This window comes from Budorcas taxicolor, chromosome 2 (assembly GCF_023091745.1).
Source record: "Budorcas taxicolor isolate Tak-1 chromosome 2, Takin1.1, whole genome shotgun sequence".
Classification (NCBI taxonomy): domain Eukaryota; kingdom Metazoa; phylum Chordata; class Mammalia; order Artiodactyla; family Bovidae; genus Budorcas; species Budorcas taxicolor.
Window position 1 is genome coordinate 40,903,176 of NC_068911.1, and position 205,322 is coordinate 41,108,497.

Sequence of the window (205,322 nt, forward strand, 5' to 3'; positions counted from 1 at the left end):
GGACATTGGCCAAGAGCGGAGTCCCCGGGGGCTCCTGGGGAAGGGTCCTGGGGCAGGGGCTTGCAGCCTATCGAGGACAGGAAATTGCCCAGAGGCCCAGCCTCTGGGTTCAGAAGAGGAACTGGAGCAGCTGGTGTGAAAGCGCCAGCAGCGCTGGGGCCAAGCCTCTCTTCCCCTCCCAGCCTGGACTTCTGGGCCCCGGGCCAGGCCCCCAAGGGTGGCAGCAGGAGGGGGCTGAGGAGCGGGAACCAGCAGGTCTTGGGAGGGAACCACCACGGAAGAGGGGGCAGCGGGGGCGCGTGTCCGGCCACCTTGGCTGCCTTCCCTCAGGACGGGAGGGCTGCTGGTGGTCCACCAGCCCCGGGAGGAACAGGAGGAGGGGCACGTGCATGTGCGTGGGCAGAGAGGTCTTCCGTGGTGGTGGTTATATATGCACACTGAGAGGCATGTGGTTTGGAAAAGACACTGGTGATGGTGACTTTCATAACTTCCAGGTAGGAGTCTCATTTTGATGAGCATGACTATTTCTAACACTGAGTTTTACACGTGACAGAGATCCTTGCCATTCTTTTATTTTTTGGCCATGACACACAGCACATGGGATCCTAGCTCCCCAACCAGGGATTGAACCTGCGTCCACTGCATCGGAAGGGTGGAGTCTTAACCACCGGGCCACCAGGGAAATCCCAGGATCCTTTCGATTCTTGTCCGAGAAGTTTGGGCCACGATTCCTGATGGGCATTCCTTATGTTTAGAGAGCACATCCACATGCCAGGAGCCATGAACAAGACCTGTCAGGGGAAGCCTCGGCTGGCACCACCCAGGGCTGCAGAGTATTTTCCTCAGCTGTGGAGAAACTTCTCCTTGTCCATCACAGTCACATCCAGCACCTCCTTCAGGAACTCCCAACCCTCTGAAATGTTCTCCTATCAAATACTTCACAGTGATGGTGATCACTGATCATTTGTTCTCGTTAACTTTATTTAGGACTCAAAACTAACACTGACCAAACATATCACTGAATCACTTGTTTTTACTTTTTCCAAAGTTAGATTTTTGCTTCACTGCCACATTCAATTACCACACATATTTTCACAAGGTCCTGGGAATTTTTTATTACATTCATTGAAATGCTCCAGATCGTCAGTCCAGTAATCCATTTTTCAGCCAACAATCATGCTCCATGACAACAGGGTCAAATTATTCACACAACTCTTTCTTCTTTTCCCTCTTTAGCTTGCAAACTTCTGACAAGACGTGTCCTTTGCCAGTCAAGGTGCAGCAGGGTGAAACACAACAGGGGAGGGCTGTGTGTCTGTGTGAAGATAGAAACAGAGATGGGGACAGCACGGCCTCGTCCCTGGACGAGATCGGGCCACAGGCTCCCGACCAGGGCTGTGTCTCATGGGGAGCCTGACGGAACGGCCAGTCTTGCGCTTCAGTGATCCAAGGTGGCAGCTTTTGTTAGCTGGTGTGTCCCTTGTCACCGTGTGTGCTGACTCTGCTTCCTCGGCCCTGAGCATGGTGTGGACGAATTCCCCGTGGTAGGGTGAAACGAGTGGTCTGCACACGTGCGAGGCATTTCAGCGCCAGTCACCAGCCACGTGACCTGACATGGATATAATGAAGAACATAAACTCCTTCTCCACAACAGGTCATTTTAAAAAATGCACATGCTTTCCTTTTTGCCGAACTTGACGACGTCGGGTGAGGCACTTCACGGTGTGCCCGGCACTCCTGCCTGACCCGGTGACTTCTCTGTGCAAAGAGGACATGGGGAGGATGGTTGAGATGCACCAGACGGCCTCATTATGGCAATGTGTTTCTAAGATCAGTGTTAGGCGAATGTGATGACATTCAGAATTTAATTAAAATGTGGGAAAATAAAGTTGTAAAGATTAGATCTGTTCCTGCAACAAAAATCACTACAGAAAAACAGGGAACCTGAATACAGACTGCAGTTTAAGTTTCTAGTGAGTACTAATGTTCATTTCTTGGGTTTCATAAATGAGCTGGGAATGGGTGGGGGGGGTGGGGGTGGGAGCTCTATACCCTCCATGAAACAGGTCCTAAGTCTAAAATTATCTCAAAATAAAGCGACAAAAACTGAATCTCCTAAATATTAAGGTATGTAAGGAGATTATTATAAGGGCTCTGTGGCTTCAGGAAATTGATAAATTTGAAGACCTTGTGAAACCTTCAGAATCTTCTAAAACAAGTTGCCCTGAGAAACTAAAAAAAAAAAGAATGTATGAAATTAGGAAAAATTGAATACTTATTTTAATTCAATAATTAAAATGGAAAAACTCATAAAATACAATGGACTTACTCTTGTAATATAAACTGTTTTAGGAAAACTGATTTTCTGAAGCCTTAAATGCATACAGTCTACTTTGATAATGAACTGCTTCAAACTATGTTCAATTTTTTTCTTAAAATACATTTTCAAATGTTTCTAGAAAAACAAATGTAATTCACTGTACTATTCCATAAACATTTGGCTAATTTTTAACAGAAAACGCTAATAATCAGGAAGAAATAACAGAGAATGTCACAAAATAAATTTTACTCTATTTGGGAAGACCGAATATCAGATAACAAGGACAGTAATCAGAATAAAAAAACTGAAGATAATAATCACACATACCTTTTAGTTTAGCAGAAAAGTTAGGGAGAAGATAGGAAAAGCAAAGAAAGCGAGTACCGTGCATGCACACAGAGACCTCACGGCACAGAAATGGTGACTCATCAGCTGCCACTGCCGAGCTGGGTGGAGGGGGGCCCTGGGGCAGTCTCAGAGAATCATGTGGAATTACTCAGCAGGAAAAGGACTCCACAACTCAGGAGGTTCACGGAGGGGCATGAAAGGGTGCTCAGGTGTGCCTTCAGCTGCTTCTGAAAGGCTGTGCTATGAAAAGGCCTTTGATGTTCCGTGACCAGACTGACAAGCAGGAGGCGAGCTGGGGCGGGGCAGGGCACCCAGGGTGGGGTGGGGCACCCGGGGAGGTCCCTCTGGTTTAAGAAACCAGATTCGGATCCCTGCAGTTCACACAGCTGTTTAATGAACACTGAAGCACAGGTGAGGGCTGAGGGGGCTCGAGGAGGGGCAGCGAGGGCTGCGGTGTCCGGGGAGGAAGCTGACTCCCCTGAGCACCTCTCCCCTCTGCAGGCCTCTCAGCAGCCCTGCGGGACGGCAGCGCAGGGTAAACGGCCCCATTTTACAGTTGGGGAAACTGAGTTCCAGGCAGGTTCACCGGCCTGCCCAAAGCCACACAGGGTTCCTGGTGTGTCCTTCTGTATTGCTGTGGCCAGGCTCGGCAGAGATCTGAGGAGGTGGGCAGGGAGGATGCACGCCCAGCAAGATGAGCATGGGGGTGGGGGTGCATGGGGCACCGAGGGGGCAGGATCCCTGGCCCCAGCCCTGGAGTGTCCACATCTCTCCTCCCTCTGGGTGGCTGGGCCCTCAGGACCAGCTGAGGAAGTCACGGGTAGAGGGCCACCCTGCAGGCCCAGGAGGCACTGTGAGACGGACGCACAGACAGTGCGTCAGGAAGGTCCATGTGGCAGGAGCTGGGAGGGCGGGTGGCACCAGGTGAGGGGAGGCACGATAAGACAGAGCGTGTGAGGGGTCGGTTGGGACCCCAGACCAGGTCACTGCCGTCAAGTGGGGCCATGGCAGGGAGCTTGGAGAGCTGGAGAAGAGAAGGCTGCAGATGGCTCCGTGGGTCCAGGGTTCTCCAGGCAGGGCCCAGAAATACTGCTGGCTGGTGTGGGGTCTGTCCCAGAGGGCCCTTCCAGGCGTAACTCTACCCTGAGGCCCAGCAGAGGCTTCAGGCTCTGCAGAAACACAAGGACACGCACCTGGGGAGGGGCCCAGAGCCCTGCATGCGGCTTGTCCTCCCTGGTCTCACCAGCAGTTCCAGTCCAAGGGGGGACCAGGGGAGGGAGGAACTGAGTCAGAAGCTCCAGGCAGACACTCCCGCCAGGAACAGTCCACAGGGCACTTGCCCTCTCCGGGGACCCAGAGCCCCGGGCCCCGCCCATCGCAGGCCAGCAGGAGCTGCAGGGCCTCCTTGGGAGATGCCCAGAGGCACCAGCAGGGGGAGCCACGTGCCCACACTTGGGCAGGCTCCTTGGCCCCAGCACCCTCTCACCCTGGGGGACTGAGGCTCAGGGGCCAAGACCCCAGCCTCCCGCACGGGATGCCTGCCTAGAGGCCGGCCAGGACCTGAGTCCAGGACGAAGGGGTAGCAAGTACGGCAGGTCCGGGAGGGCCAGCTGCAGCTGTGGCACCACTGCCTAGACCAGTTCTGTGCCCAGCTGCACCCTGACGGTGCCCACATATGTGGGGGTCTTCACTCACCACCACCTCCGTAAGGAGGGGCCCAGCTACCACCACCCCCTGCCACTGGCAGCGGCAGCTCGGTCACTGTTGACTCACGCCCGTCACTGGATGTCAGGGTCCTGGAAGCCCCAGGCCTCCACAGCGGCAATAAGGAAGTTCTCAGAGCAGAGGGGCTGGTTGTTGAAAGTGTCGCAGTGGCCTGTGCGGCCCCTGTTCAGGTCCCCGTCAATGTACAGTGCCGGGCCGCCCCCTCCACCTGCGGGACACTCGGTCAGTGGCTGCCCTCTGTCGAGCGCTGCCCCGGGGGACCCTCCTCCTGCTCCCAAGCCTCTCCCTTTGGACCAGGCGAGTCTTGGGCTGGCCTTGTCCAGCCCTGCCAGAGGCCTCTGTAAAGCCACGGGGCTGCTCTCTACTCCAACCTGTCCCCCATCCCCAGCACACAGCCGCAGGTCCCCACGCTCCCCACATGCCTGCTCCACCCCCCACGATCTGCTGCTTTCTTCCTGCCACTGTGGGAGCTCTGTCTGTCCTTCAGGTGAGGCACCTACCACCTGGGTCAGCCAGGACTGGCCCGGGGCTTCGGCACCGATGACCCTGTACCCTCCTCCCAGCTAAGTGACCGCGGACAGGCAGGAGCTGGTGCTCACCTATGATGAGGCAGTCGCTGCCCCCTGCCATGAACAGGGACTCCGTCTTGGAGGGCAGGTTGAAGTGCCGAGTAGCCAGGAACGGCGAGAGACGGTCAGCAGGCTCAGAGGACACAGAGTGGCTGGGGGAGGGTGGAACGGTGGCGGACTCCAGGGACGCGGGCTTGGTCAGCTCTGGGTGTTTGATGACCACCCACTCGTAGCGCTGGACCTCGGGCTGCAGCTGAGGACACAGGCCGGTGTGAGGACTTGACTCACGGCACCCGCTCTCCCCCAGGGCTCGTCATCCGTGCCCAGTGCAAGGACCGAGCCAGGGGCAGGAGTTGGCGCACACCGTGCCACAGAGGGCTGCCTGCTCTCGGAGCTCGCCTCTAAGGGTCACACCCAGCAGGTGACGGAAGGTGTGTCTGGAAGTAAGCAGGGTCACGTGAGGGGGTGACCTCCCGCAGGGGGCCCACTCACCCTAAACACGAAGCACTCTCCGGTCCCGAAGAATCCCAGCTTGCCCCCAAACTTGTTTCTCTCACTCCAGTCTGTTGACAGGTAGGCGCCACACACCTGGGGAGGAAGGCCCAGGGGGAGGCTGCACCTGGCGTGCCCACGGGAGCCCCCCAGCGCTCAGGGCAGCTGAGAGCTGAGGCTCAGCCACAGCCCCACACCTTGACCACCGGAGGGCCAGGGCTGAATGGGGCACGGGAAGGTCAGAGTGTGTTGGGGGCGCCTGGCAGGGCTCAGGTATGGAGGCTGCCTTGCCCGCTGTTGGCTCCTGGGATATTTCCATTTCCCACCTGGGCGCAGAAGCCTGGAGACAAGCCCGTGTCCACACTCCGACTATGGGCATCAGCCCCGGGAGGCCCCTCAGATGGAAGCTTCCAGGAGGCACCTGCTCAAGAAACACTTCCCAGGCCTCCTATCAGCCAGCAAAGTGCTTTATTTCACCATTAGAGTCACCCCTCCGAGTGGTGACGGAGGTGTCTGACACTCGGGCCACCTGCTGTCACAGACTCCCAGGCTCCTCCCGGGAGCTGGACGCAGGGTCTGAGGCTGAGGAGACAGTCCTGCAGGTGCAGCTGGGCGTCTGGGAGCCACCACAGCACGCAGACGCGCCAGGACGGAGGCGCTCACTTTTCTAGACACCCTTAGTATGTTCCAGACGACAGCCACTGCAGAGAACAAGGCTCTGAGAGCTACCTGCCGGGGCGGAGGAGGGGGAGGCACCGGCAGACTGCTGCAGGAGGGCGTGGGGCCTTGCTCACCTGGCATTTCTGCAAAGCTCCTCTAGACTGCCGGGCCAGTCAGGCTGGGGGTCTGGACCCCCGGGGAAACAGGGAGGCCCTGGGAACTTGGGGGGTCATGTGAGGAGGCTAGATTTACCTCTCTGTAGAGGGCAAGCCCTGCTCTGTACCCCTAAGCCCAGGAAACCTGGGTGGGGGCTATGAGGGAACACCCACCCTCCCCAAAGGCCAGGAGCCAGGGTCCCCCTGTCTGGTCCTTACCTCCTTCTGCGTAGTCTTGATCAGCAGGACAGTGGGCTCTCGTCCTTCGCACTGGAAGTAGAACCTGGGGGCAGAGAATCCCCTTGCCAGTCTGACAGCAGTGCCCGCCTCTGCCCCCCTCCCTGGCTGCCTCCCTCAAGCCGCTGCTGACCCTGGCTGCCCAGGGCGGACGGACCTGACACCTGCCCGTCCTCCTCTCCCAGGAACCAGGCACACGGCTTAGATGGCAACACCTAGGCTTGGGCGCTTCTGCCAACAGGGAGCCCCAGCCAGGAGGCCGCAGGCCAAGCGGTCAGAGCCCTGGACATTCTGCCCTGATATGCCCGGAGGAGAAGCAGCAGGGCAGACGGCCCCTAGCACATAGCCACGCGCCAAGTGCTTTGGGGAAGCCAGAACCAGAGGAACAGGTCTGTGCTCCGGGAAAGCTCAGAGCGTTCTCGGGCACTGGCAGCACCAGGGAGCCAGGAGGAGGCCTGAGGCCACTGCTGTGCCAGCGCAAGTGTCCAGGGTTTGTCTAGCGTCCCTCTGTGGGCCTCCCACACCACAGAGGGGTTGCTAGCTATGCCAGAATGTGCAGGTGGTGCTCTACGGTGCCCGTCATATGGGCTGGGCCCCTCTGTCTGCATTGCCCTTGACCCAAGGCAGAGCGCAGGTCAGAAGCCACCTGAGGCTCTCAGGGCTGCACCTGGCAGAGCACCCCAGAGAGACGGGGTGCCTCGGGGGAAGCCTGCCAGAATCCCCTGGACACTGGCCAGGGCCCAGCATAGCCCACAGGGCCAAGACGGACCTGGTATGGACTGGTGACACGGGGGCGGAAGAGCAGTCCCCAAGGCCGGCCGCCTCGAGCCGTCCTGATGTTCTGTAAGCTTGGGGCGGGGAGTCTGCTCCTGACCGCCACGCCTGAGTGAGGCCGTGGAGCCCTGCGTGTGCCACAGAGGCTCTAACCCTGACTCCTGCAGCAGGGGTGGCCCTGGAGTGAGCGATGCTCAGAAAAGGAGCTCCCAAGTCTAGGCCCCAGGAAGAGGCAGGGCCTTGCCCAGGTGCCCGCGTCCGCAGGCCTGGGTCCAGCCCGACCGGGACCTTCAGGATGTGAGGGCAGGATGAGGAGCTGGGTAACCCCCATGCCGCCTGCTCCGCCTGGCCCTTGGAGTCCAGACCTCGGCAGCTCGAGGGGGCGGGCCCAGGCCCTCCTCCAGGGCGCTACCTGGCCAGGCTGTACCCATGCTGTAGCGAGGAGAAGAGCAGCAGGGGCTGGCAGAGGGCGAACCGCTCGGGGACCCACGACCAGATGTCTCTCATCTCCTTCACACCGACGATCTCTGAGTGGAAGCTGTCCGCATGAACGGCCAGGTGCACGAACTGCCTGCGGGAGCGGGCAGAGGTCAGAGCAGAGCTGCAGCCCCAGCCCCGGCCATGCACCCCGACCCCTCCTGGGAGGGGAGAGCCTCTCGTGGGAGCTCAGCCTGGAGGGAGCTTCTTACCTGTGGAGCCAGGTCAGAGCCTGGTCCTAGGGGCCCTCAGGAGGGCACGGGGTAGAGCAGCCCTGTAGTCCTGCTCCCACCCCGCTACTGAGGGGAGAGCGCCCAGCCCGGGGGCGGGAACGGAAGCCCCCTTTCTCTAAGAAACGGGGACAGAGAGAGTCAGCTCTGGCAAGACAATGCTTCCAGGCCAGCCAAGCACCGACAGCAGACAGACAGACAGACAGGCCTGAACATCAGCCAGGCTCTGGGGCAGCACTGCTGAAGCCAGCCCTGAGAGCCAGAGCAAGCAGCCGGGCCGGAAGACAGAGAGAAGCCAGGTGTGGAGACACGGTTTCCAGACCTACCTTTTAGAAAGTGAAACACTGAGAAACAGGAGGAAGCAACGGACACGGAGAAGAGGCAGAAAAATAAAACAGACAAGGAGAGGTTAGTGGCAAGTACTAACACCCAGGACACGCCTGCCTTTGGCCCACAAGAAAGGTTTCCACACCTACAGCCGGGGCACAGCAGCGGCCACTGACGTCTCAGGACACACGGGCCCTCCCCAGGCTGGCTCCCCAGGTGGCTGTGCTCGGGACAGGGGCCCACCAGCACGGGAGCCCAGAGCTGAGGGGCAGGCAGCAAGGGTGGCTCCAGAGTGACCCAGCGAGGCCAGCCTGGCTCCCTCCTGGGCCCACGGGCACCACTGTCAGCTCCAGCCTCCGTCTTGGCCACAGGCCCTGCACCCACAGCTGCCCTGGCCACCTGCAGCTGTGCCAGGCAGGCCCTGTCTCCTGGCCACTGGTTTTCTGTATGCGCACGGACGAGCTCAGGCCCCAAGCCCCCAGGGTGCTTCCTCACAGGCCCCACCCCATGTGGGCCCCAGAGGTGGCCCCAGTGGCCTGCCTACCTCTTCTGCTTGACGGTGATGCCCTTCTGCTTCAGAGCTTTTTCGTTGGCCATTTGCAGGAGCTGAATCTCCTTCCGAGAGAAGAGGCGGATGGCAAACGCCTTCTCCAGCAGTTTCTCAGGAGATACAGTCTTGGCGATGTCCCTGACGAAGGCACGTATGTCCTGCTTCACGTTGTCCGACTCGAGCGGCTGCCCCGCCCTCACTTTGTGGAAGAACTTGAGGATGGCCAGTGCCACGCGGTACAGCACCTTGTAACCCTCCACCAGGAAGACGTCAAAGACACGGGCGAAGTAGCTGAGGGGCAGCTCCCCGAAGAGCCAGCGCTGCCAGTCCGCGTACACCTGCAGGATGTCCTCCGACACGGCCACCATTAGCTTGTGGGCTGCCTGGCAGTACTTGTTCACCAGGTCCCCAAACGTCATGCAGGAGGACTCGAAGGCCAGGAAGCTCTGGTCTACCAGCTTCCTGCTGGGGTCGTTGCAGGCCAGGATGCGGCAGGCCTTCTCGAAACACTCGGCCTCATCGGCGCTGTAGTGCAACAGCAGGGCCACGACGGCAGGCAGCGCGGGGCAGAAGGACACGTCGGGGAACTGGTTGCTGATGCACAGCAGGATCTTGCGCACAGCACCCTCGCCCTTTGAGTTCAGGCAGTAGCTCGGCACCTGTGTGTTGTCCACAAACTCGGGCAGGGGCAGGCTGGTGCTACTGTGCTTGCCCACGATCTTGCCGACGATGTCTCTGTACACGCTGGCATCGGGGGTGACCGTGCGGCAGGGGATGTCCCGGATCAGACGCTGGTACACCTGCCCCCGCAGGGCGTAGCTGCGGGCCCAGTAGCCCTGGCGTGCCAGCTGCTTCAGCTCCTGCAGCTCCGTGCAGCTCAGCTCTTTGGGGCCCAGGTCTGGGATGGCTGAGTCCATCTTGTCTCTGTCCACAAAGCAGTTGTAGGCTGGGGGGTGCATCGTGCAGGGAACGCCCGGGGTCGGGGGGCAGGAGGGGTCAAAGGGCAGCTACATCCACCGGCACCCTCTCCGAGGCTTCTTGGCTAACCTGTCTGCCATCCCATGCCCTACAGGATTAAAAACCATGCATAATAATGCACGTGGCATGAAGGTTTACATTTTAAAAAAGACTCTGTTTTAATCTTTCTACAAAGTTATCAGTAGGGCTTCCCTTTAGGATAAGTGGATATTCTTGAGAATTCACTATGAATTCTGGAGCATAACTTCTTTTCACAGGGCTTCTGCAGGTACTGGGAAAGGTCACACAGGCTCTGGGTCATGAGAAAAGGCTTTGAGAGGCTGACTCAGCTGTAAACACTTCTTTGCTCAGGGGTGGTGGCCTGCCTGGCCCTCACTCTTCCCTTTGCAGCCTGGGGGCCTCTGAAAGGAGCCGCTGGTCTGGAAGACCCCGGGAGGTCACCAGACGCTGCGTTCCAGCTCGCACAGGCTCACAGCCTCTGCCCGGCCGTGTGTCATGAGTAGGACACACACCTACTCTGCCCCACGGTCGCTGGCCTGGAACCTGGATACCGGCTCTTAACTTTCTAAAAATAGCAGCTAAGCTGCAGGCAGGCATTCCACAGAAGAGTCACTGGTGAGAAGAAGACATCAGGGTGGAGAAATAAATGGAAAGTGTCACAGCTTCAGAATCAGAAATTTCTGGAACCAAATGAGCCGGAGGTATTAGGGGATTAGGTACCGTCTTTCCATTATGGGTGGGCTTCCCTGGTGGCTCAGAAGTTAAAGCATCTGCCTGTAATGCGGGAGACCTGGGTTCGATCCCTGGGTCGGGAAGATCCCCTGGAGAAGGAAATGGCAACCCACTCCAGTGTTCTTGCCTGGAGAATCCCATGGACAGAGGAGCCTGGTGAGCTACAGACCATGGGGTTGCAAAGAGTCGGACGCGACTGAGCAACTTAGCTTTCTCCACTATGGGCATCTATTGAGATTCCTGTAGACATTTTTTTTTTAAATGGGTAACAGGTGCTATTTGAAACTCCAGCTGCATGGGGACAGTGAGATGGAAGTCTACCGCTGTTTTTGCCAGAGGCAACTGTCCTCAGCACAGAAGTACTAACCGCGCACCTCAGACTAACCTTTCTGCCTGTGATAGTGCACTGTCTGGAGATCTCACAAAGGTTTGTTTGCCTCAGTGATCTTCGGTAAATGATCAGAGCATTCCTGTTTTGCTTGCATCAAGAACATTTATCTGAAAACAGAAAAAGCAAGCAACACTTTAAAAATACTGAGTGGAAAGAACTGTAAGGTAAAATCTACGTGTCTTGAGAAAGGATCTTAACATGGTGGTTTTTAAAAAAATTTTTTATTGAAGGATAATTGCTTTACAGAATTTTGTTGTTTTTTAATTGTTAAAATATACACGACAAATATTACCATTTTAACCGTTTGTGAATGTACAGTTCAGTGGCATTAAGAACATTCACAAGGCTGCACCACCATCAGCATCATCTCTGAACTTTTTCATCTTCCCAAATGGAAACTCTGCACCCATTAAACACCAACTCCCAATTCCCAGCCTCCAGCCCCTGGGAACCACCACTCTGCTTTCTATGAACTCGAGCACTCTAGGCACCTAGTATTAGTGGAATCACACAATGCCTGTCCTTCAGTGCCTAGGTTGTTTCACTGGTCATAAGGTCCTCAAGGTTCGTCAGTGCTGACAGCATGGCTGAGAATGCGAAAGTGAGTGTGTGAGTCGCTCAGGCGTGCCCAGCTCTGCAACCCCGTGGACTATAGCCCATGGAGCTCTCCAGGCCAGAACATTGGAGTGGGTAGCCTTTCCCTTCTCCAGGGGATCTTCCTAACCCAGGGATCGAACCCAGGTCTCCCATGTTCCACGTGGATTCTTTACCAACTGGGCCACAAGAGAAGCCCAAAAATACTGGAGTGGGTAGCCTATCCTTCTCTAGCGGATCTTCCCAACCCAGCAATCAAGCTGGGGTCTCCTGCATTGCAGGCAGATTCTGTACCAACTGAGCTATCAGGGAAGCCCATGTATGAGACATATTTTACAACTTAAGACTATTATTTAGAGCAGTTTTAGGTCCACAGCAAAATTGAGAGGATAGTACAGAGGCGTCACATGCTCTCTGTTCACGCAGGCACAGCCTCAACGTTATCAACCTTCCCCACAGATGAGACATTTGCTACAACTGATGAGCTTAAACTGACACATCACCGAATCTATGAATTAGTGAGGATTCCTTCTTGGTGTCATACATTCTATGAGTTTGGACACATGTAAAATGACATGTAACCTTATTACAGTATCATAAAAAGCCCCATCTGTTCATCTCTGCCCCCTGTAACATCAGAACTTCATTCCTCCTTATGGCTGATAATACCCCACTGTATGCACAAAACACGCTTTGTCTATCTGTCGATGGACATCTGGGTTGTTCCTACCTTTCGGCTGTTGGGAGTAATGCTGCTGTGAACACAGCTGAGTGTCTGTCCAAGTCCCTGGATGTATGTCTTTACAGGGACTTTCCCACAGAAATGAGGTTTTGTTGACAACATCCATTTACCCCATCCTGTTGGAAGAGCCTTGCCTGCAACGAGACCAGGGCCGCCAATGCTGGGTATTTCTTCCCCAGAAAAGAACTCCAAATGGCAGCTGGCCTGTCTGCTCTATCCTGGGAAGGACAGCAGTTAGGGGCCCCCGTTTCCCCAGGCTGCAAATTACCTATAGAGTCTCATCCTTCACTATAGGCTCTGAGCACACTAACCGCTGGAGGGACCCCAGGCCTATCCTGTTTTCTTGAATAGAACCTGCTCCTTGTCAGGGCAATAAACATGTTTATAAACAGAACAAGAGCTGGGCAGGACAGTGCCAAATCTCACTCAGCTGGCCTAAGATTCAGGTTGAATATTAAACTGGAAACTCCAAAATCGGTTTTTATACCTTGCAAGTTCCTTCAGAAAGGACCTTCAGGGAGAAGCAGACCAACGTTTTGTGTTTTGTTTCCTTGTTGTTTTTGGCTGTGCCGCAAGGCCTGCTGGATCTTAGTTCCCTACCAGGGAACAAACCGACGCCCCCTGCAGTGGAAGCACCTGAGCACTAACCACTAGACCACCAGAAAGCCCCCCCGAGTTTTATTTGTTGCAATAAGTGGCCGGGGGACTCCAAGGCAAAGACAGGGGCAGAAGAGCCCAGAGGAACTCTCTGGATCCCTGCAGGCCTCCTCCCACCCAAAAGCATGTGGTATTTCTGGAGAAGTGCAAACAAAGTTGTGCTGACCTCCTGAGGGTTCAGTGAAGCCAGGACCCAGGGCAGCTTTTTATCTGGTTTGGTTTTTACATTAATGCATAATCAAAAAAACATCAACTAACACAAACTCACAGAGTACAAACACACACTCCTGCTTAAGCTACCCCTCAGCCCCACTGCCTCTCCTCCCTAAGGCCACCACCCTCACATGAGTTCATGAAGCTGCTTGTTCACAGCACACACTGGCTGCAGGGAGGGGGAGCAGCCAGGAAACAGACATGGTCACCAGGCGGGACCCTCACCTGGGCCGAGGCTGCGGCCTCCCCAGCTGTCCCTCCTGCGACTTTGGCCACACCGCCCACACCATCCACGCCGCCTGCCCCGCAAGAGACGCAGGCCTCACCTGCTCTCGCAGCGCCCAGCACCCAACAGAGGGGCCCGGCCCAGGAAGGCAGCCGTGCTCCCACCCTCGCCTGGCGGGCGGGCGGGCGTAGAGAAGGCTGGCAGGAGCTCCAGCAGGGAGCGAGCCAGTCTGGAGCTGCTGGGCCGGGCTTGAGTCTGCCCTGCCGCTGGCTGGGCTGGCCTCAGGAAAGCCGCACCTCCTCCCTGAACGCAGGTCTCTCTAAAACGGAGCCCACGAACACAAGCCCGGCTTGGGCCCTAAGCCCCACACAGCGCCTGTGGGTCGAGTTCGCCTGGCGCGCTGGCCGGGCGTGGGGACAGGTACAGCCCACTCTCTCCCTCTAGCCCTGCGGCAGCCTGGGGCAAGTGGCCACTCTTCCTGGCCAGCAGGGGCCCTGGAAAACCTTTCCCTTGGCCTCAAGAAGGTGAGGGAGGGAACGAATTCTAATCACAAACTGCACTCGCCCTGGGGCCACCCCACCCCCAGTCTCAAGTTCACTGCAGAGGGGCGGGGCAGGCCACTCGTGGTGCCTGTCCATCAGCCCGCAGGCAGGGCCGCCCGGGCTGCGGCTCCCCTCCCGGCCTTGGACCACAGGAAGGAAATTTCTACCCTGAGTTTGAGCCTAATCTGCTATTCTGGGCAAACAGGAAAAATTTCACTCCACTTCCTGTTGGACTCACGAGAACAGCTGACAGTGGTCCTTTCAGACAGTGGCGATGCCACACAGTGCGTTCAGAGTGGTGGCCGCTTTAGGGGGAGTCATCAGGGAGTCTCCCCCATCGGAGCAGAAGTGCTGAGACAGAAGCTGACAGAGGCGCTGAGGAAAGGCCGCTCCTGAAGAGAAGAGCGAGGGCCCCGAGGCGGAAGGGACCAGGGTGCTGGAGGAGGGGAGGGCGTCTGGTAGGCTGGGCCCAGCGAGACACTGGGGTGGGGGTGCGGAGGAGTCCCAGTTACCTGAGTGTGGGGGGGCGGAGGGGGAGGACAGGGAAGGGACATGCCCCAGCAGCCAGACTAACAGCTGACCTGCCGTGGGGATGAGCTGAGCCTGCTCCCTGAAAGCACTCTCCCGCCTGGCAGCGCTCCCCGCTCCCCGGCCCCGGCTCAGGGGCTCTGGGGAGGGGGGGTCAAGGAGGGCCAGTGTGGCGCATCCACAGAGGCTGCAGCCAGGACTCCCCCAGGGCCTGGGGAGGTGCCTGCTCTCTTTGGGATGGTCCCTCTGAATGGCCCTGCCCGGCACCTCTCCCCACTGCTGTGGCCGTTTCCCTACCTGGAAGCCCCTCCAGTCACTGTCATGCCTTCCCTCACGAATAGAATCCAGGCTTCCTAATGGAAAGCAAGTCTGTCTTAAAAAGGAAAAAATAAAGCATTCGGTGGGACTCAGTGACCTCTGCTCAGGCGGTCAGGTCTCCCTCTGCAGCGCTCAGCTGGCGACCCCATGGGCTCTGGGCCAGGCAGCTTTCCTGAGGACGGGGTTCCGGGGACCACGCTCCAGCCAGGAGCAGCCACGGGAGCCTGGCTATGCCCTCCCTGGGGAGCCCCCGCTCCCCGAGTGTGCCCACAGGAGGAGGGAGGCGGCAGTGGGTAGAAGGCACCCCGGGCCCCCTGTGCCAGTGCCGCCCTCCTGGCAGACCCCAGACCGGGAGTGGAGCAGCGGGGGAAAGCGGTCACGGGACGAAGGACAGAGACGCACAGGACCCCCTCCCGCCCCCTTCAAGGGCTGCTGGACACAGACTCCACAGTGGGCAATGTAACCTTATCCCTGTCTCCTTCAACCCACGGCAGGTAACTTCGCAGTGAGGAAACAGATGCAGAGAGGACTCTGGGGGCCCTGCACAGGCAGAGCCCAGCCAGCAAGCACACAGCGTGCTCCAGGCACCCCCGTCCCTACTCAGGAGCGCAGCTCACCCAGGGGCAGCCCCAGTGCCCCTGTCCTCAGGCCTGGCTCCACACGCCACGCGGCTCCAGCCATGGTCGGATGAGTCATGAGACATGAGAAGTGGGGAATGTGATTCTCCCCAACAACTGGATTTGAAAAACAAAAAACTTGCTTTCAAGTGACAAACAGACCCCTATTTTAAGTCTGGGGAGATTCGAAACCACCGAACCACACTGGGCGCTCTGCCCCCTTGTAAACTGCCGCTCCAGGAGCGCCCAGCACCCCTTCCGACCCCTTGACTCATACTTTTATTCGTTTTACAAACTTCCCTGTAGCTGCCTGTTCTGGGCAGGGCCCCGGGGACACAGCATAAGAGACAGCTCTCCAGGAGACCGGTAGTCACAGTGCCCGCAGTGAGACGAGAGGCCAGCAGGGCGCTGACCACCCAGCAGGGCACGGACTCCACGTGCGTGCCAGAGGGATAAGGACCCCAGGGTGTGTGACAACGGGGACGGGGACAAATGCAAACGGGGGAGCTCCTGGGAGGTGGGGCAGGAGCTGTCATCCCCACACAAGGGAGCAGAGAGCCAAGGCAGAAGGTGACACATCAGATCAGCATTGCAGAGAAAACCCTGGTGGCCGAGGAAAGCGGGCAGAGTCCAGAAGCAGAGGCAGGACGAGCGGGGGTAGATTCCCCCAGACACGCTGACCTGGGGTGGGGGACAAAGGCCCCAGCAGGGAACAGAGAATGCTAGCCCAGGGCTGCGGCTCGGGTGGGGCGGAGGAGGTGCTCCCTGGGGGGGCTGTGAAGGGCTCAGGCTGGAGAACAAGCTGGGCTGCTGTGCTGAGGCCCTGCCCAGACACCCAGCCGTCAGCCCTCACCCCCACACTGGCCCCTGGACTCCTCTGTCACCCCATGGGCTTTGCACATGGCCCCTCCACATACCCAGAGCCCACCGAGGAGCCGACTGCGGCCCAGCTGGCAGGAGACAGCCCTGCGCAGAGGGAGCGGGGCTCAGACGCCGCTGGGTCCCGCTGACGCCTGCCCAGCCTGCCCGCCCAGGCCCAGCGCCCATCCTTGCAGCAGGAACAGCTCAGGTCTGAGATCCCAGGGCTCAGCCTGGCCGGGCCTTAGTCACTGCGCCACAGGACAGCCCACAGCGAGGCTGTCTCAGTTGTTCCCTCCTCGCGGGACATTCCCCGCCTGTTTCCTGGGAGTGCAGTCAGGAAACAGAGAAGGAAGAGGAAGGAGGCTGGGTCCAGCCCTGCAGACTGCAGGCCAAGGACGGGGTGGCAGACGGGGAGGCAGGCAGGGAGTCCCGCGCGACCAAGAGAGCGGCACCTCTCGGGCAGCATCCCCAGCGAGGGCGGGCGGGGCGGCGGGTCCCTGACACCTGGTGGCCCTACTCCAGCCCTTAGGGCGTGTGGGGCGTGGGTGAGAAAGACACAGGACCCATCACTGCCTGAAAAGAAGATACGCAGGGGGCCCGGCAGGAATGTGGCGGCAGGACAGGGAAGGGCAGATGACCTCCGCTGGGGGTCGGGCGTGCGGCTCTGCTCTCAGGGTGCTTGGGTAGAGGGGCATGGCAGGGGGCACGGCCCAGGGCATCTGGACCGGTGAGCAGGGAAGAGTGGGAGGCGCTCTGAGGCAGAGAAGCGGGGGACAGTGGGGGCATTATCCCGGGGTCCTCCACTAGGACCCCGGGGTGGTGAGGGCGGCCTGGGTGCGGCAGGTCTGGAGCAGGATGCGGGCCAAGTCTGTCCAAGCCTGGCCTCCTCACGGCAGGCCCAGTGTACCCAGCCACCCACGGCAGACACCAGGGAAACACTCAAGCCCACTCCCGAGCGTCTGCTGGAGGCCTCGGCAACACAGCCTCAGGACTGTCAGGGCCGCGGTGGGAGGGCAGTCCCCTCCCGGCCCAAGGCCTCAACAGTCAGATGGTCCCCCACCCGGCGGCTGATGGGGAATGACGGGGCCGCCGACCCTGCAGCCCGACATGCAGCATTCGCCTCCCTCGCTGCCCTGTTTTTACCACCCTCACCCCCAGCTCCAGCTCTTCTTGCTCTGGAGCCTGTTTGTGGCAAACAGCCTCCTGCCCCACCCTCTGCCTGAATGCACCCTTCCTCCAGGCCAGAGAGCAGGGGCCCTGCCCCCCTCTCTCCAGGGTCTCCCCACCCACCACCCACTTCATTCCGGTTCCTGGCCCCCTTCTCTCAGCTGCCTCACTACAGGCCACCAAAGGTCAAGCAAGCTGGCCTGGCTCAAAGCTCCCCAACTTCAGCTGCTCTCTTTCTGAGCTGGCCCACGCTCTGTCTGTGGAGTATGTTTCTCTCTAAATAAACCCAGTTCTTGTCTCTCATTGAATTCTTTCTGCAATAAGACATCAAGAACCTGAGCTTCAGTAAGTCCTAAGACCAGGTGTGTGATCTCAAGCGTCATGATGGGACAGTGATAAGGTAAGAAAACGTTGAGAGTTAGGTCTTGGTCCGAGACAGGCTAGTGGGATGCCCGAGCCAGGCGTACCAGGGAGGACGCTCCAGCGATGTCTGCCCGCTTCTGTCAGGCCTGTCAACCCCAAATGCTTTGGGGCTCTGATCAGGAACCTCGCTCTGGACCAGAAGGGCAGCAGCTGTCAGCCTGGTCTGCTGTAGGAAGGTGGCGTGGAATGGCTATGCTCAGGCGCGTCCGACAGCAGGGCCAGGACAGGCCTGTCGAGGCAGGATTTGATCCTCCAGACTCTGTTCCTTGACTCTGACATTTGTCTCCTATGTTCTATGTTCACTCCTGTTTCATATCTTGTTTCTCTTAACCCCAGAAGACCTGTGTGACTGCCAAGACAGACTTCTTATTGACAAGTCCTGACCCTTTACTTTCAACTGAGCAGCTCCTGCTCATTGTCAGCGCCGCTGGGGACTTCTGTGCCGTCCCTTTGCAATGACTCTCCAGGCGCTGGTGCCTGGCTGGAAGACGGCTTTGGGAGGGGTAGCATCTAAGGTCTAAGTGCAAATCTTGATCAGACTGAGCAGCTAGACACATCACCTCGGGCTTGGGTCTAGAAAGGGTCGGGTTGCGTTAATCTGGCTAATATCCCTCTGGGCCATATACTCCAGGGTTGGGAGAGATTCAGACAACAGGAATTTTAAAAAGTACCCTATATTCAAATTTTCATGACTCCGTATCTAGGCAGTGGAACCCAAAAGGAATTTAAGGCATGTCTAGCTCGGAGGGATGACTCTAGAAAAAACACAGAGGACATTTTACTGACTCCCACGATGGGACCATGCAGTGCACCGAGCGGGGTACGAGGCCATCTCTGAGGCAAACCTACAACGGAATTACCTTGTGAATGCTACTGACAGAGACAAACGGCCATGTGACTGACCGCAGCATATCAGGCACGCTAAAGAACACGCCCACAGGCACTGAGATTTCCAAGGGTGACCCAAAGGCCAAAACGTGGGTGCTGGCCCAACTCCTGGAGATTCCCCACCCTTTCCCCAAATTGCTAAAAGAATCCTCCCACTCATTAGCCTATGAAATTACCCAGTCCATAAAAGCTAACCAAACCATATTCCGAGGCCCCTCTTACCTTCTGAGACAGCCCACACTCTGTGATGAGTGTTTTTCTCCAAATAAATCCACTTCTTACCTGTCACTGTCTCTCACTGAATTCTTTATGTGCTGCTGCTGCTGCTAAGTCGCTTCAGTTGTGTCCAACTCTGTGAGACCCCATAGATGGAAGCCCACCAGGCTCCCCTGTCCCTGGGATTCTCCAGGCAAGAACACTGGAGTGGGTTGCCATTTCCTTCTCCAATGCATGAAAGTGGAAAATGAAAGTGAAGTGGCTCAGTCGTGTCCGACTCTTTGCGACCCCATGGACTGCAGCCCACCAGGCTCCTCCGCCCATGGAATTTTCCAGGCAAGAGTACTGGAGTGGGCTGCCATTGCCTTCTCTATGTGATGAGACACCAAATGAGCTTCACTAAGCTCTGAAACCAGGTGTGTGATCTCGGCTGGAAAACCGTCGATTTTGACTGGGTTCCAGTCCCAATAAGTGGATTCAAGTCCCAATCTGAGTTACATAATTTCAGTTGGAAGAAACTTAGAGTAAAATCTGTTGATTATAAAAATGTTAAAAAAAACTTCAACAGGGACAGGATGAAAAGCCTGCGGTCTTCCAAGGGAGACTAGTGGAGGCTTTCAGGAAACACTCCTCCCTGGAGGGACAAGCCCTTTTGACTAAGCACTTCATAGCCCAGTCTGCCCTAGACATCAGTCACAAAATTCAGAAAGCATCTGCTGGTCATCAGCCTCCAATGAATGATTTGTTTCAATTGGCTTACTCAGTTTTCAATACCAGGAAGTTATCTGCAAAGGCTGAACACACCAGAGAAATAAGCAAAAGGCCCAAATGATGGTACCGATTTTGTCCACTCAGAGACTACCAAAGGTGAAACGGTTTTTCTGGTGGGCCACTAGGCCCAGGGGCACCCAGACAAGACCAGGGTCCCCTTTGTAGACAAAAGGGGCACTAAGGGAGGACTGCAATTTATGTGTCCTTTGCAAAGAGCCAGGGCATTGGAAGAAGGAATACCCCAGATGCCAGAGAATGACGTGGGCCTCCTGGCCATTGATGGTTTTACAGTCAGAAGACTGAAGGAGAGGACCTTCCTGGTGGTCCAGTGGCTAAAACTCCATCTCCCAATGCAGGGGCCCTGAGTTTGATCCCTGGTCAGGGAACTAGGTTCCACACACCACAGCTGAGAGTTCTTACAGTTTCATCAAGGTGGTTCACAGAAAGGCTATGGAAGCAGTTATAACAATTTCACATCAAGACGATGGCTATGTGAGCATTCCAGTCCACACTGACTTAAAACAAGGAGCTGTCCTGCCCCTGAGGCCCCAAGATCAGGCATCCACAGATTTTTACACCTTCAAAGGCAGAGTCGATGCCTCTGATCAACCCTGAAGCAGTTACACAAGGCAGATCATTGCCCTTCTGTTTCTTGTGAGAATATGGGAGTAAAATCTCTAAGAGGGTAGAGAGACAGGAGGGAAGGGGGCAGGGCACAACCTCAAACCCCCACACCAACACTCCTCCTCTCACCAGCCCATGGAAGTACCCACCCCTCTGAAAACCCACAGCCCATATCCCGGTGCTGTTCTCGCCTTCTGAGTTGGCCCACACGGTCTGTGGAGTGTTTCTCTCTAAATAAACCCACCTCTTACCTATTAAAAAAAAAAAAAAATTCCCAGCTTTAGAAGCCTTTACATCTCTGGTGCTTCGTCTACAGCCTTGCCGGCCCCAGGGGCTCTTCATTCTGGGCACACACCACAAACACCCTGACTGCCTCGGAGCGCGTTGCTTCCCCACTCCCACTTGTCACAAGTCCATCTGCCCTCCCCACGAGCCCTTTGGGGTTTACTCCCTTGTCTGCTCGGCCTGACCCGACCCTCCGAACCTCCGCCCCACCACTGACGGGCTCCTGTCTCAGCCATTTGGCAGAATTCCCATGAGAAGCCAGCCTGACGGCACGCTTCTCTACACCCACACACCAACCACAGAGGCAAAGTCACACCACCCCACTCGAGATCCCAGGAGCCGCCTGGGGGCCCTCCACTTGCCTCGAGGCATCTCTCCTAGCCCCACAACAGCTGACAGCTTCACACCTCCCATTCTCCTCGAGAACTGGGTGTCAGGCCAGAGCACCTGCTCCTGTCTGACCCTGGCCCTTGATCTGCAACCCCCACCCTTGGTTCTGGATCTCAACTCTTAGGACTCCGACTCTCCTGCATCTCTAATGCTCCCTCTCTGGTTAGCCAGGCCCTCAACCCCAACCACAGCATCCGAGACTCCCCTTGAGCTAAGCCTGTCCTCTTTCTTTTCTCCCCAGTCAAGCCCTCAAAGCCTTTACTGCCTGGCCGCCCGACCTCACAGACACCTCTGAGCTCTTATCTCTCTGACGCACACAGCTGACCCCACTGCGCTCAGCTCTCCTCCCCCCAGGCCTCCTGAAACGCCTCCCTCTCATCCGTCTCCTCCTCTCTCTGGTGGCCACTGCTCCTGTCCCTCAAATGTTCTTTTTGCAGAAGTCCATCCTCTTCCCAGCTTCCCTGAGGGCCAGTGGTAAAGAATCCACTTGCAATGCAGGAGACTCAGGTTTGATCCCTGGGTCAGGAAGACCGCCTCGAGGACGAAATGGCAACCCACTCCAGTCTTCTTGCCTGGAAAACCCCATGGACAGAGGAGCCTGGTGACCTACAGTCCCTGGGGTCGCAAAGAGTCAGACATGACTGAGCAGGCACACCCATCCTCTTCTGAGCCTAGATTTCTCAGGTCCCATACCTCCAAGTGTTTTGCTGAAACCTCCTAGCCTTCACACACTCCCCGTAAAAGGCAGCTAGCTCTGACTCCCAAACAGCTCTGGCCTGCTCTCCCCTTGAAACCCTCTCCCGTCCACTGGCCCTACCTGCCCTCCAATGGTGGCTTCAGGAGTCTTGACAACAGGAAGGGGGAAAGGTGGGACACGCTGGTTCTTCCTTCTCTCAGGCGATTCTGCTTCAAATGCTCCCTCCTTCACCGGCCCTTCCAGACTCCTGACCCTGCAGGCAGGGCTGACCTCCCCACCTCCTTCTCCGAACCTGTTTGAACTTGGCACGCCTTTGATGACCTGCTTATGAGTGCAGCTCTTCTACCCTACTGCGACTTGGAGCCAGGCGTCTCACATCACACACTCGGTGCACCCGAGGAGGAGGAAACAGAGAAGGAAACAGATGGAGACTCAGGAAAATCCCAGACCACTTGGGCCCGAGAAAGAAATTTAACTCTAAACCACAGGGGCCATTCAGCAATTTGTCCATTCTAGGTATGTGTGCTTCCCAGCAGGCATCCTCATGTGATGAGACGGCAGGCTGGGTTCTGCCTCAGCCCTGAAGCAGCACAGGGCATTTTTCAAATACTAGTGGCAACTGGCATTCCACAGTGCCAGTTACGGGGAAACCGATAGGGGGCCCTTGGCTGATGGCACACAATGGATGGCACGTGCCAGGCATAAAGGGGTGTAACCATTGAGGAGGTATTAGTCACAGCACTGCAGGCCAGCTGGCTGGCCCATCTGCTAGTACTGGTCGCAAGTTCAAATGCAGGTCTTAGCGGTGGCACCTGAGCCTATGGATGGGACCTGAGCGGGGTAAAGTCCTAACGGTATTAGCCACTCAAAAAGGTTCCCTGCAGGGAATTCCCTAGAGATCCACTGATTGAGACTTGGTGCTTTCACTGGCCTGACCCAGGTGTGATCCCTCGTTGAGGAACTAATTTCCTTCAAGCAAGCCGCTGGTTTGGTCTACCCACAGAAGGAGGCTGGGATTGCAATGGGGCTCCGCTAATTCTCTTTATCTTCTAAGTTTAAAAGGTCCTCCCAGCAGTAGGTCTGGGAAAACACCCCCCAAGGGCAAAGGAGAAATCAACTACCTGCACAGAATGAGAAGCAGGAGGAGGAAGCCCAGCTGTCAGAAGCTAGAATCCTGACTGGTCTGAATTCCAAGCAAGGTGCCGGTGACAGGCGTGCCTCCGAAGGCTGGGCACACAGCAGGCTCTCGGCAAGTATCTTCAGGTGTGACTGCAGAGTGGGCTGGGAGGGAATCTTGCAGGCTGAATCATTTCAACAGGCATTCGAGACGCTTTCTGAATGCCACTGTGCTGAGTGCTGGAACAGGAGGATGCAAGGCCACCCCATCGCTCAGCGAGCTTCAGGATGCGGGGACATGGTGTACTGACCCTACCAACTCAGGTGCGGATGCTGTGAGGGAGAAGCACAGGGTATCTGGGCCCCCAGCCCATGAGGAAAGAGGGGCCTGGAAGCCTTGCCCCGCCAGCACCTGCCTGGCCTAGATCCTGAAGGCTGAGGCAGCCTACACCCAGGAAGCAGCAGAAACAGCCCTGGAGAGCACAGCTGCTTGGGGCCAGTGAGTGTCATTCATGGCTCATATTCAAAGACACTTCAACGGTCCAGCTTCATTGGCTCCAAGAAGCCACAGGGCCTGGGTTCACCAGGCTACTGAGAAAGGAGTGAGCGCCTGTGTGCTGGGAGGTGGGGGAGGAGATGACCCAGGGAGGCAGGGAAAGAAAGCAGAGGCAGGCAGAGTGAACACACACCTATGGCTCCCTCTAAGGCCCACAAGTTTAGGAAGACAGGAAGGCGGGAAGCATGCCCGCCAAGAAAGGAATTACAGAGGGTAATCAGGGAATGTGGACAAGTGGATTCAAGGGAAGACTGAAGGGACAGAAGCCAGGAGAGCTCTTGGTGGGACTCAGGTAACCGAGCTTCATTTAGAATGCTATGGCAAGAGGGCTTTTATTGGTAACAGAATCACCCATCAGCAAACAATTGGTATCCAATTAAAATTGTGTAACAATTAGGTGGACACACAGTTTTAGGTTATGTGAAACAGGCCAAGCCATGTGTAGTGGCTTCTCAATGGCCTGTAAGAGGAGAGCGCAGCCTGGGCGAGCTGGAGCAAGAAAGCATGACTGCTCACACGTGACCCCTGCCAGCAGCTCCGTGGGCAATATCCAGGGGAGATGGCTAAGGTCTAAGAGCCAGGCAGGGGACCGGGACTGCATAGGACAGAAGGAGAGCTTGTCTCCTGTGCCCCTCTGTGAGCAGGCTCCGTAAGAGGCGAAGGTCACTGCTAACAGCACTCGTCGAGAGACCAGACAGCCTTGTGGGGCCCTGTGCCTCCTGTAGGCAAAGAGGAACTCCTTGTGCAACGCCAGCCTTTCCTTATCCTCTCCTGGCGGCCCCTTGGCGTGGGGACAAGCCTGGGAGGAAGCACTACACACTTGGCCTCTGTATCCTCAACAGTCCTTCCAAAGTCCCGTCGACTCTAACGCTGAGGCACTACAGAGAAACGGGTCCTGGGAGGACAGCGAGAGGACCCACAGAGTTCTTGGATCTCTCTCTGGATCTGAGACGGTCTCTTTCCAGAGATCTAGTGGTGAGAACTCGCTGAGAGGACCAACCCTCAGGCTGGAGGAGAATGAGGGCCTTTGAAATGAATGACAATCCGGAATTTTCTCAAAACGCAAACACACACATTTGACAGGAAGGGCCTGGGAATCAATTATGTGATTTTGCACCTTTGGTATCTTACATTTTGCTGTTTAACCAACAACCTGAGGCTCTGTGACAGATATCAGAAGCCCACCATCCTGCCCCCATCCCCTCAAAAGGCAGGAGGTAATCAATCAGACTTTTGCTACCTTATCGACTCTGTCCTATGGATGTGAAGCATCAGGCCTCTCCAGGGTCAGTCTTCTCTCTCTCACTCCACACACACTCCTGGGAAGGCACACCCTGGCTTCAGTGCCCACACAGGAAGGAGCTCTCACGGCTCCAGAGCAGTCTCTATCGAGAGGCTGTTAAGGACTCTCAGCTCAGCCTCTCCACAGCACCCGTCGCCACCCACTCCAGGCCTGTCCCTTCCAGCACACAGTGCAGCCCGGCCCTGCCAAGTCACCCAGCCTCGGAGTGTTCCCGAAGTCCTCCTCCATCCCTGGCCCTTCCCGTCCCCACAGCCACCTGTCTTGTGGTCTTGTTCTTTTGTTCCCACCGCCCTTCCTCGGTGCTGGGCCTTCTGGTGTCTGTTAACCATCCCGACCCAACCCAAGTCACCCATGAGGACACAATCTGAGCAGTCACTCACAAACCCAAGATCCCTGAGTGGCTCCCCACCGCTTTCAGGGCAAAATGGAAACTGGGGACTGGTATTCACGGCTCTCCTGACAGCCACCAGCCTAGCTCCCTAACTCCCTCTCCTCACCCCAAACACCAGTGCTACCCAGTGCCCTTCTTCCAACAGCTGGGAGACTGCCCTGGTACTTCACACACTGTCCCTCAGCCAAGAAGTCTCTCCCTCACGTGGCTGTTCTTCAAAAAAAAAAGTTGTATTTTTTTGGACACACTACGGGACTTGTGGGCTCTTAGTTCCCTAACCAGGGACTGAACCTGTCCCCTTGGCAGTGAGAGCACAGAGTTCTAACCACTGGACAGCCAGGAAATTCCCTGATGTTCAAAATTTAAGTGCTTCTCAGGAGCCACCACCAAAGGCCAGCAGGACTGCACCCTCTGTGCCCACAGAAAGCCCAGCCCATCCGGCGGGGGTGCACAGCTGGACTGCACCCTCTGTGCCCACAGCAAGCTCAGCCCACCCAGCGGGGGTGCTGCCCGCTGTGCCGCAGCTCGCTGGCCTGCCTCCTCACTGCACCCGCACCTCCTCCAGGGCACAGGCTCACTCAGCTCTGTAGCTGCAGAGCACAGGGCACATATTTCCTCACGTGAAGTATGACTTGGGTAAATTTGTGTTTAAAGAACAACGAAAATCATCAAATAATGAATTTAAGTTGATCTTTAGTGAAAAGCCCAAGGTACTGCTTCTTTGATATTATCTCCATTTGGAAAGTGACACTTAAAACAGCCACTGAAACTGCTGCTTCGAGGTGAAAAGGCTCTCTTTCTTCCCTATACAGAGTTGTCATAACAGAGAAGGTATGCTCAAACAGGTAAAACATTGAACAGGGTCAATGTTAAGTGCTTTTTTTATAACCTGCTTATTGTCCTTATATACTTCAAACCAGAAACCATCTAAAAGCAAACACTTAATTATGTCTTCTGAGATCGGCACAGACTGCAATGAGACTTGGGAGCAACATGGTGTGCCCAAGGTCACCTGGCTGGCTGGACAGTCCTGGCAGGTGTGGTCAGTGACAGCTAGCACAGCTCACCTGCAGGTGAACTTGCAAATCCAGGAGGTGAATCCTGTTGTCATTAAGAAAAGTCTGCCTAGATAACTAGATTACTTCCACGTGCCCTGAAGGTCACCGTTCACCAGAGGAAAACTACTGCACTCGTTTTAGCACCTAGTTCATTTCAGCATTCTCTGTGAGGCAATGGGGGTGCAGAGACGATTGTGACTCGGTCCAGCTCTGCTCACAGGGAGAGACTGGTCGCTAAACAAAGCGCTGGCTCCTGAATAAGCCCTGCTCCTACAGGCTTTACCTAAGGGCTGAGAAGATTAAATGATGAACAACCTTCAGGACAGAGAAAGCACATGTTGGGGGTTATAGCACTGTTTAGACATGGTAACTGTCATACCTTTGCAACAGTTCTTGATCTTACCTTGGTTGGTTTCTCCCAGCCTGGATCCCTTAAAAAGAAAAGCACCAGCACACCTGTCTTCAAGACAATTAAGTAAATATTTAGAGGTGGCTGCTATGTGCTGCGGCAAGAAGATGGAGGGGAGCCCCCACGTTTAAGCAGGGTAAACCAGTATTCCTGCCAATAATGGAATTTTTTTTCCCCCTCCTGTAATTGTCTACACGTTCCTGCTGACGTCAGAGCAAACATACAAAGAAATAAGAAAAATCACTTGCAAGTGCTTCTACTGGCCCTGGAAAGGCAGACAGACTCCTCACTAGGAATAAGCACCTGGCCAAAGATCTCAAGATCAGCATCACAGCAACAGCCACGTGAGGTGGGGACTGTGCCTCCCAAGCACACCGCTATCCTAACAGTCAACCCAGCCTCCACCTAGCCCAGTGGGTGCTCACACTGCCTCTGGCCTTTAGTGTCAGCCCAGCAGGCGGTGATCCAGGAGGCCCAGTGCTTCCTACCGAGTAAGTGTCCCCTACCGAGTAAGGCCATCAGGGCACCAACCCCCTTCCTAGGAGAGGACCTTGACCTGCCCAGGCTCATCCCCGACCTCCAGCTGTGCTTTCTCAAGGCTGAGGAGTACAGTGCTCAGGGGCCCTGTGGAAACGCTTCTGTCCCCGGCACAGCCCAGCGGCCACCCGAGGGTACAAGTCACCCCAGACCCACCGAGCAGGGCTCAGAGACTGCGTAGATACCTAGGCGGCAGGCGGGCGGGGTGCCAACCTGGACCAAGCGGAGGGTCGGGACGGGAGCAGTTTGCAGGTCTTCCAAGACAGAGCGTTATCACAGAATCTGTTGCAGTTTCGAATCCAGAAGAGGACTTCCCACGCCGCAGAGCCCGAAAGCGCCAGAGGAAGGAGTACCCCAGAGCCAGCTCATTCCCACCGCCGCCTTGCCGGAGCCGCCAGCCGGACCGACAGCGCCTGGCGAGGGTCGCCCGCGCGACCCGCGGGACAGGGGCCCAGGCCCGCTCCGGCCCCACGTCGCGCCCCTCCGGGCGCTCGGGCCGCGGCGCAGCGCTGGCAGTGGGCAGCGCCGGCCGCGGGCCCCGGACCCCCGACCCGCGCCGCGGCCGGCCCCCGCGTTCCTCGGTCAGCACGCCCGCGCCGCGGTGACAGCCGGACCCCGCCCCCACGGCCCCCGCGCCCGCCGGCCCCGCCGCGTACCTACCTACCCTCCTGCGGCGCCGGCCGCGAGCCCACCTCCGCCCGCCGCCGCTTTCTCCTCAGCGCGCCGCGCGCCCCGGCGCCGGCGCGTCTGCGCACGCGCGCACGCGGCCCCGCCCCCGCCGAGCCTCGGCGCCGGCTGCCCACCCGCGGCGCCCGCGGGGCTCGGAGGACTCGGCTCCGGGCATGCGCGCTGACGCCCTGCGGCCGGGCGGCAGGAGCATGCGCCGGCTCCGCGCCCGGCCCGGCACGAGGCAAGGGGGCGCGCGCCCGGCGGTGGGTGTCCGCCGTGCCCAGGCGCCGGAGGCAGGGGGCATCGGGAGTCCAGGGCGGCGGTGATGCCCGCCGGGGTAGCGGTCGCGCCGGGCCGGCCTGGGAACGCGCGCCCGTTTGTGGGCACGACGTCCGGGCTGCCGGGGTGGGGGGAGCGTCCGTGCGAGCCCTGAGGGGAGGAGCCCGGAGACCCGGGTCGAGAGAGACAGCCTGACGGAGACAAGAGACACGGACACAACGGGCCAGACAAGAGGCCGAACACAGTCACCGCGGACAGGGATGCGGACGCCCCGCCGGCAGGCGTGACGGGAGCCCGAGGCCGCCGCCGCCGCCGCCGCCGGGGGAGGAGACATGGCGCCCCCCGCCGGTCCTGACGAGGACAGGCAGCCCGCGTCGCCCAGCGCGTCTCTGGCGGCCGCACCGCCTCTCGGGGCGTCCGGGCGCTCTCCCGGAAATCAAAGTCCGAGGAGGTGGCGTCTCGGCGGTCCTTGGGGTGCTCTCAGAGCTCTATGGGTCCTGGCATCAGAAGGGGGTTCATAACTTTGGGGGGCGGTGTCAGTGCCTCAGGAACGCAGGAACGCTGAGGGACCACGACACGCGGGGCTCGGGGTGCGTGTCACCGAGGCCCCTGAGGTGTTCGCAGGGGTTCACAGCCCTCTGGGGGCATCGTGGTGCCCCCCCCTGGAGGAGGTAGATAGATAGCTCGAAGGTGGGAGGGGGGCATGGGCTCCTTTGGATGACAACTGCCCAAAGGGGCTCGAAACCTCTCTTTGGGGCTACCACATCCCTCCGTGTTGGGGCGGGGGTGTCGCTGCATCTCTCACCCTTCCTGGGCGGGCGCTCGCGGCACCGGGGGAGGAAAGGGGCGGGGGCCCAGAGGGGCGGCGCGCGCGACGCGATCAAAGACTTCTCGTCAGGCAGATGCACTGGACGAAGGTGAGCCTTGATGACTGCGCCCCGCCCGGCCCCCGCCCGGCCCCAGCCCAGCCCGCAGGCTCAGGCAGCCCCACAGCGCCCCCGCCGCTCGCGCCGCTGCAGCCTCCGAAGGCGTCTCGTCCACGCATCCCGCCAGGGCAACACGAGGCTCCCGCGGGCGGCGCTGAGCCCCGGCCCCCGGCCCCCGGGGCCCCCGACCGCGGCCCCCGGCCCGCCCCCCAGCAGCAGGTAGCGGCGGCCCGGCAGTAGGCGGGGGCAGCCGCAGGCGGCGTCCCGCGCCGGCACCCACAACGCGCTGCTCCCGCGCCGGGCGCGCTCCTCGCCGCTCCGGAACACCGCGAGCACGGCCACCGGGAAGCGCGTCCAGGAGCCACGCGCCTCGCCGCGCGCGCCCACCGCCACCTGCACCGCTGCGGGGGAGGCGAGAGGGGCGGGGTCAGGCGGGGCGGGGCCCCGATGGGGCGAGAGCCGAGGCGCACAGAGTGCCAGCCGGGGTGCGGGTGCGCGTGCGGGTTGGGGGCACGGAGGAAGAACACAAAGAGGACACGCCACAGCGGGAGCACCGAGAGGCCCCGGGGGCTGGCAGGATGGGGCCAGCGAGCGCGGAGGAGCTGAGGGACTGGTGGAATGGCCTTAGGGGCCAGCGAGGGTCAGGACCTCCAGAGGGAGAGTAGGGAGGGCAAGGTGAGGAGGGACGGGGGTCGGGCAGGAAGGCTGAGGGTGGGAGGCCAGGACGCGACCTACCGTAGTCCTTCCTGCAGAACTTCTTCAGGCTGATGCGGTAGCTGCCACGGGCAGGTTTGCAGTGCAAGTCGCAGTCTGGGAGGAGGGCGCAAGAGGAGGTTGGCACAGATCCGAATCTCCTTCCCCCCTTTTCCCACCCTCTTCTCCGGCCCTCTGGGAATTCACCGCCCCTCCCCCCAAGGACATGCCCCTCTGGGACCTCTGCTCACCCTGGGGCTCCACAGGACTGCTCTCCTCAGTGGGTCCAGGGACAGGGGTCTCTGTGGGGAGGATAGGATAATGGGCTGCATTTGAAGGGGGGTCAGGGGCATCTGCAGGGCTCAAGAGACAATTGAGGGGAGCTAGGGATCTGCGGGGCCCAGGTAGGCAACAGCTCAGAGCTGGGGTGACCTCTGCCAAAGTAGTCCAAGCAGAGCACCGTCACTCACTAACACAGGGTGCCACCGGAGAGCGGCTCTGCTGGAAGCCAGGGGCACAGCGGTTGCAGGTGAGGCCAGTGACGCCATCCTTGCAGGGACACTGGCCGGTGGTCTGGTTGCAGGTTTTGCCAGCAGCACCAACAGGGTGACAGTCACAGGCTGAGGACAGAAGTGGGACAGTCAGAAGCCCATCTGGGGTTGGGGAAACCCGGGAGGGTGAGGCGTGCAGGTGGCTGGCTGAAGGCTCACCCCTACAGGCGCGGCGGTCACTCAGGGCACGGCCGGGGTCTCGGTAGAAGCCCTCCCGGCAGTAGTGACAATGCCGGCCAGCGGTATTGTGCCGGCAGTTGAGGCAGACACCGCCGCTGCGGCGGCCAGACAGTCGGTACAGCTCCATGTTGAAGCGGCAGCGGCGGGCATGGCCATTGCAGGAGCAAGCTGCGAGGAAGGGTGGGTCAGGGACAGGCCGGCCGGGTCTCAGATCCCCAGGCCACCCTCCAAGGCCTCACCAAGGCAGGCGTGGGCTTCTCGGGCAGTGGCCCGCTGCCACGGCCTGTCGCAGTAGAAGGGCTTGCAGCGGCTGCAGTCCGGGCCCTCAGTGCCGTGCCGGCAGTCGCAGGTCAGGTGGCCTTGGGGGTCCAGCAGGCACCTGGACGCATGCCCATTGCACTTGCAGCGCCCGCCCACCTGGAGCTCAGTGGCTGAGTAAGAGTAAGGGGCTGTGGCCGTGGCGCCCCTGGTGTCTCCCAGCACGGCAGGCCTTGTGAGCACTACTTGAATGTCCGTGGCGGTCACCCAGTCTTGAAGCACCGGGCTGCTGTCCAGATCCAGGCCTGGCGGGCTGCCGTCCTGCACACTGAAGGCCAGCAGGCCACCACCGTCAGGCTGGGCCTGGGGCTCGGGGAAGCATAGGGCTTCGGGCCCCGGGCCAGCTGGGCCATCAGCAGGCGCAGGCAGGCGGCCGTAGTCCAGGCCACAGTGGGAGGAGAAGAAGCCGAGTGGGGTCCAGCTGCGGCCGTGGTCCTGCGACTTGAGCAGAGCCAGGGAAGTGGGGGGCGCCGAGCAGAAGCGCAGGCTCACGAACATCAGCTCAAAAGCCTTGCCCAGGGGCACTGTGAGGGTCACGTTGTGGGGCACCTGAGTCAGGGAGTCCGAGCGCCAGCACACCGGGTTGGCGGTGCCGCCTGTGGAGGTCAGGAGGGCGGCGGGGTGCGCCCGCCGCGGGTCCGAAGCGTCGCAGGCCCGCGTAGCCGGCCGCCCGCACGTGCTGGAGGCCAGCACCTCGCGGCCCAAGGCCGCGTTCACCAGGCCCGGCACGCAGCCGCGGGGCGCGCCCCCGTCGTCGTGGCAGGGGTCGGCGGGCGCCGGCGGCCCCGGGCTCAGCGCGGCCGAGAGCGTGCCCGCGGTCAGCAGCAGCCCCCAGGGCCAGCCGGGCATGGCCGGAGCCGCCGGGGCTCAGCCGGCCGGCCGGGGCCCCACGCCGCTGCCCTCGGGAGAGAGAGAGCCCGGTCCGAGGCTCTGCCCGCTGGCCTGGGGTGCCGAGCCACCAGAGCCCCCGGGCGGCCCCAACCGGGGCCCAGAGGTGGGCGCTGCCGCGGGCACGCTCCGGGCCGAGCGGAGCAGCGGGCACGCCCGCGCCTCCTCCCGCGGGGCCTGGAGCGTTGACAGGCGTCGCCCCCGCCCTCGGCGCCTCCGCCCGCAGAGGTACCACCCGCCGCCCTCCGCTCGTACTCACCCACCGAGGGCCGGGTCGAGCAGGTCTCCCGGCCTCCCGGGACGGGCCGAGGGCGGGCGGGGCCTGGGGCGCCCCAGCCGCCGCCTCCTCCCGGCTGCAGCGAGGGCGGGCGAGCTGTGCCAGGAGGGGGTGGGGGGCGCAGCGGGCTCCAGCCTGGGCTCAGCCGGGGGCGGGGCTGCTCGGCCGGGAAGGAGGGAGGGGAGAGGAGGGGGCCGCGTCGGCAGAGCCGGAATCAGAAGCAGATTCAGACGCCGGCCGGGCCAGCGGGGGAGGGGGCTGGGAGGCCCTGGAGCCGGGGGAGGGGCCGCGGAGCCAGGAATGTGCTGGCGGGAGGGGGCTGGAGCGGGTGGCCCCGCCATGCAGCCCGTGGGGGACCACCCAGCCGGCCCCCGGCCCGCAGCCAGGCCCTGACTGCTCCTGGGGTTGTGCCACGTGCTGGGCGGGGGTCTGGCTGCCTCCTCCCTCAGGCCCCTGAGGCACGCCGGGCCCTGGAGCTGAAGACTGGGTCCCGGATGCTCTCCTGGGTCCCTACAGGGCACACTCGGGGCAAAGGGAACCAGGCTGGGCTGGTGGTTGTGGGGGTGTCCCTGAGGCAGCAGTCTGCTCCAGCAGAAAGAATTCAGGATTGGGGCCAGGTCTGATTTCGAATCCATGCTGCTCTAGTTTCTAGTTGTGTGGTTTCGAGTCCTCAACCTGCCCAAGCCTCAATTTCCTCATCAGCCAAGATGCCTATTATTCCCCCTTTGCTGTTGGCATTTCCTGAGCCGCATAGGAGCTCAACAGACCTGAGTTGCGGCAAAGCGTCCCAGGAAGGGGCAGCCCCACGCGGTCGGGGCAGGAACACCAGAATACATCCACCGGGGAGCATCTCTGAGGCCTGAAGTTCCACATGGGAGGCTGACCCCAGGGCAGACCAGCTGTCAGTGGAGACACCATGGGGGTGTGTCTCTGAGGTGGGGCTGCCACCCTCAGCTGGGCCAGAGACACTGCAAGGACAGAAGAGGATGGAGAGAAGCAGAATCCTGTGTACAGAGGCGGATACTGAAGGACACACCTTGGAGGAGCAGCAGGAAGACAGGGGGCTGGGCCACCTGCAGTGACTGACACTCTCTGGTGGGGCCCTTTACCAGGCCTGAGCAGCTCAAATGCAGGGGTGGGGAGCGATGGGACTGGTACTGGGGTCTGTCCCTCAACTTCCCAATAAAGAGAATATGCCCCTTAAAACAAACAACCAGGCACAAATGAGAGAGCTGGCAGGGCGCACGGTTCTGCTCTAGGATGGGTCGGTGCAGAAGGAGCGCCTTCCCACCCATTCTCTTCAAGATTCTTCAATCATCACCCCAAACCCATCTGGGATGGGGGGCCCTGGTGGGAGTTGGGGTTGGGGATAGATCCTACTGGGACTGTTACAAGCCCGGAGCTGGCCATGGTGGGGAGAAAGGCCTAGGCCCGGGACAGTGGTTCCACGGGCCTGAGACAAGCCTCCAGGGACAGCCTGGCTGTCTGAACTTCAGGACTCCTGCCTGGAAGGAGGAAAGTGGGGAGCAGCTCCCCTTGCCCAGCCCTGCAGGCTTTGTGTGCCGCACAGCCTCCTGATGAGGTGGGGGAGGGTGGGCAGAACAGCTGGTGGCCTCTGTTGTGGCTGGAGGCCCCCAGGGCTCGACCGGAGGAGTGTTCATGGGGTCAGCAGGAAGGGCCTCCACCCAGAGGGTCACTGCACCATTAGCCCCCCAGGGAGGAGGCTGCGGGCAGCCCAGGCTCTTCCCAGGAGGTATTCATTCTCTTCTGGCCCTGGGGCGCCCTGGCAGATGGCATGAGGAGAGCTAGGGAGGGCCTTTCCAACAGCCCCCTAGCCAGCATCAGTGCTCCTTGTGGACTCAGCCATCTGTCCCAGCCCTGGACTGGGGCCTCTCACGCTTTGCACCTCTCTGCTGGGCCCTGCCCCCACCTGCAGCCCCAAAGCCTGCTGCAGCCCTCCCACCCCTGCCCTCACCCAGAGGGACAGCCGCTAGCTGTGGGCTTTGGGTACCCATCTAGGGGTCCCAGCAGGCCTCAGGGGGCTGGGGTTTTTCCTTAAAAGGCCAGCTGAGCAAATATTCCCGGCTTAGCTCACTACCTACTCTCCCGCCAGACGCTTGCAAGCCACCACTTGTTCATTTATAGCGCAAACATTTATTGAGCGCCTATTTTGCCCCGAGGGGGTTCCACACCAGCGGGGAAGAAAGATAGCTAGGGGAGGGGGACACAGCACACTGTGCCTCGCCCGGAGGTGGGTAGCCACGCCGAATCCCCGGCCTGCCGCCCCCTTGCGCCTCGCGGGCCGCGCCGACCGCCGCCAGCCCTGCGCTCAGCCAGGCCCGCTCTGCGCGCCAAGCGAGACGCTGAAAAGCAGCGCTGGGCGGAGGCGGGTGCGAGAGGGGCAGAGCCGAGTCGGGGGAGGGGAGGGAAGTGGCTCGAAGCCCCCAGAGTTCGGGCCTCCTGAGCGGTCCCAACGGAACGCTTTGGGGAGGCGTCTTGCGAGGAGGCTTCCGCGACGCGCGCGGCACTGCGGCAGCCGGGCCCAGGCGAGGTCGGCAGGGAGGAGGCGCCGGCTGGCCGTGACCTCGCAGCAGAGGGGGCTTGGCGCGCGGGCTCAGGGCGCCCCCGGCTCCCGCCGCCCCCCGCGCCCGGCCCTCTGCCGCCGCCGCCGCGCGCGCCAGCACAGGAAGGCTGCGGCCAGGAGCCCGAGGCCCGAGCCGAGCGCCGCCAGCGCCGAGCCTTGGGCCAGGTCCAGGCGGGGTCCGCGCAGCGAGAAGGTGATGGCCGTGGCGGCGGCGCCGGCTAGCAGAGCCACGGCTCCGAACGGCAGGACGCAGCGCGGCCAGGAGCCTCCCGCGCCGCCGGTGGCCAAGAGCAGCGCGCGGAGAGCCCGGGGGGGCTCGAGGGCCTCGGCCGCGGGCGGGGGCTCGGCCGCGCTCATGCCTGCGACGCGGGGGCTGCGCTCGGGGTGGGTGTGGGTGCTCCCTGCAGCCCCACGCGCCCCGCCACCTCGGAGCGGATTGGCCGGCGAGGCGGTGACGCCAGCAGGGCCGCCGGGGCCAGGAGGTCTTCGCTGCCGCCTCCAGGCGGGGTGTGGAATGGGGCGGGCGGCCGCTGACCCGGAGCGGGTCTGCCTTTCTGGCTCTGGGGGGCCTTGTGTTGGGACCCACCCAGACCGCTCCTCTTGTTATCTGCTGGAACCGCCCTGCGCGTGAAGGCTCAGGTGCCCACACCGGCCCGCAGAGCTGGCCCTGGAGAGGTGGGTCACTGAGTCAATAATCATCTGAGCTCCAATAGAGACGGAGGGGTAGTGCCCTCCTGCCAATAGGTAAGGTGCACAGTAAACAAGTGAAGCAGTAGATGAAATAACTGCGGTGGAGACCAGCTGCTATGGAAACGATTCTCGAGCAGCCCGGAACGGGTGGTAGTGGAGCTCGCCCTGGAGACAGGATTCCTCCAGATCCCAGCACCTGGGAGTAAGCTCTGGGGGCAGGTGTGCCCCACGCCCCTCTCTCTCTCGCTCCTTCTCCTCGAGCTTCACTCCCCGGAGGCCCCTCAGAGCAGTGATTTTTCTCTTCCTACTTTGGTCTGTCACCTGGTCCCCAGTAGCCCCAAAGGCCTGGGACTCCACGTCCAAGGTTTCTGGCCTGTTGAACTGTGGGGCCCTTTACAAATAGTCTCCTGCAGGGTGGGGCCACCCCAAGGCTGCTTCAGCATCACCCAGTTCACCCCCAACACCTGCAGTGCTTCAGCAGGCTCGCAGGAGACCTGGCCTTCTCCAGGAGTTGCTGGCCTCCTGAGGCAGAAGCGGTGTTACTATTGTTGCCCATCACTGTCCACATAGGGGGCCACTGCCCAGCAGAGGCTCGTGCTTGGTTCACAGAGGTGTTCACTAAAGACTCACAACAGGGACACCACCGCCTGGCAGCCCTCTTCAGGCCCCAGGGCTGTGAAGCCTGTAACACCATCCTACTCATCTTCACCCCAGCGGTGATAATCACCACCCAGAAAGGCGCTGGGGACGACACACAGTCTTCAAGGATCATGCTGGAAGGCCCACAACGGCAAACAAGTCCCGACGGAAACCCAGAGGCGGTGACCTGGCCCTCTATACTTTCCTGCCTTCCAGAAAAGTGGAAGGCAGGAAAGTGGAAGTGGAAGGAACGGTGGTTCCTTCAGCAGAGGAGGGTGACAGGCCTGTTCCCTGAAGGGGACTCAGTCTGGGGGCCCACAGCAGCCAGAGCGACAGCACAGGGGCTGGGGGTGGAACATAAGTGCCAGGAAGAGAAGGCTGTCGGCAGGCAGTGGCCGCCACGCAGACACTGGCTCTCTCCTCTTTGAGTGAGCCCAGGACTCATCCAAGCACTTGTGGGGAGAGGTTTCATGTGTGCAAGGGCTAGAGCAAGCGGTGAGGCCCCGGGGCAGCCCACCTCGAGAGGCCCGGCCCCCTCCCTTCAGTACAAAATGGGTATGCCCGTTCTTGGTAAATATACTTGATTATGTGCTTGGTAAGTAAAAAACACAAAGACAAAAACAAACATGCACCAAGTCCCACCTTTGTATAATTTAAAAATACATTCTTATTAAAGCAGTTTTAATGTCACACAAGTGGCTTATAAGTGTACAGCAAGAGGAAACAGGTAGCTAAGCAAAGTCCCCACAGCCTCTGTTCTCCCAAGCCTGTGGAAGGCCAAGCAAAGCCAAACCCTGACCAGCAGGTTCAGCAAATGTGAGGAAGGCCCTAAGTTCCCCAGAAAGAGCCGGGGGCAGTCCCTGCCAGGTGGAAACCTGGCTTCCCAAGGGGGCACAGGACCCTCTGAGTCCCCCGCTCATCGCACCAGTGAAAATGCCCTTGATGCCAATTTAATTACTAGGAAGGTGGGGGGTCTCACCAACAGTTGGGCTGGGGGCAGAGCCAGCCTGCCTTGTTGTGGGCTCGGGGGCTGGGGTGGGCCTGGCCTCAGGGAGGGCTCAGTCAGTCAGCAGGCTCATCTTGCAGGACGGTGAGGAAGTGCTGGCCCCCCTCGCAGAGCAGGCAGTGCGCAGCCCGGCACAGCGCCAGCCAGGGGCGCCCCAGGGGCTCCTGCTCTCTCAGCAGGGGGAGCAGTTCAGCCATCAGGACCTGGGGGTTGGTGAGGGCCAAGGGCTCAGCGGGGCCTGGCGCACTTGGGGGGACCCAATCTAGGGCAGGAGTCGAGGCGCCACACTCCAGTCCCCACTCCACCTCCCAAAGTTCCAGCACGCTCACACGGGCCCTTCCCCCGCTCTTTCCCTGGTAGATCTTGGGGGCTGAACCAAGAGGATCAGCCTGGAGTCCTCCCCATGGCCCACGGCTCCTGCACACACAGTGACCCACGCCCCCAAGTCTGGAAGTACCTTTTCCAGATGGACCTGCTGGTCCAGCATGGCCACCCGCAGCCTGAGGGCTGCCAGGGTCTGCAGCTCCTGGGTGCTGGAGTAGAGAAGCAGCTGGGGGCTCCACACTGGGTCTGCGCCTCCTCCACAGGGCAAGGCGGCCCTGGGGGGGCCCTCAGGCCACAGCCCTTGCGGCTGTTCCACCACCGCTGCAAGGACAGGGGACACCACCCAGGGCTGTTTTTCCCAGGCTCCCGCTAGGGGTGTAAAGTACCCCCTTGCCTCCTGGGTGAACCCCTGCTGTCCACGAACAAGTCTCTCTTGCAACAACTAAGAGTGTGCCAGGATCTCTGATTCTCACAAGAAACTTTCCCATTAAGTGGATAAATGCGCAAGCTACTTAGACTGGTGGGGTCTGTGTGTGGGCAGGGGGGCTGGAGCGGGGGTGCTGCACTGGCCAGCCCCACAGCTTAACTACTGAACACGCAGGATCCCGAAGTGGACATGGGAAGGGCCTGCATGCCTGCCTGCCTCCACTCCCCTGGGGGTGCTGTTCAAGTCCCCACAGTCCTCCCTGTCACTAGAGGACTTTGACACTGACCAGGTTTTCCCGGTAGTTCAGAGGTAAAGAATTTTCCTGCAATGTAGGAGACACCGGAGACTTTGTTGAGATCTCTGGGTTTGAAAGATCCCTGGAGAAGGAAATGCCAACCCACTCCAGTATTCCTGCCTGGAGAATCCCATGGACAGAGGAGCCTGGCTGGCTAGCCCATAAGGTCCCAACTTAGCAGGCTCACACGCACACAGTATGGCTGGGGTGGGGGTTCAGGGGCGGGCCTCACCCGAGCGCAGCTCCTGCAGCCTGTGCAGACACTGCCCTGCCAGGGCCTGCAGCCCCTCCAGGGTGAGCAGGCTGCGGTACTCCTGCATCCAGTCCTTGGGGTCTACACGAGAGCCGGGGGGTCACAGGCCAGGTCCATGAGGGTCCTGAAGCCCTCCCCGTCCCGCCGAAGACCCGACTCGGGACCACTAACCTGCTGTGAGCTCCTCCCTCATTCGAAGCCTCAGCATCGAGCAGGCCTTCTGTAGGCGCCCCACCTCTGCCGTGCTGAGCATGGAGCCGGGCAGGCCTGCCTGCATGTGGGTCAGGGAAACTCCCCCATGGCCAGGCCCCTTCGCTCTCCCCCAGGGCTGGGTCCCAGCCTGGCTCTGGCCCTTCCTGGAGTAGCTCCTCCTCACACTCTAAACCAGGTTCAGAGCCAGAATCTCTGCAATGATCCCACCCTGGCAAGGATACGGCTGTCTGCATTTTCTGGAGGAACTGGGTTTTGGCGGTGGCGGCAGCAGCAGCAGCATCCGCAGAATCCCCGGTCTGCATCGAGCTGAGCTGGGCCCACAGGCTGGACGCACACATGGGCAGCCCGCAAACCAGAGAGAAAAGTGTAATGATGACAGCTGGCGGGCTGGGGCCCTGGGAAGTAGGCGAGGCCAAGGGGAGGGGCCCAGAGAACTGAGGGGACACTGCCCATGGAAAGGGGACAGAGCTGACCCACTCCGGGAAATACCAGGAGAGAATTCCAAGGAAAAGGGGAGAGAAGCCAGCACTGATGGAACCAGAGCTCTGGGCGCTGGCTCCATACCTGGCACAGCGGGTACACCTGAAAGCACCACCTGGATTAACCCCTATGACACTTCCACAACCTGGGACCTGGGGACACCTGGCGCCCTGCTCAAGGTCTCACAGTGGAGAGGTTGAGCTGGATCCGCGAGAGCAGTCCTAGGGCAGCGGACTCTCCTGATGTGAGAGTGTCACCACCCAGGAAAGGAAGCAAAAGGGCCTGCAGGCCAAGTCTCTGCCTCCCTGCTCTCCCACCCCACGCCCCCACCCCCCCACCCCCACTCCCCTGGCTCCCCCTCCCCTCCCGGGGTCCCGCACCCCCACCATGCCCCCACCAGCCTCACCGAGCATTCCGGGAAGCCGCCTTCCTGAAGGCCTCTGGCAGCCGCAGTAGGGCCCTGTTGGGAAGCTGGCGCTCAGGGCAGCTCTGTCCCACTCTGGGGGCTGCAGGCCCCACTCCCCACTCAGAGCCCAATGAGGGGTGAGGCTCTCCCAGCCCTCAGACAGGGCTTCCAGAGTGACCACGGGAGCCAGCCCAGCTGGGGTCCGCCTGGGAGAGAGGAGAGCAGAGCCCAGGCCATCTCCAGTGCATCTGGAGCCCCCATACGGGGCACAGGAACAGCCAGGGAGGAGAGAGGGACAGGCCCCAGCACATCAAACATGGCACCATCACTGCTAACAGTTCCACCTACCAACTTCTGGGCTGGGGACTCACGGGGTGACATCCCAGGGCTCCCCAGGCCCACACCCACTCAGTGCTGGGCCCTCCCTATCATCCCAAATCTAGCCTCCTACAGCTGCCCAGGATCTGAACAGGCAGACAGTAGCTCCTCTAGGGAATGTCTGCTGGGGAACTCACCCCTTATCCTTGAGCGTAAAAGCTTCTGGAACATGAGAAGCAGCCTGGGGGACAATCTGCTGGTCCCTGAGGCCTGCTTCAGTCTTGTTGGCTCTGGCCCCCTGCCCCATATGGGTGCCATTTCCCACCAACAGAAGCCTGCGCCCAGGGAGGTCCTTTGCGGGCACCCAGGGGTGGTGGACACCCCTGGGGGGTTTTGTCTCAGGTGCACGGCTGCCAGTGCAGCATGAGGTGCTGGGTGGGGCAGAAGCTTTGGTTGCAGTGGAAGCGGACCCAGACTTCAGGCTGGGGACCTTGACTCCTTCTCCAGCCTTAGAGAGGCCTTTTCGCACTCGTACTGCCTTCTCCAGTGCCTGGGTCAGAAGCTCCAGCTCCTTGAGGTCCTGGGGGCTGGGTGGGCATGCTGTGAAAGCCGAGAGTCAGGTAGAGGCCCCTGATCACTGCCAGCCAGAAGACAGGCAGGGGATGGCACCTGCAGAAGGTGGGGGGGCTGAGGTTTACCTGAAGATGGGGCCTCTTCATTAATTTCTGGCCCTGGGGTTGGCTCCGGAGCCGGAGTCTCGGCTGGTTCCCTGCAAGGACACAGGGCAGCCATGGCAAGGCCAGAGCCCAACAGATCCCCATAATAGTCTGGCCTAGGAGTGGGAGCCCCGTTCTCAGGGCCTCAGGAAAAGCGGGGGGCACTGGTAGCCCGCAACTCAGAAGTGAGCGCTGAGCCCAGCCTCCCGGCCCGGGGCTCCAAGCAGGGTTCTGACGGCCCGAGGGCTGCCTAGCCGGGTGGTCCCGGGGTCGCGTACCAGACCCGCAGCAGCCGCCGGGAGACTCGCAGGCTCTGCTCCAGCTGCCGTTGTCGCTCGGCGCAGGAGTCCAGGGCGTCCCGCAGCTCGGCCACCAGCCTGGGAGGGAAGCACCGGAGGTTCAGCGCCCGGCCGTCCTCGGGCCCCGCCGGCCCCCGCCCCCGCCCCTCCAGCAGCGCGGGACCCACCGGCGCGAGCACTCCGCAGGCAGCATACAAGCGGTCTAAGTCTTCACGATCTGCCGCCGCCGGGAGACCACGCCCCTTCCGGGCTAGAAGACCGCCCATTCCGGCCGGGCTGCCCAATCCCGGGCCCAGAGTCAGGGCCCGCCTTCCCCGCTGACAACCCCGCCTCTAGCCCCGCCCCTTGGCCGGAGGTCCGAGCAGTGACCGGCTCCGATCCCCGCCCGGGGGCAGCGGAGCGAGCTGGGGGACTTCGGAGGACGCGCAGTTCTGGTTTGGATAACGGGGTAGATGGAGGCTCCTGTGGTCCCTTAACGGTCGGCTTCGTCTTTGCATCGAAGGCGCTCTAAAGCAGGGCCCTGGGACCTTGCTGACCCCGGGGCACCTAGCACAGGGCCGGGCACGCGGAGGGACTCATAGGTATTTACTGCTGTGGCTGGAGATGAGGATGACGTGTGTCGGGAGCAGGGACAAGGCAGGAGGGAGTGTGCACTTGTGGACACGCTGACGAGGTGATGACATCCAGGAGTGGGCACCTCGGCAGAGGGGGAGGAGGCCCAGGAGCCAGAGATGGGCACAAGGACCAGTGGGGCTGAGCAGGCTGGTCCCCGGCGGGGCAGGTGTGCCCAGATGGGACCAGCTGAGGGGGAGCCGGAGCCCAGATCAGTGAGGGACAGCAGAGCCTGGTGTCACAGGAGCCTGTCCCAGGAGGAAGTGTCCTCGGGAGACACGTGGGGGTGGGTACAAATGCTGGCTGAGAGGAGTGATGCTGGCAGCAGGGTCCATTGTAATTTCATTTAACAAGAAAAAAGGATGAGTGCCAACCCCACAGGGGCCAAGAAATCTCAGGAGAGAGCAGGATGGAGGACACACCTGGGAGGGGGCTTGTTTAAAGATAGAGGGGTGTCCATTTCACTGTTGCTAATAGGAAGGTGCTACAGTAGAGAACAGACGCAAAGGAGGGGAGCTGAGGGTGCTGGGACAAAAGGGAGAAGGGTTGAGCGGGACCCAGGCATCCCTGGGACTGCTGTTAGGGTGGGACCATCCATCAGCAGCAGCCTGTTTTCTTGCCCAGTATGGGGAGCCTGAAATGAGATTGTCAGTGAGAAAGGAGGGGAGTGGAGCAAGTCAGGCAGTATTAGCTCCCCACCAGAGCGCTCTCCTGTGTATGCAGGCCGGCCGGGAGAAAGCAGAGAACTTTTGGGTTTTGATAAGGGGCCAAGGGGACAAGGCAGTTCAGACATGCACACCACTCAGCTATTATTATCCTCATCACATTTAATCCTCACAACACCCCTGTGAGGTAGGTACTGTCACCCCATCGTACAGATGAGGAAACTGAGGCTCACACATGCCTAGGGGCACACAGTCGACAGGGAGGTATGCAGTCCCAATGCTGGGATTCCCTTACTCAACCACTGCCTACCCAGGGTGGTCAGAATTCGCCTACAGCAGCAAAAAAGATAGTTCCCACAGGGAGTCAAGAGCCCAGAAAAGCCTCTCCGGGCCAGCGTCTCCTGGTCCCTGTAGTTTTGGTTCAAGAGCATTTGGGGGGACACTCCTGGCTAAGTGGTTCTTTCTGGCGTTTCAAGAGGAAACAAAAGCGACGGCAGTTGAGTGTTGGGCTCAGCCCAGCGGGGAGCGCAGCCAAGGTCATGATTCACAGGGACTCACAGGTTCACCCTCACCCAGCAAGCCAGGCCTCTGGTTCATGTTGTTCCGTGTCTTGGTCACCTCAGATGTTACAAATGACATTTAATTTTTTCCTGGCTAACCTCTCTGGGAAAACTGGTTTTGCATACAGTGTCACGAGAGCACCTAGGAGTTTGAATCAAATTGTCATTTTTCAGTTGAGCCTAAATAATGTTGAGAATTTTTAAAAATGTAATACCTTCTATTTTTAATTTTTCTTTTGTTTTTATCCTAGAGGGATGAAGGATGGAAATAAAGACAGGGAAAGAAATGGCCCAGAAATTCAGTGCAGTGAGAGGGTCATGCAGATACCATCTAGTGGGGACACAGATGGACCACTGCAGGAGAAGGGACAGATTTTTAAAAGGAGCTGAGAATATGGGAGGGAGCGAGCCTGTGACCGAGAATCAAGGCCCTCGAGCCCAGTGTTCAGGCGCAGTCCACCACGGTGCTCGGGGCAGAGCTCCCCCATTGCAGGAGGCACCAGCCCGTGAGGAAAGGAACGCATGCCCAAGGCAGGGCAGTGTGGGCGCAGGGGTGGCGACGTGCTCAGGGCTGTCAGCTCTCCCGGGACCCCAGACCAAACAGACGGGGGGACGGGGAGCTGTGTCTGGACACTCGGGCCACACGTGTTCTCAGCTGTGAAAGCTCAGTTCCTGGGGTGCTGGCAGCGGAGGGGATGTTTGCCCAGGACGTGGGCTGTTTCCCAGAGGAAGCAAGACAAGACACGGGAGGGGACAGAGACACAGGACTGACATGGCATGGCGTGACTGCTTTGAGGCTAAACCTCCCTAAGAGGAGGAGCTGAGTTTTCGTTGTGCTTTAGATTCTGACGGCTCGTGATAGGCTCCCCAGGAGAAAGAGTCCCTGCCCCCGGATCTTCTCTAGGGTCCCCGTGCGAGGCCAGCGGGGATCCGCAGGGATTCGTCTCGTCCCCCGCCCCGCACTAGCACAGCAGCAGCTCCCCCCCAGCAGACGTCCACTGCGGCATACACTCCGACACACTCACAGCTTCAAGAAGCCCAAGTTCATGTCTTCTTCCTCCTCCTCCTCACTGTGGGCTGACAGGTTCTTCCTCTTCACCTGCTGTTGGGGAGCACAGCTCTCCGGAGGGCTGGGGGGGCGACACTGTAAACACGACTTCCGGGCATGGTGGTGGCAGGGCTGTGTGTTCAAGCTGCTGCCCGCAGGCAGCTCTGAGGTAGACCGGGGGGGCCCCCCCAAGGCGTGCCCGGAGTCTGTGGGACTGCTGACGGAGGAGTACCCCGATGTCGTGATGTCCTTGCCCAGCTCCCACCTGCTGCACGGGGGGGGCTCCGGCCCTGGGGTCCGCAGCGCCTGGTGGCCCAGCGCCAGCGCCTGTGTGTCCTGGGGGCCCCATGCCTCCTCCGGGCAGGCTTCCTCGTCACTGGACTCCTGGCAGCAGTGCTCCTCCGGACTCAGGTAGACCACGGTGACGTCGAGGACGCCGCTGGGAGCTGTCACTGTGGGAGACGGGGAGACATCGGGGTGAGCCTCGGCCCAGCCAGGACCCAAGGCAGCCTGGAGTCCCGTCTCAGCCACAGCTCCTCAACCTCGCTGGTCAGTCCCCTTCCCTTTGCTTAAGAAGTCGAGGGCAAGGTGTGTCTTCCAAGCTTGAGGTGACACCCGTGTGACATGGGGAACAGGAAAAGGACAACAAATCGTAGCCATCTAATACTTAATCCTGAGTGGACGCAGAAACACGCAACTAGAAAATCCATAGACATGGCCTTGAACTGGGCCCTCCAGTTCCCTGCCCTCTGCCTGCAGATGGCTGACCAAACATAGGGATGGAGCCTTGTGCGGCCTGTCCTGGAGGGATGCCCGAGGGACAGAACCCAGCAGGGGAGCAAGGGGCATATGGCACAGGATGTTCTAGAAAGATCTTGTCGTGAACGCAGGTGGGTCTGTTCTGTTCCTGCCCCGTGCGGTCCTCCTGGCAGCACAGGTCCGGCTGGGCCACAGCCTGTCCTCCCTGTGGGCTGCAGTGCCGGGTGCTCTGCTCTCCAGGGCTCCTTGGACACAAGCCCCCGCAACCCCAGCCAGCCCCGCCCGCCGCGGCCCGGCACTCACCGTCGCCCTCCTTCTCGCCCTCACTCTCCTGGTCGCCCTCGTAGCCTGAGCAGTAGTCCAGGCTCCAGTCCAGAAAGCTGCCCAGCAGCGTCTCCTCCTGGCTGGACAGCTCGGCGGTGGGTGTGGTGACGAAGCTGCCCCTGTCCTCCTGGAGGCTGTTCTCCCGCTTCCTGCGGTGGGGGCAGGTGGGAATGCAGTCACAGGCTGCAGTGTCAGGGGGCCCAGCCTGGTCCCTGGCATGTCCCACCCGCTCCGTGTGCTGTGAGCACCCAGGAAGTGCCCTCGGAGGCGCACAGCTGATTCGCAGAGGTCGGGCCAGCAGCACAGTGAGGTCCCTGCTCATCTGGACTTTGTAGGATGAATAGGAGTTGTTTGCGGGGGCGGCGGGGGGGGAGCTTATTCCAGGCACCACAGCCAGGACACTGAGATGGAAGAGACGGGGTGAAGGGGACACGTAGGGGGTAACGGGGACCGAGTGCCCCAGCCTCTCATCAGGGTACAGCTGGAGTGCTGGAGCGACATGTGGAGGGCCAGTGTGGCCCCGGGGGGCTCCGCCTGTGCTCGGGACCACCAAGCCCACAGGGAGCTGGGCTGGAGCCATGCAGGGGAGGAGGCAGGGCTGCAGACCGCCGGCCCAGCTTCCGTTTCTGGGGGATCCCCGAGGGCTGCAGGGGTCACACGGGAACCCAGCTGGGCCCGCGGGCTCACTCACCGCTTGGTCCTCCTCCCAGAGGGTGAGCTGAGGAAGGCGTGAATATCGCCCGCACTGAGGAAGGGCGCAGGTTCCAGGCTCTCCTGTTTCACGCCCAGGGCAGCACACAGCTGGCCGTAGCTCAGCACCTGCAGGGCAGCCAGGGTCAGAGGGCGGGCGAGGCCCCAGGCGGGTGGGCCCGCCACCGGCACCCCTCAGTACCTCTTCCAGGCTGATCTCCTCGTAGCGCTTGTCCTCGAATCGCTGCTTGACGGCAGTGAGAGACACCTGCCTGTAGTCCTTGGGGGCGTCATCATGGAAGCTACCGACAGAGGGACGCGTGAGGGACCTCGAGGGGCGGGGAGTGCTGGCACCGCCCCCAGGAGGCTCCACCTGCAGCCCCCGCTCAGATGGGAGACGTCCTCGGAGCAGGCCCAGCACCGCCGTGCAAACTCCCGGCAGTCCCTTGGTTAACCCGAGAGGCACCTATGACCCAGCGCCAACTCCCAGGTGTGTCCCCAAGAGAAAGGTGGGCAGAGATCCCCACGGAGACCTGGACACAGTCGTCCACAGCAGTGGGGAGACAGAAAACCCCCAAATGTACATCAGTGCACAGATGGAGAAATAAGACGGGATCTCTACACCCAGGGGCTACCTGCACAGTGGAGACACCGTGTAGGTGTGAGCAGCCTCCCACCTACAGGCCTCACAGCGTGTGAGCCCGTGATGAAGCATGCAGAACAGGAAGGAGAGGAGTGTTGCGCGGTGGGGGTAGTGGAGAGGGGACACCTGGAGGTATTAGGGAGGCAGGGCAGGTTTCTTTTGAGGGAGATGTTCTCTGATTGATGGTGGTGATGCCTGCACAACTCTATACCAAAAGCCTGTTGAATTGCACACTTAAAAAAAAGTCTCATTTGTAAATAAATATTTCCAGTTTATCTGGATTGAAAAAACAAAAAAACCAGGGGAAGGTAGCAGGGAGGCAGAATCATCCAGCCCCTTGGGTGGGGGAAGGGGACGCTGAGGCAGCATGGCCTGAGAAAGGAGGGGGCCCTGGGGGCTTCAGCGCACACAGTGTGGGTGGAGCGAGGCTGCCAGCCGGGGTGAGAGGAGAGGCGAAGGGCTGGGGGCCTGAGGCAGGCGCGGCCGGCCTGTGCCCTGGGCTGCAGTCTGCCAATGCCAGCCTCCTGCAGTGAGTTACCGCCGTTGTGGAGAGGCCGTTTTTTCTTAGGCTCTACTGTCTGTGAGTTAGGTTTGGGTGGGGAGGAGCTGCTGCCCACACAGCAAATGTTAAAAACGTGTGTGCTAAGTAACAGCCCTGGGATTTCTAAATGCCAACCCTGAGACCCGCAGCTCACGGCCCAACAGCCCTCCTGTGACGTGAACCCCCTCTGGACCCATGGTGTGGAGGATGTACCCTGTGTGTGGGGCTTGCTTCCTTACACACTTACCACTTCTGATGAAGACTTAAGACACAGGGGATGAGGTCTTCACAGGAAAAGCCGGTAAGGTCCCACAACTGGGTGGTCCAGGGCTGCGCTGGTGAGGGAAGTGGGGGCTGTGGGGCTGCCTTGACCCCCACAGCCCCGGTGGTTCTGGGATGGAGCTTCCTAGGGCTCAGCACTGAAAAGGCCCTGTGCCCAGGGCACGCATGCCCACTGCACCCCGTGGGGTAATACCAAGCCACCCCCAGACAGAGGCTCTTAGTCCATCCTGTTGCCTCCTCCTCAGGGGAGAGGAGCACGCCGCTTTGTCTTCCTCCCTCCCTTAGACCTGAGCACCAGCTCCTGACTCCCGGAGACCCCTGCCCACCGGCTCAGCCCGGCTCTGAGAGGCAGGTGAGAAGGACCGGCCGCTTACTCTGCCCGTGTGTCAGCCTCGCCAGCAGCAGGGCGGCCGCAGCGAGGTGGGCCGGGGCGTAGGCGGCCAGGCTGGTGTGCAGCAGGGAGAGCTCACAGAGGAAGCCGCACAGGTGCTGGGTTCTTGGTGCCATGGGGACCAGTGTCAGCAGGACATCCTTGTAATCGACCACGGTGGGGACCTGGGGGGACGGGGCGGTGGACGTAGGGTTGCAGCATGCAGAGGACCCTCTGCCCGCTCAGGGGGAGGCTAGAACGCAGACACGCTGCCAGGGCTTCCCTGAGCAGAGAAGCCAGACCCACACACATGCCCTCTGCTCCCCACACCCCCTGGAGCAACTCGGCTTTGATTCAGGAGGGAAAGGCGAGCGGCCGCTTACCCGGATCTTCCCGTCCAGGGCCGAGATGATCTCGCCCATCATCCTCACCAGGTCCTCGTACTTGTACGTGTTGTCTGTGAGCCACACAGCCTCCCGGATTGTCAGGATCTCTTTGCTGATGAACCTGGAGTGTCAACAAGGGATCTGAGCTCGCGCCCCTCAGTGGGCTTTAGGCTTCAGTGATGGGGTGGGGAGTCCAGCAAGTTGACCTGGCTGCCCCCGGCGGGTGAGATTAACTGGAAAGGTCACAGCCTGTCAGAGAGGCTGAGGGGCAGGGGTATGAGCGCCACAGGCCTGCGGCAGGAGAGTGGCTAGGCTGCTAGGCATGCAGGTGTTTCTACAAAATCCAGCCACGAAGGGTGTAAGCGGCCAATTCTCTTAACCTCCCGACGCATGAGGGTTTGCCCTGCCCTGTGCCAGCCGCTCTGGAGTGAGCATGAACAGCTTTAACCCAGCAGGCAGGCGAGCCAGTAGAACCAGAGCCAGAGGCTGTCTGGAGGTCTGGACCTGGCCCAGGGTCGGGCCGAGGGACTCGGGCAGTCCCTAGGCAGGTGGTCACCCTGTTCTCTCCCCTCTCCCAGTGCCAGCTAGCAGGGGACACGCTGGTCCAGCGGCCTGTGAGGGCTCCTCCCTGCGCCAGGGTCACTCTGTAGCTCCCGCGGTAGCTTGGCTGAGAGAGGGCAGGGCAGTGGGTACCGTAGGCACGGGGGGGCGGTGTGTGACGTCAAGGGGGGGGACGCGAGCCTGTGCTTGGGCAGCGGCAGGTGCCGCTTTCAGAGTGGATGGAGGGGTGTCTCAGCCTCTAAAAATCTTTTAAAGCGATTATCTCACGGCTGGTCTCCCAGTCTCTGATGGCAAGGACGTAACCATGCCGTTTAGACCTGGGGAAGCTGGGAACCCGTCATGTGTCAGCCCTCTCTGGTGACAAGACCCAGAGCTCCGGGTTCTGAGGCACATGTGAGAGGTGCCAGACCGCGTGTGGCCTGTGCTCACCGGGCCTGAGCCCCACTCCCTCCGCCTGTGGACACCCTGCTTCCCTGGCCACCAGGAAAGCATAGCGCCCAGTTCCCATCAGGGCCACAGGACAGAGCTCGCTGCAGGCGTGGACCTGCTGGCCTCAGGGGCCATGGTAAGTGGCAGAGAGCAAGTCAGTGCCTCAGGCGCCTGCATGAGCTCATGAAGCAGATACACTACACCCCAGTGACACACGCTTCTGGATCACTGTGCCAAAGATTGACCAGTCCTCCGTAGTTGATGCCACTGTGTGCAGCGAGCCTGCCCCTCACCCCCTAAGCCTTACAAACACTGCCCGGGCGATGGCACACCATGTGGGAGAAAGCTGGTTTAAAACACAAAAAAATGCAACATGTATGGTGGGACGTGCCACCCACGCCGTGTCCACAGGCAAAACTGGGCGGAGAGGTGCTGGTTTTAGGAAGGTGGACTTCCGTGAAACTTAAGACAGCCTACGGGAAGAGCCAGAACCGCCACCTCTGAGGAGCACGCATCCTGTCCACAGGTAGGAGGGGGTGTGAACCTGGCTGGACGTGGGTCTCTGGACACAGAGCTGACAGCCTGACTCAGAAGGGCAGCCGACTGTGGCCTCCCTCATCTCCGTGTTGCCCTCGGGCCAGGGAAACAGGGTTCCCGCCCAAGCGAGGGCGCCACATGGGATGAGCAGCAGCTGCCCGCGCATGGAGGGTCAGCCCTGTCGTCCCTGTGTGGGGAGGACCACCCGCTCTGGGCACCCCTGAAATTAGAACCCCGTTATTGTGAGGTGGGGCGCTGAGGGCCTGTCCGTCCCACTGGGAAGCCTGCCTGTGACCTGGGCAGGGCCGGCTGGGGGTTTCTCACCGGGTGCAGATGACCATGCAGGCGATGCCCAGCAGCTGCAGCCGGTACCGGGGCACCAGCCGCCTCTGCAGGTACCGGTCCACGCACTCCACGGTCAGGTGGAGACACAGGCTCGAGAAGTCCTTCATGGTCGCGACCTCCACCAGCCAGTCGATGAGGATGTACCTGTAGGAAGAGCGCTGCGCCTGAACACCAGGCAGAGCCTCTGCGGGGCCCCGGGCCTCCACGGTGTCCCGTCTCCCGCCCCCCGAGCCTCACGGGGTCCCGTCTCCCACCCCCCGAGCCTCACGGGCCCTGTCTCCCACCCCCCGAGCCTCACGGGGTCCCGTCTCCCACCCCCCGAGCCTCACGGGGTCCCGTCTCCCGCCCCCCCGAACCTCCACGGGGTCCCGTCTCCCGCCCCCCCAAACCTCCACGGGGTCCCGTCTCCCGCCCCCCTGAGCCTCACGGGGTCCCGTCTCCCGCCCCCCGAGCCTCACGGGGTCCCGTCTCCCGCTCCCCGAGCCTCCACGGGGTCCCGTCTCCCGCTCCCCGAACCTCCACGGGGTCCCGTCTCCTGCTCCCTGAACCTCCATGGGTCCCGTCTCCCAGTCCCGCCCAGCCATCCATCCCGAGGGTGAGCGGTCACTTCAGGTGTCATGGGCTTATGCCAGCAGCCGTCCGAGGGGCTGGGGGCCCCAGCGCTCCTGACCTGGTTCCTGGGAGGCATGTGGGCACACACATGTGGACCCTGCCCACCCCTACCCTGGGGCCCCCTGGCATTGGATGAGCCTGGACCATCACTTATAAGTGGGCAGAGTGGGTCTGCTCTGGAGACTGGGGACTGGTCACAGGTCAAAGGTTACTATCCTGGAAACCTGTCTCCTCCCTGAAGAACTCTCACTGTGGGGGTCATTTGTCACAACCCCCTGCGGTTGAGCAAAGAGCCAGGGATGCAGCCCAAGCAGGAGGCACTGAGCCCGGGCGCTCGAGCTCTCGGCCACCACGACAGAGGGCTCGGGCTGCAGAACTAGCAGACACAGGGCCCCTCCTCCTCGATGGCGCCAAGGCCAAGCCGGGACACTGACGTCACGGGGGACACTGCACGCAGCGCAAGGATGCCCAGACGGGGTGGACAAAGGAGAGGAGACAGGAGAAAGGAAGCCAGAGAGATGGGCCATGATGGTGAGGGGCTCTGTGCAGCCAGACAGGAGCGTGTTTCTCAGGCAGAGGGAAGGCGCAGGGGGGTGAGGGCAGAGTGAGTGCGGGAGTGGAGGGGGTGGCCGGGAGGAGCGCCCAGGGGTATGAGGGTCACACCAGCCACGACTGGGAGCAGAGGACGATGCTCCCTGCACGGACACCCTAGATAAACGCAATGATCGGACAAAAACTGACCAACCGAACCATACACTTTAAAGTGGTTAAACCCGAAACTAATGTTGGAAATCAATTATAACTTGACTAGAGAAAAGGAAGAAGTCAGCTGTTGTCTGACATGGAGGAAAACAGACAGATGCTCAACTTGGGGCTGAAATAATATTATGTTATTATTTCAGTAAAACTACTTTAGCTCTTGAAAAGCAGAAAAGGTTAAGTTTATGTTAACCCTCACTCCCAACACACAAAAGGAATAGCAAAAGTGTCCCCCTACCCCCACCCGCCAAAAAAAGGGCAGACTGGGAGGGCACAAGGCGGGAGGGGCACCAGCAGCACAGGTCCAGGACTCAGGAGCACAGCAGCTTGGGACTCGCCTCTTGGTCCGTTGGCTGAGACTCCGAGCTTCCAACCTCCCAGTGCAGGGGGCCTGGGTTCGATCCCTGGTCAGGGAACTATATCCCACATGCTGCAACTAAGAGATCCTGTGTGCTGCAACTAAGACCTGGTGCAGCCAGATAAATTAATTAATTAAAAAGAAAAAAAGGCACAGCAGCTTGGTGACACTGAATGTGGGAGCAGGGGACACTGCGGCCCTGCTGTGAGCGGAGACCCGGCCGCACAGCCAGGGCCTGCCCGTCATACATCTAAAACGCACTTGAAATCCCCAGCACGAGCTTAGAAAATTATTCACATTTTCCACTTTGCTTTCTAACATGTTCTGTGATTGTAACAGTGTGTCATCTTCAAACTTCAGAGGAGAATGGACTTGTGGGAAGAGGCAGGTCACGGGGTTCTGAGGCTGCAGGCCCCCCACTTCCCCTGCTGACGCTGATGCGCGTGAGGATGGGTTGGAAAGAAAAGGTAGTTTTTCTGGCATCATTTTAGAAAGATGTTTAAAGTGGTTTAACACTTTCTGAGGCCTAAAAAGGGAAACTGGAGAAAACAGACTCATATGGGAATTTTTTTTTCCCCAAAGCCCTAGGTAACTCGGGCATTACTGGTTTTAGAAAACACACACACACACACGTGCACGCATGTACACACACACACACACAGGGGGATCCCGGTGGGGCTGACAACACAGTGGGCCTGTCACAGGACCTCGTCACCGTGGGCAGTTTGGGCCCCTTACCTCATCGTGTCATTGAGCCCTTTCTGGACAGAGAAGACCCTCTGCTTATTGACAGCGTGGGAGGCCTGGAACAACTGGCAGACTATCTCGCTGGAGGCTTTTGCTTCCAATCCGAGCTGGTGTCTATGTGCACAGGCTTTGGCTAGAGACAGCTGTGGGCGGAAGAGTCGTGGGGTGAGCAGGGGCCAGGGCCTTCCTGTCTGTCAACACCCTGGCCCACTTACACCCTCTAAGCCTGCCGGAACAGGAGGGCCAAGATTTTACTTATGCTTTTGGAAGTAACTAGTAAGTCACGGTAGAATGTTTAAAACGGACAAGAGGTAGAGAACGGGAGGTCAGCCCCTTCTTGCCCTGTCCTTCCTGAGGGGGTTTCTGTTGGCTTTGTCGCCTGGGGGGCCACCGCTGTGCAGGCTTCTTGCCCTGTCCTTCCTCTGAGGGGGTTTCCTGTAAGCTTTGTCGCCTGGGGGGCCGCCGCTGTGCAGGCTTGCGCACCTTCTGCTCGTGCGGCCGACCCCCAGGCGCTGCCTGTGCCCTGACGCTTTCTGGAAGACCTGCTCGGGCTGCCACCCCACTCACAGAACACCGAGGACTACCTTATCACATCTTGGCCGGCACAAACTGCTCTCCTTGAGAATGTTTGTTTTCAGAAGTTACTAGCTAGCCACTCAGAAGCAAAGAATACGTGTGTGTGTGATCTGCTTGTGGGATTGGCCATGACTTCTCTAAACAGGTGCCTTTCCGATGAGCAGTGAGGTCAAACCTGCCCCATATTTTAACGGCTTGTATTTACTCCCTTGTTTCTGCGCATACTGAGGCCCCGGGTACTTCTATGGGGCTTTACTGTTCTTATTGATTAGTCTGACCTTGTCTTAGAAACACACTGTTGATTGTTACATTTCTTGTAAACGTGCTGCGTGCCTTTCTGGACACAAACGTTATAGTGGCCTGTGATGTGTCAGGTGGGCATCCCTGCTGGGGACTTGGTCCCGAGTTTTTAAGGGCCATTGACTGAAGCCCCAACTTGGTGGGGTCACAGGCACCAGCTTGGCCAAGGGGGACTTCCTCTGATTTGTCTGGAAATAGTGACTTCCTTACAGCTGCACAGGGATAGTGTCTGGTGAACGCCAACTACAACCCTCCAACGTCCAGGTCCAATGCTGGACAACCTGGTGAGGGGTCAGATACTGGAAAGAGGATAGCGTGCCTCACGCCAATCTGCTCTAAGACGCCTCAGGTCCTGCTGCCAAGATGCTGTCCCCGCAGGCCAGCTTTAGGGAGCTGTCCACACTCTGACAGCAGCTGTGGTTAGTCCACAGCATGTAGGAATGATGAGGCTGGCTGTCTTTGGTGCCATGGGCAAAGCGTTCCCAGGCTGCCCTCCCTGCACACCTCAGAGCTGACCGCCCTCAGAGTTGCCCCACGGTGACCCCCCCAACCCCGCCCTCTGCAGGAGCCTGGCAGCCCCGCCCTGGGATCTGAGAGAGGAGGCATTGAGACCAAGCTGGCTCCCAGCTCACCTGCGCTTCCCAGCAGCCTTTGGCAGCAAAGTCCCTGAGCTTCCGGAAGCTGTGGAGGCACCGTCCGGGGTCCAGCATCTGTCAATGTGAGATGCCCTTACATGGGCGTGTCTCTGGAGGAACGCAGAACCAACCCCTGGGGTTCTTCAGTGTTCCCCCAAGATCCCCAGAGGGGCCCCAGCTGGGCCTTTCTTCTGGCCCTTCTTCCCCTGAGTGGTGGTGGTCGTTCCCAGGGTAGAGCTGAGAGCAGCCCCAGGGGGCCCAGGAGGACCCCCTGTGCTGGCGGACCCTTGACCAGGGCTGCTCTGAGACCGCGCATCTGGCCAGCGTCACCCACGCTCTCCCAGACCTGGGCCCACTCACGTCCATCCGCCTGTCACTCTCCCAGAGGAGGTATGAGCTGGTCAGACACCCCTGGTTAGCGGACTCTTCAAACAGGTTCCGGGCCTGCTTCTGTTTCTCTTCATCCTAGAGTAAGAAACCACACACGCAGCGCTCAACTTAAATAAAATCAGTTAACTAAATTAGTGGAGAAACAACTTCCCTGAAGATACGCGATGTGAGAATCACGTGGCCTGAGCCCACGAGCTCTGCCCTCCCGCCCTGCCTCCTCCTGCCAGGGCCCGCATGGTGATGGAGGTGGGGGGTGGTGGAGACCCCCAAGGCCCTCCGGCTCCTCGCTCACACCCCAGGTCCCTCCCTGCTGCGGTCAGAACACCTGTCGCCAGAGGCCACCACCCTCCCTGAATTGCTGCAGGGGGGCCTTTCACGCTCGTGCGGTGGAGGGAGCCGCCCAAGTGGGCCGGGAAGCACACAGGCCCATCCTGCCCATCAGACGCTCTGGCTCCACCGGCTGCACAGACAGGGCCCTAGTCTGGGAGACCTCGGGGCCTCCTCCCACGGCCCCTCGTGAGCGTCCCAGACCTTGGTGCTGGTAGCTGCCGGAGAGGTGAGAAGCACAGAGCCGCAGACCTGCTGTGCCCGGTGCCCACCCGGGCTATGACGCCGAGCAGCACAGGGGGCGGGCGAGGGGACTCACCTCGAAGAGACTCAGCACCCTCCCCAGGCAGTGAAGTATGGACGCCCTGTGGGTCTAGAGAAGGAAGGGTGACTGTCAATGGGGAACTTCCTGGGGCCCCCCTCGATCCCTGCCACACCCCCTGTGCAGGTCCTCTTGCTCCCCAGCCGGCCTCGACTCCAGGCCTCCCCCAACCTCGTCTCGGAGCCTCTGGCCGTCCTTCTCCGTGGGCACCCCATCTGCAGCCCTGCCCTGCCCCCAGGCCCCCAACCCGGGCTCTGCCGGCTCCCCGCCTGCTGGTTGTTTGCAAGCGCTCCTGTATTTGTACTGTTTTCGGAGCCTCCGCTTCCCTCAAGTCCCTGACTTCACACGGTGCACAGCATCTCCCCTCAGGGCTGTCTCATCTCCTGGGACCCCATGGGGGTGCCCCACCTGCACCCCGGGCTGGGACTCACTTTCTGTAGCTGGCACTCCGCCCTGAGGCTCTCGTGAACCACAGCCTTGCAGCAGCTCCCGGACACCGACCAAGGCGGGCGGATGAAGAGCCAGATGAAGGGCGCGGCGCCCACGTTCAGCCGCTCAGCCAGGCTGAAGTAGCGAGAGGCCCTCAGGCCGTTCACTTCCGCCCGGGCCTCGTCAGACACCGACACTGCAGAGATGGACAGAGCGAGCCGAGATGTCTCTGGGGGCAGGCACAGCAGTCCCTCCAGTCCTTACGGAAAGTCTAGGGCCTTATGCCACTGCCACGCGAGGCTGCTGGTGTTTTAGGGCAGAAGAGTCGGGACGGGGGCTCCATGCTTTTCTTCCTGTGTCCCGTGAACCAAGTGCCCTGTGGCTCCTCCCACAGCCTGAAGTCTGAACATCCAGGAAGGTGCTCCCACCCCCGACCCCATGGAGGCATCACAGGCCCACCCTCCTGTGGGCAATTGCTGCCCAGCCCCCGGTTAACGGGGGTTTCTTTCCGGGGTGACAAGAACATTTCAAAATGAGTGGTGTTGGTTGCACAGCTCTGTGAAGACACCGACTGGGCTGTACACCTGGATGGGTGAGCTGAATGGTGGGAATTCTCTGTGCAATGCCGGATGATGGGATGATCAGATGACGGGAGGGTGGACGGCTCATCGTCTCCACGTCAACAGTCCAGTCAACCAACTATGACTGGGGCGACCTCTCAGCAAGATGCCGGGTCTTTTAGAAGCAGATAAATGGCGGACGTACTCAAGACTTTATGCGTTTGGGGAGCTGGGACAGGACCAGGTGCAGGCTCCTTCCTTAGTGAGCCCAGCATACCAGCAGGAGTGGGAAGAGAGGGTCATATCAGGCTCTTCTGAGGAGCACCTGCCCCTGGGGGTGAAGGAGTCCAGGTACCAGGCTGGCTTTGGCCTGCTTCAACTTGCCTCCCGCCAAGGGCCTTGGCTCCCTCCCTGTGTTACTGACACCAGGCATCAGGCACACTGTGACCGCCACCCCAAGTCCCTCAGATGAGCTGTGGCCAAGGAGTGGAGCTGGGGTCTACTCGTGGGCTACGGCGTTCACTAGGGAGCCAGGAGGGCTGGCTCACCTGAGAAGTTCCCATTCCGAGTTTCTGCTCAGAGCCACTTGTTGTCAATCAAAATTAAAGGCTCATTAAGAAAGAGGTGACCCCCCGACCTACAGAATCAAAGCTCATCAATGGATCCCTGAGCAGGACACCTCTCTGACACAGCTCCCAAGATACAATGGTACACAGCCAGACACGGCGAGAGCAGTGACTAAACTATGAACACGGGCAAGGGCTTATGTGAGTTTTAGTTTTCTTTTTTTTTCTGACTGCAGTGTATGGCATGTGGGATCTTAGTTCCTCAACCAGGGATTGAACCTATGCCCACTATAGTGGAAGCTCGGAGTCTTAACCCTGGACCACCAGGGAAGTCCCTAGCGCTTGTTCTAAAGTGTCAACACCAAGCGGGGCGAGGCCAGCCCCAGACCCAGCAGCACTTACAGCCTTCGTTGTAGAGGTAGGCAATGCCCAGCTTCACGGCAGCTTCAAAGTTCCCTTTCTCAGCAGCCCTGGAACAACAGGAACATGAAATACTGCATGATTTTATTCTACTAAGGTTATGTTCTACCACAGCACCTGAAACTACAGTACTTACTTTCTGAACAGAAACTTTTTTCTGGTAATGCGACTAAATATCTATTATTCATGACACGCTACAACATGGATGAGCCTTAAAACATGCTTAAGCAAAAGAGTCACAACAGGCCACACGGTGTATGACCCCACTCGTATGAGATGCCCGGGGCAGGCAAATACATGGAGACAGACAGTAGATGCGAGGTTGTCTAGGGTCTGGATTACTATTGGGAAGATACAGACAGACTGCGAATGGTTATGCAGCTCCAGCCAGGGGTCATGAGAAGGTCAAGTCAGACAGTGTGGATGATTGCACAATGCTGTGAATATATTAAAAACCACTTGATCAGTACACTCTAAGTGGGTGGGCTGTATGGTTCGTGGACTATGTCTCAGGCAGCCTGCCTATGACCACGGGCACACTGTGTGGCTCCTGGCCCCTCTGGCTCTTCCTCCAGGTCTGTCGGAGGGGGTGGGATCAGCCAGGGAATGTAACGCACTAGGATTCAAACCACATGGTCCTGACCAAAGTAAGAGAAATAAGAAGTTTCCACGTCCAGGTGACCTGCATCTGAGCCACGTGGGATGGGTCACAGCCGAAGCGGACCTTCCGGAAGCACCACTGTGACTAATGAGTGGCAGGTCTGAGCTGGGGGTGCGGATGACCCATGACCGTGCTGGAAGTCATGTGACTTGAGGGGTGAGGTCTACACGCTCAGTCACTCCCTGGGGGATATGGTGTTGGCAGAGGGCTACAAGCAGAAGGAAAACCATGGCCAGGTCCAGCCCTGAGACAGACTGGCACGGCAGGGAAGGCCAGGAGTGAGAGGAAGCCCGGCTGCTCTTGGGTGCAGATACCTTTCAAAGAGCTTCAGGTTCCCCGGAGAAGGCCACAGCTCCTGGAAGCTGGCGCATGCCCACACGCTGGCATGGTTGTCCACCAGGTACTTCAGGTGGGAATGTACCTGAGGAACAACGGGAGTGGGGTGGGGGGTTATCAAGGGATTACAGGGAAGGCCCACTTCTGGAGCTGTTGAAGACAGGGTTAGACAGACGTAGGATCTCCTGTCTCCCTGTGACCCTACCAGTAAGGCCTCCTGGGCTCTGTGTATCAAACTAACTAGCAGTTGCTTTGAACAGAGAAAAGAAATCAGACACAACTTTCTCTGTGGTTCTAAAGGTGGGGACAGGTCCTGGAAGTGGGGGTAAGCACCAGGCTGAGAAACAGGATATAATGCTATATACTTGCAACGACCAGGGAAACCGACTCTAAGGCTAACGGGTAGGTCAGAAATCTGTTTTGCTAGTGGGAGCACAGCTGGAATCTGGGCGGTCAACGGGGGCACTAGCAAGCATTTTAAGTGCAAAAGCTCCCACTGCCATTGGAAATGGCACCTGCAGATGTTATGAACACAATGGAGGCAGGTTTGGGAGTCAGACAAATGGGTTCTTGTGGGTGTTCCCCCACTAATTTGCTGGATGCCCTTGGTTAAGTGGCTCAGGGTGAGGCTGCAGTTCTGATGTCTGCACAGTAAGGCCCAGAGTCCCTTTCAGCACTGGATATTATATGAGATTTGTCCTCATAAGGCTTCCCTGGTGACTCAGATGGTAAAGAATCTGCCTGCAATACAGGAGGCCAAGGTTCAATCCCTGGGTCAGGATGATCCCCTGGAGAAGGAAATGGCAGCCCACTCCAGGACTCTTGCCTGGAGAATCCCATGGACAGAGGAGCCTGGTGGGCCACAGTCCATGGGGTCACAGAGTTGAACACAACTGAACAACTAACACTTCTACTTCACACCATCCTCAAGAATATACTCTTTTTCTTCTTAACACTGTCCCGTATCTTGAGGGATTCAAATTTCACTGCCAGGAAAAGGTACTTTCTCTGTTAAAATACACACTGCAAAGAGCGGACTCAAACCTTGCTGTCCTATGTTTTTGCTTTCCTGTCGTCAGAACAACCTCAAATGTCTACTACCAACATCACCGTTGGGGATCATCTACCCTCATCGGTAGCCAGAGTTTTTGTTCTGACATTTGAGACACGAAGCCTTCGTGGTAAAATCAACAATGCCAGGGTTGACACTGTGTTCATCTGACAACTTACAGCTCGGACAGCGAGGATATCTCCAACAGAAAGCCATTTCAGGATATGAAAGAGCGCATCTTCAGGGAGATTCAAGATTGTGAGGTTTCGAGGTCTCCTTCTTATTCTCCGCTTTGAAGGATAACAGAAACACTTGGCACACCTACAGTGGATCACTTAAGAAAACAAATCAGAATGGTTTAAGTGATGTGTTGGAAATGAACTGTGATATGAAAAGTTACATCTGAACATGTTTTAACAGTTACTGGTCCTCTGCCCCAGCCATAGTTACAGTCCCAAAGATTAAATAAAGAAGCAGTAGTGGTGTAAGAGACATCTTCATTCATTCAAATTATTCAATAAATGTTTACAGTGAGTAGTAATCATGTAAGCTGGCCATTGGGAAACCGTCTGACCCAGAGCCCAGATAACAACGAGGAAGAAAGGAAGAGCAGACAGTGTTGATGATGATTAGCCAGGGAGACGCCTGGACTCTAGCTGATTTCTTTGCTTCTATTTGCACACATGACTAAAACATGAAATGTTAATAAGGATTTGAACAATCAGGTTTTCGAGTTCAAATTCAGAGGGTCCACCCTGCAAAGAAGCCAAGGGTGGACTTGGAGGGCAGGCCAGTCCCAGCTCTGTGGATGTCAGAGCTGTCCCGCCGGTCTCAGGGTCCTCTGAGACCCTGACAGGGGGTCCTTCCAACTTAAACTCCAGCAACTCTTTCCTCCCTCCGAGCAGAGGAGCTTTTGGCAGAAGGAGCCATCCCTGACGCTTCACCCGGTTCTTCATCCGCTCCTTCCTCCAGTCCCCACGGGAGGTGGCTGCTCCACCACCGGCAAGCTCCCTGCTCAGGGCGTCTTCCTGCCCTCTCCCCTCGTTCCTCACCCGGGCTTCCCATCAGTAATTAACCTAATGCGAAAGCCGAGCGCATACGCAGCTCGACCAATCCTCGCCTTTTGCCCCATTATCCTCACTCCCTTGCCCTAGGACAGCCACGGTATAACCACGGAAATTCCTCGGCGGCGCTCACGGCCCTGCACAGGTGGCGGTCCCCTCGCGCCGCTTTCTCGCGGAGTCGGGCGCCGCTGGGTATTTAAACCGCGCGCCGGGTAGGCGCCGTCGGGACGATCCGAACCCCGGGCTGAAAGGCTCAAGCTGGCCCCACTCAGTCTGGAGGCCACTCCACCGCGCCCCGCGCCCCGCGCTCACCGCCTCCGCTCCCCATAGCCGTCGTCGCTGCCGTGGCCGCCGCCGCCGCTGTAGCCGCCAGACCCGCCCACGGGCCCAGAGCGCGCCTCCCCACGCAGGCGCAGACCCGCCTGCCTCCCGCCTGAGTTTTCAAACGCGCCGGGCGTTCCCATTGGCCCACCACGGGGGGCGAGCGCCACTACCCCACCGGGCTCCGCCCCGAGCCACGCCCCCTCGGCATCGGGCGCCCGCGACTGGCTGCTCCAGGATGCGAATTCGAACGCCGGCTGTTGATTGGTGGAGCCTGCGCGGCCGCCCCGCCTCCCAAGCACGGGCTGGGGTCTGAAGGAGCGCGGCTCCGGGGCAGTCCGCAGTGGAATTCCTGGTTTCGCTCCGACCCGCGTTGACCTGCCCTATTCTGGGATTCGGCCTTGCCGCTGAGTCGGCGGCAGAGATCCCGGCGACCAGAGCCCATGGCGCACAGTGGGTTGTCAGTGAAGGTCTGAGCGGACCGGCAGCGCCTCCGAGCCCGGGGTCTCTGAGCGCGGACCCCGACGCGGTCTTCGACCTGCGTGGACGCAGGCCAGCGGGCGCCCGCGGGAGGCACCTCACCAAGGCTGCCCCCTGACCTTAGTGGCCTGCACCCTGAGGCCGAAGGCCCTGCCTCCCGTCCTTGCTTCAGGCGAGGAGACCCTTGGTTCTGTGCCGCGCCGCTGTTGGTATAGATCGCAGGGCAGAAACAGGCCTGGGTGATTCATTCAGCGCGTCTGACTCCTTCCCTTGAAACGCGGCTCACCCTGGACCCCTCCATCCCTCCCAGGGCAAGCCCTCAGCGTGTCACCTGGGCCTTGTCAGTCTTCACCCATCTCCTCGCGGTCAATTGGGAGCCCACTAAAACAGAAGAGCACGTCTGCTTGCTTTAGTGGCTGCAACACTCCGTTCACCCAGGTATTAGGCAGTGCCCACCCGGCCTTGTCTTTCAGGAACCAGCTCACACCCCACCTCCTCCGTGAGACATTCTGACAAGGAAAGAAATGCAACTTCTGGGAGAAGTGCTTGATGGCCAAGGACATAGTGGTTTTTCCCAGAGAAGCCAGGGAATCTGGGTCAAGGCTCTCTTCTTACACTCTTCCCAAGGCCTCAAACTGCTCTGTGCCCACACCCCTCGCTCACGCTGCTCTCTGAACTCCATCAGGGTACTGGTTCTGTGCTCAGCAGCTGAACACACACAGGACCCAAGGTGCCAAGCCTCCAAGCCAGTCTGGAGTAGGAGACAAGTGAACAGATGATCACAGCGTGGCTATGAGGTTCCAGGGGTGAGGAGGTGGGGGTGGTGTGTGCAGAAGAGGAGTGGGTAGAGGAGAGCAAGCCTGGGGCCTGCTCCACCCGGAGGGGCGGGTCCTCCAGGCCTGCAGGCTTTCAGCCTTTCTCACACACCTGTGTTCCCATTGGCTACAGCTTCCTGTTTGGTACTTTTTGTCCCCACCCCTGCACTGTTAACTTTGTTGCTAGACTCCTCCAGGCAGAGGCCCTGGCTCTGAGCAGTCACAGGAAGTCACAGGAAAGAGGGGTGGGTGTGCAGCCAGACAGGGGGGTGGGAAGTAGGGCCAGGAACAGCAGACACCACACTCCTTCCTGGAGCTTGGCTTAGAAGGGAGGGAGAGGGCTACCTGCAAAGGAGCCCAGCGGGGCTTGTGAGAGGGGCTAGCGAGACCACGCTGGACAGAGAAGCTGTGTGCCCGGGCCCTTCTTGGAGGAGGGCCCCCTTGATAAAGGTACAGGGCCACACCCATGCACACTCAGGCTTGATGGTCCCAGCTCACTGCTGCTCATGCCTGAGCTGCATCATAACACAGATTGCTGGACCTCACCTCCCAAACTTCTGATTCAACGGTGCTGGGGTGGGGCGCAAGAACCCACATTTCTAACAAGTTTCTGAAGGGGTGGATGCTTCCAGCCAGGAACCCCACTTGAGAACTTCTGCCTAAGGTGAATCCTGGCTCTGCCATCAGCTGACCATGGAAAGTTGCTGGATGTCTCTATGTCTCAGCTTACTCTTCCAGGCAATGGGGATAGTTATGACTACATCACAGGTTGATGGAAGGCCACACACAGGTTAGGGTTAGTGTTACGGCCAGGGCAAAGAACAGATGGAGCCACCCAAATCGAAATATTGAAATATTGGAAAATGGTGACTTAGGTTTGCAAACTTGTCCTACCTTCAGAACCATGGCCCTGTTACACCGTGGTCAGGGGCACGGCCCTGTTACACTGTAGTCAGAAGCAGGGCCCTGTTACACCATGGTCAGGAGCACAGCCCTGTTACACTGTAGTCAGAAGCAGGGCCCTGTTACACCATGGTCAGGAGCACGGCCCTCTTACACTCTGCTCAGAAGCACGGCCCTGTTACAGCCATGGTCACCCCCAGGCCTTCATGCTCCTGATGGGATATGACAGGTGTCCCTCTGATCCCGCGGCCAGGTCTCAGTGAGCCTGTAGGCCACTTACGTGTGATCCAAGGGGATCCCTTCCCACAGAAATGGACCTGGATTCTCCACCAGGCCTCTAAGGCTGGTGCCCTCCATCTGGCAGAGAGCTAGCCCACTCCTCCACCCCCAAGCTGAGCTTACTGGGTCTTCAGGTTGCCTCTGTACGCGCCTTGCAGCCCATGGCAGGCTGTGTGCACCCGGGCTAGCCTGGCACAGGAAACTCTTTATTCCAGCAAGGCAGTTTTTGAGGGATGTGGTGAGGGAGGCTGGGAGGCAGGTGGAGAGCGAGGCAGAGAGGGTGGCTGAGATGAAGACCAGGAGGAAGGCCTGAAGGGAATTGGAGTGGGAGACCAGGAGAAAGGCTGGGAGGAAGATGGAGTGGGGGGTGGAGTGGGAGGTGGAGAGGGTCGCTGGGAGGAAGAGGGAGAGAGAGGTGGACACGGAAACGTGGGGTCTGCGGGCTTGGCCCTCTCTTGTCTGTTACTCCCTCGGGCAGGGGGCACAGGGCAGCTGAAGCTCAGGAAGATGTCCTCCAGGGAGACCTGGTTGACTGAGTAGTCCTCCAACATGTACGTCGCCTTGGCTTGCTCCATAATGCCAAACACCTGCGGGAAGGGAGGGGGCCACTGTGGACGGCAGGCACAGGGGAGCGGGGGCGGATGCAGCAAGGGGTGGGAAGACGTAGGGTCTCAGATTGTTACAGAGCCCCCAGAGGCCCATTCCTCTCTCAACTGCTCCCAGACCACCTCTCAGGCAGGCAGTCCTGCGGAATTCAGCTATCTGTGATCTGAAGGAAAGGGACCTGGCTGGGAGTGGTGCCAGAGGCAGAGGTCCTGCTGGGTCCTGGCTTGCTGTGTACCTTGGGCATGTGGCGTGCCCTCTTTGAGCCAGCTCCCCTCTCTGTGAGATGAGGGGGCAGAAGGAGCTGATCTCTGAGGTCCCTTCCAGTTCAAATATTCTTATCAAAATTTTCTATGAAATTCACATGAATGTTGCAGCAGGACTGAATTGGACTTCCACTGGAAGCAGAACTCTGAAAGTGCACGACATCAGAGGTGTGCTCCCTGATGTCCAGGTATGTGCTCACCTTCGCCCAGCTGAGGTCATCGCCGGGCAGGTGGTAATGGACCATCCCTTGGTGCTCATCCTTCAGGACGCTGCCTGCACAAAGCAGAGACCATGTCCCCCTGAGGGCCAGGCTGGATGGCCAGGGGAGGGTGGCGTTGGCCCTGGAATTGTGACTCCCAGCCCAGTGCTCAGGGATGCACAGACGCATGGCGCCCTCTGCGGCACATACCTGGGAAGGTCAGGCCCACGAACGCCTTGAACTCCTCCAGGGCCTCCTGCTGCCCGTCACTCTGGATCTTGGCCCGCAGGGAGTAGCCACTGCCAAACTTGCTCTTGAGGTGCTGTGGGCTGCCCAGGCACTTGAACTGACCCTGCACCATGATGGCCAGCCGGGTGCACAGGGCTTCACACTCCTCCATGCTGGGAAGACGGGGCGGAGCCCGATATAGCAGCGGGGAATGCTGATGCCCGCCCTCCAGGCCAAAACCGTGCACCTGGGAAAGTGCTGACGCCCAGATCAAGCTGTTCCTGATTCCCATGCTCAGGGTGTGGCCCACTCGCCTCACAGACTCTTCACCAGAGGCTAACAGGTTTTCTGTCCACCCAGCCCCTCCTGGCCCACCTGGCCCACAGCCCCCGTCCTGGCTGAACCTGTGGGAGGTGATGACGATGGCCTTGCCGGACTTTCGGGCCCGTGCCACAGTGCCCCAGAGCAGACGCCGGGCCACAGGGTCCATGCCAGTGGATGGCTCATCCAGGAAAATGACCACAGGCTCTCCCAGCAGGGCAATGCCGGCACTCAGCTTCCGCCTGTTGCCGCCACTGCGGCCGAGGGGGAAAAATTGGGTGACTGGCAACCCTAAGTTTCCAGAAGTGCAATCTTCCCTGCTTTTTCCTTTGTTAAGAAAGTGCTCATGCACCCTGGTGGGGTGTTCAGTAACATGACCCACCACCCTCCCCCAGGGGTACACTGTGACTCAGCTGTCCACTCAGCATCTAAACCATTCTCCTGGGCATAGGGATTGGTCCAAGCTGAGCACACTGTCCGTGGATTTCCTCTGAGGGCCTCTATGGGTGTCACAGGGTAAGGGCATAGAACCGTTTTAACTAACTTCTTTTAATGAACACATAGCATTTATGATGGAAAGGTACTTCCCAAATGTTAATTCATTTAATCATCAAAAGATGCAGGGAAACATGAAAACATGATTAAAACAGAAGTTAACGGAAGAAAGAGGGCACCATCCTCTAACTCCTGGGCTCCCTGACCCAGTTCTGCTAACAGTCTGCAGGGGCTCTGTGCACAGCTCAAGGGGCGGCTTGGGACTTGGGACCGAGTAGCCTTGCTTTGTTTAAGCTAACTGGAACTGGGTTAGGATCACTGGTGACAAAGACTCAGGAAGACCCCACACTCTTCAGCTGAACATCAGCTACTCAGATGGCTCACACAGAGCAGGGTGCGGGAGTGTGGGTGTGCAGTGCAAATCTGCCGCAGGTCAGAAGCCCTTGTGAAGCGGCAGGAAGAGTAACAGCTGTGGTGCGTCAGCCCATCCTCAGCCAAGTAACCAGAGGAAGCAGGGCCATGGGACAGCCAAGGCCGTTGACCCATTCTCACAGAGGAGGAAGGCCACCTCCCTGGAAACCTGAGCAGTGGTGAGGACCACACAGCTCCCCCAGGCACAGAGCCAGCAGGCCTTGCCCTACCCCCCAGCACTGAACAGAACCAGAGCACATCTTATTTTGGGACAGGGAGGGCTGAGGGGACCCAGAGTCTCACCTGTAGGTCTTCACCAATTTGTCGGCATACGTGTACATGAGCAAGTCATCAAGAATTTGGTCCACACAGGAGCTGATGTGACGCTCAGGGATGCCCCGGAGCCGGGAGAACATGACCAGCGTCTCCCTGCCCGTCATGTGGTCCAGCAGGGCATCGACCTGGGGACAGTAGCCAATCCACTGTCGCACCTGGAGTTGGAGCACAGCCCAGGGGGAAGGCGGGTCAGAAGGAAAGCTGCCCACTGGGCAGGTGCCTGGCCTCTGCCTCATGCACACCCACAAGTGCCAGGTGAACAGACGTGTGCCAGGGGCCACCAGTGATATTTGGGAGCCTGGATGCAGCACTGGCTGCTGGCGTGAACCCCAACCCCAGAGGGCGCACATGGGTCTGGAGCACTTACAATCCTGCCTGCCCAGCAGGAAACCTCAGTGTCCAGAGTTGCCCTATCTCTTGCCACTTACCAAGTGTATGGTCAGCAGAAGACACTTTATTTTTTTCCCATTTATGCATATTTTCTATTAGACAAGTAACCCACAAATACATTTTCTTTGTGAGGGTGCTGGAGTCTCTTGTCCAGGGCCTGCCCCAGGTGGTGCAGTCACATCTAGGTACACTTCCAGACTTCTGCACAGCTGCGTAAAACACAACTGGATCACCTTTATTTACCATTCTGCACTTACCATTTTACCATTCTATCATTTTAATTCAATATTAGGTGTTAAAGATCTGCCTTGGTCAGTAAATATTAATACAAACCTACTTTAACTTGGGCTTCCCAGGTAGCGCAATGGTAGAGAATCTGTCTGCCAAAGGAGGAGGCACAAGAGACACAGCTTCAGTCCCTGAGTTGGGAAGATCCCCTGGAGAAGGAAATGGCAAGCCACTCCAATATTCTTGCCTGGGAAATCCTATTGACAGAGGAGCCTGATCATGGGGTCGCAGAGAGTTGGGCACTACTAAGCAACTGAGCACACAAGCCTATTCCAACTCAGTTTGATTGCAACTTAATCATTCAGATTTGGGTTCAGTTCAGTTCAGTTGCTCAGCCATGGCCAGGCCCACATGCCAGGCCTCCCTGTCCATCACCAACTCCAGGGGTTTATGCAAACTCATGTCCATCGAGTCAGTGATGCCATCCAGCCATCTCATCCTCTGTCGTCCCCTTCTCCTCCTGCCCTCAATCTTTCCCAGCATCAGGATCTTTTCTAATGAGTCAGCTCTTTGCATCAGGTGGCCAAAGTATTGGAGTTTCAGCTTCAACATCAGTCCTTTCAATGAACACTCAGGACTGATCTCCTTTAGAATAGACTGGTTGGATCTCCTTGCTGTCCAAGGGACTCTCAAGAGTCTTCTCCAACACCACAGTTCAAAAGCATCAATTCTTTGGCACTCAGCTTTCTTTATAGTCCAACTCTCTAGTCCATACATGACCACTGGAAAAACCACAGCCTTGACTAGACGGACCTTTGTTGGCAAAGTAATGTCTCCGCTTTTTAATATGCTATCTAGGTTGGTCATAACTTTCCTTCCAAGGAGTAAGCGTCTTTTAATTTCATTGCTGCAATCGCCATCTGCAGTGACTTTGGAGCCCAGAAAAATAAAGTCAGCCACTGTTTCCACTGTTTCCCCATCTATCTGCCATGAAGATTTGGGTTGGCTGTTTATAAAAGATTCAGGCATGTGTGTGATATTTCTGAGTTTTTGCTGTTATGAACTTGCAGCAAACCAAGCTCCTCAGTCCACGGGATTCTCTAGGCAAGAATACTGGAGTGGGTGGCATGCCCTCTTCCAGGGGAGTTAACCATAAATGCATGGGTTTATTTCTGAGCTCTCTATTCTGTTCCATTGATCTATGTGTCTGTTTTTATGCCAGTACCATATAGTTTTGCTTACTGGACCTTTGTAGTATAGTCTGAAGTCAGGGAGCATGATACCTCTAGCTTTTTATCTCAAGACAGTTTGTTAACATATTTTTAAAAACCATGAGTGGGTACTGAATTTTCATCCAATGCTTTTACCGCTTCTATTGATAAATATTTTCCTCCTTTCATCTATGAAGGTAGTGCTTTATACTGGTAGATTTCCTACTGTTAAATCTTACTTACGTTTCTGGAATAAGCCTGACAATTGTCATTTTTATTCTTTCAATATCCTGCTGAATTTCTATTGTCAATACCTTCAGTTTAGTTCTGTTCAGTGGCTCAGTTGTGTCCGACTCTGTGACACCATGGACTGCAGCACACCATGCTTCCCTGTCCATCACCAACTCCCAGAGCGTGGTCAAACTCATGTCCATCGAGTTGGTGATGCCATCCAACCATCTCATCCTCTGTTCCCCTCTTCTCCTCCTGCCTTCAATCTTTCCCAGCATCAGGGTCTTTTCCACTAGGTCAGTTCTTCACATTGGTTGGCCAAAGTATCAGAGGTTCAGCTTCAGCATCAGTCCTTCCAATGAATATTCAGAACTGATTTCCTTTAGGATGGACTAGTTGGATCTCCTTGCAGTCCAGGGGACTCTCAAGAGTCTTCTCCAACACCACAGTTCAAAAGTGCTCAGCTTTCTTTATAGTCCAGCTCTCACATCCATACATGACTATTGGAAAACCAATAGCCTTGATTAGATGGACCTTTGTCAGCAAAGTAATGTCTCTGCTTTTTAATACACTGTCTAGGTTGGTCATAACTTTCCTTCCAAGGAGTAAGTGTCTTTTAATTTCATGGCTGCAGTCACCATCTGCAGTGATTTTGCAGCCCCCCAAAATAAAGTCAGCCACTGTTTCCAATGTTTCCCCATCTATTTGCCATGAAGTGATGGAACCAGATGCCATGATCTTAGTTTTCTGAATGTTGAGTTTTAAGCCAGCTTTTTCACTCTCCTCTTTCACTTTCATCAAGAGGCTCTTTAGGTCCTCTTCACTTTCTGCCATTAGGGTGGTGTCATCTGCATATCTGAGGTTATTGATATTTCTCCCAGCAATCTTGATTCCAGCTTGTGCTTCATCCAGCCTGGCATTTCACATGATGTACTCTGCATGTAAGTTAAATAAACAGGGTGAGAATATACAGCTTTGACATACTCCTTTACCAATTTGGAACCAGTCTGCTGTTCCATGTCCGGTTCTACCTGTTGCTTCTTGATCTGCATACAGATTTCTCAGGGGGCAGGTCAGGTGGTCTGGTATTCCCATCTCTTTCAGAATTTTCCACAGTTTATTGTGATCCACACAGTCAAAGGCTTTGGCGTAGTCAATAAAGAAGAAGTAGATGTTTTTCTGGAACTCTCTTGCTTTTTCAATGATCCAGCGGATGTTGGAAATTTGATCTCTGGTTCCTCTGCCTTTTCTAAATCCAGCTTGAACATCTGGAAGTTCACGGTTCATGTACTGTTAAAGCCTCACTTGGATAAATTTGAGCGTTACTTTGCTAGCGTGTGAGATGAATGCGATTGTGGGGTAGTCTGAACATTCTTTGGCATTGCCTTTCTTTGGGATTAGAATGAAAACTGACCTTTTCCAGTCCTGTGGCCACTACTGAGTTTCCTAAATTTGCTGGCATGTTGAGTGCAGCACTTTCACAGCACCATCTTTTAGGACTTGAAATAGCTCAGCTGGAATTCCATCATCTCCGCTAGCTTTGTTCATAGTAATTCTTCCTAAGGCCCACTTGACTTCAGACTCCAGGATGTCTGGCTCTAGGTGATTGATCACTGTGGTTATCAAGGGTCATCAAGATCTTTTTTGTATAGTTTTTCCGTGTATTCTTGCAACCTTTTCTTAATATCTTCTGCTTCTGTTAGGTCCATATAGTTTCTATCCTTTATTGTGCCCATCTTTGGATGAAATATTCTGTTGATATCTCTAATTTTCTTGAAGAGATCTCTAGTCTTTCCCATTCTATTGTTTCCCTCTATTTCTTTGCTTTGCTCACTGAGGAAGGCTTTCTTCTCTCTCCTTGCATTTGGAACTCTGCATTCAAATGGGTGTATCTTTCCTTTTCTCCTTTGCCTTTCTCTTATTTCCTGAGCTATCTAGATATTTTACTTAAGGCTTTATGTTCCTATATGAAGTTGGCCTATAGCTCATGTTGGACACTGTCTTTGTTTGATTTTCACTTCAGATTGGGTAGCACCCCATCTTCTCTCCTCTGATTCAGAAGAGGTATACAAGAAGGAAATAACTGCTTGTTGGTGGCTGGTAGACTTGTCCGTCAATCCCTTTTAGCCTGGACTCTTTTAAGAAAGGGTAGATCTTCAATTATTATTTCAACTTTACCTCCAGCATTGGTCTATATAGGCTTTCAGCTTTGTGAACAAATTTTTGGATAGAAGGCTTGAAAATGTTATAATTTGATGCAAAGAAAATGAAGGAATGTGCTCTTTCTTACACACCTGAGTCTGGAGTAAGCCTACTGCCATAGGATGGCCACGGAGCCCTGCTCAGAGCACGGAGGCCCCATGGACCAGGGAAAGTCCCACAGTGGAGCTGAACGATTCTGAGACAGTGAATGATTTTGACAGAAATGCATGTGGACATTCAAAAGTCACTGCTGACTTTCAGCATACTAGCAGATTCAGAAAAGAACTGCTGTTGCTGTTCAGTTGCTAAATCATGTCCGACTGTTTGTGACTCCATGGGCTGCAGCACGCCAGGCTTCCCTGTCCTTCACTATCTCCCAGAGTTTGCTCAAACTCATGTCCACTGAGTCTGTGATGCCATCCAACCACCTCATCTTCTGTTGCCCCCTTCTCCTGCTCTCAATCTTTCCCAGCATCAGGATCTTTTCCAATGAGTCAGCTCTTCACATGAGATAAGAATATATTTTAGGAAATGTGAAAGAATGTTTAAAAATATTTGCACATGTAAAGGGTGCTAAGCAGAAAGCTCACAAAAGAAGAGAGCAAGGATGTAGATTTGAGTTTGCTAATGAGATTAATCCATGTGGGACTTCTAGGAGAAAGTGAAGAGGAGCATGTTGAACTGTATTTCCTACCATGAATTTTCACAAATTTCCAGGAGGTGATGTGCAGACAGATTCCAGGAAGACTGAAATCCAATTTCTTGCCAGTCAGACAGGAGGAGGGTCTTGTAGGCAGATGCCGCTTGATTTTAAATAATACAAAGAAATGTAACGTTCCTTTTCATCTGAGTTTACAGAGCAGGTTTGCACTTGCCTCTCAGTGAGCTTCAATAAATTGGATGGATGACTGGTGATGAGAAGGCTAGTGGGTGGGTCTGTCATGACCACCTGGCCTCACCCTGTCTTGTCGTGTCTTTTATTCCTTTGCTTGTTCATTCCTTCTTACTTTTTTCAGTAACAGCTTATTGAGATATAATTCACATATCATACAATTCACCCATCAAATGTGTTCAATTCAGTGGCTTTTAGTATATTCACACTGGTGGTCCATGATCACAGTCAATTTTATAACATGGCATCGCTCCTCCCCAGAGAAACCTCAAATCCATGAAAAGTTACTACCCATTTTCCCCAGAACGCCCAAGCCCTGGCAACCATCAATTTGCCTGTCACCATGGATTTGCCTGTCCTGGATGTTTCATATAAACAGAATCGCACAGTCTGTGCCCTTCTGTGATCTGCTTCTTTCACTCTGCATCCCGCATTTAAGGTCCATGCGTGGTGTAGCGTAGGTCAGTGCTTCACTCCTTCTTTATGGTTGAATGATACCCTTGCGCATGGATAGATCACATTTTGTTTATCCATTCATCTGTTTGTTGGTGGACATTAGGGTTGATTCTACTTTTTGGCTACTGTGAAAAATGCTGCTATGAACATTCATGTACAAATTTTTGTGTGAATGTGTTAACAGTTTTTTAGTTCTCTTGGATATACATACCTACGAGTGAAACTGCTGGGTCATATGGTGCCTCTGTTCTAACCTTTGAGTATCTTCTCTAATAATCTCAATCTTCCAATTGAAGTCTTTCATCCATTTGTATGTAATGTAATTACTAATGTAATTGGATTTGAATCTACCATCTTGTTAGGGCTATCTACTTGTCCCATGCGTTCTATATTCCTTTTTCTCTCTCACTTTGTCTTCTATTACATTGATTATTTTTTATGATCCACAGGGCTGCCTAAGAGTCTTCATGACATGGTCGTTAGTCTTCCCCAGAGTGAGTGGTGTGAAGGGGAGTATACCCCAAAGAGAAGCTACAGTGTCCCTCATGACCCAGTCTCAAAAGTGACATACCACTTCTTCCACAGTATTCTGTCAGTCACACAGACCAACCCTGGTACAATCTGGGGTAATCTTCTTAAGGGTGTAAATCTCAGGGTTACTAGGGGCTGTCTTGAAGGTATACCACAATGTCTCTTACCTTCTTCTGAATATTTGTTTTCTACACTTTGATTCTCCATGCTTCATTCTAAATTATTCTTTTTGTGGGCAGGAGTTGTTGTTTAGGTACATGTGCGTGATTATTATTATTTTTTTAATGTGCACCAAACACTGCATTTCAAGTTGTTTGCCGAAATCATTTGAGGCCTAGGATGTGAGCCTCTTCTGCCAGCTTCTCCTGACATTTGCTCCTGCCAGGCACCTGGGAGCACTGGTGGTTTAGAGTCACATCAATTCCATTTCAGGGACTGATAAGAGTCCAGGCGTTCTGCAGTTCTTGCATGAACTTGTCTGAGTACAGTTCATCCCTACACCTGGGATGCAGCCCTCCAGGGTCCTGACTCAAGGAAAGGATGCTTGCATCAGGCCTCCCTATGCCCCAGAAAGCTCATCCTGAACTCCAGTGCAGGCCAGTTCAAAACTAAGGGCAAAAAATATTCACATCTCAGCAACTCAGACTGGAATGGGCCACCTCCTTGGGTCCCTGTCCTCCCCTACCTCTTGGCTCATTAGTCTTCACTATCTTTTTAGTTCTTTGAATCCTTCAAAGACATGTTTCCAAAATTTGGTCCTATTTTTCTAGTTATTAATGACCACCAGGAAAGGGATTAGAGTTACCTGATTTGCCATTACCAAAAGGCTTGTCCATAATTTCTAAAATAATAAAAATTAAAATTAATAGTAAATGGATCCTAGCCATGAGATGCTTATACTGGTTATGGTTGTTCGGTCAAGCAGTGTATGCTAAAAGGTGACAGAGAGTAATAATTACGAGCACGGATTCTGGAACTAGCCCATGTTGATTCTTCCGCCTTCTCTCTAAACTTTATGTCGGTCATGGGCAGTAAAGCTAGTACAGTGCACGCTGTGAATGGCACAGCTTCAGATAGGCCCCTGTAGTTCGGTCTCCTTGTATGCCTGTCATTGAATCCACTGTATACTGACCCCACTCCCCCACCATCATTACACTTAAGTCACTGCATGGCAACGGCTGGTTCTCATGATCATAAGCTCCTTGCAAGTGACAGTCACGGGGCTTACACAACTGTTGGCATACACTAGGCATTCAAAAATTGTTTCACTGAATTGGTGCCAAGTAGACTCCAAGAAGAGGGTCAGGTGTGAGGGATATATACTAAATTTGACTCTGTCTGAGTCAAGCTGTTTAGAAGGGATGTATATGCAGGTCTGAAACACAGGACTGGGATTGGGCTGAGGGTGTGGCTACTTGGGAGCCATCAGCAAACAGAAGATAATGGGAGTCAGTGTAAGGAATGAGACTGGGGGGGTGGGGACAGTGTGTGTGGAAGGACGAAGACGGTGGGCTGATGCTATGGCCCTGGGGAGCAGCGCAGTCTAATGGGCTAGAGGAAGAAGATCCACCACAGGAGTCTAAGGAAGAAGTGTCAGTGAGAGAAGAGCCAGAAGAAAGGGGAAGCTATAGGAGCAAACAAAGGAAAGCTAGAGCGTGAAGGAGAGAAAGGCCTGCATTAAGAAATGCTTCAAAGGCAAGGAAACTGAGGCTGAAAGTTAGGAGTGGCCTTGGCTTGGGAAGTGCAGTGGGCACAGAGTCAGGGAGGACAGATTCCAGGGCTCATTGGGAGGAAGACTCCATGGACCGTGGCTGCCGGCTGGGTGTCCTGAGTGGTGCCTGGGACAGCGATAGATGGTGCCACTCACTCCTCCAGGGAGCACAGAGGGAGGTGGGGGGAAGAGACAGGGGTTTGTGGGGACAGCTGATGGCTTTGTGGGTCCACTGGGCTTGAGATGCCTTGGGTTTCAGGGACATTTTCAAGGCAATGTTGATTAAGCAGCTTGACATAAAATCTGGAGCTCAGAGAAGAGGTCTAGGAAGGAGCTATGGATTTGGGAGTCAGAGATAAACCCGACACCTGGAATTTTCAAAGATGGGTTTCATTCCAGTTCCCTGTCCCCAACCCTCTGTAACACCCACAGGTGTATTTCAGGGGACCCTCTTCCCGATATACCCACACCACCCCTAGGTTCATGCCCCCTTGTCCCAGGTCACCGCCTACCTTCCTCAAGTCAAAGCTGACGCTGATGCTGTTGACAAAGGCGTCCCCTGAGGTGATAGACTCTTCCCCAGTCAATATCTTGAAAATGGTAGTTTTCCCAGCTCCATTGAAGCCAAGAAGACCAAAGCACTCCTCTGCTCGAACAGCGAAGGAAACCTTGTTCACAGCCAATGGAGGCACCTTCCTGGAATAGACCTGAGATAGCCAAGACAGAAGACAAGACACCCAGTGAGGAGGCCTGGAGCCAGAAGCCTGGAGTTGTCAGCTGCACTCCAGTTCTGCCCCCAGGGCTCCAGGACTCCGAGGTATCCAGGCTGGGATCTGCCTTCTCATCCCAGCTGCTGCTCCCAGTGGGCTCAGGAGGTTTTCTCTCTTCCTGCCCCTGCACACTGAGAACATAGTTCTCTAAGATAAGCCTCTTTCCTGCTTTCCTCGAAGCAAAGAAAACCACTTTGATGTTGCCTGAGCTGGTTTCTGAGGGCTTTTTTAAAAAAATATAAATCTATTTATTTTATGGAGGCTAATTACTTTTCAATATTGTATTGGTTTTGCCATACATTGACATGAATCTACCACGGGTGTACACGTGTTCCCCATCCTGAACCACCCCCTCACCTCCCTCCCCATCCCATCCCTCTGGGTCATCCCAGTGCACCAGCCCCGAGCATCCTGTATCCTGCATCGAACCTGGACTGGCGATTCGTTTCACATATGATATTATACATGTTTCAATGCCATTCTCCCAAACCATCCCACCCTCGCCCTCTCCACGGAATCCAAAAGATTGTTCTATGCATCTGTGTCTCTTTTGCTGTCTCGCATACAGGGTTATTGTTACCATCTTTCTAAATTCCAAATATATGTGTTGTTATACTGTATTGGTGTTTTTCTTTCTGGCTTACTTCACTTTGTATAAGAGGCTCCAGTTTCATCCACCTCATTACAACTGATTCAAATGTATTCTTTTTAATGGCTGAGTAATACTCCATTGTGTATATGTACCACAGCTTTCTTATTTGCTGATGGACATCTAGGTTGCTTCCATGTCCTGGCTATTGTAAACAGTGCTGAGATGAACATTGGGGTACATGTGTCTCTTTCAGTTCTGGTTTCCTCGGTGTGTGTGCCCAGCAGTGGGATTGCTGGGTCATATGGCAGTTCTATTTCCAGTTTTTTAAGGAATCTCCACACTGTTCTCCATAGTGGCTGTACTAGTTTGCATTCCCACCAACAGTGTGAGAGGGTTCCCTTTTCTCCACACCCTCTCCAGCATTTATTGCTTGTAGACTTTTGGATTGCAGCCATTCTGACTGGTGTGAGATGGTACTCATTGTGATTTTGATTTGCATTTCTCTGATAATGAGTGATGATAAGCATCTTTTCATGTGTTTGTTAGCCATCTGTATGTCTTCTTTGGAGAAATGTCTGTTTAGTTCTTTGGCCCATTTTTTGATTGGGTCGTTTATTTTTCTGGAATTGAGCTGCAGGAGTTGCTTGTATATTTTTTAGATTAATTCTTTGTCAGTTGCTTCATTTGCTATTATTTTCTCCCATTCTGAAGGCTGTCTTTTCACCTCGCTTATAGTTTCCTTTGTTGTGTGGAAACTTTTAATTTTAATTAGGTCCCATTTGTTTATTTTTGCTTTTATTTCCAATATTCTGGGAGGTGGGTCATAGAGGATCCTGCTGTGATTTATGTTGGAGAGTGTTTTGCCTATGTTCTCCTCTAGGAGTTTTATAGTTTCTGATCTTATGTTTAGATCTTTAATCCATTTTGGGTTTATTTTTGTGTATGGTGTTAGAAAGTGTTCTAGTTTCTTTCTTTTACAAGTGGTTAACCAGTTTTCCCAGCACCACTTGTTAAAGAGATTGTCTTTTCTCCATTGTATATTCTTGCCTCCTTTGTCAAAGATAAGCTGTCCATAGGTGTGTGGATTCATCTCTGGGCTTTCTATTTTGTTCCATTGAGCTATATTTCTGTCTTTGTGCCAGTACCATACTGTCTTGATGACTGTGGCTTTGTAGTAGAGCCTGAAGTCAGGCAGGTTGATTCTGGGGGCTTTTTAACCACTACTAACTATAGGAAAACAACTCTCTCTGTCTCCCTCCCTCTCTCTCCACGTGCATGTGTGTGTGCATGTGCGTGAGTGTGTTGGCTGTCTGAAGAATCTCTCAGCACAGTCCCCATGGGCTCTCAGGGAGATTAGCAGGCTTGCTGTGGGCTTTCAGAGCCCACATCCCCTCCTTGGCTCCTCCACAGACTGCTTTCTAGATCCAGGAGAGACTCAACCATGTCTACCCTTCAGGGCTTCTGGGGATCCATGGCTCCGGCGCCCCTCCCATCCCAGGCCTCCTTGTCCTCAGGGGCCCCCAGAAGACAATGGGGGGCTGAGGCCCTACCTGCTGTCTCTGGGTGCACAAATGAGCTCAGATGCCATCTGTTCAGAGGAAACCTCTCTCTGAGTCTTTCCCATCAAAACTCATCTGAATCCTCTGCCAGTGCAGTAGTCCCCTTATCCCCGGGGATATGGTTCAAGAACCCCAGTGGGGGCATGAAACCATGGATACCATAGGACTCTCTACTTACTATGTTTCTCCTATACTACATTCCTCTGCTAAATTAGGCACAGTAAGGGAATATCCAAATTGCCAACATCAGTACCCTTGGGCTTTGGGGTAAGTAAAATGAGAAGACCTTGAGCGCAAGCACTTGATACTGTGATACTGGATTGGATAACTGAGCCAGCAACTAAGCGATGCTACAGCGGAGAAGCTGGACAAACGGGTGGAGTGGGACGGCTTGGGTTAACCACGCTACCCAGAATGGCACACAACTTAAAACTTATGAATTGATATTTCTGGAATTTTCCATTTAATATTTTTGGACCATGGTTGACCGCAGGTAGCTGAAACCTCAGAAAGCAAAGCTGCTGATAAATGGGCGCTACACTGTACTCCAAGTCAGTGGGCAGGGTCCTGGAGCCATGATGGCTGCTTCCCTACACAAGGATCCCCAAGAGTAATGGGGATGAAAAGTAAAGTAATGCTTTTCAAGCTACATCGGACTTTACCTTAGATAGTTCTTTAAGGACCAGTGGGTTTTTCTTACACAGATCTTCCCAAGAGTTCTTGATTATTTTTGCTTCCTCTTCCACATCTTGGTCTCCAGGCACAGACTCTGCATTCTGCAAAACAACCTGTTTTTCCCGAGATAAGGATGGCAGGTGTAAGTGCTTTTGCAAGGATAGGAGGAAGATATCAAGGTCCTTCCCCGTAACGTTGTGAAGGTGCCCTGGCCATGCCAGTTCCCATTTGCACACCACCACCCATTCTCAGGGAAAGTCGCAGGCAGGACTGAGTGCATGTTGACACGACCGTGATATGCTAGACAGGAAAGCATTGGTTTTTAAAGAAAAAAAAAAGACTTGAAGCCCAGAGGTGTCAAGATATAACAAATCCCATTTTGTACAGGATTTCCATGATCATGGGGCTGGGGGAGGTGCTTTGCCACTGGAAGATATTCAGGTCAAGAAATGACACAACAGACCTTTCTCCTATCTGGGTCCTGAATGACTGAGGGGAGAGGTGTTACAAGCTGACTAGTTTTAGGGAATCCACGGCTGGCCAGGATCACAGGGCCCAGGCCAATGCCCTTCCCCCTTCTCCCATCAGGGCCCGGGGTCCTGGGGACCTCAGTAACCCCTCTGCCCTGAGGGAGGTTTACACCATCTCCAGGCCCTCTGGCTCTGAGAATCAAGGTCACTGCAGACTGCAGGAATTAAGCCGTGAAGCCAGCCTCTTACCTGTCCTTACAGACTTACACTTGGACCCACTCACCATTTTTTGCTTCCAGGAGAGGCCAGAAAACCTGGATTTCAGTTCCCATAAGACATTGGTTTCAGTGAGGAAAAGCAGGATGAGGTACACGAGCCCCAAGATGGCGAGGACTGTCAGGTACTTCCCTGTCCCAAGAGACTCCCAGGCATAGATGTCCTCCTGGACCACATAGCCCTCCGCTACAATGGGACAAATGGACACGATCAGATTACACAGAGCAGCTAGATTCCTACGATAACAAATGTCATTTAAAAGGAGCATTATTGTTATCACTGTAGTCACTTCACCCCAGCAGATGGGAAACATATACAGTATTCTGCTTTTCTTGCTGGAACCAATGTTTAGCAGAAATTATGCAGTAAAAGTAAAAGACTTCTCCCTGTCCATATGACAGTCACTTGAAACGCAAGCTATTTACATGTTTGATTCTGTTATCAATCACCCTGTAACGTCAATTGACCACTCATGCAGAAACACTCTGCAGCCTCAAGTCTATTTTAATTTGATTTGCCTTCAAATTTTCTTTTAAATACATGTATTTTTAAATTATACAATACACACTCATTGGAAAAAAGAGACACGTCTGAGGTAGAGTCAAGGTATTTCTCCTCTCCCTACAGCTGTTTTATGTATATATATATATATATAAAATATAATACTTCCATACTCTCTGGATATAGTCTTTTAAAATATAAGTAGACTGATACTATGCATTATCTTCTCCAATTCATTTGTTTTGTTTCAGTTCAGTTCAGTTTGGTTCAGTCGTTCAGTCGTGTCTGACTCTTTGCGACCCCATGGACTGCTGCATACCAGGCTTCCCTGTCCATCACCAACTCCTGGAGCTTACTCAGACTCACGTTCAGTGAGTCAGTGATGCCATCCAACCATCTCATTGTCTGTCATCCCCCTCTCCTCCTGCCTTCAATCTTTCCCAGCATCAGGGTCTTTTCCAATGAATCAGTTCTTTGCATCACAGGTGGCCAAGTATTGGAGTTTCAGCTTCAGCATCAATCCTTCCAAGGAATATTCAGAACTGATTTCCTTTAAGATGGACTGGTTGGATCTCCTTGAAGTCCAAGGGACTCTCAAGAGTCTTCTCCAACATCATAGTTCAAAAGCGTCAAATTTTTGGCGCTCAGCTTTCTTTATAGTTCAACACTCACATCCATACATGACTATTGGAAAAACCATAGCTTTGATTAAATGGTCCTTTGTCAGCAAAGTAATGTCTCTGCTTTTTAATATGCTGTCCAGGTTGGTCATGGCTTTTCTTCCAAGGAGCAAGCGTCTTTTAATTTCATGGCTGCAGTCACCATCTGCAGTGATTTTGCAGCCCCCCAAAATAAAGTCTCACTGTATCCATTGCTTCCACACCTCTCTGCCATGAAGTGATGGGACCAGATGCCATGATCTTAGTTTTTTGAATGTTGAGTTTTAAGCCAGCTTTTTCACTCTCCTCTTTCACTTTCATCAAGAGGCTCTTTAGGTCCTCTTCACTTTCTGCCATAAGGGTGGTGTCATCTGCATATCTGAGGTTATTGATATTTCTCCCAGCAATCTTGATTCCAGCTTGTGCTTCATCCAGCCTGGCATTTCACATGATGTACTCTGCATATAAGTTAAATAAACAGGGTGAGAATATACAGCTTTGACATACTCCTTTACCAATTTGGAACCAGTCTGCTGTTCCATGTCCGGTTCTACCTGTTGCTTCTTGACCTGCATACAGATTTCTCAGGGGGCAGGTCAGGTGGTCTGGTATTCCCATCTCTTTCAGAATTTTCCACAGTTTATTGTGATCCACACAGTCAAAGGCTTTGGCGTAATCAATAAAGAAGAAGTAGATGTTTTTCTGGAACTCTCTTGCTTTTCCAATGATCCAGCAGATGTTGGAAATTTGATCTCTGGTTCCTCTGCCTTTTCTAAATCCAGCTTGAACATCTGAAAGTTCACGGTTCATGCACTGTTGAAGCCTCACTTGGATAAATTTGAGCGTTACTTTGCTAGCGTGTGAGATGAATGCGATTGTGGGGTAGTCTGAACATTCTTTGGTGTTGCCTTTCTTTGGGATTAGAATGAAAACTGACCTTTTCCAGTCCTGTGGCCACTACTGAGTTTTCCAAATTTGCTGGCATGTTGACTGCAGCACTTTCACAGCACCATCTTTTAGGACTTGAAATAGCTCAGCTGGAATTCCATCACCTCCACTAGCTTTGTTCGTAGTGATGCTTCCTGAGGCCCACTTGACTTCAGACTCCAGGATGTCTGGCTCTGGGTGAGTGATCACACTGTCATGGTTATCTGGGTCATGAAGATCTTTTTTGCATAGTTCTTCTGTGTATTCTTGCCACCTCTTCTTAATATCTTCTGCTTCTGTTAGGTCCATATGGTTTCTGTCCTTTATTGTGCCCATCTTTGGATGAAATATTCTGTTGATATCTCTTATTTTCTTGAAGAGATCTCTAGTATTTCCCATCCTATTGTTTTATTCTATTTCTCTGCATTGTTCACTGAGGAAAGCTTTCTTATCTCTCCTTGCTATTCTTTGGAACTCTGCATTCAAATGGGTATATCTTTCCTTTTCTCCTTTGCCTCATTGGCATGAACTCCTTATTGCCAAACTCAGACTTAAACTGAAGAAAGTAGGGTCCTAAATCAAATTCCTTACAGTTTTGTTTAGATCATTCAGGTAAGACCTAAATCAAATCCCTTACGATTATACAGTGTAAGTGACCAATAAATTCAAGGGATTAGATCTGATAGAGTGCCTGAAGAACCATGGAAGGAGGTTGTTTTGTTTACGCATATACAACAGACATCGGCCATATCAGGACATACAGATCAAACTAATACAGATCTCTTGCAAAAGTAGATACATGGACGTTATAATGGCTAGTATTGCAGTAACTGTGGTTTATAACTCCACTTTTTGTTTTCTGTGTAACTTAAGAAACTGATGCATAAAAAAACAACGAATCTATGGTTCTACGTACACAGTGGATAAAGAGGTCTTGTGACATCAATAATTAAAAGGGACTGGGGACAGGGCTGCATAAGAGCAGTTTTTCTATACTGTTGAAGTTAAGCTAATACAAATTCAAATTAGAATGTTAACTTAAGGATGTTAAAATGCAATTTCCATGGTAACCACAAAGAAAATAGCTATTGAATATACCCAAGAGGAAATGAGAAACGAATTAAATGTTTCATATGAGGCAACTAGAGTAGCCCAACTCAGAGAGTGGAATGCTAGTCGCTAGAGGCTGGGGTGGGGCCGTTAGTGTTTCGTGGGTTCAGAATTTCAGTTCTGCAAGTTGAAGAAAGTTCTGGAGAGGATGGTGGTGATGGTACAACAATGTGAATGTATTTAATGCCACAGAACTGCACACTTAAACATGGTTAAAATGGTAAACTTCACGTTTTTCCACATTTAAAGAAAATAACTAATTTTAAAAGGTGTTGGAAAGGATGTGGACAAATTGGAACCCTCATATGTTGCTGGTGAAATGTAAAATAGTGCAGCCACTGTGGAAAATAGTTTGGTGCTTCCTGAAAAAGCTAAACATAGAGTCAAAAGCAAACCCACTCCTAAGTATATACTCAAAAGAACTGAAAACTGGTTCACACAAAAATTTGTATGTGAATGTCCACGGCAGCATTATTCATAATAGCCAAAACATAGAAACAATCCAAATGTCCATCAGCTGATGAACGGATAAACTACTGAGTCCATCCATACAATGGACTATTATTCAGCCATAACAAGGAACAAAGCAGAGATGCATGACACAACCTGGATGAACCTTACAAATACTGTTGTAAGTGAAAGAAGCCAGATACAAAAGGTCACACAGTCATTCCATTTACAAGAAATGCCCAGAACAGGCCAATCCATAGAGACAGAAAGTAGATTATTGGTTGTCAAATGCTTGGGGGAAAAGGGAATGGGAAGTGACTGTTAATGGATGGAACATTTCTTTATTCCCAGTGATAAGAATGTTCTGGAATTAGATGGTGGTGATGGTTGCACAACCTTGTGAATATCCCAGAAACCAATGAATTGTATACTTTATAAAAGGGTGAATTTTATATGAATTATATCTTAATAAAAATGTAATTAACACAGAAACAAACACAACATTGTAAAACTTAAAAATTAAAAAACAATGTAAATAACAAAAGTCTGTTTGTCATACTCACAAACTTTACTGCACTCAATCTGGTCCAAGCTCTTGACCTTGCAAAACTTCTGCAGTTCAAAGTTGTAGTACAGGTTGGATAAAGCCATCCCTAGGCAATGGCCTGGAAGCGGTAGGAACATGTTATCCAGGGACTCTGAGATCGCTGTGTAGCCAAGTTCTGTGAGGGGAACAGAAAATATTAACCCTTCTTTCAGGAAGAAGCGGATACATCCCCCAGAGACTCTCTAGGCCCCATGGGCCTCTTCTCCTCTATAAAGGGTTTGTTCTTTTTACCTGTGGCTGTATCTGTCTCTGCTCATCACACTCCTGGGCCCAAGACCAGAAATCAGGTTCTCCCTGACTCCTAGTGTTCCCTCTTCTGAGGCAGTCACCCAGCCTCTAAGCTGTAACTATTTTTCTTTTGCAGCACTTCCTGAAGTCATTTTACTTCTATTCCAACTGTTTATGAAGGCAAGTCAGAAAGAGCTTGCTGTGTTTGAGAAAACCAGCACGGCATGGCTGCAGTAGGGGATGCACTTCTGGAAGTCCTGGCTTTGAAGGCTGGAGGCTTACAAATGAGTTAGTGCCAAACAGGAAAGCCTGGGGCATCAGCTTTGGATTTATTAGAGTGTCATCTTACAAGTAGATAAGGAGAACACAGTTGCTGTGTGGACAGTTTGCGGAGACAAAACCACCATTATTTGCAGATGCTGTACATTATCACATACCTAGAACAGCCACAAGAATCAACCAAAGTGGTCCTGTGGTTAGAACTCTTTGCTTCCAATGCAAGGGGCATGGGTTCCATCCCTGGTCAGGGAACTAAGATCCCACAAGCTTTTTGGCAAAAAGAAAGAAGAAAAGAAAACAGACTCAAGGACCTGGAGAATATGCTCGCGGCCGCCAAAGGGCAGGGGGCGGGGCGGGGCAGCAAGCCGGGCATGGTGGACGCATGTTACGCACAGGACGCATGAGCACCAAGCCCTGCTGCACACAACAGGGCCCTGCTGCACACAACAGGGCCCTGCAGCCGATATCCCATGAGAAACCATGATGGCAAAGAATGCATAGATGTGTAAATCACTAAGTTACTTTGCTGTACAGCAAAAATTAACACATTGTAAAACTGGAATTCCAGTTGAGCCATTTCAAATCCTGAAAGATGATGCTGTGAAAGTGCTACACTCAATATGCCAGCAAATTTGGAAAACTCAGCAGTGGCCACAGGACTGGAAAAGGTCAGTTTTCATTCCAATCCCAAAGAAAGGCAATGCCAAAGAATGCTCAAACTAGTGCACAATTGCACTCATCTCACATGCTAGTAAAGTAATGCTCAAAATTCTCCAAGCCAGGCTTCAGCAATACGTGAACCATGAACTTCCAGATGTTCAAGCTGGTTTTAGAAAAGGCAGAGGAATCAGAGATCAAATTTCCAACATCTGCTGGATCATTGAAAAAGCAAGAGAGTTCCAGAAAAACATCTATTTCTGCTTTATTGACTATGCCAAAACCTTTGACTGTGTGGATCACAATAAACTGTGGAAAATTCTGAGAGATGGGAATATCAGACCACCTGACCTGCCCCCTGAGAAATCTATATGCAGGTCAGGAAGCAACAGTTAGAACTGGACATGGAACAACAGACTGGTTCCAAATTGGTAAAGGAGTATGTCAAGGCTGTATATTGTCACCCTGTTTATTTAACTTATATGCAGAGTACATCATGAGAAACGCTGGACTGGAAGAAACACATGCTGGAGTCAAGACTGCCGGGAGAAATAGCAATAACCTCAGATATGCAGATGACAGCACCCGTATGGCAGAAAGTGAAGAGGACCTAAAAAGCCTCTTGATGAAAGTGAAAGAGGAGAGTGAAAAAGTTGGCTTAAAGCTCAACATTCAGAAAACGAAGATCATGGCATCTGGTCCCATCACTTCATGGGAAATAGATGGGGAAACAGTGGAAACAGTGTCAGACTTTATTTTTGGGGGGCTGCAAAATCACTGCAGATGGTGACTGCAGCCATGAAATTAAAAGACGCTTACTCCTTGGAAGAAAAGTTATGACCAACCTAGATAGTATATTCAAAAGCAGAGACATTACTTTGCCAACTAAGGTCTGTCTAGTCAAGGCTATGGTTTTTCCAGTAGTCATGTGTGGATGTGAGAGTTGGACTGTGAGGAAGGCTGAGCGCCGAAGAATTGATACTTTTGAACTGTGGTGTTGGAGAAGACTCTTGAGAGTCCCTTGGACTGCAAGGAGATCCAGCCAGTCCATTGTGAAGGAGATCAACCCTGGGATTTCTTTGGAAGGAATGATGCTGAAGCTGAAGTTCCAGTACTTTGGCACAGTACTTTGGCCACCTCATGTGAAGAGTTGACTCATTGGAAAAGACTCTGATGCTGGGAGGGATTAGGGGCAGGAGGAGAAGGGGACAACAGAGGATGAGATGGCTGGATGGCATCACGGACTCGATGGACGTGAGTCTGAGTGAACTCCGGGAGTTGGTGATGGACAGGGAGGCCTGGCATGCTGCAATTTATGGGGTCGCAAAGAGTCGGACATGACTGAGCCACTGAACTGAACTGAACTGAAAACAAGTATACTTCAATTAGAAAAAAGAAATAAAGGAGCGGTCAGTAAGTTGTCTGGTCCTAAAACAAATACAGAAACTGGGGCCTCTTAGAGATTAGAGAAGCCAATTTTTTATCTTATATTGAAAAGTGAAGAAATAACAAACAAGGTTATAAATAACCTTTGGTATATTTAAAATATTTTAAATATTTACAACAAATAAACACAACTGCTCTGCGAAATAACCATGCTACTCATAAGCAAATTAATCTGTAAGAGGGTGAACTTGGTGTGCTGCATGGGAACGGACCTGCATTGGGGCTGTGCTTACAGCCCTCTCCCACCCCGCAGGCTGCCTGGTGCTAAACCCAGGCCACTCCACGTGCCACCAGCTGCCACCCCTGCACAAACCACAGCACATCTCCACCAACAAGGAGGTGGGATTAGAGCTCTCATTTCAGGCTTCATGACTGGCTACACCACCTGCTCCAAATCAGGGGGGTCTGCAAGGAAGACAGCCCGGGGACACGTGACTTTCTTCAGACTCCCTGAAGAGAGGCTGAACAGACTCTTCATCTGAAAACAGGCTCTACTCTCAGGGCTTGGATTTAGAGTAGTACAGCTTTGGGGGATCAATTTATGAAATTCCTGTCAGCGGATGCTACTGCGATGTACAGGGAGTTGAACTTGGATGTGAGGTCTCCAGACCAACATTTCCTGGACCAGGACCCAGTAACTGAGCAGCAGAGCCATGGGGTCCACCTGTGGGGATGGAAGCACCATTTGGGGGCATAGCTCGAAAGTCGTGGCTCCACATTGTGGCTGAGGCATCAGGGTCATGGCTCTGGTGATCAGACAGTTGCACCTGCGGATACTAGGCCCCAGTGGGTAGTTGCAGAGGGGAAGAGGCACAGTGGCTCGTGTCCTCTTCTCATATAGAAGTCTAAATGTGGAAATCTACCCTGGAGACTGAAGTAGAGGGGAGCGGGGAAACTGCCCCAACTCAGCTCTGTGGCTCCTGGGTGGGACAGAGACGGACTTAACCACAAGGCAGTCTTGAGAGCTCTGCCTGGAGTGAACAGTCAGCCACAGTGGCTCCCAGACCTTCCCGGGTCACTGACCATCTTCCGATGCCCAGGAGAGGAGTGCTCGACAATCCCACATGTGGTCACAGGGACAGGTATTCACAGCTCCTGCTTATTCACCTGCCTGCCTTCCTTCCTTCTCTGCTGGTCCTGCTTGAGCACTGGCTGAGGACGGAGGAGAGGCCACGAACCACCCTACCTAGTCGTCCGACTGAGGAATCTCCTCTGCCGCACTCCACGGTGGGATGCATCCTCTGCTGGCTCTTGTGCTTTCCTCCTCCTTCACTTTACTCCTGCACTTTGTTGGCCGAGATCCTTGACTAACTTTCCAAGAAAGTGGGGTATGGGTTCAATTGCTGTTGCCCAGCTGAAGTAGTCTTTGCTCTGTCCCCCCATCTGCCTGACGACAGAACTCAGTGCAGAAACCCCTGTCTTTCAGGAAGTGTTTGGGTCTCTCTTCATTCAGTGTTGGACATTTGATAAATCCTTTCAGTCTTGAAGTCTGCTTTTTTCAACTCTGGGAAACTTTGTTTCTTGGGCAGTTTCCTCAACCTGATTTCCTGTTTTCTCTTTCTGGAAGGCTTAGTGATTGAATACAAAGAGCATCTCCCGCATTTACTTTCACCTTACCTGCCTTTTCTCTCAACTTCTCTATTTCTCTTAACTTTTGGTTCTGCTTTCTGGAAAATTCATTGTCTTTATTTTCCAACCCCTCTGCTAAATTCTTATTTTGGCAATCAGATCTTTCTTGTTTCCAAAGTTTTTCTTCTTCATGGAATTCTACAGAAGTCTCTTATTACCTTCTCTCAAACTGAGGAGTAGTCTGTTTCAGTGAAGTGCGTGATCACCAGTGGATAGTTTGATGATTCTGACAAGTATTTTTGCCCATGTAATCAACATCTCAGTCAGAATACAGCTGTCCCCATCGCTCCAGGTCCCCTCTGGTCTCTGTGCAGTGGACCCCCAGCCCCGAGCTCAGGGCTGCGTCGTCCAGGCAGCACCCAGTGTGCCGTCTGTCCGCACTGCGGCCTGTGCTGAGTGTCTGTCCCCTGGGGGGTGCATGTCTGCAACACTGACGGTTTGGGGCTCTTCCAGTGACCACTGCTGAGAAGAGCCTCATGCAGGCCCCTACAGACCCATGCTCTCACAGGCACGACTTGTGTGGCTGCCAGAGGGAGGGTTAAAGCTGTGTGATGTGTAGACCTGATGGGCCTCACCTTTTTCACTTGTGACCGAGACAAGAACAAAGGGGCCAATGCTCAGAAAGGTCAGCATGATGATGAGTTTGACACAGGCATTCCCCGCATTGTCAAAGCAGAAGCTGGTCAGGTAGATGAAGGGGATGATGGCCCAGGCATAGAGCATCAGCATCAAGAAGACAGCTGGGACATTCTCCTCGTGTGTAAAAGCCTCCTCATCATAGTATAGAAACACCACCTGGGGAAAGTGAGGCAGAATTTGGAAAAGTCACTAAGACTCAGGCCTAAGCATGAGAGAAAGGATACGATAATCTCAACTTATTCTTCTAAGGTAAAAAAGGTGTTGGCAGGACTCCAGTAGCACCGCCCCTCCCTCACTCCTCTGGCCGTGCAGGGGACACCAGTGCAGTGAGAGGAGGAGCACAGAGGCAGAACCAGGGAGGACGTGCTCCAGGCTGCACCCCTCAGGGCCCTGGTGGGCTACTTCTGGAATGTAAACACCTGTCCCCAGGGCACTGTCTTACCAGCCTGAGGCAGCAGCTCTGGGGAAGTCACCACCTAGAGGCCCCAGAGCAGGGCCCCTGCTCCTAACGACACTGGGACGGGAACCACCTTTCACTGAGGGTCAGCGAGGAAGCTGCATTCACAGCCATGCAGCCCATCAGGGGCGGAGCTGCCAGCCTAGACTTCTGGCTGGGTCCCGGTTCTTTGCAGGGGCCCCAAGGCCAGTCCCCTGGACACACAGGGTTGGGGGGAGGGGCCCCTCACAATGCAGCTCACCAGCAGCAGCAGGCTGGGGACAAGGAAGGACAGGAGGTCCCATAGCAGAGACGAGAGCCAGAACGTAGCCACGTGGACGCCGCTGATGAACTGGACCTGCTTGGCCTTGAGGCCTCTCTCTTTGACTGTCAAGATGGAAAAGGAACTCGAAAGGAAAGCCATTCCAAAAAGCAAGTTGATGACAAGATAATGTCCTTTAGGGCCCCTGTCAAAGGCAGGATATAAAGAGAGAGGCAGTCATTTAAGTAGAACCGGTCAAAGCAACCATATTCCAAAATAACAATCTGTAATTAAAACAAAGAGACAAAAAGGGAGAAAGCTGGTGGTAAACGGAGAAGCTTAGCGAGGAGGAAGGAAAGCTGTACATACTCATACAAGATGTCCTCCGCGGTCTCCACGCTCGACTGAGGCTGAGGGTGGTTCAGTACCGTTATGGATGCCCTGGGCCCAGACAGCAACTTGAACAGGATGTTATCCACCAGCGCCAGCACCTGGGCCGTGGAATGGTACGCCTGGTTATTGAACAGTGCTGTCACGATGGTGTGGTTCCCCACGTCGTCAAAAGAAATGGCTACCAGGTAGTTCTGGTCAAAGGCCTCGGGCTCCTCCTCCAACTTTTTCAGGAGGAATGGTTCCACTGGGCCTGGAAGAAAACAGAGCGGGTCGCACCAGGCCTCGAGAGGCAGGGAGGACAGCGGCTCCTCCTGAACGTCTCTCTCCTCACCAAGCCTCACACATATCCCCAGTGGGGTCCTCCTGTTGTGGCGGTGCCCTGACTTCCAGTCATCCACTTGGCCTGCAGGGCTGCCTCCTGCCTGAGCCCCTCAGGCCTGGGGCCTCAAGAAAGTTTTCCTTTCCTTGACTGGAGCAGCAGTGAAGTCTTGTCCAGGCATCTTTCAGGCTTCCCTGCTGTGCAGCCCCCATTCACACCACAGGCTTTGAACTCAGGTGTGCCCTCTGACCCTCTGAGGCTGAGCTATGTCTATGTGACCATCACGGACTGTTCCTCTGTATTTACTGCTTATCCACAAGACCTCTGGGCTAGGAGCTCTCTGAGAACTGTTCATCACCATACTTCTAGCATACAGGCTGATTGACCAAGAACCCTGGAATTTTTAAGCTGGAGTGATCACTGTACTGGTGGCTGAGGGTTACTGAGTGCCAGTGTTGCAGTGTGAAGCACCTTTGATGGGCACTCCCCTGGACCCTCCGGTGACAGTGTGAGGAAACCAAGGTTGGGAGAGGCAAGGCACTACAATCCCAACCATTTCTGCAGCTGATCTCTTGTACTTTACTAAAAATGAATCCTTAAAATTTTCATTTTAAATTAAAATAACACATTAATATAATTTTAAAAATCAAATAATTATACAAAACTTACAATGAGAGATGACAGTGCCATGGCCTTCCACAGCACTATCCCTGGCCCCTGCTCACCAGGGCAACCATGTTGAAGTCTTTCAGTCTGGGTCTCTCAGGATCAATAAATAGTCCATTTCTCCACTGACAGCCTATCTCGGAAGCAAGGACTTGGCTCTCTTAGAGGACTATCCCCACCTTCTACGGCCTTCCCTAGAAGGGCCTTCTAGCCACACACTCTGACTTCAGAGAGCATCACGTAGCCTAGAAGCACATGGCTTCACTGCAGGGAGCAATGGGCCTGCTTCCTGCCCCGTTTTCCTGGGCCTGGTACTTACTTTGCAGCTCCAGAGGATTCTGGTCCTCAGCCATAAGCACATCTGTCAGATGGTCTAGAAGCTGTGGACCCAGCCTGGAGTTCGGAGAAATGTAGAATGGAACAATAGTTTGACCATATGATTTTAGGGTCAGCTCCAATGGGCTATTGTCCATGCTTATATCGAAGTTGAGGAATGAGAGGCTGATGCTAAGAATAACCAGAGGCACCAGGATCTGTATTGACAGCATCATGATCCAGTTGCGCCAAGAATAGGTAGCCCTTTTCAAGAACATGGCATAGAACTGTTGGCAGAGAAGGCTGAACTACAATTTAAAAAAAGGACATACCATTACCATGGTCACAGGTAGGAGCTGGCAGGCAGTGAAGTGGCTCGTGTTCAACTGTATTCTCTCATATTATGTCTAACATTTTGATTGCGTCAAAAATTGCTTCAAATTAAAATTCTTTGACTCAATTATTAGATTAACAGTTAATGGCAGAAAAAGAAGGCACAGATTGGAAAGAGTTTGAAAGAGAAGTCTAAACAGACACCAAATGTAAACAGGATACATTGTTTTTACCTGTCAGATTGGCAAAAATTTTATGTTGATGAGGATATAGGGGGAGGGAAATGCCATTGCTTGCTGGCATTTTAATTTGATATTACTTTTTTAGAAAACAAATGAGCTGAATGCATAAATTTAATTCGACATCCACACAGTCAAAGAGAAGAGACTGCACTTCTAGTAATGCACCCACAGATGCACCCGTGGAGGGATGCAGGCCATGCACAGAGAGGTCCCTGGGCTTCGACAGTGAATATCAAAGCGTGCAGGCATGTGCACTGGGATCCCAAGATTCAGCCTTGGGCCCAGAGGTGGCGGCTGTGGAGGTCGGCGCCACAGGCTCCCATCAGCTTCTCTTTCACTGGCGCTGCGCTAGCTGGGTGGGCTGGGGCCATCAAGCCTCAGGTTTCCCAAATACCAAATACCAAAACACCCCAGAAAGCCTCTCCCAAGCACCCACCATGTCTCCCACATTTGGATTTGAAGCTCCTTCCTCTCAAGCATTCACCAAAAGGCATTGCTATCACCCTGCCGGAGGTGGTGCTCTGAGAAATACTTCCTGGGAAGGTTCTGGAGTTGTTTCCAAAAGCAAAGCTTGGCCAAGTAGAGGCTGAGTAGATCCTTCCTGGGGTTGGAGAAGAGCCTTCTGTGTAGGACAGGCACTGGTCTAGATAACCCCCAAGACCCTTTCCAACTAGGGGCTCCATGGATGGCAGCTTCCCCTTGAACAGGTGATGTAAGACTATGAAACAGTGAGTCCTCTTCACTAACCCATGAAAAGGCTCCCTGGTGGCTCAGTGGAAAGGAACCTGTCTGCTAATGCAGGAGACGCAGGAGACACAGGTTTGATTTCTGGGTCAGGAAGATCCCCTGGAGGAGGAAATGGCAACCCACTTCGGTATTCTTGTCTGGGAAATTCCATGGACAGAGAAGCCTGGTGGGCTCCAGTCCATGAGGTCGCAAAAGAGTCAGACACGACTAAGTGATTGAGCATGCATGCATGCAATCCAAAAAAACCAATCTCATTATTTTGTAATATATCTCATAGATAGCTAAATCAAGACGACTAAGTAAAATGTATATCAACATTCTTTTTTAAGCATTAAAACCTGTATGAAATACAGGTTGTCCATGTATTTCATAAGAATTTTTTTTTTTAATTAAGGATTTCCCTGGTGGTTCAGTGATTAAAACTTCACCTTCCAATGCAAGGAGTGCAGGTTCAAATCCTGGTGAGGGAGCTAAGATCCCACATGCCTCGTGTCCAAAAAACCAAAATAGAAAACAGAGCAAATTCAGTAAAGAATTTAAAAAATGGTCCACATCAAAAAAAATCTTAAAAATTTTTAATTTCAGGTGGTACCATGCATGATCTGTTTCATAGTGAAAGACTAATAAGAAAGGTTAAATATGCTTTTTGGACAGCAGACTTAATGCTTTTTTTTTAAAAGCTAAGTCTCTTGATTTCTTTTTTTTTTTTTTAATGCTTATCTATTTGTTTTTGGCTGTGCTGGGTCTTTGCTGCTGTGTGGGCCTTTCTCCAGCTGAGGACAGCTGGGGCCCTTCTCCAGCTGTGGCACACGGGGTTCCCACTGCAGTGGCCTCTCTTGTTGCCAAGCATGGGCTCTAGGGCACTGGAGCTTCAGTAGTTGCGGCCTCCAAGCTCTAGAGTGCAGGCTCAGTGGTTGCAGTGCTCAGACTTAGTCTCTCCACAGCACGTGGGGATCTCCCCGCGTCAGGGATGGAACCTGTTCTCCCATGCTGGCAGACGGGCTCTCCACCACGGAGCCACCAGGGAAGCTCGATCTAGTGCTTTTACTCTTCCTTTTTTCTGGTGAAAGAAATGGCCACTCCCTTTCTATGAGCTTTTTGATACTTCCTTTCATTGGGTTGATCCTGGTCAGAAAAAACACCAGCATTCTGATTTTCAACTGGAGCAAAGAGCACGGTATTCCTGAAATCCAGCAGAGCCAATCTTTTATGTCTAAAATCTGCAAAGTTTTTCTTAAGCCCCTATTAAAGGTTGACATTCATGTCTTGACAGAATAATATCATGATTCCAGGAATGAAACAGAAACCTGCTTCCTGCATTTGATGTATCTGCTCACCCCAGTGTTAGGATGGATGGGTAGGCCGGATGGTATTGAGAAAATCCTTGAATGAAGACGTTTAATCCTGTTGACAGGAACTCTGCTCACCAGTGGATGAGAATGGAAGGAGGGAAGCTTGATGATCTGCAAGTCTATGTCGGAATCCATCAGCTTATTAACCCTAAACCAAACCAAAAGCACAAAGAAATGAGAACTCTCAAAATCACAACACATTCAATTTTGTTCAGATTTAAAGAATGAAAGTCATGTAAGATATGAAAAAAATAAGTTGGGACACAAACAATGAGGAGAAAAAAAGCCACACCAAGATTACATACTGTTGGCAAGTGTATACTGGCTGCTGCTGCTGCTAAGTCGCTTCAGTCGTGTCTGACTCTGTGTGACCCCATAGACGGCAGCCCACCAGGCTCCCCCGTCCCTGGGATTCTCTAGGCAAGAATGCTGGAGTGGGTTGCCATTTCCTTCTCCAATGCATGAAAGTGAAAAGTCAAAGTGAAGTTGCTCAGTCATGCCCGACTCTTAGCGACCCCATGGACTGCAGCCCACCAGGCTCCTCCATCCATGGGATTCTCCAGGCGAGAGTACTGGAGTGGGTGCCATTGCCGTCTCCAGTAAACTGACTAGAAAGGGCTTAAAAAGGAACTAACAACTGAATTAACTGACCAATAGCTTCTCCAAATAACTGAGGCAACGCTAGCTTGAATAGATTTCATTATTTTCCTTAAAAGATACCACACACAAATTAAAACAAAAATATAATATCACGAAATATGTATTTTATGAGCAAAACTATAAATTACAAAAGGTGGCGTTTCTGACACTCCAGCTCTGGGGTCTGTAAACCATGGCCAGTGGGCCAAATCCAGCCCAAGGTTTGTTTTGGTATGGGAGGAGTTCAGAAAGGATTTCACATTTGTAAATTGCTGTTACATGGTTAATTAAGTGCCTACATAATACCCTTGTTACGTGACCATTCCTACACAGCCTAAAGTATTTACCAAAGCTGTAATAATACTTTGGCCACCTGATGCAAACAGCTGATTCATTAGAAAAGACCCTGATGCTGGGAAAGACTGAAGGCAAAAGGAGAAGGGGGCAGCAGAGGATGAAATGGCTGGAGAGCATCACCAACTCAATGGACATGAATTTGAGCAAACTCCGGGAGATAGTGAAGGACAGGGAAGCCTGGCGTGCTGCAGTCCATGGGGCTGCAAAGTCACACACAACTCAGTAACTGAATAACAACAACACAATACCCTTGATTATGCGACCAAGCCTACACAGCCTAAAGAGTATACTATCTGACCCTTTAGAAAAAAGTTTGCAGAACCCCTGTTCAGGGTCAAATTCAGCAAAGTATGAGGTCAAAAAACATACTTTTACTCATAGTCTTTGAGCTAGTTATTCCATTGCTGGGAATTTGTCACAAGAATACAATTCAATAAACTGGTTCATTTTCCCTCCAGGACAGTTCTGCAAAGGACGGTAAATGAACTGTTATTCACTGCGGTGACACGGATTCGCCCAAACTTAGCGTCTTAAGACAACGGTGAGCATTTACGATCTCACACAATTCCAGTGGGTCAGGAATTTGGGGGCGGCTCAGCTGAGTGGCTCTGCCTCAAGGTCTCTCCTGCAGATGCAGTCCAGCTCTCGGCCATGCTACACTTGTCTGAAGGCTAGACTGGGGCCAGAGGGTCTGGTCCACTCACAGGATAGTGCCCTTACGTGGCAGCGGAAAGGAGGCAGTGGTGTGTGGTTCTCTAAGTGTAGTTTGGACAAGAACACTGGTTGATGTTTTAATTAACATTAATGATTAAGACAAAACTGAAACAACAAAGATGTTATGTCAAAACTTCACTCATTCATCCACAAGGTAACGTTTTTATTGAACTAAATAACACATTTAAAAACCTCAAAGAGTATTTCCTCAAATTCTATTAATGAAATTGCTTCAGATAGGACATACTTTGAAGTTTAATTCACACTATTAACATTTTCTCAGTCATTACTTTCTAAATCTAGACAGTCAACAAAGAAATAAACTCCAATTTATAGTGTTTACCAATTTTCATGTTGTAAATACTCTCACCAGTATTGATTTCAAATTGTCAGCAATAATGCTTCCATCACACAGTGTAAGTAGATGTAAAAATAACCTCAAGAGCACTGATCATAGTAAAATGTAACCAAATCATGAGGACATAGGTTTTATTATTTCCCTCTGTGATTATTGTTATTTATAAGAAATATAGATTTGTTCTTTGTCCTGGTTCCGGAACAGAGCTCCTAAAACTCTTGCAAATTTCTAAGTGAAGAGAGCCATAAGAGTGTCCTTTGTCATGGTGACTTGAGATGGGGTCTGGTTGCCAGGGGAACCAAAACCATGTGATTGGCAGGTTAGAGCTTTTGACCACCTTCATCCAGTTACCACACCCCTGTCTCCAACCTCTGCAGAAAGTGAAAGCAAGCCAAAGTTGCTCAGTTGTATTCACTCTTTGAGACTTCATAGACTATACAGTCCATGGGATTCTCCAGGCCAGAATACTGGAGTGGGTAGCCTTTCCCTTCTGCAGGCAATCTTCCCTACCCAGGGATCGAACCCAGGTCTCCCACGTTGCAGGCGGATTCTTTACCAGCAGAGCCACAAGGGAAGCCCAAGAATACTGGAGTGGGTATTTCTATCCCTTCTCCAGCAGATCTTCCCAACTCAGGAATCAAACGGGGGTCTCCTGCATTGCAGGCAGATTCTTTACCAACTGAAGTATCAGGGAAGCCTGCCTTCAACCTCTGGCAACCACAAATCTGTTGTTTCTGTGAATTTTCTTTTTTATATTCCACATTTAAGTGAGATCACATAGTGCTTGTATTTCTGTGCCTGACATTTCATTGAGCACAATGCCCTCAAGGCCCATCCATGTTGTTGCAAATGGCATGATTCCTCTTTAAAAAAAGTTTTTATGGCCAAACAGTGTGTGTGTGTGTGTGTGTGTGTGTACGTCTTCTTTATCCATTCACCTGCTGATGGACACTTAGGTTGTTTCCACAACTTGGCCACTGTAAATAATGCTGAAATAAACATGGCAGTACATGTTTGAGGTAGTGAGTCCACTTCCTTTAGATATATACCCATAAAGTGGAACCAGATCATATGATAGTTCTATTTTTAATTTTTTGGGGGAAATTTCAATATTGCTTTTTATAGTGGTTGTATATCAATTTACATTCTCACCAACAGAATACAAGGGTTCTCTTTTCTCCATATCCTTGCCAACACTTGTCATCTCCTGTCTCTCTGCCATTCCAGTGGGTGTTAAGTGATAGCTCATTGTGGTTCTGATTTGCATTTCCCTAACGATTAGTGATGCTGAACACCTTTTCATGTACCTGTTGGCCATCTGAATATTTTCTTTGGAAAAAAGTCTATTCAGGTCCTCTGCCTATTTAGAAATTGGATTTTTTTGCTATTGAATTGTATGAATTGTTTATATATTTTAGATACTAACCGCTTATCATACGTGTCTGCAAATACTTTCTCCCATTCAGTAGGTTGCCTTTGCATTTTGTTGATCACTTCTTTTGCTGTGCAGAAGCTTTATTTTGATGTAGTTCTTCTTGTTTATTTTCCCTTTGTTACTTGTGCTAATATTCTCCCCTTTACTGTGAGCTGGACCTAGTGACTAACTTCTAGTAAATAGAATATAGCAAACGTGATAAAATGACACCTCCAAGATTAGGCGACAAAGTGAACATGGTTTCCATCTGGTCATCTTTCTCTGATCACTCACTGTGGGGGATACCAACTGCCATATCACAAGGTCACTCCAGCACCCTGGGTGGGGAGGCCCACATCATGAGCAACTGAGGCCAGCCAGCAACAACAAGAGTGAATGTGAAAGTGGATCCTTCCCCAGGTGAGCCTGTAGAGACTGCAGCCCCAGCTGGAGACCTGACTACATGCTCATGCTCAGACGCTCAGTTGTGTCCGACTCTTTGTGACCTCATGGACTGTAGCCCAGCAGGTTCTTCTGTCCATGGGATTTTCCAGGCAAGTATATTGGAGTGGGTTGCCATTTCCAACCACCTCAAAAGAAATCTGAGCCAGAATCTCCTACCTACTTTCTCCTGGGCTCCTGACCCACAGAAACTGTGAGGTAACAAATGTTTGTTGTTTCAAGGCTGCTAAGTTTCAGAGTAATTTGCTAGCACCAATAGATAATCAATACAAGCCAAAAAAGAAGCATAATAGACATGAGACACCTGAAAGGGAAAAATCATGTCTAAGTAGCTGTCTCAGTAAGAGTGGAAAGAGAGGATGGATCAGAAGAGAGATTAGGTGAGAATTTTCCAAAACTGACCAATACCAGCAAACCACAATGTGAAAAGCGGTAAAAATCCTAACCAGAACACAAAGAAAACCACACAAATGCATATCACTGTGAAAATGTTGAAAACCTAAGAGAAAGAAAAAATAATATTAAAAGCAGCCAGAGGTAAAGGACAGATTGCATTAAAAGAATAATAATAATACTAGCAGCTGACATCTCAGTGGACATATGGAAGTCAGAAGACAATAGAATGGAAGGAATAAGCAAAAATGATCTATTCATATAACAGAGAACTATTCAGCAATAAAAAACCAAAGTATTTATTATACATGCTACAACATGAATGAACCTCCAAAAATTATTCTACAGGAAAGAAGCCAGACATAAAATACACACTGTATGATTTTCTACATATGAATCCAAATGATTCCATTCTTATGAAATGTCCATAATAGGTAAATATATAAAGACAGAAAGTAGACTAGTGGTTTCCTTGGACTAGAAATGGGAACAGGAATATTTGGAATATTTGCAAATGAAGACGAAAGATCTTTCCAGAGTGATGAAAATGTTCTAATGTTGGCTTATGGTCCCACCATAAATTTACTAAAAGCTATCAAACTATATGGTATGAATTACTGGTTAATGCTACAGTATGTAAATTATACCCCAACAAATCTGTTTTAAGAAGAAATCAGAATTATATTGTAGAAGTATTAAAAACAACCCCTGACAATGTAAAATTCTGTATCAAGGGAAAATTCTTTTAAAAATGGAGGCCAAAAATATATTTTCAGGCAAACAAAAACTCTGAGACTTCATCAGATCAGAAAATCTGCACTAAAGGAAATATATATTGTTTGGGCAGAAAGAAAATAGCCTGAGATGGAAGCTTAAGGATGAATGATGCTTAAGAGTGTAAGAACAATGCAAAGGGTAAATACGTGCTAAATTTAAATGAATGCAGATTGCACAAAAAAACAATAATGTGCTATAGACTTTTAAATATACACAGAATTGAAATAGTTGAATAAATACCACATAACAAAAGTGGAACAAATGGAATTTAAGAGTGCTATAGATTGCATTGTCTGGAATGCAGTAAATGTGCTAGTTTATTGTACACTTTAATAAGCTAAAAATGCACATTGAAATCTTAGGATAACCAATAAGAGAAGAGCAAGATAACGTACAAATTCTAAACTAACAGAGGAGAAAATATAAAGCAAAAAAAAAAAAAAACCCACAAAAAACCCTCTAAATCAATTCCAAAGACTAGAAAGGAAATAAGAGAATATGGAATTGATGGGATAAATAGAAGACACTGAGCAATATGACAGATTTAAAACTAAATGGATTAGAAGTTTATTACTCACTAGAAAAGACCCTGATGATGGGAAAGATTGAAGGCAAAAGAAGGAGGCAGCAGAGAATGAGATGGTCAGATAGCATCACTGACTCAATGGACATGAATCTGAGCAAACTCCAAGAGATAGTGGAGGACAGAGGAGGCTGACATGCTGCAGTACACAGGGTTGCAAAGAGTTGGACATGAATTAGCAACTGAACAACAACAACACAGAACTACTTAAAAGATAAAGATATACAAATGAATGTTTTTTAAACTCCAACTATATTCCATTTATAAGAAACACATCTAAAATATGTAGCTATAGTATGAATGAATGCAAAAGAATGGATAAGGAGAATATCCTTCAAAAATGAGAAACAAAATCATTTTCAGACCAAAATAACTGAGAGCCTTTGGCACCAGCATAAAAACAATAAAGGACATAGGACAGAATGTACTTCAGGCAGAAGGAAAGTCTGAGAAGCACAAGGAAAAAAAACACAGAAAGAGCTGAATATGTATATGAATTTAAATGACCATTGTCTTTGACAAAACAATAATGTTTTGTGGACTTAAAAAGGTAATTAAAATACATAATGATAGTATAATGTATAAGTTGGTAATGGTAGGATGTGTGTGAATAAAATTAAGGTGTTTCAAAGCCTTGATATTTTCCAGGAGCAGAGTAAAGATATTACTTCACCTGAGACTTTGATAAATTACTTATGTGTATCTCAATATCTAGGCTTACCATTAAAATAATAAAATAAGAATATATAGTTTCCAACTAGTATGGGGTAGGGAGGAAACTACAGAATGAGAAAAAAATAATCCTTAAAAGGGAGAGAATGTCATACAGACTCAACAGGACTTGTAGAAAATATAAGGTAAAATGATAGATATATTGTATTGTAAAGTAATTAGCCTCCAATTAAAATAAATTTATATTTTTAAATGATAGATATAAATTTTAATATATCATAAATAATACTCATAAATAGCTTGCATATTCTATTTCAAAGACAAACATTACCAGACTGGGTAAAATAATACTGACCTGGTCTCCTTGCCACTTTATGGCCCAGTGTGGCTGCCTGGGTAGTTTACCAGGGAGGCCCTCTCAAAGCCTTCCTAGCACTGAGCCAGCATTCCTGCTTCATTCAAATAGCTTGGTGGATGAATCAGCCAATGCCAGAGCTGCCCTACCTTGGGAGATCTTTTTTTTCTTTTAATTGGAGGCTAATTACTTTACAATATTGTGGTGGTTTTTACCATATATTCACATGAATCAGCCATGGGTGTACATGTGTTCCCCATCCTGAACCCCTCTCCCACCTCCCTCCCCATTCTATACCTCAGGGTCGTCCCAGTGCACCAGCCCTGAGCACCATGTCTCATGCATCGAACCTGGACTGGCGATCTATTTCACATATGATGATAAACATGTTTCAATGGTATTTTAAATGAAATAATAAACCTTCCTAATTGTCTAAACCAGTCGAGTTCAGGTTATCAGTTACTTAGAGTCAAAAGCATCCCAACTGATATGATGCCACTTTTTGCTTTTCATCTCTAGGAATTTATGTTAAAATTATGTTTGTTGGATGATATCATATTCAATATTTTCTACACTAATGAATATCCCTATTATTGGAAGCACTAGTCAGAGGCTGGAAGACTATTCAGTGAGGATGTTATAGAAAGGATTCAAACACTGGGCAACGTTTAAGTACCCTTCCAATCCTAAGATTCCTGGAATCTATGGTTTTGTATTCACTTACCGAATGAAGATTTCTTCCATAGTGGTGACAGAGACCCCAAAGCTGGCAATGCCCAGCTCTTCCTGCCTCAGTTCCAAGTCAGTAAACAGAGCTTCAAACCTGGAAGGGAAGAGCAGTTTTATTCATCAAAGGTGGAAGTTGAATCCGTCTTTATTACCCTTGGCTTTCTACAAAGGAAAAAGCATGGACTATGGAGTTAAGAAGATATTTGTTCAAATCTCAATTCTGTCCCTCTTGAGCTTCATGACTCTGAACTTGAACAATGAGCATAAATAATACCATTTACTTCAAAACTTTCTGTAAGGATAAATCAAATATACACCTAGCACACTGCAGGTGCAAAGTAAATATTAATTCATCTCTGAAACTGTATCAAGCATCTTTTCTAACTAAAACACTATAAGACTAGAAATCAACTACATGAAGAAAAAAAAAACCTGCAAAACCACAAACACATGGAGGCTAAACAACATGCTACTAAACAACTGATGAGTCACTGAAGAAATCAAAGAAGAAATTTAAAAATACCTTCAAATGAAAATGAAACCACGATCATACAAAATCTACATGGTGTGGCAAAAGAAAGAAGGTCTAAGTTTATAGTGATACAAGTCAACCTCAGGAAACAAGAAAATTTTAAAATAAATGACCTAAACTTAACCTAGAGGAACAACAAGAAGAAAAAACCCAAAGTTAGTAGAAGGAAATAAATCATAAATATTAGAGCAGAAATGAATAAAGACCAAAAACAATAGAAAAAAGCAATGAAACTAAGAGGAGTTCCTTTGAAAAGATAAATAAACTGATGAGCCTTGAGCTAGACTCATTAAGAAAAGCAGAGTGGGCCCCAATCAATAAAATCAGAAATGAAAAAGGGGAAGCTACAATGGATACCACAGAAACACAAAGGAATATAAGAACTGTATATGAACAATCCTACACCAGTGACATGGCCAATAAAGAAGAAATGGGCAAATTCACAGAAATTCAAGACTGAGCCAGGAAGAAATAGAAAACATGAACAGATCAACTATCAGTAATAAAACTGAATCAGAAATAATTTTTAAAAACTCCCAACAAACGAAAGTCCAAGACCAGCTGGCTTCACAAGTGAATTCTACCAAACATTTAGAGAAGAAAAATCCTTCTCAAGCTACTTCAAAAAATTGCAGAGGACATAATGCTTCCAAGCTCATTCTATAAGCCCCTGATACCGACACTAGACGAAGATATCACACACAAAAAGAAAATTACATGCCAATATCACTGATGAGCATAGATGCGAAAATTCTGAACAAAATACTGACAAACTGCATTCAACAACATATTAAAAGGTTCACATACCATGATGAAGTGGGATTTATTTCAGGGATGCAAGGTTTGGTTCAGTATCTGCAAATCAATCAATGTGATACACCACATTAACAAACTAGAGAATAAAACTCATATGATGGCCTCAACAGATGAAGGAAAAATTTCTGGGCAAAATTCAATATCCATTTACATCAAAAACTCTCCACAGAGTGAGAATAGAATGAACGTTCCTCAACATAATAAAGGCCACACATAAGCCCACAGCTAACATCACACTTGATGCGAAAAACTGCAAGTGTTTCTTCTAAGATCAGGGACAAGACAAAGATGCTCACTCTCACCACTTTCATTCAACATAGTTTTGGAAGTCCTGGCCACAGCAACTGGACAAGAAAAGAAATAGAAGAAGAAAAAAAGAAAGAAATAGAAGAAATCCATATTGGAAAGGAAGAAGCAAAGCTGTCTCCATTTTCAGGTGACATGATACTATATGTAGAAAATCCTCAAGATGCCATAAAAAAACTACTAGAACTCATCAATGAATGTGTAAAATTTAAAGGATACAAAGTTAATATACAGAACTCTATTGTTCTATATTATTCTGTTCTGTACACAGAACTCTGTACGCTTACAAAAAATTATCAGAAAGGAGAATGAAGGAAACAATTTCATTTACCATCACATAAAGAACATTATAGCCAGGGACAAACATACCTGAGGAGATAAAAGACCAGTACTTAGAAAACTATAAGGCACTGATGAAAGAAATTGAAGACAACACAAAGAGGTAAAAAGATACACTTGTTCTTAGACTGGAAGAACTATTATTGTTAAAATGACCATATAATCCAAGGCAATCTACAGAGTCAATGCAATCTCTATCAAGATACCAATGACATTTTTGACATAACTAGAATAAATAATTCTAAAATTTGTATGGAAACATAAGAGGGCCTGAATAGCCAACGCCATCTTGAGGAAAAAAAAAAAAAAGACTAGAGCTGGAAGTATCACATAAAGCAACAGTATGGTATTGGCACAAAACAGACAAGTGGATCAATGGAACAGAACAGAGACCCCAGAATAAGCCCACGCAGCTACAGCCAATCAGTTTACAACAAAGGAGACAAGAACAGGCAACGGGGAAACACAGTCTCTTTGTTAAGCTGTGCTGAGAAGTAAACTGGGCAGCTACATGAAAAGAATGAAATTAGAACACTGTCTCACACCATATACAAAAATAAACTCAAAATGGACTAAGACCTAAATGTAAGGCCAGAAATCATAAAACTCCTAGAAGAAGACAAAGGCAGAACACAGTTTCACATAAACCATAACAATATTTTTTTGGACCTATATCCTAAGGCAAATAAAACAAAAGCAAAAACAAATGGGACTTAATTAAACTTAAAAGCTTTTGCACAGCAAAGGAAACTATTGACAAAAAAAAAAAAAAGATTAGCTACTGAAATGGGAGAAAATATTTGCAAATAGTATGTGACTGATAAGGGGTTAATATCCAAAAACATATAAATGGCTCACTGAACTCAATATCAAAAAGACAAACAACCTAATTTTAAAACGGGCAGAAGACCTGAATAGGCATTTTTCCAGCTTGCATGGAAGGGTGTGAAAGTCACTGTGAAGTAGACTGAGTAATGCGTGGGCAATGAGATAAAGCAAGCAACATGATTAACCTAGTTTTAGAGAGCTTCAGCTGCGCAGGGTTACAGGACATGGAGTGGTGGCTGGAAAGAGAGGCAGGCTCAAGACAGTGCATCTTCAGAGCACACTAATGTGTTCATGGACATGAGCCAAAGAAGAGAAGTCGATGATATAGATGAAAGAGGAAATAATCAAACCAGCAAACTCCTAAGACCAAGTGGCTGAGTACTTGAGCTGGTGTTGAAAAAAGCAAGCTTGTAGGTCTGTTAAAAGGGATAAATAGAGTACTTGTTGGATGGTGTTTACTTTCTCAATGAAGTATAACTAAGATTCCTATCCGAAAGAAACATGAGGACTGAGGAGAGGGAGAGAGGGACATGTTGGGAACAAGTCTGAGGTCTGAAATAATTACAAGGCTGACCTTGGCTCCCACCCCACATGGAAAATCCACTTATAACTTTATAATTAGCCCTCCAAATCCAAATGTTCTGCATCCACAGATTTAACCAAACGAGGGGTAGTGTAGTACCATAGTAACCTATTTATTGAAAAATCCGGGTATATGCGGACTCACACAGTTCAAACCTGTGTCGTTTAAGGGTCAACTGTAATATAAAGGAAAATCAAGCACAGTTTTCATCTGAGCCCAGTTACTTGGGTGCCTGTAATTAGAGTTCACATAGTCAAGGACCCCTTTGACGCCATCATTAAGAATTTTATTTTAATCTGAAAGCAGCTGGGAGCCATCAGGGGTTTTTAAGGAGGGAGGGAACATGATCAAAAGGCTTCCCTGGTGGCTCAGATGATAAAGAACCCTCCTGCCAATGAAGGAGATACAGGTTCGATCCCTGGGTCAGGAAGATCCCCTGCAGAAGGAAATGGCAACCCACTCCAGTATTCTTCCCTGGGAAATCCCATGGACAGAGGAGCCTGGCGGGCTACAGTCCATGGGGCTGCAAAAGAGTCAGACGTGACTTAGTGACTAAACAACAACAGAGTCCTATATTTTCAAGTGCACTCTGGCTGGAGTGTGGTGTCTTTCTGCTGCTGCTGCTGCTAAGTCGCTTCAGTCGTGTCCAACTCTGTGCGACCCCATAGATGGCAGCCCACTAGGCTCCTCTGTCCCGGGGATTCTCCAGGCAAAAACACTGGAGTGGGTTGCCATTTCCTTCTCCAATGCATGAAAGTGAAAAGTCAAAGTGACGTCGCTCAGTCGTGCCCGACTCTTAGCGACCCCATGGCCTGCAGCCCACCAGGCTCCTCCGTCCCTGGGATTCTCCAGGCAAGAGTACTGCAGTGGGGTGCTATTGCCTTCTCCGATTTCTTTCTAGGAAATATCAAAGGCCTAGAAATCCAAACCATTACAGAATTGAGAGTCCTTGGTGAGGACAGGGGTGGGAGAGATGACTGAACACTGAGCACATGCAAGCAATTACTCCAGCCCTCTCAGGTCCATACCTGTGCGTGCTCTCTTTAGGAAGTATAAATGTCAGTTCTTCTCCAATGCTAGACTGGAAAACTGCATTTGGTATGTGCTGGTAAACCAGAAGGGAAATCTTCTCTGTGTCACAATGTGGTTTTCTTACCAGAGTTATATAATATCCTGCACCTGAAACATTTCAAAGATCATGAAATGGTTTTTCTCTTTTTAGTTACACTTAAATGTTCTATAGCCTAGAACATGACAGCTCCATAGGTTAGACAAGCTGGAGAGCTGTGGTGAATTTGCCTTGGAAAGTCTATAACACTATTCTTGAGTCTCTCCTTTGACTCCATAGTTGGGAGGTGATAACAGCATTTAGCAATACTAGGCAAAATAAAGGAGGGCTGCATTAAAGGCAACACTCTGCTTAAGGGATAACTAATGTGGGGAAGTGAAAATTGAGCACAGAGAGACCTTGAACATTAAGGTTAAGAACAAAAGTATCTCTTTCATAATTAAATTATGTTTTGAGAGACATACCCTATGGTATTCTAAATATTCTTTCAGAAGCTACTAGTAACACTTGTTGCTACATTGCTGGCACTGTAGTCACTCAACAAACAGTCACTGAGCTCTTATGACCTGACAGGCACTTTTCTAGATATTGAGTATATAGAAGCAGGTCAAACAGTCAAAAATCCCTATTCTCACTCAAGGAGCTTTCATGACAGGAACGTGAGACATATGATAAGGTAAATAAGTAAATCAAGACCATATTAGTGACAAGTGCTAAGATGAAAGATGAACAGGAAGGGGATACAGAGTATTGGGGATCATGACTTTGAAGGTGGGGAAGGCCTCACTAAGAATGTGACATCTCTGAAAGGACTGAATACCTGAGGAAGAGGAGGAGGCGTGATGATATGTGGTCTGGGATGCAGGAGGAGGCCCATGTCCTGGATCAGAAAGGGGGCCCTGAGGCGGAAGCAGAAGAATATCGGGAGAAATGGCTGGGGAAGCGGGACCAGGCTAAGCAAGGCGTTTGAGCAACTCCCAGGACCCTGCCTTCTCCTTTCAGAAAGTGGGATGGGAAGTCATCAGTGGACTGAGCAGCAGAGCGGTACACTCATTCTGACAAGTGGGCCAGAGGCCAGCTGTGGGCTGGAAGCAACTTCAATGATTCAGGTAGGGAGACAGTAGGCTGGGCCAGGGGGTGAGGAAGGCAAGGCCACGGGGATTGGCAGATGGATCAGATGTGGGCTATGAGATGCAGAGGATCAGGGAGCCCTGAGATTCTGGCCAAGCTGCTAAAAGGATGGAGCTGCCTTTACTTTGCGTGAACTGGTGTGTTGGTCAAGAGCTAGAGTTCAGCTGTGCATCAGCCATGGACAGTCCAACAGATACGTTCACTGTCTAGGGGTGTGGACAGTAAGCAGTTAGATACACAAATCTGAAGTTCAGCTGAGAGGTCCTGCAGAGACATTTTTCAGCACAGATACGTATAAGTCAGGACAGGGAAAAAATAGTGACGCGACCTGGGCACTTCCAAGCCTAAAAGTAGAAGTGATGCAGAGGAGCAGTCAGAGACACTAGAGGGAAACCCAGACGGCCAGGGGCCAGGAAAAGAGGGGGATGTCTGTGGCGAGACGTCCAGCAGGAGTGCACCCCACTGTGGAGAGAACAACTCGCCCTGTGCAGGCATTAGCTCCCTCTTTGAGGAACAAGGTCTCTTAATCTTCATTTTAATAAAGGAAAATAATAGAATGGGAAGGACTAGAGATCTCTTCAAGAAAATTAGAGGTATCAATGGAATATTTCATCCAAAGATGGACACAATAAAGGAAAGAAACGGTATGGACCTAACAAAAGCAGAAGATACTGACAAGAGGTGTCAAGAATACACAGAACTGTACAAAAAAGATCTTCACGATCCAGATAACCACGATGGTGTGATTACTCACCCAGAGCCAGATACCCTAGAATGTGAAGTCAAGTGGGCCTTAGGAAGTATAACAAGGAATAAAGCTAGCGGAGGTAATGGAATTCCAGCTGAGCTATTTCAAATCCTGAAAGATGATGCTGTGAAAGTGCTGCACTCAATATGCCAGCAAGTTTGGAAAACTCAGCAGTGGCCATAGGACTGGAAAAGGTCAGTTTTCATTCTAATCCCAAAGAAAGGCAATGCCAAAGAATGCTCAAACTACTGCACAATTGCACTTATCTCACACGCTAGCAAAGTAATGCTCAAAACTATTCAAGTGAGGCTTCAACAGTACATGAACCATGAACTTCCAGATGTTCAAGCAGGATTTAGAAAAGGCAGAGGAACCAGAGATCAAATTGCCAATATCTACTGGATCATTGAAAAAACAAGAGAGTTCCAGAAAAACATTTTCTTCTGCTTTACTGATTATGCCAAAGTCTTTGACTGTGTGGATCTCAACAAACTGTGGAAAATTCTTCAAGAGGTGGGAACACCAGACCACCTGACCTGCCCCCTGAAAAATCTGTATGCAGGTCAAGAAGCAACAGTTAGAACTGGACATGGAACAACAGACTGGTTCCAAATTGGGAAAGGGGTACATCAAGGCTGTATATTGTCACTCTGTTTACTTAACTTATATGCAGAGTACATCATGCGAAATGCTGGCCTGGGTGAAGTACAAGCTGGAATCACGATTGCCAGAAGAAATATCAATAATCTCAGATATGTAGATGATGACACCCTTATGGCAGAAAGTGAAGAGGACCTAAAGAGCCTCTTGATGAAAGTGAAAGAGGAGAGTGAAAAAGCTGGCTTAAAACTCAACATTCAGAAAATTAAGCTCGTGGCATCTGGTCCCATCACTTCATGGCAAATAGATGGGAAAACAATGCAAACAGTGAGAGACTTTATTTTCTTGGGCTCCAAAATCACTGCAGATGGTGACTGCAGCCATGAAATTAAAAGATGCTTGCTCTTTGAAAGAAAAGCTATGACCAACTTACACACCATATTAAAAGCAGAGACATTACTTTGCCAACAAAGGTCTGTCTAGTCAAAACTATAGTTTTCCAGTAGTCATGTATGGATGTGAGAGTTGGACTATGAAGAATTCTGAGAGCTGAAGAATTGCTGCTTTTGACTGTGGTGTTGGAGAAGACTCTTGAGAGTCCCTTGGACTGCAAGGAGATCCAACCAGTCCATCCTAAGGGAAATCAGTCCTGAATATTCGTTGGAAGAACTGATGCTGAAACTAAAGCTCCAACACTTTGGCCACCTGATGCGAAGAGCTGACTCATTTGAAAAGACCCTGATGCTAGGAAAGATTGAAGGCGGGAGAAGGGGGTGACAGAGGATGAGATGGTTGGATGGCATCACTGACTCAATGGACGTGAGTTTGAATAAGCTCCGGGAGATAGTGATGGACAGAGAAGCCTGACGCGCTGCGGTCCATGGGGTCGCAAAGAGTTGGACACAATTGAGCGACTGAACTGAACTGAAACTAAGGCTACAAAACGATGAACTAACTTGGTAACAAGGATGAAGGAGTAAACTAGCAGCATGGAGCTCAGGCACAGGCCTTCTGACTCCAAGTCTCAGAGATTCTTTCCACTCTCCTCCTGGTTATTCTCACAGCCCCTCCGCCTGGGCCTCGGTCTCCAACCACAGGGAGCAGACAGGCCGCCTAGAGAAGGCCGCTCCTCACCTGACCTCAGGGGCCCTTGGGGAACATGATCGGTGGACACTTTCTTCCGCTCCTGGGCCAGCCACGTGGACCCCGTGCCGAAAGGACTTCCGGCTGCCCCCCGGCCCCGCCCACCGTATTTCTCCTTGAGGAACAGCGGCGACCCGCAGCACTGCAGCTCCCCCTTGGCCATGATGGCGATGCGGTCCCCCAGCAGGTCGGCCTCGTCCATGACGTGCGTGGTCAGCAGGACGGTGCGGTCGCTTTTGTGCTGCTGCAGAAGGTCCCAGATGGCCCTCCTGGAGACGGCGTCCACGCCTGAGGTGGGCTCGTCCAGCATCAGCACCTGGAGGGCGGAGGGGCGGCCCCGTGAGGACGGCAGAGCCCCGGCCTGGGCTGCAGGTCATGCCGCAGGCCCCCCGGGCCTACCTTGGAGCCCGCGATGAGGGCGATGCCGATGGAGAGCTTGCGCCGCATCCCGCCGCTCAGAAACCTGCTCCGGGAGTCCCGCTTCTCCTCCAGCCCGAGCACGTGCAGCATGCGTTTGACCTCCTCAGGGCACTTCTGACGCGGCAAGCCTTTCAGCTGAAACGGCAGGGATGGAGATCTGGCCTCGGCTTCCAATGGGGCCAGGGAGCGTGCAACAAGCATTTTGCTTGCAGAGCAGTAACTCCTTATCTCCCTTATCTGAGATTTTTCTTTCCACAGTTTTAGTTACCCATTACCCACAATGAACCATGGTCTGAAAACATTAAATAGAAAATTAACAGAAATAAACTTGTAAGTTTTAAATTGTGCACACCCTTCTGAGTATCTTGAACTCTGAAATCGTGTGCCATGCTGCTCTGTCCTGCTCAGGATCCCTACCCATCGACATCATCTGGTTTTGACATCCATGCATGCTAAGTTGCTTCAGTCGTGTCTGACTTTGCAACTACACAGACTGTAGCTGCCAGGCTCCTCTGTCCATGGGATTCTCCAGGCAAGAATACTGGAGTGGGTTGCCATGTCCTCCTCCAGGGTTCTTCCTGACCTAGGGATCAAACCCATGTCTCTCATACCTCCTGCACTGGCAGATGGGTTCTTTACCACTAGTGCCACCTCTAAGTACAGTACAATAAAATATTTTAAGAGAGAGAGATCACATTCACATAACTTTTATTACAGCCCATCAGGCTCCTCTGTCCATGGAGCCCTCCAGGCAAGAATACTGCAGTTGGTGGCCATCTGCTCCTCCAGGGAATCTTATTGACATAGGGGTTGAACCTGAGTCTCCTGCATTGCAGGCGGATTCTCTACCATCTGAGCCACCAGGGAAGCTCCTTTATTACAGTATATTGTTATAATTGTTCTATTTTATTGATTGTTTTTAATGTCTTGCTGTGCTTAATTTATAAATTAAACTTTGTCATACGTTGCATGTACAGGAAAAAACAGAGGACATATAGACTTTGGTACTATCTGAGATTTCAGGCATCCACTGGTGGTCTTGGAGCAAATCCCCCACAAATAAGGGGGGTATCATATATACATAAACTATACATGAGAAAGATACACAGTAAACTTACTACCTTCAGGGAAAGGGATACAACCCTTTTGCATCTTTTTTTCCCACAAGCTGTGAGGCGTGTGGGATCTTAGTTTCCTGACCAGGGATTGAACCTGGGCCCTTGGTAGTGAAAGGGCAGAGTCTTAACCACTTGACTGCCAGGGAAGACCTGGCTTTTGCATCTTGAACCATCTAAACAAATGACTTATTAATACTAAGTTCAGTTCAGTTCACTTCACTTCAGTCGCTCAGTCGTGTCCAACTCTTTGCGACCCCATGAATTGCAGCACGCCAGGCCTCCCTGTCCATCACCAACTCCTGGAGTTCACTCAAACTCATGTCCATCGAGTCGGTGATGCCATCCAGCCATCTCATCCTTTGTCGTCCCCTTCTCCTCCTGCCGCCAATCCCTCCCAGCATCAGAGTCTTTTCCAATGAGTCAACTCTTTGCATAAGGTGGCCAAAGTATTGGACTTTCAGCTTTAGCATCAGTCCTTCCAAAGAACACCCAGGACTGATCTCCTTTAGAATGGACTGGTTGGATCTCCTTGCAGTCCAAGGGACTCTCAAGAGTCTTCTCCAACACCACAGTTCAAAAGCATCAATTCTTTGGCACTCAGCCTTCTTCACAGTCCAACTCTCACATCCATACATGACCACTGGAAAAACTATAGCCTTGACTAGATGGACCTTTGTTGGCAAAGTAATGTCTCTGCTTTTCAATATGCTATCTAGGTTGGTCATAACTTTCCTTCCAAGGAGTAAGCGTCTTTTAATTTCATGGCTGCAACCACTATCTGCAGTGATTTTGGAGCCCCCCAAAATAAAGTCTGACACTGTTTCCACTGTTTCCCCATCTATTTCCCATGAAGTGATGGGACCAGATGCCATGATCTTCGTTTTCTGAAAGTTGAGCTTTAAGCCAACTTTTTCACTCTCCTCTTTCACTTTCATCAAGAGGCTTTTTAGTTCCTCTTCACTTTCTGCCATAAGGGTGGTATCATCTGCATATCTGAGGTTATTGATATTTCTCCCGGCAATCTTGATTCCAGCTTGTGCTTCTTCCAGCCCAGCCACTACAGCATATTAAAAGGGTTATACACCACGACCAAGTGGGATTTATCCCAGGAATGCAAGAAAGGTTCAATATATTAAGAATCATTATAAGTATTAACTAATAAAGAATCTGCCTGGTGTCTGTCCCCAGTTACTGGGAGAAGCCTCTAAATCCTTGGAGTGATGGGATGTTTTTGTTATTCCTGGTAGTACCCTCAGGTCACACCTGCTACTGAAGTGATCAAGATCCTGGCTGATCATACCAGAAAGATCAACCATGTGATTTGCGAGCTGGGACTTTGAGCCAGGTTATCAATCTGATCTCCCGATCTGCTAGGAGGGAGAGAGTGCAGATTAAGTTTAGTCACGAGGTTCATGATTCACTCATGAACCTATGTAATGAAACTCCAATAAAAACTAGACACTTGGGTGAAGCTTAGGTGAGCGACCCTCTATACAGTGATGCACCAAGAGGGTGACACAGTCTTCAGACATGGAAGCTTTTCATCTCGGACCCTCCCAGACATCACCCTGCATGTCTCCTCTTTTGGCTGGTCCTGATTTATGTATCCTTTATAATATATGCATATAATATATACTATAATCCTGCATTCTGTGAGTCCTAGTGAATTGGTGAAGCTGAGGAGTCAGTGGGAACTCCTGACTTTGTAGCCGGGTTGCGGGCACTGCTTTGTTGGGAGCCCAGGCGCGCGGCTGTTTTCTGACGTGGCCTCGGGCACTGTGCCTGTAGCGTGTGAAGCGTGCACTGGCTCCATCCTTAGTACTGAACTGCACTGCAGTGATGCAGCATATTAGAAGAATAAAGAGTCCAAGGGGCAAGCTGACCCTAGAATTTACATGGAAATGAAAGGGACCTGGAATAGGCAAAACAATCTTGAAAACAAAAAAGGACTCACATTCTTTGATTTCAAAACTTACTACAGGGACTTCCCTGGTGGTCTAGTGGCAAAAACTCCCATGGTCCCAATGCAGCGGGCCCAGGTTTAATCAGGGAACTATATCCCAAATGCCTCAACTAAGACCTGGCACAGCCAAATAAATAATTAAATATTGTTTAAAACTTACTACAAAGCTATAGTAATTAAGAAATTGTGGTATTGGCATAAGGACAGATGCATAGACCAATGAAATAGAGTTGAGAGTCCAGGAATAATCCCACGTATCTACGGTCAATTGATTTCTGACAGAGGTGCCAAGACTATTCAATGGGGAAATAATGGTCTTTCCAACAAATGGTGCTGGACAACTGAATACTCACATGCAAAAGAATGAATCTGACCTCTATCTCACACCATCTAAAAATTAGCTCAAAATGTATCAAAGACCTAAATGTAAGAACTAATGCACAAAACTCTCACAAGGAAACAGGTGTATATCCCAGGCAATGCTTTTTAAAATATGACATCAAGAGCATAACAAGTAAAGAAAATATAGATACACTGAATTTCATCAGAATTCAAAACTTTTGTGCATCAAAGGACATTATCAACAAAGGGAAAAGAAAATGCACAGAAATGGGAGAAGGTTTTTTGCAAATCATATACTTGATAAGGATCTACCATCTAGAATACATTAAAACATTCTCAAAGCTAAACTACAAAGAGATAAGCAACCCAACTGAGAAATGGGCAAAAGACTTTAGTAGACATTTCTCCAAATAAATAAATGACCAATAAGCAAATGAAAAGATGCTTAATATCATTATAGTCATTGGGGAAATGCAAATCAAACCCACCATGAGATATCAATTTATGGCACCTAGAATGGAAGTACCTCAGAAAGTTTTTTAAAAAGTTAAACGCAGAGGTGGATCTTATGACTCATGAATTTCACTGCTAGGCATATACTCCAAAGAACTGAAACTAGGTGTTTAAACAAAAACCTGAACACTAGTATTCATGGTATTATTCACATGGCCAAAAGGTACAACCCAGAAGTCCATCGACTGATGAATGGATAACCAAGATATGGCATGCAGTTCCATACAATGGAACATTATTCAGCCATCAAAAGGACTGAAATATTGATACATGCTGAAATATGGATAATTCTTGAACACATTAAGTGAAAGAAACCAGACACAGTCGACGGTCACATTTTGTGTGATTCCACTCATATGAACTACTTAGAATAGTCAAATCTACAGTGACAGAAAGCAGATTAGTGATTTCCAGGGGCTGGGGGGAAGGAAGAATGGGGAGTGACCATTGATGGATCCAGGTTTCTTTTCAGGGAGATGAAAATGTTCTGTAGTTAGAGAGTGCTGTGAATGTAGTTTTTAAAACTACTGAATTTTACATTGCAAAATAAGCAAAATGGTGAATTTTATGATATGTGAATTTCATCAATAAACAATTAGACTAAAACAATACTTTCTAGAAACTCTTTAATTCAAAGATCTTAAATGCCACACCCCTTCCTCTTCCTGAATGTTTAGGGAATAGTGTCCATACGGGGCTTCAAGTCCCTCTGAGGTTGAGTCAGAAAGTTGTGAGTTATCTTACCATCCTTAAAAATAGATACAGAGGAAACCAAGTCTATCACCCAGTGACTCACCTGAGCATAGAAATAAAGATGTTCCGCTACAGTCAAGTTATCATACAAGATATCATACTGGGGGCACCAGCCCATGGTCTTCCGGATTTGAAGCATGTCTTGAGAAATTTCATATCCATTGATAAATGCCTGTCCACTTGAGGGAGTAATAAGTCCTAGAAGTAAGTGGAAGACATAACATCCTAAAGTCATTGTCATTCAGAGCCACAACAGTGCAAAGGCTTACTGATGCCCCCTGCTTTGTCTGCTGCTCTTACACATACTATCCTACGTTTCATGTCACAGTCAGCAGCTTTCAAGGAGTATATGTTCCATGACCGTGTACAGGGACATTTAGGGGTAGTAGAAACAGATGCAAAGAAATAGAGGAAAACAACAGAATGGGAAAGGCTAGAGATCTCTTCAAGAAAATTAGAGATACCAAGGGAACATTTCTTGCAAAGATGGGCTCAATAAAGGACAGAAATGGTATGGATCTAACAGAAGCAGAAGATATTAAGAAGAGGTGGCAAGAATACACAGAAGAACTGGACAAAAAAAGATCTTCACGACCAAGATAATCACGATGGTGTGATTACTCACCTAGAGCCAGACATCCTGGAATGTGAAGTCAAGTGGGCCTTAGAAAGCATCACTACGAACAAACCTAGTGGAGGTGATGGAATTCCAGTTGAGCTGTTTCAAATCCTGAAAGATGATGCTGTGAAAGTGCTACACTCAATATGCCAGCAAATTTGGAAAACTCAGCAGTGGCCACAGGACTGGAAAAGGTCAGTTTTCATTCCAATCCCAAAGAAAGGCAATGCCAAAGAATGCTCTAACTACCGCACAATTGCATTCATCTCACACGCTAGTATTGCTCAAAATTCTCCAAGCCAGGCTTCACTGATATGTGAACCGTGAACTTCCAGATGTTCAAGCTGGATTTAGAAAAGGCAGAGGAACCAGAGATGAAATTTCCAACATCTGCTGGATCATTGAAAAAGCAAGAGAGTTCCAGAAAAACATCTATTTCTGCTTTATTGACTATGCCAAAGCCTTTGACTGCGTGGATAACAATAAACTGTGGAAAATTCTGAAACAGATGGGAACACCAGACCACCTGACCTGCCTCTTGAGAAACCTATACGCAGGTCAGGAAGCAATAGTTAGAACTGGACATGGAACAACAGGCTGGTTCCAAATAGGAAAAGGAGCACATCAAGGCTGTATATTGTCACCCTGCTTATTTAACTTATATGCAGGGTACATCATGAGAGATGCTGGGTTGGAAGAAGCACAGGTGGAATCAAGATTGCCGGGAGAAATATCAATAACCTCAGATATGCAGATGATACCACCCTTATGGCAGAGTGAAGAGGAACTAAAAAGCCTCTTGATGAAAGTGAAAGAGGAGAGTGAAAAAGTTGGCTTAAAGCTCAACATTCAGAAAACTAAGATCATGGCGTCTAGTCCCATCACTTCATGGGAAATAGATGGGGAAACAGTAGAAACAGTGTCAGACTTTATTTTTGGGGCTCCAAGATCACTGCAGATGGTGACTGCAGCCATGAAATTAAAAGACACTTACTCCTTGGAAGGAAAGTTATGACCAACCTAGATAGCATATTGAAAAGCAGAGACATTACTTTGCCAACAAAGGTCTGTCTAGTCAAGGCTATGGTGTTTCCAGTAGTCATGTATGGGTGTGAGAGTTGGACTGTGAAGAAAGCTGAGCACCGAAGAATTCATGCCTTTGAACTGTGGTGTTGAAGACTCTTGAGAGTCCCTTGGACTGCAAGGAGATCCAGCCAGTCCATTGTAGAGGAGATCAGTCCTAGGTGTTCTCTGGAAGGAATGATGCTAAAGCTGAAACTCCAGTACTTTGGCCACCTCATGCGAAGAGTTGACTCAGTGGAAAAGACTCTGATGCTGGGAGGGATTGGCGGCAGGAGGAGAAGGGGACGACAAAGGATGAGATGGCTGGATGGCATCACCGACTCGATGGACATGAGTTTGAGTGAACTCCAGGAGTTGGTGATGGACAGGGAGGCCTGGCGTGCTGCAATTCACGGGGTTGCAAAGAGTCAGACATGGCTGAGCAATTGAACTGAACTGAAGGAGATAATAAAAAATCTGAATCTGGAAAACTGTAAGATACTGATGAAAGAAATGGAAGACAACACCAACAGATGTAAAGATTTACTGTGCTCTTGGATTGGAAGAATTATTATTGTTAAAATGATCAAACTACCAAGGCTACCTACAGATTCAATGCAATCCATATCAAATTACCAATGGCATTTTTTTTTTTCACAGAACTGGAACAAAAAGACGGTTTAAATCTGTATGAAAACACAAAAGAACCTGGATCACCAAAACAATCTTGATAAAGAAGAATGGAATAGGAGGAATCATGCTTCCTGACTTCACACTATACTACAAAACTACAATAATCAAAACAGTATGATACTGGCATGAAAACAGACACATTCATCAATGGAACAGGATAGAAAGCCAGAAACAAATTCATGCACTTATGGTCAATTAATCTACGACAAAGGAGGCAAGAATATACAATGTAGAAAAGAGTCTCCTCAATAAGTGGTGGTGAGGTAATTGGGACATTTACATGTAAAAGAATAAAATTGGAACATTTTCTCACACCATACACAAAAATAAACTCAAAATAGAACTAAATGTAAGACTGGCTACTCTCAAACTCCTAAGAGAAAACAGAAAATTCTTTGACATAATTCATAACTTTTTTGGATCTGTCTTCTAAGGCAAGAAAAATGTAAACAAAAATAGACAAATGGGATCCAAAAGCTTTTGCACAGCAAAGAAAACCACAAACAAAACAAAAAGACAACCTACAGAATGGAAGAAAATATTTGCAAATGATGTATTGACGAGGGATTAATATTTCTAAAATATACAGGTAACTTACACTGATTAATATTTAAAAAATCAATCAAGAAATGGGCAGAAAATCTAAATAAACATTTCTCCAAAGAAGACATATAGATGGCTAACAGGCATATGAGAAGACACTCAATATCGCTAATTATTAGAGAAATACAAAGCAAAACCACAACAAAGTATTACCTTACACAAGTCAAAATGGCCATCTTAACTTCAAAAAATTTACAAATAGTAAATGCTAGTGAGGGTAAGGAGAAAACGGAACCCTTCTACACCGTTGGCGAGAATGTAAATTAGTACAGCCACTATGAGAAACAGTCTACTACTACTAAGTTGCTTCAGTCATGTCCGACTCTGTGTGACCCCATAGACAGCAGCCCACCAGGCTCCCCCATCCCTGGGATTCTCCAGGCAAGAACACTGGAGTGGGTTGCCATTTCCTTCTCCAATGCATGAAAGTGAAAAGTGAAAGTGAAGTCGCTCAGTCGTGTCCGACTCCTAGCGACCCCATGGACTGCAGCCTACCAGGCTCCTCCGTCCATGGGATTTTCCAGGCAAGAGTACTGGAGTAGGGTGCCATTGTCTGGAGGCTCCTAAAAACTAAAAACAGGATTACCATATGATCCAACAATCTCACTCCTGGGAATATACCTGGAAAAGACAAAAACTCTAATTCAAAAAGATACATGCACCCCATGTTCATAGCAGCACGGTTCACAATAGTCAAGACATGGGAGCAACCTAAATGTCCATCAACAAAAGAATGGATAAAGAAGGCTTTACTCAGACATAAAAAAAAGAATGAAATAATGCCATTTGTAGCAACATGGATGGACCTAAAGACATCATACTAAGTGAAGGAAGGCAGACAATGCAAGACAAATATCATGACATCACTTATATGTGGAATCTAAAAAAATGAATACAAATAAACTTATTTACAGAACAGAAACAGACTCACAGACATAGAAAACAAACTTACGGATACCAAAGCGGAAAGGGGGCTGGATAAATTAGAAGTCTGGGATTAACATACATACATTACTATAGACAGATAACTATATTTTACCACAGGGAACTATATTCATTAATATCCTGTAATGACCTATAATGGAAAAGAATCTGAAAAAAGAATATATATGTGTGTGTGTCCCAATACCAAAGGCACCTGAGAACAAGCTTCACAATATCGCTGCTCTTCGAAGTTTTCAGTGGAAGGATGTCAGCAATCTGTGAGGAGGGTTGAGGCAGCTGGAGTCTGAGGAGCTCACAGCTCTCCAGATGTCTGGTGGTCTGTGTCCAAAACCAGTAGAGGAACTGGTCAGCTTTCAGAGCTCCTTGAGATTTGGAAATGTATCTTGCTGGTTTTGTACAGAGCCTTACATGGGTTAACCCTTCAATAAATACATTTTTCTTGAATGAATGAGTTTTCAAATATCACAGATATTATTTTAGTTGATGGGAAGAATTATTTAGGCATAAAAATTATTCTGAAACAGACAACTTCAGCATAATCCACCAGGTATCACTCTAAAAGTGCTCCTGGCAATCAAAAGTATGATTTGTTTGGATGAAATGTTTGGTTGAGGGATCAGTGGTGCCTCACTGTACTGGAAGGTTCTGCTTGGAAGGAAACATGCCCAGCAGTGTTCACAGTTTCCTGGAAGTGTTTGAAACTAAGTACCTCAGATTGACTGAAAAAGTCAGATATTCCCTCCTCCTGACACAGGGTAATGTGAATCACTAGATGGTAAAAAACAAACAATAAACAAAAATGTCAGGGAAATCCGATGGCGGGAAATGGAGCCAAACAATCTGGATCTGGATCAAGGATCTCTCCAGTGCCTCCTTGGGCGAGCTGGTCCACACGCACCTGTGAGAATGCTGCAGGTGGTGGTCTTGCCTGCTCCGTTGTGGCCCAGCAGAACCGTGATCTGGCCCTGGTATAGATTCACGGTCAGGTCTTTAACTGCCACGTGTTCATCCCTTCCCTTGTAGAACACCTGTTGAAAAGCCAAGTGTGACTGATAGCGTAACATACATGCTGTGGCGTTTCTGAAGAACCTGTGACAGGCCGAGCACCCACACCAACATCCCCTGAAAGTTCAACAGTGGAACTCCAAGTGGAAATTCACAAAGGGAGCCCCTTCTTTCACAGTTTAGCTGCCTGGAGCTACTGAGGACCAGCAAGGTGAGGCGGGGTTTCCCTGGCCTCGGGAACCCGGTGGGAGAGCAGCAGGACCACAGAGGCCAGAGTTCGAGGACGAAGGGCCCGGAGCTGGAATGAGATCATCTCCCTGCTTCTCGAGCCCACCTTGCTCCTCATTGCCTGGCCAAACCCCTGAGAAAGGGCACCCTGCCTCTTCTGTGGGCAGTGTTGTCCTAGGGAGAGAACCCCAGACAGACTGGCTTGTTTTCTAAATCAGATGTTTTCAGTATTTTAAACACCATTTATTTTTTTTCTTATTATACAAGTAATCCATTTATAAGAGCATAAAGAAGAAAATGAAACCACCCACAATGCCATTTGCAGAGATAACATCACATTTCAGTCCATGCCTTAGACAATTTCTGCCCCGTCAAACTGCATTAGGGCTGGATGTGGGGTCTGGAGTGCAGACACTATAGCTGGGTGAGACTTGGGTGTCACTCCTCCCCACAATTTATCTACTGTGCTTGGGAGCACGGTGCTGAGGAAAGGAAGCTGGCACACTTCCTTGCCTCCAACACCATTTGGTGTGATTATTATGAATCAAGTGTGACAGGCCTCTTCCCTGACTTCTCACTCTCCTTTCTGAAATCAAGGTGGACACTTGGCAGAATTCTAGGCAAGAAGAAGAAGGGGTGATCTACTGAAGGGCAGAAAAGAAGGGAGGGAGGGAGGAAGGAAAAAATTTTTTCCCAAAAGAAAGCCCCTTGCTCTTATCTTTCCCTGTAGATGAGCTTCAGCAGCCGTCTTGTAACCAGGGAATGACAAGCACACAGCAGGGAGCTACATGCTTCCACTGGTCCAGGGAAAATAAACGAAAGTCAGTGAGTAGAAAGAGCAAAGGGCTCTGGGATGGCTTTACTGAGCAGCCAACATCATGGCAGAACCATGTGCCTGCAGGCTGCCTGTTTTGAAAAAAAAAGAGAGAAATCCCTGCGTACTGAAGCCACAGTAAATCCAGTGAAGATGGAGCATTCCCAGCGGCTCCCACAGGGTGTGGAGGGGCTGGGGATGATCCCCCATGCCAGGGATCCCCTGGACTAGGACGTGATCCACTTGATCTCATAGGTCAGGAAAGGTGTGCTGAGCTAGTGCCTTGCCTCTGACAGTGTATCAGCCACACGGAGGGCACCACCTCTCCATAGGCCCTTCCTGTCTGAGGAATGGAAGACTCCTCTGGAGGACACAGCAGGTATAGAGCTTACCCCCCAGGCATCCTGTCAGGGGAGTCCTTGGTCAACACAGGACTCAGCAGACGCTGGAGAGAGGATGAACACTTCCATATCTGGAAGCCAGAAGTAACATCTGGTTTACCACTTGATTTGGTTGCATAATAACACTGGTGGATCAAAGCTGGCCATCAAATGACTGAGTTCTAGGGCATCCCCAATAAGAGATGCCTGGCATTTGTAAGACTGTTTCAAGAGAGATCATCTAGACCCTCCATCTAGTCATTTAACTTTATGACAGACAACAGGACATTTTACGTTAAACTTCTAATTTGGGGGATAATGTGACAGAGGGAATTAAAAATCTATCACGAGGCCACTCCTTTGGGGTCAGCCTGCCCTCACTGCCTGTTTAATAAAGTTCTGCTTGTTTGAGATGTAAAAAAAAAAAGAAAGAAATCTATCACAAAATGTACCTTGTAACTGTCAGAATGAAACAGAAACCTCTATATACTATTTCTCAAGTTCTCAGAAGATCTGAGAGCTGATACCTTGTATAGATGCTGGATTTCAATGCCTTTTATCAAATTGGTAGGCTCATCCTGAATGAACTTGTTTCCCAGAGCTTGCTGAGGATCCTCTAAGTCTAGCACAGGATTCCTAAGGGATATAGGTTCTCCCGACCAGTAGGAGGGCTAGAGAGGAAGTAAACTCATTAATATGTTTAGGTGAACTGGCTTCTTGTTCTGAAAGAGAAATATTTTGGTAAATTAAATTCTCACACTTCCCTCCTCCCACCCCTATCCTCAGCCTCGCCTGCCAGATTTCCTGGTATCGAACACTTGATGATGCCTGAAGGAGTCAAGAATTTGCTCACAGACTCACTACTAATAAACTGCATTTCAACCTACAACCTATGGTCCGGGGGATGGAGCTACAGAAGATGCCTCACTTGCACACTCCTGGTGCAAGGGGGAAGCTGTTCGGACGGCCAGCAGCCTCCCCATGGGCAAAGGCCTGGAGAAACACTGGTGCTAACAATCCACCCACTTCTCCACAGACCAAGAAGGGCAAGCACGGCGGCCTTTGCCAAGGCCTGAAGTGAGGACCTGTGCAATTCAGATGGGATCAGACTGAATCTGCAAGAGGAAAAAATCAGGCATAAACAGTTCAACTTTGTAAGAAAAATGCAGTCATTGTAGAAGAGAAGAGATTCTGAGAACTTCATGGGGTCGTTAACGAAAGCTGTGCCCTCGGGTCACAGAGGTTTCAAAGAGCACCAGGGCCTTGCCACCAGTCCAAGAGAAAAGAGGCCAAGGAGTCCTGAGGGCTCTAGCTCTTTGGGGTGGTATTCTGTGGGGAAATGTAGGGCCTGCTACTCAAGAGGGCCCATGAGACAGCCACCACACTCTTAAGGGGCCTCTGCACAGGGAATTAGCAGTGGGGCAAGAGTCAGAGGACTGAGACTCATTAATCATGCTCCTTTGGCAACCATAAGTTGACAGGTTTGGGGTGAATCCAGACTGGAGAACCCCACTTAGATTCCTCAGAGTTTGAAGATGCAACCAATATCACCACGAGGGATAGGAACATTGATGACAAGCATTGATCCTGGTGTCAATCGATAAAACAGCAGCATCAGTACTCACCATGAGAAAGAAGTACCAGGGCTTGGGTGTACCATACTCTCCTGGGAAGATGGCCTCCACATACCAGGCCACCAAGCCATATATGACAGAGTCCAGCAGCAGCATCAGCAGCACCTGAGTGAAGTTAAACTCTCCTCCTATATGGCCCATGTTCCTCCACTGGACGCCTGTGCCTGTCAAAAGGGAGAACAGTCACCACAGCAGAGAGAGAAAACTTACCAGAGTTTTCCAATCAAACGGTAGAGACCAGGCCAATGAGAAGACTGGACTATTCACCTCTGGAGTATTAAGAGACAAAAACAAGGCAAGGAGTATTAAGAGACAAAAACAAGGAAAAGCTAACTGTTAGTTTCTCTTTTGAGATAAAACTTTTTTTTTCTTTTGGCCACACCACACAGCTTGCAGGATCTTAGTCGCCTAACTAGGGATTGAACTAGGGCTCAGCAGAGAAAGTGTAGAGTCCTATCCACTAGGCCACCAGGGAATTCCCAATACAACATTCTTCTTATTGCCAAAATGGTCCCTTCCTACTCCTCCTGACCTGCTCCACTTGGGTTAATTCTTACTTTGTAGGTCAGCACAGGTATCTCCTTCCCCAGCAAGCACACATCCTCTCCCTCTGGGATTACCTGCCTAACCCATGTGCGTCTGGGTCCCCTGCGCAAGTTGTGAGCACTGCAGGCTCTACTCTGCACTGGAAATCTGCTCATCTACTGCCACCCCAGCTTGGGGCCAGGGACTGTCAGATTACCTCAGTTTCTCCAGTCTCTGACCCAGAGCCTCACATGCAGCTGGTGCTCAGTACACATATGCTCCATGAAGAAAGGAAGGTGCTGAGAAAGGGCCTGGGACCAATTCCTGGGTGTGAATAAAGGCAGGTATCCTTTGTGATGCCAACAGTCTCATCTGAATGCAACTTGACTGCGCTTCTCATGTAAAGCATCCAAGATACCTGCACCTGCTGCCATTCAGCAGGACTGAGGAGGTGGTAACTAACACCACCATAGCAGATAAATCAAGGACTGGTGAGCAGACGGACAGGCTAGAGTGGTGCTTACTAGTCACCTGGAGATGTGGTTCTGATTGTATGTCTGGGTGGGTCTTGGAGTCTGTGTTTCCAACAAGTTCTCCCAGGGCTCTGATGCTGCTGGTACCCAGGCCACGCTGTGAGGACCAATATCAGGAGACCTCTGAGGCCCTTCCTGAGATGACATTCCCTGACTTGTGTCTGCCTCTGTGCCAGTCAAGAGCTGTGCCTCTCACTGTGGCTTACAGACAGGTCTCGCAACCCTCAGCGGCCGTAAACAGTCAGGGCACTCAGTTCATGAAGGGCAGGTGCATCCTTGTTCAGTGCAAGTCCACAGTGTCCCAAGGAAAGGAACAATTAAGGCTCCTTCCCCACCTCAGCAGACATTTAATTGCCACTTTATTTATTTATCAGGAATATACATTTCAAGTACAAAAAATGGAGTTTAACAAGCAATTACAAAGAGATTACCCTTGTGCAGCTACCACCTAACTCAATCACCCCCAAAACCCCAGATATACACACCCCCATTACAACTTCACCGCCATCTTTGTTTGTAGGCAGCATCTAGTTGGGTTTTGCATTTTTATCTAAACAGTCTCTTTTTACTTGGTATTCATATTTACTGTGATTATTGACTGTCTGGATTAAAATCTACCACTTTGCCAGCTCTTTTCTATTTGGTCCAAATTTTTGTTTCTTTTTTCCTCTTTTTCTTGCATTAATAGGAATTTTTATGATTCCATTTTAGTTCCACTATTATTATTTATACCTCTAAATTTTGTTTTTCAGTTTTGTTCTAGGGTGTAAAGGGACTTCCCTGATGGCTCAGATGTAAGGAATCCGCCTGCAATGCAGGAAACCCAGGTTCAACCCCTGAGTTGGGAAGATTCCCCTGGAGAAGGGAATAGCTGCTCACTCCGGTATTCTTGCCTGGAGAATTCCATGCACAGAGAAGCCTGGAAGGCTAAATACAGTCCATGGGGTCGCAAAGAGTCAGACGTAACTGAGTGACTAACAACACACCAGGGTGTAAAATCCTCTTTAGAGTCTATATTCAGTATTATTTGAAGATACTTCATGTGCAGTGTGAGGAACTTACAACAGTTTTCCAGTTGCCAGTGCTTCCCTCCCACCCTTTGCTACTGTTGTCATGCGTTTTATTGTCACACAAGTTATTAGCACTTACACTGCTCCCATTTTTGCTTTAGACAGTCAGTTCTCTTTTAGACCCAAAAAAACTCCACGAAAGACATTTATTCTATTTTCCATTTTTAGTGTTCTTTATTTTTTTGTGTAGATCCAAGCTCCTGTCTGATATATTGTTTTTGCTCAAGGAACTCAACATTTCTTGTAGTGTCTCCTAGCAATCAATTCTGTCGCTTTTGTTTATTGGCAAGTCACCCCTGACCTTCTCCTGGATATAGAATTCTGGGTTGACAGGAGTTTTCTTCAGCACCTTAAACATGTCACTTTATTTCCTTCTAGCTTGTTTATGTTTGCTACTGCTAAGTTGCTTCAGTCGTGTCCGACTCTGTGTGACCCCATAGACAGCAGCCCACCAGGCTCCCCCGTTCCTGGGATTCTCCAGGCAAGAACACTGGAGTGGGTTGCCATTTCCTTCTCCAATGCAGGAAAGTGAAAAGTGAAAGTGAAGTCACTCAGTCGTGTCCAACTCTTCGCGACCCCATGGACTGCAGCCTACCAGGCTCCTCTGCCCATGGGGTTTTCCAGGCAAGAGTACTGGAGTGGGGTGCCATTTCCTTCTCCATATTTGAATATGCTATTTTTGGTGAAGCACCTATTTTTGCCTGTTTGCTTTTTTATACTACAAAGTACAATTTTTAATTGATTTCATGAGTTCTTTAAATATCCTTTAAATACAAGCCTTTTGCAGGTTAAATGTGTTTCAAGTATCTTCTCCCACTCTGTAGCTTCTCTTTTCATTTTCCTTATGGTGTTCCTCGGTTTCAAGTCATTATTTATCAGTCTTTTCCTGACAGCTATTTTTGTGTCTTGTTTAAGAAATCTTTCTACTTTAAGAACACGAACATACTCTCTTTTATCGTATCTATAGTTTTTTGACATTGGAAACGATTTCTGTGTATGGTGTGAAATCAAAGTCCAAGTTCAATTTTTTCCATAATGTTCTTCAGTTGCTCCAGGATTGTTTATTAAACCCCACTGCTCTGAAGCATTGTCTCTGATACCTAACAGTGCATTTGTCTGTCTCTTCTTTTCCATTAGTCTATTTGTCAACTATAATTTTAATTACTACTGCTTTATGATAAATCACAAAATCTGGGAAAGCACGTTTTTCTCTCGTGTTCTTCCTCAAGAGTTCTTGGCTCTTCTTGGTCGTTTATATTCCCATGCAAATCTGAGAATCAGCTCATTGAGTTCTATTAAAAAAAAAACTGCTGGAGTTTGAACTGGGTAGGAGTTAGATGTTACTTGTTCGCACAATTCATACGATTATGCTTGAGAGTGAGGTGCTGCTGAAAGGAGTTTGGCAAATTCCCCTGCCCCTGTGTCTCTCTGATCCTGACTGTTCTTCTCTGACTTCTCAGTCTCCTCTGCAGTAGAAGAGGCCATGTGACACAATTCCTCTCCCCACACTACTTCTCTTGACTTAACCAAGCTTTTGATTATTCTATTTTCTATTAAGTTTGAAAGTTTTACACTGTTTCTAGCCTTTTGCTGGTGGGCTCAGTAATCAATTACCAGATCTACTCTGCTGCAAAGTCTAAAGTTAATCAACATCTTTACTCTCCTTCCAGAAAGTACTTATCCCCATTGACTTCTGACTTAATCTCTTCAAAAATCCTTTTATATATTCTAATTCCATCTCTTAAAAAAACAAACCATAAAGACATTATCATCATTATTATTTTATACAATATATAGGGATTTCCCTGGTGGTCCAGTGGTTAAGACTCCATGCTCCCAATGCAGGGGGCATGGGTTCCATCTAGATCCCACATGCCTTAACTAAGACTCTGCATATCCAAAAAAATTTTTAAGAGGTAATGCATTAATACAATGATATCTTTGTTTTGTTTCTCAACTGCTTCAGAAATTAAGGAGGAGGGAAAGGCATTATTTACTGGGCTTCTTAAAAATTAAAACTAATCTAGTAAATTAGTTTACTAATACAAAAACTATGGTTTTTCTAGTAGTCACGTATGGTGTGAGAGTTGGACTATAAAGATAGCTGAGCACCAAAGAATTGATGCTTTTGAACTGTGGTGTTGGAGAAGACTCTTGAGAGTCCCTTGGACTGCAAGGAGATCCAACCAGTCCATCCTAAAGGAGACCAGTCCTGAATATTCATTGGAAGGATTGATGCTGAAGCTGAAGCTCCAATACTTGGGCTATGTGATGCAAAGAACTGACTCATTGGAAAAGACCCTGATGCTGGGAAAGATTGAAGGCAGGAGGAGAAGGGGATGACAGAGGATGAGATGACTGGATGGCATCACTGACTCAATGGACATGGGTTTGGGTGGACTCCAGGAGTTGGTGATGGACAGGGAGGCCTGGCGTGCTGCAGCTCATGGGGTCACAAAGAGTCAGACATGACTGAGCGACGGAACTGAACTGAACTGAACTGAAAAAAAAAAGAGGCCAAAATGTTTCTGCCATACAACCATAGGTCTGATTTATGTTGTATTAATATACAGTGATTCCTGCTTCAGATTAGAACTGAAAGCCCTGCACTAGACTTACTGAGAAAATGTAGAGGAATTCCATTTGTTCACTCACTATCAGGTCTGCCATCTGATTTGAACAGATAGGTCAGATGACCAGGAAAACCTAATTCAGTGAAAGCATGAGGACTCTAAGAAATATTATCCTTGGATTTTTAACATTTCATCAATTACATTCTCAGAGAATCCTAAATGTTTATGGTCATACCCATTTGCATTTCCTTCAGCTGTTACACCAGACAGCACTTGTGGGCTATCCCGTGCCTTTCAGGAAAGAACACTGATCATAAATAATCAAGACAGTCTTATCACGGGAACGACTTTAGCATAGGCCCAACCAGTCACTCTGATTCCCTCAGTTTCAACAAATAGACTCCATTAAGCATCTACAGTCATTCACTAATGTGGAAGGAATCAGATATACCATTTAAAATCTACTCTTTCCCCTGTAAGCATTTGTGATTTATGGGATCAACACTGCTTTGTTAAAGAAAATCACTCACCTTCAATAAATTCTGGTCAACTTAACATCTTTTATTAAATTTTAAGCACCCTTAATCCATTTAGTGGAGAAGGCAATGGGAACCCACTCCAGTACTCTTGCCTGGAAAATCCCATGGATGGAGGAGCCTGGTAGGCTGCAGTCCATGGGGTCGCTAAGAGTCGGACATGACTGAGCGACTTCACGTTCACTTTCCACTTTCCTGCACTGGAGAAGGAAATGGCAACCCACTCCAGTGTTCTTGCCTGGAGAATCCCAGGGACGGGGGAGCCTGGTGGGCTGCCGTCTATGGGGTCACACAGAGTTGGACACGACTGAAGCAACTTAGCAGCAGCAGCAGCAGCAACCCATTTAGACCATCCCAACTTAACAAAGAAATCCATTGGTAGGTGATGCCTCTCACCTGGCCATTGGAGACTATCCCAGGGGCAGTAAAGAGACCTGAAAACTAGACCCAACTTCAACTCCTATCCCTGCTATCTGCTGCAAAACCAGCTGTGTCATTTGGGATGTGGACTCTGGTGATAAAAACTAACACTGAGCAGTGAAGCAACTTGCTGGAGTGCTCAGAGTGGATCATCCTAGCACCACTGAAATGTGAAACAGTTTCACTCAGTAAGTACTGAGACCCCACAGGGCTCAGAGTCCTACATTTAGATTGATATGTTGGCTGCAATCTTCTGCAATGATGTAGGTGTTGTGGAAACTCTTCAAACTTCAGAAACGTGAGACAAAGGAAAACCTGGCATTGTACTTTCCACCCCAAAGTGTGTAAGCTCTAAGAGAGCTAGGACATGTCTGATGAAGGTCCCTTAGACTAGCCTGTTGTGAAAGCAGGCCCACCTGGAGGCCTATGAGGGTATAATATGGTATCTGCAACAGCACAATATCATCTGTGAAGTTCTGAGGGCTTGTTTGAACTTCTAATCATAACTCTACGTATTTTAGATCCATACAATTATATAGGCATATAATTCCCTAAATCATCAGCACGCTCTGGTTTTTCCCCAAAACTACATTGCAAGCTGCACAGTCTAAGCTTTATTCCATATTTCCTAAGTATTTCTTACAGTACCTATCATCGATGTAAGTATACTATAAATGTTCCGAACACCGAATAAAATGAACCAGTCATGTTCACTTGGAAATAAACGTCAACTTTGCCTGTCAGGAAGTGGCAAGACATCAAGGCAGTTTACCTTGAGAAAGGTAAGGCTCACCTCTTGCTTCATATGTGGAGATTAATCGGACTCCCAGTGCCATGGCAACATTGGAGAGGAGGCAAAAGGTAATCTTTTGGAAGAAGCTCCTTTGGGTGTATGTGAACGTAAGGTAGAGATAAGGGAGGTAGGTGAAGAAGAAGATGATGCCTCCTGAGGCAGTGGCAACATGAGCTGCAGATTCAGAAGGCAGAAATGAAAAGCGTTTCATCAATAGTGCACAAGCAGTCTTTTCAGAAATTTTGATAGAAACCTTTTACACTTGCACTTTCACTATCAAAAGATGAAGAGGATTTGTTGCACTTAAAAAAAATGAATACATCTTATGAAAATGCACAAGCATTTAACTTCCTAGAGCTTCCTCTAATAGTGCATTAATAACATCTCCAACAGTAAAAACCGTCTTCTTCAAAGATGAAAGTGAAAGTCACTCAGGCATGTCCGACTCTTTGCAACCCCATGAACTATGTATATGTATCTCCAGGCCAGAATACTGGAGTGGGTAGCCCTTCCCTTCTCCAGGGGATCTTCCTAACCCAGGGATCGAACCCAGGTGTCCCGCATTGCAGGTGGATTCTTTACCAGCTGAGCCACAAGGGAAGCCCAAGAATATTGGAGTGGGTAGCCTATCTCTTCTCCAGGGGATCTTCCTGACCTGGGAACCAAACAGGAGTCTCCTGCGTTGCAGGCAGATTCTTTACCAACTGGGCTGTCAGTTCAGTGCAGCCGCTCAGTCGTGTCCGACTCTTTGCGACCCCATGAATCGCAGCACGCCAGGCCTCCCTGTCCATCACCAACTCCCAGAGTTCACTCAGACTCACGTCCATCGAGTCCGTGATGCCATCCAGCCCTCTCATCCTCGGTTGTCCCCTTCTCCTGCCCCCAGTCCCTCCCAGCGTCAGGGTCTTTCCCAGTGAGTCAGGGAAGCCCAAAGATGAGCAGCAGATTAAACAGCACCTATGGAGCACTGCCTGGCACCTGGCACTTTATATGCAGTATCTTATGTGATCTTCCTAACCTCCCTGCTTTCCAGAGGAGGAAATTTATTTATTTACCCACATTAAATAAATTTGCTCAAGATGATGGGACTCATAAGCAATCGGTCAAGGATTCAAGATTTCCCAGGCCCTGAAGAAAGCTGAGCGCCAAAGAATTGATGCTTTTGAACTGTGATGTTGAAGAAGACTCTTGAGAGTCCCTTGGACTGCAAGGAGATCCAACTAGTCCATCCTAAAGATCAGTCCTGGGTGTTCTTTGGAAGGACTGATGCTAAAGCAGAAAGTCCAATATTTTGGCCACCTCATGCGAAGAGTTGACTCACTAGAAAAGACTCTGATGCTGGGAGGGATTGGGGGCAGGAGGAGAAGGGGATGACAGAGGATGAGATGGCTGGATGGCATCACCGACTCGATGGACATGAGTTTGGGTGAACTCTGGGAGTTGGTGATGGACAGGGAGGCCTGGAGTGCTGCGATTCATGGGGTCACAGAGTCGAACACTACTAAGTGACTGAACTGAACTGAACTGAAGCATAGTGGTTTCAGATTTGGAGATAAACCAATCAAATGGAAGTCTGGGAAATGAATATAAAATAAAGGCAAACATTTTTGTTCCAGGAAATTAAGAGAACAAAGATCAAAAATGTAAGGATTCCATACCTAACAGAAAGAACCACCATTAAGGCATCAGGCATCCCTTCACTGAACCCGACCACATGAATGATGGCTGACTCTGGGTCTCCTCTAGCTTCTCTGAATTTGCTTCTTTTGTAAAGGCTGATAATAATTGCTAACACATTATAAGTGCTATCATTTTCCAGAGAAATGGATATGGCATCTTTGGATCTGCTCGAGGTCAGGATAAACACTCAGAGGCAAATGCAGTGCTCTGAGGCCAGAACAAGAGCTTCTGATACGTAACAAGTAAATCTAGTTGTTGGTCGACTTGATATATAGTAGTCTGCATCTGTTAATCCCATACTCCCGATTTATTCTCTCCCTTTTCCCTTTGCTAACAAGTTTGTTTTCTCTGCCTGTGAGCCTGTTTCTGTTTTGTAAATAAGTTCGTTGGTATTTTTTTCAGATTCCACATGTAAGTAATATCATATGATATTTGCCTTGCTCTGTCTGACTTACTTCACTTGGTATGATAATCTCTAGGTCTATCCATGTTGCTACAAATGGCATTATTTCATTCTTTTTTATGGCCAATACTCCATTCTCTATACACCACATCTTCTTTATTCATTCATCTGCTGACAGACACTAATGTTGCTTGCATGTCTTGACCATTGCAAATAATGTTGCTATGAACATTGGGGTGCATGCATCTTTTTGAATTACAGTTTTTCTCTTTTGCAGATATATGACCAGGAGTGGGACTGCTGGATCATATAGTAATTTTTGTTAACTTTTATTTATTTATTTTTGGCTGCGCTGGGTCTTCATTGCTGTGAGCAGGCTTTTCTCTAGTTGAGGTGAGCCAGGGCTACTCTCTAGCTGCGGTGCACAGACTTCTTGCTGTGCGGGCTTCTCTAGGTGCAGAGTATGGGCTTTAAGGTGAGCTTCAGCAGTTGTGGTGCACAGGCTCAGCTGTCCCATGGCATGGTGGATCTTCCTGGGAAACTGGAAGGTCCAGAAAGATCTGAACCAGAGATCGAACCCATGTCCCCTGCATTGGCAGGAGGATTTTTATCCACTGCACCACCAGGGAATTCCCCAAGTTCTCTTAAACCCTCTTTTTCTGTGTCGCCAGCTGCCAGGCCTGTCCTCCATTAGTGTTTCTATCTGCACCTCTCCAGGTTGACCCATAACTCAATTTTTCTGCACTCTTTGGCATCACTTCTTATTATTTTTGCCTTTCATGATTCATCTATTCTACCTATCATTTTAGAGGTAACACCCCTCCTGACAGAACCAAATTCCCAGGAGTTCCTCTTTTATTATGGCGTCTTACTATTGTTATGCCACAACTTCACAATCAGGACCTGGAAAATTATCTGCCCTGGATGTCTTACCCCTTCTTTCCTTCCAAACTGTGATTTATCATTTCCATCTATTCTGAAATAACATTTAGAAGCCCAGAGAAGCATAAAGGTATACACATATGGAGATAATTTCACATGTCTTTCATGGTGAATGGAATTATTCCATTGTTAAAGTAACCATACAAGTGAAAAATTGACTCTGAAGGAATAATAATTAATGTCATAGGTAATGGACACAGCAATGCTACCAAGAAAAGAAGTTATAAACACACTCCCTGACAGAAAATTGTATCAGGACTCACCTTTTTGGAAGAAAGTGCTGATCATGAATGCAAAGAAAATTGTGGCAATTGCAAAACACATTAGAAACACAAATATCAAACTAGGGTCACTGTTTCCAAATACTGCTGACTCGTCAAACTACAAAACAATCACAGGCGCACATAATTATTACATGGAAAGAATGAAGAAAAGGCATAAAAGACCCTTAAAACAATGTGTATATTTTAAAAAACCAGGACTATCTTAAGCAAAACAATATATATATAGGTTTTTAAGGCAGACCTTTAATCCGGCTTCCATTACCATTTACAAATCATGCTCTGTGTGTATACCTTTTTTAAGGAAAGCATAAGTTTGAATTCAATTTCTGGCCCAATGTGAATGTTCTTTTTGCTTTAATAAGAGAGTTTATCCTGTTTACCATTATAACTACTGCAAATAATTTTAGTATTCCTTTTGATATTTTATATCTCCTCTTTTTATTGTTTTTAGGCAATTTTCTTTGTTTATATATTTTGCTATATAGTCTGAGTTTTCCTGCCTTTCTACATTCAAAATGCCCCAATTTTGGTAATTTAGAAGGCAAATTTTCATGTATCCATATATTATAATTTAGTTATTAAACACAAGTTACTGAATTGGAACACAAAATTCCATTGACAACATAAAAGGAAAAATTAACATGATACCTGGGCATAAAAGAACATTCTTAACTTTTACAATAGCTATTTTCAATTATTTACAGAGCACAAAATTTGCTATGTTTTAAAGTTTATAACTCAACTTTCCTAATGAACTAATCACACTCAGGCCCACTACTTGAAGACTGGAGAAGTGGAGGGAGGGCAAAGCTCTCCCAGATCATAAATTTCAATGCTTCCTCTGCCAAAGGCTTAGCAAATACCACCACATGTCAACCTGAGGTTTTTAAAATGTTCATCAATTACTGTGTTTTCACCATCTCTTGAATCTCACCACCGCCACCCACACCACACCATACTTTCCCCCCATTATCTTCAGAGCTTAGCACATCCTGAAAGACAAGAGACATGTACCTCTATGCAGAACAGAAAGGTCATGAAAGAAACCACAATGGAGGCAGAAATGAAGAACACGATGAACCAAGCCACCCAGTGTTGCCAGCTGTGCAGCCCCATCATGCACATATACTCCTAGAAAGAGCGAAAGAACCAGACGTTACAGGGTCTTCAGGCTCAGTCTGAACTGGTCTGGTTTAGCTGTCTGTTACTGAAACCTGAGCTGTCTGGAATAAAGGGTCCCATGTGTGTCCTGGGAAGAAGCAGATCATGGATGTGATGGGGACTGAGTTGCAAACAAATCAACAAACCAGACAGTGGCGTTTCTCTGGTAGAGACAGACCTTGGATCAAAATTAATCTTCTTTGGCTATGGTTAGTAAACTGCTGGTTCATTCATTTATTGAACACTGACTATCCATGAATGGCTCCTATGGCCCTGAGGATAGAACCTAAAGTCCTCGGCATCCTGTGCTCTGGTCACAGAAAATCTTCCCATAATTCAGTAAACACATCTCAACCTCTGTGTCTTTTTTGTTTGCTTTGCCTCTCACACATGTTGCTCTGACTCTTTCTTCTCTCATTCTCTCTCTACCTATTGAAATCTTGCTTGATTTTCAAAACCTAGTTCAAGTGTTACCTGCTCTGTGAAGCCTTCTCTGCTCAGCTCCGCCCTTGCCCCATACAGCTATCACATCCACACATCCCATTACCCAAGCACTGGGGGCTCCTTTGTAACGTGTGACCTTACTACCATGAATCACCCGAGGAAACGGACAGTGTCGTTTTTATCTGTAACTCACACGCATATGTCTAGCAAAAACAGGTGAAAAAAATGTCTGGTAAGTGAATAAAAGCAAAGCTCTATGCTGGGTACCATGCAGAAAAAATACCACAGGCAGAGCAACTGCATTCCAAAAGTTCACAGTCTCGTACTGGAGATAAATATGTGGTAATAACCCTGTATACTCCATGCCCTAAGTACAGAAATAGAGTTTTTATCTTTTACAAAGACCAGAAGAGGTAGTAGGTCAATGAATCAAAAACGAGTTGGTTAAAGCAGGGAATCACAAAAATGACATACACGATTTAAAACTTCATCTTTACATAAACACGTAATGTGTGCCAGTACTGCGATGTCAGAACACGAACTCTTCTTCTGAAGTGTGTGCTACTCGCTGGAGCACTGGAGCTCATGTGATTGTGCTGGGTCTTCACTGGGGTGCAGGCTTTTCGCTAGGGGCTACTCTTCATTGTGGTCCATGGGCTTCTCACTGCGGTGGCTTCTCTTGCTGTGGAGCATGGGCTCTAGGAACCACAGGCTTCACTAGCTGCAACACACAGGCTCAGTAACTGCAGCTCGGGGCCCTAGCACATGCGCTCTGAGACACCAAAGGCCTTCTGATTTCTTATTTAATATTACATCTTCTGTTGTATGTGCTTTTGTGTGTATGTGTGATTTCCTTTGTTTTCTATCTTTTGGTATATGGACTATATTTTCTTTCTTTTTATTTTCTCCAGGGTTTTTAATAATTAAATGTCCTACTTTTCAATACTATCTGGTGTTTACTTTTAAGCTTTTCAGAAATGTTCTTTATTCTTGTCTAGAGAACAAACTTCAGTGTGAAATAGGAAACATACAACCAAGTCAATGATCTGAGTGAAAATATTCAATGCCCACCCTCTTCCCTCCACCAATCTGTTGTTGAAATGACTTAACAAATAGGAAAGAGAAAACTCCCTCCCTGAACTGGCAATGAAAAAGGGTTTCCAACAGCACACCAGAAGCTTCTGGCTTCGGTGGAGCTTTTCAGTCCATGCAGAGCCAAGTGGAGAGGCCTGCCATCAGGCCCTGTCTCACCAGCACCCGTCGCAGTGGGTTAATATCCCTACCTTCCACCACCTCTGATTAAGCAGGAAACGCCCCACCCGCCACGGCCTCCCACAGCAGACTGATCACATGAGAAGGCAGAGCAAACAAGACATCACTGGTGAGGCCAAGCATGGCTCACGGAGCCACTGGCCACCTATTTTTTTTTTTTTTGGCCACCTATTTTACTATATAAGAATCAACAAAAAGAGAAGAAAGCGGAGAGACTGAGAAGAGAAGATTTTCTTAAAGAGCAAAAAGTGAGGAGAGAAGTAACAAGAGAGATTAAGTAAGGAACAGAGGAGGGCAGAAAGATCTACCCTATCTTAAGTTGTGGCTTCTAGAGAACGCTCCCTGTCTACCCTGCCACAAAATAAGACTGAGTTAATTTTGGATGATTATTCCTCTCATTTGTCAGTTAGTCAGTTCACAAACATTTTCGCACACCTATCATGTGTGAGGCAGTGTGCTGGCAAGTCAGGAACCTAGGACAGACACTCCCCTTCTGAAAGTAAGAGTTCACTTAATAACATGAGCTAATCTGCAAGCCGGTTAAAATGGTGAAAGAACATCCAAGTTCCAACTCACTTCAAAGGCTGCTCTCATACCTAAAGCCACCTCTCACCTGCCCTGGCCGCCCTCCTACCCTGGCCATTGTTTATTAGCAATTCCCACACATTCCTGGCCACCTGTCTGTTATGACAGGATTACCTTCAGCTTTCTCTCCTTCTCCAGTACGATGGAATTGATGGTGATGAGCTCAATGCAGATGAAGCTGAGCATAAGGAAAAGAGGGAACTCATTCTGAAGGACGAGGAAGAAGAGGTCCCGGACATATGCACCATGTGGGAATCTCTTCAGAAGCACACTGAGGCTCTGAAACAGCCCGGTCGTCTCAGCGGGAGCGTGGTGCCACATGATGGCTCTATCTGTGGCGTGCTGTATGGCCAGGAAGCCTTCTTGGTAGTATCCTACATGAAAAAACAGTGGGTGCAAGCACAAGAGATTAAGAACAAAGATGCAAAACAACTGATAATCAGATGGGTGATGGCTAGCCATTCACATACAGTCAGGAATAGAAAAGGCACTGCTATAGCCAAGGTGCTACGATATAGAAAAAAAAAGTCACAGTGGGACTCATGTGGCTGAGGGAAGGTGTCTTTTATCAGAAAAATGAGACAGACAAATGAGGGATACCCAACACAACCATCCTCGGGGCAGGGGGGCATCTCCTCCCCTGAGTCCTCAGGCTCTGGGGAGGGTGCCCACTCTGCAGTTGTGCTCTCCACCACACAGGAAGAGTCAAATTCAAAGAACTTGGAAGACGCAGCCCCTCTCAACTGCTGTGACCTGTCCCTGAACTGTCCCTGCTGTAGTCCAAGGGTTATGATCACTGAATTTTGCTGCCAAACCTCAAAACCAGTCTTCACCATAAACAACCCTTGTTTCAATACAGCATAGCTGGTGTGCCAAGGTCAGCTTTTGGGAACAATACATAGACCGAGTCCTGGAGTTTTGTAAGAAATAATAGCCCACGTCCAAGCAAGGGTCGCCAGCCCTCCACACTGGCAGAGCCGAGCAGGGTATGCCAGCCTTAGGGTAGAGAGGACCGAGGTCTTCTGGTGCCTGAGACCTAGGGAGGCCTCCAGACGTGTCAGGATGAAAAGTGCAGGAACAAATTGTTAACGATAAAAGTCTGGGAACTGTTACATATCCGTGATTGCAAGCAGGAGAACTGCCACAGAACTGCTGACAGCCTTTCTAGAATCACATGAAACTATAAACCCTGGGCGTTGGATTCCCACTTGGGGGGCTTCCAAGCCCAAGGCTTCAGGTCAATAGTGTGGCCACTCTACAAGGCGCTGCAGACTGATGACTTAGTTTCCTAAGAGCAGTTCATCCCCGAGGGCGCAGAGGACGGTCACCCTAAACCCCTCATGAAGACAGAGACCAAAACACGACAGGGGCTTGGAGGGCGCGAGTCCCAGAGAGGCCTGGTCCATGCGCTCCAGGCAGGAGGCCACTGCTTACTGTGGAGGAAACAGGAGGCACGAGTCTCCGCGCCGCCCCACTGTTTTCCCTCAGCACAGGGAGCTAACGGCAAGCACACACTGTTATAAGTGGGAACATAGAGAAAGCTCATTCTTGAAAAATGCTGCCATTCTTCTCGAACAATTCAGTCTCATTACAAGACAATTAGCGGCTAAACTGCTGGACTAACTTACTCTAGAATGTAAGCATTTTACTAAATGCCACATTCCTTTTTTTAATGTTAATTTATTTGGCTGCACTGGGGCTTAATCGTGGCACGTGGGATCTTCAGCTGTGGCATGTGGGATCTAGCTCCCTGACCAGGGATCGAACCCAGGCCCCCAACATTAGGAACACAGAGTCTTAGCCACTGGACCACCAGGGTAGTTCCCTGAATGCCACATTTCTAAATGCACTGCTTCAGCCTCTTCTGAAATGTTAGTTTAGCAAGTGTTCAGACACAAAAACAACACAAACGGCAGCATTAAGACTGGATGAAACCAGCTCATGACGATGCACAGAGGCTTCCTCACCTGGAGCTCCCCCTTCAGGAACTCCATAGTCTCGGGGCTCTTGGCTTAGGTTCGGAGGATAAAGAAAGGATGTGAGCCAGCCCTGCATGTCATCTTGTTGGAGGATTAACCTCAAGGATAAATAATTCCTCTGAAAGAAACTGAAGCGCAAGTAGTACTTAACCTATGAAGAACAGAGAGAAAACAAAGGTAGTCATGAGATCGAGGAACTCAGAAATGGAACAGGACACAGCAAAGGTGTGCCTGACATTAGCTGTGACAGGAGGAAGGGCACCCGCGCTGGGAGACATCCTCTGGGAGCACACACGGACATGTCTTCCCTGCATCCTTCTGTGACCAGCCTAAGAAACAAGAGAGGTCACAACTCCCATCAGGAAAGCGGTGCTGCGCAAAGGCTCTGAGTGCAGGCTCTGGAGCCAGACCACCGGGATCCAAACCCCCATCTCCTAATGAGCAGCCACGGCAACCTGGGCAAGTTACCTAACCTTGCCTAGGTTTCCTCATCAGTAAAACAGGAATGATGTTAACAGTACCTACCTCCAAGGTGCTGTGGGATCAAGTAAGATGGTCCCTGGGATGGGCTTGGCATTTGTAAGTGTCCAACATCCCGCACCAGTTCTAACAACTGATTGTTAAACTGTACCAGTTCCAGTTCAGCCGCTTAGACAGGTCCGACTCTTTCTGACTCCATGAACCACAGCACGCCAGGCCTCCCTGTCCATCACCAACTCCCAGAGCCCACCCAAACTCATGTCCATTGAGTCGGTGATGCCATCCAACTATCTCATCCTCTGTTGTCCCCTTTCCCTCCTGCCCTCAATCTTTCCCAGCATCAGAGTCTTTTCAAATGAGTCAGCTCTTTGCATCAGGTGGCCAAAGTACTGGAGTTTCAGCTTCAGCATCAGTCCTTCCAATCAACACCCAGGACTGATCTCCTTTAGGATGGACTGGTTGGATCTCCTTGCAGTCCAAGGGACTCTCAAGAGTCTTCACCAGCACCACAGTTCAAAAGCATCAATTCTTTGGTGCTCAGCTTTCTTCACAGTCCAACTCTCACATCCATATATGACCACTGGAAAAACCATAGCCTTGACTAGATGGGCCTTTGCTGACAAAGTAATGTCTCTGCTTCTCAGTATGCTGTCTAGGTTGGTCATAGCTTTCCTTCTAAGAAGTAACCATCTTTTAATTTCATGGCTGCAATCACCATCTGCAGTGATTTTGGAGCCCAGAAATATAAAGTCAGCCACTGTTTCCACTGTTTCCCCATCTATTTACCACAGCAGAGCACAAAAGCTATACATCAGTGGTTTTCCCATCCTAAAACAGAAATCAAATATTCTGATATTTAAAACATTGCCTTTTCTTTAAATGAACAGATCCACTATATCTGAAGTCCATGGGATTAGTAATAATGACAATTGACTATTCCTTCTGGAAAATGCCTCTGCTCCAAGCCCCATTCTAAGCACTTTATAGGCATAAAACTCATTTAATCCTCACACTAGTTCTATGAGTTAGGAACTACTATTAATTCCATTACACTGATAGAGAAACTAAGGCCCAAAAATGACAGTGGCTGTCCCCAGGTTACACAGGAGGAAGAACAGAACTGGGACTCCAGTCTATGGGGCTGGGCACTGAGGCCCCCTTCTGTAGCCCAGTGGCTGAAAAGACGCCATCCTGCACCCTCAGGACACAGGCTCGCTCCAAAATGTCTTCTCTTTCGAAGAACAAGAAAACAGGATGTAAGGTATGAAATCGGGAGTATTGTCTGATCTCCTCTGGATATAAGACAGCCACCAGCCAACAAAGCTGATGAGGCACAGCTCGGGAATAAGATTGCTTACTGAATTCACGTTGAAGGCGGGCATCATGAGAAGACTGTGATGGAAGAGATGCTCTTACCTCAAGTGGCAAGGGTTCCGTGCTGTCATTGAAGTTATGATCAAAAACAATCCCAGCCAATACGTAAAAAGCTTTGGGATCTTGAATTATGTACTTTTCAAACAAAGGTACTGAAGAGTAGCCTAGAACTACAAAGAGAAAACCCCAGTTAGTGAGTGGTTGGCAGGGGAATGAGGATGGGGGTGTTAAATGCTCCCCAACTACCCCCTTCTACCCCAAAAGATACGGACTTCCACCTCCTCGGCTGGCAAATGTCACTCACTCACTCCTTCATCCTGCAAACAAATGTCCACATCCTACATAAGACACCCAGAACCATCATGGGCAGTGGGAATGCATAATCAATGATAACAGCTAAACCTCTGTAGGGTCTCAAAGCTCTTGTGTATTTGAGTTCTTCTAGGCTGACTCACTGGAAAAGACACTGATGCTGGGAAAGATTGAGGGCAAGAGAAGGGGCAACAGAGAATGAGACGGTTGGATAGCATCACCAACTTGATGGATATGAGTCTGAGCAAACTCCGGGAGATGGTGAAGGACAGGGAGGCCCAGTGTGCTGCAGTCCATGGAGTCACAAAGAGTCGGACACAACTTAGTGACTGAACAAACAACAAAGCTGCACTTGGGACTGACGTAGATGGAACACAATTCTTGTTCACATTAATGAGAAAATTATCACTGCATTTCCAGCTTCTCTTCATGGTTATAAAAACCAAAAGTGGAAACAAAATCATCAAGAAGTATAGCTGCTCTGATGAATTAAGTTTTAAAGGTCACCTGCCCTCACATCAGACTGGCAATTCAGGATCCTCCTTGAGAATAATTCTTTCTTGGAAGGTTGAAGGTGTGACTACACCACTGAGCACGCAGCGCTGCCAAGGGCAATGTCTGATTCCTCGGAAGTAACTAGAAACCTGTGAGACTTCTGTTCCTTGATACCTGGGTTCAGAAATGTCACCAACACAGGCCCACTTCTGCTCTTTCTTGTTCCCTTGCTTGTGATGAGTGCATCCGCCCAAGCTGGAGATGCCAGTGTTCAGAAAGCTTTTCTCTATTGCTGTTTCCTTCCTGTCATTTGTCACCTTTCTTTCTTCCAGAAATCTGAACAGACGAGCTGGGACTTCCAGACATGCCGTTCATGTCTATCCCCTCCTCCTTCATACATATTCCTTCATCCATTTCTTGGTCTCTTGGCTTTACAGTCTTTAGAGGCTTGACTTTACCTTCCCCATCACCAACAGAACTTCACACATGTCCATCCTATTATTTCCATGAATGTTATTTTGATAGTCATTTTTAATTTCTAAGTCCTCTGTTTCTTCCACTGTTTCCTTTTTTATGGGGGCCTGGTTTCACTTTGGAGTGGCAATATTTTCTCAAATGTCTCTGCAAATACGAATGAGAATTTTTTATCAACTAGATTAAAAAAAAAAAAAAAACAGGGCATGTACCTGGTAGAACTCTGAGTAATCCTAAAGGTTAAACAGTGGAGTCCTTCAGCTACCACTGGCTCCTGATTCCTTTATCATGACACAATCTCTGTAAGCCAATTTCTTTTGTATATTAAAAAAAATCCATGACTTGTTTTTGGCCATGATGGAGTAACAGAGATTGAATTTATCCTCCTACCACAAATAACCAAAAAATTGGACAGGCAAGGAAAGAATCAAGTTTTTCAGACAATGGCCAATACACAGCACAGCATTATGATTCCTGGGAAGAGAAACAAATAAGATGACCACTAAGAGTGCTCTGGTTTTCTGTCTGAAGGCACATTTCGGACCACAGAACAGGGAGGGGGAACCCAAGTGGAACGCAGACAGCTATGTGGCTGTGCTGACAGAGGTTTGAGTTGGAAGAGTCTGAAGTGGCTTTAAGTTGCAGGCCAGAGTTCCCAGGAGTAGAAGGCTGCGCTGGGAAATGGCCCCAGAAACCTGCTCAGAGGACCCTTTAATGACTCCTATGATGTGCCTGCCTGGGTGAGCAGGACAGGATGGGCTCAGTGGTGCCCAGAGCCCACTGAGACCAAGAGGCACTTGAGTTCTGACCAGCCAGTGGGGACAGTTCCTGGTGATCACTTGAGGTATTCAGAAGAGTCACACCTTAGTAATGGAATAAATTAACTTTAAAGCAAAAGCTGTTCCACACCTTGCCCCACACACAAAGAAGATTAAAACAACTCCTGAAAAGACTTTTTGGTGAAACTGAACTTTACCTTTTTACCAGAACAAAACCCACTCTAGATTAAACAACCACTTAATCCACAAAAGCTGAGACTTGATCCAGTTCTCAAACTGTATGATCAAGACTTTTCTGTTTTGTAGATAAGTTCATTTGAACCTTTTTCTTAGATTACACATATAAGCATTGTCATATGGTGTCTGTCTTTCTCTGTCTGACTTTACTCAGTGTGACAGTGAAGGTGAGGGATAAATTGGAAGACTGTGACTGACATATACATACCATTATATATAAAATGGATAATAAGTACCTACTGTATAGCACATATGACTATACTCTGTAATGGCCTACACGGGAAAAGAACCTAGAAGAGTGGAGATATATGTGTGTGTGTGTGTGTGTGTGTGTGTGTGTATTACTGATTCACTTTGCTATACACGTGAAGCGAACACAATGTTGTTGCTGTCACCGTTGTTGTCTAGTCATTCAGCCATGCTCAACTCCTTTGGGATCCCATGGAACTTCTAATAAAATTTTTTTTTAAAAAAAAGACTTTCTCTTCCTCTGTATTACTTTTTTGATTACTTTTTTGATGTTAGCAGTTTCTGGGACTAAGACTTCTCAGCTGAAGTTCTAAATGGAATAATGACAGCCCTGTCTCTTTTCTTCTATATTTTGTCACTTCATCTCTCTCTGTGTTGTATTCTGAAAGTCTCCTTCAGCTCTCTCTTCCAGTTCACCAGTTTTACCTTCAACTGAGTTTTGTATTATATCCTGATTATTTTTCACTTCTAGAAGTTCTGTTTGGCTCTTTGTCCCCCCTCACATCTGCTAGGCAACTCTTATAGTGGAATGCTATCTACAAATACTTTCAGGTTGTCTTTTATATTTTTAAATCTAGTAAACATAGTGATTTCATAATGTGAGGCTAATAATTCCATTATCTGAAGTATCTCTGGTTCTGTTTCTGCCGTCTGTCGTTCACACTGATCTTCACCCTTGCTCTCTTGCTTCCTGGTATGTGCTCACTGACTGTGACACATCTGTGGCTGCCCTTCTTTGAGATACAGAATCATGGCATGTTCTTGCATAGGAGGGTAACATTTGCATCTGGCCATCAACATCTCACTTTGTACTTTGAGGGGTTTTCTCTTCTCCTTTTCTTTTGACAACCAGGGGATGTGAATCTGGGCTCCAAACCCCGGGGGCGGGCGCTCCTGCTGCTGTGCTGTTTTCTCGAAGCCCCTCCGGGGTGGGAAAGAGGCTTGTTCCCTTCTGGCTCAGGCTTACAGTGAGAATACAGGCATTTGGGGTCCCGGCTCCATAGGAGATGGTCTCCTATGAGACATCCCACCTGAATGAGCTTAGTTCCCTCTTGTACGATGCAGGTTTCACAAGAAACAGTTTGGGGATCCCATTGACCTCTCTCTGGGTTCTTTGCTTCACCTGGATTTTTTTTTTTTTTTAGAAAAATATCTAAGAGTAAGGAAGTACTTTAACAATACAATAAATAAAATGTAGGTTAAGAAGAGTTCATTCAAGACAATCCAATTTTTGTTAGAAAAAAGGAAAGAAGTGTGTATACAAGGCTTTGAAAAATCAAAGTGAAAGTCACTCAGTTGTGTCCAACTCTTTGTGACCCCATGGACTATACAGTCCATGGAATTCTCTAGGCCAGAATACTGGAGTTGGTAGCCATTCCCTTCTCCAGGGGATCTTACCAACCAAGGGATCGAACCCAGGTCTCCCACACTGCAGGTGGATTGTTTAGCAGCTGAGCCACCAGGAAAGCCCATACAAGGTTTTAAATAGCACTTATATCTGGGTGATAGGATTATGAGTACATTTGCCTTTTATCCTATACAAAGATTTGTTGTTGTTCTTTTGTTTCCTTAGCCTTATTTAGGTTGCCTTTTTAAACACATATATATATACATACACACATATTTTATTAAATTGTACAAAATAGTATACTTACAGGAAGGCATACAAAACACAAACATTCAGTTTAATGAACAATTACGAAATTAACATCTAAGTAATTAATCCCTGGATCAATATATTTTTCAGTTCAGTTCAGTTGCTCAGTCGTGTCCGACTCTTTGGGACCCCATGAATCGCAGTACACCAGGCCTCCCTATCCACCACCAACTGCCGGAGTTCACTCAGACTCACGTCCATCGAGTCCGTGATGCCATCCAGCCATCTCATCCTCTGTCGTCCCCTTCTCCTCCTGCCCCCAAATCCCTCCCAGCATCAGAGTCTTTTCCAATGAGTCAACTCCTTGCATGAGGTGGCCAAAGTACTGGAGTTTCAGCTTTAGCATCATTCCTTCCAAAGAAATCCCAGGGCTGATCTTCAGAATGGACTGGTTGGATCTCCTTGCAGTCCAAAGGACTCTCCAGAGTATTCTCCAACACCACAGTTCAAAGCATCAATTCTCTGGCACTCAGCCTTCTTCACAGTCCAACTCTCACATCCATACATGGCTACTGGAAAAACCATAGCCTTGACTATTTTGTTTGTCTTGATAGTTGGGTTGGTCCAAATAACCTAGTGTGCCGTATTTCCAGAGGCAGAACAGCAATCATCTCTTTCTCAGAGATCCCCAGGAAAAAATCTTGCTGTTTCCTTGAGTCTTGCTGAGCTATGTGTCTTCCCTGGACACACCCCTACAGTGAGGGGACTGCCAACTAGTACAGAGAGATTACAACTCATCCTGCACCCAGGGCGGAGCCAACATGGCTCAGAGTGGGAGAGGAGCCAGGCCTCCAGGGAGGAATGGGCTCTGTCTGTATATCAAAAGGGTGGATAGAAAGGGAAGAAAAACCCAGATGTCTATCGTGGTTTGGAAGAGATCATCAAGCTATTGCTTGTCCTTACTTCTAGGCTGGAGGATTTGCTTAGGGGAATGGCCTGAAGATATTAGTTGCTGTTGTTCAGTCGCTCAATTGTGTTCGACTCTTTGCAACCCCATGGAACGCAGCCTGCCAGGTTCCTCTGTTCATGAGATTTCTCAGACAAGAATACTGGAGTGGGTTGCCATTTCCTCCTCCAGGAGATCTTCCCAGCCCAGGGGTTGAACCCGCATCTCCTGCATTACAGCCAGATTCTTTACCACTGAGCCACTAAGGAAGCCCATGGCATAAACAGGGGAGTTTAACCCTTATTCCCTATCTCTTTAATATTGTTTGCAATTTTCAATGCAAGGAACTTTTGTATTTATTGTAAATTTTAAGTTCCTTAAAAAATTTTTTTTAATTCCATAAAAATACATCCCAAGCAGTTAAGAAAGAATTCTGGGAAGTGGGATTAGGGAAGGGACTTTAACTCTGAACTCTGTTCCGTGTCACATATGGTTCTGTAATAAGGTGAGAGCTGTCTGAGGACAGGAGTGAGCCATGGGAACGGCAGGGAGGTGGGAACAGGTGAAGACTGCAGTGTCACAGCACTCAAGCAGCAGAGAATCCCAGGCAGGAAACGCATGAGCGCAGCCCCGCATGCTGAGGGCAAAGGAGAGGAAGCACAGGGCCGAGCAGTCAGCAAGCCATCTTTCCCTCGTGAACGTCTGTGGGTACCAGCCCCTTCCAATCACCGCTCCAGAGGACAGCCAGAGAAATCTTTGTACAACAAATGACACTGCAGTCTAACCTGTCTTCTCAAAAGCCCTGCAATGGACCCCTTCTGCATGCAGAAGAAAGCCCGACGCCCTGACAAGGCCAGCGAAGCTCTGCACGCTGTGGCTCCTACAGACGTGCCTGACCTCACCTAACCCTACCACGTCAGCTTCACCTGCTGACTTCCAGAGCCTCAGTCACCCCAGGGACTGGCTGCTCGCTGTCCCCCTCCTGGATAGCCCCTGAAACCCACCACCCTCCCATTTCCTGTGGGTGGATCATCGTGTTTTATCACACTTATCACCTCATCAGGGAGGATTTCTTTTTTTTTTAATTTTGTAATCTCGTATTTATAAAAGGTAGCTGAATTAGAATAGTATTTTAGAATACTAGGAAAGCATAAAGCACAGCTTTTGAAACAGCTTCCCCACATTCTACAACTGAGGACCTTTAAAAGAACTGCCACATTGAGTGGCACTCAACAAATCAGGGAGTAGAACCCTTTCTTTTCAGTTTCTGCCTTATGTATTATTAGAACACTTTATAAAAACATATAATTACAGTAACTTTGAAAAATTATTCCATATTTTGAAAAATTTTATCTACCTAACTGCATTCATTCATTCATTCATTATGTCCTGAACACCTACTGTGCACCAGGGACAGTGTGTGCATGGAACACACACGCCTCTGCCCTGTGGCGGAGGCAAAGCGCTGCGGGGAAAGGCAGGCAGTGCACAGGAGCACAGTGAGCGGCAACACTTTAACTAAACAGCTATCAAGATGCTATGAGCACATCCAACAGGATTCTGTGAGAGAGGAAAAGGCAGAATTGGGAAACCTAAAACTTACATTCCTAACTGCCATTTTAGCTGAAACCAGAATGATAAGAAGGAAAAGCTGGAGGCAAAGGGTTCTGTCAGAGGGAGGAAAGGCTCCCAGAGTCCAGGATATGAAAGGGGGCACGAGGAGGGCAAGCACGCAAGACTGGGGAAGGCCCGACCTGGCTCAGCGTGGCGGGGAGCCACTGAGGGCCGCAGGCTGGGCACTGGCCAGATCCCACCCATCTTTTAAAGACCTTTTTGGCTCCACATAGAGACTGGATGAGAATGGGACAAGAAGAGGAGAAAAGAGATCGGGTAAAAGGCTAACTCAGAATCTCTAAGTGTTTTCTGTTTATTAGATAGAGACATATTATAACTGCAAACCAGGACTTCTGATTAAATATATGAGATGACCAGTGTCACTTTGGTGAGTCAGAACAAACACTTCACATTTTAATTAGCCTTGAAGGCTTGTGACATAAATATACAAGTCTCTTGTGTGTGTTGTGTGAAATAATAAAGATACATGCAGACTCTTCAGAATTTGGAGAGCCCAGATGTGGAACCACTACTGTAAGAACTCACAGGAAAATACTTCAAACTAGACTTTATAAAAATGCCCCCTCTGTCCTGCCCCCATCTTTATGGCTAACCTTCAAACTCAACAGTAAAGAAGTCTTTCACCATTTCAGTGATATTCTTCAAAGTTTCACTTTTGGAAGGGATATAAACTAGTTGAAATTTATTTTTCAGAGGAAATTGATTGAAGAATTCTGGCAGAGAAGTGATGTCAATTACATTGTAGTCTACAGGAGGTCTCTTTCTTGGCAAACTACCAAAACGAAGATATATTATAACTGCACAAAACAGTAACGGCATCAAGATTTCAAGGACCGTTATCAGAGTCTTTCGTTTCTAAAATAAAAACAAAAGCCATATGTTAATCCAAAATAGAACACAAGCATTAAGACACTATATGGGAAATGTTCTTCCATTAAGAACACTTTCAATCAACTACACTTCACTAATAAATATGCTAATCCAAAATAAAACACAAGCATTAAGTCACTACATGGCAAATGTTCTTCCATTAAAAACACTTTCAATCAACTATGCTTCACATATATGTGTGTGTGTGTGTGTGTGTGTATGAAAGAATGCTTATATTTCTTCCAGCCTCCCTGTACAACACATGAAAAAGAAAAAAAAAGAAACAGAATGAGAATTAGCTAGAAACATCTGCTTTTATCTTTTCTGTAACACCAATGGCTAGAAATCAGTAGCAACAACGGTTATCTTCAGTAATTAGAGCTAATGGAACTACCACAGAAAGGTGGCTCATTTGCAGAAAAGGGCTCCTTTACAAGTTCTTAATTTTTTCTTTACTCCATGATTAGAAACCAATTTAACTAAATCATTCAGTTCCTCCGAAGGAGACTCACATTCTCCCTACAGATAACCATACCCACCTTTAAAATGAAATTCTTCCAGAGAAGAAGTTTTAAGTTCCTGAACATTGTCATTTTTCTAGCTGAAGAGGAGCGATCGCCGCTAGCTGGGAGACAAATGGGGAGATGTTACTAACGTTAAAATGCTGAGTGGCTCTTCGGGCCTGGGGACACTCTCTGCTCCCAGGCTTTTGGAGCCCCGCCTGGACCACTTTTCCTCCTTCCGGTCCAGCAGTGCTGGCCCCTCCCCTCCCTGCCCTCTGAGTATTAAAGTGCTCCAGGCCCCACCCGTGGACTCAGAGAGGCGCCACTCTGTAGGTGCTCTCACTCACTATTTTGGGTTTAAATCCATCTACATAATGACTTTTTAAATTTACATTTCCAGCCTTGAGTTGCTTCTAGAGCCAAATGTTCAACTGCCTGCTTGTCATCTCCACTCAACCTGCCCAAACGAGTCTACTCATGTATTTCTCCTACAACAGATAATCCTTACAGTCTTCCTCTCCTCAGACAATGTCAGTTCATTCTTCCAGTAACACAGGGTTACTGAGTCTACTTCTGAAATAGACCAGAAGTCAATCCTGTTTCACCACTGCTTCTCTTAGCACCCTGGTCCAACATCGCCTCACCTCTCACCTGAACGCCTGCAAGAGCCTCTTCAGTGGTATCACTGCTCCTGCCAACCTGCGGCCCGTCCTCCCTGCAGCAGCAGGGGCAGTCCTGTCAGGCCACATCCACTCCTTCACTCAAAACTCTCCCGGGGCTCCTGTTTCGCCGCAGGGAAGAGCCTGGCCTTGCTGACAACAATGAGCATCCCAAGGGACGCAGCCTGTTAGCTCGCTCATGTCTGCTCACCCGTCCCCTACTCTACTGCCCCTCCTTCTGCACTCCCGAGTCACAGGCTTGAGCAGAGGAGCCCCATGTCTGCCCCACACCTTTGCCCCCGCTGTTTCCTCTGCCCAGCACACACTTCCCTCTTATGTTGACATGGCCAGCTCTTCTACTTTTCTCAGATCTCTATTTAAAAGTCACTTTCTCAGCCTTTCTTGATCATCCTACATAAAATTTCAAAACACTGAACATTTTGTATCAATCTTCCCTGTCAATTTTGCTTCTTAGCACCTTTAAACTATTTAACTTGATATTTATCTGATTTACTATGATTTCCCTACTAGAACTGATATGCTTCAAGAAGACAACAATTTTTTGTCTTTTCTTTTACCACTGAATCCTCAGACACAAGAGTAGGGCCAGCATGTGGTAGTCAGCCAGCAAATACTGAATGGATAAATAAATAAATTCAAGGGCCGGCAATTTTTGCAGGAATGCAGTCAGAACAGCCATAACTGTGAGAAGACTAAGCACTCGGGATAGCACCAAGTTCCTTCCCTTTTCAGTCTGTGTTTCCCAAGTGTAACATAAGCTTTACCTTTTAGATACGACCACAGTGAGGTTTTCTTTTTCAGAAAAATGTTTTTCCATTGAGGGAAGAAAATGTGTATTTTTCCTTCAGTTGAAGTACCTCTGATGTTGCACATTAGAAGGTAAAGAAACTGGGGACTCCCCTAGTGGTCCAGTGGTTATGACTCTGCTCCCAATGCAGGGGGCGCGGGTTCAATCCCTGATCAGAGAACTAAGATCCCACACTGCCCCACCACATGGCCAAAAAGAGAAAAGACATTAAAGCAACAGCATTGTTTAAATTGTACAATTTAAAATGGCTAATTATGTGCTATGTGAATCTCCCCTTGATGAAAAATAATAGTGAATGAAGTGACTCATTTACTTAAGTCAGCTACTGTTGCCATAACCTTACATGACAAACTCTACACCAGAACTCAGTGACCAAGAGCAACAGGCATCATTTACTTCCTGCCTATGGGTCTGCTGGAGATTTGTGGCTGTCCTGGCCTCTTGGGGCTGGCTGGACCTGTCTACAGGTCTGTCATGAGCTGTATGGTGTCCCCTCAGATTCATATGTTGAAGTCCTAACCACAGTATCCCAGAATGTGACTGCATTGGGAGTTTGGCCCTTTACAGAGGTGAGTCAACTACAATGAGGTTGTTAGGGTGGACCCTAATCCAATCCGACTAGTGTTCTTAGAAGAGGATGAAGTCTGAATACACAAAGAGGCGTCAGGGATGCACAGCACAGAGGAAAGACCACGTAGGACACAGCCAGAAGACAGCCGTATGCAAGTCGAAGAGAAAGGTCTCAGAAGAAACTAAACCTGCTGACACCTTGATCTCACACTCCCAGCCTCCAGAACTGTAAGAAAATAAATTTCTGTTCTTTAAGTCCCCCCGTCTATGGTATTTTGCTACGGCAGCCCGAAATAATACCGGCTTGTTCTGCGTCTCAACCAGTCACCCACTGGAGCATGTGGTTCTAGTGGCAAGAGGCCAAGACAAACCACATAGGTACATGGAAAGCCTGTGCTCACACAACACTTGCTAAGCATCCTACCAGCCAAAGCAAACCCCACCCCAAGCCCAGTGTCAGCACCACAGGGGAAGAAACCAGCTCCTCCGGGGAGGGCACTGCAGCATGACATGGTGAAGGGCACGCATGTGAACGCTCACACAAGGGAAGAGTGAGGAGCTGGGAACAGCGCCATCTACCAAACGTCCTGCATTCAAGTCTTTAAGAATTGCCATTAGAGTCTGCCAACCTAAACCCTCACCACTGAAAAAAGAAAACATTTTGGCTCATTACTGGCCCGACACAAAAGGTAACAGCCAGAGACAATGAGAATGCATGGCTTTCTCTGATCACAGTTCCAGTTCAATGGAATGGGACAGCAAAATAGTAAGAGCAGATGGAGGTTTTCATATCTTTTAAAATGTGTGCTAATACAGGTAGACTATTTCTTTTAAAAGAACATCGGGACTTCCCTGATGGTCCAGTGGTTAAGACGCCAAGCTCCCAGTACAGGGAGCACAGGTTCAATTCCTTGCCTGGTTAAGTTTCGCATGCTGCCAGAAATGGCCAAAATTTTATAAAAATAAAAGAGCGTTTATTTAGATGCTTGTAATATACAACAGGGTTTCCCTGGTGTCTCAGTGATAAAGAATCTGCCTGCAATGCAGGAGTCCCAGGAGATGTGGGTTGAAACCCTGGATCGGGAGGATCCCCTGGAGGAGGAATGGCTACCCACTCTAGTATTCCTGCCTGAGAAATCCCATGGACACAGAAGCCGGGTGGGCTACAGTCCAAAAGGGTCACAAAGAGTTGGACACGACTGAGCAACTGAGCACGCAGGAGGGCATGTACAACAACCAGCAATCACGTATTGAGGGCAATATATCTCGGCAAAATGATACCATAAAAAGACTGATCATAATGGAGCTCATCTTCATGGAACCCAGTAAAGAAAAAAAGCCTAGTGAAGAAAAATAATATGTACAAAGGAAAACATTATAGCACAAGTGTGAAGTGGGAATCAACAGAGATGCACTTAAGGGTAAACAAGCTGACCAACGAAACAGAACACAAGTCTAGAAAGACCTCACAGGTATACAGGCCCTTGTTTCTAACAAAGCTGACACTACAGGACACAGAGTTCAAAAAACTGCTCAGAGTCAACTGGGCCTCCACCATATACAAAATAGCAACTTCAGATGAAATATAGCTCAAAACGTGAAAGATAAAACAATGAAGCTTTCAGGGGGAAAGCAGAACATAGTCTTGACCCTACAGTAGGTAAGCATTTCTTAAGTATGACTCCAAACCACTAAATACAGAGAAAAATGATAAGTGGAATTATATCAAAATTAAGAATTTCTATTCTACAAAAGACATTATCTATAATACATTTGTTGTTATTGTTGTTGTTCAGCCGCTCAGTCGTGTCTGACTCTTTGCGACCCCATGGGCTGCAGCATGCCAGGCTTCCCTGTCCTTCACCATCTCCCGGGGTTTGCTCAAACTCATGTCCATTGAGTCGGTGATGCCATCCAACCATCTTGCCCTCTGTTGTCCCCTCCTCTTCCCACCTTCAATCTTTTCCAAATGACTGGTATACAGAATTTTTAAAGAGTTCCTAAAAGTCACTAAGCAAAAGACAGACATCCCAGTAGAAACTCAGGCAAGAAATCTGAACAGATGATTTCCAAATGAGGTACCAAATGGCCAGTAAGCATGAAAAAGTGCTCAACCTATCTGGTCATCAGGGAAGTGCATTTTAAAACTGCATAGCTGACACTGAGATGGTGATCTCTGCACAAGAAGTTTATTGAAAAGCACTCTCGAAATCAGTGCTTTGGAGAGTAAAGGAAGCAGGCCTGAGCAGAGAGAAGCCAGGCCTCAGTGGAGTCAGGATGAAGGCCTCAGTCACTTCCGCAGGCTCACAGCATCACAACAGAACACAAAATGTGAATTATCAGCCTCATGCCCAATTATGAGGACTCCAGGATTCAAACAGGTCCCAGAAAAGCAGGGAAGGGATTAAGGAAACTCCTTTTATGCTATATTTGGGGAAACAGATGGCTGAGACAAAGAAAAAAGGGCTGAAAATAAGCAACACAACTTTTCAGAATTTCTACACGAACACATTGCTAGTCCTTTGACCCACCAATCCCACTTCTAGGAATCTATTCTACAGACACAGCTGCACAAACATGAAATGACGTATGTATCAGGTTATTCACTGCAGCAGTGTTCGTAACAGCAAAGAACTGTAAACAGCCCATCAGCAGGGGATATAAAGTTATATAAACTGGTGTTTATCTAAACAATGAAATGATATGCAATCTTTAAAAGGGTGGGGAAGAGTTCTATGTACTAGCAGAAATCGGGGATCTGCAAGATACATATGAGAAAATATATTTTCTTATTTATAATAAATGTGAGAAAATATACGAGAAAAAGAATAGAGACAAAAGAAAGAGACAAGACTATAGACATAAAAGATGAGAAGATAAGAAAGACGCAGATAATTAATGTCCCTGAGCACAGAATCATGTGCTGGTGCTCTTGGGTGCCATAACAGACAGCACAGACTCCATGGCTTGAGTAACAGAAGTTTATTTTCATACAGTTCTGGGGGCTAGCGGTCTGAGATCAGGGTGCCAGCACAGTCCGGTCCCCCCAGTGAGGGCTGACCTCTCGGTTCGCAGACGGCCACCTTCTCGCTGCACCCTCATACGACGGAGAGAGACCTCCCTCTCCCTCCCTCTTCTCACGGGACCAGTCTGTCAGAGTAGGGCGCTACTCTCACAGCCTCATTCAACACATGAATTTTAGGGGAACACAATTCAATCCGTAGCCCATGGCATAATTAGAACAGAAAATATAACAAAACAGAAACAGACTCAAAGACACAGAGAACAGCCTTGCTGCCAAGGAGGAGGGGAAAGGGAAGAGGATGGACTGGGAGTTTGTGGTTGGCAGATGCAAACAATCATATTTAGCATGAATAAACAGCAAGGTCCTAATGTACAGCATAAGGAAGTATATTCCATATCCTCTGATAAACCATAATGGAAAAGAATATTAAAAAGATTGTATTTTTTAAAAAAAGAACAGAAATATATATAGATACACATTTGTATTAGGAGAAAACATGCTTTAAATGATGGAAGAGCTGAATTTGAAAAACAAATTTTTTTTTAAGATCTTCATGTTCCAGTAAAAACCTAAATAGAACTATAAAAATAGAGACCATCCTGGTGAATCACTGAACATCATGGATAAAGATTCCTACAAGCATCCAGGCAAAAAAATCCCCAAAAATATCAACTCACATCACTGACCAGAAGGGAGAAAATCAGTCCAGCCTCCCTCAGTCCTCTCCCCAGAGACTGTCAGCGAACAGTGTAGGAATCTCCTTAGAAGATAGAGGCAAAGAGCACAATTCTAAGACCTTATAATCAGCTGAGTTAATAGGCAGATATTTTTAAGCATGCAAACATCAACGGACCCATAAATACCCTGGGGAAAAAAATTGAGGATGAAATCAATCAGTGCTCAAATAATTCCAAATAACTCAGAAATGGGTCAACTTTCACAAGAAAAGTACTTTTACTGGGCAGTGAATCTAAAGGGCATCTCAAATTTGAAGTGTCCACAAAGGTACTCTTGATTTTATTCTCTCTGCCTTGTCTACTATCCAGCTCAGTAAACGGTAAGTTTATACCAGATGCTTATGACAAAATCTAGGCTTGAACCTTAATCTCTTTCCCTCACCTCTCATATCAAATCCATCAGTAAGTCCTAATGATTCTGTCTCTGAAAAATATCTCAATATCGTCCACTTCTTTCTTTTTATTTTTCATTTATAAGTATCAGAAGTCCAACTCAACCTAACTTAAGCACTCCCCCCAAAAAGAATTCATTACTCACATAACTGGAAGTCCAAAGTGGAATAAGCCAGAGGACACAGCTGAATCCAAACAGTCAAATAACATAATCAGAGTTTTTTCTCTCTCCATTCTACTTTCCTCACGTCTTCTTGTCAGTTCAGTTCAGTTCAGTTCAGTCGCTCAGTCGTGTCCGACTCTTTGCGACCCCATGAATCGCAGCACGCCAGACCTCCCTGTCCAACACCAACTCCCAGAGTTTACCCAAACTCATGTTCATCGAGTCAGGGATGCCATCCAGCCATCTCATCCTCGGTCGTCCCCTTCTCCTCCTGCCCCACAATCTCTCCCTGCATCAGGGTTTTTTCCAATGAGTCAACTCTTTGCATGAGGTGGCCAAAGTATTGGAGTTTCAGCTTCAACATCAGTCCTTCCAAAGAACACCCAGGACTGATCTCCTTTAGGATGGACTGGTTGGATCTCCTTGCAGTCCAAGGGACTCTCAAGAGTCTTCTCCAACACCACAGTTCAAAAGCATCAATTCTTCGGCACTCAGCTTTCTTCACAGTCCAACTCTCACATCCATACACGACCACTGGAAAAACCATAGCCTTGACTAGACGGACCTTTGTTGGCAAAGTAATGTCTCTGCTTTTGAATATGCTATCTAGGTTGGCCATAACTTTCCTTCCAAGGAGTAAGCGTCTTTTAATTTCATGGCTGCAATCACCATCTGCAGTGATCTTGGAGCCCTAAAAAATAAAGTCTGACACTGTTTCCACTGTTTCCCCATCTATTTCCCATGAAGTGATAGGACCAGATGCCAGGATCTTCGTTTCTGAATGTTGAGCTTTAAGCCAACTTTTTCACTCTCCTCTTTCACTTTCATCAAGAGGCTTTTTAGTTCCTCTTCACTTTCTGCCATAAGGGTGGTGTCATCTGCATATCTGAGGTTATTGATATTTCTCCCGGCAATCTTGATTCCAGCTTGTGCTTTCTCCAGCCCAGCGTTTCTCATGATGTACCCTGCATATAAGTTAAATAAGCAGGGTGACAATATACAGCCTTGACATACTCCTTTTCCGATTTGGAACCAGTCTGTTGTTCCATGTCCAGTTCTAACTGTTGCTTCCTGACCTGCATACAGGTTTCTCAAGAGGCAGGTCAGGTGGTCTGGTATTCCCATCTCTTTCAGCATTTTCCACAGTTTATTGTGATCCGCACAGTCAAAGGCTTTAGCATAGTCAGTAAAGCAGAAATAGATGTTTTTTGGAACTCTCTTGCTTTTTCGATGATGAGCGGATGTTGGAAATTTGATCTCTAGTTCCTCTACCTTTTCTAAAACCAGCTTGAACATCTGGAAGTTCACGGTTCACATATCGGTGAAGCCTGGCCTGGAGAATTTTGAGCATTACTTTACTAGCATGTGAGATGAGTGCAATTGTGCAGTAGTTTGAGCATTCTTTGGCATTGCCTTTCTTCTTGTCAGGCAGGCTCTAAATACATGGGGCTGTGGGGAGATGGCCCCCAGGAGCTCTAGGCTTATATCAAAACCCCAGAGAGAAGAGAGTCTCCATCCTAGTGGTTTCCAAGAGGACTCTTAATAGGTTAGCTTGAGTCCCAGCAGGGTGGCAGATAGAAGGAGGGTAGGGAAAAGTGGCGGAGAAGAGGTCAGCATCTCCTGAACCATATGGAACAGTTACCCCCTTACACACCCACTTATACACAGACAAAGAAGGTTTCTGTTACCAGCAGAAATGGTGGGGGGGCAATTTCTGTTTTCATCCTGCATACACAATTTCTAAACTTCTCTACCTGATATAAAAAACCATCTACATACAACATAAAACACACTCGCTCCCTTTCCAAAAAGAAGGTCTGCTAGGTTTTGTGCAGTTTCTGCATCCAGGATCAAGGTTAGGCTGTCGGGCAACGAGCATTCCTCTGGTCCCGGTGTGCGTGTGACTCCCCAGGGTATAGCAATTCATGCTAAAAGATGAGAATATGATCACCCAAGTCACCCAACGGATATTGAAAAGGGGAAAACTGGTTGAATCTGCGATCCTTCATGACCCTTCACAAGTAGGGAATAGGAGGCAATTTCCCTTCTGAGGTCACAGAACCTTAGTAGCTCACTTCCTACTGGTGTGATTTTGAGAAGCACCTACCTAGAGATTACCTTAGGGTTTGAGAGATTACAGAATTTTATTTATTAAACATTTCCCCAAAAAAAACAAAAACATTTCCCCCACTTCCAAAAATAAAAGTCCAGCAAAATATCAGTCTTTGCCAGTCAATTTACATTATATTGGCTCCCTAAGATAGGAATTAAAACCAGATACTCTGCCCAACTACAGGGCTTGAGTCTGAATGGCAGCCATGGAGCTCTGTTTCTTTCCACAGATAAGGTCTCTCAGGTTCTCGGTTTACTTTTAGAAGTCATAGCCCCTGACTCTGAAAGGACTGAGATATTGATGTGGTTCTCTGAAATTAGTTTAGTGGAGTTCTTGTTGAAAATACTTTCAAGATGAAAATTCATCATTGTTGGTATAATTCTACCTTTAAAGTGTACACACAAATCATCCTTGGGATCAAAATGTCCACTATATGAAAACAGGGTTAACATAAGTGAGTCAAAAGAGTTCATACACCTCCACGGACTATTTATGAAAACCCAGTTGTGTAACCATAAAAAAGTCAAAATTCTAAAATGCTGAATAATATTGAACTTATTCCTAGATCAGAATGCATTGAAAGTAAATATTAATAAGATAAAAACACTAAGAACAGGAAAAATAAACAAAAAGCCCCACAAACCTTTGAAAATTAAAAACTCTTTCCTAAAATACTATGAAAAAAAGAAAATGAGAGGCTACAGGCCACAGGCTGGCAGAAAACATTTACGAAAAAACATATGTGATAAAGGACTTATTCAAAATATACAAAGAACTCATGTAACTAAACAGTAAGAAAATGAAAAACCAGACTTAAAAATGAGGAAAAAAAATTAATGAACTAATGAGATAACAAATAAGTACATGAAAAGAGGCTCAACATCACTGATTATAGGGAACTGCAAATAAAAGCAATGAGAGAGCACCACACACCTTCTAGAATAGCCGGACTTTCCTAGTGGTCCAGCGGTTACAAATCTGCCTGCCAATGCAGGGGACATGGATTCCATTCCTGGTTGAGGAAGATTCCACATGTTGTGGGCAACTAAGGCTGTGTGCCACTGAGCCTGCACACTCCAGAGCCTGTGCTCCGCAACAGGAGCAGCCGCCGCGATGAGAACCCCACGCACCACAACTGGAGTGGTCCTCGTTCTGTGCAGCTAGAGAGGGCCCCCACCCAGCAACGAAGACCCAGTGCAGCCAAAAATAAATAAGTAAATGAATGAATAAATAAAATTATTTTTTAAAAAGGCAATAGGGTATTAGCTGAAGCACAAGCAGGCAAACTATGGCCCATGGACCAAATCCAGCCCACTACCAGTTTTTCTACAGCCTATAAACTAAGAATGGTTTTGACACATTTTAATGGTTAGAAAAGCTGTCCTCAACTACTATTATTCAACACTAAATAGCTTTTGAAGATTAGCTTTTACAGTCCTTTTATGTGAAACTCCTACTGTGGTACAGCCATTTTTATAACAACCAATGTTGTTTCGTTGTCACAAGCAACCACAAGGTGATCTAAGCACTTCCAATGCTGTCAGAACACAAGAAGCGCAATCTCCATCCCCAGACAAATTTGCAGCAGGTAGATTTCCAAGGTCAGACTACATTTCAGAAGCATGTTTTCAGACCTTAACAAAAATGCAAAGGAAATCTTCATATTTCAAAATCAATTTAACTGTGCAATAGAGGAGCTTGTACCTAACTTTCTACTGAATGTGATTAATCTGGAATGTAAGAAGAAGCTAAAAGGAAAGAATTTAATAGAATTTGATCAATGCCTTTCAAAGTCATGAACGCATTCAAAATCATATGTTCATGAAGAAATATGCAAATATTATTGCAGATTAACATTTACAGTCAATTTTGATGGTAGGGGACACTATCTTTGAACACAGCTACACAGTATGCTATCCCATAAAAAAGAATTCCATTCTTCTCACTAGCAGATATAAGCTTTGAAAAAACCACATTCAACTATTATATTGAATCCCACTAATAAAAACTTTATGGAAATTTGCTTTGTCTCATGTAACAAGTAGCTATATGATATTTTCAACTCTGCCTCTTGGCATTAAAAGTCAAAAATATTTGCTATCTCACCCTTTGCAGAAAAATTTTCCAAATTCTGGGCTAAAATATCATATACACACAGATCAACGGAACAGAAGAGTCCAGAAATAGACCTACACAAATAAGGTCAATTTTTTTACAAAGGACCAATTCAATGAAAAAAGAGTAATCTTTTTAACAAGTGGTGGAGCAAGTGGAATCCATTCAGGAAAAAATAAACCCACTTTGATCTATACTTCAATCCATTAAATGAAATTAATTTCAAATAGAACACAAACCTAAACTCAAAAACTAATAGAAAAAAACAGAACATCTTTGTGACCTTGGATTAAGGAAAATAGTCTTAGCTATGACACCAAAATCATAAAAGAAAAACTAATAAACTGGACTTCACCAAAATTAAAAACTTTTTCTCTACAAAAGACTGTAAACAGAATAAAAAGACAAATCACAGACTGGGAAGAGAATGTGTGTAAATTGCTTACTGACAAAGGAGCTGTATCCAGAATACATAAAACTCTCAAAACTCAATAATAAGAAAACAAACAACCCAATTTTTTTAAATGGGCAAAAACACTGAAGATGCTTCACCCCAGAAAAGATGTATGTATGGCAAACAATGGAGAAGGAAATGGCAACCCACTCCAGTATTCTTGCCTAGAGAATCCCATGGTCAGAGGAGCCTGGTGGGCTGCTGTCCACAGGGTCGCACAGAGTCGGACACGACTGAAGTGACTTAGCAGGCATGCATGGCACACAAGCCCATGAAAAGATGCCAACATCATCAGTCATGAGGGAAATGCAAATTTAAACCATAATAAAATACTACTACACAGCTACTAAAATGGCTAAAAAATTTTAAGAGCTGGCAAAGTCACAGAACAACTGAACTCTTATACAGAGCCAGTGTCAATGCAAATTGGTAGAGCCACTTGGGAAAATACTTTGGTGTTTTTTTTTTTTATAAAGCTAAACATACACTTCCATGCAATCCAATAATCCCATTCTTAAGTTTTTACCCCCCAAACTGAAAATTTTTATTTTCAAATGTAAAAATTTTCTTTTTACACAAGAATCTGTCACAAATGATTATAAGGCTTTACTCATAATCTCCCCAAAATTGAAAATTGACCTGTAAAGCACTTTTTAAAGTATATGTTTTGATACATTGAATACTCATAACAATCCTATGAAGTGGGTACTGTATCATCCTCATTTTATACATGGAAATCAAGGCAGAGAAGAGTTAAGACATTAAGATCCGGGCTTCATTTCAACACTGTGTGGCCAGAGCCCATGACCAGTTTTAACCACTACAAATTAATGCCTCTCAATCACTGAATGAAGGAGTATGTGTACAGCCCTTGGTCTAGAAGGCATCCCCCAATTTTAACATAGTCCTCTGGAAACAACTGGAGAAGTCCTATTCTAAAATTCTGCATTGAATGTCAGTAACTACTGCATACACTAGTAAAGTGATGCTCAAAATTCTCCAAGCCAGGCTTCAGCAGTACGTGATCCCTGAACGTCCAGATGTTCAAGCTGGTTTTAGAAAAGGCAGAGGAACTAAAATTGTCAACATCCGCTGATCATCGAAAAAGAGAGTTCCAGAAAAACATCTATTTCTGCTTTATTGACTATGCCAAAGCCTTTGACTGTGTGGATCACAATAAACTGTGGAAAATGCTGAAAGAGATGGGAATACCAGACCACCTGACCTGCCTCTTGAGAAACCTGTATGCAGGTCAGGAAGCAACAGTTAGAACTGGACATGGAACAACAGACTGGTTCCAAATCGGAAAAGGAGTATGTCAAGGCTGTATATTGTCACCCTGCTTATTTAACTTATATGCAGGGTACATCATGAGAAACGCTGGGCTGGAGAAAGCACAAGCTGGAATCAAGATTGCCGGGAGAAATATCAATAACCTCAGATATGCAGATGACACCACCCTTATGGCAGAAAGTGAAGAGGAACTAAAAAGCCTCTTGATGAAAGTGAAAGAGGAGAGTGAAAAAGTTGGCTTAAAGCTCAACATTCAGAAAATGAAGATCCTGGCATCTGGTCCCATCACTTCATGGCAAATAGACAGGGAAACAGTGAAAAGAGTGGCTGACTTTATATTTCTGGGCTCCAAGATCACTGCAGATGGTGATTGCAGCCATGAAATTAAAAGACGCTTACTCCTTAGAAGGAAAGTTATGGCCAACCTAGATAGCATATTCAAAAGCAGAGATATTACTTTGCCAACAAAGGTCCGTCTAGTCAAGGCTATGGTTTTTCCAGTGGTCATGTATGGATGTGAGAGTTGGACTATAAAGCAAGCTGAGTGCCGAAGAATTGATGCTTTTGAACTGTGTTGTTGGAGAAGACTCTTGAGAGTCCCTTGGACTGCAAGGAGATCCAACCAGTCCATCCTAAAGGAGATCAGTCCTGGGAGTTCTTTGGAAGGACTGATGTTGAAGCTGAAACTCCAGTACTTTGGCCACCTGATGCAAAGAGCTGACTCATTTGAACAGACCCTGATGCTGGGAAAGATTGAGGGCAGGAGGAGAAGGGGATGACAGAGGATGAGATAGTTGGATGGCATCACTGACTCAATGGACATGCGTTTGGGTGGATTCCGGGTGTTTGTGATGGACAGGGAGGCCTGAACCAAATTGAACTGAACTACTGTATAAAAAGACACATATGTAAGCATATGTAGATATATAGATACTATTTGTGCCCCTCAAATGAAATAGAGCTACAATACTGCTTTCATTTTAAAAATGTATATAGTATATATATACATATATTACTATATATGTCCTGCGTGTATGCTCAGTCACACAGTCCTGTCCAACTCTTTGCAACTCTGTGAACTATAGCCTGTCAGGCTCCTCTGTCCATGGGATTTTCCAGGCGAGAATACTGCAGTGGGTTGCCATTTCTTCCTCCAGGGGATCTTCCCGACTCAGGGATCAAATTTGCATCTCTGTGTCTCCTGCACTGGCAGGCAAATTATTTTCCACTGAGCCACATGGGAAGCCCCACTATATGTCAGCCAGCTATTATGATGACTAGGCTTACTGATGCTTGTAAAGCCACTTGATTTGATTATGAGTGTCACTATCCACTTTACAATTTTCCATCAATCTTGAGCAATGTCTGAGCCATACGAACCCAAAGAAGTTTACCATATAACTTTTAGGCATATATTCATGGTATATGAATGTGACTAATTCACATACCAGAGTGTATTAAAGAGCTCAAGAACCTGAACACCTGGGTTCTGGTCTCAGCTCTATTGTGTACTTTGATGACCATTATATGGATCTCCCAATGGACGAAGACTAGATGGAGCATTTAGGTTTGCCTTGCCTTTTTAGTGGGCCTTCAGCAGAAGGTTGGTGGAATTTTCAGTGATTGGGGGATGTGTGTGTGTGTGTGTGTGTGTGTGCACACACATGCATGTTTAGTTGTGTCCAACTCTGACCCCATGGACTGTAGCCCTCCAGGCTCCACTGTACCTGGAATTTTCCAGGCAAGAATACTGGAGTGGTTGCCAATATTTCCTTCTCTGGGGGATCTTCCCAACCCAGGAATTGAGTCCCGGTCTCCTGGGTCTCCCGCATTAGCAGATGGATTCTTTACCACTAGCGCCACCTGGGAAGCCCTTAGTGATAGTTGAAGTGAGTCAAGAGTCCAGTTTACTGTTGGCAGCTGCTTGCAAACTGGGAGTCCAGAGCCTGGAATCTTTACATGTGACAATTTGCCTTTGCCAGTGACCTTCACACCCTCCCAGTTAATGATTATGAAAATTGATAATAATTACAATAGCAGGCACCCTAACATGATTAAGAACAAAGATATAGAACTCTCTGCAGTTTTCTGCCTTGATCCGCAAGATCATTCTTCTTCTTGTAGCCCCAACCATAAAAGGGAAATTCTGAGTCAGCCAGTTCTGTTTCTGGACTTGGTTATGCAGAACTGTGATCAGATTTAGAAAGGGGTTGAAAAAGCTCATGGAGTAACCAACTTAAGTTAGAAATGGGAAGGATTGGTTCTTGCAATAAAAAAAGATTAAGGAAGAGAAGCAGGGTGAAGAGAAGGACCAGTCATCCAGGTTCACAGAGCTTTTCCCAATACTTTCATTGTGAGGGAAGGGGCCCAGTATACAAGGTAAGATGGGAGAGACAATTTTTAAGATGTTTGTGACATTAATAATCCACTCATTCAGTAATTGCGTTCAATTTTTTTTTTTGAATACTCATTACAGAGACCAGTATAGATTAAATCTCTAGTTATATTCTGCTTGTAGATCCCAGGGCATTGCAATCAGCACTTATGGTTTTTCCCATTTCATTTTGAAATACTAAATACCTTTGAGTTTGGTATTAACATTTTAATTGCAGGAATAGGAAATTGAGGTTCACGAACTTTAAGTGCCAGGCCTGCACTAGTTAGGGAATCCGGGCAAGATCTGAAGCCAGGTCGTTGTGGCTTTTTCATTCAATAAATATTTATCAAATGCCTCCTCTGTGCCAGGACCCTAGGATGTCGCCGTGAACTATAAACAACGTCCCTCTTGGAGCCCACCTTCTGGTGAGAGAGACAGAAGAACGGCAAACAAGTAAATAACACCATTTCAGAGAGTGAAATAAGTTCCGAAGTAAAGACGCGGGGCTCTGTGATGCTCCATCGCTAATCCATTAGGAGTCTGGGGGCAGAAGTAAGCTCCCGCCACGGGTCATTACTTTACGGTTCAGAGGGTCGTGTCCGCATCCCAGGGGCGCACTCGGAGTAGGCAGGAGCCCGGCTGGTCAGCAGGCGGCGTCTGGGCTCAGCGATCCCCGCCAGGAGCCGCCCGAGACCCAGCCAAGGGCAGCCAGGCAGCCGGCGGCAGGCGGACGTTGGGCCGCGGGAGGATCCTCGGAATCGACGCGCCGCTGGCCGCGCTCACGACTCGGGCAGTCAGGAGCCGAGTAGCCAGCCCCCGGCGACTGTTGGCCCCGCGCCGTCCCCTCCTCGAGCCCCTCCGCCCCCAGTGACCCCGGCCGGGCCTCGGGACCCTCCCGTCCAAGGTGACCCCTAACCCATCCTCACGACTCTCTCGGCTTCCCTCCTGAGGTGACCCTGGCTCTGACTCTCGACCCTCCTTGCCTGAGGTAACCCTCGAGGCCTCGCTACCCCATTAATTGCCCCTGGCACTAACGCCACACCCAGGGAGTCTGGGCCGTCCTACCGACCCCACGGCCGTTTTCTAGAAATTTCCACGCCCTCCATGTTCCCCAGGGCCTCGTCTGCCTAGCCGTCTCCTCGCCAGGCCCATGGTGGCAAAGCACCCTTCTAGCGTCGGGAGAAGAGGCCCAGAGCTCAACGAAAGACCGTGCTGGAGAAGAAATGGAGGATGGCCAAGAAAGCCAGAAGTCGGGCAACGACTACTTCAGCTGCCTGGAAATGCATGTGGACCACGCGGTTCTCCTCACGGGTGGACCCCGCACCCAGGCTCCCGCGTCGCGCGCCCCCTGCCGACCGTGTCGCGGACGCGCGGAACACTGCGCAGGCGCGAACTGAGGGGGTCCGGGGCGGGCCGGGGCGGGCCGGGGCGGGCCCGACACCCGCAGGGGCGACCTGCTGCGCATGCGCGAGCCGCCCGGCGCGCCCCCTGCAGGACCCGGGGCGGCCAGGTCCTCAGCCAGACGCTGGTCGCAGGCGCCCCCTCCCCGCCGCGGCGGCCCGGCAGCTGTCAGCAGCGATCGCCGCCGCGAGGCAAGAGCGGAGCCGGGAGCCGAGGGCGGGGACCCCGCTAGAGGGTAGCGCCGGCCGCCGTCGCCCGGGCGCTGAGGGTCGGTGAGTGCAGCCAGGACCCGCATCTCGCGCGAGCTGGCTCGCAGGGCTCTTGGCTTGGGGCCCACTTCCCCGCCCGGGACGCCCTTCGTCCCGCCGGCCGTCCCCGTCCCGGGCCGGGCACCCGGCCGCTCCTGCGAGCCCGCCGCGCCCCTGCCCTGCCTCCGGCCTCCGGCGCCGGGCCAGCAGGTGCATCTCCCCGCAATGCCAGGCCGCCCTGACTCAGGCTGCCCCTCGGCGAGAGCTCTGGGCGTGTCCCCATCCCCGCAGGCAGCTGCCCAAAGCCGCTCCCCTAGGAGAAACTTAACCTTCCCGGAACTAGAACCCCTGCGGAATCCACTGTGCCGAGCCAAGGAGGGTGGACAGACATTTCCTACCTTAAGAGCCGCTGGCCTTCACCCGGCAGACAGTTTGAGCACTTGCTGCGAAAGCCATGCAGCATCCCTGGCTGGGGAGCCGAGGCAGGGCCGCCAAGGATGCTGCTGGCTCATCTCTCGGTGCAGAGATTCCCAGTGTGGGTGGGAATGCATTCTCGTATCGGAGTCTGCCCTGCTCTCCAACCCTCCTTCTCATGAGCCTCGGGGTGGGGGTCCAGTGGTCCACTGTTAGTGGTGGGAGTTGTGTGGGGAACCGAAGGAAGAGGACCTCCTGGTCTAGGTGGAAGGGCCTTCAACAGCCTCGGTGCCCATGGTCAGTCTGTATTTGGCATGAATTTGTGTTTACCGCACAGAGTCGGACACGACTGAAGTGACTTAGCAGCAGCAGCAGGTATCCTCTCTTTCCTGAAGTAGACTGTAAGCTTCATGAGGGCAGGGGCCGTCTCCTAAAAGAAGGCTTAGGTTGCATGCCTGGTGCATATTTGTCCCTTGAATGAATGCCCCTCCCCACTTCCTGGGACTTTGCCTGATTAAAGACAGTTACCTGCTAGGGTTATTTCTGTTTGCTTGCCTCTCTGCCTCCTGAGCTGTGAGCTCCCTGAAGGCACAGAATGGCTCTTATTGGGGCTTGCGCTCCTAGCACATAGCCAGCACTTTGGCACATGTCAGGCACTCCAGGAACGCTTGTTCAAAGAGTGGATGAGACCTTGGAGCAGTGTGGAGACCCAGGCAGGCGAGGTGCAGGTGGAAGAGTTAGGCTCTTTTTCACCTGAGCACATGCATCACTTGATTCAAAACACTTTGGTGCTGCTTTTTTTAAGATTAAGAATGTTTTCCTTTAAAAAGTTAAGGTCGTTGGAAAAGTAAAAGAAAGGGAAAACAGGTAAAAACTGATGCCATGGGAATCCGCTCCACCTAACTTTTCAGGGTGTTGTTTTTTTTTAATTGAACAGTTGCTTACTACGTTCAACAAACAGGATGACATCATCCCTTTGCTAAGGTTATCGATCATCATTCTGATGAAACAGCATTTTGGAACAAGACAGGGAGTTCACATTGTTTTATTTTTTTAAGTCACTAGCTTTCCACAGTGTATATGCCAGGAAGTCTCATGGGAACCTGTTTTCAGTTAGTCTCAACTGGGAAGGCCCAGGTAAGACTCCCTAATTGGCAGTTTCTTCTCCAGACCTACTTCCTGAAATAACAGTAGACTCCTCTGCTCTTGAGGCTTTTGGGGGTGTGGGGGGAGCAGAGCAGTCTAGAACTCTGGGGAGGGTGAAAGGCAAGACGCTGTGCACGACTGGGGACCTTGGGATAGAGCTAAAGAAATTAGTTATTCCCAAGTAACTGACCTCAGACAGAATGAGATAAGAGCCACACAGGACATCCAGAAAAGCTGCTGCAAGTGTGCAGAGGTGAAGGGATGGCTTTTGACAAGAACAGAAGGTCTCAACCCTGGCTGCAGGTTAGAATCGCCCAGGAAAGAGTCCCAGGCCCAAACCACAGCCCAGAATCTCCAGGGGTGGGCCTCAGGTATTAGTTTCTATCTTAAAGCACTCCAGAAAATTCCATCATGCAGCCAAGATGAACCCCCAAACCAGTCAGGGTTGTCAGTGGTGGCTGCATGAAGGGGCGAGGACTAGTCTGGGAAATAATAGGAAGGATTTCGGAAAGCAGAGGCTGGAATAGTGGATGATACTCCAAGCCAACAAAAATCACAGAAGGCCTATGTCCCACAGGAAAGCGTTAGGCGATGTCCGTCCCTGTCCTGGGAGACTTGGGCAGTGCCTGTCCCCCTGCCTCGCTGAGTCGTCCACCACATTTGGAGAGATCTGGAGTCAATGGGCAGAGAGGCACTGTTGCAGGAGCTAATGAGCTTGCTGCCTTGCTTGTTACAGAAAATCCATGGTTACCTCTCTCTGGGGATGCTCAGTTGCCTCGTTACCTCGTTTCCTGCACCTCCAGAGGCAGAAGGCTAGTGGGACGGCAAAGCGGACCGAGGCTGCAGCCAAGGTTAAGAAAGTAGGCGATGGCACAGACTTTGTGGAACTCTCCCCTTGTAGCCTCCTCTGGGCCACACCTTTGGTTTAAAAATATACCCCATCACCTGTTGCTGGGAGCTTCAGTGCAAACTCAGAGCCATGTGGTTCTGAGGAGCCCACCACCACAGATCATGGCACTGAGTGTGAGACTCACCAACTAAGACTCCATTCCGGCCACCACATGACCATGCCCTTGAAGCATGGCCTTGAACCTGGCCTTACAGGGCCCTGGGGCCGTGACCACGCCTTGTAGATTTGTTCCTACCTTATCCGCAGAAGGGCCAGTTGTGTGAATAAGTTCTCCAGAAGCTCTTTTCCGGGGCACTGCTATATGTAAAAGAGCTGGATCATGCTCCACCATATATTTTATTTGTTTATCAGAAAAGAGAGCCATGTGGGCACTTCCCCGGTGATTCAGTGGTTAAGACTCCACAGGGTCATGAGTTTGATCCCTTGTCAAGGAACTGAGATCCCACATGCCATGCAGTGGCAGAGCCAAAAAATAGGTGAATAAATTAAAATTTTAAAGATAGCCATATGCTACTGTCCTAAATATCATGGACACAGAAGCACGTATAAATACAGACCTGTTAAATGGATGAGAGGCAAAGTGAACATGATTAATTTTTTCAGTAGTGCGAAATCTATTGCACAAATGTGTGCTGTTCTTAAAAGAGAGCCAGGTGATCAAGTCTACATCCCGTTTATGAACTCTTGGTGAGGCCTGAGCCCAGCGTCTGCAAGTCTGGTTCTGAGTTCTCTGTATGTCAGTTCCTGGTTTTCTAGCGGTCCACAGTGAACTTCAGGAAGGCACGCAGACTGTGCTGTGCGCCTGATCCTTGCTTGTCGATCCCAGCCGCCAGTTGTGCCAGAGCTCTTGATGAATCTGGGCTGGTGAGTGTTCAGGGGCTCTCAGGTGTTGGGTAGACATTCTGGCTCCCAAAGCTTTTGCTGTTCGGGTACAAGTGTTCACGTGACGGTGCTCTTGCCGCATCTGTGGCAATACTGTCACACGCTGGGGTAAACATCCCCAGACTCTGTGCTCATAAATGCTGTGTTCTCGGCACAGGTTATTCTGAAAAGCTGTAACTCACGCATCTTCACCTTTTCCTTGAAGGGATAGATTTGAGCACATTGGCTTAAAACCGGTAAGCTGACTGACAGTCTGCTGCACTCCTTTGTCACTAGAGAAAAAAGAAAGAGATTTCCAGGTCTGAAACTTCTCATGAAAGAAAACGTATATTTCCTTTTTAAGTTCTAAGTGCTCACAGTAGATACTCACCAAATCACTGCAAAGTATCATCGAGCTTTGGCTCTTTAAGGGTCTGCTTAAAGCCACAATATCCTGAAGTGTGTAAACTCCAACACACCTGAGAGACATCAAGTAAGCCAGCGGGCAAGGGCCCATTATCACCCACATGTCACAGAGTGATGACGGAGCCCCTCTTCCATCAGGGAGCCGCAGCCACTGACACGCAGACCAGCAAGAGTGCCAGGGTGCATCCATGGATTAAATATTAGTAAAACCAAATTTTTCCTCATTTCTTAAGTAGGATTTCTCGCCATTCCTTTACTCCAGATTGTCTTTCCCATCGAGCTTGAAGACCAGCAGTGGGGCTCACTGGTGGGAACCATCCTCTATACATATGCCTACTGTTTTCAGCCTGATTTTTTTTATGTTGCTTGTTGGTATTGGGACATTCACCTGTGGAATCCACTGAGTCAGATATTTTCACAATTTAAAGATCATTTAAAAGATCTTTTACTGGGTAAAAGATTAAGCAAAACAGAACACCCTCGAGCGGAATTACAGCACTTCTGGATACCTTTCTACCCGCTCTCGGCCCCTACCCAGGTTCCACCCCAGTGCCCTTCCTGGCAGAGAGTCCCAAGGCCTTGGTTGACTGCCCTTCCTGGTTCAGTCCCTGCCACTCTTCCCCCGCCACTCAGAGTTACTTTCTGTTCCCCACTGCTGCTGCTGCTGCTAAGTCACTTCAGTCATGTCCTACTCTGTGCTACCCCGTAGACAGCAGCCCACCAGGCTCCTCCGTCCCTGGGATTCTCCAGGCAAGAACACTGGAGTGGGTTGCCATTTCCTTCTCCAATGCATGAAAGTGGAAAGTGAAAGAGAAGTCGCTCAGTCGTGTCTGACTCCTAGTGACCCCATGGACTGCAGCCCACCAGGCTCCTCCGTCCACGGGATTTTCCAGGCAAGAGTACTGGAGTGGGGTGCCATTGCCTTCTCTGTCTGTTCCCTACACACACTGTTTAATTTCTCCAGAATCCTATAATGCCCTCCCCACCCCAAGGAAACTGGTCTCCTGTGTAACCTCCTGCGAGCCTTCCCAGAGCCACACACTCACACACACACATGCACACGCACACGTACACGCACACGCACACACACACACACACACACACACACACACACACACACAGAATCCAGAGCTCCTCCAGAATCACCGTGATGCTTCATTTGGCTTCAGCTGTAGCAATCACAGGTGGCGCTAGTGGTAAAGAACCTGCCTGCCAATGCAGGAGTCGCAAGAGACGTGGGTTCTGTCCCTGGGTTGGGAAGAACCCCTGGAGGAGGGCATGGCAACCCACTCCAATATTCTTGCCTGGAAAATTCCATGGACAGAGGAACCTGGCGGGCTATACATAGTCCATGGGGCTGCAAAAGAGTTGAACACAACTTTTCAGAACACAATCTGAAGCAACTCAGCACGTAGCAATTACAGTCCATGCGAGCATTTGCAGACTGTGAACTCCTTGGGTTAAGAACACTGAGTTTCATTTCCGAATCCTTAGTACCTGGTGTAAGTGCCCACCACACATAAGCACTTAGCAAATGTTTGCTGGATGAGTAAATGCTTTTTTGCTTTGTATATCCTGCAAGGCTGCAGGGTCTGCCAGCATGCAATTAAGTACTCTCGTGCCTTCTTCAGTGGGTACACACATAGGCTTAAAACCGCTGACTGTTGTGGGCTCCCTGTGTCCATCAGGAAATGCTTTCCCAGCTGGGATGGGTCCTTGCCCACCTTGGTCCTCAGGAAAAGTGCCAAGACCCAGCCAATATCACCAACAAGGCCATCTCTCTCTGTTCTGCGTCTGAGTTCAAAAGGGCAGAGCCGTGGCTGTCTGCTCTCCATAACGGGGGGGATCTCACACTTTGGCCTTGATGAGACCCCTCCCACCCAGCCATGCCTCCCTCCACACCTGTGCAGACTTGGCTTCCGTGGAAGGAGAGGTGCCAAGCTTGGGACATATCAGAACATGAGATGGAATGCTATGTGCCTGGCCCCAGGGGCCTGTCCACTTCTTGCTGGCCTTGACGCCCGCTTGGCAGCGACCTTTTCCAGAAGTGTTTTGTTGTTGTTTAGTGGCTAAGTTGTGTCCGACTCTTCATGACTCCATGGACTGTAGGCTGCCAGGCTCCGCCATGGAATTTCCCAGGCAAGAATACTTCCCACCATTCTGTTCTATGTATGCAGAGATAACAGCTTCTTTTGCTTGGGTGCATAGAAACTGGAGGACATATTCAAGCCCATAGTGAAAAAGTCCCCAAATCAGGAAGGGAGATGTTGGGACTCAGCACGTGCTGGCACGCACCTGACACGGTGCTCCCAAACTGGGACATGGTTTTCAGAGGGACCTGGTGCACCCTCGAGAGCATGCTCAGGAGTGAGCAGCCCACGGCTGTACTCACTCTGAACCAGCTCAATTGCTCACCTGAAAAGCAAACACTGAAATAGTCAATGATTTGTGTAATGTTTAATGTTTTAACAGTAAGCAAACAAGCCTTTCCGTGGTAAAAAGAGCTTTCCCTTCCTTTGCTGGCTCCGTCCTGGGAGGTGTGAAGTGAGCCCAGTGAGAAGTCCTCAGATGCTCTTGAGGGGCTCTGCGGGCAGAGCCTGGAGTGGACCCACCTGGCCTCGTTCTGGATCCCAGCGCTGCCCCCACCCCCACCCCCCAGCCACTTCTGGGAGACTCTGAGTGCCGTGGCCTCAAGTGTTTTGAGGAACTTGAACTTCCTTTCCTCGTGTACATTTACTTTCATAACCAGAAAGCTTCCCAGATTTTGTAATTCCGGGAATCTCCTCCTTTAAATTCCTATTCCACTCAGACAGAGCAGACCACTGGTATGGCACTCAGGGAGACTTCAGATAGAGCCAGGCCAGCGCAGAGCCATGTGGGGAGACAGAAATACATACAATGGGACTCCCCTGGTGGTCTAGTGGCTAGGACTCTGCACTCCCAACGCAGGGGGACCAGGGTCAGTACCTGGTCAGGGAGCTAGATCCCACGGCTGAAACTGAAAAAGATCCCGCATGCTGCAACTAAGACCCGGTACAGCCAAATATATTAATTAAAAAAAGAAATACATATGATGTCTGTTATGGTAGTGAGGCTCCAGGGATATGCTTTCTTTTTGATTTCCAGTGTTAGGTTCTGGGAGAAATGTGTACAGATTTTACAGTGGTGTTTGCTGCTTTTAGGGTACATAAGATTGTAGGGGTTTCCGTGGTAAAAACAGACCAGGAGGGTGGGATCCTGGGACAGTCGCTTCCTCCTCATCTGAGAAAGGAGGAGGGTACCAGAGCCAGGGCTGGGTTAGGAAGTTCTGAAATATAAAAGAATAGGAAAGGAAAGTCTCTCATGGTTTAGCACTAGGAGAGAGAACACAGCGCCTCGCCAGAGTTCTCGGTTTCCGCGAATCCAAGTTTCTTTGATAGTATTTGGTTCTGCTGAAGTAAACCTGCTTGTGATCTCTTTTGCACTTTGATTTTCTAACTCAGTGAAAGATGTTTTATGATTATTTTTTTATTTTTTGAATTATGCCCTGGCGCCCACCCCTCCATTTGCCCAAAGGTGCCGGAGCGTCATGCCAGCAAGCCCCAGGCCCCTCCCGTTGTCCCATGAGGTATCCGTGCTCCCGAGCTCCAAGGTCAGCCCTCTGCACTTCAGAGGCCTGCCAGCCCCACCCCAGAGCCGTCCACGCGGGGCCACCTCCTCCCAGCCAGATCTCCCGTAGCCCCAGAGGACAGCCTCAGCCAGGAGCCGCTGCCGGGACTCAGGTCAGTTCCCTGGCGCCACTGTCCGGGGTTGTTCTCATGGGAAGCTGGACGGGCTGTCTCTCCGCCTTCCCAGCCCCCTGCGCCTGGAGAGGTGGAATTAGGCCTGGGGACGTGTCCTTTCTTGGCCAGACCTTTCCAGAAAAGGAAGTCGTCGACTCCTCTGTCCAGAAGACGTCTTTGAACTGTGACCTTTTCACCCTCCGCTCTTGGTCGAGGAGCGATCGTCTGGCCACACCAGGCGCCCATCAGCCAGCCGTGCGGATGACCAGCCCCGCTGGAGGCACCCCTTCCCCAGCTTAGCCTGAACCAGTTCTTGAAACTGATCACAGACCGCAGGCCTTCGTGGGTAACGCTACACAACTACTCTATTATCAATGGTCTACGATTTCTCTTAAGACAGGTTTTCCAGCTTGTGAATTCTAAAAGAATTCGGATGACTTACTAAGTTGCTGCTTAATAGCACTTCGTACTATTTTAGCTTTTATCGCTTCACATTTTAACTGTGCGGTTAATGAAAAGCCGTATTTTTTTAAGTTAATTTGTAAATAACTTCTTGCAGTTGTGTTTTCTATTAATATTTATTGAGTGCCCTTTAAAGCATACATTTTGAGGAACTACCATTAGACAGATACGGACAACCACATTTTTTTTTTTAAAGGAAGAGTTTAATTTTAAAAAGAGCTTTCCTGAAAATGATTTTCAACTAAGTGGAGACAAAAGTAAAACTGGCTGTTTCAGAAAACAAACGAGCTCTCGCTCCATGAGCACTGGGTCTGGAGGTGGGTTCCCTGGGCTGTAGTGCTGGAGTGGGTTAACTAGGGAAGGATTTTCCAGCCATTTGTCCGAGTCTCCCTTGCGTCCTGAGCCGCCTGATAGACGGTGTTGGGTCTGTGTGAGTGTGGAGCTGGCTGGTCGCACGCAGGACTCTTCCTGTGAGTCATGGGGGCTTCTCCCCACAGGCAGGACCAGGAGCTGTGAAGGGCCCCTCTGCGCTCCAGCTGCGTCCTTGGCTTGGACAGTGACCAGGAGCTCTCGGGTCGCCCTCCTCTGCTGCCCTCACCACCCACCTTAGGTCCAGCCTCAGCCTTCAGGCCCGCGGCTTCTGGAACCACGTGCTTCTAGCCACAGGCATCCTGGGGCCTTCCTGAGCTCCTCCGACCCCCTCCTTCTCTAGAGGTTAGTGTGCTCTGTGTCTCTGCTTCTCACACTGCAGTCTCAGAAGGCGGATTTCCCTCAATCCAGGGAGAGCTTGATAAGCCTCTGTTCTTGTTTCTGCTGTCACTGTGTTTGGTGATCCATCTCGCATCAGATTCTCCCAGTTCCATGTGCTGGATTTAAATTAGAACATTTGGGGTGGGATGGGTTGGAGTGGGAGGAGGTTTGAGAGGGAGAAGGAGAGGACATAGGTATACTTCCAGCCGATTGACGTTTTTGTTCAGCAGAAAGCACCATGACATTGTAAGGCAGTTATCCTCCAGTTAAAAAAATGTCAACTTTCACAAGTGACTGAGAATAGTTCTCTTTAGAGGAAAGTGGTCAGTGTTGTCAGGAGGAGGCCTGCAGGCCACTACTCACAGTAAAGGCAGGAAAAACTAGTCCTTGGGGCTCCAGGCGGGAGAGCACGCGCCCTCCGGCCACCTGTGTGTCCTGCGGTGTCTGCTCCTGGGTCAGGGCCCTCACCGCTCCCCCACAGCCCTCTCCAGCTCTCAGACATCAGCCCACAGCCAGGACGCTGAGCTGACTTTGCTTTTACTGTCCTAGGATGGTGGAGAGTAAAGCGCCAGGGCTGGGATTGCATCAGCCTGAGTTTCTGCCAAGAAACTGAATATTCAGGGACTTCCTTGGTGGTCCAGTGGCTAAGACTCTGCGTTCCAAATGCAGGGGGCCCAGGTTCGATCCCCGGTTAGGAAACTAGATCCCGTATGCCACAACTGAGACCCGGCATATCCACATAAATTTTTAAAAAAAAAGAAAAAAGAAACAGCACATTCATATCAACTGCAGAGAACGTATGAATAGCGTTCATCACGATTGCCACTCTGGTGGTCACGGTGCATCTGGTTCCAGAAGAAACTAAGTCAGCTTCCTAACAGGGTGTGTGTTCCTGGAACTCACAGAATAGGACAGAACAGACCTGGCACCCTCTTCTCCGGGAGCTGGTCTGAGTCAGGCTGGGACACAAACAGGTGCTGAGGGCCTGTGTCTCATGACGAACTGTCCCCCCACCTCCCACCTTCCACCAACACCATTCTCGTCTCACCAGCACCCTGACCCTGTCTTTGATCCATGACTAGTGGCCCCTCCAGCAAGGATGGCGGTGCTCAGGCAGCTGGCGCTGCTGCTCTGGAAGAATTATACTCTGCAGGTGGGCCCGGCTCTGTGGGTGCTGTGTGGGGCAAGGGGCCCGGTTGGGGGGCATCGGTGGGAGGGGCTGTGGGGCCCTCCACCTCCAGCTGAGGGGGTGGTGAGGGGCCTGGTGGAGGGGCATCGGTGGGAGGGGCTCTCGTGCTCCCTCACCCCGAGGTCCCGTCTCTCCCCAGAAGCGGAAGGTCCTGGTGACCCTCTTGGAGCTCTTTCTGCCCCTTCTGTTCTCTGGGATCCTGATCTGGCTCCGCCTGAAGATACAGTCAGAGAACGTGCCCAATGCCACCCTCTACCCCAGCCAGTCCATCCAAGAGCTACCCCTCTTCTTCAGCTTTCCTCCCCCAGGGGCCACCTGGGAGCTGGCCTACATCCCATCCCAAAGTGAGGCGGTGCGCACGGTGGTAGAGAACGTGCAGAGGGCGCTGGTGATCAACCTGCGAGGTGCGGTATCCGGGTCGCGGTGGGCAGGGGTCCGTAGCGCGGCTAGGCTTGGGCCTCAGGGCAGGGCTGGTGGTGCAGGAGCCGGGCAGCGGCTGGGTGGACCCCGCCACCCCCATTGTGGCCGCACTGCCCAAATCCCTCGGCCGTGTGGAGTCTCAGTGTAGCAGGAACCAGGGTCGTGAGGGTCACGCAAAGGAACGTGCGTGACGATTTGCAGCCCCCAGCTGTTCGAGTGGGGATGGCGTCCACGTACCCCAGCGAAGTTCTTTGTCATGAGGGCGAGGCGTGTTTCCAGTGCCCAGTGCCAGGGACCTCTCCTGGGATGTGGTTTTGCGAGGGCGGCTCTGACAAAGGTCAGCAGGAAGCCCACTAAGGGACATCCCCAGGAAACGTGCAGCCACCCTCGTTAGGTCTGTGCTCTCAGAACAGAGAGTGTCTCCCCTTTTCTCTTGCCCTTGGTTTGGGCACCACTTTCCCTTGATCTGTACAGGCCAGTGCAGCCAGGACTTAGGGGAAGGTTTTGCTTCCTCCCTGGGGGATTAAGAGTCAAACCCTTCATGTGAAATGGGGTCCCTGAACAGACTATACGTCCACACCCCCTTGGGTTTTTAAAGCCCACCGTTATGGTTCTGAGAGAGAGACTGACGCGGGCTGCAGAATCCAGGGCAGGGCAGCCACCCCCAGAGAGGGGCCAGTAACCACTCAATGCTGCTGCCGGCCCAGCTCTGGTTCTCAGCTTCCAGAAGCCCAGGACCCTCTTGGATGGTGAGGTTCTGCCGGTCTTCACTACGGCCCATCTCTGCCAGAAACAAAAGCCTCCTAGAGTCTTAGGAGAGGTTTATAAAGTGCTAGAGAAACTTGGGAGTTTTAGTCCTTGATCTGAAGGTGCAGTTTTTTCAAGCAGAGCAGGTGATTGGGCAACTCCAGGCGCCCCTTCTCCCCATAGCTCGCGGCTTCGCCTCCGAGAAGGACTTCGAGGACTACATCAGATACGACAACCGCTCCTCCAACGTGCTGGCCGCCCTGGTGTTCGAGCACACCTTCAATCACAGCCGGGACCCCCTGCCGCTGGCGGTGAGGACCCCAGCCCCAAGGAGACCAGCTGCTTCTCCAGGAGCCAGGCCGCCGGTGGTCACGGCAGACACTCTGCCTGCCTGGGAACAAACGTGACTGTCCCCTGCATCCAGAAGTTTTAGAGGCCTCGCCTGGCTGAGGACAGTGGCTGTAGACTGTTGCTGTGGCCCCTCTGTCCCGTTGTTCTGTAAAAGGGATTACTGATCTCCCTGGACAGAATCAAATAGGACAAGTAGGAAAGCCACAGAAACTTGGAACTTGGTGCCACATGGCATTAAAACTTCAGTCACACATTTAAACAAACAGAAAGAAATGTTTTCTGGTTCCTCCGCCGGCATTAAGGCTGGGAAGCCGTCGGATCCCCAGCCGTACGCTGGAGGCCTGCTGGCCAGTGGTGGTGCGTCACAGGTGGAGTCGCCGTTGGTGACGCAGAGGAGGGTGTGATGGGTGATGCAGATACCCCCGGCTCCCTGTGCCCCAGCAGGACCACTCCCTCCCACCTCCTGAGACCCAGACCTTGGGGGCCGGGGTAGAGCTGAGGTCACAGGAACAAGGATCCCCCAGGCCCCCAACACTGGATGTGGACATTTGCTCCTCCAACCAGACCCCTCACAACGCCTGGTTTTCTGTTTACTTCTGCAGGTGAAATACCACTTACGCTTCAGTTACACGCGAAGAAACTACATGTGGACTCAGACAGGCTCCTTTTTCCTGAAAGAGACAGAGGGATGGCACACCACTTCCCTTTTTCCACTCTTCCCGAACCCAGGACCCAGGGAGCCCACATCCCCTGATGGCGGAGAACCTGGTGAGGAGCACTTTCAAGGGGCCTCCTTCCCTCCCCGGGTGCTGGCTGGTGATAGTCACATGGGGGAACCCACTCTGCATTTCTTTGGAGGAAGGTTTTTTTAATAATGTTACCTATTTATTTGTTGATGGCTGTGCTGGGTCTTCGTTGACGTGTGGTCCTTCCTCTAGTTGCGGCGATCAGGGGCCACTCTTCCTTGCGGTGCCCAGGCTTCTCGTCCTGGTGGCTTCTCTTGTTGCGGAGCACGGGCTCTAGACTCACAGGCTTCAGTAGTTGTGTCTTCTGGGCTCGGTGGCTGTGGTGCCCGGGCTCAGTAGCTCCGTGGCCTGTGGGATCTTCCCGGATCAGGGATCGAACCTGTGTCTCCTGCATTGGCAGGTGGATTCTTTACCACTGAGCCACCAGGGAAGCCCTGGAAGAAGATTTTTTTATGAATATTAGATCTTCTTTGCAGAAGAACGGGAGCTTCCCAGGTGGCACTAGGGGTAAAGAACCCGCCTGCCAACGCAAGTAACATAAGAGACACGGGTTCCATCCCTGGGTTGGGAAGATCCCCTGGAGGAGGGCACAGCAACCCACTCCAGTCTTCTTGCCTGGAGAACCCCGTGGACAGAGGAGTCTGGCGGGCTACAGTCCATGGGGTCACAGAGAGTTAGACAAGACTGAAGTGACTTTGCACGCACGCAGTAGAAGGAAGACATCCAGTAAGCCTGGATTCTGAGAGACCAAAATAATCTTTAAAAACACCTAAGGCTGTCTGTTTCCAGGAGACTTGGGCTTTCATGTTTCTGTTTTTAAGGAGCTTCGATTTGCACGGGGTCTTTAGGGGCTGGTTCTGCATTTCCCTTCTCTCCTGCCTGTCTCTGTGTACAGTTTTATAGGCTTTGTAAGCTCTGTGGTCCTTGTGTAATTATCCGCGATTTCACTGAGTCAGTGGAGTGTTTGCAGAAGTCAGATCTCGGCTCGTTGTCCGTCACGGCATGCGTAGGTCTGTCCAGTGTAACGCTGGTGCGTAGTTGGCTTGTTTGTCTCCTCTGACCGTGGTCCTGTCTTAAAACTGAGTTTCTGGGCTCCAGGACTAGGCTTTGCCCTCAGGCCAAGACCTTCAGGCAGCATCCTGGGTGTTTCAAAGAATGTAGAATTCCTAGGTCTGCAAGAGGCAGAACTTGTTAGAGAGTCTGATGAAAAGACCCCAGGAATGTCCCTAGACGGAGCCGGGACTGCAGGAGGCGGCCAGCCTCTGGAGATGCATTTCAGAGGCCAGGGCCCTGTCACCAGGCTAAAGTTCCAGGGGAAAGGTTTAAATCAGAAAGTGGAGCTGGGATAAGCATGGCAGGGTGAAGCGTATAAGGCCCCACAGTGGAACCCCGGGCAGGTCCCCAAGTGGGGAGGAGAAACCACGTCAGCTACCATGCCCACTGCCTATGGCCAGCGACAGGAAACCCTGGCCACGGTGATCCAGGGCAGCGCTGTCCTTCCTGTTTGTGGGGACAATTTCCTAAGCTTGGAAGCAATAGAGGAAGCAGTTCCCCAAGGAAAGGCGTGACAGATTTCACTGTGTACAAACTTGAAATTTGCTTAAAAAAAAAAAGAAAGGAAAAGATAGAACAATGATTTTAAAACAAGAGATAGGGAAAACTTTGCAGCAAATGATGAAGAGTGAATGTTTCCTGTGTCATAAAAGACTCCTTAGTCCAAATCAGCTTTAAAAACCCACAAAGACCGGAGAGGCGTGGAAAGGACGTGAACCTGGCACACAGCACCGCGCCCCCCGCCATGAATGAGGCCAGGGTTGTCCCCAAGCCCCCCCACCAAGGGTCCATACCTTAGACCCCTGATCCCTGATAAAGACACAGCCCCTGGAATAGCCTGAAAGAAGGAGAAAATCCAGACACACAAAGATGTTTCCCACAGCATTATTTACGATCATTAAAATTTCAGCTGTGGGGCCATGATTGATCACAGAGGGTAGCCGCTCGTCGGTGTTGAGCAACCGCAGAGGTTGTGGTGGTGAAGACCCTGCAGCAGCATGCGTGGCCTCATAGGGGAACCACATGTGAGCAGGAGGCAGGCAGGGTGTTTCCTGGGGGAGGTGGCGTGCAGCCAGACAGACGTTGGCTTTCAAGCCAGGAGACCAGGGTCCATCTTGGATGCGGCCCCTCCTGCTGTGCAGGGGCTCCACACCTGGGCCTCGGTGGCCCTGTGTGTCCCATGAGGACAGTGTTGCCTATTCTGCAAGGTCTTTGTGAAGACGAGAACTAAACCGCCACCCTGCACAGCGAGGGGTACCGTTCACTGGGCGCCTGCTGTTATCGCAGCCACTGAAACCACTTACTTTCAAGGGAGATGGCAGACGTGACGGCCTTGTGCGGGGGGTGGGCATAGAATTGCTTTTCTGTTTTCTAGAGGCAGCTCACAGTTCAGTGTCAGAGGACATTAGGTGTTCCAAACATTACTATTTTAGGGATAAGGGTACCCACGCCACCCAGGCCTGCACCCCACATCCCCTTGGCCTCGGACCTTAAGGACCCAGGCTGCCCTTCTGAGGCTGGGCCCGCGCTTCCGTAGGCTCAGCCCCTAGCAGGCCTTGGACTGGAATATGTATCGTCCCTCTCTTTTTCACTGAAAGTTTTATCACGGACGCCTGTGAGGAGTCAAACAGGGCTGGCACAGAGGGATCACCGAGCGCACAGAGGTGTGTAGTGCTGGCCTCTGGTCTGTGGATCCTGCCTCCCTGTAAGATGGGAATGAATGTTGCTGATCAGCTGGTCTCAAGGGAGCAAGACCATTGTCGATTATCTCAGTAGGTCCTTAAAAGGAGGCAAGGGAGGCAGAAGAGAGACAGAGAAAGAAGTGATGACACGGAGGCCGGTCAGAGAGATGCTGCCTGGCCGGCTGGGAAGGTTGAGAGAGGGCTCAGGAGCCAGAGAGGAGTGAGCGGCCCCTGCGAATGGCAGGCCTCCAGGAGACCTCAGCCCACCACCAGCTTGGTGCCCGCAGCACTCCGAGTGCCTGCACCGGGTTGTGACGTCCCCTGTGCGTGTCGCTCGCACGAGCCAGAACACCCTCTGCCCCCACACGCAGGTTACATCCGTGAGGGCTTCCTGGCTGTGCAGCACGCGGTGGACAGGGCCATCATGCATTACCATGCCAACGCCTCCGCGCACCAGCTGTTCGAGAAGCTCACGGTGATCGCCAAGCGGTTCCCTTACCCACCTTTCATCTCCGACCCCTTCCTGGTCGCCATCCAGTACCAGCTTCCACTGCTGCTCATGCTGAGCTTCACCTACACCTCCCTCAGCATCATCCGGGCCATCGTGCAGGAGAAGGAGAAGAAGCTGAAGGTAACCCTTCTGTGTCTGCCTGGAGGGACCCTGGGCTTTGGTTCTGTGCAGCCACAGGCAGTCCTGTCCTGAGTCCTGCTGTCCAGCCTGGGCAGCTGCTGGGCACTGAGGTCACCGGGGCAGCTGGACGTGGGGCTGATGCCCACGAGGTTCAGCCCATCTTGGGCTTCTCTGAAATCAAGCCTGGTCCATCCAGATTTTTACCGCCCTGATAAAGCACCGTGGTTCATATGCTGTACACTGAAGACTTAACCTGATGGCTCAGACAAGAAAGAATCTGCCTGCAGTGTAGGAGACCTGGGTTCGATCCCTGGGTTGGAAAGATCCCCTGGAAAAGGGAATGGCTACCCACTCCAGTATTCTTGCCTGGAGAATCCCATCGACAGAAGAGTCTGGCAGGCTATCGTCTATGGGGTTGCAAACAGTCACACATGACTGAACAACTAACACTTTTTTACTTTTCATGTTAAAGACTGAACATTGAAAAGACAGTGTTCTGAATGCATCAGGTTAAGTGAAACACGTCATTGAAACTGATCTTACTTTTTGCTTTAAACTTTTTTTTGGCCATGCCGTGCAGCTTGCAGGGTCTTAGTTTCCTGACCAGGGATTGAACACAGTCCCTCCGCAGTGAGAGCACAGAGTCTGAGCCACTGGAATGCCAGGAAACCCTCCCTTTAAACTTTTTTGATGCAGCTGCTAAAATTCCAAATTATGTGTGTGGCCTGCATCCTCTTTCTGTTGAGAATGTAGGTCAACGGGAGATAAACGTTCCCCTACGTGGCGAGCAGGAAGCTAACTGTAGGGCTAATCAAGGGCGGCCGGAGTGTCTGGCTGCCAGGCAGATGTGTAGGGGCCTGGGAGGTGTGTGAGGTGCACCTCACTGATGTTACGTAGCTGCAGACACCTGGACGCAGCTGTGTCTCCTGCGAGCTCCCAGCACTGACTCTGCCAGAGTCATCAGAATTTACGTGAGTTTCTCCCTCTAGCAGGGCTTCCTTGTTAGCTCAGCTGGTAAAGAATCCGCCTGCAATGTAGGAGACCCCAGTTCGATTCCTGGGTCGGGAAGATCCCCTGGAGAAGGGTAGGCTACCCACTCCAGTGTTCTTGGGCTTCCCTGGTGGCTGAAGGTAAAGAATCCGCCTGCAATGCGGGAGACCTGGGTTCAGTCCCTGGGTCAGGAAGATCCCCTGGAGGAGAGCATGGCTACCCACTCCAGTATACTGGCCTGGAGAATCCCCATGGACAGAGGAGCCTGGCGGGCTACACTCCATGGGGCTGCAAAGAGTCAGACACGACTGAGCGACTAAGCACAGCACAGCACTCCCTTTAGCAATGTCTGCAGTGCCAGTGGAAGGGCATTTAGAGTATTCTCAGCAGCGCCAACTCTGTGATTATTGGAGCTTTTAAACTTGCAAATAAGGTGCTCAGGGAACTCATAAAGTGGGTCCTGTTCTCTTAGCGCCTAAATAACTTTAAGATAATGGTGCAGTGTTGAAGCAGTCAGCTGTGGACGAGGACACAGTTCAGGAGAAGGTGTTTGCATGTGTACACACCCCCAGATAACATAGATGGACCCAGCATGACCAGATGCTGAATGATTACGGAGCCCAAGGGGTGGGGGTGTGGATGGCCACTGTTCCAATTGTCCCATTTTTCAGGCCATTTGAAATTGTGAGTAGAAAGCCGGGAAATCAGCCTTGCTTGGTTGCCGGCCCAGGAGAGACACTTCATCGGCCCTGGTCCCACCTCCCCCAGAGCAGCAAGACCTGGGTCCGCCCCCTCTGCAGATCCACTGGGCACCTGCAGCAGGCAGGGCTGAGGAGCAAGATTTTTAATCTTAGTTAGTTTCAGCCAAATCAGCCCCAGGTGGCCGCGGGCACAGCTGTATGGGCCAGGGCAGGCATGGTGTGGCATGGTGGGGGCGCGCTGGGCCCTGGGGAGGCAGTGTGGATCGAGTGCAGCAGCGCCCGTGCACCCCCAGGAGTACGTGCGTATGATGGGGCTCAGCAGCTGGCTGCTCTGGACCGCGTGGTTCCTCCTCTTCTTCCTCCTCCTCCTTGTCGCCGTCTCCTTCATGACCCTCCTCTTCTGCATCAAGGTGAGCGCGGCCCCGGAAGGGAGTCTGACGTGAAAAGCAAGGCGTCCAGGGTTGGGGGTGGGGGCAGAGACAGCCGTGGCACCCCCAGGGCAACCCCCAAGACTCCACCCTGGTGGGAGGGAGCGCTGTGTGGCGCCTCCTCCTGCCGGTCCCAACTCCAACGATGGAGACTGCCTGCCCAGAGGGCATGGAGGTGGCCCTGTGTCCCTGTCCCCGCCACCAGCTGCCCCTGCCGCGCAGGTGAAGAAGGGCGTGGCGGTGCTGGCGCACAGCGACCCCACGCTGGTGCTGGTCTTCCTGGCCTGCTTTGCCGTCTCCTCCATCTCCTTCAGCTTCATGGTCAGCACCTTCTTCAGCAAAGGTGAGTTGTCCTGTCTTAGGGGATCCCCAGCTCAGAAGACGGCAGTGTTTCTCTCGGGATGAATGAGGCTCAGGGGTCCGAGGGCATCTAAGCAGAAACGACCCAGGGGCCGACGTGTTCTTTACTCTGCGCGTCCTCCGCATTCAGCTCTCTAAGTGTTGGCGTACATCCTAGAACAGTTCTTTCAGTGAAGTTCAGCAAGGGGTTAATTCTCCGTGACTTTCTGTGTCCTGTGAGGGCTCTGTTTTGCCCTCACTTCCGAAGGCTGTTTTAGCTGGAGTGTAAGCGTCTCCTTGGCACTTTGATAACATTAGCTTGTGGCCACGGGGCTTCCCTTATTGCTGGGGAGAAGGCTGCTGGTGGTCTAGGTCTGGTTTTTCTGTGTGGATGTTTGGATCTGAGGATCTCAGACCTTCATTTCAGTTTGTCATCTGTCAGACTGTGCCCTGTTATTCCCCCGTCTCTCCTATTAAACCTGACTCGGAGCCTCAGTCTGGGGGCAGCCTCAGTCTGCCCTTCGTGTCTTGTAACTAACTTCTTTTTTTGTGTGTGTGTGTGGTAAAATACATATAAATTTACCACCGTAACCAGTTTTGTTTATTTGTTTGGTTTTGGTTGCACTGGGTTTTTCGCTGCTCCACGGGGGCTTTCTCTAGTTGTGAGCAGGCTTCTCCTTGTGGTGACTTCTCTTGCTGTGGCTCGCGGGCTCCAGAGCTCAGGTTCAGTCGCTGTGGTGGCCGGGGTTAGTTATCTCAAGGCATGTGGGATCTTCCTGAGCCAGGGTTCAAACCCGCGTCCCCTGCATTGGCAGGCAGATTCCTAACCACTGGACCACCAGGGAAGCCCCTGATGTCCTCAACAGATCTTTAGGGCATAAAGAAGTCTTAAGGCCGGAGCCTGTGGGGGTCACTGCATGGACTAAAGCCCCACCCAGCACCCGTGGACACTTGCCTCTTTCACGTCTTTCCCACGTGTCACCTTCCCATCCAGGCCTCCCTTGGCCACCCGGTTACAGTCACAGCCCCCAACCCAGGGTGCATCTTGTCCCTGATCAGCAGCTTGCTGCCCCTTGCAGGCTGTGCCCACCCAGCATCCCTGCCTTGTTGGCTTTCTTGTCCACCAGCTATGTACACGCTGGTCCTAAGCTCCTCCAGTTCCACCAGCTATGTACGCACTGGTCCTAAGCTCCCCAAATGGAGGGCTTTGCCTCCCTGGTGCCTGGACCAGGGCCTGGCACTGAGCGGGTCCATCGGGTCTCTGTGGGCCGAATGAGTGAACGAGATGGGGCAGGGCTGGAGGTGCGCGGTGGGCAGTCAGGGCTCAGTGCTGGTCACGTCAGGTGAAGGCAGCTGGAGGTGGGTCTGTGGGAGAGGGTGGAGCAGTCACGGTGGGGCGGCAGACACGTGCTGCCCCAGGTGGGGTGGTGTTCCCTGTGGCATAGGCATCCCGACAAGGGAAGAGGCTGTGGAGTGAGTGGGGGCCCCCAGCACTAAACTTCAGTCCCCAGCCAACATCAGGCTGGGGTCGGGCGGCTCGCCCGAGGGACGGGTCCTTGGTGCCCCAGGGGTTGCTGGAGGTGCACACACCCGTCTTACCCTCTCTCCATCCACAGCCAACATGGCAGCGGCCATTGGCGGCTTCCTCTACTTCTTCTCCTACATCCCCTACTTCTTCGTCGCTCCTCGGTACAACTGGATGACGCTGAGCCAGAAGCTCTTCTCCTGCCTCCTGTCCAATGTCGCCATGGCGATGGGAGCCCAGCTCATAGGGAAATTTGAAGCCAAAGGTGAGTAGTCTCCCTTTCCACAGCTGCCCTTGCTGGTTCAGTTGCCCCGAGAGGGTCTGAGCAGAGGGCCCTCCAGCCCCGAGGCGCTCGCTCCAGCCACGTCAGCGCAGCTCCATGAGCCGAACACCCGGAAGGCAGGTCCTCACGACGGGGAGAAGGGGCCAGAGCAACAAGGGAGGCAGGTCAGAGACACGTGGTAGACTGGACAGAGAGTCAGTGTGTCCACCGTGACATCGGCCACCCTTGTCCTTGCTCTGAGCTCCCCACAAAGCCCTGCCTGCGACCAGCTGTCACTGCCGGAAGACACCGGACGTGAGAGTCTGCCTCTGCCGGTCGTGGAGCTCGGGCTGGGCACCTCTGAGTCTCCGCCTGCCTCATGGGCTGGGTCCCTAGGCCTGGGGTCTCAGTCTGCGGGCTCCATAGCTCCCAGCTCTCGGTAAAGCGGTGGGATTAGTGTCTCCCCTCCCTCTGTTGCCCTGATACCTCCCGCAGGGATTGGCAATGAAGACAGGGAACCTGAGAGAGGAACAAGGGGTGCACCGGGACATGGCTTTCTCTGGTTTTGTGACATTTCCTAACTTGTAAAATGTCATGTGTTAGTCGCTCAGTCATGTCTGACTCTGCGACCCCATGGACTGTAGCCTGCTAGGCTCCTCTGTCCATGGGATTCTCTAGGCAAGAATACTGGAGCGGGTTGCCATTTCCTTCTCCAGGGGACCTTCCTGACCTAGGGATCGAACTCTGGCCTCCTGCATTGCAGGCAGATTCTTTACACTCTGTGCCACTAGGCTTAGGTGTGAAATGTCTTGGCAGTCAAATTAACGCTACTGGGCTGATGCTGGCCTGGGGACTCCCATTTTTGCTCAGATTTCACTTGATGATGGAGTCAAGGCTCCTCTGAAGGGCTGAAAGTGCACCTGGTCTTACCCTTCACCCCACACCTGCTGGGAAATCTCCAGTGGCAGAGCACTCACCTCTCAGGAGAAGGCCCTGATCATTCCCATCACTCAGACCCTCTCAGGGAAGGGCTTGAAGAGGCGCGTGGACCCAGACGTGGCCCGCCTTCCCGCTTCCTCGGCTCTAAGCAGAGGCAGGAGGAACAGGATGGGTTTCCACGTGGCCCATGTTGTGCTGGCATCCATCCTGGGATAGCTGGCGTTGCTCTGCTCCCAGGAGGGGAAATACAACCCCGCTTCTCAGCCCCACCCCACGCAGACATCCTTTTTCAGGAGCAAAGCCTGCGTTTCTTCCAGGCCTCAATTCCTACTTCTCATGGCTTCCTGTCTGTGGTCTAAGGAGGGAGGGCGTGGATGTCCACAAGAACATTCAGTGTGGCTTTATCCTTCATTAGAATATTTTTCTTCAGCTAATACTGGGACTTTTAAATATATGTGTCTCTCTGTGTTCAGCAGTGTGTGATAAACTGTGAATTTTTTTTTTAATGCACAGTACCTTCCAGGGCTCAGATGCTCTTTAAAATAGACATTTACAAAGAGAAGTCAAACTAGATGGCACTGTTTTTAAAATTCTATACTGAATTTTCCTAAAACAGACAAATCTGTAGTTGTTTGGAAGTTAACAGAGCACAAGGCTGGAGACCAGCCATTTCCACCAGGGGCCCTGGAGTCAGCCACACGGAAATCCCCAGGCATGCTTTGGACGGTGGTGCCACAAACCAGTGAGAAGACAGGATACCACGAGCACTGCTAAACAGAACTTTATGTGCACTGACATGTTTCCCTTCTCTGAAAAGACCTGTATTAAATGCACCTCATACGTGTATGTGTACATGTATCCGTGTGTCTGTGTACAGGTGTGTTGTATAGATGCACACATTTGCACACTTATATGTCGCAAACCAAACATGAGCCCCTCTTGTCAGTTCATGAGCTTTGCTGGTTCTGTGACACCGATCTGGTGACCTGCTCTGGTCTGAAAGGCCTGGGGAGAGCTGTCGGATTTGCTAGGAGCGGGGGGCTGCCATGCTGACTCTGCCCTGTGCGTCCGCATCAGGCCCGTCTCCTGGCATGTCTTCCAGGCACAGGCATCCAGTGGCGAGACCTCCTGAGTCCCGTCAATGTGGACGACGACTTTACCTTCGGGCAGGTGCTGGGCATGCTGCTGCTGGACTCTGTCCTCTACGGGATGGTGACCTGGTACATGGAGGCCGTCCTCCCGGGCCAGTTTGGCGTGCCCCAGCCCTGGTACTTCTTCATCCTGGTGAGTTCTGATGGCCACCTACGTGCCCCAAGCCCTTCCAGCCCCTGACCTACAATGCCCAGGTTCGAGAGGAGGAGCTGGCACTGGCAGGCTGGCCACAGGGCCTGCACGCAGCCCCACCCAAGCCACCTTTCTCAAAAAATATCTGGTTGGGTTTTCTGCACGCAAAGTAACAGAGCTTCTTGCAAAACTGATCATGTTGCTGGAGTGAACAGCACAATCCCACCACCCAGAGAGGAACACCACTGACACTCTGAGTGAGTTCTTCAGATGGTTTCCTGTGCGTGTGCGGCACACGTGATGTTAGCTGACATCTATATGTTTGTTCTTAGAAAAGGGGGTGATGCAAAAATGCTTGACACTTGCTCTTTTTTCCTAGGTACATTTTATAAAGTATTAGTCGCTCAGTCGTGTCCAACTCTTTGTGACCCCATGGACTTTAGCCCCCCAGGCTCCTCTGTCCACGGGATTCTCCAGGCCCAAATACTGGAGTGGGCAGCCATTCCCTTCTCCAGGGGAGCTTCCCAACCCAGGGATCAAACCCGGGTCTCCTGCATTACAGGTGGATACTTTACCATTTGAGCCACCAGGGAAGCCCAGTGTACATCTTAGGTATTTTAAGTACATATACACATGGGTCTATTTACAAATACACTTTTAGATTTTATCTGTGCATATTTATAATTTTTTAAATGTATTTGTAAATATATTTCTATTTAAACATGCATTTTTCTCAACCAGCTTCACTTTTTAACAGCTACACAGTATTCATGCGTGCACCACCAAATTGTTAACAAATTCCCTGTTGATTAGCTAGGTTAGCCAGGAGCCACTTTATTGTTTATCTTCGGTTCAACTAATATTTATCAAGGGTCCATTCACTTTGTCCTTGCTGTTCAGTCACTAAGTCGTGTCCGGCTCTTTGTGACCCCACGGACTGCAGCACGCCAGGCTTCCCTATCCTTCACTATCTCCTAGAGTTTGTCCAAGTTCATGTCCATTGAATCAGTGATGCTATCCAACCATCTATCCTCTGCCGCCCTCTTCTCCTTTTGCCTTCAGTCTTTCCCAGCATCAGGGTCCGCTCATTATTTCATCAAATCTAAGATGGTCCTGATTCTTAGAGGCACCATCACTTTGTCACCAAGAAAGAAAACTACTGGCCATTGTTCTGTGTGGTGGTTTCTGTAATTCATAAGACACACTCTAATTTCAACGTCACTTAAAATGGGAGACAGGTGTCCCCCCAAACCAATGGAATGTGACGCGTTGGAACCGCCCCATTGGCTGTGGGGTACATGGGGAGCAGGGCTGGAGCTGTGGGTGACATATTCTCCCCCAGCAGGGCTTCCCCTGGGGGGCTTCTCCCAGAGCCCTGTGCTAACCTCTCCTGTGACCCTGCCCACACCACTGTGCCAACCGTGTGCCACCCTCGAGTGACCCCTGCACTGTGGGAGCCAGACCCTTGGGAGAGAGGCCGGCCCGCGGGCGTCTCTTGTTTGTTTCACGAGCACTTGGGAGAGAATGCAGCCAGCAGCCGGGCCTCCCCACTTTGCCCTGGGCAGCACGCTTTGTGACCTGGCTTTGTATTCAGTTTCTTGGTTCACTTTCCCTCCTATCACCTCTGAGCTCTGTGCCCGGTGAGCCCTTGTGGCAGAGCAAGGAAGACTCCGCACTTCCCAGGGCAGTGGGTGCGGAGCTGCGCAGGGTCTCCGTCCGACCCCAGGACTCTCAGCAGCACGTTCTCTGCAGCAGCGCCTCACGGGGGAGGCCAGGGCTGGCAGGCTCGCAGCTCCAGCGTGTCAGTCAGCGGTTGCTCTGTTTGTGGCAAAGAAAAAATGAGCTGACGTGACTGGGCCGATCGCGATTTCCGTTCTAGCCCTCGTACTGGTGCGGACGCCCGAGGACGGTGCTCGGGAAAGAGGAGGAGGACGACGACCCTGAGAAGGTGCTCAGGACTGAGTACTTTGAAGCTGAGCCCGAGGACCTGGTGGCCGGGATCAAGATCAAGCACGTGTCCAAGGTGCCACGCCTGTGGGGGCTAGACCGTGGCGTCACGGGGCAGGGACCATCCTCTGGGCCTCGCTTCTCCTGGGTTCCTGGGGCTGCCCTCTGTCCCAGGCACTGGCCACCCCGGCTGTGCCCCAGAGCCCAGTGTGGAGGCTCAGGATCAAGTCAGGACCCTCTGTTGCCCCCCTTAACCTCTGACCAGCTTGACAGTGGACACTGTCTGGGCTAGCTGTATGCAATGCCTGGGTCTTCCAGACCTTCTAGTCCTGCCGAGACGCTGGGTGCTGGGGGCCTGGGGAGGGGCAGATGGGGAGCCGCAGGAAGGAAGGGGCCTTCCATCAGCACTCCGGCCTCGCGGTGCACTGGGCATGATCTCCACCCGACACCCTCGAGTGGACAGGGATTCCTGGGGGAGTAGGATGGAGGGCCTCTGCAGCGAGGGCCCCAGGGCTCCTGATGCCCAGGGCCACCCCTGCCTCTCCCACAGGTGTTCAGAGTGGGGAACAAGGGCAAGGCGGCCGTCAGAGACCTGAACCTGAACCTGTACGAGGGCCAGATCACCGTCCTGCTGGGCCACAACAGCGCAGGGAAAACCACCACCCTCTCCATGCTCACGGGTGAGGACCCGGCCTCCACGCCCCCTCCCCACCCCTGACCGCCAGGCCACTTGCCCTCAGGTGGCCTGTCTGTGCTGCGAGCTGCGGAGCCACAGGGGCCCTGGGACAGGGCAGAAGCCCCTTAGGCCACGGGGAAGGGCTCCACCCACACTGATGGGAGTCCCGCGCCCACTCTCCTAAAAGCCATCCTGGACACGCCGGCCCAGCTCTGGTGGTAACCCCGTCCTTCGTGAGCGCAGGCTCGAGTTGGGACCTGGGCTCCAAGGGTGTGGGGGCATGCCACCTCATCCCTAAGAAGCCGAGGTGGCCAGGATCAAGATCAAGCACGTGTCCAAGGTGCCATTCCTGTGGGGACCGGACCACAGGGTCAGGAGGTCATGGGGCAGGGACCATCCTCCGTGCTTTGCTTCTCCTGGGTTCCTGGGACTACCCTCCAACCTGCTCCCCCAGGTACCAGCCACCCCATCTATGCCCGAGGGCTCAGGGTTGCGTCAGCACCCAGGGATGATGACCCTCCTCTGTCTCTGGAGGCCCACTCGGTGGGGCGGGGTGCTCACCACGCGAACCAGGGAGACTCAGCCCTCCTTCTGCTCCTGGAGGGTGTTTGCATTGACCTCAGGCCCTGGGGTCCTCTGCCTGGCCCTAGGTCTCTTCCCCCCAACCAGCGGACGAGCATACATCAGTGGGTATGAAGTCTCCCGGGACATGGATCAGATCCGGAAGAGCCTAGGCCTGTGCCCACAGCACGACGTCTTGTTTGACAACCTAACCGTTGCCGAGCACCTCTACTTCTACGCTCAGGTGAGCCAACGGGGGACAGGATTTGCGGGCTGCCGTGGTGGTCCCATCACCCGTGAGGCAGGCTCGGGAGCCCTTAGCCTCGCAGCAAACCGAACCTGCCCCAGGGAGCCGTCAGCAGACTGTGGGGTGCGGGGTGGTCAGGGCGTGAGGTCCAGCACGGGGAGGGACAGGGACAGCACCAAGGCCGGTGCCGCCTGGACGGGCTGGATCTCCATCCCTGCCATTTCAGCTGAAAGGCTTGCCGCGTCAGAAGTGTCCTGAGGAGGTCAAACGCATGCTGCACGTGCTCGGGCTGGAGGAGAAGCGGGACGCCCGGAGCAGGTTTCTGAGCGGCGGGATGCGGCGCAAGCTCTCCATCGGCATCGCCCTCATCGCGGGCTCCAAGGTAGGCCCGGGGGGCCTGCGGCATGACCTGCAGCCCAGGCCAGGGCTCTGCCGTCCTCACGGGGCCGCCCCTCCGCCCTCCAGGTGCTGATGCTGGACGAGCCCACCTCAGGCGTGGACGCCGTCTCCAGGAGGGCCATCTGGGACCTTCTGCAGCAGCACAAGAGCGACCGCACCATCCTGCTGACCACGCACTTCATGGACGAGGCCGACCTGCTGGGGGACCGCATCGCCATCATGGCCAAGGGGGAGCTGCAGTGCTGCGGGTCGCCGCTGTTCCTCAAGGAGAAATACGGTGGGCGGGGCCGGGGGGCAGCCGGAAGTCCGTTCGGCACGGGGTCCGCGTGGCTGGCCCAGGAGCGGGAGAAAGTGTCCACCGATCATGTTCCCCAAGGGCCCCTGAGGTCAGGTGAGGAGCGGCCTTCTCTAGGCGGCCTGTCTGCTCCCTGTGGGTGGAGACCCGAGGCCCAGGCGGAGGGGCTGTGAGAATGAGGAGGAGGAGAGCAGAAAGTCTTAATTTGGAACATTGTTTGGCCTTGACTGGTGGATTAGCAGTCAGTGCCGGGTCTGCCAAGAGCAGGGGTGCCATTGGAGGAGCCAAGTCTGCTCTCCAGCATCACAGCTCCCGAACAGGCGGGGGTCCCTCAGCACTGCCCAGGGCAGATGGGCAGTGGGTGCAGTCAGCCCCCTCTTTGGTATGTGAGTGCAGCTTCCCTGCTGGAGGACTGCTCGCCATCCGACGTGGTCCTGGCAGGCCAGGTCTGCTCACGTCCCACCGGCAGAGGAAGCAAAGGCAGAGAAACAGCACCCCTCCCCCAGACAGCCCAGGAGGTGCACCCTCGACTCCCGCGGCTTCCCCTGGCCAACACACAGCCCTGCAAGTGGCAGGCGACCCGAGTGCTCACCGTCAGGCTGGGGGGAGGCTGGAGAGTACGGCCTTTGTCCTGAGGCTCTGTTACCAAGGAAGCAGGGAGAAGAGGTCTTGGGGACAGTTTGGACCCAGCCTCTGCCACTTGCAGTCTGAAGTCCAGCTTGCTCTCACCTCCTTGTGCTCAGTACCGCGGGTCCTCCAGCATCTCTCCCCAGCGAGGGTGAGGGGAGGGGAGCTGAGCCCCTCATGACAGCCCTGAGGCACCCTGAGGGGCATCGATTCCACTTCACTTGCCCCCACTCTGCAGCCCCTTCCCTAGGAGCCTGCCCCCTCCCCAGGGAGCCTGGGGCCCTGGGTGAACCTCACTGGGTCACTGGGTGAGCACTGAACACTCTGGGGTGTTCAGGCGCAGGCTACCACATGACGCTGGTGAAGGAGCCTCACTGCAACCCCGAGGGCATCTCCCGGCTGGTCCAGCACCACGTCCCCAATGCCACCCTGGAGAGCAGCGCCGGGGCAGAGCTGTCGTTCATTCTTCCCAAGGAGAGCACGCACAGGTACATACATGTGCCCCAGATCACACAGAGATACATACGTGTCCCAGAGCATGCACGGGCACGTCTGTGTCCCAGAACACACACGGGTACATATGTGTCCCAGAGCACACACGGGCACTTGTGTGTCCCATAGCACGCACAGGTACATGTGTGTCCCAGAGCACACACGGGCACTTGTGTGTCCCAGAGCATGCACAGGTACATGTGTGTCCCAGAGCACACACGGGCGCATCTGTGTCCCAGAACGTGCACAGGTATATACGTGTCCCAGAGCACACATGGGCATGTGTGTGTCCCAGGGCATGCACAGGTACATGTGTGTCTTAGAGCACGCTTAGGCACACATCCTAGAGAGAGCACACAGAAGTACATACATGTCCCAGAACACGCATAGGCGCAGATCTGAGAAGGGGGCTCAGTGGGACTTAAAGGGGCCTGTGTGTGAGACACGCACCCTGCACCTGTGGGCTTGGCCAGGGTCCCTCTCAGCTCCCGGGCCGGTGATGGTTGGTACCTGGTGAGTCTACTTGCTGGGCCCGGGGTGCCAGGCCTGCCTGTGCGTCAGGGCTGTACCCGAGGAGAAGGGTGGTCATCACAGGGTGCTGGGTGCACTGGCGCTCTCCATGCGTGGCTTGCTCCTCACACCGTAGCCACTCAGGGTTGCTGTGCAGCTGTGAACTCACATATGTTCTTGGTCTCGTAGTCTGAGCCGTGGACACATGCCTCGTAAACAGAGCAGACTCCCCATGTGGGCAGGTAAAAACGAAACTTCTGATTCACATGCAGAAACTTTGGAATAGAAAACTTACAGGTGCATTAATCTTGCTACAGGCCTGACTGAGCAATGTGGTTTTAATCACGGCAGCGTTCCCTGACTTAGATATACTATAATTTAACACCCACTCTGTCATCACATATTCATGTTTTACAGACACACGCACGCAAATATGCTAATGCACATCTTTCTAGAAAACTCTGTTGAGGTCTCCAGTGGCCCTTTGGGGTAGATCCCCAGCAGCGGGGTACGTGTTACCAGACTCCCCCCGGACAGGTGTTGAGTTTGACTTCCCCAGCAGCAGGATGGGGAGGGTACATTTTAGGGACGCCAGCTTTGAGTCAGACTACTCTTCGTTACTTGTGTATCTCATGGGTGGGAATGGCCACACTGCGTCCTGATCATCTTGTGTTTCTTCCACTCCTGCTGGCAGGAGATTGACCACTTCCGGTGCTTACTGGGTGCTAAGCGTCACTTCTTCTGGCTGTTGCCTGTCTCAGTCCTGTGTATACAGTATTAACATCAACCATTTCTGTTGTACCTTTTTTTCCAATTCATTGCTGCCTTCTAATTTTGTGAGAGGTTTTTCCCTCACAGATATTTTACGTCAAATGGGTTCTATCTTTTCCTTTGTGATTTCTCCTTAGAAAGGACTTCTGTGTCCTACAAGTCCATGAATATTCCCCAACTTCTTTTGGTTTGGTCTGTAACTTCATGTACGTGTGTGCTATCAAAGAGTGCTTTACAGGCCCAAGTACCCCAAAGAGGTTGTGTGGGGACTTATCTGGCAATTTGACAGTTGGGTTTCAGCGCTTTCACTGCCGGGTTCAATCCCTGGTCAGAAAACTGAGATCCCACAAGCCACACAGCATGATGGCCAAAATAAAAAGATTATTCTAAAAACTGCTATATTGGGGGAGGAAGGGGGACAGGGGAAGACAAAGCTGAACTTTTTTACTGAGACACCATCTCCAGGAGCTCACCTTCCTTTGCCCCTCCCCCCACTGCACAGAGGTGATTATTTAGGAACAGGTCATCTAGAAAGTCACTGAGAAGCAACTTATCAGCCTGGTCTCTTTTTTTTTTCAGGTTTGAAAGTCTTTTTGCTAAACTGGAGAAGAAGCAGAAGGAGCTGGGCATCGCCAGCTTCGGGGCCTCCGTCACCACCATGGAGGAGGTCTTCCTCCGGTCAGTACCCGTGCATCCGTCAGGGTCTCAGCCCTGCGGGTGGCTTTTCTAAAGCGTGATGATAAAGCAGTGCCCTTGACTGTCATCTGGAACACCCATCCGAGGTGGACCCACAGGCTGGGGTGGCAGGAGGGCAACGGGCCGGCCCTCAGGGCCTGAGCTCACATCCGCGGGGCCCTGTTAGTAACACCAGCACAGACTCAGCCAGGTTCCCGACACTCGGGTGACTCAGACCGCAGAGCAGTGGAACTCTGATACCAGGACACTCCACCCCCACCTTGTGTGTCGGCCCCTCCCCTGGGCCCCTCCCAGGAGCTCTTCTAGAGTTCAGGTGATCATCCTCAGGCATGCTTCTGTAGTGAAGATGCGAAATTTAGCCTTCACCCCTCAGAACTGGGGCAAGGGCTCCAGACAGTTAACACATTGGTCAAGCATTTCCTGAATGCTTTATTCAGCAGATACAGTGCTAAAAATATGAAATACGAAAATAAGTGTTATGCAGATTTTTTCCCTTGGGGCTCACGCAGCCTAGAGGCGGCAACACCATCAGCGAATATAAATACACAGGTGCACAGGTTGGGTGGCTCCTAGCCTCAGTGCAGCCCCCCACGCAGCCCAAGGCCGTGACTCCGAGCTCTGCCACCCGAGGACCTGCCAGCTTTGCCCCCACCCACCCCCCACATGTATTTCTGAGTAGCTCAGTTGGTAAAGAATCTGCCTGCAATGCTGGAGACCCAGGTTTGATCCCTGGGTCGGGAAGTATGCTGGAGAAGGAAATGGCAACCCACTCCAGTACTCTTGCCTGGAGAATGCCATGGACAGAGGAGCCTGGCGGGCTACAGTCCATGGGATCGCCCCCCACATGCACCGTCATGCCTGCCCTAAGGCGGCCCCTCCCAAGCTGCATTCTTCTGCCTCCTGGTCTCGGCATGCAGTGAGCCCCGACCCACAGGTCTCCACTCTGTGGCAAGCCCTCTCCACACTGCCACTGTGCCCTGTGCCCCGTCCTGTCCCTCTGGACAGTCTGGGGCATAAATGCTGACCGTAGTCAATCTTCCCAGGAGACCAGGGCCCTCAGGATCAGGGCCTGCCTGGTTGTCTCTCTCTCTCCTGGGCTTTGCCCGGTCTTCGCAGCTGGCATCCTGGAGATAGGCAGGGATGAGTGTGTGAATGGGCACACGATGGCCCAGCTGGCAGAACAGATGGCCATCTGCCTTAGTGCCCCTGACAGTCACTGGCTTTCCTCCTCTGCTGCCCCCTCCCTCCCTGAGGAGCCTGTTCTGACCCAGCCTTCGTGTCTTGGCCAGGGTTGGCAAGCTGGTGGACACCAGCATGGACATCCAGGCCATCCAGCTCCCTGCCCTGCAGTACCAGCATGAGCGGCGGGCCAGCGACTGGGCCGTGGACGGCCACCTGTGCGGGACCATGGACCCAACCTACGGCGTCGGTGCGCTGATTGAGGAGGAGTGCACTGCCATCAGGCTCAACACCGGGGTGAGGGCGTGAGAGCATCAGAGTCCGCGAGGGCAGATGCGGGCATCCAGAGGGTCTGGGCCCCCGGAAAGAGGGCAGGTCACAGCTCATGCTCCTGAAGGCTGGCCCAGAGAGGGAAAACCCGGAGCGTTTTAACTGAGCACCACCACTTCTCGTTGTTCTAACTTGGCCACTCACGAATAAGGGCAAATGCTATTCATAAGGCTGACAGTGCCCCGTGTACATGTGCCCTGTACCCAGCAAGACAGAGGCAGCTGTGGGCCTGTTTTACAGACAGGAAGCTGAGGCCTGGGCCGAGGTCGCCTGGGCAGCTCACAGCGGAGCTGGGCTCTGGTCCCTGCCAGCCTGACTTGCACAGTGAAGGACTGAGCGTGGGGAATACAGGCAGCGGGAGGTTTGTCCACCTGCTCTGCTGTGAGTGCAGCTGGAGTCTTCCAACCAGCAGGGATGGAAGGCCGAGGCCTTGGCTCCTCTCTGGGGTATCACAGAGTCCCCTAACATCCTTGGATGATGGAATAGCACCTGCCCTGCTGCCACAGCTGGTGTGAGGCCCCGGAGGTGCTCTCATGGGTCCTCCATGTCAGGGGAGGACCTGGGGGGAGGCCCAGGACCCAGCGCGCCACTGTCAGCTGGAGGCCCCAGGCCCACTCGTGCTGCGGGGGGCAGGGGCAGGGCCGGCTCGGGCCGATGGCCGTGTCACCCCGGTGCCCCTCTGTTGCAGCTGGCCCTCCACTGCCAGCAGTTCTGGGCCATGTTCCTGAAGAAGGCCGCCTACAGCTGGCGCGAGTGGAAGGTGGTGGCGGCCCAGGTCCTGGTGCCCGTGATGTGCCTCACCCTGGCCCTCCTGGCCATCAACTACTCCTCCGAGATCTTCGACGACCCCCTCCTGAAGCTGACCCTGGGCGAGTACGGCCGCACCGTCGTGCCCTTCTCGGTCCCCGGGACCTCTCGGCTGGATCAGCAGCTGTCAGAGCATCTGAAAGACATGCTGCAGGCCGAGGGCCAGGAGCCTCGAGAGGTGCTGGGTAAGGGGCGTCTCAGGGGGGTGTCCCGGGGAGCTCGGGGGCGTGGCTGGTGCTGGCCGAGCCCCCTTCTCACCCACGTGAGGGTGCAAAAGGAAGAGCTTGTGGCTATGGGGGTGCCCCCCCAGGCCTGCAGCCTTGGGTCCAGTGGCTCCCACCCCGTGGCCCTTCAGCCCCTGGACAACGTGCAGGTGAAAGGTGATGTGTCCTTTCTGTGGTTCCTGCGGCCCTTCAGGACAGGCACTCAGAGCAGGGCCTTGGCGGGCTGCCGGCCTTGAGCCGGTCATCCACGCCACTGACCCTGCCATTGCCCCTGCCGCCACCACACAGGTGACCTGGAGGAGTTCCTGATTTTCAGGGCCTCAGTGGAGGGGGGCGGCTTCAATGAGCGGTGCCTGGTGGCAGCATCCTTCAGAGACACAGGCGAGCACACGGTCGTCACCACCCTGTTCAACAACCAAGCGTACCACTCTCCAGCCACCGCACTGGCCGTCGTGGACAACCTCCTGTTCAAGCTGCTATGCGGCCCCCGAGCCTCCATCACAGTGTCCAACTTCCCCCAGCCCCGGAGCGCCCTGCAGGCTGCCAAGGACCAGTTTAATGAGTATGTGCCCCGTCCCACCTCCCCAGGACTCCGTCCCCAAGTGCTCAGGACCTGCTCCTAGCACCAGGACTGACCGCCTCCACACCCGAGGCACTGCTGGGCTCCCCGCCACGGGGACCCCAACCCCACACCCTCCTCAGCCTTCCGCATACAACCTTTCCTGGGACAGCAGAGACTTTGGGGAGACCCCAGCCCACACACACCTAGGCCCCACCAGAGACTCCTGTAGATTTGGAGGGTGCTGCACCCTCTTCCCAAATCTGCACCCAGCTCTTGCCGACCTATGTCCTGGGGGTGCGGCCTTCAGTGCCCCGCGTGTGTGTGTGTGTCGCTGCCCCCAGTGGCCTCAAGTCTGGGACCACCTCAGGCATCTCTGTCCTCGGCCTTGTCACCTTCATGGTGTAGGACTCTCCTCTTCCCGGTTGCAGAGAGAGCCCCTAGAACTCTGGGGACCGTCCAGATGAAACCAGAAAAGTCTGTTTATTGCAGAACAGTCACTCCACCTCAGGGCAGTTCATTGATGGGGCTTTCATCGCCACCTCCCACTTTAGACTGCCTCCTGGCCCTTCGGGGTCCTCCGCCCCCTCTTGACCCCACTGTGAAAGCAGAGACTGGGTGGCAGTCCTCTGTTCTCGCTGCACCAGGAATCAGGCTAGGGAGTTGGGCTTAGCATGGTGAAACTGGGTGAGAACAGGAGTTTTTCTTTTCCTAGAACAGCTCTAGGAGATATGACCCACCTGCCATATGGTTCTCCTGTTCACGGTGCACAATCGAACGGTTTTTAGTACACTGAGTCATGGAGCCATCACCACAACATAGTTTTATCGAATGTTTTCATTATCTTCAAGGAACCGCGGCACTGTGGCAGTTCCTCTTCCCTCTACCTCTAAGCAGCCGGGGGTCCGCTCTCTGTCCCCGTGGTTTGCCTGTCCTGGATATTTCCCGTAGGTGGAATCAGACACCGTGTGGCCTTGAGTGACTGGCTTTCACTCTCGAGACTCATCCACGTGTGCCAGCACTTCATCAGTTCAGAGCATTCCCCACCCCAGCACCGCGTGTTGAGACGCTCAGGGGGTGGGGAGGGGGCAGTTTAAGCTACAGAATGATGCTGTCAGCGCTGGTCTCTGATAGGTGTTGCTGGCACTTGAAGGTCTTGCCCACTCGAGAACGAGAGTGGGGAGACTGCCACTACCCTGATGCCATGCCCAATAGCGGGTCTGACCTGGGCCGCCACAGAGCCGGGTGGAAGTGTCAGATACACACCTGAGTGTCTGTGGGGAGTAGGCACACAGGGAACAGATGGAAGGTCCCTGGGAGGGCGGCAGTGCCATCACTGCGGACCGGATGCCCGGAAGGGGAGCTGTTCCTGGGCAGGGTAGGGGGATGCAGTTTTCCTGGTGCAGACCCCCCTGAGGCTCTGGATTCTTCCTTAACCCTCTTTAGTGGCTGAGTCACTGCATCACCTGCTTTGGACAGTAGTGAGCCAGCACTGGATGGCCCAGCTGCCGGGATGTGCTGTGCTCTATCCCTGACCTGTCTTGTGCCCTCCCCGCTTCCCACCACAGGGGCCGGAAAGGATTCGACATCGCCCTCAACTTGCTGTTCGCCATGGCATTCCTGGCCAGCACATTCTCCATCCTAGCAGTCAGCGAGAGGGCCGTCCAGGCCAAGCATGTGCAGTTCGTGAGCGGTGTCCACGTGGCTACTTTCTGGCTCTCGGCTCTGCTGTGGGACCTCCTATCCTTCCTCGTCCCCAGTCTGCTGCTGCTGGTGAGCTGCGTGGCGCTGGGGCCTTTCCCCGCGCGTGTGGGGTTGGGGGGAGCCTGCAGAATCACTCTGGGCTCCCAGCAGGTGCTGGCGGCTCCACCCCTGCTGCCGGAGGAGGGTGGGAAGGCCCTGGCAGCCCCGCCCTTCTTCAGCCCCGCCCCCACCTGTCTTCGCGCCCCCCACCCGATCCTGGCTTCACCCCCCGGACCCCGGCCTTCTTAAGCCCCGCCCCCTCCTGTCTTCACGCCCCAACCCCTCCCTTCTTTGTGCCCCACCTCCCGTCTTCGCGCCCCACCCCTCCACTCTTCACGCCCCGCTCCTTTGGGAGGTGGGGCCTGGGGGCTGCTGGGCCAGGACTCACGCACCCTGTCTGTGCCGCTGCAGGTGGTATTCAAGGCCTTCGACGTGCACGCCTTCACGCGGGACGGGCACGTGGCTGACGCCCTGCTGCTGCTCACGCTCTACGGCTGGGCCATCATCCCCCTCATGTACCTGATGAGCTTCTTTTTCTCCGGGGCAGCCACCGCCTACACGCGGCTGACCATATTCAACATCCTGTCGGGCATCGCCACCTTCCTGGTTGTCACCATCATGCGCATCCCAGGTGGGCGCCACGAGCCCACCCCCTCACCCACTCCGTGACCCGCAGAGCCGCTCAACCATCTGGCACCCTGGCCAGCCGTGCTGCAGCCGCTGTGCCCAGCGACCCTGCCCCACGGCACCCGCACCAGCAGGAGAGCAGGCCCGGTGCCGGATCGCTGGGGAGGCGCAGCTGGGCTGCATGGGGAACTCCGGACACCAGCTCTTCCTGCACCGCCCATGCAGGTGCAGTGTGTCTTCCCACGCTGACTGGCCTGTGCTTCCTCCCCACAGCGGTCAAGTTAGAAGAACTTTCCAGAACCCTGGACCGCGTGTTCCTGGTGCTTCCCAACCACTGCTTGGGGATGGCGGTGAGCAACTTCTACGAGAACTACGAGACCAGACGGTACTGCACCTCCTCCGACGTGGCGGCCCACTACTGCCGGAAATACAGTGAGTGTCCAGGCCTTACTCCGGACAGCTGAACCCCTTGCAACCACAAGGGCCACCTCAAAGGTGAAGCCACCAAAACGCAGGCAGTGCTTGTGTCCCCATGTGGCTGTGACACGCCCTTAGAGGCCCAGTGGGCCCCACCTGTGCAGCCTTCACCCAGGGGTTGTACACAGGCACTTCAGAGTCACAGAGAGAGGGCTGGAGGGGCTGGGACCCCCAGAAGGGAGGGGCGCTCCAGGCCACGGGTGCAGCACCCTGTCCTGTGTTGCACAGACATCCAGTACCAAGAGAACTTCTACGCGTGGAGCACCCCCGGGGTCGGCAGGTTCGTGACCTCCATGGCTGCCTCAGGGTTTGCCTACCTCACCCTGCTCTTCCTCGTGGAGGCAGACCTGCTGTGGAGGCTGAAGACCTGCCTGTGTGCCTTCCAGAGGAGGCGGGCACTGGTGAGTGGCCTGTCGGGCTCTGCAGGGGGGCACCCTGCCACTGAGGTCAGCCTTCCTTGGGGCCACTGCGCAGGGAGTCCACCGGCAGCGCTCACAGCGTCCCCTGGGGCTCTCTGAAGCCATGGGTCGAGGGAGCCTGGGGCCTTGGGGATCTCAGTCTCCCCGGAGACCTGGGGACCCTGGCGCCCTCGTGTTTGTCACATACGTTTCCTCCCCAAACAAAACCTGCCAAGACAGCACTTGCAGGGCAGGTGGCCCCAGGACTGATGGGGCGAAGACACTAGGCTTTTCTAAGGAAAGGGGTGTGTGTCTCCTCGGGGCCAGTGTCAGCCCTGATGGCCGCCCAGCTCTCCTTGTGAGAGACCTGAGTTGGCCCGCGTGGGGCTGAACTGGGCTGAGCGGCCTGGGAGCCCTCGAGGGAGCTCATCCCGGCGGTCTCTTTTCCAAACAACTAGACAGAATTGTACCCCCGGACGGCGGCGCTACCTGAAGACCAGGACGTGACGGACGAAAGGAACCGCATCCTGTCCCCCAACCTGGACTCCCTGCTGGACACGCCTCTGATCATCAAGGAGCTCTCCAAGGTGAGGCGGCCCGCCCTGGATAGCCCCGCCCCCGGATGGCTCCACCCAGACTGCTCTGCTCCGCCCCACCCCGGCTGGCCCTGCCCCCGGCCAGCTGCCCCCGCCTCCTCATGGCTGTGTTCTCCGCGCACGCGCAGGTGTACGAGCAGCGGGCGCCGCTCCTCGCCGTGGACAAGGTGTCCCTCGCAGTGCAGAAAGGGGAGTGCTTCGGCTTGCTGGGCTTCAACGGAGCCGGGAAAACCACGACTTTCAAAATGCTGACCGGGGAGGAAACCATCACCTCTGGGGACGCCTTTGTTGGGGGCTACAGCATCAGCTCTGACATCGGGAAGGTGGGTGCGGCCAGGGAGGCAGGGATGAGGCTGGCCTCTGGCTCGAGGCTCAGGGACAGCAGGACGAGGCAGTGGCCACGGCCAGAGCTAAGCAAGTGATGGAGAGAGGGGTGAGGCTATATCAGAGCGCCCGGGGCCGGAGGGGACCAGGCGCGGCAGGCGGGCAGGCTGAGACTGGGTACCCCCCAACCCCGGACTGGTGACATCTCTGGACCTGGGCACAGAGCAGCACCCACAGAACACTGCCCTCTCAAAAGGACTCCAGTCTGTGTACACAGTGATGGCAGTGGTGCCCTGGGCCATTCAAACCAGGAACCAAAAGCTGGATGAAAGGTTAACCTTAAACCGCGTGGTTGAGATCATGGAAGAGTGAGAGGCTTAGTGGCGACCCCCAGCTGGAGTCTGCAAGCAGGAGCCACCCCTGCACAGAGGCCACTCTGGCCCCTGAGACTTGGGCGTGTGTTAAGGACCTTATTGTGTGTAGGGAGCAGAAACGAAGAGCCACCCCTCTGGGTTAGCATGAAGCAGGCCATCCTGCTCCCGGGGACTGTGGACAGTTCCGCGTGTGCTGAGCATGGCAACGGAAGGAGCAGAGAAGGGCCTGTGCCTGGGAGTGACAGCATGTACTGAACCGGCATCAGGGGCTCCCAGTCAGCCATGCCCCGACCGCAGCACGCAGAGCACCCGCTCTGCAGGAAGGCTTTCATCCTGGACCTCCGAGAACCCCTCACATAGTACTTCAAGGCCTGAACAGCACACAAGCAAAGCAGACAGAGAAGACCCCATGCTGTGGCTGGAGCCCACAGACACCAGGGCTCTGTAGGGGGTCAGGCCCACCACTTTGGATTTGCAGTTACCAGACCCAGATTATAAAACAGCTGTGTTTCCTGTGTTCAGAGAAATCAACAAGATTAAAAAGGCATGCAAGGAAGAGAGATCTATAAATGTGGTCCAGGAAACGCAGGCCAGGGTGAGGAGCCTGAAACACGTTTAGTCTGCACTCCAGTTGGAAGGGAGAGAATAGGGAAGAGATAGTAACTGCCACGGTCACAGCCAAGAAGGTCTCCAAACCAGTTAAGACCAGATCCTGGAAGCCTGAGAACCCAGAAGAGGTTAAAGAAAAAGAAATCCCATCTCTGGAATCCACAGAACCCAGGCATGCTTGTGCCTACCAGCTGCCGAACGTGGCTGGAGCTGGAGGCCAGCCATGCGGCGTTCTGGCTTTGCTGAACGTGTCCACTCACCTGAGACCAGCTCTCATGCCGTCTTCTTAGGCTACACCCCGCCCCAAAGGTGTCGCTAACAAACATCTCTTAACAGAGGGAGAAAAGGAAGGTCCCAGCACACGTTAGGTGTTTGTTAAACATCTGATGAACTACAGAGTGGATATCTCTCAGCTGTAAAGCATTGCATAGACACGGTCACTTTGTACAATCAATGTATTCCTGTAGCCGTCTGCCCCCTTGCTGCCCAGGGTAGACCAGGCTTTGGCCAGTCTCTGACCCCTGGTTGGGGGGTAGTCTGGGTCCTAGTGCTCCCAGCCCTCACTGAACCAGGCAAACCTCTCTTAGTGTCCCCACCGAAGTGCCCCTTGGCAAGTTCTGGCGGAGGGTAGCCACCAGGGCCAGTGCACCAGCTGAGGGACCACCTTGGGGAGATCTCCTGAGAGTAGGCTTCTGACCTGCCAACTCCCTGCTGTGCTCCAACCCCAGGTGCGGCAGCGAATCGGCTACTGTCCCCAGTTCGATGCCCTGCTGGACCACATGACGGGCCGGGAGACACTGGTCATGTTTGCCCGGCTCCGGGGCATCCCTGAGCGCCACATCGGCGCGTGTGTGGAGAACACGCTGCGGGGTCTGCTCCTGGAGCCACATGCCAACAAGCTGGTCAGGACGTACAGGTGTGCCTCAGTCCCAGTGACCCCAGATCTTCCCAGGGTGGGGTTGGGGTATCCCTTACCATAGAGCAGGGGGCACATGGGTCAGGGACTCCCACCCGTTGTTCCATGATCCACAGGGATATGGCAGCAAGGCCCAGGCACTGCTAGATGAGAAGGGCTACCCTGCAAGTACTCCCCACTGGAGGCACTGCCAGGCCGCCAGTCAGGCCCCCTTGGGTGAAGACAGGCAGTGGTACCGCTCTCTGTGGGTTGCAGGATGACCCCCTAGGCACAGCTCTTAAGGGCCTCCTGCTCTGTGAGGTGGGCCTTCCAGGCACATTCACCTTGTTCTCCTTCCCGGGGTCTCTGCCATCCCTGGGCTCCGTCCTCTGCTGGGACCTGGGACCCCACACTAACTGTCAGCCTCGCCTTCCCCCACGTCCCTTCGGCCTTAGCGGTGGCAACAAGCGCAAGCTCAGCACCGGCATTGCCCTGCTGGGAGAGCCCGCGGTCATCTTCCTGGACGAGCCATCCACTGGCATGGACCCTGTGGCCCGGCGTCTGCTCTGGGACACTGTGGCACGGGCCCGAGAGTCTGGCAAGGCCATCGTCATCACCTCCCACAGGTTCAGCCAGGACGGGGGCTGTGGGCCAGGTGGGCCGGGAGGGGCTGGGTGGACAGAAGATCTGTCAGCCTCTGGTGAAGAGTCTGTGAGGCGAGTGGGCCACACCCTGAGCATGGAAATCAGGAACAGCTTGATCTGGGCGTCAGCACTTTCCCAGGTGCATGGTTTTGGCGTGGAGGGCGGGCATCAGCATTCCCCGCTGCTATATCAGGCTCTGCCCCCTCTGCCCAGCATGGAGGAGTGTGAAGCCCTGTGCACCCGGCTGGCCATCATGGTGCAGGGTCAGTTCAAGTGCCTGGGCAGCCCACAGCACCTCAAGAGCAAGTTTGGCAGTGGCTACTCCCTGCGGGCCAAGATCCGGAGTGACGGGCAGCAGGAGGCCCTGGAGGAGTTCAAGGCGTTCGTGGGCCTGACCTTCCCAGGTATGTGCCGCAGAGGGCGCCATGCGTCTGTGCATCCCTGAGCACTGGGCCGGGAGTCACGATTCCGGGGCCAACGCCACCCTCCCCCGGCCGTCCAGCCTGGCCCTCAGGGGGACATGGTCTCTGCTTTGTGCAGGCAGCGTCCTGGAGGATGAGCACCAAGGGATGGTCCATTACCACTTGCCCGGCGATGACCTCAGCTGGGCGAAGGTGAGCTTGGGCCCCAGCAGGCCCCCAGCAGTCACTCCTTCTCCAGTCAGCTCTTTCCAAGGAACAATCACTTTCAGTTTCTGCTCTAACACTCACCCCAATACTTACTAGGTTTGGGGTGTTTATAGCCAAAATATCTGAGATGGGGGAAAAAATTGGATGAAAAAGGGAACTTGCAGAGGGACCACAGCTGGGAAGAGTCAGGGTGGGAGTAGCGCCCAGGCCCGCTCACCCCAGGCAGGGGTGGGATTTCTGGTGCCCTTCCCACCCACTATGGCCAGAGGACTCCCAGACCCACCGAGGTGCCGGGCCCTGCCTGGCTGACAGCGGCTTCTCCACTCCCCCAGGTGTTTGGCGTTCTGGAGAAAGCCAAAGAGAAGTACGGAGTGGATGACTACTCCGTGAGCCAGACCTCACTGGAGCAGGTCTTCCTGAGCTTCGCCCACCTGCAGCCACCCACCGAGGATGCGGGTCCGTGAGGAGCCAAGCGCTCGGTGGGCGTCCTCTCCCTCCACGCCCACCCCACCCCGCACCTCTCTTCTGATCGCTGTTCTCTACGATGGAGATGAGAATCAAGGCACAGCATGCACCGGGTGTGTCGCTGCCCTCGAGCCGAGAAGCAGCCCAGGTGGGCCTTCGTCTCAGGTGGTCCCAAGCCTGCTCCCCAGAATCTCGATCGTCTGTGCAGTCAGGCCGCAGGTCTGGGCCGAGGGCACAGCCACACCCCCACGTTCGCACCTGGTGAAGCGGGAGGCCAGCAGGCTGGGGCAGCCGGCTTATGGGCTGCCTGGGTATGGACAGTGGGGTGCCCGTCGCCATCCCCAAGGGCCACGTGGCCGGATTAGGCGCTGAGGTCTTGGCTCCCAACACGGCTGCGTGTCCTGGGAGCCCCTCTCCAGAGAGCGTGGACGCTGCACCAGACAGAGCCAGCCCTGCACCCGGCGTCATCCCACCGGCGTCTTCCAGGGGGACGCCACAGGCCGGGAAGCCAGTCGGGGACCACCTGGGGCCCAGCGGCCGTCCGTGGAGGGCGCACCTAAGGCGCAGTGATTGTCTGGGAAATAAAGGCTGGGAGGGAAGGCAACCGTGGTCTGTGAGTCACAAGATGGGCCCACAGCCCAGCACCACCCAGCCCCAGACAAGCCTCCTGTATCAAGTTCTGGATGAGAGCAGGGGGAATCCTGGTGGTCCAGCAGTTAAGACTCCACACTCCCAATGCAGGGGGGCTCAGGTTTGATCCCTGGTCGGGAAACAAAGATCCCACATGCTGCAAGGCATGGCAAAAAAAAAAAAAAAAAACGAAAGCAAGAGCTCGTTTTTCTCAATTTGCAGTAAATTTACAGAACTCACTCCTGTGGAAGAAGCCTAAACTACAAGTACAAAAGCAGGTTGGATGGATAAATGGCCACTCGACAGACCCTCCATCCAGGGTGAGGAATGAGGAAGGCAGGGTTTGTGGAGGAGGGTGCGGATCTGGGTGAGCCAGGGGCCTCTGGCTCCAGGGCTGCTCGTAGCCTCAATACCATTTTCCAGAAGTGTCTTCTTCAGCGTCAGCTCCTTTTTGGTGGGTGCATCCTTATTTCTTACAGCTTTCTAAATTCCTGTGATTTGAATCTCTGAGCCTTTTACAGTCCATTAGAATTCATGGGTTTAGAAAAGATTTGGTTTTGTTTCATCTGGTACAGTTTCAACTTTGCATTTTTATTAGTCTCTCAAAGTTTATGAATGCTGAAAATAATTTCCAGTAGCTGTCACTCCCTTTAAGGATCTTCAAAACATTCTCATTTAGTTACATGTTATAAAAAAATACACACAGGGGTCGTTGTGGCCCTGAACGTTGCCCGGCAGCAAACGTCCGAGAGGTGGGCTGCAGCTTGTCTGCAGGTGTGTGGCTGCTGCAGCCTGGTTGGGTTTGCCGGTCCTAAGCAGAGGACAGAGGCCAGCAGGGCATCCTGGCCTTGTTTTTAACCTTAACCCCTACACTAAAAATTCAGAAATTCATCATTTTTCCCTCACACAAAACACGGTGTGAGGAAAGGTGCTCAGGACTGAAGGACAGCGTGTGTGAGGCACATACACTGAGATCAGACTGCACAGGCCCGGGAAGAGGTGAGTTTGCTGATGGGAGATGAGGTGGAGACGCGCAGAGGAGACTGGCAGGGTGAAAGCGGGCCTCTGGTGATCCGAAACCCCGTCAGCAGTTGTGGAAAGGAGGGTGTAGGCACATCCTAGGTGTAGGCACAGCCTAGCTGCAGCAGCGGGGACCAGAGGGGAGGCACACGGCAGGTGGGAGATAAACCACGCTGCACAGAGCTCTGGCAACTGTAGGGGAGTCGCTTAGGAGACACCCCAAGAGCCACAGATGGGTGCCACTGTTAGGGTCCACGTGGCACCCCCGGGTCAATCTGCGAGGCTGCTGGGAAACCAGCATTGGAGCCACGTGTCCTCGAAGAACCAGGATTAGGGCCTCAGAAGCCCCCACCGCAGCCTTGGTGGTTTGCTTTGAGCTGTGGCAGCTCCAAGCCCAGGGTTGGGGGCAGGACCCGCAGGCTCCCTAACAGGAGGGTCAGCCTGTTCCCCCCACCCCCACCCCCAGCATTGTCCACTCTATTCATACCTCCCAGTCCAGACAGTCCTAGAGACACTGACCCCAAACGGCTGCCACATCCGCCAGGGCCGAGGTCATGCCTTCCTTCCCTGCACAGCCTGGTCTCAGCTCCCACGGGCTAGAAATCGCCACAGGGCTGACAGCCAGGGCTGTGGAAGCGTCCTACCCACAGTGTGGCTCAGCTGAGACCGTCAGTGGACACAGGGGCCGTCCTTCAGCCTGACGGCCGCACCCAGAACCGAGGGCCCTCAGGAAGGAAGGGGGGGCGATCGTGCCTGGGGTCGGCGAGTGGGCCTGAGGCCGAGCCCCTCCTCTGCCTTCACCATGGGCAAGGGCTGCCAGGCAGACGGTCACCAGAGCAGCCCCTGTAGAATGAGACTGCACTGGGCCTGCTGCACACACCAGAAAACCACACCACAGGGGTTTACGAAGAACAAGAGTTTATTTCTCTGCTGAGTACAAAGTTCAGAGAAGGCAGGTGTTCCGTCACCGGTGGTCAAGGTCTCAGGGAGCCAGACTCCCCTGCCTGCTCCAGCAAGGTATAAGCCTCCCTCCTCAAGGTCACTTTCCAGGGTCCAACGTGCCACCGAAATCTGGGATGAGTGAGCAGGAAGCAGGGGGCCGAGCAGAAGGGCAGAGCTCCTGACTGTTACATGCTCTTTGTCCCTGTCATCGTCTAGAGCGCAGGTCCATGGCCACACCAGATGTAGGAAGCTGGGAGACACAGTCTTTTATTTAGAACCCCCAATACCAGGAGACAACCACAGTCTCCACAGTGACAGTGCTGGGCAGGCTCCCTCATAGAGGAAGTGACCCCCCCCACCATGACTTCACTGTCTACCTGGGCTGATGAGACCCCGGCTCAAGCCAGGAAGACCTGGGTGTGGACACTCTGCTGGTCTGTGGCCAAACGCCAGGGTCCACTTCCCCACCCCACCCCTACCAGAGGGCCCTAGCTCTGGGGCTGCAAGGGCTCAGAAAAGCAAAACAAACTGGACAGTTTCTGGACAAATTCCAACCCCAAATCTTTAGCCCGGCACTTGAGAGGAAGCCAAGGTAACCCCAGTCAGGTGACCTTGGGGGACCCCTGTGCCCAGACTCACAAAGCAGCAGAAAGACTGAGGCAGAGAAAGCCCAGCAAAATGGGGGAGGGCGCCAAGGTCAGCACCTCTAGGGGAAGGCTGGAAGGCAGGTCCCAGGCACTCCGAGACTGGGAACCACCACACAGGCAGGTGGAGGAGGGGCCACCCCTGCCTGCCTGGGCTGGACTCACCCCCAGCCCAGCTGAACTCAGTCCGGTCCTCGAACAAAGAGGTGGTGGCGTCCTAAGGGCCCAGGGCACTCAGACTTGACCTTTGTGGGGCCAGAGCCTGGGAACACGGCGGGGGGTGGGGGATGGGGGTGGAGGGTTCCAGAAGTCCAGACCACAACTAGACTGCCAGCTGCGGCAGTCAACTCCTGCGGCTCCA

General features: G+C 51.4%; 6 protein-coding genes across 18 annotated transcripts; 1 reads left to right on the plus strand and 5 right to left on the minus strand.

Moving 5' to 3' along the window:
* Positions 1-556: 556 nt before the first annotated feature.
* Positions 557-27,843, minus strand: TBC1D24 (TBC1 domain family member 24). Of its 13 annotated transcripts, none has more exons than XM_052660127.1 (13): positions 27,280-27,404; positions 24,637-24,781; positions 22,846-23,080; positions 21,845-22,108; positions 10,960-11,072; positions 8,859-9,930; positions 8,314-8,331; positions 7,693-7,851; positions 6,489-6,552; positions 5,455-5,550; positions 4,993-5,215; positions 4,442-4,601; positions 557-1,609 (listed from the first exon to the last, which is right to left on the minus strand). In XM_052660127.1, exons 6-12 carry the CDS (start codon positions 9,821-9,823, stop codon positions 4,447-4,449), a joined length of 1,680 nt encoding a protein of 559 aa, XP_052516087.1. In that variant the 5' UTR covers positions 9,824-9,930; positions 10,960-11,072; positions 21,845-22,108; positions 22,846-23,080; positions 24,637-24,781; positions 27,280-27,404; the 3' UTR covers positions 557-1,609; positions 4,442-4,446. The 13 variants fall into 13 exon arrangements, with proteins under 13 accessions (XP_052516087.1, XP_052516071.1, XP_052516119.1 ...); XM_052660111.1 differs by having other exon boundaries at positions 557-1,758; XM_052660099.1 differs by lacking the exon at positions 557-1,609 and adding an exon at positions 27,755-27,803 and having other exon boundaries at positions 1,784-4,601; positions 22,846-23,173; positions 24,637-24,715; positions 27,280-27,348.
* A 1,176-nt stretch (positions 27,844-29,019) lies between these two features.
* On the minus strand, positions 29,020-31,559 carry NTN3 (netrin 3). The gene is made up of 6 exons (XM_052635989.1): positions 30,632-31,559; positions 30,372-30,560; positions 30,132-30,281; positions 29,913-29,963; positions 29,704-29,778; positions 29,020-29,369 (listed from the first exon to the last, which is right to left on the minus strand). The coding sequence occupies exons 1-6, from the start codon at positions 31,557-31,559 to the stop codon at positions 29,020-29,022; spliced, it is 1,743 nt and encodes a 580-aa protein (XP_052491949.1).
* A 4,910-nt stretch (positions 31,560-36,469) lies between these two features.
* Positions 36,470-40,744, minus strand: TEDC2 (tubulin epsilon and delta complex 2). Its single transcript, XM_052635698.1, has 10 exons — positions 40,693-40,744; positions 40,505-40,603; positions 40,209-40,279; positions 39,708-40,110; positions 39,193-39,246; positions 38,528-38,630; positions 38,265-38,364; positions 38,073-38,174; positions 37,252-37,439; positions 36,470-36,997 (listed from the first exon to the last, which is right to left on the minus strand). Exons 1-10 carry the CDS (start codon positions 40,716-40,718, stop codon positions 36,851-36,853), a joined length of 1,293 nt encoding a protein of 430 aa, XP_052491658.1. The 5' UTR covers positions 40,719-40,744; the 3' UTR covers positions 36,470-36,850.
* A 2,639-nt stretch (positions 40,745-43,383) lies between these two features.
* On the minus strand, positions 43,384-59,718 carry CCNF (cyclin F). Its single transcript, XM_052635985.1, has 17 exons — positions 59,703-59,718; positions 58,506-58,660; positions 57,254-57,360; positions 56,261-56,328; positions 54,735-54,928; positions 54,301-54,354; positions 53,625-53,729; positions 53,262-53,339; positions 51,745-51,896; positions 49,257-49,421; positions 47,403-47,526; positions 47,024-47,204; positions 46,615-46,702; positions 45,386-45,485; positions 45,185-45,312; positions 44,473-44,642; positions 43,384-43,862 (listed from the first exon to the last, which is right to left on the minus strand). Exons 1-17 carry the CDS (start codon positions 59,716-59,718, stop codon positions 43,384-43,386), a joined length of 2,364 nt encoding a protein of 787 aa, XP_052491945.1.
* A 2,676-nt stretch (positions 59,719-62,394) lies between these two features.
* LOC128060138 (ATP-binding cassette sub-family A member 17-like) lies at positions 62,395-145,320 on the minus strand. Its single transcript, XM_052652440.1, has 30 exons — positions 145,267-145,320; positions 144,451-144,712; positions 137,176-137,303; positions 135,268-135,430; positions 133,415-133,674; positions 130,853-130,969; positions 129,818-129,935; positions 126,530-126,703; positions 120,071-120,243; positions 118,973-119,116; positions 116,917-117,046; positions 112,140-112,294; positions 107,387-107,542; positions 107,093-107,303; positions 103,325-103,475; positions 98,888-98,986; positions 91,425-91,587; positions 88,770-89,073; positions 87,442-87,715; positions 87,073-87,277; positions 86,311-86,530; positions 81,453-81,611; positions 77,250-77,428; positions 76,484-76,609; positions 73,413-73,607; positions 65,016-65,203; positions 63,890-64,060; positions 63,468-63,658; positions 63,258-63,331; positions 62,395-62,775 (listed from the first exon to the last, which is right to left on the minus strand). Exons 1-30 carry the CDS (start codon positions 145,318-145,320, stop codon positions 62,395-62,397), a joined length of 5,325 nt encoding a protein of 1,774 aa, XP_052508400.1.
* A 23,656-nt stretch (positions 145,321-168,976) lies between these two features.
* On the plus strand, positions 168,977-202,743 carry ABCA3 (ATP binding cassette subfamily A member 3). The gene is made up of 33 exons (XM_052653999.1): positions 168,977-169,125; positions 169,255-169,471; positions 170,085-170,301; positions 171,420-171,490; positions 171,666-171,930; positions 172,877-173,004; positions 173,647-173,812; positions 176,897-177,156; positions 179,141-179,257; positions 179,498-179,618; positions 181,231-181,404; positions 183,443-183,624; positions 185,504-185,647; positions 186,122-186,251; positions 186,898-187,052; positions 187,282-187,437; positions 187,521-187,731; positions 188,714-188,864; positions 190,729-190,827; positions 192,135-192,321; positions 193,043-193,346; positions 193,674-193,947; positions 195,513-195,717; positions 196,099-196,318; positions 196,588-196,746; positions 197,020-197,192; positions 197,648-197,776; positions 197,914-198,108; positions 199,821-200,008; positions 200,443-200,613; positions 200,845-201,035; positions 201,172-201,245; positions 201,593-202,743. Exons 4-33 carry the CDS (start codon positions 171,437-171,439, stop codon positions 201,722-201,724), a joined length of 5,115 nt encoding a protein of 1,704 aa, XP_052509959.1. The 5' UTR covers positions 168,977-169,125; positions 169,255-169,471; positions 170,085-170,301; positions 171,420-171,436; the 3' UTR covers positions 201,725-202,743.
* Positions 202,744-205,322: the final 2,579 nt, after the last annotated feature.

Bases quoted from the DNA above. Each gene is read 5' to 3' on its own strand.
- TBC1D24 (XM_052660127.1), bottom strand. From the start codon at position 9,823: ATGCACCCCCCAGCCTACAACTGCTTTGTGGACAGAGACAAGATGGAC. The intron at 6,553-7,692 runs GTAGCGCCCTGG...CTCTGCCCCCAG, and splicing joins CATGGGTACAGCCTGGCCAG to GTTCTACTTCCAGTGCGAAG. The intron at 4,602-4,992 runs GTGAGCACCAGC...AGTGTCCCGCAG, and splicing joins CAGCGACTGCCTCATCATAG to GTGGAGGGGGCGGCCCGGCA.
- TEDC2 (XM_052635698.1), bottom strand. From the start codon at position 40,718: ATGCTGCCTGCGGAGTGCTCGCGCCG. The intron at 38,365-38,527 runs GTATCCTTGCCA...ACCCACATGCAG, and splicing joins TCCAGAAAATGCAGACAGCC to GCAGGCCTGCCCGGCTCCAT. The intron at 37,440-38,072 runs GTGAGGCCCGCC...CTGTCCTTGCAG, and splicing joins GCTGCAGGAGCTGCGCTCGG to CGGTGGTGGAACAGCCGCAA.
- LOC128060138 (XM_052652440.1), bottom strand. From the start codon at position 145,320: ATGACAATGTTCAGGAACTTAAAACTTCTTCTCTGGAAGAATTTCATT. The intron at 129,936-130,852 runs GTACATGTCTCT...ATTGTTTTGTAG, and splicing joins CCTTTCTGTTCTGCATAGAG to TTTGACGAGTCAGCAGTATT. The intron at 87,716-88,769 runs GTAAGTACCAGG...GTTTTCTTCCAG, and splicing joins GAATCCTCTGGAGCTGCAAA to GCCCAGTGGAACCATTCCTC.
- ABCA3 (XM_052653999.1), top strand. From the start codon at position 171,437: ATGGCGGTGCTCAGGCAGCTGGCGCTGCTGCTCTGGAAGAATTATACT. The intron at 171,491-171,665 runs GTGGGCCCGGCT...GTCTCTCCCCAG, and splicing joins GGAAGAATTATACTCTGCAG to AAGCGGAAGGTCCTGGTGAC. The intron at 187,053-187,281 runs GTGAGCCAACGG...CTGCCATTTCAG, and splicing joins ACCTCTACTTCTACGCTCAG to CTGAAAGGCTTGCCGCGTCA.
- NTN3 (XM_052635989.1), bottom strand. From the start codon at position 31,559: ATGCCCGGCTGGCCCTGGGGGCTGCTGCTGACCGCGGGCACGCTCTCG. The intron at 30,282-30,371 runs GTGAGCCTTCAG...TTCTGTCCTCAG, and splicing joins TGACCGCCGCGCCTGTAGGG to CCTGTGACTGTCACCCTGTT. The intron at 29,370-29,703 runs GTAGGTCGCGTC...CCTCCCCCGCAG, and splicing joins GTTCTGCAGGAAGGACTACG to CGGTGCAGGTGGCGGTGGGC.
- CCNF (XM_052635985.1), bottom strand. The intron at 53,730-54,300 runs GTGAGTCCCCTC...TTCTTACTCTAG, and splicing joins GGGTGCTGAGTCTCTTCGAG to GATGAAGAGAAACAGAAGCA. The intron at 47,527-49,256 runs GTGAGAAACCCC...TTGACACTCCAG, and splicing joins TGCATGGTCATCTGCACCCG to GTTCATCAGCAAAGAGATCC.